Here is a 288,358-nt window from a genome sequence, read left to right on the forward strand (position 1 = left end):
AATTTGATTATTAATTTTTTCACCAGAGAATGTGATTGCATATGCTTCATTTTTAAAACATCTTTTTTTTTCTTTTTTTTTTGAGACAGGGTCTCACTCTGTCGCCCAGGCTGGAGTGCAGTGTTGAGAATACAGCTCACTGCAACCGCAGCCTCCTGGGCTCAAGTGATCCTCCCTACCAGCCCCGCAAGTATCTGGGACTACAGGCGTGTGTCACCATGCCAGGCTAATTTTTGTATTTTTTGTAGAGATGAGTTTCGTCATGTTGCCCAGGCTGGTCTCGAACTCCTGGGCTCAAGCAATCTATTCACCTTGGCCTCCCAAAGTACTGGAATTACAGGGGTGAGCCACTGTGCTTAGCCATCTTTAAAAAATCTAACATCATTGTTATTAGAAAGTGCTGGCCAGGTGCGGTGGGTCATGCCTGTAATCCCAGCACTTTGGGAAACTGAGGTAGGTGACTCACCTGAGGTCAGAAGTTCCAGACCAGCCTGGCCAACATGTTGAAACACTGTCTCTACTAAAAATACAAAAATTAGCTGGGTGTGGTGGCACATGCCTGTGGTCCCAGCTACTTGGAAGGCTGAGGCAGGAGAATCACTTGAACTCAGGAGGCTCAGTGAGCTGAGATCTTGCCACTGCACTCCAGCCTGGGCAACAGAGCAAGACTCTGTCTCAAAAAAAAAAAAAAAAGTGCTAGGCTGCTATGACCATTCTTGGGTTAACACTATAACGCAGCTCTTTGAAGGTGCGGATCTTACTTTATTGCAGCACTCGGTTTTAGTGGATGTCACACATAAGCAAGATGTCTCACAAAGATACACAGTTCCAAATGGAAGAAAAATTTAATTGACTGGGCTTAGTACATCATAATTCTTGTTTTTCAATTTCACCCACCAATTATGCAAAGGTTTCTGATGAAATTCAGCTGCTAAATGGTCATTTTTGCTGATGGCAATCATTTGTTCTTGCAAACCAGTAAGTACTTGTTGCACCTTTGTGTTTTTAACAAATGTGTCGAAAACCCACAAAAAACTCTACATTTGAAACATGTTTAAAAAACAGATTAGGAATTTTTATTCCAAAGTTTTAAAATGTGCAGATATGATAGGTTTTCTAGGTATGCTACTTACATCATTTTTGTAACTACCCACAAAATTGCATAACAATGAAAACCCAAACATCCATTTTCCAAATGTTCTCTGCCTGTTCTGCATTTCCTTCCAAAGCAGTTACTTTCTCACTCATTGTTAAAATCTCAACTTTATCTTGAAGAACTGGATGGAGTGTGTTTATTATGATTTTTTTTTTTAAAGTCTCCTGGCCGGACACGGTGGCTCACGCCTGTAATCCCAGCACTTTGGGAGGCCGAGGCTGGCGGATCACCTGAGACCAGGAGTTCAAGACCAGCCTGGCCAACATGGCAAAACCCTGTCTCTACTAAAAATCCAAAAATATTAGCCGGGCATGGTGGCAGGCGCCTGTAATCCCAGCTACTCAGGAGGCTGAGGCAGGAGAATCGCTTGAACCTGGGAGGCAGAGGTTGCAGTGAGCCGAGATCACGCCATTGCACTCCAGCCCGGACAACAAGAGCAAAACTCCATCTCAAAAAAAAAAAAAAAAAAGTCTTCTGACTACTCTAGGACACCCCTGAAAATGTCAGTAAATTTGAAATGTATGTGAAAAAAAGTGCATCTTTTAGTTTGAAAACTCTTTTAAGGACTTACACAATAGAATTCTGTAAAGATTTTACTGGTCTATTGGCTGGGCACTGTGGCTCACACCTGTAATCCCAGCACTTTGGGAGGCCGAGGAGGGGGGATCCCCTGAGGTCAGGAGTTTGAGAGCAGCCTGGCCAACATGGTGAAACCCCATTTCTACTAAAAATACAAAAAAAAAAAAAAAAAAAGCGGGCGTGGTGACACACACCTGTAGTCCCAGCTACTTGGGAGGCTGAGGCAGGAGAATCGCATGAGCCTGGGAGGTGGAAGTTGCAGTGAGCTGAGATCACACCACTGCACTCTAACCTGGGCGAAAGAGTGAGACTGTCTTAAAAAAAAAAAAAAATTACTGTATTATCAAGTCTTATGTTGCCAGGCACGGTGGCTCATGCCTGTAACCCTAGCACTTTGGGAGGCCGATGTGGGTGGATCATCTGAGGTCGGGAGTTTGAGACCAGCCTGGCCAACAAGGTGAAACCCTGTCTCAACTAAAAATACAAAAATTAGCTGGGCGTGGTGGCACATGCCTGTAATTTCAGCTACTTGGTAGGCTGAGGCAGGAGAATCGCTTGAACCAGAAGACAGAGGTTGCAGTGACCCGACATTGTGCTACTGTACTCCAGCCTTGGCAACAGAGTGAGACCCTGTCTCCAAAAAAAAGAAAAAAAGAAAAAAAAAAAAAAAAAAAAAGTCTTACTTTTATACCATTAACCAGATTAATGAATCCTATAGCACTTTGTACATTTCAGGCTTCAATATCTTTGCTGTGATAGCTCGTCAACTTTCTCAGTAAGGTTACCTTGAAATCCACCCCCACTTTTGGAAAGTTTCCTGTCAGAGTAGCACTCATCAGTATAAAAATCTTTATTTCCAGTTTTCCTATAAGATGTTACAAAAATAAACAAGTCACTTCCTATTCATAATATATCTTCTCCTTTACATTTTCCCTTTGGTAGACCACACAGAAAAAAGTAGTTTTTTGGCTGGGCATGGTGACTCACACCTGTAATCCCACAGGTGTGGGAGCATTTTGGGAGGCTGGGGTGGGAGTATCGCTTGAGGCCAGGAGTTTGAGACCAGCCTGGGCAACAAAACAAGACCCTGTCACTACAAAAAATTAAAAAATAAAAATAGCCTGGAGTAGTGGCATGTGCCTGTGGTCCCAGCTACTCAGAAGGCTCAGGTGGGAGAATCGCCTGAGCCCAGGATTTAAAGGCTGCAGTGAGCTACAATGCTGCCACTATACTCCAGCCTAGATGACGGAGGGAGATTCTTATCTCAAAATAAATAAATAAATTATTTGTAGATTTTATTTTTGAAATAGCATCTAGCAAATACAAAGCTGAAAATGCTGAAAAAGTTTCATGCAACTGTACAGAAAACGTCCTACACTGTATCATTTACTCATACTGTTTGTTCAAATCTTCAACAATGTTATCTAGATGCCTTCCAATGGTATTTACTGGCAAATAAAAGTGTTTTAGTTTGTTACCACTTTGTTTCAAATGAACTATTTTGACCTTGTTTACTAAGATAGGAAAAGCAACTGCTTCCTCAGGGGATCTATGAACTTTTGTTTTTTGTTATTAAGTGACAAACTTCGAATGAAGCTTCTAAACATGTATCTTTCCATTAGGTGAGATCTAATAAAGTACTGTTTTGAAAATCATATGACTTTTGGCATTGCTGAAAAAATAGTAGAGATGTGTCTTTATGTTCTGTATATCCAGAGTTTGTTAATGTAAAGTTTTAAAATATGGTGACATGCATACAAAAAAAAAATGCACAAATAAGGGTATAGTTTGACACGGTTTTTTGTTTTGTTTTGTTTTGAGACAGAGTTTTGCTCTTGTCATCCAGGCTGGAGTGCAATGGTGGTCTCGGCTCACTGCAACCTCTGCCTCCTGGGTTCAAGCGATTCTCCTACTTCAGCCTTCTGAGTAGCTGGGATCACAGGCACCCGCCACCACGCCCAGCTAATTTTCGTATTTTTAGTAGAGACGAGGTTTCACCATGTTGGCCAAGTTGGTCATTACAAATTGAACACACCTGTGTAACTAGCGCCCAGATCAATAAATAGAATATCACAGCACCCAGAAGCCTCTTTTGTGGCCCCTGTTTGCCATTATTACCTTCTAGTTCCTGCTGCTGTGTAACAAATCATCCTAAAACTTTTTTTCTTTTTCTTTTTTTTTTTTTTTGAGACAGAATCTTGCTCTGTAGCCCAGGATGGAGTGCAGTGGCAAAATCTCGGCTCACTGCAACCTCCACTTCCCAGGCTCAAGCGATCCTCCCCACCTCAGCCCTGCAAGTAACTGGGACCACAGGTGCGTGCCACCACACCCAGCTAATTTTGCATTTTTAGTAGACATGAGATTTCACCATGTCTCAAAGCTGGTGTTGAACTCCTGACTTCAGGTGATCCACATGCCTCGGCCTCCCAAAGTGCTGGGATTATAGGATTATAGCCGTGAGCCACTGCACCTGGCCTCATCCCAAAACTTAGTGGTGAAAAATAACTATTTTCTTATGCTCATGGATTCTGGAAGTCAAGAATTCAGACAGAGCACATGGGGATGACTGGCATCCGCTCCATGATGTCGGGCACATTGGGAAGATGTGAGAGCTGGGGGTGACTTGACACCGGTTGGGGTGGGATCTTCTGGAAATGTCTTTCCTCACTTGTCTGTCATTTGCTGCTGGCTGCTGGCTGGGACCTCAGCTAAGGGCTGCTGGCCAGGATACTTGAGGCAGCCGCTGCCCGCGGTTTATGACATAGCTTTGGAAGTTAGGCAGCATCTCCTCTACCATACTCTGTTGGCTGCTCAGATTCAAGGGAATGGCACATAGATTCCTCCTCTCAAAAGGAGGAGTGTCAAATAATTTGTGGATATGCTTCCAAACTGCCACGAAAAGCAGCCATCATCTGGACGTCTCCCACTGTGGATTAGTGATGCATCCACCTTGTGGAAGCTTAGATTTTAAAGCTCTCGCTAATCCTAATGGCTTCGTACTATTATTAGCTAATCTCTCAAGGCAAATTATCCACTAAGAGTGCATTTATTATTAACAAAAGTGAATGGGGCCGGGCACGGTGGCTCACGCCTGTAATCCCAGCACTTTGGGAGGCCGAGGCTGGCGGATCACTAGGTCAGGAGACAGAGAGACCATCCTGGCTAACACAGTGAAACCCCGTCTCTACTAAAAATACAAAAAAAAAAAAAAAAACCAGATGTGTTGGCAGGTGCCTGTAGTCTCAGCTACTCAGGAGGTTGAGGCAGGAGAATGGCGTGAACCCAGGAGGCGGAGCTTGCAATGAGCCAAGATCGGGCCACTGCACTCCAACCTGGGCAACAGAGCGAGACTCTGTCTCAAAAAAAAAAAAAAAAAAAAAAAGTAGTGAATGGGAATCATACTTTAAGTAGGCCTTTGTGGTATTTGCTTTCTTTCTCTCTTTTTTTTTTTTTTGGTGGGGGAATGGTGCTGATTTCTTTTTTCTTTTTTTGAGACAGGGTATTTCTCTGTCACACAGGCTGGAGTGCAGTGGCACATCATGGCTCACTGCAGCCTCAACCTCTGGGTTCAAGCAATCCTCAAATCTCAGCCTCCCGAGTAGCTGGGTCTATTCTATAGGCTTGAGCTACCAGGCCCTGCTAATTTTTAAATTGTTTTGTAGAGATGAGGGTCTCACTATGTCACCAGGGTGGTCTTAAACTCCTGGGCTCAAGGGATCCTCCTGCCTTGGCCTCCACAAGTGCTAAGATTACAGGCGTGAGCCACTGCACGCGGCCTGATTTATTTTTCTTTTCTTTTCTTTCTTTTTTTTTTTTTTTTTTTTGAGATGGAGCCTCGCTCTGTGGCCCAGGCTGGAGTGCAGTGGTGCGATCTCGGCTCACTGCAAGCTCTGCCTTCCGGGTTCACGCCATTCTCCTGCCTCAGCCTCCGGAGTAGCTGGGACTACAGGCGCCCGCCACCACGTCTGGCTTTTTTTTTTTTTTTTTTTTTTTGTATTTTTAGTAGAGACAGAGTTTCACCATGTTAGCCGTGATGGTCTCAATCTTCTGACCTCGTGATCCGCCCGCCTCGGCCTCCCAAAGTGCTGGGATTGCAAGCGTGAGCCACCGCGCCCAGCCGTCTTTTCTTTTTTTTTTTTTTTTGTCTAGTAACACATTTTGGAAAAAGGCACAGTTCCTTTTTTATTTTTTTGAGACAGGGTCTCGCTCTGTCACCCAGGCTGTAGTGCACTGGCAGAATCTCAGCTCACTGCAACCTCTACTTCCCAGGTTCAAGCAATTATCATGCCTCAGCCTCCTGAGTAACTGGGATTACAGGCGTGTGCCACTACACCCAGCTAATTTTTTGTATTTTTAGTAAAGAGGAGGTTTCCCCATGTTGACCAAGGTGGTCTCCATCTCTTGACCTCGTGATCTGCCTGCCTCACCCTCCCAAAGTGCTGAGATTACAGGCGTGAGCCACTGTGCCCGGCCTGATAACAGCTTTCTATGTGCGACTGCTCCAAGTTTATATGTATTATGTGTATTAATTCATTAACTCATTTGTATTTATATGTATTAACTCATTAATTCCTTTTATTAGTCCATTTTCATGCTGCTGATAAAGACATACTGAGAGGTGACAATGTGCTAGCAGCCTCACTCTCAGCGCCTCCTCGGCCTTGGCGTCCACTCTCGCGGCGCTTGAGGAGCCCTTCAGCCCGCCACGGGACCGTGGGAGCCCCTCTTTGGGCTGGCTGAGGCCAGAGCCGCCTCCCTCTGCTTGCGGGGAGGTGTGGGGGGAGAGGCGTGGGCGGGAACTGGGGCTGCGCCCAGCGCTCCCGAGCCACTGTGAGTTCCAGCGGGCGCGGGCGCGGGCGCGGACTCGGCGGGCCCAGCACACGGAGTGGCCAGCCGGCGCCGCCGGCCCAGGGCAGCGAGGGGCTTTGCACCCGGGCCAGCAGCTGCGCAGGTTGCACCGGGTCCCCCAGCAGTGCCGGCCGAATGGCGCTGCACTCAAATTCTCGCCGGGCCTTAGCTGCTTCCCCGCAGGCAGGACTCGGGACCTGCAGCCAGCCGTGTCTGAGCCCCGCCCCCCGCCGTGGGCTCCCGAACGACCTAGCCTCCCCGACGAGTGCCCCCCTGCTCCGTGGCGCCGGGTCCCATCGGTCCCATGGACAGCCCAAAGGCTGAGGAGTGCAAGAGTGGCTCGGGACTGGCGGGCCGTTCCGCCTGCAGCCCTGGTGCAGGATCCACTGGGTGAAGCTAGCTGGGCTCCTGAACCGGATGGGGACTTGGAGAACTTTTATATCTAGCCTGAGGATTGTATGTGCACCCATCAGCACTCTGTGTCTAGCTCAGGGTTTGTAAATACACCAATTGGTACTCTGTATCTAGCTAACTCTATATCTAGCTAACTAGCACTTTGTGACTCTGTCTAGCTCAAGGATTGTAAACGCACCAATCAGCACTCTGTCAAAATGGACCAATCAGCTCTCTGTAAAATGGACCAATCAGCTCTCTGTAAAATAGACCAATCAGCTCTCTGTAAAATGGCCCAATCAGCAGGATGTGGGTGGGGTCAGATAAGGGAATAAAAGCAGGCTGCGGGAGCCAGAGGCGGCGAGTCGCTCCTGTCCCATTCCACACTGTGGAGGCTTTGTTCTTTCGCTCTTTGCAGTAAATCTTGCTGCTGCTTACTTTTTGGGTCCACGCTGCCTTTGTGAGCTGTAACACGCACCACCGAGGCTTGCAGCTTCACTCCTGAAGCCAGTAAGACCATGAACCCAGCGGGAAAGACGAACAACTCCAGACGCACTGCTTTTAAGAACTGTAGCACTCACTGCCAAGGTCTGCAGCTTCACTCCAGACAGTGAGACCATGAACCCACCAGAAGGAAGAAGGTCCAGACACATCCACATGTCTGAAGGAACAAACTCTGGACACACCATCTTTAAGAACTGTAACACCGCGAAGGTCAGTGATTTATTCTTGAAGTCAGTGAGACCAAGAACCCACCAATTCCGGCCACAATACTTGAGACTGAGAAGAAAAAGATGTTTAGGCCAGGCGTGGTGGCTCACACCTGTAATCCCAGCACTTTGGGAGGCCGAGGCGGGGGGATCACCTGAGATTAGGAGTTTGAGGTCACCCTGGCCAACATGGCAAAACCCCATCTCTACTAAAAATACAAAAATTAGTAGGGTGTGGTGGTACATGCCTGTGATCCTAGCTACTTGGGAGGCTGAAGCAAGAGAATCGCTTGAACCTGGGAGGTGGAGGTTGTAGTGAGCCAAGATCACGCAACTGCACTCCAGCCTGGGTATCAGAGTGAAACTCCATCTAAAAAAAAAAAAAATTTAATGAACCTACAGTTCCACATGTCTGGGGAGGCCTCACAATCATGGCGGAAGGTGAAAAGCATGTGTCACATGGCAGCAGACAAGAGAGCTTGTGCATGGAAACTCCTTTTTTTTTTTTTTTTTTTGAGATGGTATCTTGCTCTGTCACCCAGGCTATAGTGCGGTGGCTTGATCTCGGCTCAGTGCCAGCTCCACGTCCCGGGTTCATGCCATTCTCCTGCCTCAGCCTCCCCAGAAGCTGGGACTACAGATGCCCACCACCACGCCCGGCTAATTTTTTGTATTTTTGGTAGAGACGGGGGTTTCACCATGTTAGCCAGGATGGTCTCGATCTAATGACCTTGTGATCCACCCGCCTCGGCCTCCCAAAGTGCTGGGATTACAGGCATGAACCACTGCGCCCAGCCGAAACTCCCATTTTTAAAACCATCAGATCTCATGAGACTTATTCATAAGATCATGAGAACAGCACAGGAAAGACCTGCCCCTATGATTCAATTACCTCCCACCAGGTTCTTCCCACAACACATGGGAACTGTGGGAGGTACAATTCAAGATGAGATTTGGGTGGGGACACAGCCAAACCATATCACCCCTCAAAATAGCCTTATGGGTAGGTTCCCTTATTACCTCTGTTTTACAGATGAGAAAATTAAGGCTCAGAGAATTTGAGAGTTAAGTGACTTGCTCAAGATTGCACAACTAGCATTTGGTAGAGTTAGGATTCAACCCCAGGTAGTGTGGCTCAAGAGTCATGTGTTGAGCCAATAGCTCATACACTGAAATATGTGTCGGCCGGGCGCGGTGGCTCAAGCCTGTAATCCCAGCACTTTGGGAGGCCGAGACGGGCGGATCACCAGGTCAGGAGATCGAGACCATCCTGGCTAATACGGTGAAACCCCATCTCTACTAAAGAATACAAAAAACTAGCCGGGCGACGAGGCGGGCGCCTGTAGTCCCAGCTACTTGGGAGGCGGAGGCAGGAGAATGGCGTGAAACCTGGGAGGCGGAGCTTGCAGTGAGCTGAGATCCGGCCACCGCACTCCAGCCTGGCGACAGAGCCAGACTCCGTCTCAAAAAAAAAAAAAAAAAGAAATATGTGTCTTGTGATTGGGGCCTTCAATGCCTTAACCAAAGGAGTGGTTCTAATGGTAGGGATCTCAGACGTGAGGGAGCCTGATAATACTGAGGGTTCTTGTCTTGGAGACTTTTCCTGGTGGCAAACTCAACTCTGCCATCCGAGCCTTACGTTTCATGGTGGCCCCTCTTGTGTGAAATAAACAAGGGAAAATATCTTTTTTTTTTTTCTTTATTTGAGATGGAGTCTCAGTCTGTTTCCCAGGCTGGAGTGCAGTGACATGATCTTGGCTCACCACAACCTCCACCTCCCAGGTTCAAGCGATTCTCCTGCCTCAGCCTCCCTAGTAGCTAGGACTACAGGTGTGCACCACTATACCAGGCTAATGTTTATATTTTTATTAGAGACGGGGTTACACTATGTTGGCCAGGCTGGTCTCGAACTCCTGACCTTGTGATCCACCCACCTCGGCCTCTCAAAGTGCTGAGATTACAGGCATGAGCCACCATACCCGGCCCCCTTTTTTTTAAATTTAATTTAATTTTATTTTTGAGATGGAGTTTCATTCTGCCGCCCAGGCTGGAGTGCAGTGGTGTGATCTCGGTTTGCTGCAACTTCCACCTCCCGGGTTCAAGTGATTCTCTTGCCTCAGCCTCCCAAGTAGCTGTGACTATAGGCACCTGCCACCATGCCCGGCTAATTTTTTTTTTTTTTTTTTTTTAATAATAGAGATGGGGTTTCACCTTGTTAACCAGGCTGGTCTCAAACTCCTGACCTCAGATGATCTGCCTGCCTCGGCCTCCCAAAGTGCTGGGATTACGGCGTGAGCCACCGCCCCCAGCCAGGAAAATAGCCTTCTAACTGGGCTTGTGGCATCTCTCTAAATGACCTGAAGCCTCCAGGCTGGTGCTATTTGTCAATTGTCAGCCTCCATATTTGAGAGGCTCTTATATGGGCTGGGTTCACGTGAACATTGTTCGCACTTAAAATGGGCAGAGTCTGGAGAGATTTCAATATGAAACGTTGTTGGTTGTATTTTCTTTTTTTCTTTTTTTTTTTTTTTCTGAAGCAGAGTCTCGCTCTGTCACCTAGGCTGGAGTGCAGTGGTGCGATCTCAGCTAACTACAAGCTCCACCTGCTGGGTTCACGCCATTCTCCTGCCTCAGCCTCCTGAGTAGCTGGGACTACAGGCGCCGGCCACCACTCCCGGCTCATTTTTTTGTATTTTTAGTAGAGATGGGGTTTCACCATGTTAGCCAGGATGGTCTCGATCTCCTGACCTTGTGATCTGCCCGCCTCGGCCTCCCAAAGTATTGGGATTACAGGCGTGAGCCACCGCACCTGGCCGTCGGTTGTATTTTTGTATTGCACTTTGTTGTCATCTGGAAATCAAGAAAAAAGGGCCTGTGCCTTTTGTGGCACTGAGTCTTTCATTGTCACCTGTGCATTCTGTGGCCAAACCCTGTTTCTGTTTCCACTTACCAGGCAGGTGTGGGCAGTCTCTCACAATTAGTTTGCTGAGTGTGGTCCCTTTGATGTGCTGGGGGTTTTGTGCAGCTTGGTAGAGGGCACAAGGGGGACCTCAAGCTGAGCACGGGCTCTCAAGAGAAGACACTATCCAGGCCGGGCGCTGTGGCCCACGCCTGTAATCCCAGTACTTTGGATCACCTGATTTCGAGACCAGCCTGACCAATATGATGAAACCCTGTCTCTATCAAAAATACAAAAATTAGCCGGGCGTGGTGGCATGCACCTGTAATCCCGGCTACTCGGGAGGCTGAGACAGGAGACTCGCTTGAACCTGGGAGGTGGAGGTTGCAGTGAGCCGAGATCGCGCCACTGCACTCCAGCCTGGGCAATGAGATTGAAACTCCGTCTCAAAAAAAAGAAGACAGTATCCATGGGTCAGCTCATTCAGTGGGTGGCCAATGGTGCCCACAAACAGCAGGGAGAGAGAGCATTGCAGCTGGTCCTGGTGCCATTGCTAATGGATTTGCACACCATCTCTGCATGATAGCCCTGCCTGGCCTCGCCAGGACAGTTGAGCTGCCTACTGGGTATACTAAGACCCTGAAACCTGCTGCTCAGCAGTACCTATCACAAGATGGTTCCCATTTTTTTGGAAGTTTGGCATCTCCCTTAAGGTGCAGGAAGAATCTACCCTAGCTCGGCCACTGTTTCACTTGGCCAGCTGGCATCGTCAGGAGTTCCGTTCCTAGGCCCCTGACAGCCAGTTTGGCAAAGCGGTCTGGGAAGAAGAGTCACTTGATTTGTTTCCTGTCTGCCAGACGCTCAGAGCTGCTGGAAATCCACACGGATGCAATAACTCAACTTGGTTTCATTCATCGAGATCCAGAGGGAGGATGCACTCCTTCCAAAGACAGACAGGGCCCACATGCCTGATGTAGCAAGCTGGGTAGGTTTCACACTTCTCCACACATTTCAAAGTATAATTAAGTGTCCGGGCTGCCTCATGCATCTCCTTCTGTGCTCATGTAACACTTGTTTCTCAGGGCTCCTGGGGACTGAAGATTTTGCAAAGGAACAAAAGAGACCAAACTTACATGCAAATTATTCATATTTATGAGTGAAAAATAAGTCAACAGATTGATGAGACTTTGTTACCAACACAGGAATTTGATTCCTACCAACACAGGCTGCAGGATGGCAGTATAGTGTCCAGAGCAAAGGGGAGAGGGCACAAGAGGCCTGCTCTGCACGGGACCAGCCAGACTCCACCTGGAATTGTGCTCAGTTTCTGGAGCCCATCCAGCTTTTGGAGTGATGGGACTCCTGATAGAATGTTGAGGCCGGGCGCGGTGGCTCAAGCCTGTAATCCCAGCACTTTGGGAGCCGAGACGGGCGGATCACAAGGTCAGGAGATCGAGACCATCCTGGCTAACACGGTGAAACCCCGTCTCTATTAAAAAAAAAAAAAAAAAAATACAAAAACTAGCCGGGCGAGGTGGTGGGCGCCTGTAGTCCCAGCTACTTGGGAGGCTGAGGCAGGAGAATGGCGTAAACCCGGGAGCGGAGCTTGCAGTGGCTGAGATCTGGCCACTGCACTCCAGCCTGGGCGACAGAGCGAGACTCTGTCTCCAAAAAAAAAAAAAAAGAAAAAGAAATGGTTGAAAGCCCTGGGAATGTGTAGCTGAGGAGGAGAAGACTCATGAGGAACATGACAGCTGCCTTTAAGAAACTGAAACCTTGGCCGGGCGCGGTGGCTCAAGCCTGTAATCCCAGCACTTTGGGAGGCCGAGACGGGCGGATCACGAGGTCAGGAGATCGAGACCATCCTGGCTAACACGGTGAAACCCCGTCTCTACTAAAAATATAAAAATTAGCCGGGCGAGGTGGCGGGGCCTGTAGTCCCAGCTACTCGGGAGGCTGAGGCAGGAGAATGGCGTGAACCGGGAGGCGGAGCTTGCAGTGAGCTGAGATCTGGCCACAGCACTCTAGCCTGGGCGACAGAGCGAGACTCCATCTCAAAAAAAAAAAAAAAAAAAAAAGAAACTGAAACCTGGCCCATGGGAGAGAGGGAGGGACTCAGGAAGAGTGGAGGTGTAGAAAGAGTGTGGGCTTTGGACTCAGGAACCCTCAGCTGAATTCACAGTTCTGCACCTTACTAGGCCTGCTCCCTTTGGTAAGTCATCTCATCTCCCTGAGCCTCAATTTCTTCATTGGTGCAGTGGGGAGGACAATACCTTCCTCACTGTGTTGTGAGGTCAGTGGTGGTGGGGGGTGGTCTGTAAAATAGTGCTTGAAATTTTCAAAGCACTTGACAATTGATATTACTGTGAGTCTCTGTGGTCCCACAGCACAGAGCCTGGTCCCCTGGGTGAAATTGACAAAGAAGCAGATTTTGGCGCAGTTCCATTAAGAGCTATCTAACCATGATAGGGGTCTTAAAATGTAAATGACTGCTTTGGGAAATAGTAAGTTCATCATCACTGGAGATATTTAAGCAGCAACTGGACCAGTATTTTCTGGAAGGCTGCATGGAGGAATTCCTGCATACAAAAGAGGGTTGGAGTACATCACTTCTAGGGGCTTTTCCAACTTTTAGGTTAGAAGATTCTCTTTTTTTTTTTTTTTTGAGACGGAGTGTTGATATTGTTGCCCAGGCTGGAGTGCAATGGCGTGATCTTGGCTCACGGCAACCTCTGCCTCCCAGATTCAAGTGATTCTCCTGCCTCAGCCTCCTGAGTAGCTGGGATTACAGGCGCGTGCCACCACGCCTGGCTAATTTTTCTATTTTTAGTAGAGACAGGGTTTCTCCATGTTGGTCAGGCTTGTCTTGAACTCCCGATCTCAGGTGATCTGCCTGCCTCGGCCTCCCAAAGTGCTGGGATTACAAGCATGAGCCACTGCGCCCAGCTTTTTTTTTTTTGAGATGGAGTATCACTCTGTCACCCAGGCTGGAGTGCAGTGGAGTGGCACAATCTCGGCTCACTGCAGCCTCCACCTCCCGGGTTCAAGGGATTCTCCTGCCTCAGCCTCCTGAGTAGCTGAGATTACAGGCGCCCATGACCACACCCAGATAATTTTTATATTTTAGTAGAGACGGGGTTTCGCCATGTTGCCCAGGCTGGTCTCGAACCCCTGGCCCCAAGTGATCTGCCCGCCTCAGCCTCCCAAAGTGCTGGGATTACAGACGCGAGCCACTGCACCTGGCCCATTTTCTTTCTTTCTTTCTTTCTTTTTTTTTTTTTTTTTTGAGACGGAGTCTCACTCTGTCGCTTAGGCTAGAGTGCAGTGGTGTGATCTCGGCCCACTGCACCTCCGCCTCCTGGTCAAGCACATCTCCTGCCTCAGCCTCCCAAGTAGCTGGGATTACAGGCGCCTGCCACCACTCCCCGCTAATTTTTGTATTTTTAGTAGAGATGGGGTTTCACCATGTTGGCTAGGCTGGCCTTGAACTCCTGACTTCAGGGGATCCACCCGCCTCAGCCTCCCAAAGTGCTGGGATTATAGGCGTAAGCCACCATGCCTGGCCCACTTGGCCCATTTCTATTAGCACAAAAATATGCTGTTTATCCTCCAGTTGAAGAAAAACAAAAGTGGTTTCCTCTCTCCTTCCCTTTTTCTAAACTTTTCAAAAGAGTTAGCTGTACTGCCTGCCTCCTGTCTTCCCCTCCTACCTTCTCTTTTGCATACTGCACTCAGGCTTTTGCCCTCCCCCTCACTCCACCAAAGTTGTTCTTAAGGTCATCAACAACTCACAGGCTGCCAATGCCACGATCAGTTTTCACCATCCTCTCCTCACTTGTCCCATCTGCATAATTGATAAAGTTGACCTCTCCTGCTCCTCCAAGACACCACACTCTCCTGGCTTTCTTCCTACCTCCTGGCTCCCAGTCTCTTTGGTGGGTTCCTCCTCATCTCCTGACTTGTAAATAGTGGGGTGCTTCAAGGCAGTGTCTCAGACTTCTTTTTCCTAGTGTTTCCTAGCAGTCTCATCCAGACCTGTGGCTTTTTTTTTTTTTCTTTTGAGATGGAGTCTCACTCGGTCACTCAAGCTGGAGTGCAGTGGTACAGTCTTGGCTCACTGCAACCTCTGCCTCCCAGGTTCAAGCGATTCTCCTGCCTTAGCCTCCCAAGTAGCTGGGATCACAGGCATGTACCACTATGCCTGGCTAATTTTTGTATTTTAGTAGAGATGGAGTTTCACCATGTTGGCCAGGCTGGTCTCGAACTCTTGACCTCAAGTGATCCATCCGCCTTGGCCCCTCAAAGTGCTGGTATTACAGAAGTGAGCCGCTGCGCTCAGCCAGACCTGTGGCTGTAAATATATACTGGATGTGGTTCTTGCCTCCGAATACTGGACAACTCTTACATTCATATCTCCAGTTGGGACCCCTATCCTGAACTCCAGACTTGTACAACCAATGACTCCTTGATTTAACAGGAACACCAAATCCCTGATGTCAAAACCTGCTCCTCCCATAATCTTCGTCATTTCAGAAATGGTGATTCCATACTTTCAGTCACTCAGACCAAAACCTTAGGGTCATCTCATACTCCACATCCAGTTCATCAGCAAATCCTGTCAGCTCTGTCTTCAATATGTACCTAGAGCCCATCACTTCTGCTCTTCTTTACTCCTCTCACGCCGATCCAAGCCACCATTATCTTGCACCAGAGTAACTCCATAGCCTCCAAATAGACTGATTTCACAGGCGGTCCTGTTAAAGCATAAATCGGGGCCAGGCACGGTGGCTCATGCCGGTAATCCCAGCACTTTGGGAGCCTAAGGTGGGCAGATCACGAGGTCAGGAGATCGAGACCATCCTGGCCAACATGATGAAACTCCATCTGTAGTAAAATACAAAAAATTAGCTGGGCATGGTGGCACGCTCCCGTAGTCTCCGCTACTCAGGAGGCTGAGGCCAGGGAATCGCTTGAACCTGGGAGGTTGCAGTGAGCCGAGATCGTGCCACTGCACTCCAGCCTGGTGACAGAGCAAGACTCTCAAAAATAAAATAAAATAAAATAAATCAAATCTTATCACTTATCTGCTAAAAATTGCCCAATGGCTCCATCTTCCTCAAAGCAAAAGCCCAAGTCCTCATCACCAGTTACTCTCATCATGCACTCTGCTCCAAGCATTGGCTAACCTCCTTGCTATGCCTCCAGCACACCAGGCAAGCTCCTGGCTGAGAATGCTCTTTCCCTAGACATCTGATTGGCCACTCTGTATCTGTATATACACATGCATATCTTGTAAAGTGCATGTACTAGGGATGTAAATGCAAGGACTAGGGTTTAGAAGGATCATACCGGCCGGGCACGGTGACTCATGCCTGTAATCCCAGCATTTTAGGAGGCCAAGGTGGGCAGATCACGAGGTCAAGAGATCAAGAGATGGAGATCATTCTGGCCAACATGGTAAAACCCCGTCTCTACTAAAAATACAAGAATTAGCTGGGCATGGTGCTGCGTGCCTGTAGTCCCAGCTACTTGGGAGTCTGAGGCAGGAGAATCGTTTGAACACGGGAGGCAGAGGTTGCAGTGAGCCGAGATCACACCACTGCACTCCAGCCTGGCAACAGAGTGAGACTCCCCGTCTCAAAAAAAAAATAGTAAAAATAATAATAATAGCAGAATCATACCAAAGCCATAACAGTGGTCACAACCAGGGTTATTCCCAGTGGGCCTGGGAATGGGGTAAGATGGGGGGGCGGTACCAAGGAGACTAGTCATATCTGTATGTTTTCATTACAATGAATTCCTGTATTACTTTTGTGGAATTTAAAAGAAATAAAATGAATCCATTAAAAATTATATGTTAGGGGCCGGGCGCGGTGGCTCAAGCCTGTAATCCAGCACTTTGGGAGGCCGAGACGGGCGGATCACGAGGTCAGGAGATCGAGACCATCCTGGCTAATACGGTGAAACCCTGTCTCTACTTAAAAATACAAAAACTAGCCGGGCGATGAGGCGGGCGCCTGTAGTCCCAGCTACTCGGGAGGCTGAGGCAGGAGAATGGCGTAAACCCCCGGAGGCGGAGCTTGCAGTGAGCTGAGATCCGGCCACTGTACTCCAGCCTGGGTGGCAGAGCAAGACTCCGTCTCAAAAAAAAAAAAAAAAAAAAAAAAAAAAAAAATTTATATGTTGTGGCCGGTGCAGTGGCTCACTCGTGTAATACCAGCACTTTGGGAGGCCAAGGCGGGCGAATCACCTGTGGTCTGGAGTTCAAGACTAGTCTGGCCACATGGTGAAACCCTGTCTCTACTAAAAATACAACAGTTAGCTGGGTTTGGTGGCATGAGCCTGTAATCCCAGCTACTCGGGAGGCTGAGGCAGGAGAATTGCTTGCCCAGGAGGCAGAGGTTGCAGTGAGCCAAGATCGTGCCACTGCACTCCAGCCTGGGCGACGGAGCGAGACTCCATCTCCTAAATAAATAAATAAAATTACATGTTGTAACAATTTCTGGAAAATGAACAGAGAAGTTGGAAGGACTCGGTAAGTGCTAAAAGCCATCTTAGGGCTGGGGCCTGCCGAAGCCTCCAGGAATACTCTCCCCAACCCCACCTGTTCCAGGCTCTGTTCTAAGAGCTGGGGATATAGCAATGCACTAGACAGAGGGAGCCCTCTTCCTTGTGGAGCTGGCTTTCTGGTGGGAGAACCAGAGCCCTCCAGCTTCTCGGCCAGACTTCCACAATGTGAAGGTTTCGATTCTGCAGCTGCAGGAATAGCATCCCTGACGGCTGATATCCAAGCCGGGCTGCCTCAGGCCACTTAGCCTTGTCCCGGAAATCCTGCCTTCTAGAGACTAGCAGGAGCCACCTCCTTCTCACCTGGCTAGGGTTGGGGGATAGAATATCACTAATCAGTTAACATATATTGAATATGTAAGGAGCCTTTCTGCACCATTCCCCAACCCACCCACCCCTCAGGCCTCAGGCCTAGTCTGTGGCAGAGGATGACACATCTGGCCTCTGGCTGATCCTTTAACCTCTAGTTCTCATCAGTGGGGCCAAGGCTGCCCAAGAGAAGGCCCTCTACCTTCTCTTCAACTCGCTCAGCTGGAGGCCGGGAAGTGACAATTCCATTCACTGTCACGAGGGACAGATACATGAGCTATTTTGTCCAGAGCCTGGACTGCCCTCTTCCACTCTTGTCACTTTCTTCCTTCAATCCGGTCAAACCGCTGCCCTTTGATGGAGTCCATTGAAAGGCCTTTAGCAAAGCTGATGGAGGGGAGGAGTCGTGTCCTGATTCTCTCTCTCCCTCCAGCCTGGGCAGCCCTCAGCCCTAGGCCTTGCCCTTGTGTCCCATATCTTGCTGCATGCTGCTGGCTGCACTGGGTTCCTGTCCCGGCCCTTTAGCTTAGTGCAAAGAGAGTTGCTCCTCCAGTTGCGAACAGGATTCTGTGAGCAGAGCTCAGCCCCCTTGTCCTGCACTGACTGTCTGGGGAGCCTTGTGTCCCAGACGTTCTGTTCCTCAGTTCCTGTTAATGGAGAGAGAATCCTGACAGGGCCTGTGCATCTGCAGGATAGCCCGGCTTGGATATCAGCCGTCAGGGATGCTATTCCTGCAGCTGCAGAATCGAAACCTTCACATTGTGGAGGTCTGGCTGAGAAGCTGGAGGGCTCTGGTTCTCCCACCAGAAAGCCAGCTCCACAAGGAAGAGGGCTCCCTCTGTCTAGTGCATTGCTATGCTTAAGGACATAGGCCCTGGAGCCACCTGCTTGGTTCATTTTTCAGCTTTCCTAGCTGGATGACCTTAGAAAATTTGCAAAAATTGTGCTTGCTGCCTTATTCTACACAATGAGATTCCTCATTTGCAGAAGGTGAGGAATCGATCATATTCATAATATCTACTTCACAGGGTTGTAGTAACAATTAAATGTATGTTATTGCCTGTAAAAGCTCTTAGAACAACGTCTGGCACACAGTAGGCACTCAGTACAAGAAGGCCATTATTTTCACTATATTTATTTATTTATTTATTGAGACGGAGTCTCGTTCTGTCACCCAGGCTGGAGTGCGGTGGCGTGATCTCAGCTCACTGCAAGCTCCGCCTCCTGGGTTCACGCCATTCTCCTGTCTCAGCCTCCCTAGTAGCTGGGACTACAGGCGCCTGCCACCACACCCAGCTAAATTTTTGTGTTTTTAGTAGAGACGGGATTTCACCATGTTAGCCAGTATGGTCTCGATCTCCTGACCTTGTGATCCATCCACCTGGGCCTCCCAAAGTGCTGGGATTACAGGCAGGAGCCACCGCGCCCAACTGCCTTATTATTATTTTGATACAGGGTCTTGGTCCTGTCACCTAGGCTGGAGGGCAGTGGCGAGATCTCAGCTCACAGCAACCTCTGCCTCTAATGCTGAGCAACTCACCCACCTTAGCCTCCTGAGTAGCTGGGCTACAGGTGCACACCACTATGCTCGGCTACATTTTGCGTTTTTTTTTTTTTTTTTTTTTTTTTATAGAGACAGTGTTTTACCATGTTGCCCGGGCAGGCCTCGAACTCCTGAGCTCCAGCAATCAGCCTGCCTTGGCCTCCCAAGATGCTGAGATTACAGGCATGAGCCACCACGCCCAGCCTTCACTATTATTAATATAATATTTTATTTTATTCTATTTTATTTTATTTCTTTGGAAACAGGTTCTCACTCTGTTGCCCAGGCTGGAGGGCAGTGGCATGATATCAGCTCACTGCAACCTCCACCTCCCAGGTTCAAGCGATTCTCCTACCTTAGCCTCCCGAGTAGCTGGGACTACAGGCGTGTGCCACTAAGCCCACTTAAGTTATGTATTTTTAGTAGAGATGGGGTTTCGCCATGTTGGCAAGGCTGGTCTCGAGCTCCTGACCTCAAATGATCCGCCTGCCTCAGCCTCCCAAAGTGCTGAGATCATACTCGTGAAGCACCGCACCTGGCCTTCATATTTATTTATTTATTTATTTATTTATTTATTTGAGACAGAGTCTTGCTCTGTCGCCAGGCTGGAGTGCAGTGGTGCAATATTGGCTCACTGCAACCTCCGCCTCTCAGGTTCAAGCGATTCCCCTGCCTCACTCAGCCTCCTGAGTGCTGGGACTACAGGCGTGTGCCACCATGCCCGGCTAATTTTTTTTATTTTTATTTTTTTTTATTTTCGTAGCGATGGGGTTTCACCATGTTGGCCAGGATGATCTCGATCTCCTGACCTCGTGACCCATGTAGGCCTCCCAAAGTGCTGGGATTACAGGCGTGAGCCACCGCGCCTGGCTGCCTTCACTATTATTAATATCATATTTTATTTCATTAATGGTTATAATAGCCCTGCCAGGGAGAGTGAACAAAACAGGCTTTAAAGTTAGACCTGGTTTGAATCTCAGCCTGAAGACTTAACTATGTGACTACATAAGGCACTTTACTTCTTTGTACCTGAGCTTCCCCATCTATAAAGTGGAGGTCATGATAATGGCACCTGCCCCCTCATCTGCCCCTGTCCAGCAGCCACTCCTAGGATTAAAGTGCTTCTAGAGAAGCTGTGGCTGCTGTCTCTCCCAGTGCTGTCGTCTTCTCTAGGCCAGAAGCACACATAGCCTGAACTTGCTGGACCTCACGCCCCTGCTGTGCCCTCTGCAGGGCTCTCAGCTCCAAGTGGGTTCTGTCTAATAATTACATAATAAGGTGTAATTACATAATAATTACACTTTAGCTATCCTACGAATTAAGGCAGCTCTTCCAAAGACAACACATCACACAATGCCCAGCATGTGCCAAGCTTCAGTTAATGAGAGCTGGGTTTGCTTTGTTTTGTTTTGCGATCCGACTGGGCTGTGACCTCCTTGGCTGGCTCTGGGTTCATCTGTCCCTCTCCCAGATGAGCAGTCTGCAGCCCTCCCCTCCAGCAAATGGGGCTGCGTAGCCTCCACACTCCTCTTGGTTGCTGCCCAGTGGGCTGTTGCAGATGTCCTGCCAGGCAGCTGCTGGCCCTGCCCATCCTATGGCCCCCTTTCTAAAATCTGGGCTCCTCAGCTCCTTGGGGGATGGGACTTTGGGGCTCCTGGTCTTGACTTTGATGGCTAAACACTGAGTGCCAAGTCTATTTGTTCTCAAGTAGTTGAGATGGCACAAGTCTGGCCACCTTGCCCTGGATTCCCAGCTCCTGGTTGACGAGAAGCCCCCTGCAGGAGTCACTATTATGCCTCCCTGGCCATTTCCAGGCCTGAAAGTGATATTTCTCTGCTCATTTCACTGTCACTAAAGATGGGTTCATGTGCTGTTTTCTCCAGAGCCTGGTCTGCCCTCTCATCCATGCCTGTCACTCAGCCCAGCTTGTCACTTTCCTCCTTCAACAACACCTCAAACTGCCACCCCAATGCAGCCTGGGCACTCTTCCATCTATCTGCCTTGTCTGCCCCTGCCCAGCAGCCGCTCCTAGGATTCCAGTGCTTCTCGGGAAGCTGTGGCTGCTGCCTGTCCCAGCGCCGTTGTCTTCTCTGGGGCAGAAGCACACACAGCCTGAGCTTGTTGGACCTCATGCCCCTGCTGTGTCCTCTGTGGGGCTCTTGGCTCCAAGTGGGTTCGCTCTATGAGACTGGCCGGTTGCCAGCTGGCTGGCTCTGCAGCCGACTCTGAGGAGGGAGTCCTGCCAAGGGCTGGCCTGGATCACTGTTGCTAGAGGAGCAGCCACCTCCCCACCACCACCCCCCATAGAAACACTGGGTTCCACATTCGTAAGCAGACATGCCAAGAATTTGCTACTCCCACTCGTTGTATGTCAAAAGCTGGCTAAAGGCTGGGTGAGGTGGCTCACGCCTGTAATCCCAGCACTTTTGGAGGCCGAGGTGGGCAGATCACTTGAGGCCAAAAGTTCCAGCCTGGCCAACATAGCGAAATCCCGTCTCTACTAAAAATACAAAAATTAGCTGGGTGTGATGGTGTGTGCCTGTAATCCCAGCTACTAAGGAGGCTGAGGCACGAGAATCTCTTGAACCCAGGAGGCAGAGGTTGCGGTGAACTGAGGTTATGCCACTGCCCTCCTGCCTGGGCTACAGAGTGAGACTCCCATCTAAAAAAAAAAAAGCTGGCTAAAATGGCCACCATGAGAGGGGGAAAGACCTTATTGTGACTGGAGTTCTAGGTCTGCTGGTCACTGGCTGTGTGACCTCAAGTGATTACTTAACCTCTCCGAACCTCCATTTTGTCATCTGAAAAATGGACATGGAAGGAATTACTTTATTACCTCATAGGCCTTTTGTGAGGATCAAATGAGATCTTGGATGTGAACACTTTTTTTTTTTGAAACGGAGTCTTGCTCTGTCACCCAGGCTGGAGTGCAGTGGTGCGATCTTGGCTCACTACACGCTCCGCCTCCCAGATTCACGGCATTCTCCTGCCTCAGCCTCCCGAGTAGCTGGGACTACAGGCGCCACCACACCTGGCTAATTTTTTTTGTATTTTTAGTAGAGACGGGGTTTCACGGTGTTAGCCAGGATGGTCTTGATCTCCTGACCTCATGATCTGCCCGCCTCGGCCTCCCAAAGTGCTGGGATTATAGGAGTAAGCCACTGCATCCGGCTTTTTTTTTTTTTTATTTTGAGACAGAATCTCGCTCTCTCACCCAGGCTGGAGTGCAATGGCACGGTCTCGGCTCACTGCAACCTCCGCCTCCCAGGTTCTAACGATTCTCCTGCCACAGCGTCCTGAGTAGCTGGGATTACAGGCATGTGCCATTATGCCCGGCTAATTTTTGTATTTTTAGTAAAGATAGGGTTTCACCATATCGGCCAGGCTGGCCTCGAACTCATGACCTGAAATGATCCACCCGCCTTGGCCTCCCAAAGTGCTGGGATTATAGGCATGAGCCACCGCGCCTCCTTTCAAGCTTCTGATGGCTGCAGGCAATCCTTCGTGCTCCGTGGCTTGTAGATGCATCACTCCAATCTCTTTGATTTGAGACAAAGTCTCACTCTGTCCCTCAGGCTGGAGTGCAGTGGCGCGATCTCAGTTCACTGCAACCTTCACCTCCAGGGTTCAAGTGATTCTCCTGTCTCAGCCCAGCAGCTGTGATTACAGGTGTGTGCCACCACACCCAGCTAATTTTTGTTGTTGTTGCTGTTGTTTGTTTTTGAGATGGAGTCTGGCTCTGTTGCCCAGGCTATAGTGCAGTGGCGCAATCTGGGCTCACTGCAAGCTCTGCCTCCTGGGTTCATTCCATTCTCCTGCCTCAGCCTCCCGAGTAGCTGGGACTACAGGCGCCTGCCACCACGCCTAGCTAAGTTTTTGTATTTTTAGTAGAGATGGAGTTTCACCATGTTAGCCAGGCTGGTCTCAAACTCCTGACCTCAGATGATCCACCCACCTCAGTCTCCCAAAGTGTTGGGATTACAGGCGTGAGCCACCACACCTGGCCTCTACCTATATCTTTATGTCACTTCTCTGTGTCTTTTCCCCTTCTCTTCACTTATTAGGACACTTGTCATTGGATTTAGGGCTCACCCTAATCCAATACAAGCTCGTCATAAGATTTTTCCTTAATTGCATCTGCAAAGACCCCTTTTCAAATAAGGTCACATTCTGGATGGATATACGTTTTGAGAGAGGTTCCATATTCAGCTCACTGCAGAAAGGTATTAATAATTTCAGGCCGGGCATGGTGGCTCACACCTGTAATCCAGCACTTTGGGAGGACAAGGCGGGTGGATCACGAAGTCAGGAGATCGAGTCCAGCCTGGCTAACATGGTGAAACCCCGTCTCTACTAAAAATACAAAAAACTAGCCGGGCGTGGTGGTGGGCCCCTGTAGTCCCAGCTACTTGGGAGGCTGAGGCAGGAGAATGGCGTGAACCCAGGAGATGGAGCTTGCAGTGAGCCGAGACAGTGCCACTGCACTCCAGCCTAGGTGAAAGAGCGAGACTCCATCTCAAAAAAAAAATAATTTCAACAGGGCCAGGTGCAGTGGCTCACGCTTGTAATCCCAGCACTTTGGGAGGCCGAGGCAGGTGGATCACGAGGTCAAGAGTTCAAGATCAGTCTGGCCAAGATGGTGAAACCCTGTGTTTACTAAAAATACAAAAATTACCCGGATCTGGTGGCACATGCCTGTAATCCCAGCTACTCGGGAGGCTGAGGCAGGAGAATCACTTGAACTCAGGAGGCGGAGGTTGCAGTGACCTGAGATGGCGCCACCGCACTCCAGCCTGGGCGACAGAGTGAGACTCCATTTCAAAAAAAAAAAAATCAACAGGGTCTCAGAAGGGCATTAGACCAGTTGCAGGACCCTGCTGAGAGTGGGGCCCTGTCCCACTACACAGGTCACATGCCCATGAAGCTAGAGTGTACCGAGGTCATCCATGCCCTCCCTTTCTGCTGTCAAATCCAGCAGTTGGGTCTGAGTCCTCACCTTACTGGACCCTCTCAGCAGCATTGGACATCATCGATCACCCCATCCTCCTTGCAACTCCTGCCTCCCTTGGCTTCTGGGACACCCAGCTCTCCTGGTTTTCCTTTGAGCTCCCTAGCCAGTCAGTCATTCCTCAGTGCCTTCCTTCTGCTGGTCCTGCTGGCTCCATCCTCTAGAGTCTGGAGACTGGAGAGCCACAGATCTCGGAGCTCGTCCACTTATCTCTATGTACTCGCTCCCTTGAGAATCTCATCTCATCCAGGTCTTTCAATGACCCCTCTGCACAGACACTTGCTGCTCCGATCCCTCCTCTGAGTTCCAGACACACAGATCCAGCTGCTGTCCAGCAGCCTGCTGACAGCTCCCCTTGGAGCTCTAATAAGCTTCTCAAACTTAGCCCATCCATAGTGAAGTCTTCCTAGTTGCTTGGGTGAAAATCTGCCAGCCATCTAAATTCCTCTCTTTCCTCTCACATTTCAACACAATCTCAGCAAACGCTTTCTGCCCTTCTTAGAATGAGATCCCCACTCCTTGCCATGGCCCACAAGGTCCTCCATGAAAACATGACTGAGTCTTCTGCTACCTCACCTCCTCCATGCCTACCAACTTCATCCCCACCCCGACCTGCACTGAGGATGCTCCAGTCCTCCACCACCCCACCTCTGGCTCTTTGATCGCAACAAACACTCTCCCACCTCAGGGCCTCTGCACCTGTAGTTCCCTCTGCCTTGTGTGATCTTTCCTCATTCACTCATGAAGCAGGCTCCCCCCACTTCATTCAGTCCTGCTCCAATGTCACCTGCTCAGGGAAGACCTCCCTGACCACCCTGTTGAAAATAACACCCTCTGGCCGGACACGGTGGCTCAAGCCTGTAATCCCAGCACTTTGGGAGGCCGAGACGGGCGGATCACGAGGTCAGGAGATCGAGACCATCCTGGCTAACACGGTGAAACCCTGTCTCTACTAAAAATACAAAAACTAGCCGGGCGAGGTGGCGGGCGCCTGCAGTTCCAGCTACTCGGGAGGCTGAGGCAGGAGAATGGCGTAAACCCGGGAGGCGGAGCTTGCAGTGAGCTGAGATCTGGCCACTGCACTCCAGTCCGGGCGACAGAGCGAGACTCCGCCTCAAAAAAAAAAAAAAAAGAAACACCCTCTGGTCCCTCTCTGTTCCCATCCCCTGCTTTGTTTTTATCCAGAGGTATCTCTTACTTGCATTTGCTTCACATCTACCTCCCCAACTAGAAAGTAAGCTCCATGATTTTAGGGACTTGGTGTTTTTCACTACTGTCATCGTCACCACCCAGCACAGTATGTGACACATACGTGTTGAATCAGAGAATGAATGAATCTAAGCATATTGCTCTCCTCGCTTAAAATTCCATGATGCTCCATCACATTTCCATGCTTTTGCCCATGCTGTTCCCTCTGCTCAGAATGCCCTTCCCTGTCCTAGCCTGCCTGGAAAACTTTTAGTCATCCCTCAAGACCAGAGCCCACTGTTGCCACCTTTGTGAAGCCCCTAGTTGCTGTAAGAGACACCTATATTTAGGCCGGGCACAGTGGCTCATGCCTGTAATCCCAGCACTTTTGGAGGCCAAGGCGAGTGGATCACCTGAGGTCAGGAGTTTGAGACCAGCCTGACCAACATGGAGAAAGCCCCTCTCTACTGAAAATACAAAATTAGCTGGGTGTGGTGGTACGTGCCTGTAATCCCAGCTACTCAGGAGGCTGAGGCAGAAGAATTGCTTGAACCCGGGAGGCGGAGGTTGCAGTGAGCCAAGATCGCGCCATTGCACTCCAGCCTGGGCAACAAGAGCAAAACTCTGTCTCCAAAAAAAAAAAAAAAGAGAGACACCTATATTTTCTCCTCTATATTAAAAACAACAACAACAACAACCAAATTCAACTCCAATCATCTGTTTCCCTTGCCTCTCCCAGGCAATGCCTCAACACCTTTTCTGGAGGGAAATTATTGTACCAGAAAAGATAGTTAATTTAAAAAAACAATTTTTTTTTGAGACAGTCTCGCTCTGTCACCAGGGCTGGAGTGCAAGTGGAGCAATCTCAACTCACTGCAACCTCCACCTCCCGGGTTCAAGCGATTCTCCTGCCTCAGCCTTTCAAGTAGCTGGGACTACAGGTGTGTGTCACCACGCCTGGCTAATTTTTGTATTTTTATTAGAGACAGGGTTTCACTATGTTGGCCAGGCTGGTCTCGAACTCCTGACCTCATAATCTGCCCGCCTCTGCCTCCCAAGGTGCTGGGATTACAGGCGTGAGTCACAGCACCCGGCCTTTTATTTATTTATTTATTTTTCAAATAACGTGGAACCTGGAGGCAGAAACTTGGTGAGTCACAAGGGGGCAGCAAAGTGTTCCCACTCGGAGGAAGGCTACAAAGTCATCATCAGTTAGCAGCAAAAATCAGTTTTAAACCATGTAGCAATAAAGGATTAGCCACTGGATTTTGTAACAACTGGTCATTGCCCACTCCGGTGTCAGTATTTGAAAAAGAAATAGGATTATAAAATCTCAGCGCAGCCATTTCGTATATGCCCTTGGGCCAGTCACAATCTATTTGACCCTGGTTTCCTCATCTGTAAACTAGGGATACCTGCTTCCCAAAGTCACTTCCTCATATGGTTGTCTTGATAATTAACTAGGATAATGAAGGTAATAGATGAGATGCCTGGAGTGTAGTAAGTGTTCATATGTAAAATACTATTATTACCATATAAAGAACCAAGGGAACTGAATGTTGCTGAATACCTAGTATGGGCAAAGGCACTTTGAATCCTTAATCCAGTGATGAGTGATGAGAAGTTAAATGAGAGGTTGAATGACAAAGTGAGAGGTTAAATGACATGCCCAAGGCCACATAGCTAGCAACAACAATAGGGACTCCCAGGTACTCCTATGTGCCATGCCAGGCAGTCGCAGTTCTAAGTACTTTGCATGAGCTGTCTCTTTTTTTTTTGAGACAGGGTCTCCCTCTGTCGCCAGGCTGGCATGCAGGGGTGCGATCTCAGATCACTGCAATCTCTGCCTCCTAGGCTCAAGTAATCCTCCCACCTCAGCCTCCCGAGTAGCTGGGACCACAGACACTTGCCACTATGTCTGGCTCATTTTTTAGTTGTTTGTTTGTTTGTTTTTGAGACGGAGTCTTGCTCTGTCACCCAGGCTGGAGTGCAGTGGCGCTATCTCAGCTCACTGCAAGCTCTGCCTCCCGGGTTCACGCCATTCTCCTGCCTCAGCCTCCTGAGTAGCTGGGATTACAGGGGCCCGCCACCACGCCCGGCTAATTTTTTGTATTTTTAGTAGAGACGGTGTTTCACCATGTTCGCCAGGATGGTCTTGATCTCCTGACCTTGTGATCCGCCCACCTCAGCCTCCCAAAGTGCTGTGATTACAAGCGTGAGCCACTGCGCCCGGCCTAGTATTTTTTGTAGAGACAGCGTTTCACCATGTTGCCCAGGCTGGGAGCTATCTCCCTTCCTACAATGATCCTGAGAAAAGAACTTTTATCTGAGGAATGCAAGTCAGGCCAGGAGAGACATTAAAATGAGACTGAAATCAGGCCCTACTCCCCACTTTGAACTGTGCATTCATCTCTTGAAATTGCTTGCTATTGCACAAATAGCTATAAGTTAACTCAATAATGCCATACCAGACACTACAGCCCACAGTCTATAGCTTAACAATGTTATTTCTGTAAACCAATGAAAATTCCTGACAAACAACTTCACGTCAGTCCACTCCCTGTCCCCCACTTTTGCTTTCAAAACGCCACCTGTAACTGCTACTAATTGAAGTGTACATTCAGGGCAACTTGACTTTCTGCTCTCAGGTTGCAATCTTTAAGCTTGGCCCACATAAATTCTCTACTTACATTCATTTTGCCCAAGCTGCTTATTTTTAGGTCGACAATCCTATGGAGTAGGTACCCTTATTATGCTCATTTGAAAGAAAAGAAGACTGAGGCACAAAGAACTGGGCTAAAGTCGCACTGTGGAGTGTGGGACTGGGCTAAGAGCGGAGGCAGTCTGGCTCCTGAGCCAGGGTTCTCGCTGCCCTGCCACCTGGCAGAGATGAGATCAAGCTGAGGAAAGCTTGTCACTGTCAAGCTGAGGAAAAACTCAAGCCCTTTCCACCAACCTAGGCTGCTTCCAAACTAGCTTGCCTCAAAACCTGCTCCAGGCTGTTGAAAAACAAAACCAACACTGCCCCACCTCAACCCTACTACGCCCCTCTTCAGCCACTGGTTTCTCCCTCTTCCCCATTATAACTGCACTTTCTTCTTGGCTCACTGTAATCTCCGCCTCCCGGTTCAAGCGATTCTCAATTCTCGTGTCTCAGCCTCCCAGGTAGCTGGGATTACAGGTGAGCGCCACCATGCCCAGCTAATTTTTGTATTTTTAGTAGAGACGGATTTTTGCCATGTTAACCAGGCTGGTCTCAACTCCTGACCTCAGGTGATCTGCTCTCCTCGGCTTCCCAAAGTGCTGGGATTACAGATGTGGGCCACTGTGCCCAGCCAAGGATAAGAAATTGATTGTAAGGCCAGGCACGGTGGCTCACGCCTATAATCCCAGCACTTTGGGAGGCCGAGGTGGGTGAATCACAAGGTCAGGAGTTCGAGACTAGCCTGGCCAATATGGTGAAACCTTGTCTCTACTAAAAATACAAAAATTAGCTGGGCATGGTGGCATGCGCCTGTAGTCCCAGCTTACTTGGGAGGCTGAGGCAGGAGAATTGCTTGAACTCAGGAGGCAGAGGTTGTAGTGAGCCAAGATCACGCTACTGCACTCTAGCCTGGACAACAGAGCATGACTCTATCTCAAAAAATAAAAAATAAAAATAAAAAAATTGATTGTAAGTTATCTGAAAGTTATAAGCTAAAGAAAAAATGTGTCTGTCTGAAGGAGGATGGTTAACATCAGACACAGGGAAACAGGAATTCAAGAGAAAAAGTAAAGAGGTGCCACAGCCTACCAGTGCAATTGAGTCCAAGAGCCTCACTCAGCTTACTGAATTGTCTGAAGTTAGCTTTGTCAGGTGTCTAAGTCTGAATCCCCACGTCCTACCCTTGCCCAGCAGTGGAACAAGGAGAGGCAGGGCTCCTACCCGGGCTCCTGCAACTAGAGGAGCTTAGCAGGATGAGTCAAGGAGCAAGTCCAGACTGAAATTCATTAGAGAGAAGCTGCAAATTAAGCCTCAAGGAGACCAAGGGCAAATGCTAAAACAGAGAGTCAGACACCAGACCACAAATGGATGCAAAGCTGGGCTATGAAGCTGAGAGTTTATTGTCAGTCAGAGACACAGTCAGGCGAATGTAAATCATACACAAGAGAGGAAGGTCCAGAGCAATGCGATCAAACAATCTTAGGGTGGGTTCTTGGGGCTCTAGGTGTGTGGGGGTGTTTTAAGTCTGCATTCAGGGCAGGCAGTTTAGCACTGCAGTGGAGATGATACATCAGGCTATCATTGCTTGCTGTCTCTCGACATTACAGCCATCCAGCTAGGCACTTTGCTCTGGTTCAATGGTCACTAAGCAACTTCTTGATTAAAATGTGGCCTCCCACGTGGATGTGCTTTACCAAGAGATAATGGGCTGGCTAGCCAGCATGAGTAGTCCTTCTCTCCTGGCCATTATTTCTCACTGTAATATTTTCTCAAAATGAAATATACTTGATTACATTCTCTTATTACAAAAGTAATATATGCTAATTATAGAAAATATAGACAGGCAAAGAGGGAGCATAAAGATCATCCATAATCCTCCAATCCACCAGAACAACTACTGTTAAGAGCTTCATATTAGTTTTTGTTTTTTTTTTTCTGAGACAGGATCTTGCTGTCACCCAGGTTGGCATGCAGTGGTGTGATCTCAGGTAACTGCAACCTCTGCTTCCCGGGTTCAAGTGATTCTCCTGCCGCAGACCCAGAGTAGCTGGGACTACAGGCACGTACCACCACGCTTGGCTAATTTCTTTTGTATTTTTAGTAGACACAAGTCTTACCATGTTGGCCAGGCAGGTCTTCAACTCCTGGCCTCAAGTGATCCGCCTGCCTCAGCCTCCCAAAGTGCTGGGATTACAGGCATGAGCCACTGCGCCCAGCTCATGAGTACATTTTCGTAAAATACTTTTAAAAATATTTTAATGAAGAGGGGGTGGGTCTTGCTATTGTTGCCCAGACTGGTTTCGAACTCCTGGGCTCAAGCAATCCTCCCACATTAGCTTCCCAAGCAGCTGGGATTTCAGGTGTGTATCACCATGGCCTGGCAAAAATTTTAACACTATATAGAATCACGTAGAGTGAAATATTAAGGACCTCCAAAACAACTCCTAGTAAATAGCTTTGTATTTATTCTTGCAGTTTTTAAATGCATTTATATATCAGTATTACATACTATTAAAATAGAAGACCTAGTATCTTACCACCATACTTAAAAAAAATTTTTTTTTGTTTGTTTTGTTTTTGAAATGGAGTCTCACTCTGTTGCCAGGCTGGAGTGTAGTGGTGCAATCTCGGCTCACTGCAACCTCCCCTTCCTGGGTTCAAGCGATTCTCCTGCCTCAGCCTCCTGAGTAACTGAGATTACAGGTGCCCACCATCATACCTGGCTAATTTTTGTATTTTTAGTAGAGACGGGGTTTCAGCATGTTGGCCAGGCTGGTTTTGAACTCTTGACCTCAGGTGATCTGCCTGCCTTGGCCTCCGAAAATGCTGGGATTACTGGTGTGAGCCACTGTACCTGGCCCCATCATACTTTTTAGTAACTGCCTATTTTTACTAAAGATTCTATCATGAACATCTAATCACATCAATAAATACAATTTACATTATCATTTTTAAAGGCCATACAGTATTCTATTGTATGAATGCACCATGATTGATTGATTGATTGATTGAGATGGAGTCCCTGCTCTGTCACCAGGCTGGAGTGCAGTGGCGTGATCTTGGCTCACTGCAACAACCTCCGCCTCCAAGTTTCAAGTGATTCCCCTGCCTCAGCCTCCCTAGTAGCTGGGACTACAGGCACGTGCCACCACGTCCGGCTCATGTTTTGTATTTTTAGTAGAGACAGGGTTTCACCACGTTGGCCAGGATGGTCTCGAACTCCAGATCTCATGATTCGCCTGCCTCAGCCTCCCAAAGTGCTGGGATTACAGGCGTGTGCCACCGTGCCCTGCCCTGATTTATTTAATTAATGATGTAGTTTGGAAATTTGTCCCCACCCAAATCTTATGTTGAATTGTAATCCCCAGTGTTGGAGGTGGGGCCTGGTGGGGTGTTTGGGTTATGGGGTGGATCCTTCATGGCTTGGTGCTGTCCTCACGACAGTGAGTTCTCACAAGATCTGGTTGTTGTAAAGTATGGCACCTCCCCCTGCCCTTTCTCTTTCCTCACTCCTGCTCCCGCTATGTGAGACACCTGCTCCCACTTTGCCTTCTTCCGTGAGTTAAAAAGCTCCCTGAAGCTTTCCCAAAAGCCTAACAGATGCCAGTGCCACACTTCCTGTACAGCCTGCAGAATTGTGAGCCAGTAAGACCTCTTTTTTTAAATATATATAAATTACCCAGTTTCAGGTATTTCTTTATAGCAACACAAGAATGGCCTAATACAACTAATATCCTAATTATTTATTTATTTATTTATTTATTTATTTATTTATTTATTTAGTTTTTGAGACAAGGTCTTGTTCTGCCATTCAGGCTGGAGTGCAGTGGCACCATCATGGCTCTCACTGCAGACTTGAACTCCTGGGCTCAAGCGATCCTCCTGCTTCAGCCTCCCGAGGAGCTACGACTACAGGCACATGCCACCATGCCCAGCTAATTTTTTTTTCTGACACAGTATTTCAGTCTGTTTCCCAGGCTAAAGTGCAGTGGCGTCATCTCGGCTCACTGCAACCTCTGCCTCCCGAATTCAAGTGATTCTCCTGCCTCAGCCTCCTGAGTAGCTGAGATTACAAGCACCCACCAGCATGTCCGGCTAATTTTTTTAGTTTTAGTAGAGACAGGGTTTCACCATGTTGGCCAGGCTGATCTCGAACTTCTGGCTTTAGATGATCCACTCTTCTCGGCCTCCCAAAGTGCTGGGATTACAGTCGTGAGCCACCGAGCTCAGCCCTAGCTAATTAAAAAAAAAAAAAAAAAAGTGTAGGCCAGGCACAGTGGCTCACACCTGTAATCCCAGCACTTTGGAAGGCTGAGGCATGAGGATCAGTTGAGCTCAAGAGAGTTTGAGATCAGCCTGGGCAACATAGTGAGGCCTCATCTCCACAAAAAATAAAAAATAAAAAAAAATTATTTTGGCCAGGCACAGTGGCTCACGCCTGTAATCTCAGCACTTTGGAAGGCCAAGGCAGGCGGATCACAAGGTCAGGAGTTCGAGAGCAGCCTGGCCACTGTGGTGAAACCTTTTCTCTGCTAAAAATATAAAACTTACCCGGACATGGTGGCACATGCCTGTAGCCCCAGCTACTCTGGAGGCTGAGGCAAGAGAATCCCTTGAACTTGGGAGGCAGAGATTACAGTGAGCCGAGATTGCGCCACTGCACTCCAGCCTGGGAGGAGACAGAAGAGATTCCATCTCAAAAAAAAAAAAATTATTTTGTAGAGATGGAGTCCCGCTGTGTTGGCCAGGCTGGTCTCAAACTCCTGGCCTCATGGGATCCTCCTACCTCAGCCTCCCAAACCGCTGGGATTACAAGTGCGAGCCACTATGCCAGGTCATATCCTATTGTTGAAGATTTAGGTTGTTTCCAACTTTCTCTTATTGCAAATGGTGCTTCACTAAACATCTTCCTGTGTAATCATTATGCATGAGTGATCATTTTCTTGGAATAAAGTCTCACAGGTAGAATTGCAGGGTCAAACAGTGTGAACATATGAAGGTCCAACACACCCACCACCCGGCGTATGGGAGTGCCCATTTTCTTCAACACTTGCCCACGCTAGGTATTTTCAATCTTTTTAATCTTTGCCAATCAGTGAGCACAATAGGATAGATCATTGTTGCTTTAATTAGAATTTATTTATTTATTTATTTATTTATTTATTTATTTTTGAGACGGAGTTTCGCTCTGTCGCCCAGGCTGGAGTGCAGTGGCGCGATCTCGGCTCACTGCAAGCTCCGCCTCCCGGGTTCCCGCCATTCTCCCGCCTCAGCCTCCGAGTAGCTGGGACTACAGGCGCCCGCCACCGCGCCCGGCTAGTTTTTTGTATTTTTAGTAGAGACGGGGTTTCACCGTGTTAGCCAGGAGGGTCTCGATCTCCTGACCTCGTGATCCGCCCGCCTCGGCCTCCCAAAGTGCTGGGATTACAGGCTTGAGCCACCACGCCCGGCCATGCTTTAATTAGAATTTAAAATCGTTGCTGAGGTTAATTCATTTTCTTAACAAATATAATTCAAGATCTGCTACGTGCAAAATGGTGTCTTAGGCATCAGAGATACAACATTGAACAAAAATGGCCACAGATATTGTTTTTATGGGGCTTACAACCTAAGGAGAGAGACAGACAATAATCAAACGATACGATAAATAAAGGTGAAACTGCAACTGTGATAAGGGCCATGAAGGAAAAGTAGAAAGAGCTCTGAGAGCATAAAATAGGGGCTGTCGGATGCGGTGGCTCATGCCTGTAATCCCAGCACTTTGGGAGGCTGAGGCGGGTGGATCACCTGAGGTCAGGAATTCGAGACCAACCTGGCCAACATGATGAAACTCCATCTCTAGTAAAAACACAAAAATTAGCTGGGCGTGATGGTGGGCACCTGTAATCCCAGCTACTTGAGAGGCTGAGGCAGGAGAATCGCTTGAACCCAGGAAGCGGAGACTGCAGTGAGCTGAGATTGTGTCACTGTACTCCAGCCTGTGCGACACAGCGAGACTCTGTATCAAAACAAAAACAAAAACAAAAAACACTAGGGGAACTTGAGCCATCAGGGAAGGCTTCCAGGAAGAAGTTATGATTGAGGTGATGACTGAAAGAAGAGTTGGAGTCAACAAGTGAAACAGAGATGGAAGCATTCCATAGAGAGGACAGCATGTGCAAAGATCCTGTGGTAGCTGAGGCATTTGAAAGCAGTGCAGTGTACTTAGAGCACAGAGAGTAAGGGAGAGGTAACAGAGGTAGGCAGGGGCCAGGACATACAGGGATGGTTAAGTGGGTCAAGAATTTTGGTCTTTATTCTAGGTGCAAGGGAAATCATCAAAGAGTTTAAAGCATGGAAAGGACATGATCAGACTTACAATACGGAAAGCCACTGTGGCTCCAGTGTAGAGAATAGATTGGCAGGGAACATGAGTCGATGCAGGCAGATCATCCAAAAGGGCAGTAGTTGACATGAGTGATGACAATGGCTTGGACTAGTGCAATAGTTGTGGAGATGGAGAGCAGTGCATGGATACAGACTCTGGTAGTATCAGGACAGCCACTACGTGCTGTGGTTTTTATGGTTTGTTTGTCCCCACCAAAACGCACATTGAAATTTGATTCCCAAAGTGGTGGTGTTGGGAGGTGGAGCCTCACGGGAGGTGTTTGAGTCATGGGGACGGATTGCTCAAGAATGGCTTGGTGCCATTTTTGGGACAGTGAGTTCTCACTCTGGCAAAACAGGATTAGTTCCCACACGAGTGGCTTGTTATAAAGCCAGGATGCCCCTCAGGTTCTCTCTTTCCCCACATGTCTGTTTCCCCTTTGACCTTCTCTGCCATGTTTTGACCTAGCACAAGGCCCTCACCAGAAACCCAGCAGATGCTGATACCATGCTTCTCATACTTCCCAGCCTGCAGAGTCATAAGCTAAATAAACCTCTTTTCTTTTTCTTTTTTTTTGCTTTGGAGACAGAGTCTTGCTCTGTCGCCCAGGCTGGAGTGCAGTGGCAAGATCTCAGCTCACTGCAAACTCTGCCTCCCAGATTCACGCCATTCTCCTGCCTCAGCCTCCTGAGTAGCTGGAACTACAGGTGCCCGCCACCATGCCCAGCTAATTTTTTGTATTTTTAGCAGAGACGGGGTTTGACCATGTTAGCCAGGATGGTCTCAATCTCCTGACCTTGTGATCCACCTGCCTCGGCCTCCCAAAGTGCTGGGATTACAGGTGTGAGCCACCATACCCGGCAAATAAATCTCTTTTCTTTATAAATTACCCAGGCTCAGGTGTTTTTTTTTCTTTTTCTTTTTCTTTTTTCTTTTTTCTTTTTTGAGACAGAGTCTTGCTTTGTTGCCCAGGCTGGAGTGCAGTGGCAAGATCTCGGCCCACTACAACTTCTGCCTCCGGGGTTCAAGCGATTCTCCTGACTCAGCCTCCTGTTTAGCTGGGATTACAAGCTTATGCCACCATGCCTAGCTAATTTGTTCTAATTTTTTTAGTACAGATGGCGTTTCACCATTTTGGTCAGGTTGGTCTTGAATGCCTGGCCTCCCAAAGTGCTGGGATTATAGACGTGAGCCACTGCACCCAGCCAGATATTTCTTGATAGCAACACAAAATGGATCAAGACACTATGGAACCAGGAATCAAGCCAAAAATGAATTGACATCAAGTGTTGGCCTACCTCTATCCTGAATCTCTCTTGGATCCAGTCCACAAGCCCTGTTCCAATTCAGGCCTCATCTTCTGCTGCTTGGACCATGCACCAGTCACTTCTGTGACCTCCAGTTTCACCTCCTCCAGTTTCTTTTCCATACCAGCCACCACAAAGATTTATTTATAAAACAGTTTTATTGTCATATAATTCATATATCTTTCAATTGACTTTTATTTTTTTTTGAGACAGAGTATCACTCTTGTTGCCCAGGCTGGAGTGCAATGGCACAATCTCGGCTCACTGCAACCTCCACCTCCCGGGTTTAAGCGATTCTCCTGCCTCAGCCTCCCAAGTAGCTGGAATTACAGGCATGCGCCACCATGCCCAACTAATTTTGTATTTTTAGTAGAGATGGGGTTTTTCCATGTTGGTCAGGCTGGTCTCAAACTCCTAACCTCAGGTGATCCTCCCACCTCAGCCTCCCAAAATGCTGGGATTACAGGTGTGAGCCACTGCGCTGGGCCACATTTGACATTTTTAAAGTGTTCAATTCAATGGCTGTTAGTATTTCACAGGTATGTGCAACTATCACACCTATCTAATTTTAGAGCATTTTCACTGCCTCAGAAAGAAACTCCATACCCATTAGTGGTCACTTTTCATTTCCTTCCTAATTCTTTCAGCTCTAGGCCAATACTAAATCTACTTTCCGTCTCTATAGATTTCTCTATTCTGAACATTTCATAAAATTAGAATCATACGATGTGTGTTTTTTTGTGACAGGCTTCCTTCACTTAACATCATGTTTTCAAGGTTAATCCATGTTGTAGCATGTATCAGAACTTCATTCCTTTATATTTATTTATTTATTTATTTTATAAGACAGAGTCTTGCTCTGTTGCCCAGGCTGGAGTGCAGTGGCGCAATCTCAGCTCACTGCAACCTCTGCTTCCTGGGTTCAAGAGATTCTCTTGTCTCAGCCTTCTGAGTAGCTGGGATTACAGATGCATGCCACCAAGCCCGGCTAATTTTTGTATTTTTAGTAGAGATGGGGATTCAACATGTTGGCTAGGCTGGTCTCGAACTCCTGGCCTCAGGTGATCCACCTGCCTCAGCCTCCCAAAGTGCTAAGATTACAGGCGTGAGCCACTGTGCCCAGCCCTTCATTCCTTTATATTGCAGAATAATATTCCCTTGTATGGATATACTACATTTTATTTATTCATTTATCCATTGATGAATATTTGGGTATTTCCACTCTTTGACTATTATGATTAGTGCTGCTGTGAGCATTCACGTACAAGGTTTTCTGTGGATATATACTTTCATTTCTCTTGGGTTGGCACCTAGTTTGAGAGGGGTGGAATTGCTGGGTCATATGGTAACTATTTTTAATATTTGGGTAACTGCCAAACTAGTTTCCTAAATGGTTGCACCATTTTACATTACCAGCAGCTGTGAACGAATGTTCTAATGCCTCTACATTCTTGCCAACTCTTGTTATTATATTTCTTTTTTTTATTATAGCCATTCTAGTGGGTATAAAGTGGTATCTCACTGTCGTTTTGATTTGCATTTCCCTGAGGGCCCAATGGTATTGAGCATCTTTTCATAAGCTTATTGGCCACTTGCCTATCTTCCTTGGAGAAATGTCTATTCAGATCTTTTGCCCGTTTTAGAAATTGAGTCATTTTGCTTTTTTTTTTGAGTTGTAAGAGTTTTTCATATATTTTCATTTATAAGTCTCTTATTAGATAAATGATTTGTAAATATTTCTCCCCAACTCTATGGGATGCCTTCTCACTTTATTGCTGGTATCCTGTAAGGAACAAAAATTCTAATGAAGTCCAATTTGTCTGTTTTTTCTTTTCTTGCTGGTGCCTTTGGTGTCACATCTAATAATTCATTGCTTAATACATGGTCATGAAGGTTTACTCTTGTTTACTTCTAAGAGTTTTCAAATTTTAGTTCTTACATTAAGATCTTTGATTCATTTTATTCTATTTATTTATTTATTTATTTATTTTTTATTTTTTATTTTTTTTTGAGACGGAGTCTCGCTCTGTCGCCCAGGCTGGAGTGCAGTGGCCGGATCTCAGCTCACTGCAAGCTCCGCCTCCTGGGTTCCCGCCATTCTCCTGCCTCAGCCTCCCGAGTAGCTGGGGCTACAGGCGCCCGCCACCTCGCCCGGCTAGTTTTTTGTATTTTTTAGTAGAGACGGGGTTTCACCGTATTAGCCAGGATGGTCTTGATCTCCTGACCTCGTGATCCGCCCGTCTCGGCCTCCCAAAGTGCTGGGATTACAGGCTTGAGCCACCGCACCCGGCCTATTTATTTATTTTTTTAAGAGACAAGGTCTCACTCTGTCAGAGTGAGTACAGTGGTGCAGTCATGGCTTACAGCAGCCTCAACCTCCTGGGCTCAAGTGATCCTCTCACCTCACCCTCCCAAGTAGCTGGGACTACAGGTGTGCACCACCACACCTGGCTAATTTGTACAATTTTTTGTAGAGACAAGGTCTCACTATGTTGCCTAGGCTGGTCTTGAACTCCTAGCTCAAGCAATCCTCCTGCCTTGGCCTCCCAAAGTTCTGGGATTATAGGCATGAAACATCAAGCCTGTCCATTGAAATTTTTATTTTTATTTTGGAGGTGGGGGGATGAGTTATCTCACTCTGTTGCCCAGGCTAGAGTGTAGTGGCGTGATCAAAGCTCACTGCAGCCTCTAACTCCTGGGCTTAAGCAATCCTCCCACCTCACCCTCCCAAGTAGCTAAGACTAAGACTACAAGTGTGTGCCATCACACCTGGCTACTTTTTATTATCATTTTTTGTAGAGATGGGGTCTAGCTATGTTGTGCAGGCTGATCTTGAACTCCTGGGCCTAAGCAATCCTTCCACCTTGGCCTCCCAAAACACTGGGATTACAGGCATGAGTCACCCACTGTCCCTGGCCCATTTTCATTTTTTTAAAATTTTATGGTATGTAGTAGGGGTCCAGCTTCCTTCTTTTGCATGTGAATATCTAGTTGTCCCAGCATAATTTGTTGAAAAGACTATTTTTTCCCCATTGAATTGTCTTGATACCTGCTATGGTCTGAATATTCATTTCTCCTTCTTCCCCAAGCCATATGTTGAAATCCTAACAAAGTGATATTATTAGGAGGTAAGACATTTGAAAGTTTAGTGCTCTTATAAAAGAGACCCCAGAAAGGTAGCTAGACCCTTCCACATGAGAACATAGTGAGAAAGCGCCATTTGTGAACCAGAAAGTGGGTTCTGGCAAATCTACCAGCACCTTCACTGTGGACTTCCTAGCCTTTAGAACTGTGAGAAATAACTTTTTGTTGTTTATAAGCTACCCAGTTTATGGCATTTTGTAATAGCAGCCTGAATGGAGTAAGACAACAGTCTTGTTGAAAATCAATTGACTGTAAACTACAAGGTTTATTTCTGGACAGTTAAATCTATTCCATCGATCTATGTCTATCCTTATGCTAGGACCACACTGTCTTGATTACTGTAGCTTTGTAGTAAGTTTTGAAATGGGGAAATGTGAGTCCTCCAGCTTTGTTTTTCGAGACTATTCTGGGTCATTTGAATTTCCATATTAATTTTAGGATCAGCTTGTCAATTTCTGGAAATAAAAGGTTCCTTGGATTTTGATAGAGATTGCATTGAATCTCTAGATTAGTTTGGAGATTATTGTCATTTTAACAGTATTAGTCTTCCAATTCATGAACACAGAATGTCTTTCCTGTGCTTCTTTCAACAATGTTTTGTTTTTAGTGTATAAATCTTGCACTCCTTTTGTTAAGTTTATTGCTAAATATATTGTTCTTTTATTATTATTATTATTTTAGACAGTGTCTTGCTCTGTTGCTCAGGCCAGATTGCAGTGGTACGATCTTGGCTCACTGCAACCTTCGCCTCCTGGGTTCAAACAATTCTCCTGCCTCAGCCTCCCGAGTAGCTGGTATTACAGGTTTGTGCCACCATGCCCAGCTAAGTTTTGCATTTTCAGTAGAGACAGGGTTTTACCACGTTGGCCAGGCTGGCCTCGAACTCCTGACTTCAAGTGATCCACCCGCCTCGGCCTTGCAAAGTGCTGAGTCGTGGGCCACCGTGCCCAGCCTCTTTTATTAGTTCTAATAGTTTTTAGTAAATTCCTTAGGATTTTCTGTGTATGAAATTATGTCATCTGCAAATAGTTTTTTCTTTTTATTTTCCAATCTGTGTGTGTTTTATTTCTCATTTCATTGCTTACTTGCCCTGGCTAGAACTTCCAGTACAATATTGAAGAGAAGTGTTGGGAGTGGACATCTTTGCCTTTTTCCTGATCTTAAGAGAAAAGCATTCAGTTTTTCACTTTTTTTTTTTTTTTTTTTTTTTTTTGAGATGGAGTCTCGCTCTGTCGTCCAGGCTGGAGTGCAGTGGTGTGATCTCGGCTCACTGCAACCTCTGCCTCCTGTGTACAAGTGATTCTCCTGCCTCAGCCTCCTGAGTAGCTGGGATTACAGGCGCCCGCCACCACACCCGGCTAAATTTTTTTTTTTTTTTTTTTGCATTTTTTAGTAGAGACGGGGTTTCACTGTGCTAGCCAGAATGGTCTCGCTCTCTTGACCTCATGACCCACCTACCTCAGCCTCCCAAAGTGCTGGGATTACAGGTATGAGCCACCACGCCCAGCCAGTTTTTCACTAGTAAGTATGATGTTAGCTGTGGATTTTTTCATAGACACTCCTTGTCAGGATTAGGATGTTTCCTTCTAAGTTTATTTATTTATTTTATCATGAGGATGTGTTGAATTTTGTCAAATGCTTTTTTCTGCATCTGTTGAAATGATTGTTTTGCTCTTTGTTTTTTATTCTATTGATATAGTGTATCGCATTATTGATTTTTCAGATGTTAAGCCAACTTTGCATCCCTGGGATAAATTCCACTTTGTAATGGAGAATAATCTTTTTATATACTGCCAGATTCAGTTTGCTAGTATTTTGTTGAGGATTTTTACGCTTATGTTCATATGAGATATGATTTTCTTTTCCTTTTTCTTTTTCTTTTTGTAGAGACGAGGTCTTGCTATATTGCCTAGGCCGGTCACGAACTTTCAGGTTGAAACAGTTCTCCCACCTCTGCCTCCCAAAGTGCTGGGATTACAGGCACGAGCCATTGCGCCAGGCCGGTTTTCTTTTTTATATCTTCATCTGGTTTTATTATCAAATACTTTGTTAACGTGATGCATTAAATTGATTGATTTTCATGTGTTGAATCATCCTTGCATTCCAGGAATAAATCACTTGGTCATGGTGTGTAATCCTTTTAATATGCCGTTGAATTCAGCTGCTGGTATTTTGTTGAAGATTTTTGCATCAATATGCATAAGGAATATTGGGCTGTACTTTTCTTTCCTTGTAGTATCTTTGGCTTTGGTATTCGGGTAATGCTCGTCTCACAGAATGAGTTTGGAAGTGTTATATCCTCTTCTATTTTTTGGAAGAATTTGAGAAGGATTGGTGTTAATTCCTCTTTAAGTGTTGGTATAATTCACCAGTGATACCATCTAGTCCTGGGCTTTTCTTAGTTGGAAGTTATTGACTACTGGCACAAACTATTTGTTACATGTCTCTTCAGAGTTCCTATTTCTTCTTGAGTCAATTCCTGTAGTTTGTACCTTCTAAGAATTTTTCCATTTCATCCAAATTATCTAATTTGTTGATATGCAGTTTTTCATTGTATTCTCTTATAATCCTTTTTATTTCTGTAAAGTCAGTCCTTATTTCCCTTGTTTCATTTTTGATTTTAGTAATTTGAGTGCTTTCTCTTTTTTCTTAGTCCGTTTAGGTAAATGTTCATCAATTTTGTTGATTTATTTTTCAAAGAACCAACTTTTAGTTTCATTGATTTTCTCTATTGTTTTTCTGTTCCACACTTCATTAATTTTTGCTCTAATGTTTGTTAATCCTTGCTTTGATGGCTTTGGGTTGATTTTCTTCTTTTTTTTTTTTTTAGGTGTCTACAGTTATATGTTTCCTTCTAAGCACTGCTTTAGTTTCTATTTTATTTTTATTACTTAAAAAATTTTTTTTAAAGACAGGGTCTTACTATGCTGCCCAGGCTAGTCTCAAACTCCAGGCTCAAGCAATCCTTCTGCCTCAGCTTCCCAGATTGCTGAGATTACAGGCATGAGCCACTGCACCCAGCCTAGTTTCATCCCATAAACTGGGGTATATTAGTATATTGGCATATTTTGGTATATGATGTCATAATTTTCATTCATCGCAAAGCGTTTTCTAAGTTATCTCATGATTTCTTCTTTGACTCATTGGTTATGTGTGAGTATGTCCAATTTCTTTTTTTTTTCCTACAGGATAGCCAACTCCATGTCTAATTTCTTTTTTTTTTTTTTTATTTTTGAGACGGAGTCTCGCTCTGCCGCCCAGGCTGGAGTGCGGTGGCCGGATCTCAGCTCACTGCAAGCTCTGCCACCTGGGTTTACGCCATTCTCCTGCCTCAGCCTCCCGAGTAGCTGGGACTACAGGCGCCCGCCACCTCACCCGGCTAGTTTTTTGTATTTTTTAGTAGAGACGGGGTTTCACCGTGTTAGCCAGGATGGTCTCGATCTCCTGACCTCGTGATCCACCCGTCTTGGCCTCCCAAAGTGCTGGGATTACAGGCTTGAGCCACTGTGCCGGGCCTCCATGTCTAATTCTACATATTTGCAAAATTCCCAAAATTTTGCCTAACTTATCTCTAATTTCACTCCATTGTGGTTGGAGAACATACTTTGTATGATTTCAATACTTTTAAATGTATTAAGGCTTCTTTTATGGTCTAGCATGTGGCCTATCCTGTAGAATGATCCATGGGCACTTGAGAAGAATATGCATTCTGTTACTGTTGGATAGAGTGTTCTATAGATGTCTTTAGGCCTAGTTAGTTTATAATGCTGTTCAAATCTTATATTTCTTTTCAAATGTCTTTTTCCTATTCATTCTAACCCTTGGGGGTTTTCTGTTAGGTACACACAGATATCCTTTTAACATTCATATCTGACTGTGTTTATCATCTGTTTGAATATTTTGGATTCACATTCACCACAGTATGGAGAAAGCTCCTCAATATGGCACCCAAGGCAATGGTATGGCTACCGGCAATTTCCAGTATCTTTAAACTCTAACTTCCAGTCACACAATGTCTTAGAGTTCCTTGAACATACCATGTTCTTTCTTCCTTCTTATCTTTGTACATGCTATTCCTTTTGCCTAGACTGTATCTAATCTCGACTCCCCCTTCCCCAGCTAACTCTTACTCATCCTTCAAGGCCTAGGAAGTCTTTCCAAATCCACATCTGGTTAACTTGCTGTTCTGTGGTCTTTCAGTACCCTGAGCTTACTGCATAGCGCTTCTCCCCTTAAAAGGAACTGGAGTAGGGCACGGTGGCTCACACCTGTAATCCCAGCACTTTGGGAGGTTGAGGTAGGAGGATCACTTGAAGCCAGGAGTTCAAGACCGGCATGGGCAACATACTGAGACCCCTATCTCTACCAAAAAAAAAAAAAAAAAAGCTAGGAATGGTAGCATGCCCCTGTGGTCCCAGCTACTCTGGAGCCTGAGGCAGGAGGATCGCTTAAGCCTGGGAGGTCCAGACTGCAGTCAGCTGTGATTGTGCAACTACACTCCAGACTGGGTGAGAGAATGAAACCCTGCCTTAAAAAAAAAAGGAATTGAAAATGTATCTGTTGGCTGGGTGCGGTGGCTCACGCCTGTAATCCCAGCACTTTGGGAGGCTGAGGTGGGTGGATCACGAGGTCAGGAGTTCAAGATCAGCCTGGCCAAAATGGTGAAACCCCGTCTCTACTAAAAATACAAAAATTAGCTGGGTGTGGTGGTGGGCTCCTGTAATCCCAGCTACGCGGGAGGCTGAGGCAGAGAATTGCTTGTACCAGGGAGGCAGAGGTTGCAGTGAGCCAAGATAGCACCACTGCAGATCTGTCCAGCCTGGGTGAAAGAGCGAGACTCCGTCTCAAAAAAAGAAAAGAAAAGAAAGTGTATCTGTTGAGATGGGCGGATCACAAGGTCAGAAGTTTGAGACCAGCCTGGCCAACCTGGTGAAACCCCGTCTCTACTAAAAATACAAAAAAATTAGCCGGCATGGTGGCGAGCACCTGTAATCCCAGCTACTTGGGAGGCTGAGGCAAGAAGAATTGCTTGAACCTGGGAGGGAGGTTGCAATGAGTCGAGATCGTGCCATCGCACTTCAGCCTGGGCGACAGCAGGAGACTCTGTCTAAAAAAATAAAATAAAATAAAAGAAAGAAAGAAAGAAAGAAAAAAAAAGGTATCTGTTGGCCAGGTGCAGTGGCTCATGCCTGTAATCCCAGCACTTTGGGAGGCCGAGGCGGGTGGATCACGAAGTCAGGAGATCGAGACCATCCTGGCCAACATGCTGAAACCTCGTCTCTACTAAAATACAAAAAATTAGCTGGACGTGGTGGTGCACGCCTGTAGTCCCAGCGACTTGGGAGTTGAGACGGGGAATTGCTTGAACCTGGGAGGCTGAGGTTGCAGTGAGCCGAGATCAGGTCACTGCACTCCAGCCTGGCAACAGAGTGAGACTTCGTCTCAAAAAGAAAAAAAGAAAAAAGAAAGAAAAATAAAATGTATTTGTCTCCTCTACCAGACTGAGAGCTACCTGAGGGAATGAACAGATCTGGGTCATCTCTATTTCCCCAGCACCCATCGTAGGGCTGAGCAAAGAGGGGAATTGGTAGGCAAACGAGACTTTAACAATATATTCAAGCCAAGAGAAATTTGGTGGGCCCCGCTGTCATTGCCTCATGCTTCATCTCATGGACTTTGCAAGTCCAGTTTATCACATACTGTTGATGGAGAAAGCAGTGAAAATTATTAATTTTCTCTGTGTTCATGCCTTTAACCATGACCAGTTTACGAGCTATTTAGAAGAGACTGATCACAAGTACGTAGATTTACCGAGCTGTCACCTCCAATCAAGGACTTTTTGCAATAAAGGAGCCATCAAATCTAATTTGTTAGACCTTCCGTGATTCACAAGATTGTATTTTCTTATGGATGTGACAAGACATCTGAACACATTGAACTTGAAACTGCAAGAGACAAATAAAAGCTCTGTTGATTTGTTCATGGAAATGCAGACCCCCAGCTGGACATGTGGATTGGGCAGATGATGACTGGAAACCTCTCATTTTCCGGTGCCAGGCTGCCTTGAGTTCATGCACTCATAGATTTTGAAGAATGCTGCACTATATTTGGTAGGAATAAGTCACAACTGCATAAGGATTCTTTTCCCTGGATGCAGGAGGAGGGGTGCAGAAGAGAGTTTCAACCACAGGGCCCCGAGAGCCCAGAACGTGAGGAAGAGCCTCTCTCACCTTAGGCTAAATATGCAGAGCCAAGAACCTGCAAGCTGAAAAGACCAAAGCATAACAGGAGGTCAGAGCCAATCCTCAGGCTTGGGCCAGGCTTGGTAGATGCCAAGCATGGTTGATTGCCTTGCGTTTCCTGTAGCAGCCTTGGTATGGTGCAGAGGGCCCACGTGAGTTTAAGGCACAGTGATAGGATGGTCAGAAGAGACTGATAGGTTTTTTTTCCTTTTTCTTTCTTCCTTTCTTCCTTCCTTCCTTCCTTCCTTCCTTCTTTCTTTCCTTCCTTCCTTCTTTCTTCCTTTCTTTCTTTCTTTCTTTCTTCCTTTCTTCCTTCCTTCCTCCTTCCTTCCTTCCTCCTTCCTTCTTCCTTCCTCCTTCCTTCCTTCCTTCTTTCTTTCTTTCTTTCTTTCTTTCTTTCTTTCTTTCTTCCTTCTTTCTTTCTTTCTCTCTTTCTCTCTCTCTTTCTTTTCTTCTTTTTTTTTTGAGATGAGGTCTTGCTCTGTTGCCCTGGCTAGAGTGCAGTGGCATGGGTTCAGCTCACTGCAACCTCTGCCTGCCAGGTTCAAGCAATTCTCCTGCCTCAGTCTCCGAGTAGCTGGGATTACAGGCGTGTACCGCCACACCCAGCTAATTTTTGTATTTTTAGTAGAGACGGGGTTTCACTATGTTGGCCAGGCTGGTGTTGAACTCCTGACCTCGTGATATGCCCTCCTCAGCTTCCCAAAATGCTAGGATTACAGGCGTGAGCCATCGCACCCAGACCTTTTTTTTTCTTTTTATATAACAGCTTATTGAGTTATAATCCACATACCACTAAATTCACCTCATTCATAGGTTTTGATGAGTATAAACAATGTTTTATTTTCATAAACAAAAGAATATAATTTTAAAGACATTTTTATGATTGACTTGGAAGTACAGATCTTCGTTTGTTTGTTTGTTTGTTTGTTTTCAGAGGGAGTCTTGCTCTGTCGCCCAGGCTGGAGTGCAGTGGTGCAATCTCAGCTCACTGCAACCTCCGCCTCCCGGGTTCAAGCAATTCTCCTGCTTCAGCCTCCTGAGTAGCTGGGATCACAGGTATGTGCCACCATGCCCAGCTAATTTTTATACTTGGTCTTGTGATCTGCCCGCCTCGGCCTCCTAAAGTGCTGGGATTACAGGTGTGAGCCACTGCACCTGGCCCTTTATTTATACCCTGCCTGCAACTAAATTATCAAACCAACTACTAGTCTGTGTCAACATTCAGCTCAGTGAACTGGAGCAACCAAAAAGTACACCATCCCCCAGGGTTTTTTTTGTTTTGTTTTGTTTTTTTCTTTTTTGAGATGGACTCTCACTCTGTCGCCCAGGCTGGAGTGCAGTGGCTCGATCTCCGCTCGCTGCAAGCTCCTCCTTCCGGGTTCAAGTTATTCTCCTGCCTCAGCCTCCCAAGTAGCTGGGACTACAGGCACCCGCCGCCACGCCCGGCTAAGTTTTTGTATTTTTAGTAGAGACGGGGTTTCACTGTGTCAGCCAGGATGGTCTCTATCTCCTGACCTCATGATCCGCCCGCCTAGGCCTCCCAAAGTGTTGGGATTACAGGTGTGAGCCACCATGCCGGCCACCATCCCCCAGGTTTTGCAGGTGAACATTATCCCAATTGCTCAGGGTAGATGGCCAAACTCTAGACGAGATTAGGGTCTTCGTGATGCAGCTGAAAGTGCATTCTCCTGACAACTTCCAGAATGAAGCTTCCATCAGGAATCTGCCTCCAGAGCCAGCATGAGACAAGCCCAGGCTGAATAGCTCCCGCTGTTCCAGTTTATTTTGTTCAATACCAATGTTCTATTCTTATTATTGGATCAGTCAGATTTGACCAATGACCAACAGTAGGCCTATAAATAAGGATTTTTGAGTGAATACAATTGATAAAATTTTGGGGGATGCTTTTGTATTACTGTCCCCACAATACATATTGTTAAATAAACAACAAGCTATATTTCACCATTATTATTGATTTATGTGGCCTGTAGATATCTACACCTTTTATTATGTAACCTACAATGGAGAAACATTGCCTTAAACAAACTTCTCTAAAATTTCAGGTCTCATGGCTAGGTTTGTGATCAGAACTCCGTGGTAGGTTATTTAAACCTGTAATCTCTGACAAGGGCTTAGAGAGCTAGCATTTTTTTTTTTTTTTTTTTTTTGAGGCGGAGTCTCGCTCTGTCGCCCAGACTGGAGTGCAGTGGCGCAATCTCGGCTCACTGCAAGCTCCGCCTCCCGGGTTCACGCCATTCTCCTGCCTCAGCCTCCCGAGTAGCTGGGACTACAGGCGCCCGCCACCTTGCCCGGCTAGTTTTTTGTGTTTTTTTAGTAGAGATGGGGTTTCACCATGCTAGCCAGGATGGTCTTGATCTCCTGACCTCGTGATCCGCCCGTCTCGGCCTCCCAAAGTGCTGGGATTACAGGCTTGAGCCACCGCGCCCGGCCGAGAGCTAGCATTTTATCTCTAAATTAAAAATGTTTATTGAGGGCTAATGCATATATTTTGGAAACCAATAGCAGGGGTACTTTGTTGATGTTCTATTACAAATGTTGAGAAGCTTGACCTCTGGTCTTGCCTGAATGGGAGGTCGTAGGACCTCTCATGGAGGTGGGCCATGAAGCTACTTGCAGTGAAGCCCAGATCTTTCTCAGGAAACAGTTTTGGCCCTTTGCCAACATGTCCAAAAAAAATGCTCCATTGAGTACCCACATTCCATAATACAGAGCAGAGCATTAATCAGTCACTTTCCATGGTCATAGAAAAACCTCAACACTATTGCAGCACTGCAAAGGCCACATGAAGGACCACTTCGAGAAGTTGGGGTGGTGCATATCATTCAAAAGCAAGCTTAGGCTGGGCATGGTGGCTCATGCCTGTAGAGGCTGAGGCTGGTGGATCACGAGGTCAGGAGTTCAAGACCAGCGTGACCAACATGGTGAAATCCTGTCTCTACTAAAAATACAAAAATTAGCCAGGCGTGGTGGTGCCCGCCTGTAATCCCAGCTACTCAGGAGGCTGAGGCAGGAGAATCGCTTGAACCCGGGAGACAGAGGTTGCAGTGAGCCGAGATCACACCATTGCACTGCAGCCTGGGTGGCAGAGTGAGATTTTGTCTCAAACCAAAAAAAAAACAAAAACAAAAAGCGAGCTTAGATGAAGGGTGTTTTATCCTTTCTGACAAGATCCCATCTACACTTAAGCCAACAAATTTCTGCCTTGCTTTAGAGATGTCTTCAAAACCCCCATGTCCCATGTCTCCACAGAAAGAACTAAAGATTCTTAGTTTTGAAACCTACCCCTTCCTCCCCCACCTACACATCCTTACTCACCCTCAGTTTTGACTCCAGTTCAAGATAATAGATTCACACTATTGGAATCCACCCCTGTGCTTTTGTTGACCATCTGGCATTTCCCATCCATTTCTGGTTACCAGCGTTTTATTCTTAGACCTCATTCTAATAATTTGATAATTTCCTTTGCCTATTTTACCCAGCCACCTCCTACTGCCATTCAGGCATCAACTTAGGTATCAATATATCTGTAAAGTCTTCCTTAATTACCTGAGTCTCAATTAGGTACCCATCCTGAGGACCTCATTCTTTTCTTCACCACTCTATTATAATAACCTATGTGCCTTTTCATCCCCCGACTCCCACCCAGACTGTAAATTCCATAATGCACTTGTTCACCACTGTTTCCCAATGTCATGTACAGGTTTCAGCACACACAAAATGTTCTATAAATCTCTATTGAATAAATGAATGAATGAATGTATTCCACCAGTTTACTCACCCCTTTAAACCCTGACTGTATCCTTGACTTCGTCTCTCAGCTGAAGGCTGACACTATGGAATGTCTGATTTTAAGTAACATGACTTCTCCATGAGTCTGCTTCGTTGAATTAGCTGCAAGTCAATATGCCCTCAGGTGACTGAATCTACTTTATAAAGTTATTTAATATTGACCAATTGAGTTACAGAAAATATATGCCAAAGTCAAGGGTTACAATTTTATCTTGATTACTTCTAACAGGAGTAAAATACCATGACTGATTATCTTTTGAGGTCTCTCTTGGCAGGTAATGATGAAACCTTGTCACCAGCTTCCTAAAAGTCCCTGAATGTGTATTTGCCATGGCAGGGAAAATATCTGTCCAGGTGATTGAAACACACATTCCAATCACTGGAGTAGAAATTTAAAAAGAAGGGCAGGGAGTGGTGGCTCATGCCTGAAATCCCAGCACTTTGGGAGGCCAAGATGAGAGGACTGCTTGAGGCCAGGAGTTAGACACCAGCCTGGGCAACATAGGGAGACCCCTGTCTATACAAAAAACTAGCTGGGCATAGTGGCGTGAGCCTGTAGTCTCAGATACTAGAGAGGCTGAGATGGGAGGATCATTTGAACCCAGGAGGTCAAGGTTACAGTGAGCTGTGATCATTGCTCCACTGCACTACAGCCTGGGTGACAGAGCAAGACCCTGTCTACAAAAAAAAAGAAAAAAAAAAAGGAGCTGGGTGCAGTGTCTCACACTTGTAATCCCAGCACTTTGAGAGGTGGATGTGGGTGGATCACTTGAGGCCAGGAGCTCGAGACCAGCCTGGGCAACATAGAGAGACTGTCTTTACAAAAAATAAACAAAAAAACTTAGCCAGGCATGGTGGTATGTGCCTGTGGTCCCAGCTACTTGGGAGGCTGAGGTGGGAGGATCAGCTGAGCCCAGGAGGTTGAGGCTGCAGTAAGCCATGATTGAACCACTGCACTCCAGCCTGTCTCCAAAAGAAAAGAAAGCAAAAGAAAAGAAAAGAAAAGAAAAAAGAAGGGAGCAGGCCCTTTGCAAGTATTTTCTGTCCTATTATGATATTTTAAATACTTAGTTGAAAAGAAGAAATTGGCCAGGCACAGTGGCTCACGCCTGTAATCCCAGCACTTTGTGAAGCCGAGGCAGGTGGATCACAAGGTCAGGAGTTTGAGACCAGCCTGGCCAACATGGTGAAACCCTGTCTCTACTAAAACTACAAAAATTAGCCGGGTATGGTGGCACATGCCTGTAATCCCAGCTACTCAGGAGGCTGAGGCAGGAGAATCGCTTGAACCTGGGAGGCAGAGGTTGCACTGAGCTGAGATCGTGCCACTGCACTCCCGCCTGGGAGATAGAGTGAGATTCCATCTCAAGAAAAAAAAAAAAAAAAGATGAAATTAGGAGTGTTACCTGGCCACCGAGAGACCACACAGGATGCTAATACCTTGGTGAATATACTAAGATCTACAGTTTATTCCTCATCTTTGCAATTTAAAACACCTCAACTTCCAAAAGATAATTCATGCTAGCCAAATTCACAATAATCAAAGCAGAGTGACAATTTAGTAATTTACAGTAAAATGCAGAACACTAAGGGCAAATATCATAAAGGCAAATATTGACAGATTTGACTGCATAAATATTTTAAATCTCTTATACAAAGTCCACCATAAATAAATGAGAAAGGATTAATATTCATATGTATATAAAGACCTCATGTGAATTCCCAAGAGAAAGATAAATGTTTCAATATAAAAGTGGGTTAAGGACATGTACAGGACATTTATAAAAGAGAAGATACAATTGGCTATAACTACGAATTTCAATTATTCTCTTGTCAGTGGTGTGCTAGAGCTGCTTGTGGGGCTTGAAACGTCACATCGACAGCTTGAAATCAGTCATAGTGAAAGTATTTACACCATGGAAATCAGCAAATGATGCACAACAGGGTTGTTGTTTGTTTTTTTCTTGGAAAGCCAGTTACTAAACATTTACCAGCACACTATTCTGTGTATTCAATCACTACCTTTCACCGGAATCCTTTCCAACTACATTTAACATTCTCGTGTCTTCTCTGCCATCTTTCTTTTATTATTATTATTGTTTATTTTTTGAAACAGAGTCTCACTCTGTCACTCAGGCTGGAGTGCTGTGGCGCGATCTCGGATCACTGCAACCTCTGTCTCCCGGTTTCAAGCAATTCTCCTGCCTCAGCCTACCAAGTAGCTGGGATTATAGGTGCCCACCAACACGCCCGGCTACTTTTTGTGGTTTTAGTAGAAATGGGGTTTCACCAGGTTGGCCAGGCTGGTCTCAAACTTCTGACCTCAAGTGATCTGCCTGCTTTAGCCTCTCAACGTGCTGGGATTACGGGTGTGAGCCACTGCGCCCCACCTGCCATCTTTAAAGAAACTCTGACCTCTACATCCTTCTCCAGCTGCCGTGCCATCTCTGTTTTCCTTTACAGCCATTTTGTTTTTTCAAAGTGGCTATATAGTGCTTGCTGAATCCATTTGCTCATTTCCCAATCATTCTTCAGCATACTTAAGCCATTTTTTTTTTTTTGGCCACCGTCACACTCCCAAAACAGCTCTTGATTAGCTCAATGAGCTCCATGAACCCTAAATTCTATGGACAGTTTTCCCTTATCTCCCTTGACCTCTTGGCAGTTGGCAGTATTCAGCTCCTTTTTTTTTTTTTTTTTTTTTTTGTTTAAAGAGATGGGTCTTTCTATGTTGCCCAGGCTGGTTTCAACTCCTGGCTCAAGTGATCCTCCTGTCTTGGCCTCCCAAAGTGCTGGGATCACAGGCATGAGCCAGTGCACCCAGCCGGGATTCAGTTCTGTTGACCATTACCTTCTTGAAATCCTCTTGTCCTTGGGTTTCAGTGGCACGTGGTGGTCTGCATTTTCCTCATTTTCCTCCAACCTCTCTGGCTTCTCCTTTTCAGGTTCTTCCTCCTATTTTCCATCTCTTAATGTTGAGGTTTTCCAGGGATTAGTCTTGAGTCCTCTAGGTCATTTCCTCTATTTCCGTAGGTTTAAATACCACCTGCAAACCATGACTCCTATACTTTTATCTCTCCTCTGAGCTGCAATTGCCGACTTGACATCTTCCCCTTCCATGTCTCAAAAGCTTCTCAAACTCAACATGTCCCAAACTGGTGCCAAAGACTTTCTCCTTCCTCCCCAAATCAGAGGTTCTCCAGTGCTCCCATCTCAACAAAATGTACCACCACATAAGCCAGAAACCTCAGAGTTGTCCTTGGCATCTCTGTCTTCCTCATCCTCCACCTCCCATCACCGAGTCTGGGTTGTCTTTCCCTCCTAATTATCTCCAAAGAAGTTCTCTTCTCTCCACTCCACTTCCAACACCTAGTACAAGCCCACATGATCTCTCAGCTGGACCACTGCAATAGCCTCCTAACTGACCTTCCTGCCTCCACTCTTTCTGCCTTCAATACACTGTCCACACTGAAGACAAGGGAACTTTTCAGAACATGGATCTGATTATGTCACACTCCTGTCTTAAGACTCTCAGTGGCTTCCTATTGCTTCCCGTTTGCTTTTTATATTGTCAGATAAAAATATCCCCCTTCTGTTGGTCTAGGGCCCTGTGTGGTCTTGCTCTATGCTCACCTCTCCAGTCTCATTTCATCCCGCTCTGGTCCCTGTGCACTGTAGCCATATCAGCTTTCTTTTTGTTTCTTTCTTTCTTTCTTTCTTTCTTTCTTTCTTTTTTTCTCTCTCTCTCTATTTTTTTTTTTTTTTTTGAGATGGGGTTTCACTCTGTTACCCAGGCCAGATTTGAGATGGGGTTTCACTCTGTTACCCAGGCCAGAGTGCAATGGTGCAATCACAGTTCACTGCAGCCTCCACCTCCAGACTCAAGCAGTCCTCCCACTTCAGCCTCCCAAGTAACTGGGACTATAGGTATGTGCCACTATGCCTGGCTAGTTTTTTAATCTTTTTTTTATTTTTTATTTTTTGGTAGAGATGAGGTTTCACTATGTTGCTCAGGCTGGTCTCGAACTCCTGGCCCCAAGCAACCCTCCTGCCTTAGCCTCCCAAAGAGCTAGGATTACAGGTGTGCGTCACCACTCCCAGCCTCTGTTTCTTGCATAGAGTCTTCATACTTGCTCTTCCTTTGCCTGGAATGCTCTTCCTACTCCCATCCTCCCTTTACCTTGCTCATTCCCTTTTAATCTTCTGATCTGAATTAAAACATCACTTCCTCCATGAAGCGTTGTAGATGGACACACCAGACTGCTAGACTAAGTCAAATCTGTCCCCATCCCACTCCACCACCATTATAGGCTCTCAGGGCACCATGAGTATCTCCTAGGTGCTCTTATTGCAGTTTTATTTTTGCATTTATGTGTGTGATATTGTTTGTTATCTGTCTTCCCTATTAGACTGTAAGCTCCAAGAAGTCAGGGACCAAGTTTTCTTTTGCTCACTGTTAATCTCCAGCACTTAGTCTAAGACTTGACACACGGTAGGTACTCAATAAATAATTTGTGGGATTAATGAATCACATGATGATCTTTGTATATAGGAAATACATAAAACAATGCAAGCTAGTATTTTTCCTTTTGCTATGCCTTCCAGAAAGCTAAAAATCATATTTAAAGCTTGTGATGGCTAATTTTATATGTCAACTTGACTGGGCCAAGGGATTCCCAGAAATAGGATGTGTCTGTGACATGTTTCTGGAAGAGATTAGCATTTGAACTGGTAGATTGAGTAAAGCAGATGGCCTTCCCCAGTGTGGGCATCATCTAATCTGTTGAGGGCCTGAATAGAAGGAAAAAACAGATGAAGCTGGGCCCAGTGACTTATGCCTGTAATCCCAGTGCTTTGGGAGGCTGAGGCAGGAGGATTGTTTCAGACCAGGGGTTCAAGATCAGCCTGCACAACAAAGCGAGACCCTGTCACTACTAAAAATAAAAAAATTAGCTGGGCGTGGTGGCAAGTGCCTGTAGTTCCAGTTACTTGGGAGCCTGAGGCAGAAGGAGTTCTCGAGCTCATGAGCTCAGGATTTTGAGACTGCAGTCAGTGAGCCATGATTGTGCCACTGCACTCCAGCCTTGGGGACAGAGTAAGATCCCATCTCTTAAAAAAAAATGCAGTGGAAGATTGAGTTGCCTTTCTCTCCCTGACTGTTGAGCTGAGGCATTTCTCTTCTCCTGTTCATGGACTCTTTTTTTTTTTTTTTAAAGACAGAATCTCACTCTGTGGCCCAGGCTAGAGTACAGTGGCATGATCTCAGCTCACTGCAACCTCTGCCTCCTGGGTTCAAGTGATTCTCCTCCCTTAGCCTCCTGAGAAGCTGGGATTACAGGGACCTGCCATCTCCCCCGGCTAATTTTTGTATTTTTAGTAGAGATGGGGTTTCACCATGTTGGCCAGGCTGGTCTCGAACTCCTGGCCTCATGTGATCCACCCGTCTCGGCCTCCCAAAGTGCTGGGATTACAGGTGTGAGCCACCATGCCTGGCCTCCTTGGACTCTTGGACTGGCATTTACACCATCAGATCCCCTGGTTCTCAGGCCTTGGATTTGAACTGGAATTTTGTGCCCCTGGCTTTACTGGCCTCCAGGTTGCAGATGGTAAATCGTGGGCTTCTCAGACTCCATAATCGTGTGGGCCAATTCTTTTTTTTTTTTTTTTTTTTGAGACGGAGTCTTGCTCTGCCGCCCAGGCTAGAGTGCAGTGGCCGGCTCTCAGCTCACTGCAAGCTCCGCCTCCCGGGTTCACGCCATTCTCCTGTCTCAGCCTCCCGAGTAGCTGGGACTACAGGCGCCCGCCTCGTCGCCCGGCTAGTTTTTTGTATTTTTTAGTAGAGACGGGGTTTCACCGTATTAGCCAGGATGGTCTCGATCTCCTGACCTCGTGATCCGCCCGTCTCGGCCTCCCAAAGTGCTGGGATTACAGGCTTGAGCCACCGCGCCCGGCCTGGGCCAATTCTTTATAATAAATATCATATATGTTAATATAATAAGTATATAAATTAATATACATATATTCTGTTTCTCTGGAGACTCCAGTGTAATACAAAGCTGAATCATAGCAATTATATCAACCCACTAGAAATAGCGTATTTGAATTCTCTGTTTTGATCCTGATGTACCCATAAAATCTGTTTTGGAATGAGATGGCTGTGTGTGTCTGTGTGTGTGTGTGTGCATGGGTGTGCACATGTATCTGTGTGTACACAGTGTATGGGTACAAGGAGAAATCAGTATATAAATGCAAAGTATTGAGAGCTTGATATAAAATGGATACCTCATCTTGATCAATGACTAATGGTGGTGATGGTGAAGTCAGTATCTCACCAAGGTGTCATTACCATCTTTTTCTTTCTTTTTTTTTTTATTCTTTCTTCTTTCTTTTTTTTTTTTCTTTTTTTTGAGACAGAGTCTTACTCTGTCGCCAGGTTGGAGTGTAGTGGCGCGATCTTGGCTACTGCAACCTCCGCCTCCTGGGTTCAAGCAATTCTCCTGCCTCAGCCTCCTGAGTAGCTGGGACTACAGGTGAGTGCCACCACGCCCAGCTAATTTTTGTACTTTTGGTAGAGACAGGGTTTCACCATGTTGGCCAGATGGTCTTGATCTCTTGACCTTGTAACCTCATAAACCACCCGTCTCGGCCTCCCAAAGTGCTGGGATTACAGGCGTGAGCCACCGCTCCCGGCCTCCTTTTTAAATTTTTTTTAGACGGACTCTCGCTCTGTCATCCAGGCTGGAGGGCAATGGTGCGATCTCGGCTCACTGCAACCTCTGCCTCCCGGGTTCAAGCAATTCTTCTGCCTCAGCTTCCCAAGTAGCTGGGATTACAGGCGCGTGCCACCATGCCTGGCTAATTTTTTGTATTTTTAGTAGAGACAGGTTAGCCAGGATGGTCTCAATCTCCTGACCTGATGTTCCACCTGCCTTGGCCTCCCAAAGTGCTGGGATTACAGGTGTGAGCCACCGTGCCCGGCCTCCTGCCTCTAGTCTTACCCTCATTCAATCAGTTCTTCATGTGGTGACTCAAGTGATCTGCATAAACATAGATCTCACTCTATCATTCCACTGCTCAAGAACCATTCACGCAGTAGTTCTCCAACTTTGATGTGCCTCAGAGCTGCCTGGAGTGCTTGGTAGAAATCCACATTCTTTCTCCCATACAGAGATTCTGATTCAGCAGATCTGAGGCGGGCTCTAGGCCCCTGCATCTGTTAGGAACAGTATAGGTGATTCTGATGCAGCTGGTTGGGTACCACCCATTAAGAAACAGGGATTCAAAGGCTCTTTTATTCCCTACACATTGAAACTTCAGCATCCTTAGAATGGCGCACAAGACCTTAATGGGTGACCCTTTTAATGCTGAGTCTATCCTTCCATGCCACTCCACTCTCATGTTGCTGTCACCAGCATTTCTTGCTTGAACTGCTACGGCAGTATCCTCACTCCCAAGTCTTGCCTGTTTTTCTTTTTTAGAGATGGGGTCTCACTCTGTTACCCAGGCAGTGCAGTGGTGCAATCATAGCTCACTGCAGCCTTGAACGTCTGAGCTCAAGTGATCCTCCTGCGTCAGCCTTCCAAAGTGCTGGGATTATAGGCATGAACCACTTTGCACCTGGCCCCTAACTGCTTTAATCGCCTTCTGCTCCAATCTTTTTCCCAAGCTGGAGCCAGAGTGACCTTTCAAAATTGCAAATATGGGCCTGGCACGGTGGCTCACACCTGTAATCCCAGCACTTTGGGAGGCCAACGTGGGTGGATCACCTGAGGTCAGGAGTTCGAGACCAGCCTAACCAACTTGGTGAAACCCGTCTCTACTAAAAATACAAAAATTAGCTGGATATGGTGGCACAAGCCTGTAGTCCCAGCTACTTGGGAGGCTGAGGCAGGAGAATAGATTGAACCCAGGAGGCGGAAGTTGCAATGAGTAGAGATTGTGCAACTGCACTCCAGTCTGGGTGAGAGAGTGAGACTCCATCTCAAAAAACAACAACAACAAAAAAATTGCAAATATGTTCAAGTCACTCCCCTGCTCAAAACTCTTCGGCGACTCCTCACTATCTAAGGGATAGTTTCTCCAGCTGGTTCAGGTGGCACAGCATCTGGAAGTGGTGGTGCTCTTTCCAGAATGTCATGAAATAATTGATATATTAAATCATGCCATATGAAATGAAATGTTTTTCAAAAGAACACTTCTGCTAGCTGAATATATGTCCACATTATGTGTGTGCAATATAAAATCATAGCCACAAGTACAGATGTCCATGAAAAAATAAACTGTTGAATTAAGCATGATTAGTACTGCATTTGTCTGTTTTATATTCGTTGGCAACTTGTCCATTCATTTTGTTACTTGCTAGCAGATAAGTAGGAGCATCTGTCAAAGATTTAGGAAAATTTATGGTTAAAAAAAGTTAAAATAGAGAAATTTCTACCCATTAACTGATTTTTTTTTCCCACTGTGGGCATCCCATTTACATTGGGCGTAGTTCCAGGCGTTGTCTGGAGAGCAGAGCTTGAGAACCCCTATTCTGGAGCAAAAAGTGTAGCAACTTGGTGTGACCAGCCTGACCCTTCCAGATCTGGCCCCATCTTATCTTCCAGTCTCATTTATAGCCACTGTCCCCTCCTCCTACCACTCCCTCTGGCCAAGACTTAAAATTCCTGAAATGCTCTCTGCCCTTTCTTTCTGGTTTTACTTGTTCTATTCTCTCTGCTGTCCCCCCTTGACTGACAGATAAACCACCACTCATTCTTCAGGATTCAATCCAAATGGCTCTTCTTTGAGATACCTTCCCTCACCTCTCTGGGTCTCTTCCCCCCCAGGTTGTTGCTCCTGACCAATTATATCACTTACACATACTGGTTGTTTGTAGAGCTATCTGGCAACTGTCCTGGAGTGCCTTAAGGTGAAGGTAGGAGTTCTTGTCACCCATCCTTTCTTGAATCCTCTGGCACTTAGCGATTGGCAGTTGAGATTCAGTGAATATTTGTGGAATGAATGAAATTGCAAAGGATGTGTATTAGTCATTTTCATACTGCTATAAAGAACTGCCTGAGACTGAGTAATTTATAAAGGAAAGAGGTTTAATGCAGTTCAGCATGGCTGGGGAAGCCTCAGGAAACTTACAATCATGGTGAAAAGCCAATGGGAAGCAAGGCACATTCTTCACAAGGCATCAGGAAGGAGAAGGGCCAGGCAAAGGGGGAAGAGTCCCTTATAAAACCATGAGGTCTGGCTGGGCACAGTGGCTTATACCCATAATCCCAGCACTTTGGGAAGCTGAGGCGGGTGGATCACTTGAGGTCAGGAGTTCGAGACCAGCCTGATCAACATGGTGAAACACTCTTTCTACTAAAAATACAAAAATTAGCTGGGCGTGATGACTCTCGTCTGTAATCCCAGCTACTCGAGAGGCTGAAACATGAGAATCGCTTGAACCTGGGAGGTGGAGGTTGCAGTGAGCCAAGATTGTGCCACTGCACTCTACCCTGGGTGACAGGGTGAGACTCCATCTCAAAAACAAAAACAAAAACAAAAACCATCAGATCTCATAAGAACTCACTCACTATCACGATAACACATGGGGGAAACCATCTCATGATTCAATTATCTCCACCTGGTCTCTCCCTTGACACAAAGGGATTATGGGGACTACAATTCAAGATGAGATTTGGGTGGGGACACAAAGCCTAACCATATCCGGAGGCAAAGTTTATCTTTCTAACTCTTCTAGTGAGCTAGCTCCTGCTGGGTTCCCTTCTATTACTTTTTTGTTACCCCCTTTCCCATACCCTCACTGCTCCCACCATAGAAATCCAACAGGATCTACAATTATTGGCAATGGCCCAGGTTTCAAACTTTTCCTTCAATATCCTACCAAACTTACCAGTCCTGTATCCTATCCCATCAGGGCTAGATTTTCAAGATAAACCAGAGGTCTTCAAACTTCAGCATGAATCAGAATCCCCTGGAGCACTTGTTAAAATACAAATTCCTGGGTCCCATCTTAGAAGCTCTGATTCAGTAGGTCTAGGGTGGGGCCCGATAATTTGCATTTTTTATAACTTCCCATATGCTGCTGATGCTGCAAAGGCCACATTTTAAGAACCACTGGAAAGAAACTAACGCAAAACCAGGGGCAGCAGGTGATAATGCTGAATTGATGAACGGGATCCTCAGTTCATTTTGACTCAGCCCCTTCACAGAGTTTCTGATTCAATTGGCACTGTCTGGATTTGTGAATCCCGTATCAGTTTCCCTCTGCTTCACCTTGTCTTGTCTTCCTCCTCCAGCTTTCTTTTTTTTTTTTTTTTTTTTTTTGTTGAGACGGAGTCTCGCTCTGTCGCCCAGGCTGGAGTGCAGTGGCCGGATCTCAGCTCACTGCAAGCTCCGCCTCCCGGGTTTACGCCATTCTCTCGCCTCAGCCTCCCGAGTAGCTGGGACTACAGGCGCCCGCCATCTCGCCCGGCTAATTTTTTGTATTTTTTTAGTAGAGACGGGTTTCACCGTGTTAGCCAGGATGGTCTCGATCTCCTGACCTCGTGATCCGCCCGTCTCGGCCTCCCAAGTGCTGGGATTACAGGCTTGAGCCACCGCGCCCGGCCTTTTTTTTTTTTTTTTGAGACGGAGTCTCGCACTGTCACCCAGGCTAGAGTTCAGTGGCACAATCTTGGCTCACTGCACCCCTCACCTCCCAGGTTCAAGCAATTCTCCTGCCTCAAGTAGGTGGGACTACAGGCATGCGCCACCACACCCAGCTAATTTTTGTATTTTTAGTAGAGATGGGGTTTCACCATGTTGGCTAGGCTGGTCTTGAACTCCTGACCTCAGGTGATCCACCTGCCTCAGCCTCCCAAAAAGCTGGGATTACAGGCGTGAGCCACCGTGCCCGGCCCCTCCTCCAACTTTCTTTTTTTTTTTTGAGACAGAGTCTCGCTCTGTCGCCCAGGCTGGAGTGCAGTGGCCAGATCTCAGCTCACTGCAAGCTCCGTCTCCCGGGTTTACGCCATTCTCCTGCCTCAGCCTCCCGAGTAGCCAGGACTACAGGCGCCTGCCACCTCGCCTGGCTAGTTTTTGTGTATTTTTTAGTAGACACGGGGTTTCACCGTGTTAGCCAGGATGGTCTCGATCTCCTGACCTCGTGATCCGCCCGTCTCGGCCTCCCAAAGTGCTGGGATTACAGATGTGAGCCACCGCACCCGGCCGATCCTCCAACTTTCTGATCTTATTTTTCAGATAGTTCTCAGGGCTTCTCCACTTGAGACTGACTCTACGATCGTTCTCGTTCTCCTATCACAAAGCCACAGTTTCAGGACAAAGCCCTTTCCTGATCTCTTAGCTCCATTTCAGTGCCCTCTTCTCCCACCCTGCCCCTGAGTTGCTTGCTGCTCCTCTATCCAGTATTAGCACCCCCACTCCAGCAGTCAGTGACCTGTGGAAAGCTGGGCTCCATTAGAGCCCACTCTTACCTAGTAGGGGTAGCCATTTGTGCTCCCAGGTCGTAGAGTCTGGCTCCACAAACATTGGCATGCTAATGACAGTCACCTGCTCACCCCTGGGAAGTCTCTGTTTCAGCTTCTTTGAGGACATGGAAATACTGAAGCCACCTCATTTACATGCTTCTGTTCATTCCTTTACTCAACAAACATGATTGAACACCTGCCAGACACCATGCTGGGCCCAAGGGACCCCACAAGGACACATCAAACATGAGCACATACATATTCACAGCAGCACCAGGGAGTCCCAAATGACTGTTCATAAAGGGGAATCTTTTGGCCTCACTCATCAATGAGGACAGACATTCAAGGAAGAAAACCCAGGAACTGACCACTCATGAGCCCTCTTGCCTCCTCAGCCCTTCCATCTCCCCTGTTCCTGAGAAGGTGGCTCAGGACAAAGACCAAAGGGCATGATCTCAGGCCTGGCACAGTGGCTCACGCCTGTAATCCCAGCACTTTGCGAGGCCGAGGCGGGTGGATCATGAGATCAGAAGTTCAAGACCAGCCTGGCCAAGAGGTGAAACCCTATCTCTACTGAAAAAAAAAAAAAAAAAAAAAAAAATAGCCGGGCATGGTGGCGGGTGCCTGCAGTCCCAGCTGCAGCAGAGAATTGCTTGAACCCGGGAGGTGGAGGTTGCAGTGAGTAGAGATCGCGCCATTGCACTGCAGCCTGGGCGACAAGAGCAAGACTCCATCTCAAAAAAAAAAAAAGAAAGGCATGATCCCAGAGAGTTTCCAAATCTCTTTATTGAAATGAGTGCTCTGATTTACACATCTCAGTCGTTGGCCCACTGCACTGAGATAAGGTATGTAAAGCTAGTGAGCTAACACCGCTCTACACATTGACACACATACACTCACCATGCATTGAAATACACTGACACACCAACACATGCCAAAACACACACTGACACACTGAAACACCGCAAAACACACCAACATGCACACATGGACACACACTGGCAGACACAACCACAAATACAAACACAAGTAAACCCATGCCAACACACACATTGACACACAGATGTACAGACATACAGCTAGCACACACTGACAATACACACGAACACACCGACACATCTACTCACACATCAAGACCAACACACACACTGACCCACACCCCATCGAAGGAGGCTGGAGGCCCAGGCCCCAGGAGGGGCTTGTCACAGGGACAGGTATTGGAGGAAACAAAGGGTCCCAGAAGACTTGAATTAAGCACTTGGTTCAGGTCTTCGAGGTTCAGCGTTTTGGAAGAGGAGGCCGCAGTGAGGTTCTGGCAGTTTCCAGGAACCGGAGGGCCGAATGGGGCATATGGATGAGACACCAAGGATTCCGTGCTCAGGTGCCCCCCAGCGCTGGGCCGGTAATTCCGGAGCTTCAATCCGCGAGGAGTGCTAAGGCGGGCGGGGAAGCGCGTGGGGGATTCCTGGGGAGCCCCGCAGCCCGCCAGTCCCCTCCCGCTCCGGCAGCAGCTTTCTGCTCTGGCTTCCAAATTCTCCCCTTTTGTCCTACCACCACCCAAACCCCAAGTCCAGATCCGGGCTAGTAACCTCAGGCCCTTTCAGTCCACCTCGCCCTAGCCTTTGCCAGGGAAGAGCCCTGTCCCAGACACCCAGCCTGGAAGCCGCCAGTCACCTCTGACTCCCCGCCCCCATCCGGTTGGGGCCCAAGCCTCACCGTAGTTCCTCAGATATAGCCCTGGTCCCACGTGTCACTGCCAATCCAATCCAGGGCTCAGGCCCTGCCCCAAAGCTCCAGAGGGTCTGAAAGACTCCAGCTGCCCCTCTTCCTTGCCACCGCCATCCGCCCTGTGGCCTACGCCTTCTGTCTCACGGAGCTCCCCTGCACTGAACCCTGATTGTGCCAGGCTCTTTTCTTTAGGCCGCTCCTGGGTCTCCAGCACAATGAAGGCGCACAGTGGCGCTCCCTGAATACTTGGCTCTTCATGACTGTCCTTACTGCTATTCCCTCACTGTGTCTCTACTTCCTTATCCCCGCCCCCCACGCACGCTTCCGAATTCTCTGCCCTCAGCTTAACGGAGAGCCTCCTGGCTGCGAGGCCCTACACTCGGCCCTGGGATGCGTTTGCTGAGTCCTTGTTCTCCAGGCGCACAGGGTACATACATAAAGGGCTTCCCGAGAGCGTGTGAGAAGCTCCATCCAGCAGGTGGAACCAAGTGCCAGGCATGCTCTTCTTTGGCCACTCCATTTTCTTGTCTTCCCTGACTTCTCCGAGACCAGGGCCTCTGGGTCTTCCTCTCTCTCCCTGGTTCCTACTTTTCTTTTTTCCTTTCTCCTGCCTCCCCCTCAGCTGCGCCAGCCTTGGGCCTTTACGGGGTCATCTCCCATGCTCCACTGGGGCCCCCTCTTGGGCCCGGGTTTCCTCCATAGGCTTGTCATCCCCTCCCCATCTGGGGTCCCTCTGGCGGGCCCAGGTCTCTCTCCCACAGCAGGGAAACTGCCCTTTTGAGGAGTGGAATGTACTGTCCCTCCCGCTGGGGCCTCGGGCATGCCAAATCTGCCAGCGTGCTCCAGTGACATGGAGTTAGCAAGAGGCCAGTCCCAGGAGAGAGGAGAGGGCGCCAGAGCCGGAGAAGTGGAGAGGTGCCCACGAGAGAGGACCCGCGGAGGTGGGCCGGGGGATAAGGAGGGCGGGCGGGCACACTCCTGCCTTCGGAAGTTCTCTCCTCTGCACCCTATTGGTCGCCTTGTCCTGGGCTGAATGAGGGTCAAGGAGAAATCAGGGGGCGGGACAGAGTGACTGGAGGCCGCTCCCCGTCACCCGCCCCTCCATCTCGTTCCATAGAGCTGGGAACCTTCATCCCCAGCCCCTCCTCTGGTACTAGAAGGGTTGGGTGGTCTGAGTCTCTGGTCTTGCTGAGTGTCTAGGGCTGGGTCGGAGAGAGGAGGCGTGGGTTCCGTCTGTACTACGTACCCAAAGGTGGTGAGCTTGGCTCCACGAAATTACAGCCCACAGCACCCAAGGCTTGGAAACCCCTGGGCAGAAGCAGCGTCTCAAGACCTCTAGCCTCAGACCCCACATGCCACAGCTCAGCTCAGTTGCGGGACTGCAGTGCGGCTCCCCCCACCGGCCCCCTTGTTAAGCTCTACTGTGGAGCGGCAGGTGCCTCAGGCCTCCCCTGCACCTCGGCCTCAGTTGCGCTCCCGGGCCATGGGGGGAGGGAGACACGACAGTGGGGCATCGAGACTCCAGCAGCCAAGGCGCACCCATCTAAGCACCCTGGGATCTCGGTGGAAAGGAAGGGGGGTTCCGGGGGCCGGGAGGAGAACTGCAGAGCTCGGCCGCTGAGCAGAGCATGGGAGGGGGGAGGGGCGGGGGCTCCCTTCCAGCCTCCGGGGTCTGGGGACTTAGGGATGTAAAGGAGAGCAGGGGGGTGTGACAATTCAGCAGAGGTCGGGACGTACCACGGAGCCAAGTGGCGGGGGGGGGCAGAGGACGTGGTCACAGAGGGGAGCCCCCGCCCCCCTTCGCAGAAGCCTGCGGCTGGGGTTGCAGGAAGAACTGGAACTGGGCTGGCCGAAGTGGGAAGCGGCGCGTTAAATCCGCCCCCTCTCCATACCCTACTTTCAAGGGGTGGGCGGTAGAGGGGAGGTTGGGGTTGGAGCAGCGGCGAGGGGGCCCCTCCCTTGCACCTCCCCCCACCGGACTTGGTCGCGCCCGAAGTGTAACACTTTCTCTTTGTCGGAGGAGCTCCTCTGTTTCCTGTGCAGTAGCTCCCGTTGCGGCGGCACCCGTGGCAGCCCTGGCGGACGCAGGAGCGATGGCAGCGACCGATATAGCTCGCCAGGTGGTAAGTGCAGAGCTTGGGTGCCAGGGCCAGGGCCGAGGGCCTGGGGAGGGTCAAGGAGACCTGGCCGCTGCCCCCACATCGCGAGGGCAGTGGCAGCATCCAGGAGCCGAGGGCACGGTGGGACTTCTGCTCCCGGGGTCAGCAGCTCAGTCCCCCAACCAGTCCCGGAAAACGGTGGTGGCGCGCAGGGGTCGGGGGGCGGCAGTGGGGCTGGCAAAGCCTGCGGGCCGGCGGCTGAACTTGCATTGCCCAAGAGCCGCAGTGAGCGCCGCCGCCTCCCTCGCTGCAGCTGCGGCCCCACGGCTGGGGCGTTGCCGAATGAATGGCCGTAGGAGCCGCCGAGCCCTCCAGGTCCCTGGCACCCTGGCCTTGCCGCGCCCCTGCGCACGGCTGCCCGTTGTGACCTGGGACGGCACAGGCAAAGAGGCGCGGGGCTGGGGTTAGCCTGGGGCAGAAGGCTGTGAGTGGCGAGGGGGGCGGGGAGGTGACTGGCTGGGATAAGGTTTCTCTATATGCATTACATATGTGACTGCGTCTGTATGTGTATCGGTGTGCGCGTATGTGTGCACGCGCGCGCGCTCGTGTCTTCCCGGGCGGGCGGCGGCGTCGCCGGGGTTCTATCTGTGACCCAAAGAAGTCCGCCTGTTTCTCTGAGTGTGCTCACCTCTGTGGTGTGTGTCCGAACGCCTCTCTGTCTGCTTGTGCTGTGTGCCTCTGGGTCTCATTTGTGCGTCAGTGTGGGGTGCAGTTGGTTGGCCTGTAGGTGGCTGGCTGCGTATTTTGGCATGTTTTGGAGCGGGCCTCTGAGGATCTGTCTCGGGTGCCTGTTCAGTGTAACTGGGCTTGTGTGCCAAAACCTGTGGAGCTGGCTTCTTTCTATGGAGACTCAGGAAAATAAGTGTGAGACTCGCAAAAGCGGTGCTGTCTCTTTTTTTGTTGGCGACCGACTCAGGGAAAAAAAAAAAAATCTTCATTTAAAGAACTGAAGTTTTCCAGCCTGGGATATGTAGAGAAACCATGTTGAAGTGACCTGAGGCTCCATGTTTGTTTTTTAGACCAGAAGTTTGGTTGCAAAGGGCGATGAATTCCATTTGGGGGGACACCCTAGCTTGTCTATTCATCCATGGGTATCTGGGACTTTAAGAAGCCCACCAGCACCCCGAGGTGAGGAAGGAGTGGGAGACAGAGGTAGGTCAAATCCCATGACACCAAATGCTACTTGACGAAAATCTCTGAACCACATAAAAATGTTTTTCAACCTTGTAGCTTACTTGTTTAGGAAAATAGTTCATGCAAGGCAATTACAGTACAAAAAAAAAAAAAAACAGCCTCTAGGTATTTGGTGTAATTGAAATTGATTTTTCAAAATCTGAAGCCAGAATCTGATAGTATTTTCTCTACAGAATATGTATTAATGTATTTCCTCTCTTTTGCCCCTGTTTGGAAAGGCAGGATCATTTCTTCAGAACCTCCTCCACCCCCTGCACACCCTAGCACAGTGCACTTTATGCAGTCATGATGTGGAAGGACCAGGAGTAGACAGGAGACATTCTCTGTGATGATGGAATTTGAGAGAATTTTCTTCCCCCAAGATTGGCACTCTCATTGTTTATTGCTTTAGTGTTTTGAGGGCTTCCTCTTCTCTGCTGTGGCTTTTCTGCTCCTGGTTACCTGCATTTCAGAGATGGTATAGCTGAAATAGAGGAATATTAATCTCTGGGATTACACTTGCTCCATCCAAAAATGAGGCTAATGATTTTTCATGTCAGCTAATGAATTTGCATCGACCTGTCCTCCATATTCTCACCAGTTTCTCTTGCCTGGATTAGGATTGCAGGGCAGATGTTGCAAAGGGGAACATTCCAGAAGATTGTGTGTGGTTCACCTCAGGCACAACTCAGGCAACCCAGAGATGCCCTTTGTTCTGCAAATGGGGGTGAGGGGGTGGTTTAGGACCACTTGGTTTGCTTTGCATGGCTCCAGTTTGCTCTGGCTGGCCTTGCCGTACTGTATGATGAAGAACATAATTGTACGCCAGATTCTGAAGCTGAAAGAGCAGCCTAAGCACTCGAGACCTTGTTATCGTGATAAATGGGTTTCTGGGAAAACTGACGTCACTCTCCATGCCCCCCTCCCCCAGCCAGTGAAGCTCCTGTTTATGTGTCATTTGTCTCTCTGTTCTCCTTTGTGTCTGCAAGAAGTTTTAATTCACCAGGGAAGACGGAATTAACTCAGGAGACCTTGGACATCTGATTGCTGCTTGTTTCCTCCAGGGAACATGTATTCAGGGTTTGGGAACAGAAGACTGGAGAATAAACCTAAGTGTGGCTAGCTTAGGATTCTTTTTTTTTTTTTTGAGATGGAGTCTTGCTCTGTTGCCCAGGCTGGAGTACAGTGGCACGACCTCTGCTCACTGCCAACCTCAGCCTCCCGGGTTCCAGTGATTCTCCTGCCTCAGCCTCCTGAGTAGCTGGGATTACAGGTGCCCGCCACCACGCCTGGCTAGTTTTTGTATTTTTAGTAGAGACGGGTTTTCACCATGTTGGCCAGGCTTGTCTCGAACTCCTGACCTTGTGATCCGCCCACCTCAGCCTCTCAAAGTGTTGGGATTACAGGTGTGAGCCACCGCTCCCGGCCAGGAATTATTTTTAATGAGCTCTGAGACGTGGTACCATGCGAGTAAGTGCCCTAGTGTGTGTGTGTATGTGTGTGTAAGCAGTGGTTGTGTTCTTTCTAGAGTCAGTTGAGAGTCACTGTGGGTAAACATCCTTAGTGACTAAAACAAGCCTTGTTGGGTAAGGCTTGTTGGGTAGGGCTTATATTGCATGCAGCCAACTTTGGAAGTTCAATTCTGGTGCACATAATACAAGTCCATCCCATTTGAATGAACACCACAAAGGTTTGGTGTGACAACATCATTTCTCCACTGTGTCCATATTTATTTGACTGAATGATATGTGGCCAGCACTATGGTTAGCCCTTGTCAACTGGACAAAAAAAGGTAGTAGGCTTTAAAAAACGTTCGTGATCGGACTGGGCTCGGTGGTTCACACCTGTAATCCCAGCACTTTGGGAGGCTGAGGTGGGCGGGTCATGAGGTCAGGAGTTCAAGACCAGCCTGACCAACATGGTGAAACCCCGTATCTACTAAAAATACGAAAATTAGCTGGCTGTAGTGGCGCGTGCTTATAATCCTAGCTACTCAGGAGGCTGAAGCAGGAGAATCGCTTGAACCCTGGAGGCAGAGGTTGCAGTGAGCCGAGATTGCACCACTGCACTCCAGCCTGGGCAAAAGAGCAAGACTCCGTCTCAAAAAAGAAAAAAAAGAGGCCGAGGGGGGCGGATCATGAGGTCAGGAGATTGAGACCAGCCTGGCTAACATGGTTAAACCCCATCTCTACTAAAAATACAAAAAAATTAGCCGGGCATGGTGGCGGGCATCTGTAGTCCAGCTACTCCGGAGGCTGAGGGGGTGAACTTGGGAGACGGTGCTTGCAGTGAGCCAAGATCACGCCACTACACTCCAGCCTGGGCGACAGAGCGAGACTCCATATCAAAAAAACAAAAACAAAACAAAACAAAACGTTCGTGGCTTTTAAGCTTATAGTCTAGTTAGAGTGACAAATTGTGGACAATGTGAAATAATTAAAGAACTATAGATCTTTGGGATGGCCCACCTCACCTCCTGCCTATGAGGTGGCTTGGGCTGCTATTGATATATACTTCGAGAAGTTCCATGACTTGTCCAAGGTAACCAAGGCACAGGGCAGCCCCCAAAAGCTGCATGTGCTGGCTCTTTTAATAAGCTGTTCCTTTCAGTGTTGCATTCTGGGATCCAGACTGTAAATGCTGGCCCATACAAAGAGCATCTGAATGATTCTGGCTTGAACTAGTCCCACAATGTGAACAATGGAGCTTTCTCCAGTGGCAATGTAGGTAGTGGTCGTTCTCCCAAATGAACTTGCAGGGGCTAACTTTGCCCTACAAAGTTAGCTGGGGTTGGTCTGGGTCAACTGTCTCAGAGCAACTGTCTTCAGGTGGCGAAAAGATTGCTGCTGCACTCTGGTTTTGCTATCATCACGTGGCAGTTACCCTTTGATTCCCTTTGAGGTCTCTGCTTCAGGCGTTCCTACCACCACCCACTAAAGATAGTATCGTACCTCAAACACAGAAAGCAAAACCCTTTTACCTAGCTCTATTGGTGATACAACATGGAAGAAAGTTGACATGGCCCCAAATATTTAAAAATGTTGATTCTAAATTTGAGGGTTTTTTGAACAGTCATTACATTATTTGCTAACTTTTCTGTGTGTTTGGGATGTCTCTTTTTTCTTTTCTTTTTTTTCTTCCTGAGACGGAGTCTTGCTCTGTTGCCCAGGCTGGAATGCAGTGGCGCGATCTCAGCTCACTGCAACCTCCGCCTCTGGGGTTCAAGCAATTATCTTGCCCCAGCCTTCCGAGTCGCTGGGATTACAGGTGTGCACCACCATGCCCGGCTAATTTTTGTTTTTTTAGTAGAGATAGGGTTTCACCATGTTGGCCAGGCTGGTCTCAAACTCCTGACTTTGTGATCTGCCCGCCTTGGCCTCTCAAAGTCCTGGGATTACAGGTGTGAGCCACAGCACCCGGCCTGGGATTTTTCAAAATAAAAAGTGGACAGAATGACAATGCCCCCCAAATGCGCATGGTCCCTTCTTTCAAGGAACTGGTGGAGGCAGACACAAATCACTATCTAATTATCTTTGTGATAAGTGCTACACAGGAGAGTGATTGCCTGCCATGAGATTTCATTACTAAGGGAACCTAACTCAGCAGTGAATGGAGGCAAAGGATGACAGGAAGGGCTTCCTGAGGGCTTCAAATAGGAAATGGGTAGGTGTGAAGGTGGGTGAGATCTCACATCTGCTACTGGGTTGGGAACATTTCATTTGCCAATTCACCCACTTTTATTTTCATTCGTTCCTTCAGCACATATTCACTGGGCACTAATCGGCCAGGCCCTGTGCCAGGTGCTGGGGATATAGTGGTGGCCAAGGCACACAGGAACTCTGTCCTCTCAGAGCTTCCAGATGAAAGGCAGGAATAAGCCCTGTTTCCTCTTCACATCCTAAATCCTGGAAATGTGAGTGTTAGTGGTGTTCTTAATACAAAACTACATTACAGCAGAGTGATTTGTCTGTATCGTCTAATGTGATTTTGATCTGCAGTCGTGTGCATAGCATTTACTTTGTGGAGTCTCTGCTGTAAATTTTCTATTAATTGCTGGCTTTGTTACCAAGCATGGCCCCTGCCTTTGTGTGCTATAAGGGAGCAAACCCATTGCATTAGCCTGAGCAAAACTAATTAGGAAGATAAGCACTCTGGAAAAAGGTATTCCCAAACTAAGTAGGGCTGATTTCTGGACTGGCCTGGGTTTTTGGATGATCAGAGCCATGGTTTAACATTAGCATAAGCAATTGAGAAGGGCTTTTAGTTGCATGTACATTAAAACTACATTCAAGACAGGTGAGGCCGGGTGCGGTGGCTCACGCCTGTAATCCTAGCACTTTGGGAGGCCGAGGTGGGCAGATCACGAGGTCAGGATATGGAGACCATCCTGGCTAACACGGTGAAACCCCGTCTCTACTAAAAATCAAAAAATTAGCCGGGCATGGTGGCGGGCACCTGTAGTCCCAGCTACTCGGGAGGCTGAGGCAGGAGAATGGCGCGAACTTGGGAGGCGGAGGTTGCAGTGAGCCGAGATTGCGCCATTGCACTCCAGCCTGGGCGACACAGCAAGACTCCATCTCAAAAAAAGAAAGAAAGAAAGAAAAAAAAAAAGACAGATGAAAGAAAGAAAGAAGGAAAGCCATGGATAGATGTAACATGTTTCTTTCAACTATCTCAAAATGCTTCCATCTGTATGATTTCATTTTCCCCAATGGCTTCCTGGACAAGTATTACTGTTCTCTTTATTAATGCGTGTAGGGAGACCAAGTTACTTAGTCCGAAGTGCTATTGCTGGTCAGTGGGTGATACAATTAAACATCCACCAGATGACACAGATTCCTTGTTTAAAAACACTGGTCTTTTCATGATGTTTCTAAGAAATCAAAATCCTGCCATGGCCTCTCTTCCCCCTCTTTCACTACACTCCCTCAGCACCCCCATAGGACCCAGGGAAGAGTATACTAGGGTGATTCGGAGACTCTCTGATATTAAAAAGATTCTCAGCTTAAATCCAATATAGCACAGTCACGGGTTGTGTGGGTTTTCTTTTTTCTTTCTTTTTTTTTCTTCTCCATATTGCTTTAAATAAAAATCTTGGAGCCACCAGCCATGTAATGATGGATTATTTTAAGTAACAACTGGAGCGGGGGGCGCAGAATAAATTAGAAACACAGACCCTTCCTCCTCGGTTTGGCAGGAGGAGGCTTCTGCTCTTGGGATTTGAAACCGTGGGTTTCTCTGCTGCCTGCACAGAGGAAGGAGGCCACATGCTCAGGAGGGTGAGAAATAATGTTATCCTCTTCTTCAGTGTCTTCTCATTAGAGGCAGCCATCTGTTGAATTATGCAGCGGGCTCTCAACTGGCCCTGGAGTTGGGTCATCCGTTCCACTCACTTAAAGGTGACCAGGGAAAAGATCTGCAGGTCTTCTCAGCGACAGGCCTCAGGGCTCAGGTTTCCCCTGCCGTGGCCCTCTCTGACCCGGAATGAAGGCCCTGGGGTAACACGGGCAGAACTCTGTTTTCCTGGCCCTGATGAGGTGTGAGGTCGTGTTAGGTTTCCTTTCACATTGGAGGCCCCCAGCTCTGAACACTGGCGCGGAGGCAGGAACTGGGTTTTTTCAGATCCCCATTAAACAAGACCAGATGGAGGCAGAGGCAAATTCAGGCTCCCCAGAGGGCAGTTGGGCATTCACCCAGAGGCCTGTGGGTAAACCTTTTCTTTTTTAGCAGATTGGAGGTAACAATAGCCAGAACACCTAGAAAACTCTCTTTCAACTGCCTGGCTTCCAGAGAATCTGGCTGGCTTTTGTGGGAATGTTTCACTCACCCTGAGCAAGGGTCACCCCTGGCCTGAGGTGGGGATATTTGACCTAGACTTAGGCTTGTGTTAGCCTTGGGGTTCTTAAACAGAACTGGGCAGCTGGCCAGGCTGAGGCTTAGGCCGCAGTCAAACGAGAGGGAAACGGGAGGGAAAAGTGGGGAAGTGAGTAGAGAGCAGGAACACACAATGAATGCCTTGCACCGCATTGACTGCTTCAGTTGCCTCCTGTGGGCCAGAACCACCTTGGGGAGCTCACGGGTTTCCAGGTTCGGTTCCTTGACCCTTCTGCCCCTGACCAGCATCAAGCCAGAAGCTCAATGTCCCGGAATTTTACCAGCATAAAGAAACACATGTGCCACTTGAGTCAGCTTTTCCATTTGAGAGTGGCCGTTGGCTCGACAGGGGCCTGGATCCTAGCACTATTCTGTCACTAAATCAGTCTGTGACGTGGGCCAAGTCACTTCCTCTGTGTGAGTCTCTGTTTCCCCTTTTGTGAAACGAAAGGGCTGGATTAGGTGATCTTTAAGGGCGTTTCCAGCTCTAACATCGTATGGTGCTTACGTTTCCTTTTTCTCCAGCCTCATTTCTTTTAGGTCCTTGCCTGCGTCTGCTTCCGAATGAGGTGGCAGAATTGAACCCCACCCCTTCCCTGCTTTGACCCCTTGAGCTGGGTGGGGAGAGAGTTGTAGGGAAGGTCGGTCTATGCTTTTAGCTCAGCAGGCTCTCAGTAAGTGGAACAGAAACAACCCTTCAGATATTGCCTGTCCATGTAGGTGTAGATAGCTATTGTCTTCCTATAAAGGTACATGACAGCTGACTGTTTGTCTATTGAATCCTGCTTTCAATGCAGTAGGAGAGCCGGCTATTTAATGGAATCCTGCTGTGAATCCTTTTATAGAATGAAAAGCCACTCTGGAATTTATCTTGTGTATTAAAATCAGTTTCATCTATTGGATTTGCCAAAAATGGGCCTCCTCCTCTGTCTGGTAAGGATAGTCTGTCTTGTACTTCTTCAGCACAACTGCTCCCCAACTGAAGGGCATTTCTGAGGCCCCTTGGGGGTGCTGCCAGCTTATGCAGGCCTTATTTCTCCTTAGAACAGCCCTGACATTTCTCTTTCCCAGGATAGGGCATTGCTACTACTCAGTTTCCTCTTAGCCTGGCTTAATTCGCATGAGGGACATTCTGATATTTGATGTGTTGGATGCATTTGAGAATTGTTTTTAAAACCTATGGGAACTTGGCCGTGCGCTGTGGTTCACACCTGTAATCTCAGTACTTTAGGAGGCTGAGGTGGGCGGATCACCTGAGGTCAGGAGTTCGAGACCAGCCTGGCCAACATGGCGAAACCCTGTCTCTACTAAAAATACCAAAATTAGCTGGCTGTGGTGGCGGGTGCTTGTAATCCCAGCTACTCGGGAGGCTGAGGTAGGAGAATCAGTCGAACCCTGGAGACGGAGGTTGCAATGAGCTGAGATCGCGCCACTGCACTCCAGCCTGGGAGACAGAGTGAGACTCCATCTCGGGAAAAAAAAAAAAAAAAAAACCTCTGGGAACTTATCAGTGCTTTTATGGTTCTTATGACCATATGGTTCTTATGACTGATAATACAGTGGCATCCTTGGCAGCATTGGAGGCAGCAGAGGAAGCTATCAGCTACCTGATTGTTTCATCAAGACTGTTTGCTACATGTTTCAGGATATATTATTTGACTTCTGGTTCACATGAATCATTATAATAAGAAATTATACTGTATGACTATCAGTTATGTATATATTATATATAATAATAAGTTATAATAAGGGGACTGGGCACAGTGGCTCACGCCTATAATCCCAGGACTTTGGGAGGCCGAGGCGGGTGGATCACCTGAAGTCAGGAGTTATAGACCAGCCTGGCCAACATGGTGATACCCCGTCTCTACCAAAAATACAAAAATTAGCTGGATGTGGTGGCACACACCTGTAATCCCAGCTACTCAGGAGGCTGAGGCAGGAGAATTGCTTGAACCCAGGAGGGGGAGGTTGCAGTGATCGTGCCACCGCACTCCAGCCTGGGTGACAGAGTGAGACACTGTCTCAAAAAAATAAATAATAAATAAAAAGGCAGTTATAATAAGGAGACTAAGAGGGTTTTATTGTATTGCTGGCAAAATAAATGTTTTATATACAATAAAACTGCCTGAAAGCTAATGCTCTGATGACCCAAATTGTCAAGCAACTTTTGGTTGTAGTTCAAGATTTTTCTAAAATATCTGAGGCCACTTTCCTACCCAGGAAAGTATCATCATAGAATCTTTTTTAAAAAAAATAACATCTTCCCTGTTTATAAAAGTAAAATATGCCTATTGTAGGACATTTGGAAAACCCAGAAAAGCAACGTCACCTACAATCTCTCTACCCAAAATAAATCACTGACATTATTTTGGCATGTGTTCTTCTAATCTTTTAAAAAATGCATACTTTTCCCCCATCATTGGGATGACCCTGTGCATACAGGTTGGTTTCCCTGTTGTTTGCCTTTGGTGAGCATTTCCTTTTGTCATTAAATATTCTTAGAAAACATTTTTCTTGGCTGCTTAATATTCCATCATGTATCACTGAAGTGATGAAACGGATTTCATAGCCTTGGAGATTTGCAGGGTCTTTCAGAGATCAGTGTTCGGGGCTGGGAGTGGAAATGGAGAAAGGGAAGGTGTGAGAGCTTGGGCCCACCAGTAGGTGACTGAAGAGAGTCCAATTTCAGTGTTTCTTTCCTTTCCTAGCATTTTTTTTGTTGTTGTTTGTTTGTTGTTTGTTTTGAGACAGTCTTCCTCTGTTGCCCAGAATGGAGTGCAGTGGTGCGATCTCAGCTCATTGCAACCTCCGCCTCGCGGGCTCAAGCGATTCTCCTGCCTCAGTCTCCCAACTGGCTGGGACTACAGGCATGAGCCAACAAGCCTGGCTAATTTTTGTATTTTTAGTAGAGATGGGTTTTCCCAATGTTGGCCAGGCTGGTTTCGAACTCCTGGCCTCAAGTAATCTGCCCGCCTTGGCCTCCCAAAGTGCTGGGATTAGAGGCATGAGCCACTACACCTGGCCACTTCCTGGCATTTGGATGGGAATGGCCAGAGGAGAAAGTTTAGGGACAGCCTAGTCATCAGCAATGAGTTTCAAACTTTTTGCTGTCATTAGCCACCCTGGTTTGAAACAGAGGCAGGAAGTTCTCCATTGACACAGATGCACCCTCAGTTCCCAGGGGCCTCAAATACAGCTTGCTTACTATCACAGAGGTTGGAAGAGGGGCCGAGGGGAGTGGGGGACAGAGGTGAGCTACTTGGGTGCTTAAGGGACTCTTTATTTTCAGTAACAGCCATGAGAGAAAGATGCGCAGCTGGAACCGCCATAACTTGTTCTTGATAATGTGAACCTTACGAATATTCAATTAAAAGACAAAATTGGTGTGTCCTCAGGAGAGGAGGCGGAAGAGAAAGAGAGCAGTGTTTCTGCCTGTGATATGAAACGTGGTATAACGTATTTCAAAACCACAGGTGACTGCAGATGAGGAGAAAACAGGAAATGTAATTGGGGAGGGGAGTGGGGCGCTCTCCCAGTTCTCAGGAGCACTCTTTCATTTTGCCTTCCTTTTAGCTCCTCTCAGACTCTGCATCCTAATTACCCCTGCTGCAAAGTTGAGTGAGAACTCTTCTTTCTTATATTAAAAATGTTTAAAAATTACATGGGTAACGTGTGAATACATTCGTGCTATAAAAGAGTCAAACAACAGGGAAGCATACTGACTACTCCCTTGACTGAGCCCCTATTTCCATCCCCCTCCCCTGAGGTAGCCACGATTGTGGGTTTGGTGGCTGTATTTTCAGTCCTCTTTCTGTGTATCCACATACATTTACATGCAAATACACATATACAGGGCTTCTGGGGGATATATGGGCTCATATTGTGCTTACGGTTTACAATTTCTATTTTCTTTTCTTTTCTTTTTTTTTTTTTTTTGAGACAGAGTCTCACTCTGTTGCCCAGGCTGGAGTGCAGTTGCACAATCTTGGCCTACTACATCCTCGACCTACTGGGCTCAAGCAGGCCTCCCACATCAGCCTCCTGGGTAGCTGGGACTACAGGTGTGTGCTAACACACCTGGCTAAGTTTTGTATTTTTTGTAGAGACGGGATTCTGCTGTGTTGCCCAGGCTGGTCTCGAACTCCTGGGCTCAAGTGAGCCACCTGCCTCGACCTCCCAAAATGCTGGGATTACAGTCATGTAATAACTTCCATTTTCTTCTATTTTATTACAGTCTCCCTATAACTTCTGTTTTCTGTTTTATAATATGTCTTGGAGATATTCACATCAGTACATACAGAACTACCACATTCTTCTTAATGGATGTAGAATATTCCAGAATATGCATGTACCATAATTTGGTTAAATATTTTCCTATTGTTGGACATTTAGGTTGGCTTTTGTTTGTTTGTTTGTTTTTAGTTTTTCAGCATTATAAACTGTGCTATAATAAATTTCCTTGTAATAGATCTTCGTACAGATTCTGAGAGGAGGTTGCAGGGTTAAGAGAGAAGTGCAATTTAAAATGGTGACTTTGGCCATTCCAATATCTCAGTTCAGGCCTTCAGTATGGTAATATGGCACCACCGGCTACTACAGATGAAAATTTGAGATTTCGTGTCAGACATGCTGGGCCAACTTGCCGGTTCCATCTCCTCTTGGGCACACTGTAGTCAAGGAGCATTCAATTTACTGCAGTCAAAGTAATCAGGCTCTCAGTTAATCAGGCCACCTTAAGGAGAAAGAGGAAAGAGATAAGATATCAGAGATTTAGTAAGAGAGAGGAGGGGAGAAATTTCCAGGGGCTGTGCTGGGGTCAGTGTACATTCAGTTCAATGTCGTGTCCTTTCTACTTTTGCGTATTAAACTCTGAACAATGCGGACCGATATTCATAATGACGACCTTGACATCTTATAAGATTCATCAAAGCACGGGTGCATAGTGTTTGCCAGACAGGATTTCCTAAAGTAGGAACTATACAAATACATTTTTTTTTTTTTTTTTTTGAGACAGAGTCTCACTCTGTCGCCCAGCCTGGAGTGCAGTGGCATGATCCCGGCTCACTGCAAGCTCTGCCTCCTGGGTTCACGCCATTCTCCTGCCTCAGCCTCCCGAATAGCTGGGACTACAGGCATCTGCCAACATGCCCAGCCAATTTTTGTATTTTTAGTAGAGATGGGGTTTCACCATGTTGGCCAGGGTGGTCTTGAACTCCTGACCTCATGATCCACCCGCCTCGGCCCCCCAAAGTGCTGGGATTACAGGCATGAGCCATCGCGCCCGGCCACAAATACATTTTTGAAGCTTTCTTAGCTACAGGGATTGAGACAAAAAGTTTACTGCTTAAATCCCAGTTAGCAAGAAAAACACACTGACCAGGTTCCATGTCCCTTCTTCCCCAAACCCCTCAGTTAATTTAGGTGTATTGGACCCTGGGTAACAGATACAGAAGAAATAAGGATTCTAAAAGTCACCAGTGGCTGGGCATGGTGGCTCACTCTTGTAATCCTAGCACTTTGGAAGGCCGAGGCGACCAGATCATTTGAAGTCAGGAGTTCAAGACCAGCCTGGCCAACACGGTGAAACCCCATATCTACTAAAAATACAAAAATGAGCTGGGCGTGCTGGTGCACGCCTGTAGTCCCAACTACTCTGGAGGCTGAGGCAGGAGAATCGCTTGAACCCGTGGGCCGAGATTGTGCCACTGCACTCCAGCCTGGACAACAAGAGTGAAACTCCATCTCGAAAAAATAAATAAATAAAATTAACAGTGTTTATCTCTGGAGAGTGATATTATGGTTGATTTTGATTTTCTCCTTTATTATTATCTGTAGGTTCTAAAATTTCTACAGAGAACATTGATTACTTCCACAAAATAAAAAATCTGATAAATGTAATTTTTTTTTAGTAACAGCTAATTTGAAACCAGACCCCTTGTCATCCCCACTAAACAAGCGTCTTTTGCTGGCTTTTCTGTGTCTCTCCATAGTGCTGTCAGTCTGAGCTCCCGGGCTTAGACCTTTGCGATTGCTCCCTCTGCCCAATCACTCCTTGAGGTTCATTCTTTCTTTTTTAATTGATTAATTAATTTATTTTGAGACAGAGTCTCTCTCTGTCCCTTAGGCTGGCTGAGTGCAGTGGTGCAATCTCGGCTCACTGCAAACTCCGCCTCCTGGGTTCGAGGATTTTCCTGCCTCAGCCTCCTGAGTGGCTGGGATTACAGGCTCCCGCCACCACGCCCAGCTAATTTTTGTATTTTTAGTAGAGATGGGGTTTCACCATTTTGGCCAGGCTGGTTTTGAACTCCTGACCTCGTGATCCGCCCTCCTCAGCCTCCCAAAGTGCTGGGATTACAGGCGTGAGCCACCGCGCCCGGCAGAGGCTCATCCCTTCTTTAAGACATCTCTCAAATTTGTTCCTTCTCTTTGAGCCCCAAGTCAGGTCCGTTCACACCAACAAGCATTTATTGTCGCAATGCCTGGATGTCACTCTGCTGGCTCAACATTATTGGAGTTATCTCCTCCTATGTCTTCCTGCTCCTAGTCTCTGTCTGTCCAATCAAGCAAACACCCTGCAGCTGGAGTGATCTTTTAAAAACACTCCCTGTATCATGGCCCTCCCTGCTCAAATCACTCAAAATCCTCCAAATCCCATTGCTTAGGAAATGAAGTCCATACTTCTGCTTCTTAGGGCTTAGAAAATTCTTTCTTTTGGGTCAGGCATGGTGGCTCCCGCCTGTAATCCCAGCGCTTTGGTAGGCCAAGGTGGGTTGATCACCTGTGGTCAGTAGTTCAAGACTAGCCTGGCCAACATGGCGAAACCCTGTCTCTACTAAAATATACAAAAAATTAGCCAGGTGTGGTGGTGGGCACCCAGCTACTTGGGAGGCTGAGGCAGGAGAATCGCTTGAACCCGGGAGGCGGGGCTTGCAGTGAGCCGAGATGGCGCCACTGCACTCCAGCCTGGGCGACAGGGAGAGACTCCTCAAAAAAAAAAAAAAAGAGAAAAGAAAATTCTTTCTTCTGCTTTTTAGGGCTCTTTACAGCACTGTGCTAGGTGGGAGATAATGGCGGGACATGGGAGGTGTTTGGTAAGTTGTTGGCAATGGAGTAAATCTTTAGGAATAAGGTGTGAAGCTCTTTCCACTACCTTCCACTGTCTTCAGTTTGAAAATTCATTTCCTCTGCTTTTGGCTTTGGAGCACTTGAAGCATCATGGTGCTGAATTTGTTGGAGGCCGGAAGAGGCAGCCAGGGATGATAACAGTTGGCTCAGGAAACCTCAACTCTGAGTCCACCTCAATTTCCGATGCCTGCTACATCGGAGGCTCCTTTAAGAAAGCGTGTTAGTTCTCATGTCCCTGACTCCCCTGCAGCATTGGGGACCAAGAACTAGCAGTGGGAATCTTGCATCTTACTTTGTTTGCTTTAATAAAGAGAAGGGGAAATGGGAAGGAGAAGCAGAAAGGGGTGAATGTAGAACAAAGCCTTGAGTGATGTGAACCACTCATGAGGCTCAGCTTTTTTTTTTTTTTTTTTTTGGAGACAGAGTCTCGATCTGTCGCCCAGGCTGGAGTGTGGAGTGCAGTGGCGCGATCTCCGCTCACTGCAAGCTCCGCCTCCTGGGTTCACGCCATTCTCCTGCCTCAGCCTCCCGAGTAGCTGGGACTACAGGTGCCCGCCACCTCTCCCGGCTAATTTTTTGTATTTTTAGTAGAGACAGAGTTTCACCATGTTAGCCAGGATGGTCTCCATCTCCTGACCTCGTGATCCGCCCGCCTCGGCCTCCCAAAGTGGTGGGATTACAGGCGTGAGCCACCGTGCCGGCCAAGATAGGGTCTTGCTCTGTTACCCAGGCTGGAGTGCAATGGCGAGATCATGGCTGACTGCAGCCTCGACCTCCTGGGCTCAGGTGATCCTCCCACTTCAGCCTGCTGAGTAGCTGAGACCACAGGCTCCCGCCACCATGCGGGGCTCATTTTTGTATTTTTCTTGTTGTTGAGGTGGGGTTTTGCCATGTTGCTCAGTCTGGTCTCAAACTCCTGGGCTCAAGAGATCCGCCCACTTCGGCCTCCCAAAGTGCTGCGATTGCAGGTGTGAACAACTGCACCCAGCCTCAGCTGTCTTCAGGGGGCCCCCTGGGGCAGAAAATATGCCGACTCTCACTGAATGATGGCGTATGGGCTGTCTGTTAAGAGTTCTCCACTGGGAGTGTGTGGGGTGAGACGTGTGAGGGTAATGAACTTGCCACATGGCATTCACGGGCACTAGCCCTGTTGCTTGCCCTCAGAGGATCCAGTGACACTGATGGGAGTGAGAGCTAAAGCTGTGTGAAGGGGCTATCTGGGAGCCAGTTCTGACAAAGTTGGCTGCTGAGAGGCTCCTCCACCCTCACAGCCCACCCCTTTCAGTGTGAAAATGTGCTCTTATTATGGACCTAGTCTAAAAACTGGTCCAGCCCAGCAGAAGAGCTGTCTGCTTAGTGCAGCCTGGGATGCTGGGCTGGGCCTCCTGGCACTAACCATGCCCTTCTTGGATTGCTCTTGGCATCTTTCTAGTTATGGAAAGCTTGGTGCAGCCCCACCCAACAGAAACTGACTCCTTACATAGTACTCACTTCTTGTCAACTTGGCTGTCTCCAGCTACCCTTCTCTCCTGTCCCCTCCCCTCCCCTGTGGCCGTTGGTTGGTAGTTGGCACATTTCTTGAGTCCACGCAGGCCCCTTTTATGCTTCCCCCTGGCTCCTTGGAATCCTGTCCCAGTTTGAGGCTCCTCCTATTTTGTAAAATCATTAACTATAAGCAGCTTTGGGTCTTGCAGGCAAAGCAAAGGCCCTCTGCTTTCCAGGGCTGGGAGTGGCTTGGCTGACCCTTAGGGAGTCAAGGGACCCAAAGAAGCACGGAGGCAGCTTCTTGTAGCCATAGGGAGCCACAGTGTTCCATGCAGTACCCTTTAGGCTGGGGGTATAACGATAACCCCACAGTGAATAACAACAGCAGCTACTGCTGATTGAATGCTCACCACATGCTAGGCACTATGCTAAGGGCTTGAGGAGCGTGATCCTGTATAATCCTCACACTCCTACTCAATAGTTTCCAATTTTATGGATGGGGAAAACTTGAGAAGTTTACGTAACTTGTCTGAGGGTGACACAGCCAGGAGGTGGCGGAGATGAGGCTGTAACTCACACCTGCCAGATTTCAAAGCCTCTGCTCTTAACCTCTATACTACGCTGCCTTTGTAGATCCTCAAAGTGTCCTAGAGAGAGGAACAATTGCTTTTTTTTTTTTTTTTTAAGACAGGATCTTGCTCTGTCGCCTGGGCAGGAGTGCAGTGGTGCCATCATAGCACACTGCAGCCTCTACCTCCTGGACACAAGCAGTCCTCCCACCTCAGCCTCCCAAGTAGCTGGGACTACACAGGCACATGCCACCATGCCCAGCTAATTTTTGATTTTTTTGTAGAGACGTTGTCTCACTGTGTTGCCCAGGCTGGTCTCAAATTCTTCGCCTCAAGTGATCCGCCCACCTTGGCCTCCCAAAGTGTTGGGATTACAGGTGTAAGACATTTTGCCAGTCAATAATTTATTTTATTTTATTTTATTTTTGAGACAGAGTTTCGCTTTTGTTGCCCAGGCTGGAGTGCAGTGGCATGATCTCAGCTCACTGCAACCTCCACCTCCAGGGTTCAAGCAATTCTCCTGCCTCAGCCTCCCAAGTAGCTGGGATTACAGGCACCTGCCACCATGCCCGGCTACTTTTTGTTTTTTTGGTAGAGACAGGGTTTCGCCATGTTGGCCAGGCTGGTGTCGGACTCCTGACCTCAAGTGATCCACCCGCCTCGGCCTCTGGGATTACAGGTGTGAGCCACCGCACCCGGCCCAACAATTGCTTTTTAAACCCTCTTCGTAATACTGAACACTTCTGCATGTACTAAGCTCGTTACATGTATTAGCGCTTCTGAGGCTCCCAGTCACCTCTAAGATATGCCATATTATCTCAGATGGCAGATGTGGAAGGAACAGTCTCAGCAAGTTACTCAGCTTGTAAATGACTGGGTGGAGATTTAACCCAAGTCTGTGAACCTCCAGTGCCAGCATTCTCCTCCCCTGACTCCACTCTCCTGCCCCTAATAAGCTCCTCTGTAATTTTCTCTGGAGCTGTGGCGACATTCACTATTGAGCCTAGAGGATGCCTGTCTCCAGGAATCTGTGATTTCCAAGCTGACGGGCCATTTTGCTTTGGAGCAGGGAGTAGCTGAGGGAAGAGATGACACACTGGACCTGGACGGGTGTGACTTCCTTGCACGGCGAACATTTGGATGGAGAAGTGAGACCCAGACTGCTTTTAAGCACATTTTCATTTTCTTCCCCACTCCTTCCAAATTAGGGTGAAGGTTGCCGAACTGTCCCCCTGGCTGGACATGTGGGGTTTGACAGCTTGCCTGACCAGCTGGTGAATAAGTCCGTCAGCCAGGGCTTCTGCTTCAACATCCTGTGCGTGGGTGAGTATTTCCATAGCAGGAAATTCTATTACAGAATATGGATCCTTAATGGCTGGATACGGCTTTGCAGGTAATTAGGTTAAATAGTGTGTCATTCTGATTTAGTTGCGAGAGTGTCTCTCTCCTCTTCTTTTATCTCTCTGCCTGTTTTTTGTAAGCAGATGGCTGTAATTACTTTTTTCCCCTGGCCAGACCAGAGTATAGGGCCATATCTTGGGGGGAAACTGAGCTATGTGAGACCCAGTGGAAATTCTGTAAGGGAGCTGGCTGACTCAGTACGGCTGTAGAGTTCATTTTGGCTACAGAAGACAGGAGCCAGGGCAGAATTGGGAGGGAGGGGATAGCTGAGGAAAAACGCCTGCCCACCAGCTGTGGGCAGTGGATTGGGTCTGTTTCCTCTGTAGTTTTGCTGTGCTTGGTTTAGTTTGAGCTCAAGTGCAGGCACCACACAGCTGTATGCAACATTCTTTTATTCCCTTTACCTATCTCTCTACCTAGACTTTTTTTTTTTGAGAGGGGTCTCACTATGTTGCCAGGCTGGTCTTGAACTCCTGAGCTCAAGTAATCCACCCATCTTGGCCTCCCAAAGTGCTAGGATTACAGGTGTGAGCCACTGTGCCTGGCTTCTACCTACACATTTAATCTCAACAATGGGAACTGATCCTAGCCCCCTCTATCTGCTAATCACAGCACAAGTAGAGTGCGGTAATATCTGTGAAATGAATGAATGAGTGAATGTCACAGGAACCATTCATTATACTTTTCACTTTCTCACATTAGCTCTTTGGACATTACCAGGACTCTGCAAAGTGAGCAGAGCAAGTAGCATTTGTATCCTCATGAAACAGGTGGAGACACAGTCTTGGGGAGGATAAGGGACTTAACTGAAGCAACACAGAAGAAGTGGCACCATAATGAGGACTCAGGCCTGATTGAACCCTTGTTCCTCCCCCTGCTTCTCTTAACTGCTGCCAGCAACATCTCTTGAGCACATGAAAGCACTTTGGAAACCACTGAGCACCAATCAAACAAATAGGAGGGATAACAGTTCCTTCTTTAAGAATATCTTTGGCTGGGCATGGTGGCTCATGCCTGTAATCCCAGCACTTTGGGAGGCCGAGGCTAGGAGGATCACGAGGTCAGGAGATCGAGACCATCCTGGCTAACATGGTGAAACCCCGTCTCTACTAAAAATACAAAAAAAAAAATAGCCAGACGTGGTGGCGGGTGCCTGTAGTCCCAACTACTTGGGAGGCTGAGGTGGGAGAATGGCGTGAACCCGGGAGGCAGAGCTTGCAGTGAGCCGAGATCACGTCACTGCCCTCCATCCTGGGCAACAGAGCGAGACTCTGTCTTTAAAAAAAAAAAAAAAATTTTTTTTTCTTAGATCTTAAATATCCCAAATTTGCAAACATGATCATAGCATATAATTTTCACCCTGTAGCATGGGAAAGCATACCTGCATATTTTCAGTGACCTTCTGAACCTTAATGATGAGATAAATACCAGAATAAAGTCAGTTTTTGTACTGGCTGAAACACTCAAACACTTTTGCTAATTGCCTTTTATTTTTGTATGGAGTGTATGGGGAACTTGTTCATGTAGTAGATCTGAACTACTACTAAATTGGTTATTTTACTCTTTAATGTATTCATAATTTCTGTTTTTTCTTTCTTTTCTTTTCTTTTTTTTTTTTTTTTGAGACAGAGTCTTGCACTGTCACCCGGACTGGAGTGCAGTGGCGCGATATCAACTCACTGCAACCTCCACCCCGGGTTCAAGTGATTCTCCTGCCTCAGCCTCCTAAGTAGCTGGGAATACAGGTGCCTGCCACTACGCCCAGCTAATTTCTGTACTTTTAGTGGAGACTGAGTTTCACCATGTTGGCCAGGATGGTCTCAAATTCCTAACCTCAAGTGATCCGCCTGCCTCGGCCTCCCAAACTTCTGGGATGACAGGCGTGAGCCACCGCGCCCAGCCTAGAAATTCTGTTTTCTCACTAAGGTCATTCCTTTTCTTGGGCTCTTTATCTTTTTTTTTTTTCCTCTATCCCCAGCATTCTTTTTCAGGTCACTTTTTGTAAGAGAGTTGCTACACATTCAAGGACAAGTGGAGAACAGATGATGGGCAGTTGTTTCCCACAAGCTGGGCTCACTCCCTAGCTAAATGGCTCACTCCCACACACCAACTTTGGTTTTGTTGTTGTTGTTGTTTGAGACAAAGTGTCCTTGTGTCACCCAGGCTGTAGTGCAGAGGCTCACTGCAGCCTCAACCTCCCAGGCTCAAGCATTCCTCCCACCTCAACCTCCAAAGTAGCTAGGATTACAGGCATGTGACCAGGCTCATTTTTTTGTAGAGATGAGATGAGGTCTCACTGTGTTGCCCAGGCTGGTCCCGAACTCCTAAGCTCAAGCGATCCACTTGCCTCGGCCTACCAAAGTGCTGGGATTATAGGCGTGAGCCACCGTGCCTGGCCCACATCAACTTTGGAACCTATCAGCTGAAAATATGTGCTTCAGTTTCAATCAACAGATTTATACTCAAACTTAAAAATTTTTAAGATGTGACTTCTGCTATGCATGTCCTTGTTCATAGGGAGAGAAATATACCTGGAGGCATTAGCGAACAAAGCAGTACATTAAAAAAGAAAGAAAGAAAATATGTGCTTCACAGAATTACACATCGAGGGCCTTAGAGTCCAGATCTAGGCTGTTAATTCTTCAAATGCTGAAAGTCTAACTAATGGTTATCATTAGGTGCTATTTGGAGAAAAATGTAAAATAACTAGAAGTCATAGTAATCGACATCAAGTGCAAAGACTATCACATCCAATGTTAGCACTGCCAAATCTCTGTTTAACTAACAAGAGCTCCAATCTTTGGCTGATGGCCAACTTATTTCACCTAATATTTGATTACCACAATATTTCAGCACAAACATATCAGAGTCCCTTGGCATTCTTCCCAGAACTCCATATGACCTGTACTGAAGTTGAGATGAGAAGAGAAATGACAGACCCACTCTAAGCAACCTTGCAACCAGTGCGATTGGGTGAGCTAGTAAAGCTTTAGGAAGAGGCCATGTGAATTGAAATGGATCTCTGAGGGTGGAAGTGTAGGGTAATTTGATATGTGGAGCACAGGCTCCCCTAGGGCCCAGAGGCAGCCAAGCTCAAGGCAAAGTGGGTGGGAGAAATAGTAATCCCCCATCCTCTAGTTTCCACTTAGGCATTGTACAGCTACAACTGCTTCCACTTGCACCTGCTGGGATGGAATTGCTCAAGTGCCCAGCACAAACCCTCCAAGAGGGGAGGAGTAGGAAGGAGATGCTCTCATCCTCAAGGAGTCACAGACTCTCTTTTGCTCCCCACTTGTCAAGTTTCAGGAAATGGCTGCCTCTGTAGCTCCTGTGTTAGACCCGCAGGTGCAACCACTGGATAGGCCAGCTCCGACTGGGTTAATTTCATCCCTGTTCCAAAAAACCCTGCAATGCATGCATCCTGCCCTCTTGCTGTGCTCACCACCCTGTCCTTGCTCAGAGAACCCACATTTTGGGCCAAGGTTATAAGTAGCTTAGAGTAGCTCTGAAGCTGCAGTGTCAGCCCAGCCATGAGGCTGGATCCAGTCGCTGACTAGGCAAAGGGTCCATAGCTTAGCTGCTGAAGGTGATCTTTTATCTTGCAGAGCTTTTTGTGACCATAGTTCATGCCTTCTGCCTGTGTACATTTACTCCCTTAATGACTGTTATAAAAAGATGCTGTTTGGGCATAGAATATATTTCCCCAAAGTATTTTCTTTTCTTTTCTTTTCTTTTGAGACACAGTCTTACTCTGTTGCCCAGGCTGGAGTGCTGTGGCGTGATCACAGCTCACTGCAGCCTCAACCTCCCAGGCTCAAGCAATCCTCCCACCTCAGCCTCCTGAGTAGCTGGGACTATAGGCACATGCCACCATGCCTGGCTAATTTTTTTTAAATGAAAATCATTGTGTAGAAACAAGGTCTCACTATGTTGCCCAGGCTGATCTTGAACTCCTGGGCTCAAGCAATCCTCCCTACTTGGCCTCTCCCAAAGTCCTGGAAGTACAGGCATGAGCCACTGTACCCAGACGTTTCTTTTTCTTGATAGGGCATTTTTGGTGTAAAATCATGGTAGCACTAGCTTCAATTATTAACAGAGACCTAGGATGTTTTTTCACACTATTGTTTAATTTTGTATTTGTAGTAGAGACAGGGTTTCTCCATGTTGATCAGGCTGGTCTCAAACTCCCAACCTCAGGTGATCTGCCTGCCTCGGCCTCCCAAAATGCTGGGATTATAGGCATGAGCCACTGCGCCCAGTCGAGAATTTTTAATAATCCAGAACCTAATTTATAGTAAGGATACCAATAAACGGCACCTACAATTATTATTCTTTTTTTTTTGAGACAGAGTCTCACTGTGTCACCCAGGCTGGAGTGGAGTGGCACTATCTCTGCTCACTGCAACCTGCATCTCCCAGGTTCAAGTGATTCTCATGCCTCAGCCTCCATAGTACTTGGGATCACAGGTGTGCACCACCATTCCCAACTATTTTATTTTGTATTTTTAGTAGAGACAGGGTCTCACCATGTTGGCCAGGCTGGTCTCGAACTCTTGACCTCAAGTGATCCACCCACCTTGACCTCCCAAAGTGCTGGGATTATAGGCATAAGCCACTGCACCTGGCCTATTATTCTTCTTAGAGGACTAAGCACATGAGTGTGAGCATATTATGATTCCTCTCCAATATATTCTCTAGGGTTGACCATAATTACCATAGAGGTGAGGTTCCTCTTTCTCCCCATAAAAACACATATACTAGTCCCTTAGCTTTGGAAATTTCAAGGATCCCTTGATTCTAGATACAGTACAGAATGCCTCAGAGGAACCACCAGAGCCAACAGTACAAATATTCTGGGACCCGTTACTTTGCACTCCTGGGAACAAGCCCCAGAGAGACTCATCCATCCAGATGCTCCAGTAGCAGTTATGGCTGTGGGGAGCACAAAGGGTCATAATGATAATATTTACTTTGAAGCTGCTCAGGATTCCAGGCTCAATTGGGCTCTGTTGAACATGGAAAAAAACAGTCACACAAGAGAAGCAGGATTGAGGCTTGCTGCAGGAGAAGGGAAAGGGCAGCTAGCATTCTATCAAGGCCAAGGATCAATTGTTTTTTACCTTCATCTCTGGGAAAGGCCAGCTGCTCAATCGTCTAAAACAGGCCACCAGCAGTGGTGTGCTGGTCAACGTCACAGCCCATCTCAGGAGAAAAACTGTTGTGGTTTGAAGCATCTGCTCATTTCCTTGGTGTTATTACTCCTGCCATGGCTGCTGTTAAGCTAGCAACATGACATCACTGCATGTGGGCTTGGGAAGAGATGCAGGAAGCGGACAAGCTGGCTCCAGCACACCACTGCATGCGAGGCCTCTGCAAAATCAGGAAGGAGAAGGGACAAGGTCACAGAACCAGGCATGACCTTGTCCCTTTCCATAGGCTTCCTTAGCCAACCGGAGTTCCTGGAGTGTTTCCTTTTGGGCACCTCCCTGTTAAACTCAGAGACATTTCTCTGGGTTCAACATTCAGAACTGGAAGAGACTTTAGGTCCACAAGAACAGGGATTGTGGCTGTCTTGTTCATTGCTGTATCTGCAACTCCTGTAACTGTGCCTGGCTCCTATTAGAGGCTTCATAAATACTCGTTGAATGACTGAATGAATAAACATATCACACCTATGCGTCTCGCTAGAGCACATTGGTTAAAAGCATGGACTCCAGCATCAGCCTGCCTGGATTCAAATGCTGGCTCTGCCACTTACTAGTTTGTGACCTTGGACTAGTTACTTCCTCCACATTTTATTATTACTAGTTTCTAAAATAGATCTATTATTCTAAGTGAAGTAACTCAGGAATGGAAAACCAAACATTGTATGTTCTCATAAGTGGGAGCTAAGCTATGAGGATGCAAAGGCATAAGAATAACACAATGGACTTTGGGGACTCAGGGGGAAAGGGTGGGAAGGGGGTAAAGAATAAAAGACTACAAATTGGGTTCAGTGTATACTGCTCAGGAGATGGGTGCATCAAAATCTCACACATCACCACTAAATAACTTACTCATGTAACCAAACACCACCTGTCCCCCAAAAACCTATGGAAATAAAAAGTAAAACAGAGACAGGGTCTATGTTGGTCAGGCTGGTCTCGAACTCCTGGCCTCAACTGATCCTCCTGCTTCAACCTCCCAAAGTGCTGGGTTTACAGGCATAAGCCACCGTGCCCGGCCCCTCCACATTTTATAGATGAGGAAAGTAAGGTGCAGAGATGCTGAGGAACTGGTGCAAATTTACACAGCTAGTGAGTGGCTTGGTTAACCCATCTAAAAATTGAGGACAAATAGTAACATCTACCTCATAGGCTTGCTGTGAGGAATCAATAAGAAAATATATGTAAAAAACTTACAGCAGTGACTGTAAACAATAGCTATTATTACCAACCCTCTCATTTTATAGAAAAAGAGACTGGGACCCAGAGAGGGGAAAGAGCTCAGTTCATGTGACACAGTAATTTAGCAATAACCTGGCTAGAAGTCTTTTCTTTTTCTCTCTCTTTCTCTCTGTCTCTCTCTCTCGCTCTCTCTGTCTTTCCTTCTTTCTTAGACGGGGTCTCACTCTGTCACCCAGACTGGGATGTAGTGGTGAGATCTCGGCTCACTGCAACCTCTGCCTCCCGGGTTCTAACGATTCTCCACCCTCAGCCTCCCGAGTAGCTGGGATTACGGGAGCCTGCCACCATGCCCGGCTAATTTTTGTGTTTTTAGTAGAGATGGGGTTTCACCATGTTGGCCAGGCTGGTCTCCAACTCCTGACCTCAGGTGATCTACCCGCCTCGACTTCCCAAAGTGCTGGGATTACAGGCCTGAGCCACCGTGCCCCGCAAGAGTATAGTTTGAAAAAAACATATTTCATAGTACTCATATATGTTTAAAAATGTTTTTAAAACTGTTGTTTCTAGAATACTATCTACATTAAGCAAAGTGAGATGAAAGCCTCTTGGCTGGTGGAGCATGCATTAAAAACCTTACTATCCACTTGGAGGAGCTCTGGGAGGGCTGGGAGAAGAGGAGTGAGAAATTGACCCGTCGGGACTCCTCAGGTTTCCTGCTGGAATCTAATTGCCAAGTCCCCACCTTCCTGCAGGGGCGTGGAATCTGCTGACCCCATCCCAGTTAGGTCATGTATGCCTCCCCCTCACAACACATTCACACTCAGTACTGGGCCCAGGGCAGCTGTGGGAGGGACAGCATCCTCGGCTCAGGCTGGGTCTGTGCCAGTCATTGAGAGAAAGCCTCCCCGACCCCCAGGCTCCACACTGATGGAAAACTGGAACAGGAGCTCTCGATAGCCATAGGACGAGCTCGCTTGATTTTCTGCCCTCTCTACGATTGCATGTATCTCAATTCCCTAGACACCTGGGTGTTCTTTTCTTCCAGACGTTCGTTATTTGGCATCTAATTTCCACAGCCCTTTTGTGCCAGCAGGCATTTGGGTGGTCATTTCTCCTGCTGTTCCTCCCAGCTTCCTGTCCTGCCCTGCCCGGCCCCCATTCCTCCAGCTGTGCAAACAGGGTGGGTCCCTCACGCTGCAGTGCTGCCCCGAGGCCTTCTGTGTGAACCTTGGGTTAGGCACTCCCGGGGGTACTGGAAGGTGCCCCATCTCCTGCTGTCTGAGAATTCTTAGGATCGGGGAGTGAGGGTACCCACTCTGGGTGCTGGGGAAACAGGACCCCCCTCCCTAGGAGCTACAGGGCATTCAGCAGGGAGCTCATGGAACAGAAGGGTTTGGGAGTCGGTGGTAAGGATGGTTCTGTTCCATGAGCTCCCTTCTGTTCCATGGGCGGGAGTTGGGGGTAAGGATGTACATGGAAAATTCATCAGGCACACAAGAAGATGAGCTAAACTGTAGCTCAAACCTCAGTGCCCTTGAGAGGGGAGGTGAGTTAGGATGTGAGAGCCATACTGTGTTCCCACCTCTAAGGTGCTGGCCCCATTTGCAGTTAAGGTGCCCTTCAAATTTGGGTGAGGTGGGGTGTGATACATTCCACTGCTTGGCCAAGTCTGCCACCTCCCATGGCAAAGGCCCCACCTCATAAAATTCTTCTTGGGACCCAAATACTTCCTGTTTCTTTAGGGGAGGAAAAAGGGGGCCTCTTCTTCAAGAGTCTTTGCTGCTAATGGATATAGCAGACCCTGGTTTGAAACATGATCTGTGTGAGGAACCATTTCCCCACACTCTGGCAATTTACCAAGTTAGTCAGACCTGGCTATGAAATTGGGCTGGGGGGCCGGGTAGCCAGACTGAATTGAATGTTCTCCTTGTTCTCCCTTCCTCTCCCTGTCTCCCTCCTGTCTCTTATCTCTTCTCTCTCTCCCTTCTCTCTGTCCACACACAGAAAACTCTCATCATACACAGATATTTTAAAAGGCACCTCCTGCATTTATAGCTCATTATTTGGGATGAAAGAAGCAGGCTAGGCCGGGTGCAGTGGCTCACGCCTGTAATCCCAACGCTTTGGGAGGCCGAGGTGGGCAGATCACGAGGTCAGGAGATCAAGACCATCCTGGCTAACATGGTGAAACCCCGTCTCTACTAAAAATACAAAAAATTAGCTGGGCGTGGTGGCGGGTGCCTGTAGTCCCAGCTACTCGGGAGGCTGAGGCAGGAGAATGGCGTGAACCCGGGAGGCAGAGCTTGCAGTGATGCGAGATCACGCCACTGCACTCCAGCCTGGGTGACAGAGCAAGACTCCATCTCAAAAAAAAAAAAAAAAAAAGAAGAAGCAGGCTAGACACACCCAGAGAGGGAGGGAAGATGGAGCATTTTCAGTTCTACATCATGTAGCTCTAACCCTAGCCCTGAACCACCCTGCAGATGTGTGCTTTTGGTCCCAAGGTGGGATTTGGCAGGCCACAATTTGCCCAATGCAAACCCAGTCCCGACTGTGAGGAGAAGTCGAGGCTCACATCCCCCCTGGGCTGGGGAGAGGAGAGGGAAAAACAGGGATGATGATAGCAGAATAAATGGGAGGGTAGTCTTTGTCTTCAAAGGGCAGGCCAGAGTAATTAATAATATCCTCTCTTCGTAGTGCCCGCCTCTCTACTGACTCTTTAATTCCTGGTATTCCTGAGTCACTTGGGGTGGCTCAGGGGTCAAATACAGCCTGGATCTGTAGAGATTATATGCAGTTTTAGTGCCCAGCCCAGTTTGTGGCCTCATATCAGATTCCTGTTTAGCTCCCTTGTCACCAACTCCTGACTTCTTGTGATGTCCCATTCCCTGAAGTCTCGTTGGCTCCTGACAGTGGCTTGCTATCCCTTGATCTCCCAGGAATAAGCTCCCAAAACCTTCACCAGTCTGCCACAGCCCTTCCCCTACTTGTTTCCCCAGTGTGAAGTTCAAGACTTTAAAAATTCCAATGGTTTGATTTATTAGTATCTCGCAGCCTAGTAGTTAAACAAATAAATGGCTAGTTTGTTTAAAATTTAAGGATAAGGGCCAGGCGCGGTGGCTCATGCCTGTAATCCCAGCACTTTGGGAGGCTGAGGCGGGTGGGTCACCAGAGGTCAGGAGCTTGAGACCAGCCGAACCAGCATGGTGAAACCTCATCTCGACTAAAAATACAAACATTAGCCAGGCATGGTGGCCGGCGCCTGTAATCCCAGCTACTTGGGAGGCTGAGGCAGGAGAATCACTTAAACCCGGGAGACAGAGACTGCAGTGAGCTGAGATTGCGCCACTGCACTCAGCCTGAGCGACAGAGCGAGACACTGTATCAAAAAAAAAAAAAAAGAAAAAGAAAAAAAGAAGAAGAATTTTTGTGGCCTGCTAAGTCTCCCCACCCCACCCCTCTTAGTTAAAAATGGTCTCACCAAAAGTTCAACCATTCAACCAGGATGGGAGGATAAGCCAGGGGCCTGCACAGTTTTCACCACTGAGAGGCACATCTGGGGCATCCCCAGAAGGCTGTTTAGGCTTGGCAGGGAGGAGAGGCGGGGACTGGAATGAGAGGATACTTGTTTGACAAGGGACCACTGTTTAATTTTTTTTTTTTTTTGAGATGGAGTCTCACTCTGTTGCCCAGACTGGAGTGCAATGGCATGATCTCAGCTCACTGCAATCTCCGCCTCCCCTGGTTCAAGTAATTCTCCTGCCTCAGCCTTTCAGTAGCTGGGCTTACAGGCGGTCTGCCACCATGCCTGGCTAAATTGTGTATGTATAATATATTTTTTTGGTAGAGAAAGGGTTTCACAATGTTGGCCAGGCTGGTCTTGAACTCCTGACCTCAAGTGATCTGCCTGCTTCAGGCTTCCAAAGTGCTGGGATTACAGGCGTGAGCCACCATGCCTGGCCACCACTGTCCTTTTAAAAAAAATTTAAAATACTCCTTTAATTTTTATGACAAAAACTATACATAGTTCATTTAGAAAACTTGGGAAATATAGAAAAGCATAAAGAAAGGGATGAAAACCACACATAAGGTCACCACTCAGAGATAGCCATTGATGAGTATATTGTATTTCCTTCCAGTCTTTTTTTTCTAGGCATAGCTATACTTCTCCATCACTGCCTATAACAATTTCTTTTTCTGACTATAAAAGCAACGTATACTTGGCCAGGTGTGGTGGCTAACGCTTGTAATCCCAGCACTTTGGGAGGCCGAGGCGGGTGGATCACAAGGTCAGGAGCTTGAGACTAGCCTGGCCAAGATGGTGAAACCCCATCTCTACTAAAAACACAAAAATTAGCCAGGCACTGTGGTGGGCGCCTGTAATCCCAGCTACTCAGGAGGCTGAGGCAGGCGAATCACTTGAACCCGGGAGGTAGAGGTTGCAGTGAGCCGAGATCACGCCATTGCGCTCTAGCCTGGGTGACAGAGTAAGACTCCATCTCAAAAAAAAAGAAAAAAAGCACTGTATACGCAAGGTAAAATTTCCAAATGACAGAAAAAAATGGAAGAATAAAATGAAAACTACCTCAATTCTACTATCTGAGATAACTACTACTGATCCATCTGTATAGTTCCTTTTAGTCTTTTTCGTTTAACTGAGATCATACAGTTCATCTGCTTCTATCTGCTTTTTGCTTTATGTTTTATCATATTCATTTTCCCATGTCAACAAATGTGTATCTGAAACATGATGTGTAAGGGCTGAATAGTCACTATGTGAACAGACCATAATTTATCCTTTTGCTTTTCAGGAGAGACAGGTTTGGGCAAGTCCACCCTCATGGACACCCTGTTCAACACCAAGTTCGAAGGGGAGCCAGCCACCCACACACAGCCGGGCGTCCAGCTTCAGTCTAATACCTATGACCTCCAAGAGAGCAACGTGAGGCTAAAGCTCACGATCGTTAGCACAGTTGGCTTTGGGGACCAGATCAACAAAGAGGACAGGTAAGGAAGGCGGTGGGGTGAGAAAGGTGGAGAGGTTGGTAGAGGGCCGCACAGAGGAACTCACCATGTGGGTCTTGAAGACAGCACAGTTACTGGGCCCGAGCCTGTCCTCCCAGAATGGTGTGGGCAGCAGCAGGTACCTCCCAAGCATCGGCCCCATCCAGTGTCCCTGTCTACAGCAACTGTTCCACTCCACTCACTTTGCCAGAAGAAGGGTGTCTTTCTAATATACATGGGTCAGGTCTCAATTCCATGCAGCAAACTTTTATTGAGCCCCTACCTTGCGCCAGGTACTGTGGAGTTCTGACCATCTAAAAAGGAATGGCTTAGTCTCTGCCCTTGAGGCACTCACAGGCAAAACCGGTTTTAAGCAAATAATTTCCATAGAGTATAAGATGTTCTGTAAAGGACAGGGTACAAAGAGATAAACAACAAGTTACGACGAGAACACAAAGGCGAGAACAGTCATTTCTACGTAGGGAGGTCAGGGAAGCCTTGACAAAGGATGTGCCTCCAGAGCTGACTCTTGAAGGACGAACTGTTTTGCCAGACAGACAAGGGAAGGGAGAGAGGGGCATCTCAGGCAGAATTAACTGCCTGTATAAAGGCAAAGTGATGTGCAGGATTCTGGTACGTTCTAGGGAAGTGCAGCTTGCTCTCTTTGGCTAGACAGAGGCAGAGTCACTGTGAAGCTAATGAAGATTGCACAGGCCCCTTCCAAAGCTCTGTAACTAATGTTCAATCACAACGTATTTTCCTCAGAGAGTCTTTCAAATTGCATAAGCATAAGGGCTGGAAAAAACTGGTTGTGCCCCTGGGCTAGCATTTGGAGTAAGCTTGGGGAAAAAATAGGGGGAGATGAGGCTGAAGAGGTAAGCAGGTGCCAGATCACAGAAGATTTTATGATCGAGGCAAGAGGTAAAATAGGTGCTGAGATAGGGAAGAGGAGACAGATCTGCTGAATACTGAGTAGGTAAATATCAACATGACTTGGTAGAGACTTGGTGTGAGGTTGTGAAGTCAAAAGAAAAATCTAGAATGAGGCCCAAATTTCTGGCTTTGTAGAGTGGGCATTGGTGATGGCGTTCCATAACCAGGGTTCAAAATAATCAGCTCTATTTTGGACATGTGAAGTTTGATCTGTCTGAAGAATACTGAGATATGCAATGACCTTCAGCAGTAGGCAGTTGAACACACAGAGATGGAGATCAGAAGAGGCTAGAAATACAGATTGGGTTATCAAGGTAGAGGTGATATGTTCCAACCATGGACACATGTAAAATCGCCCAGAGATCAGAGTAAAGTAAGAAGAACACTGGACTAAAGACAAAAACCTCAGGATGTTAAGTCAATAGATGGAGGAAAAGACATCCTGAAAAGGGACTGAACAGCAATAAGCAGACAGGTAGGAGGGGTCCAGGAAAGATGTTGGGGTGCCAGGCAAGGTGGCTTGCACCTGTAATCCCAGCACTTTGGGGGGCTGAGGCGGGCAGATCCCTTGAAGTCAGGAGTGCGAGACCAGCCTGGCCAACATCATGAAACCCCATCTCTACTAAAAATACAAAAATCAGCTGGGTGTGGTGGCGGGTGCCTGTAATTCCAGCTACTCGGGTGGCTGAGGCAGGAGAATCACTTGAACCCGGAAGCAGAGGTTGCAGTGAACTGAGATTGCACCACTGTACTCCAAGCTGGGCGGCGGAGCAAGACTCTGTCTCAGAACAAAACAAAAAGATGTGGGGGGTTGAGAATGTGTGTGAGTGAAGACTAGGTGAGGCTCAGAGATGGGGACGTGATAAGGGGTGGGTCAGGTACCATCTGCATTTAACCGGAAGTCACATGGTTATCACATGTGCTCATCTCAGAAAGGGCCATTCATCATTTAAAGCAGAGGGTCTTCTCATCTTTTCAGGATTCTCTTGCTTAGATGAACTTTATGTCAAATTCTTTTTTTTTTTTTTTTTTGAGACGGAGTCTCGCTCTGTCGCCCAGGCTGGAGTGCAGTGGCCGGATCTCAGCTCACTGCAAGCTCCGCCTCCTGGGTTTACGCCATTCTCCTGCCTCAGCCTCCCTAGTAGCTGGGACTACAGGCGCCCGCCACCTCGCCCGGCTAGTTTTTTTGTATTTTTTTAGTAGAGACGGGGTTTCACCGTGTTAGCCAGGATGGTCTTGATCTCCTGACCTCGTGATCTGCCTGTCTCGGCCTCCCAAAGTGCTGGGATTACAGGCTTGAGCCACCGCGCCCGGCCTGTCAAATTCTTTTATTTCCCCCTTAAAGCTACTACAACAGCCACACTCACTTCCTTATAATGAATAAATATATGTAGCTTCTTAATAATGGAACTGAGTTCTGTTTTGCATTTGAAAATCTAGAAAAAAAAGACATCTCTGTTTTTTTTTTTTTTTTTTTTTTTTTGAGCTGGAGTCGCACTGTGTCACCCAGGCTGGAGTGCAGTGGCACAATCTCAGCTCACTACAGTCTCCACCTCCGGGGTTCAAGTGATTCTCCTGCCTCAGCCTCCCGAGAGTAGCTGGACTCAGTTGCACACCACTACACCCTGCTAATTTTTCTGTATTTTTAGTAGAGACCGGGTTTCACCATGTTGGCCAGGCTGGTCTCGAACTCCTGACCTCAAGTGATCCCCTCCCCAGCCTCAGCCTCCTAAATTGCTGGGATTACAGGCATGAGCCACTGTGCCCGGCCACCTCTGCTTTTTGTAGGCGTGCTTATTGTGCTAATCTTATTTGGTTGAGAATAAATTAAACTTTGGAGAAAGGATATTTGGGCCACAATATGAGTGCTTAATCTCAGCTGCACGTGGCTCAGAAACTTCAATTACATTTCTTACAATTCCTTCAGTTACATACATTCAACATATCTAACATTGGACAATGCCTTGATAATAATGGCTTGGGAGGACTGAACAGATACTGCCCCTCAGAGGCAAGTCTCCTTCCGTTATTTTTTTAAGATATCCCTATTGTTTCTTCCTGATTGTAAATGTGATACATACTTATAATAAATCAGATAAGTAGAAATGAAAAGCCTCTTTGAAATTGCACTGGGGAGCAGGGGTGGAGTAAGCTCCAGGGATGTATATAAAAAGCAATGTTGGCCGGGCGCGGTGGCTCAAGCCTGTAATCCCAGCACTTTGGGAGGCCGAGACGGGCGGATCACGAGGTCAGGAGATCGAGACCATCCTGGCTAACACGGTGAAACCCCATCTCTACTAAAAAATACAAAAAACTAGCCGGGTGAGGTGGCGGGCGCCTGTAGTCCCAGCTACTCGGGAGGCTGAGGCAGGAGAATGGCGTAAACCCGGGAGGCGGAGCTTGCAGTGAGCTGAGATCCGGCCACTGCACTCCAGCCTGGGCGACAGAGCAAAACTCCGTCTCAAAAAAAAAATAAAAAAAAAATAAAAAGCAATGTTTTCTTCATGCCGTTAGGGCCATGTTAGCATAGCTATGTCAGTGAAACTGCATTGAAACAGGGCATGAGAATATCCCGCTTTACAAGGGCACATGCATAAACTGGGAAGAGGAATGACTAAGCCTGTATGCTGCGGAAAGCTACAATTTAAATGATGCTGGAGGCAGGGCACAGTGGCTTAAGCCTGTAATTCCAGCACTTTGGAAGTCCGAGGTGGGTGGATCACTTGAGGCCAGGAGTTCAAGACCAGCCTGGCCAACATGGTGAAACCCCCATCTCTACTAGAAATACAAAAAATTAGCCGGGCATGGTGGTGTGTGCCTGTAATCCCAGCTACTCGGGAGGCTGAGGCACAAGAATTGCTTGAACCCGGAAGGCGGAGGTTGCAGTGAACTGAGATCATGCCGTGTCTCTCCAGCCTAGAAGATAGAGTGAGACTCCATCTCGAAAAATAAAAATAAAAAAGGAGGCTGGAGAAAAGGGGATTTAAGGGAGAGACTGAGAAGGACAGGCTGGAGAGGGGAGTGCTTAGGAACCTAGGCTTTGGTCTCAGACCTGGCTTCAAATTTCGTCTTGCTGTCTTTTTAGCCCAGGGATCTTGAACAAGGTACTTACATTTTCTATGCCTCAGTTTTCTCATCTGTAAAATGGGGATGATGATGATGGTAATAATAATAATAACACCTACCTTAGAGAGTTGTGGTGAAGCACATTTGACATGTGTGGAATATGAAATGCTCAAACACCTGGCACAGAGTTACTGCCTCATAAACTGAAGATATTATGATCATGATTTTTATTGATCAAAGACTCAAGGGACAGCTAAATCATGTAGCATATGGGAGGGAATGATACGTGGTATCCAGGAAGACCGGAACTAAAAAATATTCATTAGGTTTGGTGATATGAAGGTCAGTAATACATTTCAGAATAATAGTTCGAGGAGAACTGTGGGTAGAAGCCAGATTACTGTGATTGCTGAGTGAATGGGAAGTAAGGATGTAAAGGCATCAGAATAGCTAAAAGAGCAATGGAACAGAAAAGTCAGTCTAAGACCAGATTCCTGCTCATATGGAAATTTAGCATATGTAAGTCAGCAGGGGAAGAATGGACTATTCAAGAGATGATGCTGGGAAAATAGGCCATCTATTTAGGAAAAAAATAAAACGAGACCCTCTCACACAAACACCATTCACAAAAATAGATTCCCATTGGACTAAAAACAGATTTCTAAAAATACAAGGAGAAAACATCAGAGAATATTTTTATAACTTTGGGGGTAGAGAAGGCTTTTCCAATCATGACACAAAATTCAAAAGTCATAGAAGAAAAGACTAATGGATTTAAATTCATTAAAATAAAAAACCCTTTTATATTGAAAGATACCATAAACAAAAGTAAAAACAAGCTACAGATGGGGAGAAGATATTTGCAGCCTAAATAATAGACAAAGGATTCTTCTAAAATGGAAAAAGAGCTTCTACAATTCAATAAGAAATAAACAGATAGTTTACAGAAGGGGAAACACTAATGTACAATCAACATAGGAAATGATAGTCATTCAACTTCCCTAGTAATTAGAGAAATGCAAAATGAAACAATGAAATTTTTTATCCATCAGATCTGCAAAAACAAAAAGATGGTATAATATCCACTAACACGAGGTAATTTCATTCATGTTGATGGGACTGAAAATTGGTATAGACTTTTTGGAGGGCAAACTTGGCAGTATCTATTAAAATTTTAGATGTGAATAATTTATGACCCAGCAGTTCCACCTTTAAGTATGCAGCCTAGAGAACCAGCTGCGCATGCTCCTGGGAAGCATACAGAAAGCATGTTCACTGCAGCTTTGGTTATGGAATGAAAAACAACTTAAACAGTTTAAATTTCTACCAACAGTTAAATAAACTGTGGAATTACCATACCGTGGAATTGTGTTTAGCAGTTTAATAGAATGAGGTAGATCGATATATACTCATATGACTAGATCTCCAGGATATGTTGTTAAGTGAAAAAAAGAAGTTGCAGAATGATCATGATGCCATGTGTGTAAATCTGCCCCACTCCCTCCAATAAAACCACAAACATGTCTCTCTATTTATGTGTGTAGATGCATAGAAAAAGGTCTGGAAAGGTAATCAGCAAACTGAAAATAGAGGTTATCTGTGAGAAAGGAAGAATTAGTATTATTTTATTTTATTTTATTTTATTTATTTATTTTTGAGCGGGAGTCTTGCACTGTCCCCCAGGCTGGAGTGCAGTGGCGTGATCTCGCCTCACTGCAAGCTGGGCCTCCCAGGTTCACGCCATTCTCCTGCCTCAGCCTCCTGAGTAGCTGGGACTACAGGCGCCTGCCACCCCGCCCAGCTCTTTTTTTTTTTTTTTTTTTGTATTTTTAGTAGAGAGGGAGTTTCACCACGTTAGCCAGGATGGTCTCAATCTCCTGACCTCATGATCCGCATGCCTCAGCCTCCAAAGTGCTGGGATTACAGACGTGAGCCATCGAGCCCGGCTGAGAATAGGTGTTATTGCATGAATAAATTTAGGTCAAGCGTGGTGGCTTTTACCTGTAATCCCAACACTTTGTGGGGCCAAGGTAGGAGGATCACTTGAGCCCAAAAGTTCAGGACAAGCCTGGGGTAACATAAAGAAATCCTGTCTCTACAAAAAAATAAAAAATTAGCCAGGTGTGGTGGTGTGCGCCTGTAGTCCCAGATACTCAGAAAGCTGAGGCAGGAGAATCACTTGAGCCCACGAGTTCAAGGTCACAGTGAGCTGTGATCATGCCATTGTTCCCTCACATGGGCAACAGAGTGAGGCCTCATCTCTAAAAAAGAGATAAAAAAGAAAACTTGTCTGAGCCAGGAGAAATACACAAGGCCATGTCTAAAGGGGGACAAGGAGGTCAGGGGCAACTCTTGAGGATGGGAGAGATGATGAGGGCTTGAATAGGAAGAGAAGAAGCTTTGAAGATAGAGAGGAGGGGCAGATTTGAGAGAACTCACAAGACTGAGAACCAAGTTGCTGTGGAAACCTGGTCCACTTTATAAACTTTTTAATTTTATTTTATTTTTTGAGATGGAGTCTTGCTCTGTCACCCAGGCTGGAGTGCAGTGGCGCAATCTCGGCTCACTGCAAGCTCCGCCTCCTGGGTTCACGCCATTCTCCTGCCTCAGCCTCCCAAGTAGCTGGGACTACAGGCGCCCACCACCACGCCTGGCTAATTACCCACTTTATAAACTTAAATGTCTACTATGTGACAAGTACAGTGTGAGGTGTCAGAGATACTAAGAAATAAGGCACAGTCTTTTTTTTTTTTTTTTTGAGACGGAATCTCACTCTGTGGCCAGGTTGGAGTGCAGTGGTGCAATCTTGGCTCACTGCAACCTCCACCTCCCATGTTCAAGCAAGTCTCCTGCCTCAGCCTCGCAAATAGCTGGGACTACAGGCACCCACCACCATGCCTGGCTAATTTTTTGTATTTTTAGTAGAGACGGGGTTTCACCATGTTGGCAGGGCTGGTCTTGAACTCCTGACCTCAGGTAATCCGCCTGCCTTGGCCTCCCAAACTGCTGGGATTACGGGTGTGAGCCACCACACCTGGCCTCCACATTTTCTTATTTTATTTTATTTTATTTATTTATTTATTTTTTGAGATGGAGTCTCGCTCTGTTACCCAGGCTGGAGTGCAGTGGCTCAATCACGGGCTCACTGCAACCTCTGCCTCCTGGGTTCAAGCAGTTCTCCTGCCTCAGCCTCTTGAGTAGCTGGGATTACAGGCGCCCGCCACCATGCCCGCCTAATGATTGTATTTTCAGTAGAGACAGGGTTTCACCCTGTTGGTCAGGCTGGTTTGGAACTCCTGACCTCGTGATCCGCCCGCCTCGGCCTCCCAAAGTGCTGGGATTACAGGCGTGAGCCACAGCGCCCGGCCTCCACATTTTCTTTATCCGGTCATCAGTTGATGGACATTTGGGTTGTTTTCACCTTTGGGCTACTGTGAATAATTTACTCAAGCTGGGTTCACCAAGTCCCACCTCCCTGGCCTTTTTCCATTGCTCAAACCTGTCAGACTGGTTTCTGCCTCAGGACCATCCTCACATTTGCTGTTCCCTCTGCCTGGAATGCTCTTCGCCCAGATCTCTCCATGGCTCTCTCATCTTCATCCTTGCAGCTCAAATGTCACACCTTAGAGAAGCCTTCCCTGATCACTGTATTTAAAGTAGTTGAACCCTCAATCACATGTATATCCCATTATCCTATTGGAGTATCTTATAGTACATATCATTATCCAAAATGAATAAGAATTATTGTCTAGACCAGGGGTTATTTTGTGCCATTGGCCCCGTTAGCAATCTAGTGAGGCCTATGGGCTCATTCTCAAAATAATGTTTTTAAATGCTGAAAATATACCAAGTATACTAAAAATACAGTTATTAAAATATGTAAAAATTGTGACTTAGTAATCTATGTGCTTCTCTATCAATTCTGGAAGTAATAATATCTATATGCAGGCTTAATAATTATCAGAATTTGGATGTAATGAGTATAAATGCCATTTTGAGCTATTTGCAACAACTGGAATGGGAAATAATGATATCAGTGATTTCTATTGGTTATGAAATCACAGGTACTGCTAACATTACTATAGATTGTTACCTATGTCTGTAGCTGAAGAAACTGCTAAACTTCAGTTAGAGATTAGTGAAAAAGATGTATTTTTTTCCTATCCAAGTTCACAGATCCTCTGAATTCTACTCACAGAACCTAGGAGGTCCATGAACCCCGTGTTAAGAACGGCTCTCTTGAAATGTCAAAGATTATCAGTAGTGATGGGGAGGGATGGAGTCTGTTGGAGCTGGTTTTGGTCGAAGATGGAGGAGATGAGGAGATCACAGTGAGCAAGGGAATCAAGAGCTAGAAGAAAGCTGCCCTCTCTGCCCATCCATGAGACTTTGGTGTGGAGATGAAGAAATTTCCGGTTGAGAAGGACATGAGAAAAGCAGCATCTCTGAAGGACAGTCAGGTGTCACTTAGAGGAAGGAAGCAGTTTGGGAGGAGGTAGCCTATAAGAATAAAGGATTTAGTTTACCACCCACTGGAGTCCAGTGAGCAGCACAACAGAGTGTGGAGAGAGGTGGCCACCGTGGGAAGATGAGTCACTGGGGCCGGGGGTGGAGGGAACGCAGAGCAGCAGGGGAAACTTTACTATGTTCCAGACAGCAGGCTAGACGTGGAGGATACAGAGATGAATAAGACGAAGAGAAATCACCCATTTAGGATTCGTCTACACCAAATCCTGGTGACTGATTGGCTGGTTTGGCTGGTCTGATCCATGTACATTTTGGGAGCTTCCGAGAGCCAGAGGCAATTGCAGTAAGACAGGCACAGATTCACTACAGATTCTGGGGTGGGGCGGGGGGAGCTAAAAAATGTACTTTTTTAAAGCTTTTTAGCTTTATTTTCTTTCCTCCTTTGATTCCTTCTGCAAAGCAAAAAATGAAGTAAAAAAAAAGTAATGTAATTGAGAAAAAAAAATGAAGCAGCGCCATCATCAACTATTTCAAATCAGCAAAACATCCAAAAATTAATTAGATAAGCCTAGGGGATACATCCCCCACCCTCACTCCAAATTCATCAGGAACCTTCTAAGGATCTTTGCAACCAAGACATTCTTTGATGCGATTACCCTTCAGAACAGTGGCTCAGAGGGATCAAAGGAATAAAGAAAGGACTACGTTTTTAGAGTTTTCTCTGGGGCTCAGGAGGTGGAGGTTGCAGTGAGCGGAGATCGCGCCACCGCAGTCCTGCCTGGGCTACAGAGCGAAACTCCATCTAAAAAAAAAAGATTTTTCTCTGGGGCTCCAGAGATAGCCTGAACCTGGATCTCAGCTCTGGCTGCAGCTCTCAGAATCTAGGATCCTGTGATTCTTTTTTAAAAGGCTATTTTCCCCTTCTCTACTAGGGGGATCTTTCAAAAAGGCTCAGCCTGGGAGTTGCTGCAGGTGGGAGGCATTGGCTGGACCCAGCTCCTCCTTTGATCATCATGTTCTGTTCTGGCAGCGGTATCTGAAAACTCCCTGCCCTGGGCCCACATGACAAGCCTCTTCTAGCCTGAAGGGAGGCAGCCCCTCAGCCAGAGAGGCAGCAGACAGACAGGGGAGATGAGAACAAGAGGCAGAGCTGAGCTAAGCTGACCTAGTTAGAGCAGAAAGAGGCTGTAGGGGTGACGGAGATGACGTGGGAGAGGACTGGGACAGAGAGAGAGGGAAGTTTCCCAGGGAGGCCCAGGACAGAGAGACATAGAGGACTGACTGTTGTTTAAGAAGCCTTGGCAAGACTTGGGGGCCACCTAGAGGAGCCGTGTGTGGAGACTCAGTGAGCTGGCAGGCCTGTGTCCACATGTGCAGGGGGGAGTAGCTTTACCAGATTTTGCCTGAATACTTAATTTTTTTGTCTGTTTGTTTGTTTTTGGAGATGGGGTCTCACTCTGTTGCCCAGGCTGGAGTGCAGTGGCGTGATCTCCGCTCACCGCAACCCCTGCTTCCCGGGTTCAAGTGATTCTCCTGCCTCAGCCTCCTGAGTAGCTGGGATTACAGGCATGAGCCACCACACCTGGCTAATTTTTGTATTTTTAGTAGAGACGAGGTTTTGCCATGTTGCCCAAGCTGGTCTTGAACTCCTGAGCTCAGGAGATATGCCCGCCTCAGCCTCCCAAAGTGCTGGGATTACAGCCATGATCCACCGTGCCTGGCCTGAATACTTAGATTTTAAAGTCACCACCTTGGCAGAAATGAGAATCAGAAAAATATCTTGACCTTGGGGGAGCCAAGTGGGGAGCTCCACTAAACCTAGCAAGAATGAGCAAAAGCCCTGAATGTTCTCACAAGATTGCCCAGCCGTGGGCCAAAGAGAGGTCTTGTTACCCACTGTGTACCCAGCTCTCATCTAGGCACTGTAGGGCAACATAAAGGAAGCAAAGACACGAGCCCAGCTTGGAGGAAAATCAGCCCCTCTACAGATACGGCCAGTGAGCTCCATGCTCTGTTGGTCCCCTGAGGGACAGAGAAGTGCCCTTCACAGGCCCTGCCCTTTAGGAAGACACAATCTATTTGAGAGAATCTTTGTGAAGCAACAATAAGTAATTGAATGCCATTTCTTGTTATGCCCCTGACTCGCAGAAGGGATTTCTGGCATAAGTGGGGAAGGCCGTAGGAGGAGGAGGGCATTAAGCTGAGCCCTGAGGTCTGGGAGGGCAGAATTGGGATGAGGAGAGAGAAAGGGGCATTCTAGTGAAGGTGCACAGATGGGCATATATTTGGCTCATGTAGGGACCAAGAAGGTGGCACGCTGACAAGATCGGAGGCCCACTGAAGGGAGATGGAGAAATGCAGCTGGATGGGAGAGAGTCAGGATTATAGAGGGCATTTGACACTTCCAAAAGGAACAGGGTCAAAATCCAAGTTTTTGATGGGGTCCACCTCTGTCCCTTTTAGCTACAAGCCCATCGTGGAATTCATCGACGCACAATTTGAGGCCTACCTGCAGGAAGAGCTGAAGATCCGAAGAGTGCTGCACACCTACCATGACTCCCGAATCCATGTCTGCTTGTATTTCATTGCCCCCACGGGCCATTCCCTGAAGTCTCTGGACCTAGTGACTATGAAGAAGCTGGACAGTAAGGTATAGGAGGCAGGGGCAGGGGCGCTGGGGGCTCACTCTTACTGATCTCTTGTGCAAAGTAGATTCCGGGAGAGATTTGTGGCATCCTCATCCTCTCCCTCATTCCCTGTCCCTCCATAAAGATGGTGTTATGGATCCAGCACCAGCGTCATACGCTTTGTGATCTGTTTTCCCAGCACTAGGGATGGGCTTGCCCTGAGCTGTCTTTCTGCCCTGATCCGTCTTGGAGACTAGAAGGACGGCTCCCTGGGTCTAAGGGCAAAGGCTTTGGCAGTGGAAAGCTGTTTTTTCTTTGTCCCAATGTTAACTGGCTAGAATCAAACATGCAAACTTGACTTTGAAAGTTACCATTCTTACTATCAATAATTACTTTTATGATTGCAGTTAACATTAAAACCCTCATTATATGCCCACCCCATGAAGTACACATTATCGTTAGCCTCATTTTACAGAAGAGAAAACTGAAGCTCTGAGAGGTTAAGTGACTTGCTCATTGTCATATTGCTAGCTACTGGTAGAGTGCAGATTCTGTGACACTCAGATCTGTGACCCCATGTTATAATGCTTCTATGCCCAAGAAAGATGGCTGTGGGAATCAGGCATTGTCTTGCTTTAAGAAAAACTTGGCTGGGCGTGGTGGCTCACGCCTGTAATCCCAGCACTGTGGGAGGCCGAGGTGGGTGGATCACGAGGTCAGGATATCGAGACCATCCTGGCTAACACAATGAAACCCCGTCTCTACTAAAAATACAAAAAAAGGCCAGGCGTGGTGGTGGGCGCCTGTAGTCCCAGCTACTTGGGAGGCTGAGGCAGGAGAATGGCATGAACCTGGGAGGTGGAGCTTGCAGTGAGCCAAGATTGGGCCATTGCACTCCAGCCTGGGTGACAGAGCAAGACCCTGTCTGAAAAAACAAAACAAAACAAAACAAAACAAAACTTTAAAATGCAAATTCTATACCATGTATAAATTACACAATGATTCTTCATGTTAGAGGATTATTTGCTGTACAAAAGAATTGATCACGGGATTCTTCAAAAAGCCTAATTACATTTTCACCTACCATTTAATGTGTGCCAGATGCTATGATGAGTACTTTATATGCATTATTTTATTTTTTCCTTCCAATAATCCAGCGGTGAGTACTATTATTATTCCCATTTCACTCATGATGAAATGGAGGGGCAGAAAGTCAAGTCACTTGCTCAACCTGAGACAACTTGAAATGGGTCTGGGATTTGGACCTAGCTCTGACTCCATGGTCTTTTATTTTACAAAAACTGAATTTAGGCTGGGCTTGGTGGCTCATGCCTGTAATCCCAGCACTTTGGTAGGCCAAGGTGGGCGGATCATCTGAGGTCAGGAGTTCGAGACCAGCCTGGCCAAGCCAACATGGCGAAACCCGTTTCTACTAAAATACAAAAATTAGCTGGGCATGGTGTTGCACACCTGTAATCCCAGCTACTGGGGAGGCTCAGGCAGGAGAATCGCTTGAACCTGGAAGTGGAGGTTGCAGTGAGCCGAAATCATGCCACTGCACTCCAGCCTGGGCGACAGAGCAAGACTATATACTAAAAAATAATAATCGAATTTACATGCAGCCATTTAGTAGCACATCCACTCTAAAACTGAATTTCAGCTCTCATCAGATAGGAGCGGTTTTTCATTTTTTGCAGCAATGGGCTCATGGCCCATGAATAAAAGGCTGCTCTTGAAATGTGGCCATGCCCTGCATGTCCTGTATAGGGGCATTGGTGAGCCACATGACTGCAGGCCTGGTGGATGGGCTGAGTTAAACCTTTGATATATATGTGTGTGTGTATATATATATATATATATATATTTTTTTTTTTTTTTTTTTGAGGCGGAGTCTCGCTCTGTCGCCCGGACTGGAGTGCAGTGGCCAGATTTCAGCTCACTGCAAGCTCCGCCTCCCGGGTTTCCGCCATTCTCCTGCCTCAGCCTCCCGAGTAGCTGGGACTACAGGCGCCCGCCACCTCGCCTGGCTAGTTTTTGTATTTTTAGTAGAGACGGGGTTTCACCGTATTAGCCAGGATGGTCTCGATCTCCTGACCTCGTGATCTGCCCGTCTCGGCCTCCCAAAGTATTTTTTTTTTTAATTAATTAATTTATTTTTTTTGAGATGGAATTTCACTTTTGTTGTCCAGGCTGGAGTGCAATGGCACGATCTTGGCTCACCGCAACCTCCACCTCCTGGGTTCAAGCAATTCTCCTGCCTCAGCCTCCCGAATAGCTGGGATTATAGGCATGCGCTACCACACCCGGATACTTTTTATTTTTAGTAGAGACAGGATTTCACCATGTTGGCCAGGCTGGTCTCAAACTCCCGACCTCAGGTGATCCACCCCTCAGCCTCCCAAAGTGCTGGGATTATAGGCATGAGCCACTGCTCCCGGCCTGATATATGTTTATAGTGTGTCAATGGGGACTTGGCGAAAGTGCCAAGGAGAATAGGCTCTGCCGGCTGTTTCATCTTGGCAAGGGCTTTGACCCCTCTGCCCGCGAAAAACTTCAAGGGAGGTGCCTCCAAGGTTCAGTCTTTCTTTGACCCAGCACCTGTGTGCTATCAGCCTTCAGAGGCACTCCTACACCAAAGTGCAAAGGAGGCAGGATTTATCTTTCACGTCTGGTGCTCCCAGACTCCCCTTTCAGAGCCCGGGGCCTGAGTGCCACCTATGCCCCCCACTCCCCCACCCTCCTGTTGAAGTCTCCTGGCAGGAATGATTATGCTCTCCATGTCAACTTGACCTTAGTGTGCTCTGTCTCACAAACGCACGTGCATTTCAAGTTTCTTTACCTTCTGACAGTAAAAGCCTTGTCCCTTCTTGGAGCAATTTCAAGGATTAGGGTTCAGGTGCACTGAACTTTTGGTTGGCATTAGGCCTTTCTCCTGATGCCTGAAATTGGGCATTTATACTGCTTTCTTACTCAGAAATTGATCATGAGACTCAGGCAGTATAATTCTTTTTGCATAAGTCTCAGATCAAATTGTAACTAGAGGTTCTTCCTCACCTAACCGAGTTGGTTATTCAGTGTCTCTTGCCAGAAAGAGAGCCAGGTGTACATCCTCGCTGAGCACTGTCCTGCCTCCTTTCCCTGCCATCTCTCATGTGGGTCCATATCACACCCGGCTGGGGCTAGCCCAGACTCGATGGGTTGGAACAATTTACTGATAGCAAGAAGAGGCCACCTCTCCCCTGTCAGCCACAGATTCCCAGCTATCACCTTTCTGCTTCATATCTCCCAAGCAGTAACCTTGATACCAAGATATCATACAGCTCATCGATTTGGATCTGAACTGGTAGACAGCTCATGCTTAAGACTATGGACTTAGGAATAAGGCTGAGTTTGGATTCGAATCCCAGTTCTGCTACTTACCTGCTCCATGGCCTTGGACAAGTTACTTAACCTCCCTATGCCTTAATTTCTCATTGGCAAAATAGTAATAATACCTCCTGGAAAGAAGGGTTATTGTCAGGATTAATTGTGCTAATTCATGTAAAGCACTTGGTTCAGTGCCTAGCACAGTTAGTACTTGTCGTTTATTGTATTGTCATTTGGCTATAGAAGCGACCAGTCCTTGACCACTAGGCTGAGTGGCTCCCTCTGGCAGCTGGTGGAAGTCTTAGGTGATGCTGCTATCAGTTGCAGGTTACCAACAATGACCCCACTTTGCCCTCCTCTCCCTAGGTGAACATCATCCCCATCATTGCCAAAGCAGATGCCATTTCGAAGAGTGAGCTAACGAAGTTCAAAATCAAAATCACCAGCGAGCTTGTCAGCAATGGAGTCCAGATCTATCAGTTTCCTACAGATGATGAGTCAGTAGCAGAGATCAATGGAACCATGAACGTGAGTGGGAGCAATTTCCTGACCATTTGCTTTTTATGATGATTATCATTATTTTAATTTGTTTTAGAGACAGGGTCTTGCTCTGTTGCCCAGGCTGGAGTGCAGTGGTATGATCACAACTCATTGCAGCCTTGAACTCCTGGGCTCAAGGGATCCTCCTGCCTCAGCCTCCCAAGTAGCTGGGATTACAGGTGCACTCAACACACCTGGCTAATGTTTTAATGTTTTGTAGAGACGGGGTCTTGCTATGTTGCTCAGGCTGGTCTTGAACCCCTGGGCTCAAGCAATCCTCCTGCCTCAGCCTCCCAAAGTACTGGGATTACAAGTGTGAGCCACCGTGCTGACCCCTTTATTATTATTATTTTACCAAAGAGCAGCAAAACATCTTCACCATCCATCTTAGTGCAGTTAACTCTTTTTTTTTTCTTTTACTTTTTTTTTTTTTTTTTTTGAGACAGGATCTCATTCATTGCCCAAGCTGGAGTACAGTGGCACAATCTCGGCTCACTGCAACCGAGAGATGTTATTTTTAAATATCAGGGTTGGCTGGGCACGGTGGCTCAGGCCTGTAATCCCAGCACTTTGGGAGGCTGAGGCGGGTGGATCACCTGAGGTCAGGAGTTTGAGACCAACCTGACCAACATGGCGAAACCCCGTCTCTACTAAAAAATACAAAAATTATCCAGGCGTGGTGGTGTGCGCCTGTAATCCCAGCTACTCTGGAGGCTGAGGCAGAGCTTGCAGTGAGCCAAGATTACGTCATTGCACTCCAGCCTGGGCGACAGAGCGAGACTCATCTGGAAAAAAAAAAAAAAAATCAGGGTTATGTTTTGCTTTATTAAGTGTGAATGAATTAAAAACCATCTTTCCTCTCCTCCCCCACTTTTCCCTACTAGAGGAATGACTAATAAAGAAGGCAGAGAGGCAAACATCTCCTAATGCTTCCTTACAATGTGTTGCTGTTGCTGTGAAATCTTCAATGTTGTGATTTCAAGGAGACAGCTAATAGCTTTCAGAAAGTGTCTGCTTTGGGAACAGATTTCTTTTTCTCTATTGAGTGGCATCAGTTTTTCCTAATGACATAATGCCTGGGTATAGCCAAACTCAGGAAAACCTTGTAATAAAAGCCATTTTTAGAAAACTTTCCTGCTGCCACTGCCCTCTGAGTTATCATTACAACATCAGCTGCCACCTCCTATGAATTGGCCAACAAATTAGCATAGCAGGGCAGCAAGTCATTGTCTCGCCTGCCTTCCTGTCCATCAGTACACCCGAGATGTGTTTGTTATCACCATCACCATCTTAGACAAATCTGGCTCAAGGGTAAGGTTCTCTGGAGCGTGATAGGTGGAGATAGGTCTTCTCTGACCGGCCATGGGCATGGAAAAATTAAAAAAGATTAGTGCTTGTCCTCTCGAGAAGTCAGGGCATTTTGATGGAAACTAGGCTCTTATGAAGAGACAGCCTAGTCTGCAGAAAAACGGGAGCCTCGTGAGAAGTGTTGTCTGGGTGCCACCGGCACTGATGTCTAGAAGCGTCTAGTCACCTCAGGACATCAGTCCCCATAGAGACCTTCCGAACACTGATGCCCTAAGTCACCAAGCAGCTTTCAGGCTTGTGATTTGCTTTGCTAAGAATAAATAGGGACTGAGAGTTGTCAGCCATCTCAAGATGTCACACAGAACCACATCTTGGTACCTCGTGGATTAGGAGTGACAGTCATCCTGGGCTCTGTTCTCAGCTCAGCTCTGGCCTCCTGCTGAGTCTAGGGTAGGCTCAACCTCAAGGCTGGAAACCCCCAAGCTAGGCAACAGCAGTTGTCAAGCATGCTGTTATGGCTGAGAAGGGATTCTGGGTCCTTTATTACTCATAATTGTGTTTCACTTTGAAAAACAAAATTCGAGGCTGAACATAGCAAGACCTCATCTCTACTGAAATAAAAAAAAAAAAAATTAACTGGTGGCCAGGCGTGGTGGCTCACGCCTGTAATTCCAGCACTTTGGGAGGCCGAGGTGGGTGGATCACCTGAGGTCAAGAGTTCGAGACCAGCCTGACCAACATGGAGAAACCCCGTCTCTACTAAAAAGACAGAATTAGCTGGGTGTGGTGGCGCATGCCTGTAATCCCAACTACTTGGAAGGCTGAGGCAGGAGAATCGCTTGAACCTAGGGAGGCAGAGGTTGCAGTGAGCCGAGATTGCGTCTTTGCACTCCAGCCTGGGCAACAAGAGCAAAACTCCATCTCAAAAAAAAAAAAAAAAAAATTGGCTGGGCGCAGTGGCTCAAGCCTGTAATCCCAGCACTTTGGGAGGCCGAGACGGGCGGATCACGAGGTCAGGAGATCGAGACCATCCTGGCTAACACGGTGAAACCCCATCTCTACTAAAAATGCAAAAAACTAGCTGGCGAGGTGGCGGGTGCCTGTAGTCCCAGCTACTCCGAGGCTGAGGCAGGAGAATGGCGTAAACCCGGAGGCGGAGCTTGCAGTGAGCTGAGATCCGGCCACTGCACTCCAGCCCGGGCGACAGAGCAAGACTCCGTCTCAAAAAAAAAAAAAAAAATTACTAGTGGTGTGGCATACACCTGTAGTCTCAGCTACTTGGTCGGTGGGTGGCCTAAAGCGGGAGGATTACTTGAGCCCTGGAAGTTGAGGCTGTGGTGAACCCTGATCGTGCCACTGCACTACTCCAGGCTGGGTGACAGAGCAACACCGTGTCTCACCAAAAAAAATAATCCAGAAAGAGAGAGAAAGGAAAGAAAAGAAAAAAGGAAAAAAAAACTAAATAGAAAGAAAGAAACAAAAAGGAAGGAAGGAGGGGAGGGAAGAGGGAGGGAGGGAGGGAATTCCAGTGGAAAGAAGGAAGGAGAAAGAGGGAGGGAGGGAGGGAATTCCAGTGGATTCAGGATTATCCCTATTATAAATCACTCACCACTTACTCCCTTGCATCCCACTGTGCTTTTTTCTTTTTCTTTTTCTTTTTTTTTTTTTTGAGACAGGCTCTCGCTCTGTCGCCTAGGCTGGAGTGCAGTGATGTAATCAATCTCAGCTCACTGTAGCCTCCCCTCCTGGGTTTAAGTATCCTCCTGCTCAGCCTCCTGAGTAGCTGGGACCGCAGACATGCACCACCATGCTCGGCTAATCCACTGTAGTTTTTTTGAGTGGGAAGAGAGGAGTGGCCTCACATCTAGTGTGCCTGGAATTGGCATGCCTGTGAGAGGAGCTTGCATGTGAGTGCTTTGTGTTACATGCGCTGTGATGGGAAAGAGGGTGCTATCAAATATACACAGATGATTGCTTAGCCTGCCTGCCACCGAACAACTATGTCAAAAGTCCCCAGAGTCTTCACACAAGCCGTGGTGTATGAAACTGCATCCTCAGGACCTGGGCTTGGGTGGTAGGAGGAATGGTGCTGGTCTTTCATTTTGGATTTGACTCCACCCCACAGCCTCAGCCATCCCAGCCAATTGTCATAGGAGCTGGATTGAAGAAGTGGAAGAAGGCTGTTGCCTGAGTGGAGAAGACTGTACAATGTCCTGTCTGTCACCATGAGGGATTTTATGGCAGGAAATGAGAGTAATGAGGTCCCAGCCACCACCTTGGATTATGGGTGACTCCAGAAAACCTTATTTTAGATTGAGGGAGAAGGGAAGGGAGAGCAAGGTCTTGTTGCATGCTATTTTCAACTCATACTGTGATATCTCTCAAGGTTGTAGACTTTAATACTGAAAATTGCTATGTTGTTTTAAATTTAATGATGTTCTTTGAATGGCTCAAACCATGGCCAGGACCAGCAAAAAGGCCCAGTTACTTATTTGACTAAGCTCCATTAGTTGTCCATTTGTGAGGTCTGGGGTTTGGTTCCCACAAAGGCAATTGACATTTGGGTCCAGTGAGAGCACATGGCTGAGCAGTAGGGTCACAGGGAGACCCACAGGCACAAGTCCATCCCTTCCTCTGAGACAGCAGTGGTATTTCCATTGTTTCCATGTACTTTTGCAGGAATCACCAGGGGTTGACTTGAGAGCAAACCAGCCAATGGTCTTGTTCAGTCACCAGCAGGAGCCTGAAATGGGGACTAACATAACTGGGAAACACTGTCCACCCTGGGAGGGAAGCGAGCCCAATCAGAATATTATCATTAGATGAGGAATAAAGAGTTCTGACATTGTCTGTTTCACTGGGCTAAGGAAGACAGTCACCTAGCCTCCCAAGTATAATGGATGTGGTGAAATAAGAATAAAGTAACTCATGCCAGTTGGAGTATTAAGTACTTTACAATGTACCAGAAGAATTTAAGTTAGACACAAGTCAGTAAAGGTGGTGCTATGGTTTGATTGTGTCCCCTCCAAAATCAGATGTGGCCAGTGTGATAGTATTAAGAGGTGGGGGCCGGGCGCAGTGGCTCACACCTGTGATCCCAGCACTTTGGGAGGCCAAGGTGGGCAAATCAAGAGGTCAAGAGATCGAGACCATCCTGGCCAACATGGTGAAACCCCGTCTCGACTAAAAATACAAAAAATTGCCAGGCACGTGGCTCATGCCTGTAATCCCAGCTACTCGGGAGGCCAAGGCAGGCGGATCACCTGAGGTCGGGAGTTTGGGACCAGCCTAACCAACATGGAGAAACCCCATCTCTACTAGAAATGCAAAATTAGCTGGGCATGGTGGTGCATGCCTGTAATCCCAGCTACTCAGGAGGCTGAGGCAGGAGAATCGCTTGAACCCAGGAGATGGAGGTTGTGGTGAGCTGAGATCACGCAATTGCACTCCAGCCTGGGCAACAAGAGCGAAACTCCATTGCAAAAAAAAAAAGAAAAAAATAAATTAGCTGGGCATGGTGCCACACGCCTGTAGTCCCAGCTACTCGAGAGGCTGAGGCAGGTGGATCACTTGAATCCGGGAGGTGGAGGTTGCAGTGAGCCGAGATCACACCACTGCACTCCAGCCTGGCAACTGAGTGAGACTCTGTCTCAAAAAAAAAAAAAAAACCAAAAAGGGCCCTTAAGAAGTGATTGGGCCTGGCCAGGTGTGGTGGCTCATGCCTGTAATCCCAGCACTGTAGGAGGCTGAGGCAGGTGGATCACCCAAGTTCAAGAACAGCTTGGCCAACACGGCGAGATCCTGTCACTACTGAAAATACAAAAATTAGCTGGGCGTGGTGGCAGGCGCCTATAATCCCAGCTACTCGGAAGGCTGAGGCAGGGGAATTGCTTGAACCCGGAGGCGGAGGTTGCAGCAGTGAGTTGAGATTGTGCCATTGCACTCCAGCCTGGGCAACAAGAGTGAAACTCTGTCTTTAAAAAAAAAAAAAAAAGTGATTGGGCCATGAGGAGCTCCTCCCTTGTTAATGGGATGAAGGCCTTTTTTTTTTTTTTTTTTTTTTTTTTTTTTTTTTGAGATGTCTTCCTCTGTCAGCCAGGCTGCAGTGCAGTGGGGTGTGATCTTGGCTCACCACAACCTCTGCCTCCAGGTTCAAGCAATTCTCTGCTTCAGCCTCCCGAGTAGCTGGGATTACAGGCGCCCACCACCACGCCCAGCTAATTTTTGTATTTTTAGTAGAGATGGGGGTTTCACCCACCTTGGCCAGGCTGGTCTTGAACTCCTGACCTCGTGATCCACCTGCCTCGGCCTCCCAAAGTGCTGGAATTACAGGCGTGAGCCACCACGCCCGGCCGAAGACCCTTTTAAAGAGACATCATCATGCAGTGTTGGGCTAGCTTGTTCTTCTGCGTGTGAGGATGCGGCAAGAAGGTCCTCACCAGACCAGATGCTGGTGCCTTGATCTTGGACCTCCCAGCCTCCAGAACTATGAGGAATAAATTTCTATTGTTGATAAATTACTCAGTCTCAAGTAGTTTATTGTAGCAAGACAAAATGCACTAAGACAGATAGTGAATCTAGGAATGGACTCCCAAGAGAGGCTTGAGACTATCTCTTGGAGTTTTCTGACACTGGGAAATCTGACATCCGCGGGCGCCTCATTGGAAGTCTGAGTGAGGGATTTACACAGACTCCCCTGAGAGGGCTGTTTGTGTTTCAGCAGCAACACTGCCCTGCATCTAACAGAGTCTCCTCCCTGGGTCCACACATAGAAAATGTCACCCCTGTCTGTCAGTTTCCTACAGAGACCTGGGAAAAATAGCAGAAAGCCCAGCCTCAGATTTGGATCCCACTGGTAGGACCTAGGAGTATGGTCGGTGGTGGTGCGGGGGGAGGGTGGGTATCTGCTCTTGCTCCGCTCGACTCCATTCTGGTTGTCAAAGCCATCTGTCTCTCAAAAGCAGTGGAACAGAGGGCCAGAGCCTGGTCCCCATGATTTCCTGCTTGTCATGGTTTGCTTCCTTCTAGCGGATGCCATGTAGCCAGGAGGCAGAGTGCGGGCCACCCTAGGTGGCTGGGAGGAGGTTGGCAGCCAAAGCTCGGTGGCCTTGCTGCTGCTTCAGAGGATCTGGGCATGCGGGTTAGGGACTTAGGCAACTTGTTTAACCTCCCTGTATCCCAGTCCCCCAACTCATGAATGGATCTTTTATCATTGCCATAGAAGGATGCTGTGAAAGTCAAACGAAAGGAGAGCGCTGGGAAATGCCTACCTTGCATATGCTTATCAAAGCAGACTGAGGCCAGCTGCAAAGGAGCATGCCGTGGGAGGCTGGGGCTATATTTTTGAGTTAGAAGAATAAAATGACAGCAGTTTGAGAAAGAGGGGGAAGGAAGTCACCCTATCATTCTGACAGTGTCTCTTGATGGTAAAAATGGAACAGGCCGAGGGAATACTGACATTTTTGTATGCCTTTGTTTTCTTCTTGTTTTTTTTTTTCTTTCCCCGAGCTCGGAAAAGCACCTCCCACTTCACAGGCCTTCCTCCTCCATCACTTACAGCTGAGAGCCCAGGATGAGGGAATGCTACAACATGGTTTTTCTTTATCACCTCCTCCCTCAGTCTAGCTCTCTGCATTCGCCGCCCCTTGGCTCTTCTGTGTCATGTGGCTGAAGCTGTGGGTCTCTGCAGGGGAAATGTTTTCCCAGAAAGTGTTTAGGGTGGATTCGAGGCTCCCCATATGTCTTAGGTCCCTGAGTGGGAATGAATTGTGCCCAGATCACCCTCCTGGCAAAGACTGGAGATGCTTAGGCCCTTGGGCAGCATTTTCACGAATTCATTGCTTCCCAAATGCCCTGTGTGTCACTTACCCAGTTACTCTTCTGGTCATTCCCCTCCCAGAATTGATGAAACATTTCTCACCTCCACCCCACACCCACCTTCCATATCCATAACCTCCTCTTTCCCATGTCCAGATTTAGGACAGTCAGTGGAGTGGGGAGGGGTTGGAGAGTGGTTGAGACGATCGTCTGATAGCAGCTAAGAGGCGAGAGGGTGAAAGAAGAGCAGCTTCAGCTGGCAGCCAAGCAATTTAAGGGATTGGTGGAGGTCGTGGAGCTGAGCTCCTGATGAAATTCTGTGTTCTTCTGCTCTGAAGGACATTTTTGGGGTCCAGAGCTAGGGGAGAATGGAGAGGAAGGATTGGCTGTGAGATCAGCCTGTGGATTAAACAAACAAGCAACAGATTTGCTGTGGGTTTCCCTGAATTGAATTGCCTCTGATAATCTGGTCTTGAACTAGTTCCCCCCAGGGTTTAGAGTACGCACCTCACCTACTGCTTGAACCTCCTAAATGGAAGTAGCAGACCAGCAAGGGGTGGGCTTTGAAGTCAGAGAGACCAGGATTCCATGCTTCATTCTGTTCCTTACTATTGTGTGCCTGCTGGCAAGTCCCTTAGCCCTTCCGGACCTCAGTTTCCCCATCTAAAGAGGAGAATAATAAGGCAACTTACCATATAGTGTTGTAGAGATTCAGTGTGACAATACCATGTAAAGCAGCTGGTACCCAGTGCATAGGGCTTAACAAATTATTGCTAATGCTAACGCTGTTAGTATGATTGCCACTACCTACTCTGAAACGACTATTTGACTTCCCACGAAGTTAATTGCTCCCTCTTCTGTGTTACTCCAGCCCTTTAGCCTCTGTTTACAACCTTGATTTTTTTTTTTTTTTTTTTTTTTTTTTTTTGAGGCAGGGTCTTGCTCTGTCACACAGGCTGGGGTGCAGTGGTGCGATCTCGGCTCACTGCAACCTCCACTTCTGGCACAACCCTCATCTTGCTGTCTGATCGTTGTCGGGATGGCTTTCTCCCTGGGCACACTGTGCAGTCTCCAGGGCCAGGCTCTGTGCTTTTTTGCCATTACGTTGTTCTTAATGCCTAGCATATATCACAGGAGCTAGGATGAGTAGGCAAATGGGTCAAAATATCTGAGATCATGGCCTGTTTCTGCAAGCAGGCTAAGAAACGTTCCCCATAGGCTCTTTACCTGTTGGTGTAAAGCCCTTTTGGGCAAAGCCCCACCTGGGCTCACCTGGTTGGTAAACATTGATTCCGTAGTTCCATTTGGCTGTGGTGACTCAGCACTTACAGGCTGGCCAGCTCCTTGTGGATTGGGGCTCTGTGAGTGTTTCCCAGGCCCCACACTACCAAGTCGGGGCAGCTCTCTCTTCTCTGACCCATAAAGCCAGGCCAAGCTCCTCATTCCCCCTGTGAGCACCGAGCTCATACACCTATTTGTCCTTTGCCTGCCTTTCCTCTTTCCCTAGCCTTAACACAGCCATTCAGGAAGTAGTTATTAAGCACCTGCTATGTACAGGGCACCAGACCATACACTTGAGCCCTTGATCACATACTATCTTATATGACTTGAGTTATGTAATTTGGGCTCCCTCAACAAGACTGTAAGCTCCTAGAGGGCGAGGGAGCATGTCTTCTGCGGCTTCTGTCTGCCTTATAGCACCTACAGCAGAACCCAGCACGGTCATGTGAGTAAATCCTTAGTGACTTGCCTTCTAGGCTCGTGAGTTCAGTGTGAGCTCTTTCTCCAGGGAAGGGTGAGAACAAGGACAATACAGCTCAGTCGGCTGTGTGGTCTCAGTACGGACCTAGTCTTGGGGCTCTTGCACGCCAGGGAGGGAGAAGGGCCAGTGATCCGAGACCCTTCGGTACTCCTTTATCCTCTCTATCCACACAGAACCCCCCTCATTCCACTTCCCTGTCTTCCAAAGGCTCTTCCCCTCAGCAGTAACTATGAATAGCGAATGGCTTGGTAATCTGTGTGTCTGCTTATTATTCTGCTTATTTTCTCTCTTTGTTCCCTATGCATTCAGCCATGTCATCGTTACCCTCTATTGTGAATTTCTGAACGGCAGAAGCTTGGACTAGGCCTCTTATCCTCACATAGTTTGGGAACTTAATAAATGCTTGTTGGTGATGATGACAGTGAGGGACATTGCAGGGTGAGGGACATTGCAGGGTGAGGGTCTGGGGCCCCAGAGACCAACAGCAGTTGGGTTGTGTAACACTCAGTGCTTTTCCTCTGCAGTTCTCAGCTTTTGTTTGCCTTCGGTTTCAGGCCCACCTGCCGTTTGCTGTCATCGGCAGCACAGAAGAACTGAAGATAGGCAACAAGATGATGAGAGCGCGGCAGTATCCTTGGGGCACTGTGCAGGGTGAGTGAGTCTCTGGGAGAGGGGCTACATGCAGGAAGCCCCTTTTGTCTGCCTCTTTGTTTGTCCCCAGCCACTATATGACAAGTTTCTAAACTGTCCCAAGTCTCTGCTCATTTGGCATGGGTCCCAAAGAGCCATAGGGGTCACTAGCAAGCTAACTCTGGCTCCATACTGGGACGCTCTGATGGGAGCAAGCTCCCTCTGTCCTCTAATGGGAAAAGTATTCCTAAACACAAAGACTTACAAGGTAGGAAGGAGTATGCGAGAAAGCCTGTGTTCTTGCCCAAGTGCACCAGGAAATGCACAAGAATGTTCACAGTAGTGTTGTTTGTAATGACAATAATACAAACAGTCCAGATATTCATTAAAATAGACTGGATAGGCCGGACATGGTGGCTCACGCCTGTAATCCCAGCATTTGGGAGCCGGGGCAGGCGGATCACGAGGTCAGGAGATCGAGACCATCCTGGTCAACATGGTGAAACCCCATCTGTACTAAAAGTACAAAAAAAAAAAAAAGACTGGATAATGGGAGGTGGGAAGGGGGTAAGGGATTTTTAAAAACTACATATTGGGACTGGGCGCAGTGGCTCACTCCTGTAATCCTAGCACTCTGGGAGGCCGAAGCGGATAGATCACCTGAAGTCAGGAGTTCGAGACCAACCTGGCCAACATGGTGAAACCCTGTCTCTACTAAAATACACACACAAAAAAAGTCAGTCATGGTGGCGTGTGCCTGTAGTCCCAGCTACTCAGGAGGCTGAGGCAAGAGAATCGCTTGAACCCAGGAGGTAGAGATTGCAGTGAGCTGAGATTTCACCACTGCACTCCAGCCTGGGCGACAGAGCGAGATTCAAAAAAAAAAAAAGAAACATACCATTGGATTCCCTTTGTATGAATTCCAAAAGGAGGCAAAACTAAACAAGATATATATTTTTAGGCATGCATACATGAGAGGTAAAACTATAAAGAAAACAAAGGAATGATACTCTCCAAAGTCAGGAGAGGGGTTAAGTCTCTGCCAGGGAGTTGGGGGATAAAGGGGGATGAGATTGGGAAAGGGCACTCAGGGGCTTCCAAGATACTGGTAATGTTTAACCTGAGTTGTGGACATTGGTGTCAATTTTTCTTTTCTTTTTTTTTTTTTTTTTTTTTTTTTTTTTGAGGCGGAGTCTCGCTCTGCCGCCCAGGCTGGAGTGCTGTGGCGGATCTCGGCTCACTGCAAGCTCCGCCTCCCGGGTTCACGCCATTCTCCTGCCTCAGCCTCCTGAGTAGCTGGGACTACAGGCGCCCGCAACCGCGCCCGGCTAATTTTTTTGTATTTTTAGTAGAGACGGGGTTTCACCATGGTCTCGATCTCCTGACCTTGTGATCCGCCCGCCTCGGCCTCCCAAGTGCTGGGATTACAGGCGTGAGCCACGCGCCCGGCCTCTTTTTTTTTTTTTTTTGAGACGGAGTCTTGCTCTGTCGCCCAGGCTGGAGTGCAGTGGCCGGATCTCAGCTCACTGCAAGCTCCGCCTCCCGAGTGCACACGCTATTCTCCTGCCTCAGCCTCCGGAGTAGCTGGGACTACAGGCGCCCGCCACCTCGCCTGGCTAGTTTTTTTGTGTTTTTTAGTAGAGACGGGGTTTCACGGTGTTAGCCAGGATGGTCTCGATCTCCTGACCTCGTGATCCGCCCGTCTCGGCCTCCCAAAGTGCTGGGATTACAGGCTTGAGCCACCGCGCCCGGCCTGGTGTCAATTTTTCAAAAATTCTTTAAATTGCACATACCTATTTCATGCTCTCTTTTGAATGTATGATTATTTCACAATTGAAAAGCAGTCAGACATATTGTATTACACTCAGGAAAGTTCCTTCTGGGATCTGCCTGACATATGTTAACTTACCCTCAGGGCTAGTCAGTTCAGTGCATAAGACAAGGCCAAGGACAGTGCTGTGGGTAGAAGAGGTCTCTGGTCCTCAGAGTCTACAGCTAGAAACCGGGCCGTGGCTGATAGGGGCATCGTGTGAAAGAGTGGCTGGTTCTCTGGAACCTCATCCCTACCACACTGAAAGTGGGTGGTGAGTTGTCCACATCACATACGAAGGCTGGCATGTTTTAGGACACCCCGCAGACGCACTGACAATAGCTGGATATTCTATAGGTAGGACAAGACTGGTTACCAGAGCTGTGCTAAGTTCTGGTCTTCTCTGCTGTTCAAAGCTGGGGTTGCTCCACTAGGAACGTTTGCAAATAGTTTCTGGACCCACAGTCCCACCCTGGGAATGGACTTGTGGTCTGAGAAACAGGACCCTGAAGTGAGATGAGGAGAAGCCAGTAGACATGGTTCCAATGAGTTACTTCATCTGACGTGGACTACCCTGAACCTAAACAATAAAGGGGGCTTTGAAAGTTTTTCTTGTAAGTCTAAGTTGACTGTTCTGCTTGAATGAGAAGTTGTATATTGCTTAGGTAGCCTGCAGGCGCCTTGGAGGCACTCCTTCTAACTCACCATCAGAGATCACTGTCCAGAGACGGGGGAGGAGATGGCATATAGCATAATCCTGAGAAGTTGCATATAGCATAGTCCTGAGAAGTTGTCTTACTGATGTCATCTTTAATATTAGCCTTTGTTCTATGACAGCAGGGGGCTTTATTCCTAATTCAGTGGGTCTTAAGCAGAGGGATTATGTGAGCTGATTCAGGCTTTGGAAAGACTGATGACCACAAGGCAGTCTGCTTCAACTATGGCCGAGCCACTTATTCCAGACCCCTCTCTGCCCCCACTACCCTCTTCCAGACCCTGCAAGACAGAATCTGGGGTGACTGCCTGCTCATCACTTCAGACACCATTTTTCCTACTTGTTCAGGCCAAATACCACCATCCGACACAGTGAAACCATACCTGTAGCCACCTTGACAAAGTACTGCTTGTGACCTGGTCTAGCCAGAAATCAATTTTGCTATGACTTGGTCCACATCTGTCGTTCTTGAACACTGCCCAAAATTGCAGACCTTTGCTTGCACTCTTTTGAAGAGGGGACTTGTTCACACAGGCCAGAAAGTGGGGTCCCCTTGCTCCTAGTCACCATTGCTACTGTCAGGCCATTATCTACCCTTTAAAGAAACCACCTCCTTGGAAGCTTCTACCATCCAGTGGGCCATGCCTGCGGTCCACACCCCTCTTTGTCACTGTCATCTATCATATCCTAGTTCTTTCCCCTTATTATTTGGAGACTTTGTCACCTCCCCTACATTGCCTGGGTTTGAGCCCTAACTCTGCAACTTACTAGCTACATAACCTTGCCTAACCTCATTGACACCTTGCAAACACCATTCCGTTCTCTGGCTGATAATTACTATTCTTCCTTCAGAGTCATCTTAGGGATTTTCTCTTCGGTGAAGTCTTCACTTTCCCAGGAGCTCTTAGGCCCCCCTCTTCTGAGCTTTATTGCCACTTGGCTATCCCTCTGTTTTTGTAGTTTTGCACTGAATTGTATTTGTCTATTTGCATCCATTCTTCCTCTAAACTGTAAGCTCCTGACAGCAAGATTCCATGACTTCGTTTCTGAATTCCCAGTGCCTCACACAATAGTGGGAACAGAGATTCCACAAATATGATTGGATGGATGGATAGATGGATGGATGAATGGGTGGATGGATGGATGGATGGATGGATAGATGGATGGATGGATGGATGGATGGATGGATGGATAGATGCATATGTGCTGTTGTCCTACAAGTGGTGCAGACCAAACATTCTTTTGAAGGTCTGACTGCTGAATTTAGATTGTGGTGCTACTGACTGTCTTAACAAGTATTTTTATGGTATCACCATTTTTCATTACTGGCATTTTTGTAACCTTCATTTACATTTTCAGTAAAAAGAGAGGAAGTAAATTTGCAGGATCTAAATACACAGATTGCAAGGCAATGTCACTGTTAGACATTTTGCCTCTCGTTTCATCCTTTCTGCTTCTGCTGGCCTTCCTTTCAACATACTTTCAATACCCCAAACCCTGCTATGCAGTTGAAAACGAGGCCCACTGCGACTTTGTGAAGCTGCGGGAGATGCTGATTCGGGTCAACATGGAGGATCTGCGGGAGCAGACCCACACCCGGCACTATGAGCTGTATCGCCGCTGTAAGCTGGAGGAGATGGGCTTCAAGGACACCGACCCTGACAGCAAACCCTTCAGGTACCACTCCTGCCAGCCCAGCCCCGCCCAGCCCAGCCCAGCTCAGCTCAGCCCACCCAGGTGGTGTGGAAGCCTTTCCCTGGATAATTCACAGGGGAGGCGAGACACAGGTGCTAAGACCTCGAGGAGCAGGGGCGACTCACTTGCCAGTTCTGCTTGCCTGTTCACCCTTCGCCACTGCACACCTGCCAGGAGAGCTATGGGGCGCAGGCTTGGGAAGTACTGCTGCCTTGCTTTGAAGGGCAAGGGAAGGGAGAGGCCCAGAGGACCAGCAAGGCTGGTCACCACACATACATGCACGCATCCGTGACAGCTCCAAGCAGCTGTGCTGGAGGGGATTCCCAAGCTGGGGCCCTGTTCCACAGGGTGGCAGTTGGTAACTGTCCTCTGCCCCTCTTTCTTCATCAGGCTCCTGGCGCTCTGACAGGTTCTTTACCCATTTCCCCATTTTGAAACCCAGATAGGACCAGGTAGCGATCCCTTGCCATGCATCGATGAACTGCAGGCTCTTCAATTGCTGTTCTTAGTGTCTGCATTCAAGTGCAAGTTCTGTTTTGACCGCAGGATGTTGATCATCATTGGCATATTTCTTAAATCAGAATGCTTTTAGAGAAGGGGAATGTTTTTGAAAGCAGGTTATTATGCAGAGAGGAGTGATGCACCAAGTAGCAGTGTCTGATCTATATGCGTGATGTGTGAAATAAGCTCCAGTGTTGAAATTACCACGTGGTGCCCTTTATGGTGGTCAGACATTAATAAGCAAATGAGGGAGATGTCTACCAGTAAAAGCCTTTCAAAGAGCCTCTGAGAGCTTACACTACCTGTTCACAGCCTAAAGCTGCCTGGAGTCAGAGCCTAACCAGTCCCTTGGGGATACTTGCTTCAGGAAGGATAGGCTCATGCCCTATACTGACAGGTGGGGCCAGGGCCACTGGAGCACGTGGGGCTGGGGGAAGCCCTGCTTGTCTCTTTCTGGTGGGAGCTCCCTGGCTCTCTTCCCCACCTGCAGCTTTCATCTGCATTTGTAGAGGAGTAGGTGTGCCTCCACCTGGTCATTTTGTCTCCTTCCCTCCTCCTTCACTCCATCCTGAATACCTCCGTTTCCTGTGTCTTCGCCTTCTTCACTCCTTCTCTGCCAGCTCCTTCCCGTGCTGCATGTAAGCCTTCTTGTGCTGAAGAAACTTTCCCTTAACCCTGCTCTTTCTTACCAGCCTCTGCCCTGTCAAGAAGTCTTTGACAGGATGAGAAGAAGAAAGAGTTGTTCTATATTTGCTGTTTCCTCTTCCCCATCTCTCATTCATTCTTCAACTCACTGCATTCTGGCTTCTGCCCCCAGCATAACCACTCAAATGCCTCTCTCCAAGGCCAGGAATCGCAGACTTGTGGCCAAGTTCAATGTTGCCTTTGGGTTCCATCTTATTTGATATCAACGCAGCACTTTATGCCATTCCTCACTGCCTCCTTGAAATGTTCTCTGCCTTTGGCTTTTCCAGCAATGTCCTGGCTGATTCTATTCCTATCTCTCCTACTATTTCTTCTCAGCCTCCTTTGCAGGCTCATTTTCTTCACCTTACTCCTTTAAATGTTGATATACACCCCCCGGGATTCTTTCCTAGGGCCTCTGCTTCTTTCACTTTCTGTTCTCTTTGCAGCTGGTTCTTTCTACTCTCACAGCCCTAATTACCACCTAGAAGTAGATGGCTCCCAAGCTAGTCTTACTTCTGAAGTCTAAACTCATTAATCCAACTGCATCCTAGACATTTCCACTCAGACATCCCATAGAGGACCTCCCCGAAAATCAAGCTCTATACAAATTCATCTTCTTCCCTCTTAAGCATGCATCTCCAACATTCCCTGTTGCCATTCATGATACCACCATCTACCTGGTTGCCCAAGGATGATCAGAATTACCTTTGGCTCCTCCCAAGTCCTGGGAGTTCTGCTTTTCTTACCGCTCCCTCCATTCCCTCCCAGCCCTTAACATTAAGATCCTATCACTTCTTCTTTTATTTTATTTTATTTTATTTTTCTTTTTTTTTTTGAGACAGAGTCTTGCTCTCTCGCCCAGGCTGGAGTGCAATGGCACAATCTCGGCTCACTGCAACCTTGGCCTCCGGGGTTCAAGTGATTCTCCTGCCTCAGCCTCCTGAGTAGCTGGGATTACAGGCACCCACCACCTCGCCTGGCTAATTTTTGTATTTTTATTAGAGACGGGGTTTCACCATATTGGCCAGGCTGGTCTTGAACTCCTGACCTCAAGTGATCCACCCGCCTTGGCCTCCCAAAGTGCTGGGATTACATGCATGAGCCACCGTGCCCAGCCAAGATCCTGTCACTTCTTACTTGGATTGATGGAAAGTCTATCCTTCTCACAACACAGCCAGAGTGGTCCTTCTGATTTTCAAATTGGATCTAGTACTACTTCCTGCTTTAAAACTATGCAGTGCATACATGTCCAATTTTTAAATATGTCATTCAAAGCCTGTTCTCTTCCACCAGGCTCAGGAACTTCGTCTGCCTCTACTCCAGCATTGCCATGGTGCTCTCTGGCCATGTTGAACCACACCTGGCTCCCTAAGAATGTCATTCTCTCTCCACACGAGCTTTCTTACATGCGGCCCTCTTTGGATCACAGTTCCACCTCTTCTTCACCAGGCTATTGCCTTTTTTTTTTTGAGATGGAGTCTCTGTCACACAGGCTGGAGTGCAGTGGCGCGATCTTGGCTCACTTCAACCTTCGCCTAGCAGGTTCAAGCGATTCTCCTGCCTCAGCCTCCAAAGTAGCTGGGATTACAAGTGCCCACCACGACACCTGGCTAATTTTTTATATTTTTTGGTAGAGATGGGATTTCACCATGTTGGCCAGGCTGGTCTCGAACTCCTGACCTCAGGTGATCCACCCACCTTGGCCTCCCAAAGTGCTGGAATTACAGGTGTGAGCCACCGCACCCAGCCTATCATCTCCTATTTCTTTAAAAATAAGCTTAGGCCAGGGGCATCTCCCACTAGACCATGAGTTCCTTGATGGCAAGTATGATGGCTGTTGGCTGTAGAGGCTGAGTGACTAGCATCATGTCAATTAGTACTGAGTCTAGCACATATGGAGTCTCCTCAAGCATTTGTTGAAATAGTTCATTCATGTGGTTGGTTTCAGAGCTAGGGCCTGGCAGTATTGTGCAGTGGGAAAACCCAGATGAAGAGACAGGAGACTCAGCTTCTGGTCAAAGGTCTCCCTCTAACTAGCCATGGAGCCTTGAGCAAGACACCTCACCTCTCTGGGCCTCAGTTTTCTCATCCGTAGAACAAGAGTATAGAATCAGATATACTAAGTCTCTCCAGTTCACTAGGGTTGCTCCATCCCTCTTCAAAAGCCCTGTGGGCATGCTGTCATGGGCCAAGCCAGGTGCCCACAGCTTTGTGGTTCTATTTTTGTACCTGGCTCACAACTGGGGAAGGGAGGACAGAGGAACCCAGTGAGGATCTCTGGGGCCAGTTTTATCAAATAGGAGCCATTCCAAAGGAAGAAGGATTAACCTGACCATGTTCGCAGTTTACAGGAGACGTATGAGGCCAAAAGAAACGAGTTCCTAGGGGAACTCCAGAAAAAAGAAGAGGAGATGAGACAGATGTTCGTCCAGAGAGTCAAAGAGAAAGAAGCAGAGCTCAAAGAGGCAGAGAAAGAGGTAAATGTGAGCCTGGTGATTATTAAAACGTCAAGAAACAACAGCTGCTGGTCAGGCTGTGAAAAATAGGAACGCTTTTACACTGTTGGTGTGAATGTAGATTACTTCAACCATTGTGGAAGACAGTGTGGTGATTCCTCAAAGACCTAGAATCAGAAATACCATTCGACCCAGCAATCCTATAGATCATTTTATTATAAAGATGCATGCACACATATGTTCACTGCAATACTATTCACAATAGGAAAGACATGGACTCAACCCAAATGCCCATCAATGATAGACTGGGTAAAGAAAATGTGGTACATATACACCATGGAATACTATAGAGCCATGAAAAGGAATGAGAGGATGTTCTTTACAGGGATGTGAATGGAGCTGGGAGCCATTATCCTCAGCAAACTAACACAGGAACAGAAATCCAAACATCAGGCTGGGCACTGTGGCTCACGCCTGTAATCCCAACACTTTGGAAGGCCAAGGTGGTTGGATCACCTGAAGTCAGGAGTTCGAGACCAGCCTGACCAACATGGTGAAACCCTGTCTCTACTAAAAGTACAACAATTACTGGAGTGTGGTAGCACATGCCTATAGTCCCAGCTACTTGGAGGATGAGGCAGGAGAATCACTTGAATCTGGGAGGCAGAGGTTACAGTAAGCTGAGATCGTGCCACTGCACTCCAGCCTGGGTGACAGAGCAAGACTCCATCTCAAAAGGAAAAAAAAGAAAGGAAACACTTAATTACTTCACAAATCTCTTCCACATTTAACCTGTTGCACTCTCAAGGGTTCTCACCAAAGCCCGTGACAAGGGTATCGTTTTTTTTTCTTTTTCAGTTTCACTTAAAAAAAAAAAAAAAAGTCAGACAGTTGCCTTGGCTCAGGTCTGTAATTCCAGCACTTTGGGAGGCTAAAGCGAGTGGATTGCTTGAGCCCAGGAGTTCAAGACCAGCCTGGGCAACATACTGAGACCCCGTCTCTATTAAAAATACAAAAATTGGCCAGGCGCAGTTGCTCACACCTGTAATCCCAGCAGTTTGGGAGGCCGAGGTGGGCGGATCACGAGTTCAGGAGTTCGAGGCCAGCGAGGCTAATATGGTGAAACCCCGTCTCTACTAAAAATACAAAAAATTAGCCAGGCGTGGTGGTATGCACCTGTAGTCCCAGCTACTTGGGAGGCTGAGGCAGAAGAATTGCTTGAACCCAGGAGGTGAAGGTTGCAGTGAGCCGAGATTGTGCCACTGGACTCCAGCCTGGGTGACAGAGCGAGACTCCATCTCAAAAAATAATAATAATAATAATAATAAAAGTACAAATACAAAAGATTAGCCAGGCATGGTGGCATGTGCCTGTAGTCCCAGCTACCCAGGAAGCTGAGGTGGGAGGAATGCTTGAGCCAAGAGATTGAGGCCACTGCACTCCAGCCTCCATGACAGAGTGAGACTGTCTCAATAAAAAAAAAGAAAAAAACGTCACCCATCACTTCTAGGAGAAGTGAGGGGATCTGAAAGACAAATTAATAAAAGTACAACAAACAAAAGCCAGGTTAAGGCAACTGATAGGCAGCCCTAGTGACTAAGTAAGAGCTGCTTTAGGCCAGTCGCGGTGGCTCACGCCTGTAATCCCAGCACTTTGGGAGGCCAAGGCTGGCGGATCACGAGGTCAGGAGATCGAGACCATCCTGACTAACTCAGTGAAACCCTGTCTCTATTAAAAATACAAAAAAATTAGGCTGGGCGCGGTGGCTCAAGCCTGTAATCCCAGCACTTGGGAGGCCGAGACAGGCGGATCACGAGGTCAGGAGATCGAGACCATCCTGGCTAACACGGTGAAACCTCGTCTCTACTAAAAATACAAAAAGTAGCCGGGCGAGGTGGCGGGCGCCTGTAGTCCCAGCTACTCGGGAGGCTGAGGCAGGAGAATGGCCTAAATCCGGGAGGCAGAGCTTGCAGTGAGCTGAGATCCGGCCACTGCACTCCAGCCCGGGCGACAGAGTGAGACTCCGCCTCAAAAAATAAACAAAAACAAAAACAAAAAAATTAGCCAGGAGTGGTAGCACGTGCCTATACTCCCAGCTACTCGGGAGGCTGAGGCAGGAGAATCACTTGAACCTGGGAGGCGGAGGTTGCAGTGAGCTGAGATCGTGCCACTGCATTCCAGCCTGGGCGACAGAGCGATACTGTCTCAAAAAAAATAAAAAAAAGAAAGAAAGAAAAAAGAAAAGAGCTGGTTTATATAGCAAGTCTATCACTCACCTACCTAAGTGACAGTGTCAAATACCCCCAGGACCCGGAGAACCAACCTTCTTCATGGTATGCTGCAAGTGCTACAGAATCCTAAACTCTTCCCGAATCCATGAAAGAAAGTGAAATTCGGCTTGCTCTGCTCTTACTATTCAGGGTAGTTTATTGCATTTTAGTTTGTGACTGTCTGTGCCTCGTGTTCTTTGATCCACTTACCACAATGGCATACCAGAATATTCCTTTTTTTTTTTTCCCCCGAGACAGAGTCTCGCTCTGTTGCCCAGGCTGGAGTACAGTGGTGCGATCTTGGCTCACTGCAAGCTCCGCCTCCCAGGTTCAAGCGATTCTCCTGCCTCAGCCTCCCAAGTAGCTGGGATTATAGGCACGCGTCACCACGCCCAGCTGATTTTTGTACTTTTAGTAGAGACGAGGTTTCATCATGTTGGGCAGGCTGGTCTAGAACTCCTGACTTCGTGCCACCCACCTTGGCTGGGATTGAGCTGACTACTGGGATTACAGCACTCCCAAAGTGCTGGTACTACAGGCATGAGCCACTGTGCCTGGCCCAGAATATTATTCTTGTTCTTTGGGTTTCTGGTTCTATTCAGGACTAATGAAGCCTCCCTTTAGTTAAGGCTGAGGTGTCTGTACTCATTCCATGTCATAAAATCCTTTTTATTTCCTTCCACGCCCAAAGCCAAGTATTTCCATTGACTGACTTTCCCATTACTGAAGTTTTCTCTGTGATCCATGGTGATCCTTCCTGATTGCAGGGGTTAAGAAAAGACAGGGGTTCCTTACACATAAGAGGTCCCGTTATATAATGCTCTAAATACTGGGTTGACCATAGTCAAATTCCTTACTTCTCAGACGTTCTGTTTCCTCTAAAATGGAGATAATAACAGAACCTACCTCATAGGAATGTGGTAACAATTAAATAAATTAATATACATAAAGGACTTATAAAAGTTAGTGCTTAACCTATAATAATTTCTCGGTATTTTTTTTTTTTTGAGACGGAGTCTTGCTGTGTTGCCCAGGCTGGAGTGCAAAGGCGTGATCTCGGCTCACTACAACCTCTGCCTCCCGGGTTCAGGTGATTCTCCTGCCTCAGCCCGCTGAGTAGCTGGGGCTACAGGCACATGCCACAATGCCTGGCTAATTCTCATATTTTTAGTAGAGACAGGGTTTCCCCATGTTGGCCAGGCTGGTGTCAAACACCTGACCTCAAGTAATCTGCCTACCTCGGCCTCCCAAAGTGCTGGGATTACAGGCCTGAGCCCAGCCAGCACTCAGCAAATGTTATATTATTATAATTGATGTTATTATTGAACATGTGTGGTAACTGTGGGGACTCTTTTAACAAAGTGTCTGACTAAACACAATGCAGTGTTCCTTTACCATATTCAGGAGCAGAGACTTGGAGATAAAAAATGACAGGAGGAGAGAATGATCCAGAGCATGGTGCCTTTGGTGCCATCATGGAAATCCCTGACAGAAATGCCCCCTGAGGTTCCAGGGTCCTGCAGGGTCACAACCCTACTGGTCCCCACCCACCTGGGCTTGGCCAGGCTGGGGACTGCTCACAGGGGACTCTCTCCAATCTCCCTCTTCTTCCCTACCAGCTGCACGAGAAGTTTGACCGTCTGAAGAAACTGCACCAGGACGAGAAGAAGAAACTGGAGGATAAGAAGAAATCCCTGGATGATGAAGTGAATGCTTTCAAGCAAAGAAAGACGGCAGCCGAGCTGCTCCAGTCCCAGGGCTCCCAGGCTGGAGGCTCACAGACTCTGAAGAGAGACAAAGAGAAGAAAAAGTAAGTAGCAGTCTGCTCTGGGGTGGTGCCTTCTCTTTCCTGCTGCTCATCCTCCCGGGGCAGGACGTGGCACCTGAAGGGGCTGAGGACTGGTGACCAGAGGTGAGCTGCGGGGCTGTCAGACTGGTTGAGGTACCTATAACTGGTTCCAGCATCCCTGTGGGACCTTTTGATTCCCTGAGCTTGGGGAGTTGAGAGTAGGGGAGGGGTTTGGTCCCAGAGGCCCAGCCCATCTGTCCAGCTTGCTCAGGAAAGCCCTGCAAACTCAAGGTCCATGGGAGAGGAAGGGAAAAGAGGAAAAGCAAAGGGAGAGTGAGAGAGCAGAAGGGAGGAAAAAAATTAGAGGTGCAACAATATAAGAGAGGAACAAGGCCGGGTGTGGTGGCTCACGCCTATAATCCCAGCACTTGGGGAGGCCAAGGCAGAAGGAACACTTGAGGTCAGGAGCTCGAGACCAGCCTGGCCTATATGGCAAGACCCTGTCTCTACTTAAAAAAAAAAAAAAAGGCTGGGCGCAGTGGCTCATGCCTGTAATCCCAGCACTTTGGGAGGCTGAGGCGGGTGGATCACGAGGTCAGGAGATCAAGACAATCCTGGTTAACATGGTGAAACCCCGTTTCTACTAAAAATACAAAAAAATTAGCTGGGTTTGGTGGTGGGCGCCTGTAGTCCCAGCTACTTGGGAGGCTGAGGCAGGAGAATGGCATGAACCCGGGAGGTGGAGCTTGCAGTGAGCTGAGATCGTGCCACTGCACTCCAGCCTGAGCTACAGAGCGAGACTCCATCTCAAAAAATAGAAAATAAAAAAAAGAGTTAGAGACCAGCCTGACCAACATGGTGAAACCCTGTCTCTACTAAAAATACAACAATTAGCCAGGCGTGGTGGCATGTGCTTGTAATCCCAGCTACTCACGAGGCTGAGGCAGGAGAGAATCGCTTGAACCCAGGAGGCGGAGGTTGCAGTGAGTTGAGATCATACCACTGCCCTCCAGCTTGGGCGACAGAGTGAGACTCCATCTAAAAAAAAATAATAATAAAAATACAGAAATTAGCTGGGTGTGGTGATGCACACCTATAGTCCCAACTACTCAGGAGGCTGAGGCAGGAGGATCACTTGAACCCGGGAGGTGTAGGTTACAGTGAGCCGAGATCACACCACTGCACTCCAGCCTGGGCAATGGAGTGAGACTCCATCTGAAAAAAAAAAAAAAAAAATAGAAAAGAAAGAGAGGAACAAAAAGAACTGCAGATGTGGTGTAATCCCAGCACTTTGGGAGGCCAAGGCAGGTGGATCACTTGAGTTCAGGAGTTCGAGACCAGCCTGGCCTACATGATGAAACCTTGTCTCCACTAACAATACAAAAAATTAGCCAGGCGTGGTGGCGTGCACCTGTAATCCCAGCTACTTGGGAGGCTGTGCAGGAGAATTGCCTGAACCGAGGAGGCGGAGGTTGCAGTGAGCTAAGATCGCACCACTGCACTTCAGCCTGGGCAACAGATTGAGACTCTGTCTCAAAAAGAAAAAAAAAAAAGAAGTGCAGATACAGGGTAGTGGAAGAAAGAGAGAGCCTTTAGCAGAAATTCAGGGCACTCTCTCCCCACCCCTGCCCTATATCTGAGGTTGCTCACCTCTCCATGGCCGTAGTCCCACCCTCACCCTGCCTCAGTTCTTACTCGCTGCAGCCAACAGAATTTAACTGCTGCCACTGAAGGCTGCAGCCCAGCCCTGATTTCCCACCTCTTTGTGATCCCTCCCTGCTGGCTTAGTTCTGCCCAGCCTGGGGTGCTGAGAACTTAACAGGGGAGCCCTCAGATGTCAGTGTATGCTGCATGTGCCCCATCCTCAATCTGTGGAATGATTTTAAGACTTCTCATCTCCCCTGGTATTAGAACAGTGACTCCTGGATACCATGTGGGTCAATAATCCTCACCCAACCCCAGTCTCTGCTTGCTGAAGTTATCAATTCCTCATCCTAGAACCAGAGAAAAGTATTTCAGCAGGATCTAGAAAACTCCTGTGGTGCCTTTGTGCCCTGCAGTTGTTTGTGCAGTGTGGCTTGAGGTGTTCCCAGGTGGACTGTTGAGCAGTGTCTTTACTAAAGGGTACTGAGGATCCAAAAGTTGTCCATGGTCATTGCCTTCTGTTTTCAGCCATTTGTTCCTGGACTTAACTATGGGATATTTTTGCCAGAAGGAAGAAACACCTTCCTTTCCTCTGGCTTATCACTTAGGAATAACATGGTAACTTTTGCTTAGCAGTAAAATATATTATATTTGAAGGCACTCAGCTTTGCAATCCAATTACTCTTTATTCAAATGTGTAATTTAAACATCTTGGCCGGGTACAGTGGCTCACGCCTGTAATCCCAGCACTTTGGGAAGCTGAGGCAGGCAGATCACCTGAGGTCAGGAGTCTGAGACCAGCCTGGGCAACATGGCGAAACCCTGTCTCTACTAAAAATACAAAAATTAGCTGGGCATGATGGCCCACACCTATAGTCCCAGCTACTGAGGAGGCTAAGGCAGGAGAATCACTTGAGCCTGGGAGGTGGAGGTTGCAGAGCCAAGATCGTGCCACTGCACTCCAGCCTGGGTGACAGAGTGAGACTTTGTCTAAAAAAAGAAAAAAAAAAAAAAAGAACATCTTCACCAATTAGTCCAGAAATTTTTCTTACTGAATCTTAATACTATATGTCAAATTCACTGATGAATGAACTTTTTTAGTATTACCTGATGGATAAAGTTCAACTAGCCAGAAAAAAGTCTCTTTGGACACACCCTGTACTGTATTAACTTATCTGTCGTGGTGTATTAGTTGCACCAGCAGAAATGAATTCCTATTTTTAAGATCAGAAAAATCTAAATTCGTCATCCAGCTATAACTGCTGCCTTCATAGTCCTGTGGTATTTGTTAACTCAGTACCTGGGGCAGTTTCATAGCCTGCTTGTGGGAGTTAGGAATTGGTTTGTTCAGGCTACATTGAAACTATAAATATTCCCTATTCAGATGTTCAGTAAAAGTTCTTCTCACATCAAGCTTTCCCCTTGTTGCCGTTACTGACTGACTTCTCTCAACCCAGGCAGGAGACCCCAACAGGGAGATACCCCTCTCTACTCTCCAGGAATATTTGGGGCTGGTGACAGTGCTCCTTTCCAATTCTGAAATGGGTGAAAACCCTGCTGGCATGTGGCACCTCGTATTAGCAATAAGGGCCTGACAGAATGACCTGTCTTCTTCCGTACTTCAGATGCAGAAGTGGCCCTGGGTTTTGGCTTCTTATGTAATTCATGAGCAATTGGTTAACTTCTGGAAGAGCCACCGTTAGACCTGTGCTACCCTCCTCCCATAGTCATGGTAGTGAGTTTTGAGGGCAGAAATGGTGGTAGTAGTATTTCTTCTTGAGAGATGGTGGTGGATCTAAGAGTCACATATTCAGAATTTCCTTTAGCTGCCCCTAAAGAGATTAAGAAAGTATTGGCCAACCACGGTGGCTCACGCTTGTAATCCCAATACTTTGGGAGGCCAACACAAAGGATTGCTTGAGTCTAGGAGTTTGAGATCAGCCTGGGCAACATAGTGAGGCCCCTGTCTCTACCAAAAAAAAAAAACTAAACATTAACTGGGCCTGATGGCACTTGCCTATCATCCCAGCTACTCAGGAGGCTGAGGTGGGAGAATTGCTTGAACCTGGGAGGTTGAGGCTGCAGTGAGCCATGATTGCACCACTGCACTCCAGTCTGGGCAACAGAGGGAGACCCTGACTTAAAAAAAAAAAAAAAAAAAAAAAGAGTATCAGTGTTTCAGGGTTCCTACCAGTCCACCCTTCCCACTTCCCCTTCCTGCTACTCCTAATCACCTTTGACCTCTAACCCTTCATTGTTTGTGTCAAGTCATAATATTTGATTTCTCCTCATGCTCACTCCATCTTCATCAGCTCTTACTGTTTTACAGTTAACTCTGCTGTTTGCTGCATGCTGCATGAGACCCAGGGTCCTGGTAAGCTTGATTAACTCTAAATAGAACTGGCAGTGGCTTCTAGAACATATCTCCCCCAATCCCGCACCCCCAACACAAGCATCTAATCATAGAAGAAGCTGCTTCATTGGTCTAGCTGGTTTTCTCTCGTGACTTATAATATGCAGAAATAGTCTAGTGTGGTTTCAAGTGTACATGTGGAATGCCTGCCTGCCTGATTAAAATGAGGGGTCGTTTTCAGACTTTTGCTGCTAGAACAGCTGGGTAACACAGGTGGATCCTGTGATCAGTATTTGAGGTTTCAGTGTGGGCAGTTTTTTTCTTAAAGAGCCATAATCGGGCCGGGGACTGTGGCTCACAGACCCGTAATCCCAGCACTTTCGGAGGCCGAGGAGGGCAGATCACCTGAGATCGGAAGATTGAGACCATCCTGGCTAACGTGGTGAAGCCCCATCTCTACTAAAAATACAAAAAAAATTAGCTGGGCGTCGAGGCACAGGCCTGTAATTCCAGCTACTTGGGAGGCCGAGACAGGAGAATCACTTGAACCCGGGAGGCGGAGGTTGCAGTGAGCCGAGATCACGCCATTGTACTCCAGCCTGGGCAACAAGAGTGAAACTCCATCTCAAAAACGAAAGGAGCTATAACCATCATTTTCAAAGTTAATGAAACCATAGTGATGAGACAAACTTTGGGTTTCACAAGCCCTGTCCTGCAATGTCACAGTCAGCATCAGCCCTCTCCCATCTCCCTGCATCAGGTTTGAGAATGTCCAGAGTCAATGGAAACTCACTTCTCTGTTTCCTGCTGGTGGCAGTTTCTTATCTGAGGGGTTCAAGTTCTCGAATTTCCTTTGACTGTACCCCTCAAAACCATAATAAGGCTGAGAGCAGTGGCTCATGCCTGTAATCCTAGCACTTTGGGAGGCCGAGGCGGGTGGATCACCTAAGGTCGGGAGTTCGAGACCAGCCTGACCAAGGTGGAGAAATCCTGTCTCTACTGAAAATACAAAATTAGCCGGGCGTGGTGGTGCATGCCTGTAATCCCAGCTACTCGGGAGGCTGAGGCAGGAGAATCGCTTGAACCTGGGAGGCGGAGGTTGCGGTGAGCCTAGATCACGCAATTGCACTCCAGCCTGGGCAACAAGAGTGAAACTCCGTCTCAAAAAAACAAAACAAAACAAAAACCTATAATAAAAGTGGAGGAAAATGAAGAGATCTTAGAAATTACAGAGAATTCCTTACATTTAATCCTACAAGTACTGGCCTCATGAAAACCTCTTATAAGGAGATCAGCAGGTAAGGATTCCTGAGTGCTAGATGTTGTATTAATAAAAGTTTATAAAGTATCACATAGTTTATAGGGAGACTGAAAGCAGGGACCTTCTATCTCCTCTACTAGACTCAGGTAGTGGATGGAAAGGAAATACAAACATTTTTAATTTAACATAATTAGGGTTATTTTCGTTTGTTTCTTTTTTTGAGACGGAGTCTCACTCTGTCGCCAAGGCTGGAGTGCAGTGGCACAATCTTAGCTCCCTGCAACCTCCGCCTCCTGGGTTCAAGCAATTCTCATGCCTCAGCCTCCCAAGTAGCTGGGATTATAGGCATGTGCCACCATTCCCGGCTAATTTTTGTATTTTTAGTAGAGACCGGGTTTTACTACGTTGGCCAGGCTGGTCTCAAACTCCTGACCTCAGGTGATCTGCCTACCTTGGCCTCCCAAAGTGCTGAGATTACAGGCGTGAGCCACTGCACCCAACTAAGGGTTTTTTTTTTTAAAAACTTTACCATGGGCCGGGCGCGGTGGCTCAAGCCTGTAATCCCAGCACTTGGGAGGCCGAGACGGGCGGATCACGAGGTCAGAAGATCAAGACCATCCTGGCTAACATGGTGAAACCCGTCTCTACTAAAAATACAAAAAACTAGCCGGGCGACGTGGCGGGCGCCTGTAGTCCCAGCTACTCGGGAGGCTGAGGCAGGAGAATGGCGTGAACCCGGGAGGCGGAGCTTGCAGTGAGCTGAGATCCGGCCACTGCACTCCAGCCTGGGCCGCAGAGCGAGACTCCGTCTCAAAAAAAAAAAAAAAAAAAAAAAACTTTACCATGGAAACTTTAAAACATGAGCAAAATAGAGAGAATAATACAGTTCAGCCCAGAGCCCAGCCCCCAAACAACCATAAACATATGCCCAGTCTTGTTTCATCAATTACCACAGACCTGCTGAATTATTATAAAGCAAAACTATATCCTTTTATCTGTGAATACTTTAGTATATATCTCCAAGAGATAACGATTCTTTAAAAAAACATAACCACAACCCCACCATTATCACACCTACAAAATGAACAATAATTCATTAACATGAAATGTCTAGTCAGTGTTTGAAACATCCCGGTTGTCTCATAAATGCCCTTTTACATTTGGTTTGTTTGGATCGGGGAATATAAAATATAGAGAAGAGGGCCGGGCGCGGTGGCTCAAGCCTGTAATCCCAGCACTTTGGGAGGCCGAGACGGGCGGATCACGAGGTCAGGAGATCGAGACCATCCTGGCTAACACGGTGAAACCCCGTCTCTACTAAAAAAATACAAAAAATTAGCCGGGCGAGATGGCGGGCGCCTGTAGTCCCAGCTACTCGGGAGGCTGAGGCGAGAGAATGGCGTAAACCCGGGAGGCGGAGCTTGCAGTGAGCTGAGATCCGGCCACTGCACTCCAGCCTGGGCGACAGAGCGAGACTCCGTCTCAAAAAAAAAAAATAAAATAAAATAAAATAAAATAAAATATAGAGAAGACTTTTCCCCACTCACCCATGTAGTTTATGATTTAAATGGAGAACCTGCTGTTAGTCACCAAACTGATTGCCGCAGCTATTGCACTGGGGACTCAGGGCAGCTGGCAAAACATCCTGCTTGGAAGCAAATCCTGAAGAGGAAGTCCATAGAGGTTTCTGCAACATAAGGCCCATGAAACCGGGCCAAAGGAAACAATCTTAAAAGAACAATGACTTGATTTACTGTCTGGCTTAACAGCAAGTCTTGGAGCCCCTGCTAGTTGATTGGAATTAAACAGCAGATTTCCATTTAGGAAGACAGTTCCTAGAATGTCTGTCCATTCCTTGCACTGTATGTAGTTCCAGTGCCTAGCGAAGTGTCTGGCATGTAATAGGAACTTGGTTCATGTGTTATGTTCTTTGTTCCCCCATTTTTAATGAGGTGAGCAGGACATATGTATTCTAGTTAATGAGATTTCAGTTAATTCAGGTTTCACGGCACATGGCTTGACACAATTGCATACAGGTTTCCCCAAGTAAATCATTGTTAGTGGCCATTCCTAAAATGAATTCTGGCAAAACTATAATTAAAGCTACACTTTACAAGTGAGAGGCAATTGGTAAACAGCTGGAACAGCCAACCCCAACCCAAGTAGGTTGGCTCTCCCTGGCAGGCTTCTCCCTGGCAGACCACAAAAGCAGTTCCAGACAAACTGCTTGGTCAGGGGAGGCTTTGGCCCCCCAGGATCTGAAAGCAGCAAGGCAACCCGCCCCCTCCTCAAAGCCCTCATTCAAGGGGTGGATCACAAAGGCCACCTAGAATGCAAGAGTGAGGCTTACTGTGCCTCCACAGTTTGAAATTGCTTGAGGCGCTACTTATAGCTCTTTGCATTTGTAAAAGTGATTCATTTGTGACATCCCACATAGTTGCAGATACTCTATCTCAGTCGTTATTGGTCCTTAGGAGTGCACAGTATATGGACAGTATACACACATCAAAATGTATCAGCCTTCCCATGAAACCTAGAACATAGGCCATTGCAGTGTTTTTTAGGTTACTCTTTCCCTAGGAGGTAGACAAAGAATAAAAATAAGATATGAGCATTTGTATAGCTTTTATTACTTTCCAAAGTGGTTTTGTTGTTGTTGTTGTTGTTGTTGTTTTTGGTTTTTGGGGTTTTTTGGTATGGTATCTCATTTTATACTTACAATAGGTCTGTGAGGTAGAGAAGGAATAATCCCCAGTTTGCAAGATGAGTAAATGGAGGCTGGGTGAGGTGGCTCACTCTTGGGAGGCTGAGGTGGGAGGATCACTTGAGCCCAGGAGTTGGAGACCAGCCTGGGCAACATGGTGAAACCCCGTCTCTATTTTTTTTGTTTTGTTTTGTTTTGTATTTGAGACGGAGTCTCGCTCTGTCGCCCAGGCTGGAGTGCAGTGGCCGGATCTCAGCTCACTGCAAGCTCCGCCTCCCGGGTTTACGCCATTCTCCTGCCTCAGCCTCCCGAGTAGCTGGGACTACAGGCACCCGCCACCTCGCCTGGCTAATTTTTTGTATTTTTTTAGTAGAGACGGGGTTTCACCACGTTAGTCAGGATGGTCTCGATCTCCTGACCTCGTGATCCACCCGTCTCGGCCTCCCAAAGTGCTGGGATTACAGGCTTGAGCCACCGCGCCCGGCCTTGTTTGTTTTGTTTTAAAGAGAGTTGGCCGGGCATGGTAGCTCACGCCTGTAATCCCAGCACTCTGGGAGGCCAAGGCGGGCAGATCACCTGAGGTCAGGAGTTTGAGACCAGCCTGGCCAACATGGTGAAACCCCATCTCTACTAAAAATATAAAAATTAGCTGGGCGTGGTGGCAGGTGCCTGTAATACCAGCTACTCTAGAGACTGAGGCAGGAGAATCGCTTGAACCCGGGAGGTGGAGGCTGCAGTGAGCTGAGACCATACCATTGCACTCCAGCCTGGGCAACAGAGCAAGACTCCATCTCAAAAAAAAAAAAAAAAAAGAGAGAGAGAGTAAAGAGAGTAAATGGAGGAGCAGAGAATTTAACGAATTTACCAAGGACCACGCGGTGAGTTGGTGGCAGAACTCCTAATTTCTGATATAAATTACCATTCACCTCGGCGTGTGTATATGTTCAAAGTGTATGTATGGGAGTATATCCCTTTGAGGAAGTGACTGTAAAACATACTCATTTATGCCCATACTTCTATCCCTGACAGATATCTAATAGTCTTTATTTAATGGGATAAATTTATTCTTTGGGTGATAAATAGGGGCTTAGATCCATAGCCAAGGAATTCTCAGGGACATTGCATGTGATAGTCTTAAATAAACAACAGCTCTGGCGCCGGGCGCGGAGGCTCATGCCTGTAATCCTAGCACTTTGGAAGGCCGAGGCAGGCGGATCACCCGAGGTCAGGAGTTCGAGACCAGCCTGGCCAACATGGTGAAACCCTGTCTTTACTAAAAATACAAAATTAGACAGGCATGGTGGCGGGCGCCTATAATCCCAGCTACTTGGGAGGCTGAGGCAGGAGAATCGCTTGATCCTGGGAGGCGGAGGTTGCAGTGAACCGAGATCGCACCATTGCACTCCAGCCTGGGTGACAGAGCAAGACTCTGTCCCAAAAGAAATAAAAATAAAAATACACACACACACACACACACACACACACACACACCAGCTCTGGGCCCAGCTGTGACTCTTTTGCGGCCACAGGCAAGTCTGTTGACTTCTCTGTGTTTCTCAGTCTACTCATATGTATAATGGGGATCAGTCCTACTTGCTGTATATTTGTCACAGGAATGAAACTTACATGGAAGAGAGGTGAAAGTATTATTTAAGCACAAATCAATGATGGGTTTCCATAGTTCACATTTTCGGGTAACTGTGGTCTGGACCCTAGAGCAGAGTTCAGCAACCAGCAACCATCCTCATACACTCTGCAAACAGGTCTTGCCCCAGAGTACCAGTTAGCTGACTAGGACAGCTCTGAGGGCCTCCTGCGGTGAAACCTCAGCCTCAGCTTTCCCTATGGGACAGGAAATGCAGCGGCTAGAGCCTGGGGCTCTATCCCGTGGCCTGAGGCCACTTAGAGATTTGCAGAAGGTATTCCTGTACAAGGTATTAGGTGGTGGTGTTGGGGGGCGGGAGATGGGAAGACATTAGTCAGGACCTAGTCATTAAGAAGAGATAGGGCGGGCTCAGTGCCTCACACCAGTAATCCCAGCACTTTGGGAGGCTGAGGCGGGCGGATCACTTGAGGTCAGGAGTTTGAGACCAGCCTGGCCAACATGGTGAAACCCCGTCTCTACTGAAAATACAAAAATTAGCTGGGCATGGTGGCAAGTACCTGTAATCCCATCTACTCGGGAGGCTGAGGCAGAATCGCTTGAAATTGGAAGATGGAGGTGGCAGTGAGCCAAGATCACGCCACTGCACTCCAGCCTGGGTGAAAGACTGAAACTCCATCTCAAAAAAAAAAAAAAAAAAAAGAGATAAAATGTATTTTTGTGGTTGTTGATCATTATTTTGCTGGCTAATGCCACTGCTGCCATCATGTGGGAGTGTGTGTGGAGTGTATGAGAGAGAAAGCATGTTTCCCGGAGCCAATGCAATAAGACCTTAAGACCATCTAACATAGCTAAATTCTAATTTAGCCATTAGTCCTCATGACTTAATTTTCTTCTGACTTTTTTTCTTATTTTTCTTTTTTTTTTTGGTACATTAATCTATCCATTCATTAACTCAGCTTCTCTTTTCATTTTCAGTTTGGGCTTCCTGTAGACACCCTTTTCCTGCGCAACAGAGCTGGGCCTCCCTTTCTCTAACTTCCCCCTTAACATGCCTGGGGGGCATACAATCCAACCCGGGCCCTCTCCTCTCTTCCTGCCAAGGTTTATAGAAACCTGAGAATCTGAGGGCGATGTCTGGCCGCTGGTCAAGAAGCCAACAGTCATGTGGCTGGCAGATGCATCCTGCATCCCAGTCCCCCTCCCAGCACCCCCAGCCATCCCCCCTGTTTTCCCCCACATCTTTGCCAGAGGTGTGACATGGTCAGGGGGCCCATCTGCTACTCTTCCCCAGCAGCTCCCCTGTTCCAGTTCTGGTTGCTGTTAGTTTTCCCTGAGGTATTTGCATCCACCATGGCTGGGTAAGCACCAATAAGCACAGCTGCCCCCTTGGTCTCCTGTATCCCAGTCACTAGTCTTCCCTGGCCCACCCCACCCTCATCCTCAGGAGCTGCAGCCACTTCTTAGAGAGTTTCAAAAGGAGAGCCTTTGGCGCCTTTTCCGTTTAACCTTTGAGTCCAGCCCTTTCCAGTTTTCATTCACTCGAAGTAACTGCACTCAAGCTGTGCTCAAAATCTATAACGCATTTATTTACACCAAGCCCTTCCCATAAAACACAACTGCTGGAGAAAATAGCAGACGTTTCCCCTCTCTCTAACTCTGGGTATCCCACAGATGCAAAAGGGAGAATAAACCTACATATATTACCAGCCTAGAGTCTTGAATGATAGCCTTACTGAATTCTTATGAGGTATTTCAGCATCTCAGGGGTAATTTCCGGAAGGGCTCCATACTGTCCCAATAAGGTGAGGCCAGCAGCAGGAATAATAAATCCCACTTTGTAGACTGGAAAACTGAGCTGTCAAAAGAATCAAGTGTTTGGGGGTTTGCTCTGATGAGTCTTGTAGTTCATTTGGTGAACGTCATGATGATTTTTAACATGCATTTTGCATGCATCCCTCAAGAAGAGATGAGACTATCGGCTGGAGAGAAGAAAAGAGGTGTTACACCTTGGAAGGCCCTTAACTTGCTTTCCAATGTAAGGATTTGAGAGTTTAAAAATATTCCAGCCCTAGTTTTTATCATGGGTCCCATCTGATAGTGGCTTTGGGAACCTCTGTGAAGTAGAGAGCCCTCCCTTGTCAGTGTTATGAGGCACAGTGGCCTTTGGTGTTTGGCCAGTGACAGTGTGAGAGATGGAGTTGACCTGGCAATGATCTGTGGCTAACATGCCGTCTCTCTGCCCTTCCTTTGCAGTAATCCATGGCTGTGTACTGAATAGTATTCCCCGCTACAGCTGGACTGGACTCCATTTAGCCTTTTAAGCCGAGGTTTCTATTTTAACTGACAGCTTTCCTTTGGGGTGCCAGGCAGCCAGGCCCCCCACCCCTACCCTGCCATGTACTTCAAGCTCACTTCTTTTTGAGTTCCACAACTTGCTCCTGCCTCCCAGCCCCACTGGCACTGACCATGACCACCTTCTATTTTTTTTTTTTTTTAGAGTTTCTTTTTTTGATCACTTACTTTCAAAGCACACAGTCAAACAAGGTTATGCAAATTTCCAGGCCTTTTGAAGTATTGAGAAGGGGAAGGGGATTTCTCGTTTCAATTATAGATCATAATAGGAAGCAAAAAGAAAAAAATGAAAAGCAAACATATGCACGTACTTCCTTTTTTCTTGTTGGCAAAGCAAGAGTGTAGGTTTGCTGTGTACCGTCTGGTGCTCTACTGATTGGTGAGTGACCAGAGCAAGTATGAAGGTGATGCTGCCAAAGCACAAGCCAGTTTCTTGGGAAAATTCAAGTTACAGTGGAGTATTGTTTTGAAGACCATATGCTTGGAGGTAGAAACAAACCAACAACCAAAAAAAAATCTGCTCAGATACTCAGCCAGTAGCTCAGAGAGATGCTGAGTTAGGCCTGTCAGGTCTCCTTGGGAAAGGCTTCGTATTTGCAACTTTGATGATTCTATGTCCAGCTTCAGAGCTGCTTTCCCAGAAATTCACGCTTAAACAACCGACTAGTAATCACCACCCCCTACCCCGCCGCCCGGTAATTATTTGCATTACAAACCGGAGGCGCCCTCATTTGCATTTCTGTACAGATTACTTAAGGCTTGAGAAGCTCTGAATACTTCGAAAGTATTAGACCCACACAGCCTTGGAGAGACCTTCAGAAACTAAAGAGGAGTTTTATATTAAGGGAGACATTTTAGTCAGTAAGACGATATAACCTAGTTACTCCGCAAGGGGAAATAAAGGCCCAGAGAAGGGAAGGGACTTGAGCAAGGTCCCACTGCTGTTAACAGGCAGAAGCCAGACTAATTTCAAATGCCTCCTGACTCCCAATCCATTTCACAAAGGGATTCAATCTGTTTATATACGTTCCTGGATACGAGGTCTTTTGATGTTCAGAGTGACTGAATAGTTAGTATTAGAAGACCCTCGAGGTTTTTTCCCACAGAAAAACATCTGAAGATGGATTGGGTGAGGGCTGGCAAAATGAAGGCATGCCGGGCCAGCTCCCTTAACCCAGTGATGCTGCAAGGCTGGAACGGGGTCCAGGAGACCGTGTGTAACAGGTGCCCTAGGTGACCATTATAATCAGGGAAGTTTGGTAAACAAAAATCAAACCCATGAGTGAACATAAATTAAAAAGTTGATCAAGCCCATTAAAATGGGTATTTCGTTGGGTGGCTTTATTCACTGTAGACAGAAAGATTTTTTCCTTCTTCAATGAAAAGGTGTTTTAATTAGTACAACCGTTACTATTTAAAAAAAAAATACCCTAAGTACTCTGTTTACTTCTGGTGAAACAAAACCAGTCATTAGCAATGGTCTGTGCTTTTATTTTCCCAGACTGGAGTGGCTTTTCTGAAATACACACACACACACGTACACACATCCCTCACTTCTCCTAAGCCAAGAAGTTTGCTTTCCCTAGCTGCAGTGTAGATGGCTCTTGTTTTTGTTTTTGTTTTTGTTTTAATCATTTGGCATTCACATGTGGCTGTTAATAATGTGCTTGTTTTTAATTAAAACAAGAAGCTTTAAACTGGTGTGTGGTGTTCTTAAAACCTTCTCAGCAGATTTCCCCGTGGTGATGGCCCAACAGTGACCCCCATTTTCTAACCTGTCTTCTCAAACTATAATCTGTGCTACCTCAGTACTGCCCATTCCCCTCCCCCTGTCTTACTTTGAATGTCCTCTTTCTTTGGCTAATTTCATGTTTTCTTTCTCTTTCTCTCTCCCTCTCCAGCTTTTTTTAATCTTGTCTTCAGCAGCTGCACTAAGTCTAAAGGAGAAGACTGCCATTATAGAAGAGTTAGGGTTGCATATTGTCTCAAATCAGAAATCAACCAGTTCCCTCTCCCCTCAAACTGCAAGCACACACACATATGCCACACAACCCAACAAGTGTTCATGTGTCCCTGTGTCCAGGCAAGAAGCTCTCTTCCTGACTCACATGGTATTTTAAATGGAAGTGTCTTGTCCTAACTAACAAGGCAGGAAAAGAACCATCAGAGCTGGAAAATGGACCAAATGTAACCTCAGAGAAACAACTACAGGACCACTCACCCAAGTGTAAGTGACTGGGGCAGGACACTTCAGCTGTGGGTATGGAAGTACCGTTCTGTTCACAAGGTTTTGTTTGCGGTTTATGTTTTTCTTTGAAACATTTCTCTGGTTCGATGAGTTGACTGTCTACGGCCACTGTTAAACATTTCTGAATATGGAAGAGAAAGTCAAGTGACATTTATATCTTCTTCAGCATTCACAGACCTTCTATAGATTCCAGCAAAGGGGAAAAATGTGTCCACTATCTAACACTCAGGTGGAGATGGGAGAGAAGGGAGGGGGTTTAAGCTTAGTGAGGGCAAAATTACTCCATTCCACCTTCTGAGACCAGTTGGGGTTTTGAGAGAGGTTTCTGCTCAACCTGGGATCTGGAGGGAGAGCTTTGATGTTGGTAAATCTGCCTTGAATTCACTGGTTTAACTTGCATCAAAATACCATGTGAGTGTGCTCATTCTCATATATCCCTACCACCATCACCACCATTCTGCTGTTCAGTGTCTCTTGAGAGAGCCTCTTTGCATGTTTTCAGAATCTGTGTGTGTTTTTCCTTTCTTCTCCTTTGTTCTTTTTGCTCAAAGGTGTGACCAGTCACTGCCCCTCTGGGGCTTTCATTCTCCAGGAGAAAATCCCAGAACCAGCACTGTTTAGCTTACTACCTTTCTAATGTCCATGTCAATTTTCAATAAAATTCAAAGAAATGCTGAATGGCTGTGTGGTCTGATCTTAAGTCACTGGGTGATGCGGCCCACCACGGTTTGCTGAGGAGGAGCGGGTGGCTGCCTTCTGAATGGGTGATTTGAAGGGCTCAGGGAGGCACCATCAGCTTATGAAATCTTCCTAGGTGGGTTGCCATCCACCGTGTCCGCCCCTCCAACTTTCTTCCATCTGGGCCTGAAATTCCCACCACTGGGGTGGAGGTGGGCAGGAAGTCCTCTACTTTTTCTTTATTAGCATGGATTTAACTAAGTTGAGCTGATTATCATCTAGTATATTAGATGGAGAAAGTAGAGTGCCAGAGCCTACGGAACAAGGTTCAGGTGAGTTTTAATTCTGGCAGGAAAAGAACTCTGCACCATGTGTCTTCTCTCATTTACTCCTGTGATGTGAGCATCCCCCAAAATTCATGGATATGACTATTCTTCATGACTCAAAAAGCATTCTATAGATACTAAGGAGTATTTTGTGTCCTGGGTCTACTAGAGAGCTGAGCCTCCCATCCTCCCAAGCATTAAAGTGGGCAAGAGAGAAAGTCGTCACTCTAAAGAACTCTGGTGGCCCTTAGGAAAACAAACTTTCCTCAACTTTGTTTACCTAAGGGCCAGGGTGCGGACATCAGGGCACGCATCCTTTCCTTACGGAGGCCTGGAGGCTTCAGAAACTATCCACGTATATTCCACATATATAGGCCTGGCTCTATGCAGCTCACACACTAGGGGACAACCGAGTGAGACAATACGTCTGTGACATTTGTGATGTCACTGAGCAGAGGCAGGCACTGAGGTGTTATGGAAAATTACAAGCCCTGGAGCCTACAGACTTGCGAGCTGTGGGCAAGATGGGCAGATCACCTGAGGTCAGGAGTTCGAAACCAACCTGACCGACCTAGAGAAACCCCATCTCCACTAAAAATACAAAATTAGCTGGGTGTGGTAGTGCATGCCGGTAATCCCAGCTACTTCGGAATGCATGCTGGTAATCCCAGCTACTTTGGAGGCTGAGGCAGGAGAATCGCTTGAACCCAGGAGCGGAGGTTGCCGTGAGCTGAAATTGCGCCATTGCACTCCAGCCTGGGCGACAGAGTGAGACTCCGTCTCAAAAATAAATAAATAAAATAAAAATTTAATAAAACGTCTCCAGAAAAGGACATGAGTGATTGCCTTGCCATGGTCATTGTGAAGGCTACCTGAGCTAATGTAAGTTAAAGACCTGGGCGTCAGTCAATGGGCTCCCTTGTTAAGGACTGAGTTTTCCCTGTACTAGAAAGTACCCACCTGGCCGGGCATGGTGGCTCACGCCTGTAATCCCAGCGCTTTGGGAGGCCGAGGCGGGTGGATCACTTGAGGCCAGGAGTTCGAGACCAGCCTGGCCAACATGGCGAAACCCTGTCTCTACTAAAAATACAAAAATTAGCCAGGGGTTGTTGGCACGTACCTGTAATCCCAGCTGCTGGGGAAGCTGGGGCAGGAGAATTGCTTGAACCTGGAAGGCGGAGGTTGCAGTGAGCCGAGATCGCGCCATTGCACTCCAACCTGGGCAACAGAGCAAAACTCTGTCTCAAAAAGAAAAAAAAAAAAAGAAAGTACTCACCTTAGAGTCCTATAATCCAGAGTTTCTCAACCACAGTACTATGGACATTTGGGACCAGACATCTGGAGGGCTGTCATGTGCATTAAAGAATATTTAGGGTTGGGCGCGGTGGCTCACGCTTGTAATCCCAGCACTTTGGGAGGCTGAGGTGGGTGGATCACCAGGTCAGGAGTTCGAGACCAGCCTGACCAAGAAGGTGAAACCCTGTCTCTACTAAAAATACAAAAATTAGCTGGGTGTGGTGGCACGTGCCTGTAATTCCAGCTACTCAGGAGGCTGAGGCAGGAGAATTGCTTGACCCCGGGAAGTGGAGGTTGCAGTGAGCCAAGATCGCACCACTGTACTCCAGTGTGGGCCACAGAGCGAGACTCCATCTCGAAAAAAAAAAAGACTATTTAGCACCATCCCTGGCCTCTACTAACTAGAATCAGTAGGATGCCCTCCCCACCCTCCACAGTTGTGACAACCAGAAATGTTTCCAAGCATTGCCAAAATGTTCCCTGTGCACAATCGCCCCATGTGGACAACCATTGCTTTAGGTCAGGAATGAGCAAACTTTTTTTTTTTTCCTTGAGACTGGATCTCACTGTGTTGCTCAGGCTGGAGTGTGGTGGTGCAATCACAGTTTACTGCAGCCTCGAAATCCTGAGCTCAGGCGATCCTCCCACCTCAGCCTCCTGAGTATCTGGGACTACAGGCTCGTGCCACCATGCCCAGATTATTTTTAATTTTTTTTTTTGGAGGGGGTGAGTAGAGACTGGGGTCTGGCTGTTGCTCAGTCTGGTCTTAAACTCCTGGGCTCAAGTGATCCTTCCACCTCGGCCCCCCAAAGAGCTGGGATTATAGGCGTGAGCCACCACGCCCAGCTGCAAACTTTTTCTGTAAAACGCCAGCTGATAAATGTTTTAGGCTTTGCAGGCCATATGATCTCTGCAACTATTCAACTGTGCAACTATTTGTGTTACTGTAGCACAAAAGCAGCCATAGATAATATGTAAGAGGTTGAGCATGGCTGTGCTCACTAAAACTTCACTTATAGATGCATGATTTGAATTTCACATATCCTGAATTATTCTTTTTAATTTAATTTAATTTAATTTAATTTTTTTTTTGAGACAGGGTCTCACTCTTCATCCAGGCTGGAGTGCAGTGGCATAGTCATAGCTCATTGCAGCCTCAGGCTCCTGGCCACAAGCAATCCTCTTGCCTCAGCCTCCCAAGTAGCTGGGACTACAGGAGCACGCCCCAACGCCCCGCTAATTCTTGTATCTTTTGTAGACAGGTTTCCTCATGTTGCCCAGGCTGGTCTCGAACTTTTGAGCTCAAGCGATTCACCCACCTCGGCCTCCCAAAGTGCTGGGATTACAGTCGTGAGCCACGGCACCCAGCAATTTTTTCCCAGCCATTAAGAAACATAACCAAAACTAGCCTGGTGTCGCGGGCCTGTAGTCTCTGGCCGCCACCACGCCCGGCTAATTTTTGTATTATGTATTATTAGTAGAGACGGATTTTGCCATGTTGGCCAGGCTAGTCTCTAACCCCTGACCTCAAATGATCCTCCCGCCTCAGCCTCCCAAAGTGCTGGGATTACAGGGGTGAGCCACTGCGCCGGGCTTAATTAAATCTTTTTCATGAGATCTAGTTAGATGCTGCTCTTGGGGAACTTGCAGACTGGCCCCTTGTATCTACTCAACCATGTTTTCCAACACTTCCAATATTCGTTCTCTGTCCAGTCTATTCCATCTCTGCACAAACCTCTCCCTGAGTTACACAAACTGTTCGTTGACTCTGTCGAAATATCATCTACTGATTTAAATCCTACCTTCAAGGCTCAGGTCCTACTTTGAAGACTTTCTTGATCTCATCCACCTATCCTGATTCCTGATCTCTTCTCCATTTTCAAACTTCTTAGTTGAACTTTTTTTTTTTTTTTTTTTAACACTGTCTCACTCCATCGCCCAGGCTAGAATGCAGTGGCATGATCACGGCTCACTGCCACCACTACCTCCTGGGCTCAAGCGATCCTCCCACCTCAACCTCCTGGTAGCTAAGACTACAAGTGTGCACCACCACGCTCAGCTACGTTTCATATTTTTTTGTAGAGACAAGATTTCGCCAAATTGACAGGCTGGTCTCCAACTCCTGAGCTCAAGAGATCCGCCCACCTTGGCCTCCCATGGTGCTGAGATTATAGGCATGAGCCACCAAGTCCGGCCCCTAGTTGAATTTACATAATCTTCTCTGCTTCTTATTGGGGGACTTCCCTCCTCAAGAGATGTTAAACTTCATAAGAGTAGGGGCATCATATATAAGCTCTCCAGAGGTCCCAGTAAAGTGCGACCTCAAGATAAGTGATTAAGAGGTAGCTAGAGGCTGAGCGTGGTTGCTCACACCTGTAATCCCAGCACTTTGGGAAGCTGAGGCAGGCGGATCACTTGAGGTCACAAGTTCAAGACCAGCCTGGCCAACACAGTGAAAACCCGTCTCTGCTAAAAACACAACAAATCCACCAAGTGTGGTGGCACACGCCTGTAGTCTCGGCTACTTGGGAGGCTGAAGCAGGCGAATCGCTTGAACCCAGGAGGTAGAGGCTGCAGTGAGTCGAGATTGTGCCACTGTACTAGATTTATATTCTTCACCAATGTCGGGAGCTATTGCACTTTTTTTTTTTTTTGAGATGGAGTCACGCTGTGTTGCCCAGGATGGAGTGCAGTGGCACTATCTCTCACTGCAGCCTCCGCCTCTCAGGTTCAAGTGATTCTTCTGCCTCAGCTTCCCGAGTAGCCGGGACTACAGGCAATGAGAACTCCTAGTTACGCTTTCAATCCGTTAGTAAACATTCCTCAAGAGCACATGGTGGTGCAGAATTCTCGGGTCAAGAACTTTTAGTGATCTGATTTTTGGGATAGTTTATGGGAGTGGTGCTGCATCAGGTTTCAAGTTTCTGTCTTTCCATTACGTACTGACTCCCCCTATAGGCAAAAGCAGGGAAGGAAGCTCAAAGCAGTCAAAACGGGGGTTTATGTGTCTTAAAACAGTAATAGGGCTGGGCGCGGTGGCTCACACCTGTAATCCCAGCACTTTGGGAGGCCGAGGCAAGTGGATCACGAGGTCAGGAGTTCAAGACCAGCCTGGCCAAGATGGTGAAACCCCTGTCTCTACTAAAAATACAAAAATTAGCAGGGCGTGGTGGCGAGAGCCTGTAATCCCAGCTACCAGGGAGGCTGAGGCAGAGAACTGCTTGAACCCGGGAGGCGGAGGTTGTAGCGAGTCGGGATCGTACCACTGCACTCCAGCCACTGCATTCCAACCACTGCACTCCAGCTTGGGCAACCGTGGAATAGAGCGAGACTCCGCCTCAAAAAAAAAAAAAAAAAAAAAAAGCAGTGACAGACACCTGCAATAGAGGAGAGGAGGATGGATGATTACAGGAGGTGTCTGGATTATTTTTGTTTTTGTTTTCTTTTTTGAGATGGAGTCTTGGTCTGTTGCCCAGGCTGGAATGCAGTGGCACAATCTCAGCTCACTGCAACCTCCACCTCCCAGGTTCAAGCAATTCTCCTGCCTCAGCCTCCTGAGTAGCTGGGACTACAGGCATATGCCACCATGCCCGGATAATTTTTGTATTTTTAGTAGAGATGGGGTTTCACCATGTTGGCCAGGTTGGTCTCAAACTCTTGACCTCAAGTGACCCGCCCGCCTCAGCCTCCTAAAGTGCTGGGATTACAGGCGTGAGCCACCATGCCCGGCCTTCTGGCTTGTTTAGGATTGTAATGGTGACCTTTATTATCTACACCTACACCTCTCTTCAACTAATGTATTTCTGCTCGGGGGTTTTAACTCCTGCTTACTGAGAAACCATCTGTAGCTGTGAGAAAGGAATGGGCTAAAACAGATTGGCTGATGGATTTTTTTTTTTTTTTTTGAGGCGGAGTCTTGCTCTGTCGCCAAGGCTGGAGTGCAGTGGCCGGATCTCAGCTCACTGCAAGCTCCGCCTCCCGGGTTCCCGCCATTCTTCTGCCTCAGCCTCCCAAGTAGCTGGGACTACAGGCGGCCACCACCTCGCCCGGCTAGTTTTTTTGTATTTTTAGTAGAGACGGGGTTTCACTGTGTTCGCCAGGATGGTCTCGATCTCCTGACCTTGTGATCCGCCCGTCTCGGCCTCCCAAAGTGCTGGGATTACAGGCTTGAGCCACCGCGCCCGGCCGCTGATGGATTTTTTGTAATCAGAAGGATACCAGGGAGAGAAGGACATGGAGAATCCTGGAAATTTGTGTTCCATGGATGAAACTGCTTATTCCTTAGTGGGATTTACAAATGGAATCCTATTATGGTTGTTCCAGAGCAGATGGCCTCTTACATCAGATCCAACACCTTTTATTTTGTAATCCAAGTTCAGAAGTCAGATTACAATTATTTGTTTCTATATAATGGAAAAGTTTTAATTCAGGCTGAGAGGAAGTAATTATCTTTTCACAGATTTTTTTCTAGGAAAGATGTATGTTTATTACAGTGCTGATTTTGGTGAAAGTTGGCAACTTAGGCTGTGTCTTAGTCCATTTATGCTGCTATAACAAGATACTGAGACTTGAGACTTATAATAATTTATTTCTCAGAGTTCCAGAACCTGGGAAATCCAAGATTAAGGCACCAGAAGGTTCAGTTGTCTGGTGGGGGCAGCTCTCTGCTCTCTGCTTCCAAGATGGTGTCTTGTTGCTGCATCTTCCAGCAACAAGGGGAGAAGAGTGTTATATCCTCACATGGCAGAAGGCAAAGGGCAAGTGACCAAACACTGTGTAAAGCCTCTTTCATCAGGGCCTTAATCCCATTCCTGAGGGAGGAGCTCTCATGGTTTAATGACCTCTCAAAGGCCCCACCCTTTAATACCATCACATTAGCCATTAAGTTTCAACACTTGAATTTTGAAGAGGACACACTCAAACCATAGCAGGCTGAATTTAATCTAATTATAAAATAACAAATCAGCTTAAAATGTAGGCTCCAAGGAAATGATTTTCACTAATTGGGACAAAAGGAAGAGCTTCATTCATTTATGTATTTAATTCAACAAATATATCTGGAGTGCCTACAGGATCAAGTGTAGGTGCTAAGAGCAAGACAGATGAGTTCTCTGCTTTCATGTAACTGATATTCTAGTGGAATACAGCAAAAATATAAAAAGGAAAGAAAGTGGTTTTTTCTCTGTTGTCCTGGAATTGATTACAAGCTGGGTGGGGAGAAATAGCCCTATATAAAACTAAATGTGCCACCATAGTAGGACCACCGGATGAGGTGGCTTTGACTCAGTGCCCTCTTTAATTCTCTAATGACATATTTCTAACTATATGACACCTTATGCGTAGGGGTGTATTGGACTGAGAAGAGCAAAGATAACAGCACTTTTCAGTTTCAGAATTCTTTTTTTTTTTTTTTTTTGAGGCGGAGTCTTGCTCTGTCGCCCAGACTGGAGTGCAGTGGCGCAATCTCGGCTCACTGCAAGCTCCGCCTCCCGGGTTCACGCCATTCTCCTGCCTCAGCCTCCTGAGTAGCTGGGACTACAGGCGCCCGCCACCTCGCCCGGCTAGTTTTTTGTATTTTTAGTAGAGACAGGGTTTCACCATGCTAGCCAGGATGGTCTCGATCTCCTGACCTCGTGATCCGCCCGTCTCGGCCTCCAAAGTGCTGGGATTACAGGCTTGAGCCACCGCGCCCGCATTTTCAGAATTCTTTATTTCCACGTCTGTCTTTCTCTATGGTGGGCATTCATGTTTATTGAGGTAATGTTAGTCTCTGAACCACCAAATCAAAGAATATAGTACTACGAAGGAAGGTTAGAGATAATAAATTCAAGTAATGATTGTATGAGTGAGAAAAACAAGGCCACAGAGGTGAAATGACTTGCCGAAGGTTGTAGAGATAGTGTTGGCAACGATGAGATGAGAATTTAGGTCACCTGACTCCTCTCATCTAGTGCCCCCAGTCATTTGCCTTTGCACCGCCCTCTTTTTTCTTTTCTTTTCTTTCTCTTTCTTTTTTTTATTTTTTTGAAACGGAGTCTCACTCTATTGCCCAGGCTGGAGTGTAGTGGTGCAATATTGGCTCACTGCACCCTCTGCCTCCCAGGTTCAAGCGATTCTCCTGCCTCAGCCTCCCGACTAGCTGGGATTACAGGCACCTGCCACCACACCCGGCTAATTTTTGTATTTTTAGTGGAGACGGGGGTTTCACCATGTTGGCCAGGCTGGTCTCGAACTCCTGACCTCAAGTAAATCCTCCTGCCTCGGCCTCCCAAAGTGCTGGGATTACAGGCGTGAGCCACCGCACCCGGCCTGTTTTATTTTCCTCACAGCATGTATCACCTTGTGAACTTTTTAAAAACAGTCTGATTGTTACCCCAATAAACCTGAATGCCCACTATGCAGAAAGACGTGGAAATACATTATGAAAGTGTGTAAAGTGCTGTTATCTTCTGCTCCTCTCAGTCTAATACACCCCTACACATAAAGTGTCATATAATTAGAAGTACTTTAGAGAGTTAAAGATGGTAGTGCGTCAAAGCCACCCCATCCAATGGTCCGGCTCCTGGTGGAACATTTAGTTTTATGCAGGGCTATTTCTCCCCACAAAGATGGTAGTCAATTCCAGGACAACAGAGAAAACCCACTTTCTTTCCTTCTTTTGTGTATTCTTGCTGTATTGAGCACACAGTAGGTGCTGTGTAAATTCCCGCCGACAAACACTCATTAACTGCTTTTGTGAAGCGACTGAAGTTACTGAGTGAAGCTGACTCCGGTTGGAGTGATACATTTGGCTACAGTGATTGAGCGGGCCCCTCTTCTCTGGGCCCCTTTTGTATCTTGTAATCTGTTGCACTTAAGTGTATACATGAAATACACTTACTTGCAGTTGTGATCAGAACTGTGTAAACAGTGTCTGTGTTCGTATTGGGATGCAGTAGGGACTTGAAAGTGGCTAACTTGAGAAGGGCGCTGTGGATGATTTTCTTTGCAAGTGTTTCATGTTTAGTACGTTTTCAAAGTAAGCTATTACACAAAGCTAATAATGCATGATGCACAGAGCATTTCAAGCTACTCTGAAGAAAAGGCACCTCGGGGAGCTGCCTGTTTTGTTTTGTTTTAATGTAAAGTCCATTGCAGACCTAAAGCCCTTACAAGGAACATGGTTTCACTGTCGCGCCGCTTAGAAATCCAGGGAAAAGAGTCAGACGAGCCGTGGGCTAACAACGGCTACCTGAGGGCACCTTCTAACCATATTCTCGAACCTCAGAGAACCTTCCTAAATTCCCTTTCTAGAGTCCCCGCCCTCTGCTGTCACCGTAGTGCGTCAAAGCTCGTAGTCGTCACTGGAGGGGAAAAAGTACGTCGCGCGAGATTCTGCGACGGGATTTGGAAGTTAGGGAACAGCCGCGGCGCAAGCGCACTGGCCTCACAACCCCGGACGGCACGCGGGTAGGTAGGCTAGAACCTAGAGGAGGGAAGCAGAGCGTGCTGGGGTCTTTTATCGCTCTCCGCGCAGTGCGTGGGTCTGCGGATCCGTGGAGGTGCGGAACCTCACTCGGCCTCCCCAGGTCGCGCGTGAGTGCGGCAGAAGCCCTTCTGCTCCTCCACGAGTTGGAGGAGTATAGCGGACGTGCACCCCGGTGTCGGGACGCGAGCTCGTGCTCCTCTTTTCCTCCTAACGGTGGCCCCCACGCACACACTCCAGTCCCCCCGAGAGTTGATCTTCGCCCCTCAGCGCGCCCCTCCTTACCCGGCCCCTCCCACCGGCCCCCGGTTTCCGCCCGCTTGCTAGCTACCTAGCTCGCGGTCCGTAGTCGGCTTCGTCCCTGGGGTCCCTGCTTGGGGGCGGAGAAGATGGCTGGAGGACGTCTGCTGTTGGGGGCGACTTCCTGTCGCCGCCGCCGCTGCCCCCCCTCCCGCCGCCGCCGCTGCCGCCCCTCCCGCCGCCCCCGCCCGAGCCAGTGCTGGAGCAGTGGCGCTATAGCCACGAAAGTGACTGGCAGTGGGCTCTGCGGCGCAGCTTCATCTGTCGGCACCTGCACAGCTATCCCGGGGCTGCCCTCGACCAGCTCCTCGCCCTCTCCGCCGCCTGGACCAACCACGTCTTCCTGGGCTGCAGGTGAGTAAGGTGTGGGTGTCGGGTTAGGGACGGGGGTGAGAGATCGGTGATGGGGAATCGGGTTAGGGACTGCGGTGGAGGGATCGATGATGGTGGTTGGGATAGGGACGGGGGCGGGATGCGTAGGATAGCTTGGAGGCTGGATATTTGGAGGTGCTGGAGGGCACTAGAGGGATCACTCTTGCCCTGGGGGTGGGGTGGCCGACTGTGGTGGCTGGGCATGACATAACAGCTAGTAGGGCGCAGAGATCGCGGAAGCGGCCTCTCCAGGACCAGGGATGGAGATTCTGAAGCAGCGCCTAGAGAGGATTATTGAGAGATGGTCGTTGTAGTTGGTGGCGGTATTAGAGGACGTGGGAAATGATGGATAGCAGCATCTTGGACCTGCGTAGGGCCTTCCAAGCATGCAGTATCCGCAGAGAATATATTCGACAGTTGGGGTTGTGGGGGAAGGGCGAGTGGACCCCACTGTTCTAGTCTCCTCCTGACCACTCTCTTTTTCCATTCCCCTTAAATAAAACACCCCCCTCTACTTGCAGCCCCCTAGCAGGGTCTTACTGTCTTCTCCTGGGGAGGCGGTACGTATCAGCTCTCTGAGCCGCAGCAGCGTCAGCCTTGCTTGTAGATTTGCGCATAATGTGTCTGGACTCAAACAAAGAAATGGATATATCTACTGTAAAAATGGATTGCCCTCTTTTTACCCTAAATGGGATCAGAAGGATTAACATTTGGCTCTGAGTGAGGTTTTAGGGGTGTGTGTGTGTGTGTGTGTGTGTGTGTGTGTGGTGGGGGTGGGGTGTGTGTGTGTGTTTGTTTTTCCCCCCTTTCCTAGAACCTGGTGACGTTTTGAACAGGCCTCTTTGAAAGCTCTTTGCATTCAATGGAGACTGCAGTATGGTTCCAACGCAGTTCTTTTTTTTTTTTTTTGAGCAGGCTGCTTGGACCTCTGTCCTTCAGAACCCCTAAATAGGCCCTATACTAGTCATTCCTTTGATAGACTGGGAGACGACTTCTTTCGACATTCCTGCAATCATAGTTTTTTTTTTTTTTTTTTTATCAGGAAGGATGAGAAATTCTGGAATATGATCATGTCAATTCTGGCCAGTTCAGTTCCAGGAGTGACTGTAACAGATGCAGAAAAATAGGATTGTCTACTCCTGCCCTTAATTATTGAACATGGCATTCAGTGTGATATACTTTGCTCTCATCACATACATTTATTTTTTTGTCTTCTGTAGGTTAGAATAATTTCTACCTCCAGAGATAATGATTAGGAGGAACTGGTTACAACTGAGGAACCCTTAGTTATTAAACAAGTCAGATAAATCTACTTGACCTTTGCCCAACAATGTTCTTGAGTTCAAAAGTTACCTTTATCCTATAATCATAAGTCTCCATCATATCACAGAAGGCTGTTGGGAATCTGAATCCTTAAAATAAAATAAAAACAAAAACTTGAATGAGGGTAACCGTCCTTTGTGTTAATAAATCTTCCCACTAGAATGGAAGCTTCCTTAGGGATAGGGATTTTGCTTTCTTGTTTGTGTAACTTTATCCTCAGTGCCTAGAAGATTGCCTGCTAAATAATAGCTGCTCAATAAATGTGTGTGGAGTGAATGGATGTATACAGCTTTATGATGTATAACACATTTTAAATATTTACTATTTCATTTCCTACAACCTTGGGGATCAGGTGGCGTCTCATTTTTACTGCTAAATCAGTGGAGGCCAAGAAGTTAAGTGACGTGTCCAAGGTCTTACAGCTGGGGCTAGGACCCAGGTCTTCTGATGCCCAGACTGATGCTCTTTCCACTGAGCCACAGCTGCCATATTTGGGAAGGATGGATCATGAGTGAAAGCAAGTAACTGACATAAGCCACATCACTATATCTCAGGATTTAATTCCAAGAACAACACCCTTGTACATAAGCAGGGCATTAAAAACACAAAGTAGGCCAATGGTGGTTGGTGTTAAAGGCTCAACCATTGCAGGCTGTTGTGTGTGCACACAGGTGCATCTGTGGATACTATGTATGCTATAGTCACCATGTTACATTGTAGCTAAGTCAGTTTAGTTAATACAAGAATTGCCATTACATTATCAGATAGCTTAACTGAAAAGTCATGTTTGCATTGTATCTGATAGTCTCCATATAGGAGAAAGGGAAGGGCCAATGAAGAATCTTGGAAGCTAGGGACCAAGTGCAGTCTTCCACTTTAGATGGGCTTTATGTTACCTCTCATCTGCAGGTGGGTAAAACGTGTGTTCCAATACTTGTTGATGTAATGTAGATGTCGGCAGAGTTCTTGTTTTCTGTGACAGAATACTCTTCTCTCAAGTGAACTGCAGAATACATGGTGAAATAGCTCTTTCTAAACTTAAATTGTTAATTCTTTTTTTTTTTTTTTTTTTTGAGACAGAGTCTTGCTCTGTCGCCCAGGCAGGAGTGCGGTGGCATGATCTCGGCTCACTGCAACCCCCACCTCCTGTGTTCAATCTGTTCTCATGTCTCAGTCTCCTGAGTAGCTGGGATTTGCGGGCATGCACCACTACACCTGGCTCATTTTTGTAATTTCGGTAGAGACAGGGTTTTGCCATTTTGGCCAGGCTGGTCTTGAACTCCTGGACTCAAGTGATCTGCCCGCCTTGGCTTCCCAAAGTGCTGGGATTACAGGAGTGAGTCACTGCACCTGGCCTTAAATTGTTGATTTGTTGCTCAAGGTTTATCACTTGACTTTTGGAACAGGCTGTGAACCAATAGCAAAGAGGAATTTCCTTGCTCTTTTTTCCCTCTGGCAAAATGTTTTGTGTTCCATTTTACTTGGGGCTGAAATAAACTTCTAGGTCAAATAAATCTTTGAAAATTCCTTCATCATAAGACCAAGCCTGGAGGAACTCAAATGTGCAGGGAAACAGAACATATTTCATTCCTTTTGGTGATGGTGGCAATTTCCACAGAACAAATTTGAGTATCTTCTTGACTCTGGAACTGGGGTTTTCAAACTTAAGTACACATCAAAATCACCTGTTAGGCTTGTTGAAACAGATTGCTGGGTCCCAGCCCCAGGGTGTCTGACTCTGTAAGTCTGAGGTGGGGCCTCACAATTTGTATTTTTGACAAGTTCCCAGGTGATGCTGATGTTGCTGATCCAGAGAACAGCACTCTCAGAACCACTGCTTTGTAGGATAAAATAAAAATGTTTCTATTCTGTTTTTTAATCATTTTCTCCCTCATTGTCCAGGCAACCAGAAAGCTCAAATGGCTAGAATTGTTTCACTTCGGTTTTGTCTGTTTTGTTTAAGTAAACAACTTAACCAAGAGTTTTTTCTGCAAGCAATTTCTAAGATTTGTGGCTAGTGAAAAATTAGTTCAGTTTTCTGACCAACTACATCTGCAGCACTTAAATAATCGTACATATGAATGCCTAAAGAACTGTGTGATTTTTACTTAAAATTGTAGATAGTGTCTTTATATTTAATAAAGCAGTTTGATTAACTGGGGCATTTAGTTTTCCAGTCGTTGATCAATAAGATTAGAAGGAGAATCCTGGCCTACTATTTACCTTTGATGAGACATTAATTAATAGATAAAATATACCTTAAAATGAACCAGCTTTGCTCCCTTATTTGTCTCTTCCTGGTTGATACAAGACTGTGTTTGGAAGGTAGATGCTGGCTGGGCTCATGTTGCAAAACTGTGCACATAGTAGGGAGAGTGCAGCAATCACTAATGAAATGGTGTGGGAGCTTTTGAAAGATTATCAGTAATCTGGGTATATGTTATTCACTTATGACGTCAGGAGTCTTATTAATTGTTGTTGTTGTTGTTGTTTTAATAGAGATGGGGTTTCCCTGTGTGGCTCAGGCTGATCTTGAACTCCTGAGTTCAAGTGATCCACCCGCCTTGGCCTCCCAAAGTGCTGGGATTACAGGAGTGAGCCACAGTGCCTGGCCTGAGTCTTTTTTTCTTTTTCTTTTCTCTTCTCTTTTCTTTCTTTTTTTTTTTTTGTGACAATATTTCGCTCGTTTCCCAGGCTGGAGTGCAATGGCGCAATCTCAGCTCACCACAACCTCCGCCTCCTGAGTTCAAGCAGTTCTGCCTCAGTCTCCCTAGTAGCTGGGATTACAGGCGTGCACCACCACGCCTGACTAATTTTGTATTTTTAGTGGAGACAGGGTTTCTCCATGTTGGTCAGGCTGGTCTGGAACTCCCGACCTCAGGTGATCGCCCACCTCAGCCTCCCAAAGTGCTGGGATTACAGGCATGAGCCACTGTGGCCAGCATTTTCTTTTGTTTTGTTTTGTTTTGTTTTTTGAGAGAGCCTTGCTCTGTCACCCAGGCTGAAGTGTAATGGTGTGATCTCAGCTCAGTGCAGCCTCCGCCTCCTGAGTTCAAGCCATTCTCCTGCCTCCACCTTCCAAGTAGCTGGGATTACAGGCATGCACCACCACACCCAGCTAATTTTGTTTGTATTTTCAGTAGAGACGGGGTTTCACCACGTTGGCCAGGCTGGTCCTGACCTCAGGTGATCCGCCCACCTGGGTCTTCCAAAGCGCTGGGATTATAGGCATGAGCCATTCCGCCAGGCTCCAGCCCAAGTCTTATGAATAGGTTTTTTTTTTTTTAATTAGTTTTCCTTATGAATAGTTTTGAATAAACAATTTTATATTTGGAAACCTTAATCTTTGCTTAATTTTCAAATCTCAGCTTTTTTCTTTGAACTTAGTAGAACAGTTTAATATATTTTTTAAAAGTTTTATAAAAGGCTGTGCCTGGTGGCCCATGCCTGTACTCCCAGCACTTTGGGAGCCTGAGGCGGGCAGATCACGTGAGGTCAGGAGTTTGAGACCAGCCTGGCCAATGTGGTAAAACTCCGTCTCTATCGGGCGTGATGATGGGTGCTTGTAGTCCCAGCTACTGGGGAGGCTGAGTTGGGAGAATCACTTGAACCTGGGAGGCAGGGGTTGCAATGAGCCGAGATAGCATCACTGCACTTCAGCTTGGGTGCCAGATCGAGAGTCCGTCTCAAAAAAAAAAAAAGCTTGTAAGCATCTATTGCTGAATATTTATTAAATTTCAGATGCTATTGTATATTATAGTGGTTTATGTTTTTCATAGGTATGCACATATATGCACCTGTTTTGTGTCCAGAGATGTAAAACTTACAGATGTTTTTGTTCATTAGAAATCATCTTTTTATGTGCTAGATGTGGTGGGATAGTTGAGTCACATCCTGGTTTCCAAAAGCTTGGTATAATATCAGCTACTTTTGAGAACCATAGACCTCAGAATTTTGGGATTCTTTCTTTTTCTTTTGAGACAGTCTTGCTCTGTCACCCAGGCTAGAGTGCAGCCTGAGATATCAGCTCACTGCAACCTCCGCCTCCCGGGTTCAAGCGATTCTCCTGCCTCAGCCTCCTGTGTAGCTGGGTCTACAGGCGCACGCCACCACGACTGGCTAATTTTTGTATTTTTAATAGAGACAGGGTTTCACCATGTTGTCCAGGCTGGTCTTGAACTCCTAGCCTCAAGTGATCTACCTGCCTCGGCCTCCCAAAGTGCTGGGATTACAGGCGTGAGCCACCATGCCTGGCCTGGTTTTCTTTTTTAAGCATTTATAATCTAAAGGATAACTTAGCAGACTTAAAAATATAGTACGTGTGCATCTTAAAAAAATTACTATATTAGACTTGCCTTAATGATGTCTTACATTTTATTCAATAATACGAATACTGTATAGCCATTAAAACTCATGTGGTAATGATGTGGAGAAAAGGCTTATGGTACAGTAAATTAACAAAAAACCCCACTAGATTTCAAATCAACATAGGTGACCTGATATTGACGGGGAGTTATGGAAAACACAGAAAAAACATTAAAAAATAAACCCCAACATGGCCGGGACGTGGTGGCTCACACCTGTATCTCAGCACCAAATTGGGAGGCGGAGGCGGGCAGATCACGAGGTCAGGAGTTCGAGACCAGCATGGCCAACATGGTGAAACCCAGTCTCTACTAAAAATACAAAAATTAGCTGGATGTGACGGTGCACTCCTGTAATCCCAGCTACTTGGGAGGCTGAGACAGGAGAATCACTTGAACCAAGGAGGCAGAGGCTGCAGTGAGCCGAGATCGCGCCATTGCCTGGGCAATAGAGTGAGACTCAGTCTCAAAAAAAAAAAATAATAATTAATTAAAAAAAAAACCCGGCCGGGCGCGGTGGCTCAAGCCTGTAATCCCAGCACTTGGGAGGCCGAGACGGTGGATCACGAGGTCAGGAGATCGAGACCATCCTGGCTAACACAGTGAAACCCCGTCTCTACTAAAAATACAAAAACTAGCCGGGCGAGGTGGCGGGCGCCTGTAGTCCCAGCTACTCGGGAGGCTGAGCAGGAGAATGGCGTAAACCCGGGAGGCGGAGCTTGCAGTGAGCTGAGATCTGGCCACTGCACTCCAGTCCGGGCGACAGAGCGAGACTCCGCCTCAAAAAAAAAAAAAAAAAAAAAAAAAACCCAACATGTTGATGAAGTTATCAGTAGTTGGAGTTATTATTACTATTTTTGAGATAGGTTCTCACTCTGTCACCCAGGCTGGAGTGCAGTGGTGTGATCACAGCTCACTGTAGCCTGCCTCAACTTCCTAGGCTCAAGTGATTTGAGTAGTTGGGATTACAGGTGTACACCACCATGTCCAGCTTTTTTTTTTTTCTTTTGTAGAGACAGGGTCTTGCCATGTTGCCCAGGCTGATCTCGAACTCCTGGGCTTATGTGATCCTCTTGCCTTGGTCTCCCAGAGTGTTAGGATTACAGGTATGAGCCACCGCTCCCGGCCAGTGGTTGGGAATGTAGGTGCTTTTCTTGGTGGATTTTCTAAAATTCCTGGTGTTAAACGTGTTACTTTAAAACACACTATTAAAAAATAGGCTCTGGAGAAACTAAATAATAAAAGCTTTACTGCCTTGGCTTACTTTAAATATGTGGCACCACTTCTTTATCTTTGGATAGCTACTCTGAATAATTGTAGAAGCCTCGTGGTCTTACTAAACACTCCAGATTCATATTTACATTGTTCTTTGAATAGTGAAGTGTTTGTTAGGTACTATATGGTCTTTTTCATTATTGTTCAAGCTGGCTGGGCTTCTTCAGTATTATGACTTCATAGCAAAGGACAGAGAACTGTATCAGCAACCTATGCAAAGACTTATTTTTATGGCCTATGGGTGAAGTTGAATTTTGTGGCAGATGTAATGAATAGGGTATAGTAAGTAGGTAGAGTAATTACTAATGCTGGAAGAAACCTGAGAAAAGTGAGCATGAATGAGTGAGCCCTAAGTGCATCACACCGTAAGACATATATGCCATTCGCAGTTGTACACTGTACTTGGAATCAGGCTCTAACTGAAGGTCTGGAGAATATTGACTGGAATTCAAGGTAAGTTGCCTGGTTGTAGGGCCACTTTTGGTAACAGGCATGGGATTAGTAGTTTAAGATGTATAGACTCATCTCATTTTCATAGTTTTTTTTTTTTTTTTTTTTTTGAGATGGAGTTTTACTCTTGCTGCCCAGGCTGGAGTGCAATGGCGTGATCTCGGCTCACTGCAACCTCTGCCTCCTGGGTTCAAGCGATTCTCCTGTCTCAGCCTCCCAAGTAGCTGGGATTACAGGCATGTGCCATCACACCCGGCTAATTTTTGTATTTTTAGTAGAGACAGGATTTGTCTATGTTGGTCAGGCTGGTCTCGAATTCCCGACCTCAGGTGATCCACCTACCTTGGCCTCCCAAAGTGTTGGGATTACAGGTGTGAGCCACATGCGCCCAGCTTTTGTTTTTATCTCATATTTTGGAAATGGGACTCCCCAATTTGAATGGAAGTGATATGTAGAATGTATTGTGTTTATTTTATTTTATTTTATTTTTATTATTTTTGAGACAGAGTCTCGCTCTTGTCGTCCAGACTGGAGTGCAGTGGTGCCATCTCAGCTCACTGCAACCTCCGCCTCCCGGGTTCAAGTGATTCTCCTGCCTCAGCCTCCCAAGTAGCTGGGATTACAGGCACCTGCCACTATGCCCGGCTAATTTTTGTATTTTTAGTAGAGACGGGGTTTCACCATGTTGGCCAAGCTGGTCTTGAACTCCTGACCTCAGGTGATCTGCCCACCCCAGCCTCCCAAAGCGTTGGGATTACAGGTATGAGCCACCCTGCCCAGCCATATTGTGTTTTCGACTGTGCTTTCTGATGTTCAGATAAGAGTCAATGAAGATAAAATTACTCTTGGCATTTAAATACTCGTGCTAGCTTTAGCAGCAACAGTTGTCAATAGAAAGTGCAGGTTACAACTGAACTACCTTCCAGCAATCTGTCGGGGAGGCCACCGTGCCTTGACTTCTGTTTTGCGTGGAATGATACGTGATGGGTGTGCAACCTGTTCTGCTGAAAATGGAAAATGTTACCCTCCTTCTGGTTTAGAACCGATTCATGTAAAGGTGTGATAGTTACTCGTTTTCAGAACTTTCTTCCCAAATGCTACCAGAAATCTCTTTTTTGGTCCTAGGCTGGGGAAGGCTCTGAAGGTAGGAAGGGAGAACAGGTAACCGTGATAACAAACACTTCACTTGAGCTCCTGTTTCTGTTTCTCTGTAGTAAAATGTTATTCTATCAAGCAGCCAATCTTCATAAGGAGCCCTTTTTTTTTTTTTTTTTTTTTTTTTTTTTTTAAAAAGAGTCGGTGTGAGCCGGGTGCAGTTGCTCATGCTGTAATCCTAGTACTTTGAGAAGGTTGAGGCAGGTGGATTACCTGAGGTCAGGAGTTCAAGATCAGCCTGGCCAACTTGGCAAAACCCCGTCTCTACTGAAAAATACAAAAATTAGCTAGGCGTGGTGGCGCGTGCCTGTATCCCAGCTACTTGGGAGGCTGAGGCAGGAGAATTGCTTGAACCCAGGAAGTGGTGGTTGCAGTGAGCTGATACTGTGTCACTGCACTCCAGCCTGGGAGACAGAGCAAGGCTCCCTCTCAAAAAAAAAAAAAAAACCCAGAGAGAGAGAGAGACAGGGTCTCACTCTGTCACCCAGGCTGGAGTGCAGTGGTGCTATCACAGCTCACTGCAGCCTTGACCTTCCCTGCTCAAGTGATCCTGCCACCTCAGCCTCCCAAGTAGCTGGGACTCCAGGCATGGGTCACCATGCCTGGCTCTGTTTTTTGTTTGTTTTTTTATTTTTTATTTTTGAAATGATGGTGTTTTGCCATGTTGTCCAGGCTGGTCTTGAATTCCTGGCTTCAAGTGATCTGCCCACCTCCACCTCTCAATGTGCTGGGATTACAGGCATGAACCACTGTGCTCAGCCAGGAGACATTTTTTTAATTGTATATTTTAAAGCTTTGTCTTAAAATTTCAAACACACAAAAATAGAAAAGAGTTTAATGAATCCCATGTACCCATCACTAAGCAGTCATCAGCAGTCTGCCATACTACCCTTCTTCCTTCATCTATTCTGCCCTAGCTTTTTATGGGCACTAGTCTGGAGTATATTTTTTAAAATCGTGACATCATTTCACCTGTACATTCTTCAGTACACATCTGTATCAGATAAGAATTTTTAAAAATAGAGTCACCATACCATTATTCATATTCAACAAAATGAACAGTAATTTCTTAAAAATCACCCAATGCCTTTCATGTCATTTTCTTCATTTGTCTCAAATGTCTTTTTACAGCTTGTTTGATTCATTCATGATACAAAGTCTATACAGTGTATTTGATTGATCCATCTCCTTTAACCTATAGCTACTCCCTCTTTTATTTTCATTCTACAGTATTTATTTGATGAGGAGACTGGGCTGTCACATACTGTTCCCTCATTCTGGAGTTGGATAGTTCCATTCTTGTGGTGTTTCACATGTTTCTGGGAGTCAGGAACTTGATTAGGTTCAGGTTTAATTCTCTGGAGAGCCATAATGCTTTCTAGATAGTGCCGTGGTGTTCTATTGTATCACATCGTGGGGTACATGTTTGCTTGTCCCGCTTTTAGTGATATTAAGATGATAAAGTCCCCGATCAGCTTTTTAAACTGAAATTTTTCTTGAGATAATTATAGATTCACATGCAACTGTAAGAAATAATACAAAGAGATGGCCGGGTGCGGTGGCTCATGCCTGTAATCCCGGCACTTTGGAAGGCTGAGGCTGGTGGAGAGGTCAGGGGGTTGACACCAGCCTGGCCAACATGATGAGACCCTTGTCTTACTAAAAATACAAAAATTAGCCCCGCATGGTGATGCGTGCTTATAGTCCCAGCTACTTGGGCGACTGAGGCAGGAGAATCACTTGAATCCAGGAGACGGAGGTTGTGGTGAGCCGAGATCACGCCATTGCATTCCAGCATGGGTGACAGAGCGAGACTCTGTCTCAAAAAAAAAAGTTCCTTTTTGTCTCAAGTAGTGTTCCATAGTGTATATGTACCAGAATCTAACTATTCACCTGTTGAAGGACATCTGGGTTGATTGTAGTTTTGGGCTGTTACAAATAAAGCAGGTTTTTGTGTGAACATAAGTTCTCATTTCTCTGGAATAAATGTCCAAGAGTGTAATTGCAATTGCTGGATCAAGTGGTAACTGATTTTTTTTTTTTTTTTTTTTGGGAGGCGGAGTTTCATTCTTGTTGCCCAGGCTGGGGTGCAGTGGTGCGATCTTGGCTCGCCTCCTGGGTTCAAGCGATTCTCCTGCCTCAGCCTCCCGAGTAGCTGGGATTACAGGCATGTGCCACCATGCCTGACTAATTTTGTCTTTTTAGTAGAGACGGGGTTTCTCCATGTTGATCAGGCTGGTCTCAAACTCAGGTGATCCGCCCACCTTGGCCTCCCAAAGTGCTGGGATTACAAGCGTCAGCCACCGCACCCGGTCTAATGTTTGGTTTTATAAGAAGCTACCAAACTTTTCCAGAGTGACTGTATAATTTTACATTACCAGCAGCAATGTCTGAGTGATCCAGTTTCTTCTCATTTTTGCCAGCATTTGGTATTGTCACTTTTTTTTTTTTGGAGACGGAGTCTTGCTGTGTCACCCAGGCTGGAGTGCAGTGGCACAATCCCGGCTCTCTGCAACCTCTGCCTCCCAGGTTCAAGCGATTCTATTGCCTCATCCTCCTGAGGAGCTGTGATTATAGGCACATGCCACCACACCAAGCTAATTTTTGTATTTTTAGTAGAGATGGGATTTCACCGTGTTGGTCAGGCTGGTCTTGAACTCCTGACCTCGTGAATCACCCGTCTTGGCCTCCCAAAGTGCTGGGATTACAGGCGTGAGCTACCGTGCCCAGCCATTGTCACTTTTTTATTTTGACCATTCTAATAAGTGTATAGTGATACCTCATTGTGATTTTTAAATTGCATTTCCCTGGTGGCTAGTGATGAACATCTTTTCATGTGCTTATTTGCAATCTGTCTATCCTCTTTGGTGAAATATTTTGTTTATGTCTTTTGTTCATTTTTTAATTTGAATTTTTTTTTTTTTTTTTTAACTATTGAGTTTTAGGTACTAGTCTTTTGTCAAGTGTGTGGTTTACAACTATTTTCTCCCAGTCTTCAGCTTGACTTTTCATCCTCTTCACGGTCTTTCAAGAGCAAACATTTTTACTCTTTTTTTTTTTTTTTTTCGAGACGGAGTCTCCCTCTGTCGCCCAGACCCAGACTGGAGTGTAGTGGCGCGATCTCAGCTCACTGCAACCTCCCGGGTTCGAGTGATTCTCCTGCCTCAGTCTTCCAAGTAGCTTGGACTGCAGGTGTGTAGCACCATGCCCAGCTATTGCTTTTTTTCTATTTTTGTAGAGATGGGGTGTTGCCATGTTGGCCAGGCTGGTCCTGAACTCCTGACCTCAAGTAATCCACCTGCCTTGGCCTCCCAAAGTGCTGGGATTACGGGAGTGAGCCACCACACCCAGCCAAAACTTTTTAATTTCAATGAGGTCCATTTTGTCACCAGTTTTTTTATGGATCATGCTTGCTATCAAGCCTAAGAACTGTTTGCCTAGCTCTAGATCCCACAGATTTTCTCCTGTGTTTTTTTCAATAAAAGTTTCGTAGTTTTACATTTAGGTTTATGATGCATTTTGAGTTAGTTTTTTGTAAGGTGTGAAGTTTAGGTTGTAGAGTTTTGTTTTTTTTGTTTTGTTTTGTTTTGTTTTGCCTATGGATGCCCACTTGTTCCGGTGCCATTTGTTGAGAAGGCTATCCTTCCTCCATTGAATTGCCTTGGCACCTTTGTCAGTAATCAGTTGAGAATATTTGCTTGGGTCTGACTGTGAGTTCTTCCCCCATTAGCTTTTCACCTAATAGATTTAGCAGCCATTGATTGATTGATTCATTGGTTGATTTTTTTTTTTTTTTTTTTTAAGATGGAGTCTAGCTCTGTCTCTCAGGCTGGAGTGCAGTGGCATGATCTCGGCTCGCTGCAGCCTCTGCCTCCCAGGTTCAAGCAGTTTTCCTGCCTCAGCCTCCTGAGTAGCTGGTATTACAGGTGTCCACCACCATGCCCGGGTAATTTTTGTATTTTTAGTAGAGATGGAGTTTCACCATGTTGGCCAGGCTGTTCTCGAACTCCTGACCTCAAGTGATCCACCTGCTTCGGCCCTCCAAAGTGCTGAGATTACAGGTGTGAGCCATCATACCCGCCTGATGATTGTTTTTTATTTTATTGTAGGTTACGAAATGGTAGTAGTCCATCGTTCCTTCATTTATTAGCTGGAATGCTTCTCTAAAAGATATTTTCCTCATCATCTCTTTGGTTGCTCTAAGTACAGTTTATACAGGAAAATGCAGGATAAATGTTTGCTTTCTTCCTTTCATATTTACCTGTTTGCAGAATAATGACATGGTTCCTTCCATCCTTCAAAGGTGACCAATAATAGTTAGTAAGTATCATTATGAACTAATGGAATTTCAACATATTTGATGTGTTTCAATCCATTGCCATCATTGTTCTTATCGATATTTTAGTTGGCTCACTTTGCCAGTATGAGTCTATTCAGATTGGCTTCCGAGTCCATTTGACACAACCCCTTTGATCTTTGACAGATTCCTTGTTTTTAGGTGCTAGAAGATTTCTCAGGCTCACCTTAGACATTTCCTGCCACAGACTTAGAATCAGCCACTTCTCTAAGGACCCTGATTCCATTTCAAGAGAAATGGTAGAGACCACAATCAAAACAAATCATGAATTTATACTGATATTTTCAATTCAAATTAAAGATAAGGTTTTTGCTAAAATTTTTTGAGTTTATATTTGTATGTCTTATGCTGAAAAAATCTTGATTTCCTAATTAGTAACATAATTATTCATTTGATCGGTAAATATTTTAGGGCCAATTCTTTGGTTTTATAGCTAAAATACCCTGTTGATAAAGTCTTGTGGGAGCAATTATAAGACTGGCTTATTTTGAAGCTTTTTTAAAAAGACATCCTTACCTGTTTTAACTGTAGATTATATTAACTTAAATAGGTACAGCCCACGCCTGATGGAAAAAATTCTCCAAATGGCTGAAGGTATTGATATTGGGGAGATGCCTTCATATGATCTGGTGCTGTCCAAGCCTTCCAAAGGTCAAAAACGCCACCTCTCAACATGTGATGGTGAGTATACTTGTTTCTGAAAGGTGGGATTTGAAGAAACAACATGGCTTTAAAAATGATATGAGTGTGGTATATGATTTCAAATAACATTGGTAATATTAGTTCTTACAGGTAAAAGAGTTTTAGCTTTTAGTTATATACAATTTTTTGAGTATGCTAAATAGAATTGAAAACTAAGAATATTGAAATCATGTTATTATGCAGTCCTTGAAATTTATGCCATGGAACCGCCCTCTAAATAAAATCTTATACTGTGATCACTTGAGCATCTAAGTCCCTAAATCCTCTTGGATGGGTCCGGAATGGACGAGCTTTCTACTGAGCAGTGTTACAGGGAGGAAGCTCTAGTGTCTAGTATAGCCTCATCAGAGTTCTTCTATAGCTTTAAATTTGGCATCTCACATAAATCATTAGTTTCCAGCTGTTGTTTGTTCTAGAAAGAAAATAGAGCAAACACCCTTTTGTGATGAATGGGTCAGAGCTGAGGTTTTGAAGTTGAAAACTTTTGATCATTCTTTTTCTTTGATTTTTAGTCACAACTATGTAAAGCACCATCACAGAGTCACTCACCTCTGATACAAAAGAGAAAGGCTTTGTAACTGCCTCTGCTCATCATCTGCCTTGCATTAGAGCCATCTTTCCCATTTTCAATCCTTAAGTGAGCTTTTCAGCATGGGTGGTATGAGATTGTACTGGAACAATCTTCCAGTCCACTTCACCTTCCAGCACAAGTGAAGAGTATACTTCACCTGTGCTTTAGCTCATTTGATGCAAAAGCAGCTACCAGTAATGTGTGGTGGTGACCTGCATACTTGACTCAATGGTATATTTTCTATCACGGGTCTTCCCGTACATGTGGAAAGACAGGGAACATCCCTCCTTATGCTGGAATCTTACATTGATAATTGAGTCCCTTCACCCAAATGATGTGAAGTTTTTGTGATGGAAGTATCTCGTACCGACAATGCAGCTTGCAAATAATATGGTTGGTACTATTTTCCTGTTTGGTTCTTTTGAAATATTCCCATTTTAATGAATTGTAAATTTCACTCATTCTATAGGTCAAAATCCTCCTAAAAAGCAAGCCGGTTCCAAATTCCATGCGAGACCTCGTTTTGAGCCTGTACATTTTGTAGCTAGTAGTTCAAAAGATGAAAGACAGGAAGATCCTTATGGCCCTCAAACAAAAGAGGTAAATGAACAAACACATTTTGCCAGCATGCCAAGAGACATCTACCAAGATTATACTCAAGACTCTTTCAGTATACAAGATGGGAATTCTCAGTATTGTGATTCATCAGGATTCATTCTCACAAAAGACCAGCCTGTAGCAGCCAACATGTATTTTGACAGTGGGAACCCTGCCCCAAGCAGCACATCACAGCAGGCAAACTCCCAGTCAGCTCCTGAGCCTTCACCATCACAGACATTTCCCGAGTCCGTGGTAGCCGAGAAGCAGTATTTTATTGAAAAATTAACGGCGACAATCTGGAAGAACCTTTCTAATCCAGAGATGACTTCTGGATCTGATAAAATTAATTATACATATATGTTAACTCGTTGTATTCAGGCGTGTAAGACAAATCCTGAGTATATATATGCTCCTTTAAAGGAAATTCCTCCTGCCGACATCCCCAAAAATAAAAAACTTCTAACTGATGGCTATGCTTGTGAAGTTAGATGCCAAAATATCTACTTAACTACAGGTTATGCTGGCAGCAAGAATGGGTCCAGGGATCGAGCTACAGAACTAGCTGTAAAACTCTTGCAGAAACGTATTGAAGTTAGAGTTGTCCGGCGGAAATTCAAACATACGTTTGGAGAGGACCTCGTGGTGTGTCAGATTGGCATGTCCTCCTATGAATTTCCTCCAGCTCTGAAACCACCAGAAGACCTGGTGGTGCTGGGTAAAGATGCTTCCGGGCAGCCAGTTTTTAATGCTTCCGCCAAACACTGGACCAATTTTGTCATTACAGAAAATGCAAATGATGCAATTGGTATCCTTAACAATTCTGCCTCATTCAACAAGATGTCAATTGAATACAAATATGAGATGATGCCAAATCGCACATGGCGTTGTCGAGTGTTTTTACAAGATCACTGCTTAGCTGAAGGTTATGGAACCAAGAAAACAAGTAAACATGCAGCTGCCGACGAGGCTTTGAAAATTCTTCAAAAAACACAGCCCACTTATCCATCTGTCAAAAGTTCACAATGCCATACAGGCTCTTCACCCAGAGGATCTGGAAAGAAGAAAGATATAAAGGATCTTGTAGTTTATGAGAATTCTTCAAATCCCGTGTGCACGCTGAATGACACAGCTCAGTTTAACCGAATGACAGTTGAGTATGTCTATGAAAGGATGACAGGCCTCCGCTGGAAATGCAAAGTGATTCTAGAGAGTGAAGTAATTGCAGAAGCAGTTGGGGTGAAGAAAACTGTCAAATATGAAGCTGCTGGGGAAGCTGTGAAAACCCTCAAAAAGACCCAGCCAACTGTCATTAACAACTTGAAGAAAGGAGCTGTTGAAGATGTGATTTCAAGAAATGAAATTCAGGGCCGCTCAGCAGAGGAGGCTTACAAACAACAAATCAAAGAAGATAACATTGGAAATCAGCTTCTGAGAAAGATGGGTTGGACTGGTGGTGGTTTAGGTAAATCTGGTGAGGGCATACGGGAGCCTATCTCAGTCAAAGAGCAGCATAAGCGGGAAGGGCTTGGTCTGGATGTAGAGAGGGTGAATAAAATTGCCAAGAGAGATATTGAACAGATCATCAGAAACTACGCCCGCTCCGAGAGCCACACAGATTTGACTTTCTCTAGAGAGCTGACTAATGATGAACGGAAGCAAATACATCAGATTGCCCAGAAGTATGGTCTTAAGAGTAAGTCTCATGGGGTGGGCCATGATAGGTACCTGGTGGTAGGTAGAAAAAGACGGAAGGAAGACCTACTAGATCAGCTCAAACAGGAAGGCCAAGTGGGCCATTACGAGCTTGTTATGCCTCAAGCAAATTGAGATCTTACTAATTTATTTTGTAAATGCCTAATGAGGCAGATTTTTGAATTAAATGCTACATGTTCCGGTTGCAGAGTATATTCATAAGATGTCTCACCTTGTTCATTTCACATAGTGGTTTATTAGATATTGGAACCTAAAGAATTCTGTCCACTTGTATTAGCTTAATCCAGCAGATGATATTGTGCAGTTACTGTTTGTGTCTTTGATATTGCTGTGTCCCTCAGATTTTAGTAGTTTGACAAGCAAGAACACATATCCAAATGGAATTTTACCCCGAGAAATTCTCATTTTAAAGGGCATAGCACAGCAACCTGCAACAATATGTAAAGTTGATATTGACTGCAATAAAAACCCAGTCTTAATTCCAGATTTACTGAAAATGTCAGATCATTTTGTATTAATCTATTTTCATCCTTGTGTGAAGCCAGTTATAGAATGTTTAACAAATAAATTGTGCTGTACACGTAAATGTCCTTACCAACTAAATGATGTAAAAGTTTCTTAAAGTAATTTTAGTGTTCATTTATTTATAACTTCTACCATGTGATTTCCAGAATATTGGAAGTGATTACTGTATCTTGTGATATATGGGTTTTAACAAATTCTAGTCTTCACGCTGAGAGAGCACTACTTGAGAGAGCAGTTGAAAGTTTCAAAAACTTTGGTTCAATCTGAAGAAAGGAAGCTTGAACTGTTTGTTCTTGGTGCCTTGCAGAGAGACTCACAGCAACTCTCCATTATAGCTTTCACACAGTTTGGATGTGCAGCACATCCAAGACAACCACAGCTGTGGTAGAGCTTGGTAAAAGACTGAAGATACATTGGTGCTTTGATGAAAAGGTCAGTTAGCTGGTCCCTCTCTCAAAAAGCTTATTAAGCCTGAAAAGCCAACTTTGTAACATATTTAAAACTGCTATTTTCGCTTATTTCTGGAATGTAAAAAAAAAATGTATAAAAAGAATTAGTGTATGCTTCCTGAATAAAAAGGAGCCAAAGTTGATCAGAATGGTGGCGTGCTCATTTCCGGGCAGCAGCCTCGTAGCAGCACTGGGTCTTTGGAGAAGGGAAGTGGTGTTTGCACAGAATAGTTCAGCACCCAGAGCACATGGGGATGAATGTCCGGATTTAACAGATAGGAATCAGTCAACTATCACTTTTTTCCTGTGGGCCAACATGCTGGCTTCAACCAAATCTTAGGCTGCTCCCTTTTATGTGATTTTGTTTTTGTATCTCAGGTAATCAAGTATGACCTCATAAAAGCACAGGTGAATTTACCATTGATCATTAGACACCTCTAATGAAATGATCTTCGGGACAATTAGGTGGTTTACAGTGCTTGAAAACATTTAGCACCATGCTTGACATGTAATTGGCCAACAAGAAATCATAATTTCCTTTCCCCTGTTTTTTTTTGTTTGTTTGTTTGTTTGTTTCTTTGTTTTTGAGATGGAGTTTCACTCTTCTTGCCCAGGCTGGAGTGCAATGGTGCGGTCTCGACTCACTGCAGCCTCCACCTCCTGGATTCAAACGATTCTGCTGTGTCAGCCTCCCAAGTAGCTGGGATTACAGGCACCCACCGCCACACCTGGCTAATTTTTGTATTTTTAGTAGAGACGGGATTTCGCCATGTTGACCAGGCTGGTCTTGAAGTCCTAACCCTCAGGTGATCTGCCCACCTCGGCCTCCGAAAGTGCTGGGATTACAGGCTTGAGCCAACGAGCCTGGCCCTGTTTTTTATATTTTACATTGAGCAGCTGCCCACTGTAGTTAAATTAATGCTTAAAAAATATAAAGGGATTAGCCTTTACACCTGGATCTCTGTAACTGGTAATCATCTACAGTAACTAACCAGTGTGATAATGGTTTTCCATTAACCATCTTCCTACAGTGCATAGCCTTTCTTAATGTAGGTAGGAAATGAGGTGTACATTTTATTTTGGCACTTCATATTAACATTGGCAAAAATAACTAAGCAAAATATTTATAGATATAGGATTACAATTTTTTTTTTTTTTTGAGACAGGGTCCCACTCCGGTTACCCACTCTGGAGTGCAGTGGCGCAATTTCAGCTCACTGCAACCTCCACCTCCCGAGTAGCTGGGACTACAGGTGCACACCACCCGGCCTGGCTAATTTTTTGTATTTTTAGTGGAAATGGGATTCTGGTCTCAAGCTCCTGGAGTTACGCAGCCCACCCTCTTCAGCCTCCCAAAGTGCTAGGATTACAGGCACGAGCCACTACACCTGGGCTACGATTTTGTTTTGTTTTTCATTTACAAGGTTCATACCAGCCTTCAGAAGCTATGGTTGAATTTGTTAGAAAAAACCTGCCTTCAATTCTCTGAGTAAGAGTGGCTTTGGGATTAAGGGATATGAAAAGTTGACTGATTACTCTCTTTAAATTTCTTCTTCCCCAAATGATTTTGAGGCAGGGAAAGGTAGGGGAATGTTAAATGTGAATCTGGTTTGTCTAGGTGAGTCCAACAGAACAGAATGTTAAGGTAGTTACAGTTAGGAAGGCTCCCAAATAATTGCGCCAAGTAGATACAAATTTGGTTACTGGATTTGAGGGGCCAGATTGCCTAACTTCTTAGGATCTGTGATACTGATACAGAATTAGAGCAAAATCACCTAAAACTTGCTTGAGGATAAAATAATGTTGAGAATGGCGTTGGCATGAATGAGCTGCTGACAAGCTTGATGTTGTTCCATTTTGTCCCCTTTCAGTTGGTTACTATATTTTCCCTTTCTTTGAAATGTAGTCATTCTTAACCCAGAAACCTTCTATAAAATCTGCACAGGTACATGAGCAATTTCAAATTTTATTTGGATTACTTGTTTTTTATACTGAAGAACTAACCGTGCTTTCCATTTTATATCTAGCTTTTAGTGTCACAGATGTACTTTTTGGATTTTTTTCCTCCTCTTTGATTGCAAAATGAATGGAAATATCATGCCTTTTGTTGGGATTCTTTTTTAGTAGTATACAGTGCATTCTCTTTGCTATGAGTAACCCCTGAAGCTGGAGATGGGTCCTAAATAAAGGATTCTAATTGCAGCTTTGGTTCTTCATCATACCTCCTTCTCCACATCAGCACATGCAGAATTGAAAAGTTCAAACCTGACTGCCATTTGAAAAAGGGACCGTGCAAATTTGTTTTCATTAACTTTGTTATCATACATGTAGCCTGTGGTGTTTAAGGGAGAAAGAGGCAATTACCATAAAATGTTCAAATGAATGGTTTGTGGTGCCTTTGACCATGCATATGTTGTTGTGGGAGGTCAGCTTGTTGGCTCTGTTGTAAGGTTTTAAACAGATTATCCTATGAAAGAGATTGGGTATAGTGTTTCTCAGGAGGTGTACAAAAGAAAAAAGTTATTAAACCTGACCATTCTGAGTCTCGCCTTACATTTTTTCAGGTATGATTAACAGTGTCAATATTTAAAGCACTCAGCCACATAGCAGGATGAAAAAGTTAATGTAAAACTAATCCACCAAATAGAAAAATTTAATGTGGTTCTACTTTGAAGCAGAAATGGACTTGAGGGAAAATAGTAAGCAAATTGAAGGACATTGCTACTAGGTGAAACAATCCAAGTAATGTGGTAATTAGTGCAGATTGTACTCCATACTGAGGCTTCAAGTACCATGTCTTAAAAGATGAGTGGGATACATGCAACATAAGGACTTAACTTCATTTAGCCCCATCCCCCAACCAAACAAGTACCAAGAGGTGGTAGTTTTTACAAAGTCATTGTCCTTGCCTCTTTAAAATGAGATGGGTTGCTCCTCAGAAGCAAGCAGAGTTTTGTTTAATCAAAGTGATTGAGGATATCTGTACTCCCAAACTTTACATAGGATTTAAAATACCATCTAGACTGGGCACGGTGGCTCATACTTGTAATCCCAGCACTTTGGGAGGCCGAGGCAGGTGGATTATGAGGTCAGGAGTTCAAGACCAGCCTGGCCAACACAGTGAAACCCCATCTCTACTAAAAATACAAAAATTAGCTGGGTGTGGTGGCGGGCACCTGTAATCCCAGCTACTCAGGAGGCTGAGGCAGAATCACTTGAACCCAGGAGGCAGAGGTGGCAGGGAGCCAAAATTGTACCACTGCACTCCAGTCTGGGTGATAGAGCTAGACTCTGTCTCAAAAAAAAAAAAAAAAAAAAAAAAATCTAGTAGTTTGGTAGTTTGTTTTTGAGCTAGGGTTTTTAAAGAGGTGGAATGTCAGGATCAACAAGTTAGATCTTGGTCTCTGAGGGTGCATCTCGTTCTGTCACCAGGCTGGAGTGCAGTAGCACAATCTTGCCTCACTGCAACCTCCGCCTTCTGGGTTCAAGCGATTCTCCTGCCCTCAGCCTCCCAAGCAGCTGGGACTACAGGGGCGTGCCACCACACCTGGCTAATTTTTTTTGTATTTTTAGTAGAGACAGGGTTTCACCGTGTTAGCCAGGATGGTCTCGATCTTCTGACCTCGTGATCTGCCCGCCTCGGCCTCCCAAAGTGTTGGTATTACCGGCGTGAACCACTGCGCCCAGCTCTATTTTCTGTTAATGTTTAAAAAGCATTACCACTTATGACTGGAAAGAAAAAAAAAGGTTCTCTCCAGAAGTATCTGTCTTGTCTTTTCCATTCCCAGAATGAATATTTTTGCTTTTACCTTAATGTTTGAGGGGGGAAATGAGTAGATATGAGATCCCAATAAGAAACCAATACAAAAAGTTTATACTGAGCTAAAAAAAACAACAAAACAAACAAAATCAGAAAAAAAAAAAACAATGATACCTTGACTATGAAATTTTAAGGTTATTTTTATTTACAACTTTTGAAAAATGTACATTTTTTTTACATGGGTTACTTGTGCAAAGTTAGATTTGGAAGTGATAAATGCATAAAAGGTGACAATAGAACATTAGACAAAACATTTACAAGCCTTGTCCCATACTGCTACTTAAAGGTACTATATATCTAAAAGTATAAATATCCAAAAACAGATTGCAGACGTTGGCTTTAAGGTTCTCAGATGCTGAAAGGGAAGAAATTAAAGCATGCAGCAATAACTCAGGATTTGAGTGGAAAACAGTTGGCCACAGATATGCTGTGTTCCCTTCCTTGAATTCATTAAAACTCTAAAATAAAGATGGACAATTGAGTTTATTCATCTAGGGCAGCACTGATCCTTTAAAAAGATTAAAGGATCTCCAACTTTCCCTAGCTCAAAAACTCATGCATGTTTCCAATCCTCTGCTCCCACACCTCTTTTAAAAAGCAAAAACCCAGAAGACCAATATTCTGAAACTTAGCATGAGTGTGCCCTGTCAGTAGCTTGCAAAGAGAGGATGTGTCAGTTACTACAATTGCTGTATTCCTTTAGCTGAGTCCTTCAACATTCTCCTTCTTGCAAGTAAATACTATCTTGTAATTCATATGACTGAGATCTTAGTATCACAGGATTTTTAGCTCCCATTCCTCCTTCAAAATTGTTTACATGGATTTGTTTCTATTCTCTGTAGGCCATATTCCAAACACATTCACTTCTAAATCCAACACAAGTGAAGGACCAGCCAGGATGAAACACTTCAACAATCATTTCGTTAAAAATAACATCCTGGTCATCAAGCTAAGCATAAGCACCTCTTGTATAACAATTCATCTTAAAAGCTTAAAGTACAATAATAAAAATAACTGCTTGAAAACTGGAAATGAAATACAACAGAAAAACTGAAGCATTAGTAATTTTTGCAAGTAACCCAGGTACAGTACATTTGATTTCATAGAGGGTGTTTTCTGATGTTTAAGGAGAGGGTAGAAGGGGTAGGAAAACTTGGCAAGGAAGATGGAAACAGCACAACAGCTATTTTGCTTTTAATAAAGTAAATGTAATGACAGGAGTAGGGAGGTGACAAACACATCTATATATTTTTCTTATGGCCAGCTTCTTCTTTAAACTGTACCCGGGGTCAACAATCACGCCAGCTTTGTTCTACTATTGCAGAAACACGCTTTTCATATTCCCGTTTGTTCTCCTGGTACAGCTGAGCAGCCTGGCTGTTTGCTGGACTATTGGGATTGGGTTCATCCAATAGAGACTAAAGAGACAATTTTTAAAATGTCAGTTACTTAATGCAAAACAGCTATTTTATAAGGTAGTGACACTCAATTGAATTGTCCTAAGTACAGCTACATTTCTTGTCTTTAGCATGCAAACCCAGAGTTACATGAATCTGCTAGTAGCTAAGAAAACACATGTGGCTTGGGTCTTTTTTTTTTTTTTTTAAAAAGAGAGATGGGGTCTCACTATGTTGCCCAGGCTGGTCTCAAACTCCTGAGCTCAAGCAATCCTCCCACCTTGGCCTGCCAAAGTGCTGAGGTTACAGGTGTGAGCGACTGCACCCAGCTGACTTGGGTCTTTTTATTTTTTTTTTTATTTTTTTTTATTTTTATTTTTTATTTTTTTTGAGGCGGAGTCTCGCTCTGTCTCCCGGACTGGAGTGCAGTGGCCGGATCTCAGCTCACTGCAAGCTCCGCCTCCCGGGTTTACGCCATTCTCCTGCCTCAGCCTCCTGAGTAGCTGGGACTACAGGCGCCCGCCACCTCGCCCAGCTAGTTTTTGTATTTTTAGTAGAGACGGGGTTTCACCGTGTTAGCCAGGATGGTCTCGATCTCCTGACCTCGTGATCCACCCGTCTCGGCTTCCCAAAGTGCTGGGATTACAGGCTTGAGCCACCGCGCCCGGCCTGACTTGGGTCTTAATGGTCTACTTTTCATCTATAAAACAAACAAGCTTTGACCAAAAATAAAAAGGTCTATTACATTATGACTTTCAAAAACAACTCAATTGCTAATATAAACATTAAAAGTTATAGTTTGTCACATTAAAGAAAAATTCACCTGTATGGATGTTAGAATGGAAGACACATCATAGGTTGGACTCCAACGGTTCTGAAGTATGTCCAGACATATACTACCATCTGCATAGACTAAGAACAAAGAAGTAGGTACATTAAACATAACAAGACCACTAAGGTTTTAACATTATAGACAAAACAAAAATAGTCAAGAATACTTTGCTTTTGAAGTTTAAAAAGATTCCTAGGTTGCTTCCCAGTTAACTGCCTAAAAAGATGAGTCATAACCACCACTAGTGAAATAATCAGGATGATCAGAGAATGTCAGATGTGATCAGCATAAAACTGGAAGATACTTAGTGTTCATCCTTTGGAAAAGACTGCCCTATTATCCAGGAAATCAGAAACATTTTTGAACAGGGTTCCTAGCTATCCCCAGACATGTGGGAAATTCATTCCACCAAATTTGTAGGCTGTATCGCCTATCTGAAATAACAAAAGATCGCTCAGAGTTCACAAGATTTCATTTTGGCAAAAAGATAAAAATATCTGATACCCTGAAAAATACTTCATTAACCTAAATAAAAGGCAAGCTGTTCTAGGCTTACTACTATTTTAAAAAGTGCAAAGTGGTAAGTTAGAATCACCTGTGGTGCTTTTCTGACATACCGTATGCCTGGCCCTCAACAACAGAATCCTATTCAGTAGGTTTGGAGTGAGGCGAAGGCATCTGCATTTTAAAAATGTTCCACAGTAATTCTGATATGCATCCAATGAAAACTACTTTTCTAAACGCTAATGAAAATAATTACAACACAAGACTATCCCAATCTGGCCTAGCATTAAAAGGAAACCTCAAGAGCATCCTTTGTTTTGTTAGTAAATGACAAAGATCATCAAAATCAGGAGGCTCCCAGACTCCAAGCAAAGGGAAAATAACTCCACTGCTTCAGTTCTAGGACAAGACAGCCACAGACAACCAAGAACAAGTTCAGCTTTCAGGAAGCAGCAAGCTGCCTAAACAAATACTCAGGCACCACAAAATACACAGGAAATGTGGAATACTCCATAATAAACACTATAGTAGTTTAAAACACTGTACTAAAAGTGATACTTGCCATTTGGATGGAACATCTTAGAGACAAATCTAACTGTAGGTGGTTTATTTGGATATTCTTCAGTGAATTCTATTGTAAGTTTAAATGTTCCTGTGGTTAGAAAAGAAAGATTTAAGAAAATGTATTTATCACTTTGTTCAGTAGTACTTTGTTTTTAATGCTATGTGGGTTTTTCCAAGTATTAAATAATGCAAAGATACAGGGTAGAGAGGAGAGACCAGGTAAGAAATACATCTCTAGGAATTGCTCTAAGAACTACTCAAATGTGATTTTTTGTTTTGCCATTATTTTCCCCCAAACTTGAAGACAGCCATCATAAACACAAAATTACTGCATACAAGATAACTTTAGCCACTGTACATTTTGAAAACATCCTTAAAGTAAGAAACTGGGCCCAAAATTTGGCCTTCCTCCTTTAGAAGACCAAAAGACCTCAAAGCCTATTTTAGTCAGCTGCCATCTTAAACTATCCAGTGATTTTTAAACAGACTGGAAAGAATGAAAGCACAAAGGTTCAAATACCAATGCCAGAATACAAATCCATAATCAAGCTATTTTTAAAATAGAAGAGAGTAAGTATAAAAGTGTTCACACTGGTTCCTTTTCATGTCATAGTGATCCTATAATGAAAACTTAATTGAATTTAAGCCAGGAAAAACTTCATAGTCCTTCTCAGAAACCCTTAAGTATGGCTCATAAGGTACTTCACTATAAAATCAACTCAATTATTCACACATATGGAAGGAATTAATGGCAGAAATAATTTTAAAATCACATTTTGTTTAGACTGCATTCACTTTTCCAGCAAATTTACTTTTCTAATGTTTGTTTACGCTACTATTGAAATGAAATTATTTTTCTTAAATATATGTCAACCTAAGGTAGCAGGAGGCCCTAAAGCATAGTAGGTTATAAGCTTACTTACAAGGCATGGACAAACTGGATCTCATTCAAGAATTGTAAGATGTGATCTGAGGAGATTATGTCCTTTAAAATATTATTTTCAATTGTTTGTTGAATAAATTCAAGAAAACAATTGAGCAATGTTTTTTCCTGACTGAAATCTGTTCAAGTAAACTTAAAAGAATCAGTTACTATATGGTATAAGGTGATGCATGTTCCACTGTATTACTCTGGTCCATTTAACAAATTATTCTAAAACAACAGACCACACTTCGGTGTATTTCTTACTGGTTCCTTCAGAGTTAGCAATTTATTTCCTTTTTGTTCTCATTAAAAGGTTTATCACTGCTTAAGAAAAAGAGAGAAGACAGTAATCATTCTAGGACTAGATCTGTGACAAAGCAATATCAAAAAGTTTGCTTTTAGCAAGCTCATTGGAAACGATTTGCTAACAAAACTGCCCTTAGTATGAACAAATGTCTCAAAGTTTCATAATAATATAAAATGCAACATATAGAAACATTATATTCCTCAAACTATTGTTACTCCCTATTTTCTTTTCAAGGCCAGACCTGAAGATACTATGTATCATAACTAAGGAAAGAAAGTAAAATCTTATGGAATGGCCAAACATATGCCCTTTAGAAGTACGGAAGTATGTCCATCAGAATATACTTCACCTTTATCACCACCTGGTCATAAATCTTCCTCTTTCTGAGAAAGAAAGCACAGTTCTTCCTCTTCAGTATTTATTGACATTATAATATGCAAGAAAAAGCGGGAATGTGTTAGAGTTCCAAACTTTGAGTTTCCTTATGTATTATGATCTCAAGTGTAAACACACTTGGATCGATGTTGCAATCTGACCAAATTATGAGTAAGAGACGCTGCTCTAAAACTGGGAAGATGTAATAGCACATGGACATCCCAGCTACTTTAAAACCATCACTAAATATGATATCTAAAGGTAGTAAAGCAAGACATAGGGAAGCCATAAGCAAAAACAGTACAACATACTGGCTAAGAGCATGAGCTCTGCAGTCAGACAGGTCTGGGCCCAAGTCCTTCCTTTGGTACTTACTAGCTGTGAGACTTTGGGGAAGGTGTTCTCCTTGACTAAACCTTAAGTTCCTCATTTGTAAAATGAGATTAATAATAGTACCCACCACAGAGCATTGTTGTGAGGTTTAAATGAGAGAAATATGCATAGTGCCACAAAGTTAAGTGCTCCAAAACCATGAGCAACTATTTTTGCTATAATAATTCTAAAGTTTCACATCTCTAGACTCAGCTGAAGGAGGCAAAACCCAAAATCAGAACTTAACTATCAGTAAGAAATATACAATTAAGGCATTCAGACATTAAACAGTACTTTTAGGTCTACATCAGACACTCACGGTGCAAAGCAAGTGGAGTACCTATGTCGGTGGCTCACAAGTTCCTTGACTTGAGCTTTCTGCATACACTTACCCAGAAGTTCAACTAGGTGATTACCTAGCTACCAAAGAGGTTAATCACAAGTCTTCTAAAACAGTTCACTTAATATCTTGAGAAGTGAAGCAACCTATTTATGTCTACTTGAATATAAATTAAGACTTAACCCAAATCTTATTCAAAGTACACATTAAAAAGAGGGTGAAAACTTCACTGCACTTTTAGTCACATTAATCAGAGCCTGTTTAGTATAACCTTCAATGTAATTTCTAAGCTCTAAAACAAATGTTATGGGAATTTAAAATCCCAGAATTAGTATTATGCAGTCTGAGACTAGAGCTTACCCTCTGAATATTTAGAAGGCTAGGCTTTAAAATAACTGAAAATGTAAACCTCACCATGGTTGTACATAATGTATACTAATTTTGTTCATCTTCCTGAGGCTAAAACATCATAAGGAAAGTATCAATCCATCTATACAGGGAGACCACCAAAATTATATAAACGTGTTAAGTTTATATAATTTTGGTGTATGGCAATAAGGAATGATAAGGTTGAACTAGAGGGGGTATATGTTCTGCCTAAAGACATTCACAAAGTCAAGTTTTGGAAAATACTGTGTTGGCCAAAGAAAACACACCTGCAGGTGTTTTCTGCCATTTGGCCACCAGTTTGTGACCCCTGAGAAGAAAGCAAAATACATATAACTTCAAAATTATTTTTGATGACTGAAAATCGATTTTTCAAGTAATATCCAAAACTCTTCATCATAGGATTTATTTATCTTTAAAATACTCTTAGTGGGGCCGGGCGCCGTGGCTCAAGCCTGTAATCCCAGCACTTTGGGAGGCCGAGACAGGCGAATCACAAGGTCAGGAGATCGAGACCATCCTGGCTAACACGGTGAAACCCCGTCTCTACTAAAGAATACAAAAAAAAAACTAGCCGGGCGAGGTGGCGGGCGCCTGTAGTCCCAGCTACTCGGGAGGCTGAGGCAGGAGAATGGCGTAAACCCAGGAGGCGGAGCTTGCAGTGAGCTGAGATCCGGCCATTGCACTCCAGCCTGGGCGACAGAGTGAGACTCCGTCTCAAAAAAAAAAAAAAAATACTCTTAGTGGACTTTAGAGATTCATTTTGAAAACGATTTTATGACTCAGAAATATTTCCAAAAATTAAAAAAATAAAAAAGATGTATACCCCAATTCTAAAGAACACATCTATTATGAAAAGCAAATACCAGTACCTTACCATGTCTATTAACAATTTTTAGATTATGTGATGAAGATTATATTCCATAACCTTTGTATTTAGCATGTATACCAAGATATTCTGATGAGGAAGCATTTCTCCCCAATGTTTTGGTAGTGTAAGCTCTTAAGAACATATTCCTCTTACTTCAAGTGTGTGAAGTTAAACCAAAATACCCTTAAGTGTTGCTTTTCTTAAGATTTCATCACTCTAACTAGGACCTGACTGTTCCAGAAACTTCCATAACGAACGGTTTACAACGAAGAAGCAAAAGTAGTTTTGGGGTTCTTAATTAACATAATACATTGGAAACAGCAAAATCAACTATGCCACTTATCCCTAATCAGTCTTTTCTCTAACTGTAAATTCCCCAACTGTAAATAAAGGGTATTCAAAAAATGGTTAAGGCCGGGCACGGCAGCTCATGCTTGTAATCCTAGCACTTTGTGAGGCCAAGGTGGGCAGATCACCTCAGGTCAGAGTTCGAGACCAGCCTGGTCAACATAGTGAAACCTCCTTCTACTAAAAATACAAAAATTAGCTGGGCGTGGTGGCGGGTGCCTGTAATCCCACTACTCGGGAGGCTGAGGCAGGAGAATTGCTTGAACCTGGAAGGCAGAGGTTGCAGTGAGCTGAGCTCATGCCATTGCACTCCAGCCTGGGTGACAAGAGCAAAACTCCATCTCAAAAAAAAAAAAAAAACTAAAAAAGCTTTTTGGGGGAACCACAGGCCACAGTGTTCCAGATACCTGAGGAAGCATCCATGGGTACCAGACTGTTCAAGAGAACAAATCAGCCTGAGTAATTCCTTTCAGTAATGCTAGGATGGAGATACACATCATCAAAAATAGTACCAGTAATGTCAAAGGTGACAGTCCTGGTAGATAATGGACTCCATAAGTACCTTTTCAATTCATACCACTTAAGAGAAGCACCCTTGAATTTAGGTAGCCAATCCCCAGCAAAGTGATGTACTATTAATAAAGCTGTGCCCAGCATAAAACAGAGTAAAACGAGGAAAAAAGAAGCCAATGAAAACAAAGCCTACTAGAGCTAAAGCAAATACACAGTTAATCTGTACATTTAAATCTCAGGTATAAGAACTAGTGCTGGCTGGGTAAGGTGGCTCAAGCCTGTAGTCCCAGCACTTTGGGAAGCCAAGGCGGTGGATCCCAAGGTCAGGAGTTTGAGACCAGCCTGGCCAACATGGTGAAACCCCATCTCTACTAAAGATACAAAAAATTAGCCGGGTGTGGTGTCGCGCACCTGTAATCCCAGCTACTCAGGAGGCTGAGGCAGGAGGATCGCTTGAACCCAGGAGGTGGAGGTTGCAGTGAGCTGAGATCGCGCCATCGCACTCCAGCCTGGGTGACAGGGCGCGACTCTGTCTCAAAAATAAATAAATAAATAAATAAAAAACTAGTGCCAATCTGGTAGAGGAAAATTAAGTCTAGCTAGTTTCTTGCTACAAATCAGTTCAATGATTAACTGCGCCAAAGTAGTATGCCCTTACAATCACTGTCTCCTGCTGTCATTTCTTTTCATTGTAGCCCTGAAGAGCAATGATATTTACCCAGGGGGTAAAGGTAGAGAGGAAGCTAAAAATATTCAGGTGACTGTCCAGTTTCCTGGGGAAATCTAACTACTTGAGATGAATTATAGACTTAGTTGATATTGACTTACCTCACAACATTTTGCGGACTGGTAGCATCAAAAAACAATCCGCTCAGCAACATAAGTATGTATTAAGTAGTTTGCAGAAATGTTTTTGTTCCCACCTTCAAACTGAAGTGTGTGTGTGTGTGTATAAAGGCTATGTGACCGAATGAAGATAAATCATTGAGGAAAAAAATAACAGAAACATCCTTTTCCTTTTTTAAAAAAACCTCAAATATTAAATAATTTCATGAGTTCAAATACTTTAATCATCCTTTAAATGTATTAAACTTTCAAAAAACAACAACACACACACACCACACACACAACTGAGTGCAGAACTATCAATGTCATTTTTCTGGTTGTGATAGGGTCTAGTCATTCAAGATGTTACCAAACGGGAGGATTTGGGGAGAGGACTGGGTTAAGGGTATAAAGGGTGTCTCTATTAATTTCTTGCAACTGCATATGAATCATAAAGTTTTTAAAAAGCAATTTACACATGTGTTTTTAAAAGTTAAACTTAAATCACTTAAAAATTATGTACCTACTGGTACATGTAGTACTTTCAAGTAGGCGGGACACTGATCAAAAGGGTACAGTAAGGCTAACTTCAATTGTGAAGCTGCTTTGAAATTACTGACCATAACGTCTTGATGAAAGCACACACTGCAAATTCACTTAAAAATAAGAGAAAGAATACTGTACTCAAATGAGGCATTTAAGACCATCTTAGAGAAGTGAGGCTGACAAGCATTCAATGTCAGATTGTAGAAACCAGACAGTTGCATGCAAGGGATGCTTGCATCCACTCAACATCCAACACACATCTACCAAGCACCTGCTGACCACAATTCCTGCCCTTGGGGTAGAATTCTGACCCAGATGGTCTCTGCTGACTATCAGCAACTGGTTGGGTTTATACTAATTCAGTGATGGAGGGCTGAATTTAGCAGAATCACAGCCCAAGCCTCAAAAATCCTTAATACCAGTGCTATGATTGCTTCTTTTAAAAAGTGACTGCCTTCCCCAGATTTTTTTTTTAAGAAAGCAAGAAGAAAGGTGCAGTTCTAGTCAAGCATACAATATCCAGAACAACCAGCTACACACTGCATTCCACTCAAGCCTTTAGCAGACAGAGACTAGGCAGAGCCAGGTTCCTAAGCAGGAGACACTTCCAGGATGAGTGGGAACCCATTCCCCAGATGATCAGGCTCCTGAAAAGTGGGTAAAGAAACTCTCTCTTACCATCCTCAAACGGGGTCCCTTCAGGCCTGCAACACAGAGAAAAATGGTCAGTTCCCACTTAAGGGGCCCCCTTCTCCCTGCTTCATCTGAGATGGCTATCCCGAGCTCTGCCACCTCCAGCACCGCTGACGGAGTCGGAAGCCACTACAAATAGATGTCCCGGGCTCAGAGACACAGGGCAGGCCGCCGCGCCTAACCGCCACCACTCCCCGCTCCGCCCCCCTAGAACCCCAAGCGGTTCCCCCTGGCAGCGGGAACTGAGCTAATCGAGGCACAGGCTCCGGGGAGGCGCCTAGGCCCAGCCAGACCCAAACATTTTCCCCTACCCCCTCGGCCTCCGCGGGGGGCCCGCCTTGGAGCGCAGACCGAGAGGGCTCGCGTCCCCCGTTCTCTCGCCACCGCCACGAACGCAGACTCACCCGAAAATGACCGCGTTCCACACCATTATGTTGTTCTCGGACGGAGCCCCGCTGACTCCGGCTGGAGGATCCTCCTGCAACCTTCGGGAAGACAGACAGGGGTCCCCCTAGGCCGGCACTGGCGCCCGCTCCCGGCCGCTCCCCAGCCCTCCCCGCCCGGCGCGCCTCGGGACCCGCCCTGTGCCCCGGCTCGCAACCCCCGGCCTCGGCCGTCCCCTCGGTTTACCTCTTGAAGTCCCGCATGAGGCGCCGCCGAGCCGGGGTGGACATGTCGCGAGCGGGGTCAGGGGTGGGGCATACACTGGGGTCTCGGGTTCCCGCGGCGGGCGACGAGGCCGACGACGCTGGAGAAGCTGGAGAAGGGGAGACGGAAGCACCCAGAGGCACCGCGCTGCCTCTCCGAAGTCGAGGGTCGGTCTGGCGCCGGCTAAGCACCACCCCAGTGTAGACGGGGGCTGAACCAACCTGAGAGCAGAGAGAGGGGGGTGGAACGTCGAGCGCCGGACAGGCCGTACCAAGACGGGGCGGGGGGTGCCCGAGGAAAGTTGCTTATGTCATTAAAGCCCCGCAGGAGGCCGGGGGCGGGGCCGCGATCTCAGAGGCGTGGGGTACGCCGGAGCCGGGGGCGCTGGCGGACCTCGTGGTGGAACGGGGTCCATCCCCACCTGCTAATTCTAAGGCAAACCCTGGGAAGTTTTCGGCTTTTTTTCTTTTTCTCTTTTGTCTTCCTTTTTTTCTTTTCTTTTCTTTTTTGTTTTGTGACCAGATCATTCATGAGAGCGCGCACTATGCCCGGGAGGAGGGGGGAGAAGTTTGGAAGTCCCAAACTAGAGGACGAAGGAGTGGGCGGAGGTAAAACGGGTTCTCAAAAAGCGGCAACTCTAGGGTGCCCAATCCCTGCGGACACCGGAGATTGGGGTCGGAGGGGTGCGGAGCAGAGTGATTGGTTAAAATCACGAAAAATCAAAAGAATAAATCGGCCTTGACTATGACCGGGGGACGGGGCGGGGCTGTGGGATTGAATGCAGGATTGAGCGCTCAACGTTTAGGCCAGTGATCACCCCAGGGCAGAATGAAATGGTGTTGTATGTCCTGTGGGAGGGAATGGGAGTTTAAGCCAGGCAGAGTAGGGTTTTGTTTTGTTTTGTTTTGTTTTGCTTTGGGCACTCACAATTTGGCTCTGGAACCACATTTCCCCTTGGTAGTTCAACAAGCCAAGCGGCTATTATATGTTCAGAAGAGTCCACGGTGTGAGACTATCCAACTGCAGGGAGTTGCAAGGGTAGTGGGTCTGAAGTAAAAGGAACGTGGAAAAGCTGCAGGTTGCAGGAAGAGTCACAGTCCGTGGACCTGCAAAAGCAGTAACAGTTTTAAAGGATAATTTTGAAAGGTCAACCCAAAATAACTTAGAAGATAGACATAATACACATTTAAAAATTATTGAAAATAGGAGAAAGGTAGGTTTGGGTTAAGTCATCAAGAGTTTTGAATGCCAAGCTAATGGATTCCTTGGAAGTCCATTGAGCAGGGAAGTGACATCATTAGAGCTGTGCTTATCAGAGATTGGTCTCAAGAGAGCAGGCAGGAGACTCTTGCAGTATCTTGGTGCGAGATACTGAACCAGGCAGTGACAGCAAAGTCGAGTAGGATATGAATGAATGGGGAGGACTTGGCAACAGGTTGAATATGGAGGCAAGAGAAAGGAAGGAGTCAACAGAGGCTGAAACTCTAAGCCCCAAGATAACTGGGGATTTGAAGGTGCCATTAACAGAATTACAGAATAGAGAGAGAGGGACAAGTTTGGGAGAGGAAATTTTGGGTGGGACTTACTGAGTTTATGGGACTGGTGAGACATCCCCGTGAAGATGTCCAGAAGATATCAGATGTGCAGGAATTTGTTTCTAACATGAGAAGCAGGAGGCACTTGACAATGGTAGTGATTCTAGCTGCTGTTTAATAACAGGTACTTTCATGGTCAAGGATTTCTATCTCCCATTAACTCCAACATATCAGTTAAGGCAAGTCTCCCTAATAGCATCACATTATGGCTGTAGTAGGAAGGGGTACAAAATTAAAAAAAAACTTTTTTTCCTCTCATCTAGGAACTTGCAGTCTACTAACACACACATACACACATATGAAATCAACAAAAGCAAGATCTACAAAAGCAAGCATATTCGTTTTCATCACTGCTTAACAAATTATAAGTTGTTGGCCAAGCCCGGTTCATTGCAGTTGTAGGACTTTGGTCCCTATTTCCTTACTAGCTGCCACCTGGGAACTACTCTCAGCTCCTAGAGGCCACCTGCATTCCTTGCCACGTGGCTTACTCCATCTTCAAAGTCATCAGCAGAGAATTTCTCTCCTACCACATCCCTCTCACTCTTTGAATCTTGTTTTCAGGAAGAGCACAGTCTACTTTAAAGGCTTATCAGATTATGTCAGACCCATCCTGTGGATAATCTCCCTATCTTAAAAACATCTAATTTGGGACCTTTATTGCGTCTGCTAAATTTTGTCACTGCAGAACCTAGATTAGTATTTCATTTAATAACTGGGAGAAAGTGTGCGTATATACCAAGGACCAAGAATCTTAGGGGAGGGCAGCATCTTAGAAGTCTGCCTATGACAGCAACAGCAGAACCAGAACGGTTTCAGATTTCCAGTTTTTTTGTTTGTTTGTTTTGTTTTTTCAGATTTTGGAATTATTTGCATTATAAAAGTTTCAGGGTTTGGGGCATTTGGGATTTTGGATTTTCAGATTTGGGATCCTCAACTTGTAGAAGTATGTGAAACCACAGATGCTGAGAGATTGCACAGCAGAGGAATCATCATTCTGGTGGGATCAGGACAAGCTTCCTGAAATGGGTGTATTTCAATTTTGTTTCAAAAGAGATGAAAGCAGAGCTTGAGAGAGAAGAACTTAAGCAGTTTATATGAGGGCAATGGCACAGACAAGGGCATGGAGCTAAACCATATTCTGGGAATAGTGGGCAGATGAGCTTGGCTAATGGAGAGATTCTTGGCTGGGGAATGATGAGAACACAACTAGGAAAAGTGAGTGACAGAAGTTGATTAAATGCCCTCAAATGCAAGGTTGGGGAATTTAGGCAGCTTTTATAGGTGTCTGAGCATGAGAGAGATGCATTGAAAATATCCTTTTGAGGCCAGTCACGGTGGCTCATGCCTGTAATCCCAGCACTAGGGAGGCTGAGGCAGGTAGATCACCTGAGGTCAGGAGTTCAAGACTAGACTTGCCAACATGGGGTAACCCCATCTCTATTAAAAATACAAAAAAATTAGCTGGGCGTGGTAGCGAGGACCTGTAGTCCGACCTACTCGGGAGGCTGAGGCAGAAGAATCGCTGGAACCCAGGAGGCGGAGGTTGCAGCGAGCCGAGATCATGCCACTACACTCCAGCCTGGGCGACAGAACCAGACCAAAAAAAGAGAGAGAGAGAGAGAGAGAAAACATCCTATTAAGAAGCGGCATGTACCGTATTGGAGAGTATGAAAGGGACTGAGAAGCTCCTGTTACTGGATATACATGTCTGAAATTTATTGAAGGATATAGATGTATGTAAGTTTGTTGTGAGCTTGTCTGTTTTTTGAAACCCCCTTTCTCTTCCTTCCTTGGACTACATAATCAAGAAAACTAACAGCTGGGCGCAGTGGCTCAAGCCTTCAATCCCAGCACTTGGGGAGGCCGAGGTGGGTGGATCACCTGAGGTCAGGAGTTTGAGATCAGCCTCACCAACATGGAGAAACCCCGTCTCTACCAAAAATACAAAATTAGCCGGGCATGGTGGTGCGTGCCTGTAATCCCAGCTATTCCAGAGGCTGAGGCAGGAGAATTACTTGAACCCGGGAGGTGGAGGTTACAGGGAGCCGAGATCGCACCATTGCACTCCAGCCTGGGCAACAAGAGCGAAACTCCATCTCAGAAAACAAAAAACAAACAAACAAACAAAAACTCAGGAGCATGACCCAAATGGTTGGAAGCCCCGGGCACCTGCATGGGAGTAGCATTCTCTGACTAAGGAATGAAACTGCATTGCAGGAACACCGTGCCCCCACATTCCTCAGCAGAAGCAGGGTTGTCATAGCAAGCAGCGATACAGAAGATTGTTTTCCAGCATGATGATTATCAGGCTAGAACATACTAACTATAGCGCAGTTTGGCCAAGCATTCTTTCTACCATCTTTTCACCTTGACATCTTGAAGAAATCCCCTCTTCACAGCCAAGCACCACCCCTACCCAAGAGCAGGGGTCCAGAAAGGACAAGTCTCCTCAATTTAAAGAAAAATAGGCTGGGCACAGTGGCTCATGCCTGTAATCCCAGCATTTTGGGAGGCGGAGGTGGAGGACCACTTGAAGTGAAGAGTTTGAGATCAGTCTGGGCAAAAATGCAAGACTTGTCTCAAAAAAAAAACCCCAAAAAATTGTGAAATTTCATTCATGAAGATTTCAACATGAAAAATAGATTTTTATTTTCCTGAACTATTTTGGGTTAGGAGACGAAATTAAAGATCGTTTATTGCCTTATCAGGCTGTAAGTTTGTATTTCTGTTATCCAGTGAAGGCAAATGAATTTTATTTGCCTACAGTTTTCACCTCTGTTGATAAAATTTAGCACAAACAGCCACAAAGCACCAACAGAAAATAAAAATCGAAAGGTCTTTCTTGACTCAAATAATCTCAGAAAATATTTCAAGAGAATCACTTTTAGGAAGCAACAGTTAGCAAAGTGTGTGCTTTTGCTCTTGACAACTTGTAGTATGTTGTTCATCTTCAGCCCCTAGGACATAAGTGGAAGAGGTTAGGATGGAGGGAGGGGAATATCAAAGTTGAGGGAAATGGGGACATTAAGGTCTTGAAAATGCGATTTCAGGCAGGGCACAGTGGCTCACACCTGTAATCCTAGCACTCTGGGTGGCCGAGGCGGGCGGATCACCTGAGGTCAGGAGTTTGAGACCAGCCTGGCCAACATGGTGAAACCCCGTCTCTACTGAAAATACAAAAAAATTAGCTAGGCGTGGTGGTGCGTGCCTGTAATCCCCCCTACCTGGAAGGCTGAGGCAGAGAATCTCTGGAACCTGGGAGGCAGAGGCTGCAGTGAGCCAAGATCACGCCACTGCACTCCAGCCTGGGTGACAGAGCCATACTCCGTCTCAAAAAAAAAAAAAAAAGGATTTCACTACCTGCTAAATTACTAAATCAAAGAAAACAAAGACATGATGTGGTATGCCGAATAATGCACAACCCTGCCCCCTCCGCCCCCCCACCCAGATCTCTATTTCCTTATCTCTGTAACTGGTGAATATGTTACCTTACATGGCAAAAGGGACTTTGCAGATGTGATTAAATTAAGAATCTTGACATGAGGATGTTATCCTGGATTAAAGGGTGGACCTGAGGCAATCACACCAGTCCTTATACGAGGGATGAAGTAGGAGTAAAAGAGGAGGCCATGTGATGACTGAAGCAGAGACTGGAGTGATGTGGCCATCAGTGAAGGAGCCAAAGTATGTCTGCAGTAGGAGTTGGAAGAGGCAAAAGATGGAAGCCTGAAGCCCCCAGAAGCAATCAGACCTGCTGACACCTTGACTTTAGACCGCTGATACTGGTTTTGGACTTCTGATGTCCAAAACTCTAAGGTAATAAATTTGTGTTGTCTTAAGTCACCAAGTTTGTGGTAACTTGTTACAGCAGTAATATGAACTAATACACATGTCTACCATGTTGTACATGGGAATTCAGTCAAACCAGCCACATCCACCAGACCAGGGCTCAGCAAACTACAGCCAAATCTAACCTGCCATTATTTGTCTATGGCCTATAAACTAAGAATGGCTTTCTATATTCTTAAACGCTTGAAAAAAGTCAAAAGATTTAATAATATTTTGTAACACATGAAAATTACATGAAATTTGGCTGGGCTCAGTGGCTCATGCCTGTAATCCCAGCACTTTGAGAGGCCGAGGTGGGCAGATCACGAGGTCAGGAGATTGAGACCATCCTGACTAACACGGTGAAACCCCATCTCTACTAAAAATACAAAAGATTAGCCGGGCGTGGTGGCGGGCGCCTGTAGTCCCAGCTACTCGGAGGCTGAGGCAGGAGAATGGCATGAACTCGGGAGGCAGAGCTCGCAGTGAGCAGAGATCGGCCGCTGCATTCCAGCCTGGGAGACAGCGAGACTCCATCTCTAAATAAATAAATAAATAAATAAAAGAAAATTACATGAAATTCAAATTTCAATGCCCATAAATAAAGTTTCACTGGGACACAGCCATTTTCTTTCATTTATGCACAGTCTTTATCCACAGGGGATTGGTTCCAGGGTCCCTCCAGATACCAAAATCCACAGATGCTAAAGTCCCCCATTTGGCTCTCCGTATCTGTGAGTCCTGCATCCACAGATGTGGAGGGCCTACTGTATTGGCTGTGGCTGCATCTGTGCTACAATGGCAGAGGTGAGTGACAGAGGCTGTGTGTGGTGCTCTCATCACCTCATACTGCTGCTCCAAGTACTACAAATTGCAGGAATGCAGCATAACTCCACAGTGTATTGAATACCACATGTATCTACCATGGCATTTTAAAAAGTTACAAGCGCAGGCGGGGCGCGGTGGCTCAAGCCTGTAATCCCAGCACTTTGGGAGGCCGAGACGGGCGAATCACGAGGTCAGGAGATCGAAACCATCCTGGCTAACACGGTGAAACCCCGTCTCTACTAAAAAATACAAAAAACTAGCCGGGCGAGGTGGCGGGCGCCTGTAGTCCCAGCTACTCGGGAGGCTGAGGCAGGAGAATGGCATAAACCCGGGAGGCGGAGCTTTCAGTGAGCTGAGATCCGGCCACTGCACTCCAGCCTGGGCGACAGAGCAAGACTCCGCCTCAAAAAAAAAAAAAAAGTTACAAGTGCATACATATTGTGTCAAAGTAAAGAAAGTGGGCTTTGAAGGTCTTGCTTTTAAGGTACAATGGAGTGTGGATTACTTAATTACCAAATTAGATGTGGGAACATTGTGTTTATTACACAATGACACCATCACATTGCTACAAGATTATAATGTACATTAACGTTACCAGACTAAGCATTCATCACAATATTCCCAACTCAGAGGAGAGCAATGGCCAGTACAATTTAAATTTTTAAGTAGAATATCTTATTATAGCAAAATTCATTATAAAACTAAAAAATAGGCCAGGCACATTGGCTCATGCCTGTAATCCCAGCACTTTGGGAGGCTGAGGTGTGTGGATCACGAGGTCAGGAGTTCGAGGTCAGCTTGGCCAACATGGTAAAACCCCATCTCTACTAAAATTACAAAAATTAGCTGGGTGTGGTGGCGCACGTCTATAATCCCAGCTATTCAGGAGGCTGAGGCAGGAGAATTGCTTGAACCTGGGAGGTGGAGGTTGCAGTGAGCTGAGATCACGCCACTGCACTCCAGCCCGGGCAATAGAGCGAGACTCCATCTAAAAAAAAAAAAAAGTAAAAAATAAAAATAAGCCTGTAGCCAAAGTAAGTTTCTGAGTGGCTCCTTTGTTAGCCAAGCAAGGAAAGTCATTTACTGATATTGAGCTAAATTGTGTTCGGTTGCAGAAGTCAAAGAAATATGTTCAAGAAAAATAAAACCTGTTGAAGACTATTCACCTTTCAGCAAGAACAGTGGCTCCAAGAGTTGAGGACATTGAAAGCAACATCAAAACAAAACAGAAACAAAAACAAACAAACAAAAAGGGCAAGGCACAGTGAGTCACACCTGTAATCTCAGCACTTTGAAAGCCTGCGGCAGAAGAATTGTTTGAGCCCAAGAGTTCAGGACCAGCCTGGGCAACATAGAAATACCTTGCTTCTATAAATAAATAAATAAATAAATAAAGCTGGTGTGGTGGTGTGCACCTGTGGTCCCAGCTACTAGGGAGTCTAAGGTGGGAGGATCACTTGAGCCCAGGAGTTTGAGGCTGCAGTGAGCTGTGATCATGCCACTGCACTCTAGCCTGGGTGACAGAGCAAGACCCTGTCTCAAAAACAAAAACAAAAACAAAGCAAATGATTTCAAGTGATTTTCCTTGGTTCCTGATGAATTGAATGTTTGCCGGTATTGCTTAGTTGTTGTGTTTTACTCAAGGAGTCAATGTTGAGTTTAAAGTGACTGAAGAATTGGACCGGGCACGGTGGCTCACGCCTGTAATCTCAGCACTTTGGGAGGCCGACGTGGGCAGATCACTTGAGGTCTGGAGTTTGAGATCAGCCTGGCCAACATGGTAAAACCCTGCCTCTACTAAAAATACAAAAATACACACACATACACACACACACACACACACACACACATACACATAAAATTAGCCAGGCATGGTGGCACGCGCCTGTGATCCCAGCTACTCAAGAGGCTGAGGCAGGAGAGTCGATTGAACCTGGGAGGCAGAGGTTGCAGTGAGCCAAGATTGTGCCACTGCACTCCGGATTGGGTGACAGAGCGAGACTCTGTCTAAAAAAGAAAAAAAAAAAAATTGGCCTGTGTGTATGGTCTGTGTAGAACAACTGCAGATGGGAGTATTTTCAAAGAAATCAAGAAAATACTAATTCAATTCAGTCTAAAGCAGAATCAGCTAAGATGTATTACAAATATGGGCCGGCGCGGTGCCTCAAGCCTGTAATCCCAGCACTTTGGGAGGCCGAGACGGGCGGATCACGAGGTCAGGAGATCGAGACCATCCTGGCTAACCCGGTGAAACCCCGTCTCTACTAAAAAATAAAAAAATAAAAATTAGCCGGGCGAGGTGGCAGGCGCCTGTAGTCCCAGCTACTCGGGAGGCTGAGGCAGGAGAATGGCGTAAACCCGGGAGGCGGAGCTTGCAGTGAGCTGAGATCCGGCCACTGCACTCCAGCCTGGGCGACAGAGCGAGACTCCGTCTCAAAAAAAAAAAAAAAAAAATGTATGGAACAGAAAAGGCTTAGACAAATGTACAATACTTGTCAAAATGTAAGTTGTTTAAAATCCTATAGTTATTAATTGTATGATTAAACAGCGGGTACTTTGCAAAAAAAAAATAAAATGAAAAACTTGAATCTATCTTGTGTTATTGTTGACAGCAGTGTCAACAGTGAAGTTCAGCTGGGTGCGGTGGCTCACACCTGTAATTCCAGCACTTTGGGAGGCCAAGGCGGGTGGATCATGAGGTCAGCAGTTCAAGACCAGTCTGGCCAACATGATGAATCCCCATCTCTACTAAAAATACAAAAAAAATAGCTGGGCATGGTGGCAGGTGCCTATAATCCCAGCTACTCAGGAGGCTGAGGCAGAGAATTGCTTGAACCCAGGAGGCGGAGGTTGCAGTGAGCTGAGATGGTGCTACTGCACTCCAGCCTGGGTGACAGAGCAAGACTCCATCTAAAAAAAAAAAAAAAGAAAGAAAAGAAAAAACAAAACCGTGAAGTTCATTCACTCTCATGGATTAAACCATTGTTTTGTCAGTTCCATTTTTTTTTTTAGGAAACATAAGTTAAATATTTCTGACTTGCCCTATGAATAGCAATTCAAAAGTTTAGCAGTGGTGAGGTTTTGAGACTTTCTTGAGCACAGGGCTGAGATTGAAAATTTTCTAGGCCGGGTGCAGTGGCTCACACCTGTAATCTCAGCACTTTGGGAGGCTGAGGCAGGCAGATTAGTTGAGGCCAGGAGTTCAAGACCAGCCTGGCCAACATGGCAAAAACCCATCTATAAATAGCTGGGTGTGGTGCTGCGTGCCTGTAATCCTAGCTACTTGGGAGGCTAAAATTTTAGAAAATTTTCTAAATGAGAAGAACCCCACCCTTGACCACTATTATTGAACATGAATAGTTTTTAAAAATGGCTTTTGCCATAGACTTAGTAATGTTCCTTAATGAATTTAACCTAAAATTATAAGGCAGAACAGTGTTTATACCTGAAACTTGTACCGCAGTAAAGTCATTCAATGACATTTAACATTGTTTGAATCACAATGTCAAGGTGCTTTAATCACTTCTCGTGCTGTCAAAAGTTAAAAATCCGGATTTATATTCTCACACAAATTTGCGGTGGAAGTATTCTTGTACATGAATGTTCATAGCAGCATTATCTATATAATAACCAAAAAGTGAAAACATCCCCGTTGTCCGCCAATTGATGAATGGATTAACAAAATGTATCCATATGTATCCAAAATGTATCCATCATATCCATATGATGAAATACTATTCAGCCATAAAAAGGAAAGCAGTACTGTAACATGGATGAACCTTGAAAACATTATGGTAAATGAAAGAAGCCAGACAAATGGCCACATATTGTAGAATTCCATTTATATGAAATGTCCAGAATAGGCAAATCCACAGAGATAAAAAGTAGATTAGTGGTTGCCTCAGGCTGGGAAGTTGGGGGTTAGGGGTGGTGGTGACTACTCATGGGTATAAGATTTCTTTTTGAGATGATGGAAATGTTCTGGAATTAGTGGTGATGGTTACACAACTTTGTGAATACACTAAAAACTACTCAATAACACATTTTAAAAGGTGAATTTTATGTTATGTGAATGATATCAACTAAAAAAATAAGATACCTAAAAAATTAGGTACTCATCCGGAATAGTCATTAAAATCAAAATCATATTTAGAAACACACCTAATTCAGTATCATATATATATATATAGACTATATAATGCATAGTTCTTTATTTAGCTAGTCTTATACATACATATGTGTATATATACATATAAATGCATGCGTTATAGAAATGTAAATAATTTATATAATATTAAGGGTGTTGTGAGAAAGCCCACCAATCTTCATTGAGAAGCGACTCCCAGATCACAGGAGTCCCAGCTAACTTGGCCAAGACAAAGTAGGTTCTGGCAAGCTCCAGGCGCACCCCTGTATATCTTATCCTGATAGGACAGCCCGGAAGTTTATAAGACTTCTACTAACACGTGACCAGCGTAGCCACAGGGAAAAGGTTCAAGGCGCGCTGGTGACGTCATTTCGGCGCGACCGTCTGCTTGGCGTAGAGTCTTGATTGCTCCTGGGAACCATGCCGAAAGTAGTGTCTCGGTCAGTAGTCTGCTCTGACACTCGGGACCGGGAGGAATATGACGACGGCGAGAAGCCCCTCCATGTTTACTACTGTTTGTGCGGCCAGATGGTCCTAGTGCTGGGTGAGTAGCTGGGAACTGCGGGGGCGTCTGCCAGGAGCCAGACTTGGGTTCTTGAAGGCGAATTTCCTCTGACTGTGATCTGGGAACCACTTCTCGACGAAGATTGGTGGGTTTTCTCTCTCCGACGAAATCCTCCCTACACATCCCCGCCCCACTCCAGGGCATTTTTTTTTCCTGTTTTTTGTTTAGCCTTGTGACTCTGTATCCAGACCTTCCTCAAAACTAAACTCCTTCAGGAAAACAAAAATAGAAACACAAGCATATTGTATTTCCCTCTTAATCCACTGTCTTCAAAAACTACTGCCTCTAGAAACTTTATAACGTTTCTGCTGGATCCCAAGATGCTGCAGTTGCTCTTACGTTACAGCAAACGAAAATAAAACCCTCCCTTGATCCTGTATTCCCCTCCAGCTATAACCCCATTTCGTTGCTTCTTTTATAGCAAAGTTTCTCAAAAGAGTTGCCTATATTGGCTCTCTCTGCATCCTGACTTCTCATTCTCTCCTGACCTCACTTCAGATAGGCTTTCCTTCCCACCTCATCATTTTAACCGTATTTGGCAGAATTACTAACTGAACTCCATGTTAACAGTTCTAGTGGTCAGTTATCAATGTTCATTTTAATCCTTCTCTCAGTGGCATTTGACAGAGGTAATCATTTCATTCCTTTTGCAACACATTTTTTATTTGCTTCCAAGACTTCATACTCACCTGATTTTCCTCCTACCTCAGATTTTTCCCCTTCTTCTTCTTCTTCTTCTTTTTTTTTTTTTTCCTTTTTTTATTGAGATGGAGTCTCACTCTGCCGCCCAGGCTGGAGTGCAGTGGCGCAGTCTCGGCTCACTGAAACCTCTGCCTCCCGGATTCAAGTGATTCTCCAGCCTCAGCCTCCTGAGTAGCTGGGATCACAGGCGCCCGCCACCACACCCGGCTAATTTTTGTATTTTTAATAGAGACAGGGTTTCACTACGTTGGCCAGACTGGTCTCCAACTCCTGACCTCAGGTGACCCACCCGCCTCGGCCTCCCAAAGTGCTGGGATTACAGGCGTGAGCCACCACGCCTGGCCTTAGATTTTTCCCCTTCTTTTCTGGCTCCCTTTTCTCTCTCAGATTTTTAGGCATTCCAAGGCCCTATAGCTCAGTACTCTCACCTATTCTCACTCTGTACCCACCCCCTAGGTGATCTCATTCATTCCCAAGCTTTAAATACAACCGACGTGCTGGTAACTCCCAGATGTTCATCTTTAACCTGCACCTCTCTTGAGACTCCAATTGCCTATTCAACATCTCCACTTGAATGTCTAATGGGCCTCTCAAATATATGGTGCTGAAAATTGAATTCATGGCCCTCTACACCCGCTCTCCAATTGTTTCTCCTACAGTCATCCCTATTGCAGTCAGTAGTACCACTATTCATCCAGTATCTCAGACCAAAACCTGGAATCAGTCTTGACTTCTCTCTGTCACATACCTTACATCTGTCCAGTCCATAAGGAAATCCTGCAGGTGCTTTCATGAAAATGTATGCAGAATCTGACTGCTTCTTTTCACCTCCATTCCTTTTTTTTTTTCTGAGAGAGTCTCACTCTGTCACCCAGGCTGGAGTGCTGTGGCACGGTCTCAGCTCACTGCAACCTCCGCCTCCCGGGTTCAAGCGATTCTCCTGCCTCAGCCTTCCAAGTAGTACGCGCCACCAGGCCCGGCTAATTTTTTTTTTTTTTTTTTTTTTGAGACGGAGTTTCGCTCTTCTTGCCCAGGTTGGAGTGCAATGGCGCGATCTCAGCTCACTGCAACTTCTGCCTCCCAGGTTCAAGCGATTCTCCTGCCTTAGCCTCCCTACTAGCTGGGATTACAGGCATATGCCACCACACCCGGCTAATTTTGTATTTTTAGTAGAGACAGGGTTTCACTGTGTTGGCCAGGCTGGTCTTGAACTCCTGACCTCAAGTGATCCACCCACCTAGGCCTCCCAAAGTGTTGGGATTACAGGCGTGAGCCACCGCAGCCAGCCCACTACCTCCACTTCTAACACTGTAGTCCAAGCTACTACCATCTTTCACCTGGATTGGCACAATAGTCTCTTGCTCTCGCTGCTTCCACTGTTTTCTACATAGTAGCTACAGTCCTGTTCAAAACCAATGGTTTTATATAACACTGAGAATAAAACCAAAGTCCATCCATACCAAAACCCTTGATCAGGCCTGTGGCTACCTCTCAGGCTTCATCCCCTAACAGTCTTCCCCTTGCTCATTGCACTTCAGCCACAATGGCCTTTTTGCTTTTTCTCCATCATGTCAAAAGTGTTCCGGCCCCCCAGTGCCTTTGGAATTGGTATTTCTTCTGCCCCAAAAACTTTTCCCTCAGTCCCTCCTTACTTCATTCAGGTCTCTGCTGAAATGTCATTTCCTTAGAGAACCCTTCCCTGATTACCTTATCTAAAACAGCATCCCTGTCACTTTGTCCTCTTACCCTGCTTAATATTTAGCACTTAACCATTGCCCAAGATCATATTATAATTATTGTAAAATATGTTGCCGCTTCCACTGGAATGTAAGCTGCATCAGGGCCGGGAATTTTTTTTTTTGTTGAAACAGTGTCTAGCTCTTGTAGCCCAGGCTGGAGTGCAATGGCGTGATCTCAGCTCACTGTAACCTCCATCTTCTGGGTTCAAGCGATTCTCCTGCCTCAGCCTCCCAAGTAGCTGGGATTACAGGCATGCACCACCATGCCCAGCTAATTTTGTATTTTTTTAGTGGAGACGGGGTTTCTCCATGTTGGTCAGGCCAGTCGTGAACTCCCGACCTCAGGTGATCTGCCAGCCTCGGCCTCCCAAAGTGCTGGGATACAGGCGTGAGCCACCGCGCCTGGCTAATTTTTGTATTTTTAGTAGAAATGGGGTTCCACCATGTTGGCCAGGCTGGTCTTGAACTCCTGACCTCAGGTGATCCACCTGCCTTGGCTTCCCAAAGTGCTGGGATTACAGGCGTGAGCCACCGTGCCTGGCCACGGGGGAGACTCTATCTGCTTTGTTGTGTGCTGAATCTTCAGCACAGTGTTAGAACAGTGCCTGCTACCTAGAGGGCCCTCACATATTTATTGAAGAAATTAATTCTTGGTAAGGAGGTGTGGTGGAAACAGCATGGGCTTTTGAATCACTTAGAGTTGGATCTGAATTCTTGTTCTGCTTCTTATTAGATGCATGGTGTATCTCTTACCCTTTTTAACTTCAGTTCCTTCATCTTTAAAACAGGAACAACAAATCTCTACTTTAACCATTCATTGTGAAGAGTAAATGAGCTGACATGTAAACTGCCTAACGTTCTCTAACTCCTCTCTTCACCTCTTCTATTCATCTTGAATTACTCTGACCACTTGACTTTCTCAGTTATCCTTTAGGTATTTAATTTGCATTACATACATTTTCTTTTTTTTCTTTTTCTTTTTTTTTTTTTTTGAGAGACGGAGTCTTGCTCTGTTGCCCAGGCAGGAGTGCAGTGGTGTGATCCCAGCTCACTGCAACCCTCTGCCTCCCGGATTCAAGTGATTCTTCTGCCTCAGCTTCCCAAGTAGCTGAGACTACAGGTGTGTGCCACCATGCCCCGCTAATTTTTTGTATTTTTAGTAGAGACAGGGTTTCACTATATATTGGCCAGGCTGGTCTCGAACTCCTGACCTCAGGTGATCCACCTGCCACCTCGGCCTCCCAAAGTGCTGGATTACAGGCATGAGCCACCGCGCCTGACCCATTATATCAATTTTCAATCTGCTTTACAACTGTACCTAATTTGTTTACTGTGTTTTCATTGTTTTCAGATTAAAATTCTTCCAACTAGGATGGATCATTTGTATACCATATAATCACTTACCCTCTCTCCCCCCCCCTTTTTTTTTTGGACGGAGTCTTGCTCTGTTGCCCAGGCTGGAGTGCAATGGCATGATATTGGCTCACAGCAACCTCTGCCTCCTGGGTTCAAGTGATTCTCTTGCCTCAGCCTCCCAAGTGGGCCAGGCTGGTCTTGAACTACTCCCTCCCAGCTGGGCCAGGCTGGTCTTGAACTACTGACCTCAGGTGATCTGCCCATCTTGGCCTCTCAAAGTGCTGGGATTACAGGTGTGAGCCACCTCGCCTGGCCTCTTTTTTTTTGTTTGTTTTTTTAAACAGAGACAGGGTCTCGCTGTGTTGCCCAGGCAGGAGTACAGTGGCTATTCACAGGCAGAATCATGGGACATGACAGCATTGCACCCCTGGTCTCAAGCAATCGCCCTGCCTCATTCTTCTGAGTAGCTGGGACTATAGGTGCATGCCACCACACCCAGCCTCTCTCCTTTTCTTAGCACACACCCACTTTTCCCAGTGCTTCCTCGTAGGCGTTCCGGTATGCTTGATTGTGTCTTCTGATTCTAATGCATTATAACACAAACCAAATGCACTATGGTCACAGAAATACTCATAGAAACCTTAATTACAGTACTGGGAAGGACTTTTGAGATAATATCATCTACTCATCTTTCAAATGAGGCAAAAGTCTCTGAAGGAGGAAGTGATTTGCCAAAGATCACCAGGGTAGTAGCAGAGCTGGGACCAAATACCAAGGTCTCCTGACAGAAAGTCAGTTTTAGTTGGAACGTTCAATGATAGGTTTCAATAAGCATAGTAATTGTAGTAGAAAATTTTAGTGCTAGGGACCCCACTCAGAACTTCTCAGGATATTTTGCAGTGACTCATTTCCTATATTTTGCCGTGACTCTAGTGACCAAATCTCTCCATTCCTTCAGACTGCCAGTTAGAGAAATTGCCCATGAGGCCCCGGGACCGGTCCCGTGTGATTGATGCTGCCAAACATGCCCATAAGTTTTGTAACACAGAAGACGAGGAGACTATGTATCTGCGGAGGTAAGAGGTTGATGCTCCCTGTTTAGGATTTCCCTATTGTGTTGGAGTCTGTTTCTGAATAATATAAATATCACATCTATTGCTGAACAGGTCAGTTGGGCCCAATATTTTGACACTTGTAGTGGTTTTCTAACTTCTGTTAATGTAGTAATATCTTTATTGTGCTTTGTTGAAATGGTGCTCAGATGTGATTCCACTGCTTTTTTTTTTTTTTTTTTTGAGATAGAGTCTCGCTCACTCTGTTGCTCAGGCTGGAGTGCAGTGGTGTGACCTCGGTTTACCACAACCTCCACCTCCCAGATTCAAGCAACTCTGTTACCTCAGCTTCCCTGGTAGCTGGAATGACAGGCATGCACCACCACGCCCAGCTAATTTTTGTATTTTTAGTAGAGACAAGGTGTCACCATGTTGGCCAGGCTGGTCTCGAACTCCTGTCCTCAAGTGATCCTCCCTCTTTGGTCTCCCAAAGTGCTGGGTTTACAGGCGTAAGCCACTGTGCCCGGCCCCTCCATTGCTGTTTGATAGCTGTAGTTTGTTTACAATGTACAGGTTTGAATGAGTTCATTCAACCTGTAATCTTGTGGAGCATACCATGTGCCAGGCACTGAGCTAGGTACTGGATCTGCGAAGATGAATAAGGTATGATTTTTACCATTAAAGAGCTCGTGACTTTGAGGGAATGACTCCTGTTGTGATGGTCTTCTGAACACAAGGAAAAACAGGTAGGAGTGGGTCATTTGTCCTGAGTGGTGGCCAGGAAAGTCTTCAAAAGATGATGGCATTTGTGTTTAGCCTGAACTAGGATTTCACCAAGTAGGTGAAGGGAATGAAGAGCATTCCGGGTGGAAGGAATATGGAAGCATTAAAAACATCAAACATGGTGTGCTTTAGAAACCTGAATTGTCCTTTGTGACTGGAGCACAGGTTACTTTACAGGAAGGGGTTGATGCATACCAGGGTGAGGACAGAGTAAAGTACTGAAGTGGTCAAGTTTGGCCTTAATATGTAGGCAATGAAGAGCCATCTCCGTTTTTTGTTTTTTTTCTTTGGACAGAGTTTTGCTCTTGTTGCCCAGACTGGAGTGCAATGGTGTGATCTTGGCTCACTGCAACCTCCACCTCCCAAGTTCAAGTGATTCTCCTGCCTCAGCCTCCCGAGTAGCTGGGATTACAGGCACCTGCCACCACGCCTGGCTAATTTTTTGTATTTTTAGTAGAGATGGGGTTTCACTATGTTGGCCAGGCTGGTCTCGAAATTTTGACCTCAGGCGATGCACCTGCCTCTGCCTCCCAAAGTGCTGGGATTAGAGGCGTGAGCCACTGCACCCGGCCCATCTCTGTTTTTTAAGCAGTGGTGTGATGTGGTTAGCTCTGTTTTAGATTTGGGAGTCCTTGGTATATATGGGAAATTGAAACCTGGGAAGGGATAAAATTACAGAGTGTGGAGCAAGCAGAGAGGACTGAATATTTAAAAGGCAGACAAAAGAATTGGAACAGAACCAGAAGAACCTGGTGATGCGGAAAACAGAGGAGAGAGTATCAAGAAGTGTGTGTGGGTGTGACTAGGGAATGGTTACCAGCAGGTGCTAGAAGTCATGGAAAGGTCAATCCTAGGGAATTAAAATATCCATCCATTCATGCAACAATATTTCATTTACTGAGTTCCTACTGTGTTCCAGATACTATCCTAGAAGTCTGGAATATTCCAGTGTATTACTTTTCTAGAGCTGCCATAATAAAGTACTACAGGCTGAGTGTGGTGGCTCACACCTGTAATCCCAGCACTTTGGGAGGCTGAGGTGGGTGGATCACTTGAGACCGGGAGTTCGTAGTGAACTCCCATCTTTACTAGAAATACAAAATTTAGTTGGGCATGGTGGTGCATGTGCCTGTAATCCCAGTTACTCGGGATGCTGGCATAGGAGAATTGCTTGAATGGGGAGGCAGAGGTTGCAGTGAGCTGAGATTGTGCCACTGTACTCCAGCCTGGGTGACAGAGTAAGACTCTGTCTCAAAAAGTAAAAAAAATAAAGTACTACAGACTGGGTGGCCTAAAACAATAGAAATTGTTTAATAGTTGTAGAGGCTAGAAGTCTGAAATCAAGGTGTTGGTAAGTCCATGCTGTCTCTCAAGATTGTAGGGGAGAATCCTTCCTTGCCTCATTCCTGGTTTTTGGCGTTTACCAGCAATCCTTGGCATTCCTTGGCTTGTAATGTAAATGCATCACTCCAGCCACTGCTTGTATCGTCACATGGCATTGTCCCTTTGCCTGTTCTTTTCTTAGAAGGGCACCAATCATATTGGATTAAGGGCCCATCCTCCTCCAGTATGACATTATTTTAACTTAACTAACTGTATCTGCAACATCACTATTTCCAAATAAGGTCACATTCTGAGGTTCCTGGATGGATGTGAGTTTTTTTTCTTTTTTCTTTCTTTTTTTTTTTGAGATGGTGCGTGCTACCATGCCTGGCTAGTTTTTGTATTTTTAGTAGATACGGGTTTTCACCATGTTGGTCAGGCTGGTCTCAAACTCTTGGACTCAAGTGATCCTCCCACCTCGGTCTCCCAAAGTGCTGGGATCACAGGCATGAGCCACTGTGCTCGGCCAGAATGTGAATTTTTAAGAGTCACTATCTAATTCAGTACAACCAGTAAACAACAAAGAATCTTGCCCTTATGAAACTTTAGTGTTGAACCAGAAAAGGCTATAGGCTGACATCTAGCTACGTGTTTTCTTCTTTCTTTCTTTCTTTCTTCTTTCTTTCTTTCTTTCTTTCTTTCTTTCTTTCTTTCGTCTTTCTTTCTTTCTTTCGTCTTTCTTGTTTTCTTCTTTCTTTCTTCCTTTCCTTTCTTTTCTTTCTTTCTTTCTTCTTTCTTTCCTTTTCTTCTTTCTTTCTTTCTTTCGGAGTCTCGCTCTGTCGCCCAAACTGGAGGGCAGTGACGTGATCTCAGCTCACTGCAACCTCTGTCTCCTGGGTTCAAGTTATCCTCCTACCTCAGCCACCCATGTAGCTAGGATTACGGTTGTGCACCACCATGCCTGGCTACTTTTTGTATTTTTGGTAGAGACAGAGTTTCACCATGTGAAGCTGCTCTTGTGAGCCTCCTTCTCCTTTGGCCTTCTCAATCCTTTGGATTCTTTTTCTTCTGCGTGCCCCTCAAGTATTGGTATTCCACACGGTTCTGATCTTGCTTTTGTCCCTGCTCTCTTTATGCCTTCCTTGGGCATTCTTGTCACCTTACATGGCATTAGTTACACTTATGCTGATGATAAAATCTAAATCTGCCTACTGTGCCTTCCTGTATCCCAGAACTGTATAACCAGTTGCCTACTCTACCTCTTTTTTTTTTTTTGTTTTTTTGAGACGGAGTCTCGCTCTGTCGCCCAGGCTGGAGTGCAGTGGCCGGATCTCAGCTCACTGCAAGCTCCGCCTCCCGGGTTTACGCCATTCTCCTGCCTCAGCCTCCCGAGTAGCTGGGACTACAGGCGCCCGCCATCTCGCCCGGCTAATTTTTTGTATTTTTTTAGTAGAGACGGGGTTTCACCGTGTTAGCCAGGATGGTCTCGATCTCCTGACCTCGCGATCCGCCCGTCTCGGCCTCCCAAAGTGCTGGGATTACAGGCTTGAGCCACCGCGCCCGGCCTTACTCTACCTCTTTACCTGATGTCCTACCTTTCAGATCCAACATGATGAAGGCCAAACTCATCATTTCTCTACTGTGGACAATACCACAGATTGATTCACTCAGCACCACTCTGACACTCTTCTGCTACACCCTCTTATACATGAGTGTCTGTAAAGTTAGGGTGCATATTCCAGTCCCCTTCCCCACAACAACTAAGATTCTAAATATGACTTAGCTTTGGCCAAGCAAAAAAGATGGAAGTAGATGTCAGTTGATGGGTGACCTCAAGCCTTTTTTACCCTTTTTTTTTTTTTTTTTTGAGACGGAGTCTCGCTCCCTCACCCAGGCTGGAGTGCAGTGGCCGGATCTCAGCTCACTGCAAGCTCCGCCTCCCGGGCTCACGCCATTCTCCTGCCTCAGCCTCCCGAGTAGCTGGGACTACAGGCGCCCGCCACCTCGCCCGGCTAGTTTTTTGTAGTTTTTAGTAGAGACGGGGTTTCACCGTGTTAGCCAGGATGGTCTCAATCTCCTGACCTCGTGATCCGCCCGTCTCGGCCTCCCAAAGTGCTGGGATTACAGGCTTGAGCCACCGCGCCCGGCCGAAATGGTAGCTGCGAGGGGGCACCCGGATTTACCCTTTTATCCTTATTCCATCCTGCTTCTTAGGAAATGGACATGATAATTGGAGTACTAGCAGCCAGTCTGGGACTGGGAAGGAGAGGCCACAAGAATTGCAGAGCCTTTGCCCTGCTATCCTTGGGTCTCAACCAGTGCTCAGAACTGCCTTCCTCCTGATGTCTTTTACATGAGAGAACAAGCTCTTTTGTTGAAGCCATTGCAGTCAGGTCTCTATTACTATTAGTCAAATACTAGTCCTTCTTTTCCTTCTTCTTATGATGACACCAGGATTCATGCAGTGGCCCCAGCCAGAAATCTAGGAGTCAGTCCCTCTTTGTCTCATCTGTCCCCACCACCCCACCAGCCCCTGCATACATCTAGTCACTTGCCACGTACTGTCGATTCTGCCTTCTAGTCTCTTTTGTGGCTGCCTCCTCCTGTTCAGCCCTGCTGCACTGCCGTTATTCCAGTACCCAGAATCACTTGCTTAGACTACTGAGGTGGCCTCTTACCTGGTCTTTTGGTCTATAGTTTTGCTGTTCTTCAGTCTATCCTTTACTGCTTGAATTATCTGAAATACACATTATGTCAGTCACCTGCTTCAAATCTGTTAGTGACTCTTTATCACTTATAGCAATGCCTTTCAAACATTTTTAGATGAAAAATCCTTTCTTTAATTAAATTCTTACCCAGAAGTATAAATAAATAAGACTGATAAGCGGAAAGCTGTTCTGAGTGGGGAGGAGTCTAGCCCAATCCATTAAGGACTCCTCCCTCCTCCCCATCTGATTTCATTTAGGGATCATTGTGGAGTACAAGGAAAACACTCCTAGTTGGCTGGATAAAAATCTAAGCCTGAATGCACTCTATGATCTGTCCATTCTCATCTTCTAGTACTCTCTTTTTTTTTTTTTTTTAAAGAACAAACATTTATCATTTTATATCTTTTCAGCAATTCAAGAGCAAGCTTAGCTAGGTTGTTCTGGTCTCAGGAAGCTGCGATTAAGAAGATGACCATGTAAACAGTCATCTGAAGTCTTTTTTTTTTTTTTTTTTTTTTGAGACAGGGTCTCACTCTGTCACCCAGGCTAGAATGCAGTGGCACAATCACAGCTCACTGCAGCCTCGATCTCCTGGGCTCAAGTGATCCTCCCACCTCAGCCTCCTGAGGAGCTGGGACCATAGGCATGTGCCACCATGCCTGGCTAATTTTTAATTTTTTTTGTAAAGACAGGGTCTTCCTATGTTGTCCAGGCTGTTCCTGAACTCCTAGGCTCAAGCAGTCCCCCTGCCTTGTCCTCCCACAATGCTGGGATTACAGGTGTGAGCCACCATGCCTGGCCTGAAATCTTGATTAGGGCTGGAGATTCCTCTTCCTACCATGGTAGGCAGCTGAGTGCTAACTGTTGGCAAGAAGCCTCAGTTTCTCACCACAGGGATCTTTCCATAAGGCTGCTTGAGTATCCTCATGACATGGCAGCTGGATTCCCACAATGTAAGTAATTCAGGAGAGCAAGGCAAAAGCCGCAGTGTGTTTTATGGCTGTGACTCAGAAGGCATGCACAGTTGTTTCTGTGATGTCCTTTTGGTGTCACAAGTCAGTGCTATTCATTGTGGGAGGTGACTGTACAAGGGTGTTAGTACCAGGGACAAGGATCATTGGGGGCCACCTTAGAGGCTAGCTACCACAGCCAGAATGGAGAATTTTTTTTTTCTTGAGATGAAGTCTCACTCTGTTACCCAGACTGGAGTGCAGTGGCGCAATCTCGGTTCACTGCAACCTCCACCTCCTGGGTTAAAGTGATTCTCCTGCCTCAGCCTCCCGAGTAGCTGGGATTATAGGCATGCACCACCATGCCTGGCTAATTTTTGTATTTTCAGTAGAGACAGAGTTTCACCATGTTGGCCAGGCTGATCTCGAACTTCTGACCTCAAATGATCCACCCGCTTTGGCCTCCCAAAGTGTTGGGATTACAGGCGTGAGCCATTGTGCCCGGCCGAGAATATTTTGTTTTGCTTTTGGTCACTGAGTCTTCCCTATCTCATATATTCCTTGAGATTCAGGATAGGAAAGAAAATCAAGCTCAATTATCCCAAACATCTAGCTCATATTAATCACTTCTTTATAGTCATACCACTTGAAATTCTTACGTCATTTACATTAAAGTCTCATTTCAATAAGATGAACTTTTTGAGAGCAGGACCCTGCCTTATTTTTCTGAAACCCTTAGGACAGACATCTTGCCTGCTTCTTGGCACATAGTTAGAAATAGATACATTTTTATAAACTTGACAAAATCCAGTTTGTCATTGGTACTTGAAGATTAACTCATTGAGAAATATGCAGCCTCATTTATTTGATATTTCTATGCGTTTTGAAAGCTTGAACTTACGGGATTGGCTGACTTCAGGATTCTAGGAGAAGTTCATTCTCCGTGTGGTGAATCTCTCCCTTTAGTATGGGGTTGAATTTAGTCCCAGTGGGACCAGACAGGTTATACAGAACCAATAATATTGTTAGTGCTCTGGTCCCGTGATGTCAGTGAATTGGAGCACCTTTGACATAAGTAATACTTGTAAATGGAGAGGCAGAATGTTAAAGATGATGGTCAGCACAGTCTGTATAGTTATATCCCAAGCAGTACCACTTTGTGACTTTGGGCGAGTAATCTTTTAGGCCCCCAATTTCCTTATCCTTCAATTGGGAAAATAATACCCATGTGTTGTCAAAGAGCAACTGGAAGTCTCCTACAGTACCAGAAAGACCGTAAATAGTTATAATGACTTTGGAGAGCACTTTGGCAACATCCAGTATAGCTAAAGATGCATATAATGTATGCCTTAGCAATTCTACTTTTCATGTACACCTTAGCAAAGTGATTCTCAACCTTCGCTGTGTGCCAGAATCATCTGGAGGAGTTTTTGTTTTGTTTTGTTTTTTCATTCGTATGCCTCAGCTTTACCCTCAGAGACTCAGAGATTTCGTTTCTGTTTTCCTTTTTTTTTTTTTAAGACAGAGTCTCACTCTGTTACCCAGGCTGAAATGTAATGGCACGATCTCTGTTCACTGCAACCTCCGCCTCCCGGGTTCAAGCAATTCTTCCACTTTAGCCTCCTGAGTAGCTGGGATTACAGGCACCCACCATCATGCCTGGTTAATTTTTGTAGAGACGGGGTTTCACCATGTTGGCCAGGCTGGTCTTGAACTCCTGACCTCAGGTGATCTGCGTACCTCAGCCTCCCAAAGTGCTGGGATTACAGGCGTGAGCCACCGCACCCAGCCGAGATTTAGTTTCTTTTAAATTGAGTTATAATCTACATACCATAAAAGTCACCATTTTAAAGTGTATGATTCAGTGGTTTTAGTATGTTTGCAAGGTTGTGCAAAAGATTGGACACCTCTGCCCTAGAGAAAGGAATGCTGCACAGAGGCCAAGAAAAGGCTGAACAGACAGGCCTTGCTGGGTTTAGATCATGTGCTTTTCATCCAATCACATTTCTACATGGTTGTCAATCATGTCTCTAACAAAGCTTCCATAAAAATCCAGGAGGGCAGGGTTTAGGAAGCTTCTGGATGGCTGAATATGTGGAGGTTCCTGAAGGTTGGTGTGCCCAGGGAGGGCATGGAAGCTCCACACCACTTGCCCCTTACTCACCCTGCGCATCTCTTCTCTGTATCCTTTGTGATATCCTCTATAGTTAACTGATAAACATTAACTATTTCCCTGAGTTCTGTGAGCCACACTAGCAAATTAATCGAACCCAAAGAGGGGGTCGTGGGAACCCCAACTTGAAGTTAGTTGGTCAGAAGTTCTGGAGGCCTGGCTTGGCATGGCAGCTCCTGCCAGTAATCCCAGAACTCTGGGAGGCCAAAGCGGGCAGATCACTTGAGTTCAGGGGTTCAAGACCAGCCTGGCCAACATGGCGAAACCCTGTCTCTACAAAAAAAATTACAAAAATTAGCAGGGCGGCTGGGTGCGGTGGCTTATACCTATAATCCCAGCACTTTGGGAGGCTGAGGCAGGTGGATCATGAGGTCTGGAGATCGAGACCATCCTGACTAACACGGTGAAACCCCGTCTCTACTAAGAATACAAAAAATTAGCCAGGTGTGGTGGCACACACCTGTAGTCCCAGCTACTCGGGAGGCTGAGGCAGGAGAATCGCTTGAACCTGGGAGGCGGAGATTGCAATTTGCCGAGATGTGCCATTGCACTCCAACCTGGGTCACAGAGCGAGACTCAGTCTTAAAAAAAAAAAAAGTTTTGGAAGCCTGGACTTGCGACTGGTATCTGGTTGGTGGCCGGTCTTGGGGCCCAAGCCCTCAACCTGTGGTATCTGACACTGTGTCCGAGTAGACAGTGTCAGAACTGAATTGGAGGACACCTAGCTGGCATCCATTTATTGGAGTATGGGGTTTTCCCCACACACATTTGGTCACAGAAGTCGTCTTCTGTGTTGAGGGTTGTTGTGGTATGAGATCAGAGGAAAAACCCAGTTTGACAGAGTTTTTCCCAAACAACTGGCATTCACCAATAGAGCATCTGCCTCAGTTGTACTGCCTGCCTGCCCGCTTCATCGTTCCTCCCTCCTCTCTGCCCTGGCCAGTCAAGTTGGAGGGGAACCTTAGGAAGGATGGGGAAACAGAGGAAGTAGATAGAAATTCTTTTTTTTTTTTTTTTTTTGAGACGGAGTTTTACTCTTGTTGCCCAGGCTGGAATGCAGTGTTGCAATCTCGGCTCACTGCAATCTCCGCCTCCTGGGTTCAAGCGATTCTCCTGCCTCAGCCTCCTGAGTAGCTGGGATTACAGGCACGTACCACCATGCCTGGCTAATTTTTTGTATTTAGTAGAGATGGGGTTTCACCATGTTGGTCAGACTGGTCTCGAGCTCCTGACCTCAGGTGATCCACCCGCCTTGGCCTCCCAAAGTGCTGGGATTATAGCTGTGAGCCACCGCGCCCGGCCCCCATTTTTAAATTGGTGTATTTGTCTTTCTGTTGTTTAGTTGTAAGAATTCTATATTATGCATACTAGTCCCTTATCATATATATGATTTGCAAATATTTTATTTCATTCTGTGAATTGTTTTCTCACTTTTCTGATAATATTCTTTAAAGCACACAAGTTTTAAATTTTTATCATCCTATTTATCTGATTTTTGTCTTCCATTGCTTGTGCTTTGGGCGTCATATCTAAGAAATGGCCAGGCATGGTGGCTTACGCTTGTAATCCCAGCACTTTGGGAGGCCGAGGTGGGTGAATCATTTGAGGCCAGGAGTTTGAAACTAGCCTGGCCAACATGGCGAAACCCCATCTCTACTAAAAATACAAAAATTAACCAGGCGTGGTGGTGCACACTTGTAGTCTCAGCTACTTGGGGCTGAGGTAGAAGAGAATCGCTTGAACCCGGTAGGTAGGTGGAGGTTGTAGTGAGCCAGCCGAGATCGTACCACTGTACTCCAGACTGGGTGACACAGCCTGAATCTGTTTCAAAAATAAAGAAGAAATGTTTGCCTAATCCAAGCATATGAAGATTTGCAGCTGTGTTTTCTTCTAAGAGTTTTATAGTTTTACTACTTACATGTAGGTCTTTGATTCATTTTGAGTTAATTTTTGTGTATAGTAGGAGGCTAAATTTATCCTTTTGCATGTGGCTATCTAGTTGTCCCAGGACCTTTTGTTAAAAAGACTGGGTTTTTCTCCCTTAATGGTCTTGGCACCCTTATTGAAAATCAGTTAACCATATATGTATGGGTTTATTTTAGACTCTCAGTTCTATTCCATTGACCTGTATGTCTGTCCTTATGCCAGTACCACCCTGTCTTTATTACTGTAGCTTTTTAGTCAGTTTTGAAATTGGGAAGTGTGAGTTCTCCAACTTTGTTTTTGTTTTTCAAGATTGTTTTGGCTGTACTGGATTTCTTCCAATTCCATATTAATTTTAGGATCAGCTTAAATTTCTGTGAAAAAGCCAGCTGGAATTTTGAAAGGGATTGTGTTGAATCTGGAAATTCTTTCGAGGAATATTGCCACCTTAACAATATTAAGTCTTCCAATCCATGAACATCAAAATGTGTTTACATTTATTTAGGTCTTCTTTAATTTCTTTTGGTAATACTTTTTAGTTTTCAGTGTACATTTCTTGCACTTCTTTTGTTAAATTTATTCTAAGTGAATAGAAGTAGTGAGAGTGGCATATTTATCTTGTTCCTGATTTTAGGGGGAAAGCTTTCAGTCTTTCACCATGAAGTATGATGTTAGTTTATGTGGTGTTATGATTTGAATGTGTTCCCAAAAGTTCATATATTGGAAACTTAATCTGTCTGCCCTATGAATGAATTAATGAGGCTCTGCTCTTATGCATGGATTAATGTTGCTGGCATGTGAGCAGGTCTGTTATTGCAGGAGCGGCTTTGTTTTAAAACCAAGCTTTCTCACACTCACTTGCCCTTCCGCCATGTTATGATGCAGCATGAAGGCCCTTGCCCAACGCCGGAGCCATGCTCTTATGCTTCCCTGCTTTCAGAACTGTGAGAAATCAATTTCTTTTATTTATAAATTATCCAGTCTGTGGTATTATGTTACAGCAACAGAAAATGCACTAAGATGCAGGTAAACAGATGTGGGTTTTTCAGAGATGTCCTTTATTAGGTAGAGGAAGTTCCCTTCTATTCTTAGTATATTGAAGGGATTTTGAATTTTGTCAAGCACTTTTTCTATATGTCTATTGAAATGATTATGTTTTTCTCTTTCATTCTATCAATATGATGTGTTAAATTCTTTTTAGCTTTATTGAGGTATAATTGACAAAAATTGTATGTGTTTAAGGGATACAGCTTGATATTTTGATATACATGTACATTGTGAAATATCACCACAATTAAGCTAATTAATGTATCTGTCACCTCACAGTTACCATTTTCTTTGTGTGTGTAGGTAGTGAGAATACTTTAAAAATTTAGAATGTACAATACAGTATTGTTAACTATAGTTATGATGCTGTACATTAGATCTCCAAAACTTACTTATCTTACGTAACAGAAACTTTATACCTGTTGAACAACAACCTCCCATTTCCTCCACCTTCAGCCCCTGGCAGTCACCATTCTACTCTCTGCTTCTGTTGAGTTTGACTATTTTAGATTCCACAAACAAGTGAGGTCATGCAGTATTTGTCGTTCTGTGTTTTGCTTATTTCACTTAGCATAATGTCCTCCAAGTCCATCCATATTATCACAAATGGCAGGATTTCCTTCTTTTCGTAAGGTTGAATAATGTTCTGTTGTGTGTGCATGTGTGCGTGCGTGCCACCTTTTCTTTATCCATTTAGCCATTGATAGACATTTAGGTTGCTTCCATATCTTGGCTATTGTGAATAATGCTGCAATGAGCATGGGAATGCACATATCTCTTTGAGATACTGAACTCATTTCCTTTGGATATATACCAAGAAGTGGGATTGCTGGATCATAGGGTAGTTGTCTAATTTTCTGAGGAATATCCCATACTGTGTTCTATAATGGCTGTACTAATTTACGTTTTCACCAGCACACCAGCAGTGTGTAAGGGTTCCCTTTTCTCCACATCCTCCCTAACACTTAACTTTTGTCTTTTTTTTTTTTCTGAGACAGAGTCTTACTCTGTCACCAGGCTGGAGTGCAGTGGTACAATTTCGGCTCACTGCAATCTCCACCTCCCGAGTTCAAGTGATTCCCCTGCCTCATCCTCCCTAGTAGGTGGGACTACAGGTGCATGCCAACATGCCTGGCTAATTTTTTGTATTTTAGTAGAGACGGAGTTTCACCATGTTGGCCAGGATGGTCTCGATCTCCTGACCTTGTGATCCACCTGCTTTGGCCAGTGCTGGGATTACAGGCATGAGCCACTGCACCCAGCCTTGTCTTTTTGATAATAGCCATTCTAACTACTGGAGTGAAGGGATATCTCATTATGATTTTTTTTTTTTTTTTTTTTTTGAGACAGGGTCTCACTCTGTTGCCCAGGGTGAAGTGCAGTGGTGCAAGCTTGGCTCACTGCAACCTCTGCTTCCCAGGTTCAAGCGATTCTCCTGCCTCAGCCTCTCAAGTAGCTGGGATTACAGGTGTGTGCCACAACACCTGGCTAATTTTTGTATTTTGAGTAGAGACAGGGTTTCACCATGTTGACCAGTCTGGTCTCGAACTCCTGGCCTCAAGTGATCTGCCCATCTTGGCCTCCGAAAGTGCTGGCATTCCAGGCGTGAGCCACCACGTCTGGCCCTCATTATGGTTTTGATTTGCATTTCCCTGATGATTAGTCTTTTCATATACCTGTTGGCCATTTGTATGTCTTGGAGAAATGTCTATTCAGGTCATTGACCATTTAAAAACTCAGGTTAATTATTTATTTGCTGTTGAGTTGTATGAATTATTATGTGAGAAAAGAAGATTGGTTTGACCACAGAAAAACCTAAAATTTCCACATGGTGGAAAAAGTCAAAGACAAATGACAAACTAGAGAATAAACAAGTCCCCTTCATTATTTGCAAGATTCCTTAATGTAAAATTAAAAGGTAACTGAATAAACAAAGGACATGAACTAACAGTTCGAAACAAAGAAAATGCAAATGACTATTAATATATGAAAAGAGTGTAACTTTACTCCTAAAAAAAGAAATGCAAATTAAAAGATTCCATTTTTCACATATGAGAATGGCAGTGACGCAATTTAATGGCATACAGTGTTTGTGAGACTGTAAGGAAACAGGAACTCTCAGTATATTGGTAGTGTGAGTCTCAATTGGTTCAACTTCTATAGAGAGAAATTTGGCAGCATCTACCAGAATTTAAAATGTACACACTTCTAGGAATTCATCCAACACGTAAAAGACATTTTGGTTCATCTATACAAAGGAATACAATGTGGTCCTTGTAAAGAATGAAGTAGCTCTTTATCTGTTGATAGGAATATATATATATATATATATATATATATTTATTTATTTAACCAAGTTATATTTTTAAGTGAACGAAAGTAGAGAACACTGTATATTTGTTTAAAAAGGAAAAAAAATATTTTCTTTATGTACCATTCAGAGTTCTTTGCTTATATATGCATCAGCTATCTCTAGGATGAACAGAAGAAACCAGAAACAGTATTTGCCTCTGGGGAAGGGAACTGGGTGGGTGGAGGATGAGTGGGGAAGATATTTTTTGTTTTATACTCTTATGTATACCATATGCATATATTACCTATTACAAAGTTGAAACAAGGGGAGGGGAAGTGAGGAGACCAGTCAGGACAAGCTGTTACAGTCGTCCAGGGAGTTGATAATGGTGGTGTAGGCTAAGATAGTGGCAGGAACGTGGAGACAAGCAGACAGATTCAAGGTCTTTTCTTGGAGATAAAATCCATAGGATTTGCTGATGAAGTAGCTGTGGGAGATGAGGGGAAGAGAAGAATCAAGGATGAGTCCCAGGTTTCTGTTAAGCAGCCGTGTGGGTGGAATTGAGTCCTTGTGTATATGACTTGGTGTCTAAGGTGGTATTGTGTGGGCTCTTGAGCTTGACTGCCTGGGCTTAAATTCAACCTCTGCTTCCTAGCTCCACGACTTTGGGCAAGCCATGTAATGCTCTGTGGGCCTAGTTTCCTCATTTGTAAAGTGGGAATAAATAATATGACCTACCTCACAGAGTTGTTGTAAGGATTAAATGAGTTAATACATGTATACTTTTTTTTTTTTTTTTTTTGAGATGGAACCTTGTTCTGTCACCCAGGCTGGAGTGCAGTGGCGTGAACTCGGCTCACTGCAACCTCTGCCTTCCAGGTTCAGGTGATTCTCCTGCCTCAGCCTCCTGAGTAGCTGGGATTACAGGCACCCACCACCATGCCCGGCTAATTTTTATATTTTTAGTAGAGACGGAGTTTCCCCATGTTGGCCAGGCTAGTCTCGAACTCAAATGATCCACCTACCTGGGCCTCCCAAAGTGCTAGGATTGCAGGCGTGAGCCACCGTGCCCAGCCGAGTTAATACATGTATGCTTTAGAATAGTTCTTGGCACATAGTAAAGGGTTTATAAGTGGTTGCTGCTATTATTGTTGTTATTACTGCAACTACTATTGCTACCTGTGATTATGACTATGCTGCTCCTCCTCTTCCTCTTCCTTTGTCAGGGAGATACCTGACCCATTTCAGGGGCTTCCATAAATGTTACAGGAAGGGAGGAATGTTGAACCAATGAGTTGATCTATAAAATGAAAACCTTTTAAAGGCCCTCTTAGCGTTTGAAGAAATGGGATAGTAAAGTTGATACATTATGAGATTTGTTCATATCTTTTTATTTTTTAACTTCCATTTTCTGTGCAGACCTGAAGGCATTGAACGACAGTACAGGAAGAAATGTGCAAAGTAAGTATTAACAATGTGGGTTTCTCCAAGCATAGGCAAGTAGAGGCATAATGTGTTAGGAAAATAATTATTTGGATACAACTCTCCATTATGTCTTTTTGTTTTTTTTTTGAGATGGAGTCTTGCTCTGTCGCCCAGGCTGGAGTGCAGTGGTGCGATCTCGGGTCACCGCAACCTCTGCCTCCTGAGTTTAAGTGATTATCCTGCCTCAGCCTCTCTAGTAGCCGGGATTACAGTCACATGCCACCATGCCCGGCTAATTTTTATATTTTTAGTAGAGACAGGGTTTTGACATGTTGGTCAGGCTGGTCTCGAACTCCTGACCTCAGTTGATCCGCCACCTCGGCTTCCAAAACTGCTGGGGTTACAGGCCTGAGCCACCTTGCCCGGCCCCCATTGTGTCTTTATCCTTATAATCTCAACTGCCTTCAGACTTCAACTAAGCACAAATACCAGTATGTTCCCCAAAGAGGCTAGTCAAAGTTATATCTTTGACCAGATGGCCAGAAAAATGATTTTTTTTTTTTTTTTTTTTTTTTGAGACATAGTCTTGCTCTTGTTTCCCAGGCTGGAGTGCAGTGGCGCCACCTCCACTCACTGCAACCTCTACCTCCCAGGTTCAAGCAATTCTCCTGTGTCAGCCTCCCAAGTAGCTGGGATTACAGGCATCCGCCACCACGCCTGGCTAATTTTTGTATTTTGAGTAGAGACGGGGTTTTGCCATGTTGGCCAGGCTGGTCTCGAACTCCTGATCTCAGGTGATCCACCCGCCTCAGCCTCCCAAAGTGCTGGGATTATAGGCGTGAGCCAACACACCCAGCCTAAGTGATTCTTATCAGGTAGAGGTAGTTTTAGGAAACACTGAGAAAAGCCAATCATTAGTTTATGCCACAAACAGAAATATTACCAGAGTCTAAGCACACTTTGCAAATTGCTGTTTTGGGAATTTGGATTATGAGACTTCGCAGAAATTCACTGTGCCATTGCAGGTGTGGACTGCCGCTCTTCTACCAATCCCAGCCGAAGAATGCTCCCGTTACCTTCATTGTGGATGGAGCGGTAGTCAAGTTTGGCCAGGGCTTTGGGAAGACGAACATATATACTCAGAAACAAGAGCCTCCTAAGAAGGTAATTAACCATTGAAAGAGAGACTGCTTAATATAGCTCTAGATTTAGCTCATGTTTTGAAATAAGATTATAGTGCACAAGAAACTGCTCTTTATGGATATATTCTTTTTATTTCTTTTTATTGTCTTTTTCTTGCTTTTATTTCTTTTTCTTTTTTCTTTATGGTTATATTCTTATACTTTATTTTTATTTTTTAAAAGTTAAAAACAATTTGGGGGGTACATAGATGCACATATTTATGGGGTACATGAGATATTTTGATACGGGTATGCAGTGTGTAATAACATCATGGGGTATTCATGGGGTATTCATCCCCTCAAGCATGTATATGGATGCATTCTTTATTAATCAGGTGCCATTTTTGTGTATAAACAGACGCTATGTAATTGTAACACCTGTTATGTGTTTTCTGTTTTCTACAGTTGCCTCATGAGTAAGGTTAGAAATTGTGTGGTTTTTACTCACATTAATTTCCTTTAAATTTTCCTCTTTTTATGGAGAGATGTCATCTGTTATTTTACAGATTTTTTTTGAACAATTAAAAACAGTGAATTAGGCTAATTAAAAAATATGTTCCAAGCTGGGCATGGTGGCTCATGCCTGTAATCCCAGCACTTTGGGAGGCAGAAGTGGGAGGATCACTTGAGGCCAGGAGTTTGAGACCAGCCTGGGCAGCATGGCGAGACCCTATCTCTACAAAAAATAAGAAGTAAATTGGCTAGGTGTGATGGTATTCACCTATATAGTTCTAGCTACTCAGGAGACTGAGGTGGGAGGATCACTTTAGCCCGGGAGTTTGAGGTTACATTCAGCTGATTGTGCCACTGCACTCCAGCCTGGGTGACAGTAAGACCCTGTCTCTTAAAAAAAAAAATTAATTGGATGGGTGCAGTGGCTCACGCCTGTAATCCCAGCACTCTGGGAGGCCGAGGCGGGCAGATCACCTGAGGTCAGGAGTTCGAGACCAGCCTGACCAATATGGAGAAACCCCGTCTCTACTAAAAATACAGAATTAGCTGGGCGTGGTGGTGCATGCCTGTAATCCCAGCTACTTAGGAGGCTGAGGCAGGATAATCGCTCGAACCCAGGAGGTGGAGGTTACGGAGCTGAGATTGCGCCATTGCACTCCAGGCTGGGCAACAAGAGTGAGACTCCATCTCAAAAAAAAAAAAAACAGTAATTAAAAATAAATTTTAAGAACCCATGATGGACCATGCATAGTGTCTCTTGCCTGTAATCCTAGCACTTTGGGAGGCCGAGGCAGGAGGATTGCCTGAGGCCAGGAGTTGGATACAAGCTTGAGACATTAAGCGTTAAGGATACTTTTTTATACCTTCCGTCCTTTTTTTTTTTTATTTTTTTTTTTGCGAGACCCAGTCTCTACAAAAAATGTAAAATTAGCCAGGTGTGGTGGCATATGCCTATAATCCTAGCTAAGTGGGAGGCTGAGGCAGGAAGATCACTTGAGCCCAGGAGTTTGAGGTTGCAGTGAGCTATGCTTGCACCAGTGTATCCCAGCCTGGGCAACAGAGTGAGACCCTGTTTCAAAAAAATAAAGTAAGTAATAATAAAATAAAGAGCCTTTGATGGCAAATGTTAGAAAAATATGTAAATAAAAACATTGGCACTTTTAAATAGGTCAGCTTGTCCCAAAGAGGTAGTGTTTCCCCCAGTACCCACAGCCCCTCACACAGGTGTGTGTGCACACACTCACGGCTCATGGATCCTGTTTTGACGAACCGGACTGACTTCTTGCCTGCCACTCCAGGTGATGATGACCAAACGGACCAAAGACATGGGCAAGTTCAGTTCTGTCACTGTGTCTACCATTGATGAAGAGGAAGAGGAGATTGAGGCCGTAAGTATCTCTGGTCTTAAGGAAACTGGAATTTGGGGGGAAGGGTGCGAGGAAAGGGGACTCTAGAGCTGGAGCGTTGGAGTAGTAGAAATATTAGAGACTTCACTTTTAGACCCTGCTTTGCTGATAAGAAACTGTGGGCTGGGCGCGGTGGCTGACACCTGTAATCCTAGCAGTTTGGGAGGCCGAGACGGGTGGATCATGAGGTCAGGAGATCAAGACCAGCCTGGCCAACATGGTGAAACCCCGTTTCTACTAAAAATACAAAAAAATTAGCTGGGCGTGGTGGTGCGCGACTATAATCCAAGCTACTCAGTAGGCTGAGACATGAGAATCGCTTGAACCAGGAGGTGGAGGCTGCAGTGAGCCGAGATTGCGCCACTGCACTCCAGCCTGGGGACAGAGCAGGTCTCTGTCTCAAAAAAAAAAAAAAAGGAAAAGAAACTATGACAGTGAGCTCATTCCTGTTTCCTTGAATCTCAGAGACATCTGTAAAATGATAACGAAGGAGTTGGATGAGATCAGTGATTTTTTTTCCCCACATACTATTTTTAGAGATGCCTTAGAGGGCAAAGTCCTCATCTCTCTTAATTTGAGAAACTACTGGACTGAATGATTTCAGGTTCCTTCCAGTCCAACTCTGATGATTTGTGAGTCTGCCCTCAGTAGTAGTAGCAATTACCTTTATGGTTCTTCAGTATAATATTGATGGCGAGATGTCATCTACTGTTTTACAAATGTTTCGGTTAAAATGTAAATGCTACCGAAGAATTACTGGAACCCGGGAGGTGGAGGTTGCAGTGAGCCGAGATGATGTCACTGCACTCCAGCCTGGGCAACAGAGTCAGTTTCCGTCTCAAAAAAAATAAAAACAAAAAACAAAAAAAACAAATCCACCTCCCTCCTCCCAAAAAAATACCCTAAATGCTCCTGGATTACTGAAAAGATGGAAAATGGAAAAGGAACAGAGTCCTGCCATTTTAGTCATGATTTCATGATTTGAGTAGTATACATTATGACTTCAGGTCTTTGTTGTTATTCCTTGGTGAGACTTCTGGTTTAAGGATGCTCCTTTTTTCCTTCAGAGGGAAGTTGCTGACTCATATGCACAGAACGCCAAAGTGATTGAAAAACAGCTGGAGCGCAAAGGCATGAGCAAGAGGCGACTGCAAGAGCTGGTGAGTAGCAGGGGGTAGCAAGGTGCTGGGGCCCAATCGTTTGGATGTCTTGGTCTGAAAGACCTTCCAGCAGGCAGGGAAATCTTTTAGGAAATCTGTTGGGAGTTTCTAGAGTAGTTGGCTGCCAGTTTTATAACCCTGGTCTGTGACTGTCAGTATACCCTACTCTGTAGTAGTGACCCCAGGATCTAGGCCCTAAATCATGATACTTGTTATAGCCCTAACTAGGATGATATTTAATTTAATTTAATTTAATTTAATTTAATTTAATTTATTTATTTTGGAGATGGAATCTCACTCTGTTGCCCAGGCTGGAGTGCCGTGGTGCAGTCTCAGCTGCGCTGATTTCCTATGGCCACAGCCTTGTCTTTTTGCCCATTTTGCCTACAAATAGCATTTTGTGTGTGTGTGCTATAACATCAGAAAGGTTGGAAAGTAGATGTTAGAGGTATATAATGATTTGGGAACCATGATTCTAGTTTGTACACTAAATGAACATAAGGGAGAGTATTTGGGTTGGTTAGAATAAGGAAGGAAGATAATTTTGTGTCATGTATCAAGACATACACTTTTTTTTTTCTTTCTAGGCTGAACTGGAAGCCAAGAAAGCGAAAATGAAGGGGACCTTGATTGACAACCAATTCAAATAACCAGGCCTTTTTCTGAGCCCTAGACTGGAGGCAAGCATTTAGATCAGGAGGCAGAGTAATTTCTTGATTACATAGTTGGACTCTTATTTGTGTCCTAGCAGAAGGCTTTACGTTGTTTCCCATTGGTTCTCCTACATTCAGTGAGGTCTTTAACTGAGTCCATTTGACTTTCTTTCTTTTTTTTTGAGACAGAGTCTTGCTCTGTCGCCCAGGCTGGAGTGCAGTGGCACGATTTTGGCTCACTGCAACCTCCGCCTCCTGGGTTCAAGCTATTCTCCTGCCTTAGCTTCCCGAGTAGCTGGGATTACAGGCATGTGCCACCACACCTGGCTAATTTTTGTATTTTTAATAGAGACAGGAGCCGGGCGCGGTGGCTCAAGCCTGTAATCCCAGCACTTTGGGAGGCCGAGACAGGTGGATCACGAGGTCAGGAGATCGAGACCATCCTGGCTAACACGGTGAAACCCCGTCTCTACTAAAAAATACAAAAAACTAGCCGGGCGAGGTGGCGGGCGCCTGTAGTCCCAGCTACTGGGGAGGCTGAGGCAGGAGAATGGCGTAAACCCGGGAGGCGGAGCTTGCAGTGAGCTGAGATCCGGCCACTGTACTCCAGCCTGGGCGACAGAGCAAGACTCCGTCTCAAAAAAAAAAAAAAAAAAAAAAAAAAAAAAAATAGAGACAGGTTTCACCATGTTGGTCAGGCTGGTCTTGAACTCTTCACCTTGTGATCCGCCCTCCTTGGCCTCCCAAAGTGCTGGGATTACAGACGTGAGCCACCGCCCCTGGCCACAAATCCATTCTCTTGTGTAATTTCCCTTTTGTTGTTGTTGTTATTTTAGTTTAGTTTAGTTTTTGAGATGGAGTCTCACTCAGCCACCCAGGCTGGAGTGCAGTGGCATGATCTCGGCTCACTGCAACTTCTGCCTCCTGGGTTCAAGAGATTCTCCTGCCTCAGCCTCCCGAGTAGCTGGGACTACAGGCACCTGCCACCACACCCGGCTAATTTTTGTATTTTTAGTAGAGATGGGTTTCACCATGTTGACCAGACTGGTCTCGAACTCCTGACCTCAAATGATCCACCCACCTTGGCCTCCCAAAGTGCTGGGATTACAGGCATGAGCCACCATGCCCAGCCTTGACCTGCTTTCTAGGAGATGGAGTTTTCTGAATTTTTCTGTATTTAGGTTTTCTGTACTATTTTTTGTCCATTTGATGCAAACTTCTTAAGCTGTGTAGAAACTTTATGAATAGATCAGTGCTTTAGTGTCTCCAGACGATTTTTGGAAAAAATATTATGGTGTGTCATAGAAAAAGCACCATGAATTATATTTAGGTATAGCAAGTCAGATCCTTTGAAGTGACTCTGTCTCTGTTCTTAGTGGGGTTCTTGGAATTGGCTGTGGTTTGAATCTTTCTACTGTCAGAGGAACCCCATTAAAAGCCAGAGTCTTCATAAGGCTTTCTTTACTTCAAACACTGAAGCTGTAGGTGAGCCATCCCATATCGACTGTATACTCAAAGAAGGAAAAGCCAGATTGCAGTGAGCGGGTAGGACAGCTCAGATCCGAACGAAAGTAGGGTCTCAAGTAACGCAAGACCGGGTGCGGTGGCTCACGCCTGTAATCCTAGCACTTTGGGAGGCCGAGGCAGGCAGATTGCCTGAGCTCAGGAGTTCGAGACCAGCCTGGGCAACATGGTGAAACCCTGTCTCTACTAAAATACAAAAGAAATTAGCCAGATGTGGCAGCATGCGCCTGTAGTCCTGGCTACTCGGGAGGCTGAGGCAGGAGAATTGCTTGAACTCGGGAGGTGGAGGTTGCAGTGAGCTGAGATTGCGCCACTGTACTCCAGCACTCCAGCCTGGACGACAGAGTGAGACTCTGTCTCTACAAAAAAAAAAAAAGTAACCCAAGGGAGGGAGCTACCATCTAGTCGGGCAGCTAGTACTGCTTCTTTGCATGGATACATGGGAGGGAGATGTTTTAGATTAAGAAATGATAGCGAGATAAACAAAATGATCTGTTGGGTATCTTTTACTTTACGTTTGCTGTTTGCAGAGGAGTGTTGTATATATAGATATTTTATGTCACACTGCTTCAGTGATACCTATATCCATGTTTGTATCCATGTTTGTATCCATTCAACTGTATTAAAAGGTGTTGGGACAGGAGTTGTGTTAACCTTCTTGTGTTATCTACAAAAAGTTGCACTTAGTAGGTGCCCAAGGCGGTTTGTGAGGTGCTACGGGGAGATGATAGTAGCATAGTAGGTCAGGTTTTTTTTGTTGTTGTTGTTTGTTTTGCTTTTTTTCTGATCTTATTTGCAAGGCAAAGTAGGTTAGATGTGAGCTAGCAAGAACTGGGGAAAAGAGGGGTGGGGGTCCCGGGAAGGCCCAGGATAGGGCTGTGTTACCATCTTCCCGGTTATTTTCCTGTATCCAATGAAGTCTTTGCAACAAATTCTTCCTCTTCACCTTGTTTCCTGTCCTCATTCTGAGAGATAATTAACCGTCATATGGATGACAAACCATAACCTCCTTATAGTTCCTTAACCTCAACTCCAGACAGTGACCTTTACCTTTCCTGCACTTTGGCCACAAACTCCCATACCACAGCCTGGATGTCATCCATTCCGCCTCCGAAACCCAGTACTCTGCTCTCTGACCACAACCTATCCTTGCTACTCTCATGTGCTCACTTCCTCTAAACCTATTTTATTTTGTTTTTAGATTTGAAGGGTGATTATTTTATTAACAGTAATAATGAAAAAATAGTAGTAAGAATAGCAACAATAATACTAGCTACCTTTTATTGAGCATTTACTATGTGTTGGATGCCATGGAAAGCACTTTACAGGTATTATCTTAGTCTAAACAACATGACCTCCTATGAGACAGGATTAACTGTTACCATCCTTGTTTTAGAAATGAGTACTCCCAGGCTCAGAGAGTTTAAGTTTCTCAAGACCCCATAGCCAGTAAGCAATAAAGCCAAAAATCTGACTCTAAAACCTGAGCTCTTAACTATGCTGAACTCCCTCTGTGAATTTAAAACATACATTATTCAGAACAGATTATAATTTCATTTTGAAAAATCAAGTGAAGTGCAAAGACAAGACACTTGCTTAGAGGACCGCCTGTAGCAAACATGTGGTTACCTTTCTACATATTTTCTGAAATACTTGTCTTTAGATACTAATCCTGAACCGTTTCAACATCTGGTTGAAATTATGCATGTTGCTTCATCTATAGGACTGTAAAACGTCATTAGCACCAAGCAAGCGTATGCTCTTCATTATGTTTTACTGTTTCATATTGACATAGTTATTAAAATAACATGATATGTTAGTCTTTAGTTTCTCTATTTTCTTTATTAACTTGTATTTTAACAGGAAATACAGCATTTTACTGTTGGTATGAAGAGTCATGTTGACATTTGGGAGAGTCTTATTCTATTTTTTTTGTTTTTGCAAATTATCAACTATGACAAAACATTAAAATGTTGCAAAATGTTCTCTATTAATTAGTGACATTTGGAATTGTCACTTTATTGTTTAAAATAAATTGAAAAGCTTTTTTAAAAACTACGTTGCCTGGGCCATTTTTGGTTCCTTGTCATTCTGCCCATGTCTCCTCAGTCTCTAATTTGTACGTTCTTCATGGTATCTCGTAATTTTAATTTGCATTTCCCTAATGGCAGATGGTGTTGAACATATTGTTTTCCTTCTTTTTTTTTTTTTTAAACTGTGGTAAAAAGCACATAAGGTTTACCATCTTAACCTTTTTTTTTTTTTTTTTTTTTTTTTTTTTTTTGAGACGGAGTCTTGCTCTCGTAGTCCAGGCTGGAGTACAATGGCGCGATCTCGGCTCACTGCAACCTCTGCCTCCCGGGTTCAAGCGATTCTCCTGCCTCAGCCTCCCAAGTAGCTGGGATTACAGGCACCTGCCACTATGCCCGGCTAATTTTTGTATTTTTAGTAGAGATGGTGTTTCACCATGTTGGCCAGGCTGGTCTCAAACTCCTGACCCTGTGATCTACCTGCCTCGGCCTCCCAAAGTGCTGGGATTACAGGCGTGAGCTACTGTGCTCGGCCCATCTTAAGCATTTTTAATTGTGCAGTTCAATAGTGTTAAGTATATTTGCATTATTGTGATACAGATTTCCGGAACTTTTTCATGTTGTAAATCTGAAACTCTATACCTATTAAGTAACAACTCTCCCTTTCTCTCTCCCCACAACCCCTGGTAACCACCATTCTACTTTGTGTTTTTATGAGTTTGACTACTTTAGATATCTTGTATAAGGGGAATCATATAACATTTATCGTTTTGTGACTGGCTTATTTCACTTAGCATAATGTCCTCAATGTTAAATCATGTTGTATGTGACAAGAACGCCTTCCTTTCTAAGGCTGAGTAAGGTTCCCTTGTATGTATATACCACATTTTGTTTATCCATTCATCCGTCACTGGACATTTGGATTGCTTCCACCCCTTGCTATTGTGGAATAGTAGCACTATGAACATGAGTGTGCAAATATCTCTGAGACCCTGCTTTCAATTCTGATATATACCCAAAAGTGAAATTGCTGGTAGTTCTATTTTTAATTTTTTGAGGTGCCTCCATACATACTCTTTTCCACAGCACTTGTACCATTTTACAATCTTTTTTTGTTTGTTTTTGAGACAGAGTCTCACTCTATCACCCAAGCTGGAGTGCAGTGGTGCAATCTCAGCTCACTGAAACCTCTGTCTCCTGGGCTCAAGTGATTCTCTCACCTCAGCCTCCCAAGTAGCTGGGATTACAGGTGTGTGCCACCATGCCCAGCTCATTTTTGTATTTTTAGTAGAGATGGAGTTTCACCATGTTGGCCAGGCTGGTCTCAGACTCCTGACCTCAAGTGATCCGCCCGCCTCAGCCTCCCAGAGTGCTGGGATTACAGGCATGAATCACTGCGCCCGGCCACATTTTACAATGTTATCAGCAATACACAAAGGCTCTAATTTCTCCACATCCTCACCAACACTTGTTGTTGTTTTTTATTTTTAATTTTTTAGTAGTAATCATCCTAATGGATGTGAGGTGATATCTCATTGTAGGTTCTTTTTTTTTTTTTTCATTTCTCTAATGATTAGTGCTGTTTAGCATTTTTTCATATGCTTGTTGGCCATTTGTATATCATCTTTAGAGAAATGTCTATTCAAGTTATTTTGATCATTTTAAAATTGGATTATTTGATTTTTTGTGATTGTTAATTTTTTTTTTTTTGAGACAGAGTCTCACTCTGTCATCCAGGCTGGAGTACAGTGGCATGATCTTGGCTCACTACAATCTCTGCCTGCCAGGTTCAAGCGATTCTTCTGCCTCAGCCTCCCGAGTAGCTGGGACTACAGGTGTATGCTACCACGCCTGGCTAATTTTTATAGTTTTAGTAGAGACGGAGTTTCACCATGTTGGCCAGGCTGGTCTCGAACTGACCTCAAGTGATCCACCCACCTCAGCCTCCCAAAGTACTGGGATTACATGTGTGAGCCACTGCTCCCAGCCTCCAGTACAAATTTTAGAATTGGCTTGTTGGTATCTCCAGTATTCTTTCTGGGATTTTGATTGGGATTGTGTAAAATCTAAAAATCACGTTGGGGAGAATTGACATCTTAATAGTATTACATTTTCCAACCCATGAGCAAAGTGTGTCTTTCCATTTGTTTAGATCTTTGATTTCTTTCATCAGTGTTTTTGTGTGTGTGTGTGTGTGTATAGATCCTGCAGATATTTTGTTTAAATTTATACCTAAGTACTTCATTTTTCCAGTGCTATTGTAAATCTTACCTTCTTTTAAAACTATAACATTTGTCCTACAAACTCTCAATTTAGAATCAGTCCTCCAATATGTTTTGTCTGATCTCTTACGCAAATAGTTGAGTGTTCATGTCTTGTCAATGAGTGGATATTTGGCACCGTGAATTTATGGTTCCAATGTCAGATGGGTTCTCACCACAGCTAGTCAATCCTTCTGTATGTTTTGGGTCAGCAACTCTCCTGTTTCCCTAAGGAACAGTTTCCAGCTGCTTTGTTCAGGCCTCTGCCTGCAAGCTCTCTCTCTTGGCAGATGATCAGAGAGAGATCTCCAAAGCACCAACAACTTAAGGGCACACTTAGTTACATCTGCCTCCATCTTTTTCTCATTCAAATCTCAGAGGAGGGGATCCCCCTCTTCCTACTTAAGGCTAATCTACTACCTTTTAGTCATTCAACTAGTATACATTGAGTATCTATTATATGCCAGATATTGCACTAGGAGCTGGGGGCATAGTAGAGAACAAAGCAGCTCACATTCTGAGGGCAGGGGTGACAGATGAACAAGTGAACAAGAAAATGATCCATGAAAATTGTGTGATATGATAGAGAAGGATGAGTAATCAAGGATGGGCTCTGAGGAGGGGACACATGAGCCATAGAAGACCTGAAGGATCTGAATGAGGCAGCCATTTAAGGATCAGGGGAAGCATTCCAGGTGATGATGGCATTAGGAAGGACAAAGGCCCTATAAAGGGAATAAGTTTACATGTTGGAGGAACAGAAATAAGACCAGTGTGACTAGGTTGTAGTGAGTAAGAGAAAGCAAGCAAGTGCAAGGAGGCAAGGTCAGAGGAGTGAGCAGAAACCAGGCCATGAAGGGCCTTGCAGGCCTGAATAAGGATTTTGGATCTTAAAAATACAGTGAGAAGTTATTGATTCAAGGCTTTTAAGCAGAGGAGTAACATGATAGGATTTCTTTTTTTTTTTCTTTTTTTTTTTTTTTTGAGATAGGGTCTCTGTTGCCCAGGCTGGAGTACAGTGGCACCATCATAGCTCACTGTACCCCCAACTTCCTGGGCTCAAGCAATCCTCCTGCCTCAGCCTCCCAAGTAGTAGCTGGGACTACAGGCTCGTGCCTCCACACCTGGCTAATTTTTTCTATTTTTTGTAGAAAGAAATCCCTCCTTTCCTTTCCTTTTTCTTTTTCCTGTCCTTTCCTTTTTGCTGTCATGTCCTGTCCTCTCCTGTCCTTTTTTTCTCACTAGGTTACCCTGACTGGTCTTGAACTCCTGGGCTTAAGTGATCCTCCTGCCTTGGCCTCTCAAAGTGCTGGATTATAGACATATGCCACCGTGCCCAGCCAATTTATGTTTTAAAGTCTTTCTAGGCTGGGTGCGGTGGCTCACACCTGTAATCCCAGCACTTTGGGAGGTTGAGGCAGGCAGATCACTTGAGGTCAGGAGTTCAAGACCAGCCTGGGCAACATGGTGAAACCCCGCCTCTACTAAAAATACAAAAATTAGCCGGATGTAGTGGCACACTCCTGTATGTAGTCCTACTTACTCTGGGGCTGAGGCACGAGAATCACTTGAACCCGGAAGGCAGAGGCTGCAGTGAGCCAACATTGTGCACTGCACTCCAGCCTGGGCAACAGAGCAAGGCTCTGTCTCAAAAAAACAAAACAAGCAAACAAAAAGTAGCACTTAAAGCCATTCTTGCTACTACATGGAGAGTGGCTTGTTGGGAGGAAGAATGGAAGCAGAGAGACCAATTAGGAGACCATGGCAGTAGTCCAGGTGAGAGGTGAGAGTGGTTAGATCAGGGTAGTAAAAGAAGAATTGGAGAAAGTGAATGCATTTGAGATGTGTTTTGGAGGTTTTCTTATCAGGACTGGCTGATAGATTTGGTGTGGGAAGTGAGGGGAAGAGGGGAATCAAGGATAACTCCTCAATTGTGGCTAGAATAACTGGGCAAATTGACGTGTCATTTACTGAGATGGGGAAGAACAGCTTTCAAGGGAAAGCTAAGCACCATTTTGAACATGTTATGTTTGAAATGTCTGTTGACTAAGTGGAGTTGTCAGGTAGGCAGTTGGATATGTAGTCAGCTCTACTGGGAAGGTCTAGCTAGAAATAGAAATTTGGGAGTTGTCAGTATATAGATGTTACTTAAAGCCATGAGACAGGATGAAATTGCCAAAGATCTAAATACAGATAGCAAAGGGAATAAGTCCAAGGATTGAGTCCTGGGGCATCATTTAATGGTCAAGAGAGGAGGAGAAATCAGCGGAAAAGACTGCAAAGGAATGGCTACTAAGGCTGGATGAAGACAGAGTAAAACTGAGAGCGAAGAGAAGCAAGTGTTTTACATGACTCAAGATACAGTTAAGAAAACAGAAAACAACTTCGGGAGGCCGAGGCGGGTGGATCACCTGCGGTCGGGAGTTCGAGACCAGCCTGACCAGCATGGAGAAACCCCGTCTCTACTAAAAATACAAAATTAGCCGGGCGTGGTAGAGCATGCCTGTAATCCCAGCTACTCGGGAGGATGAGGCAGGAGAACTGCTTGAACCCGGGAGGCGGAGTTTGTAGTGAGCCGAGAGCATGCCATTGCTCTCCAGCCTGGGCAACAAGAGCAAATGACCGTCTCAGAAAAGAAAAAAAAAGAATAGAAAACAAAACATGCTCAGAACCGTAAACAGAATTTAACATGAGGAACTGGTACTCAGGGGATAAAAGACCTTAGAATCCCAGGAAGGGATGATGAATTGATCCAGAGATTTAACAACAGCAGAAAGCTACTTCACCTCTAGGGCTGGAGGGACAAAAGCAGAAGGTGGTATTACCCAAGTCCGGGGTCAAGGACCACCCAACAGAAGCAGGAACGCCAGCCCAGCAGGAGCTTGGTCCATGAAGGGAGTGACTCAGAAGAGATAACAGTCCGTGCTGGAGATGACACTCAAAACGGAGAGAAAGGGAGGAAATACCCTGGCTTCTCCCCTTCTCTTGCTCTCCAATCTTCTGCCAAAGATTCCCATCTGTAGGCCAAACCTCTCAGGAAGTCAGGAGGGAAAGGAGCCTGGGAAATGTTGTCTGCTGCACATAACAGAGCAGGGAAGAGTGGAATGGGGCCAGGCACGGTGGCTCACGCCTGTAATCCCAGCAACTTTGGGAGTCCGAGGCAAGTGGATCACTTGAGGTCGGGAGTTTGAGAAGCGGGGAATGGGTCTGAGAGCAAATAGACAAATGACCAGCCTGTGTTTAAAGGAGGAGGAGATGATCATCCGCCCAATGCCACATACAAGGTGAGGACTTGGAAATGACCACTGCATTTAGCAATGGGGAGGTCATTGGTGACTTTTACAAGCTGTTTGAATGGAGTGGCATAAGCGAAAGCCTAGCAGGACTGAGTTCAAGAGACAATGAGAGAAGAGGAATTGGAGGCAGTGAATACTTTTTTTTGGAGTTTTGCTATGAAAGGGAAGAAGAGAAAGGGGGAGGTATTTGGAGGGGGAAGTAAGATTAACAGTATTTTCAAGATAGGAGAAATAATAGCATATTTGAATGCTGATGAGGAAAAATCCAAGAGAGAAGTAAAAACTGAGAATGCAGGAGAGAGAAAATAACTGAAGCAATATACTTGAGTAGGCAGGACAATAATGGGATTCTTTTTTTTTTGGAGACGGAGTCTCACTCTCACCCAGGCTGGAGTGCAGTGGCACGATCTTGGCTCACCACAACCTCCGCCTCCTGAGTATAAGTGATTCTCCTGCTTCACCCTTCCGAGTAACTGGGATTACAGGTGCATGCCACCACCCCCGGCTAATTTTTGTATTTTTAGTAGACATGGGGTTTCACCATGTTGGCCAGGCTGGTCTCAAACTCCGGACCTCAGGTGATTTGCCTGCCTCAGCCTCCCAAAGTGCTGGGATTACAGGCATGAGTCACTGTGCCCAGCCCAATAATAGGATATATAGAAAATCAGAGTCACAGGATCTTCATCACTCAAGTTTAGAAAAGACCTTAAATGTCATACCCTCTAACCTTCTCTTGTGTGCAGGAATTTCCTGTGTAGCTTCCAAGACACATATTGGTCCAGCCTTTGCTTTAAAGTCTCTAGGGATGGTAAACTTAGAGTTTCCCAAAACAGTCATTTTCATTTTAAGAGAAATACAATTAATTTTTCCTTTTGAAAACAACCAGATGGAATCGGTGCTTTTCTTTTTTCTTTTCTTTTCTTTTCTGTTTTTTTTCTTTTTTTTGATAGTTTCACTCTGTCTCCCATGCTGGAGTGCATTGGCGCGATCTCAGCTCACCGCAACCTCTGCCTCCCAGGCTGAAGAAACTCTCATGTTTTAGCCTCCCGAGTAGCTGGGATTACAGGGGTGTGCCACCATGCCCAGCTAATTTATGTATTTTTAGTAGAGACAGGGTTTCACCATGTTGGCCAGGCTGGTCTTGAACTCCTGACCTCAGGTGATCTGCCTGCCTCGGCCTCTCAAAGTGCTGGGATTACAGGTATGAGCCACCACGCCCAGCCTAGAATCAGTGCTTTGTTCTGAATTGGGTTATGGTTTGAACAAGCCAACTGTGAGGGTCATTTTAGGGTCAATTGGAAAAATATAAATATAGGTTATTAGATGAGATGAAAATTTTTTAAAATTGTAGAGATTGTTGACTGAATAAAGCAGTTTGCAGGACAGTGTGTAGAGTTATTTATTATATGTCTATTTGTGTGTATATATACATACATGGGGTGGGGGGAGAGATACAGGTGAATGTGCATTAACGTGTTAAAAGCAGCGATCTCTGGGTAGTGGGAATGTGGCATTGAGTTCTAGCAGAACTTTAATGAACAGGTAGTTCTTAAACTGTTTCAGAGAATAGAAAAAAGATAACTTTCCCTAATTCTTTATATGAAAATATGGTAACTGATACCAAAACCTAATGGTGATGGCAGGAAAAGGAAATACATGGACCAGTCAACCAATTTATATATAAAAATAATGAATATAGATGTAAAAGTGTTAAACAGAATTCAGATGTAATTCTAGGCCAGGCACAGTGGCTCACACCTGTAATCGCAGCACTTTGGGAGACTCAGGTGGGAGGATCGCTTGAGCCCAGGAGTTTGAGACCAGTCTGGACAACATAGTAAGACCCCATCTCTATAGAAAAACAAAAAATTAGCTGGGCATGGTGGTGTGTGTCTGTAGTCCCAGCTACTAGGGAGGCTGAGGTGGGAAGATCACTTGAGTCCAGAGGGTTGAGGCTGTAATGAGCTATGATTGTGCCACTGTACTCCAGCCTCAGAGACAGGGCAAGGTCTTGTTTCAATAAAAACTTTTTAGAAAAAATTCTAGAGGCATATTCATTTCCTGGGCAGGCCTCAGGAAACTTACACTCATGTTGGAAGGGGAAATAGGCACCTTCTTCACAAGGTGGCAAGAGAGAGAAGAGTGAGCATGTGAAAGAGGAACTGTCAAACACTTATAAAACCATCCGATGTCGTCAGAACTCACTATCATGAGAATAGCATGGGAGAAACCACCCCCATGATCCAATCACCTCCCTCCCTCAACATGTAGGAGTTACAATTTGAGATGAGATTTGGGTGGGGACACAGAGCCAAACCATATCACTACCTGATTTCAAGTATACTACAAAAGTATTGTAACCAAAACAGCATGGTACTGGCATAAAAACAGATGCATTGATCAATGAAACAGAATAGTGACCCAGAAATAAATCCATGCATCTATAGCCAACAGATTTTCAACAAAAGCACTAATAACACACATTAGGGAAAGGACAGTCTCTTCCATAAATGATACTGGGAAAACTGCATATCTATATGCAGAAGAATAAAACCAGACCCTTCTCCCTCACCATATACAAAAACTAACTCAATGGATTAAAGGCCTAAATGTAGGATATGAAACTGAAACAACTAGAAGAAAAGGGAAATGCTTTATGACATTGGGTTGGGCAAGGTTTTTTTTTTTTTCCATATGAACTCAAAAGCACAGGCAACAAAAGCAAAAATAGACAAGTGGGATTACATCAGACTAAAAAGCTGTCCACCAAAGGAAACAGTCCACAGAGTGAAGATACAACCTACAGAATGGGAGAAAATATTTGCAAATTCTACATCTGACAAGGGGTTAATATCCAGACTGTATAAGGAATTCAAACAACTCAATAGCAAAAACTCAATCTGATTTTTTTTTGTTTTTTTTTTTTGAGATGGAGTTTTGCACTTGTTGCCCAGGCTGGAGTGCAATGGCACGGTCTCGGCTCACTGCAACCTCACCCTCCCAGGTTCAAGCGATTCTCCTGCCTCAGCCTCCCAAGTAGCTGGGATTACAGGTGCCCGCCACCACGCCTAGCTAATTTTTGTATTTTTAGTAGAGACGGGGTTTCACTATGTTGGCCAGGCTGGTCTTGAACTCCTGAGCTCAGGTGATCTGCCTGCCTGGGCCTCCCAAAGTACTGGAATTACAGGTGTGAGCCACCATGCTTGGCCTCAATCTGAATTTTTTTTTTTTTTTTTTTTGAGACAGGATCTCACTCTGTCACCCAGACTGGAGTGCAGTGGTGCAATCTCAGCTCATCACAACCTGCACCACCCAGGCTCAAGTGATTCTCAGGCCTCAGCCTCCCAAGTACCTGGGATTACAGGTGCATACCACCACTGCCTGGCTAATTTTTGTATTTTTAGTAGGGACAGGGTATGTTGGCCAGGCTGGTCTTGAACTCCTGACCTCAAATGATCCATCTGCCTCAGCCTCCCAAAGTACTGGGATTACAGGCATGAGCCACTGTACCCGGCCTCAATCTGATTTTTAAATGGGCAAAATACCTGTATAGACATTTCTGAAAAGAAGGCATACGGAATGGCCAACAGGTATATGAAAACATGCTGAACATCACTAATCAGGAAAATGCAAATCAAAGTGAGGTGATGTGAGGGAGATATCACCTCACTTTAGTTAGAATGGCTATTCTCAAAAAGACAAAAGGTAAGGGTTGGCGAGGATGTGGAGAAAAGGGAACCCTTACATACTGCTGGTGGAAATGTAAATTACTACAGCCATTATGGAACACAGTATGGAATGTTCCTCAGAAAATTAAAAATAGAACTACCATAAGATACAGCAATCCCAGTTCATATATATATATTTTATATATGTGTGTATATATGTGTCTATATACATATACATGTATATGCACATATATACATACACATGCACATACATATACATATACACAATGGAAAATTATTCAACCATAAAAAGAAATGAAATCCCATCATTTGTAACATGGATGAACCTAGAGGACATTATGTTAAGTGAAATTAGCCAGATGCAGGAAGGGAAATACCCCATAATCTCATTCATATGTTGAATGTAAATAAAGTTGATTTTATAGAAGTAGAGGATAGAACAGTGGTTACTATCGCCTGGGGAGGGGGAAGGAGGGATGGCAGAGTTTGGTCAATAGGTACAAAGTTACAATTAGGAGGAATAAGTTCTGATGTTCTATGACACAGTAGGATGATTATTGTTAACAATAATGTATATTTCAAAATAGCTAGAAGAAAGGATTTTGAGTGTTATCACATGCAAATGATAAATATTTGAGGTGATGGATATGTTCATTACCCTGATTTGATCATTACACATTGTATACATATATCAGAATATCACATTGTATCCCATAATATGTACAATTATTATAATGTGTCAATTAAAAATTAAGAAAAATGTGGGAGCCAGGCAGGCTGGTTCATACCTGTAATCCTAGCACTTTGGGAGGCCAAGGCAGGAGGATCACTTGAGCCCAGGAGTTCGAGACCAGCCTTGGCAACACGGTGAGACCCTGTCTCTATTTAAAAAAAATGTTTTTTAAAGAAAAATATATGAGGTATTAATATTTAAAAGAAAATGACACATTTATCATTGTTTTAATTAGGCTCTTTTGAATGTTAGAAGCAATACTCAAGTTACCTTGAGTATTAAATGAGAGGGATTAATTGTAAGGATACACATGGAAATGAACTAGGAGTAGAAGAAAACTTAAATTATGACTAATGGTATCTATTAAAAAATCCTACAGCAAGCATACTTAAAAGCTTGCCTGAAATTGGAAATGAGACAAAGATTCCTTTTATTACCATGGTACTGGAATCCTAGCCAGTGCAATGAAAAGAAAAGGAAACAAAAAGTTTAAAGACTTGGATGAAATAACGCCATCATTATTTGTAGAAAACATGATTGTGTATATAGAATATCCAAAATAACTGGAGATTAAATATTTGAATTGATAAATGAATTTAGAAAAGTTGGCTGGTTTCGGTGGCTCATGCCTGTAATCCCAGCAGTTGGGAAGCCGAGGTGGGTGGATCACGAGGTCAGGAGTTCGAGACCAGCCTGACCACTACTAAACCCCGTCTCTACTAAAAATACAAAAATTAGATGGGCGTGGTAGTGCGTGCCTGTAGTCCCAGCTACTCGGAAGGCTGAGGCAGGAGAATCGCTTGAACCCGGGAGGAGGAGGTTGCAGTGAGCCGAGATTGCGCCACTGCACTCCAGCCAGCCTGGGTGACAGAGCAAGACTCCGTCTCAAAAAAAAAAAAAAAGCACCTGCTCATCAAAAGATGCTACCGAGGGTAGAAAGCTACAGAGAAAGTGAAGATACTTGGAAGACAAAAATCGTGAAGCGCTTGTGTCCAAAGCGTCTAAAGAGTTCCTTCTAACCATTTTTTTTTTTTTTTTTTTTTTTTGAGGCGGAGTCTCGCTCTGTCGCCCGGACTGGAGTGCAGTGGCCGGATCTCAGCTCACTGCAAGCTCCGCCTCCCGGGTTTACGCCATTCTCCTGCCTCAGCCTCCCGAGTAGCTGGGACTACAGGCGCCCGCCATCTCGCCCGGCTAGTTTTTGTATTTTTAGTAGAGACGGGGTTTCACCGTGTTAGCCAGGATGGTCTCGATCTCCTGACCTCGCGATCCGCCCGTCTCGGCCTCCCAAAGTGCTGGGATTACAGGCATTTTTTTTTTTTTTTTTAATTGAGATGGAGTCTTGCTCTGTTGCCCAGGCTGGAGTGCAGTGGCGCGATCTCAACTCACTGCAACCTCTGCCACCTGGATTCAAGCGATTCTCCTTGCCTCGGCCTCCCGAGTAGCTGGGACTACAGGTGCCCGCCACTACACCTGGCTAATTTTTTATTTTTAGTAGAGACGGAGTTTCACCATGTTGGCCAGGCTGCTCTTGAATTCCTGACCTCAGGCAATCTGCCCACCTCAGCCTCCCAAAGTGCTGGGGTTACAGGGTTACAAGCGTGAGCCACCGTGCTCGGCCCAAACCATCTTTTAGATAACGGAGGTTTGACTTTGGGCTCTTTGAGGCCAGTGCAGGCCCACGTCCTTGGACTCAGGGATCCCGAAAGGAGGGCAGTGCCAGTGACTCTTTTTGTCTCTGGTGGTGGGGCCAGAGTGAGGGAGGAAGGTGGAAAAGTGGACCTTTCAAAGAAATGTGCTGTATAAAGGCTCTAATTTAAGGTGTTTTTTGTTTTTGTTTTTAAGACAAGGTCTCACTCTGTTGCCCACGCTAGGGTGCAGTGGCGTGATGCTGGCTCATAGCAGCCTCCACCTCCTGGGCTCAAGTGATCCTTCCAACCTCAGCCTCCCAAGTAGCTGGGACAACTGGCATGTGCCACCATGTCTGGCTTTTATATATTTAAATATAAACATTATATATATAATTATATTATATTAATTATATTAAGTTGGTACACAAGTAATTGTGGCTTTTGCCATCACTTTACAAAAACCGCAATTACTTTTGCACCAATCTTATATATACAGTATCTATAGTATATATAATATATATAGTATCTATAGTATATGTAATATATTACAGTATCTATAGTATATATAATATATACAGTATCTACACTATTGATACTGAGTAGATACTGTATAGTATAGGTACTGTATATAGTATATATGATACATATCATATATACTATATAGCATATATGGTATTTATAGTATCTATAGTATATATACTATAGATACTATATATTATATATTGTATATTGTATATAGTTTATATATTATATAGTATATATTATATATTGTATATAGTATATATTATATATGTTTTATATATAGCATTTATTATATATAGTATCTATAGCATCTATACTATAGATAGTATATGTACTATATACTACAGATACTTTATATGTATAGTATCTATAGTATATATACAGTATAGTATGGGGAATATATTTATATACTAGATATAATATAAATATAGTATGGTGAATATATATATATTTTTTGTAGTGACAGGGTTTCTCCATGTTGCCCATGCTGGTCTTAAACTCCAGGCCTCAAGTGATCCTTTTCAGCCTCCCAAAGTGCTGGGATTACAGGCGTGAGCCACAGTGCCTGGTCTGAAAGTGTTTTCTTTCAGAAGGACCAGAGGGAACAGATGGCCAGAGCCCATCATGCCCTCCGTCATGCTGTCTCCAAGGACAAATGAAATATTCTGGAGGAAGGGTGGACTGTGTTAACTCTACAGGTCAATTCTCAGTCTCAGCTTGTTCTTGCCAGCTCAGCCCTTATTCCCAATTGAGGAGAAAAAGGAGGTTCAAGGAATACCCTGCTTTTTTTCCAGGAGTCTTAGGGCTGGGCATGGGGTAGAGACTCAAGTCATGCCTTTGGAATGGAGCTGGAGGAGTGTGAGTTAAAGGCACTCTTGTGGGGGCTCTCCTCTCCCTTTCCCCGTGGGGCCAGTCAAGACTTGGAGGGCTTCTGGCTGTGGAATTGGTTTGGTTCTCCTGCTTCTTGGTACCATGCCCAATCTCTACTTGTTCATTCATTCTGACCTCAACTCCTACTCCAGTCCCTATCAGCTCACTCTGCTCCAGCCACAGTGGTCTCCTCCCTGGCCCTCAGACATGCCAGGCACGTTCCTGCCGTGACATTTTTTCCTCAGGTATCTACAAACGTCCTGCCCTCTCATATCCTTCAGGTCTTGATTTTGCTGACCTTTGTATCTAAAATTTCATCACCTCCCATACTTCCTATCCCCCTCTCCTTCTATAGTTTTCTACTAAAACCCTATATAAATATTTGCTCATTTTGCTTATTGTCTGGTGCTTCCACTATAAGCTAAAAGTTTAGTGGGGACAGGGATTTTTTCTGTTGTTGTTCACTGCTATACCCCAGAGTCTATTAGAGTTCTGGGTCGGGCGTGGTGGCTCACGCTTGTAATCCCAGCACTTTGGGAGGCTGAGATGGGTGGATCACTTGAGGTCAGGAGTTCGAGACCAGCCTGGCCAATATGGTAAAACCCCGTCTCTACTAAACATACAAGAAATTAGCCGGGTGTGGTGGCGCATGCCTGTAGTCCCAGCTACTCAGGAGGCTGAGGCACAAGAATCACTTGAACCTGGGAGGCAGAGGTTGCAGTGAGCCGAGATCATGCTACTGCACTCCAGCCTGGGCGATAGAGTGAGACTCTGCCTCAAAAAATAAATAAATAAATAAAAAATAATAATAATAGTAAAGTTCTGGGTAACAGTAGATTAAATGTTTATTTAATCCATTCATCCAACTAATATTTATTGAGCATCTACTATGTTTACTGAGTGTTGATTAGGTGCCAACCTTGTGCTGGGCACTGAGAGAATGACGGAGAAAGGCAGGCCTAGGTCTTACCCTCAGGAAGCTTACAGTCTCTGCAAGGAGAGATTGATGAGGAAACAGGTCTCTAGGATCTGCTGTTCTGATACCCCTGGCAGGAGTGACCACGCTTGTTTGGTTCCTGTGCTTCTGCTGTTCCTGATGTGAGACTCACTCACAGCTGTTTGGTTTCCCAGCTTCAGAATGGGAGCTGAAAGGCAGGCCCCACAATCAGAAATGGCTCCCCTACTCCTGTTTGGCCGTTTTGATCCTGAACCCAAGAAAGGTGTCCCTACAACCTGTTGGCTTCTGCTCTGGAGCCTGGAACCCAGCTCGATATGGAGCCCATTCACAGCCTCCCGGACCCCCATCATGGAACTCATCATAACTTGATGGAATTGCCTGTTCACTACTCAGGAGCCACTCTAGAATGTAAACACCTTGAAGGCAGAGACCATTCTGGCCTGTCTCTGCTCTATTGCCAGTAACTAGCTAAGCTTCTGGATCACAGTAGCTGTAGAGGACGGTGGTTCAGGGCATGGGTGCTACAGGCCAGACTGCCTGAGTTTGAGTCCCAGCTCTGCCGATGAAAAAAAGAATGGTTAGGAATCACAGATCTGGTCCTGAAAATGTGGGAGGCATCATAGCATTATGGGAAATGTACATCCTTACTATCAGATCACCTAGGTTTGTGTTCTGGCTCTGTCACTTACTAGCTGTGTAACTCTGGCCAAGTCACTTAATCTGTCTTGTGCTTCAGGTTCCCTGTGTCTAAAATGGAGACAATAGTAGTACTCATCTCATTGTGGTTTTATGAAAATTAAGTGAGTTTATATTTGTAAAGTGCTAACTTAGTACAGTGCCTGGCAGATGATAACCGCTTGGTAAGGAAACAAATGCTAAATACCGTCCAGGCGCGGTGGCTCACACCTATAATCCCAGCACTTTGGGAGGCCAAGGCGGGTGGATCACCTGAGGTCAGGAGTTGGAGACCAGACTGGCCAACATGGTGAAACCCTGTCTGTACGAAAAATACAAAAATTAGCCGGGTGTGGTGGCGGGTGCCTGTGATCCCAGCTACTCGGGAGTCTGAGGCAAAAGATTCGTTTGAACTTGGGAGGCAGAGGTTGCAGTGAGATAAGACCATAACTCTGCACTCCAGCCTGGGCAACAGAATGAGACTTGGTCTCAAAAACAACGACAATGACAATAGCAAAAAAACATGCTGGGCACGGTGGCTCACGGCTGTAATCCCAGCACTTTGGGAGGCCGAGGCAGGCGGATCACGAGGTCAGGAGTTCGAAACCAGCCTGGCCAACATAGTGAAACCCCATCTCTACGAAAAATATAAAAATTAGCCAGGCATGGTGGCGCACACCTGTAGTCCCAGCTACTCAGGAGACTGAGGCAGGAGAATCGCTTGAATCTGGCAGGTGGAGGTTGTGGTGAGCCGAGATCATGCCCCTCCGCTCCAGCCTGGGCAACAAAGCAAGACTCCGTCTCAAAAAACAAAACAAAACAAAACAAAAACCAGCAGCAAAAAACAAATGCTAATACCATCTGTTGACAGAATGAATGAACTGCAAATGTGGTTGCCCCTGACCTGTTCTGAATTCAGATGTGAATCTCACATATCTTTCCTGCTGAGCACTCTGGAGCAGCTCAAATCTACTGAATGTCTGGTGGGGGAGACCAAACCACAGCACCCACAGAGCAGGTTTCCACCTGTGTCCACTTGTATCCTTTCCTGACTGTACTTCCAGTTCTGGCCATTGTTTGGGGAGCCCTTGGCATCACCAGTTTTCTTTTTATTTTTGTGGGTACATAGTAGGTGTATGTATTTATGGGTCATATGGGATATTTTGATATAGGCATACAATGTGTAATAATCACGTCAGGGTAAATGGGGTCGCCATTACCTCAAGCGTTTATCCTTTGTATTATAATCTAATGACACTCTTAGTTATTTTAAAATGTACAATTAAATTATTGGCTATAGTCACACTGTTGTGCTATCAAATACTAGATCTTATTCTATTTTTTGTACTCATTAGCCATCCACACTTCCCCCCCCCCCCCAACTCCCCACTACCATTCCCAGCCTCTGGTAACTATCTGCTACTGTCTCTCTCTCCATGAATTCATTTCTAGCTCCTACAAATGAGTGAGAACATGTAAAATTTGTCTTTCTGTGCCTGGCTTATTTCACTTAACATAATACCCTCCAGTTCCATCATGTTATTGAACTGACAGGATCTCACTCTTTTATGGCTGCATAGTACTCCATTGTGTATATGTACCACATTTTCTTTATCCATTTGCCTGCTGATGGACACTTAGGTTGTTTCCAAATCTTGGCTGTTGGGCATTACCAGTTTTCATTTGCTCTGCCAGGGAACCTGATTTCCCTCCCTCTCTGTTTCTGAAGTTGAAGCACTATGCCCTGCTCTCTTTGTGAATAATCTTTGAGTTTATCTTCTCTGGACCAGGGCTGGGCTAGCCCAGTAGAGACCTCATCCTGTTGCAGCAGGAGATGGCACGGACATACTATGTTGGGGCAAATGTGAGGTCACAAATGTCAGGTTACAAAGCCCTAGAGCATTCTGAACTTCAGCTATGACAGTAGCCTAAAGCACAGGGGGTGAGCTCTCCCAGAGGAAGCAAGGGGTATGATGAGCTGGGTGGGGTCTAGGCCAAGCTGCTTCCCGGGAGTGGACTAGCCTACACAATAGAAGCTCTTAACCTGGGCTCCATGGGCTTCAGGGATGAGCTTCAGGGATTCCCCAGGCTCCTTGAAATTAAATATGTTCTGTGTGCTTGTGAAGAGATGGGCATTTTTCTGGGGAGAGGATTCATTGATTTCACCCAATTTTCAGTGGGACCAATGAAAAAAGAATGGTTAGGAATCACTGGTCTAGTCCTGAAAATGTGGGAGGCATCATAGCATTATGGGAAATGTACAGCCTTACTATCAGATCGCCTAGGTTTGTGTCCTGGCTCTGTCACTTACTGGCTGCGATCTTAAGTAAGTCAGGTTACCTCTTTGTGCATCCATGTCCTCATCTGTAAAATGGGGATAATAGAAGTACCTGCTTTATAGAGTTCTTGAGAGGAAGAAAGGGGTAATATGAGCACAAAGCCCTTAGTAGATGGTCTGGAACATGGTAAGGTAGGTATCCTTGGAGATTCAGAAGGTCACCAAGATCATCAGTACTTTTTCTGTGCATATGTACTGTGAAAGTTGTCAGAATTAAAATGAAGTCACTTTTATAGTTTTTAAAAAGCCCTGACACATAGAGCTAGGGAAGGCTATGAAGAGAGGATTCTCACACGTGTATGATAACAAGACTATCACAAAAAACTTCACAAAAACCACAACCTTGCATAATGGCCATTGCAACCTTACATAAAAAATACTTGTGGCCGCGCGCAGTGGCTCACGCCTGTAATCCCAGCATTTTGGGAGGCTTAGGCAGGTGGATCACCTGAGGTCGGGAGTTCGAGACCAGCCTGACCAACATGGAGAAACCCCGTCTCTACTAAAAATACAAAATTAGCCGGGTGTGGTGGCGCATGCCTGTAATCCCAGCTACTCAGGAAGCTGAGGCAGGAGAATCACTTGAACTGGGAGGTGGAGGTTGCAGCGAGCCGAGCTCATGCCATTGCACTCTAGCCTGGGCAACAAGAGCAAAACTCCATCTCAAAAAAAAACACCACAAAAACAAAACACACACACACACACAAACCCCCAAAAAAACTTCTGCAAGGACATCTGCCCAGCAACTGCCTGTCCAGCCTCAGACTGGCATCACTCTTGTTATTGATCTTTGTAGCCAAGGATAATAATTTCAAAAACAATTATATAATCCTCATTTTTCCTTTTTTTTTGAGATGGAGTGTTGCTCCTGTTGTCCAGGCTGGAGTACAATGGCGTGATCTTGGCTCACTGCAACCTCCGCCTCCTGGATTCAAGCGATTCTCCTGCCTCAGCCTCCCAAGTAGCTGGGATTACAAGCATGTGCCACCAGGCCCTGCTAATTTTGTATTTTTAGTAGACACGGGGTTTCTCCATGTTGGTCAGGCTGGTCTTGAACTCCCGACCTCAGGTGATCCACCTGCCTTGGCCTCCCAAAGTATTGGGATTACAGGCGTGAGCCATCATGCTTGGCCCATTTTTCCTTTAAAAGCCTTTGTTTTCCTTTACCTCCCTGAATATGCACATAGTTTGCTATGGCATTATTATTCCCAATGCAATGCCCTATTCTCGAATAAATGTCATTTTCTATTAGTCTGTCTCTGTTATTTAAGTTGACAGTACGTGTGTGTCTTTCTGAGATTAGGGGGTATAGGATTGGGGAACAGTAGATGGAGCTCCTGGGATTAGTGCCTAGTGGTCAGGCAGGCTGGTAGAAAAGAGCTATAAGATTATACTTGCTGGAGTGTTCCACCCTTGGAGGCTGTGGGTATCTCTAGCTCTTCTCTAAAGTTGGGCTGGACAGACTACTGACTCTCCTCATATCTAGAGTGATTTTTTTTTTTTTTTTTTTTGAGACAGAGTCTTACTCTGTAGTCCAGGCTGGAGTGCAGTAGCATGATTTTTATTACTATTATTATTATACTTTAAGTTCTAGAGTACATGTGCACAACCTGCAGGTTTGTTACATATGTATACTTATGCCATGTTGCTGTGCTGCACCCATTAACTCGTCATTTACATTAGGTATATCTCCTAATGAGTAGCATGATTTTGACTCACTGCAACCTCTGCCTTCTGGGTTCAAGCGATTCTCCTGCTTCAGCCTCCTGAGTAAACAACCACGCCTGGCTAATTTTTATAGTTTTAGTAGAGATGGAGTTTCGCCATGTTGGCCAGGCTGGTCTCGAACTCCTGGCCTCAAGTGATCTGCCCGTGTCGGCCTCCCAAAGTGTTGGAATTACAGGCGTGAGCCACCGCGCCCGGCCCTAGAGTGATTTTAGGGTACATCTGGTTAATTCCTCCTAAAGAGTTTCCCCATGGGTCTTCCATCTTTTATGTCCTAAAATTTCTACTATTGGAGTCGCTTGGGCACCAAAGCCTTTGTTGCAATGTATGTTCAGTGACAAATCTGTGCAGGGAGGCTGAGTGAGGCCCCATCATGAATGTTGATTTTATTCTTGAACTGGACATTTCATTTTTTTTCCCTAAGAACTGTATTGCTGGCCGGGCGTGGTGGCTTATGCCTGTAATCCCAGCACTTTGGGAGGCTGAGGCAGGCAGATCATCTGAGGTCAGGAGTTCGAGACCAGCCTGGCCAACATGCTGAAACCCTGTCTCTGCTAAAAATACAAAACTTAGCTGGGCGTGGTGGCAGACACCTGAAATCCCGGCTTCTCGGGAGGCTGAGGCACGAGAATCGCTTGAACCCAGGAAGCGGAGGTTGCAGTGAGCCAAGATTGCGCCATTGCACTCCAGCCTGGGCGGCAAGAGTGAAACTCCGTCTCAAGAAAACAAAACGAAAGAACCGTATTGCTACTGCTACTATGAACATGATTGTTGCTTGCTCATAGTTACTCAGGAATAACGAGCTGGTTTCGTGAGCAAGGCACAGCTGGTTACCTAGCCTACACTTTAGCCCTAGTGAATTCTCATTGTAACTGCTCCCCCTCATGTAGGGGACCCTTTCTTCACAGAACAGTGAGACATTGTTTTTGAATGACCATCCACATAATTCCTGTATGGATTTTAAAAGCCGATTGTTTAATTGGACGGTGTACTTGGCTATTGTCACTTAGTACCTGATGAACCACCTGTTCTATATTTCGTTATTATAGCAGTATTTTTTCTTGAAGCTTCAAATTTCGTTTTCCTTTGTAATTTTCTACATTTTGTATTTGCCTACTAATTAGATTTAATCCTGATTTTTTATTCATCTACTTGTAGACAAATGTTTATCTTCTTTATTGTCAGGCCTAAAGTCATTTTCTAATTGGTTTATAATATTTTAATATCCACACAGTTTTGTTTGCCACTAGCAAGATTGTCATCATTAGCATCAGCAAAGATTGTTGTAGCGAAAATTATAATTATATACTGAAGGCCTTGAATTTAGGCCTGGTTCAGGAAGTAGTTTAGGTAAAAAGTTGCAGAATTTAGGAACAGGTTCTCACAAAATGTTCTCTTCTAAATAATATAGACGTTTGCTCATAAAAACTAACAAAATCCACAGGAGGAAGGACAGATATCCAAGTGACCAAGAATGACAGAGCCTTAAAATCGCAACACTGTTAGGGCCTGCTAAAATGATTTTTTTAGTTTCAACTAAGACCCTAACATCGCTTGGCAATCCTATTTTATGTCCCTGGTCAGCACATCTTCAGTGTCTTGAAGCAGCCATTTCATCATCATTTCACTCTCCTCTAGCCCCTAACCCCAGCTAGCCCCCTTTTCATCCGAAAGATGACTTCCATTTTCACGGAGCAAAATTCAAACCAACTTCAGCTTGAATTCAGCTTCACACCAACTGGGTCGCAGATTCAACTCAAATGCAATAGCGCCCCCTTCCTCTCTGTAAGAGACACTGCAATGTGCTTCCCTGATCACAACGGAAAGACTCAGCGCGTAAGAGTAGACAGCCCTCAGCTGGTGGACCCCTTTGGGGACAGCCTCAGCGGAAGAGAACCACTTTGCCCAAGGGCATGCCTCCTTCCCAGGGCAGCCTGTGTCCATTGAATGACTGATGCGGGGATATAAAGGCCTGGCCCCCTTGTCTCCACTCTCAGCTTCAGAGCTTCCCATAGGTCTGGCTGAGGGCTTTGTTGAATCTGCACTGCAGCCCAATGTCTCTTTTCTCCGATCCTGCTTCCATTTCTTCCTTTCCACGCGTGATGATCCCAAGAGCACTCCCTAAGAAACCTCCTGCGTGCTAATCTCCATCTCAGAGTCTGCTCAGCAAATCCAACCTGCACCACCCTCTCCCCCTCTCCTAACTCCCTCCTCCTGCCCCAGGCTGACACCCACCTCCCCTATGTGTTCAGTTCAGTCCTCCTCACTTCCCCTTGGACTTAGCTCTATTACTTACCTCTTCTCTTTCCTGCAGCCTCAACCTTTCCCTCTTCATCTCTCCTCCTCAGCATGTACATTTGAACTAATGCCTTCAACAAAAACCTCCTTTGACACAGAGCCTACTTCTAGCTTTCATTCTTTCCTCCCCTTCACAGTCTAAGCTTCTTGAAGAAGCCCACTGTGGTCTTGCTTCGGTCTCCATCACTGCTGAAATGGTTCTCCTTTTTCAGCCCTGTCTTATTTGACTTCTGTGTGAGTGTGGCTCTGATGTCCATCCCCTCTTCCCTTCATTTCTAGACACTTGGCCCTTTCCCACTTTCTTTTTCTTTCCTTCCTTCCTTCCTTCCTTCTTTCCTTCCCTCCTTCCCTCCTCCTTCCTTCCTTCCTTCCTTCCTTCCTTCCTTCCTTCCTTCCTCCCTCCCTCCCTCCCTTTCTCTCTTTTCTTTTCTTTTCTCTTTCTTTCTTGTCTCCTCACTCTATTGTCCAGGCTGGAGTGCAGTGGCGCAATCTCGGCTTATGCAGCCTCTACCTCCTAGGTTCAAGTGCTTCTCCTGCCTCAGCCTCCTGAGTAGCTGGGACTACAGGCGTCCGTCACCACGCCTGGCCAATTTTTGTATTTTTTGGTAGAGATGGGGTTTCGCCATATTGGCCAGGCTGGTCTCAAACTCCTCACCTCGGGTGATCCACCTGCCTTGGCCTCCAAAGTGCTGGGATTACAGGAGTGAACCACTGCATCTGGCCCTCTCCGCTTTATTTTTTAATTTTACTTACTTTATTTATTTATGTGTTTAAGACAGGGTCTCGCTCTGTTGCTCAGGTTGGAGCGCAGAGGCTGGAGTGCAGTGGGTGATCATTGCCCACTACAGCCTCAAACTTCTGGCTTCAAGCAATCCTCCCCGCTCTGCCTCCCAAAGCGCTGGGATTACAGGTGTGAGCCACTGTGTCTACCCATGAAACACTTTTATATCCAAGTGACCATTAGAAGCCCTACGTTCATGTCTTCCTGGTATCTCAAACCCAATGTATTCACAATGGTTCTTGTCTTCATTCCCTGCTTCAAACTGGATCCTCCCTATGTTCCCGGATTCAGTGAATGCTACTGTGTATCTGGTTACTCAAGTGAGAAAACAGATTTGCCTCAGCACAATCTCTCTCCCTTAGTACTTACTTCCCAACAACCAAAGTAATTTGGTGGCACGTGCCTGTAGTTCCAGCTACTCAGGAGGCTGAGGCAGGAGGATCTTTTGAGCCCAGGAGGCCAAGGCCAACCTGAGCAACATAGCAAGACTCCATCTCAAACAAAATGTAAGGCCGGGCGCGGTGGCTCAAGCCTGTAATCCCAGCACTTTGGGAGGCCGAGGCGGGCGGATCATGAGGTCAGGAGCTCGAGACTATCCTGGCTTACACGGTGAAACCCCGTCTCTACTAAAAATACAAAAAATTAGCCGGGCGTGGTGGCTGGCGCCTGTAGTCTCAGCTACTTGGGAGGCTGAGTCAGGAGAATGGCGTGAACCCGGGAGGCGGAGACTGCAGTGAGCCGAGATGGCGCCATTGCACTCCAGCCTGGGAGACAGCGAGACTCCGTATCAAAAAAAACAAACAAAAAAAATTTAATTTGGATCATGGCACTCTTCTGTTTAAGATGCCCCAGTGGCCCCCTATTGCCTTTATCTATCTATCTATCTATCTATCTATCTATCTATCTATCTATCTATTTTTGAGATGGAGTCTCACTTCGTTGCCCAGGCTGGAGTGCAGTGGTGCGATCTCAGCTCACTACAACCTCTGTCTCCCGGGTTCAAGCGATTCACGTGCCGCGGCCACCTGAGTAGCTGGGAAGACAGGAGCCCACCACCATGCCCGGCTAATTTTTGTATTTTTGTAGAGAGTTGTTTCGCCATGTTGACCAGACTGCTCTCAAACTCCTGGCCTCAGACGATCCACTCACCTCAGCCTCCCAAAGTGCTGGGATTACAGGCGTAAGCCACCGTGCCTGTGGCTGAACTATTTAATAAATGATGAAGTACTGAATAAAAACCCCTTCAATTGGCACCCCTCTCATGTGGCCCTTGCCTGTCTGGTTCCATCGCCCCTGCCCCATCTAGCACTTTATATTCTAGCACAACTGGGCTACTTGAAGTGCTTTGAACATGCTTCATTCTGTCATGTCTTGGGGCCTCCTTTGCACATGTTCTCTCTGCAAAGCTGCCTTGTTCCTCCCTGGTTACTTTCCCTCCCCCACCCCTTATTAATCTTCAGGTGTCTTTACAAGTGTCCCCGACTCTCTGAGGTTGACTTAGGCCCTCACACTTCCTCTCCTCTACAGACATCCACTGGACCTCTTGCAGCCTACCCAGTGCCTCTCTTTCTGTGTCTTTCTTTCTACGAGACTGAGTTCCTTGAAGGCAACAGTTTCATCCTGTAATCCCATGACCTGGAACGGGGTTTGGCTCTTGGTTGCCACTCATTAAGTGCTTGTCGGATGAATGAGTCAATGAAGTGCAAGTAGGCAGCAGGAGAAAAGGAAACGAGGTTTGAGGGGAGGCAGGAGGCTCTTTGGTCTCTGACAGACCTAGATTATCCCAAAACGCAATCTGCTGTGATCTCTTAATTTCTCTGCATTACAAAAGAAGCACAAAGGATGCAGAGCCTGCGGAACCCTGCCTTGTGCCTGGGCCAGGCATATAAGACTCTTGCCCAACTGTGCGATGACGATTCCTATCTGTGTCTATGGACTCTGTGGGTGTCTAAGAGGCAGGGCTACCCACCCAAAAGTTTTGCTAACTGACTTATATGGAAAGAGGAGAAAGAGAATCCTGACAAGGCTCATGCTTCTGCAGCTGCTTGTATAATACGGTCACATCTGTCAACCCCACGTGCTGCAAAAAGATTCCAGGAACCCTGAGATGTTGTGGCTCTCAGCCTTTGGGGAAGTGGGCTGACCCTGAGGCAGCTCTGGCCACAAGAAGGCTCCTTCTTTGTGCAAGACAAATATCATTTCTATGTGTGCTGCCAACTGAAAAAGGTTAATGAGCACTGTTGGATAATATCTAATCATTCTGGTCAGGTACTGCAATTTTGTGAGTATCCACCTGGGACCTTGGCATCTTGAATTTACTCATATATTTCCCTCCTTTAAATTAAAGCCTTTTCTCGGCCAGGCACAGTGGCTCACACCTGTAATCCCAGCACTTTGGGAGGCTGAGGCGGGTGGATCACGAGGTCAGGAGTTCGAGACCAGCCTGACCAGCATGGTGAAACCCTGTCTCTACTAAAAATACAAAAATTAGCTGGTAATGGTGGCGCATGCCTGTAGTCCCAGCTACTCAGGAGGCTGAGGTAGGAGAATCGCTTGAACCAGGAGGCGGAGGTTGCAGTGAGCCAAGATCGCGCCACTGCACTCCAGCCTGGGCAACAGAACGAGACTCTGTCTCAAAAAAAAAAAAAAAAAAAGTATTTCTCAGTTTTCAGGTAGGACAGGGATCTTTGTTTATCCCCATTGTACAGGTGAGGAAATCAAGGCGTAGCGAGGTCAAGAGACCAGCACACCCCGCATTGTCAGAGATAAACTGAGGAGCTGGCTGAAGCCGGCGGCACCTCTGAGGCTGTCCAGCTGCAGCGCATTTACACTCTGCCCACAAGAGGTCAGTAGGTTCCACAGGAACAGGGCTGGCTACAGGGAGGCCTGCACAATGAAAGGTGGAGCCATTCTCCCTGAGAGCAGCCCTGGTTACTGGCTGCACAGCAGCTCCCTAGAAGGAAATCCTTCTACCACCAGGTTTTCTGAGAAGTCCGTCTTCCAGGGGTGGACCAGCGGTTGTGACTGGCCAACAGTGTGTTTATCCTGGGAAGGCTGTGGGAGTTCCCAGGGGCAGCTGCTTTATTATATTGCAATATATATTATTGCATACTCAGGTATGATAAGCTATTTGTGGAGGGCGGTGTCTAGATGGGGCAGCTGGCATGCTTCCGTATGCCTGGAAAGCTGCGACCATCTCCACGGTAATAACTGGAACAAAAATATCACAGGGCTGTGTCTGCTAGGCCAGAACGTTCCTGTCTGTTTGCTCTCTGGAGGCTGAGGGTGGGGAAGACTTAAAAAGCCATGTATGGCCGGGCACTGTGGCTCACGCCTGTAATCCCAGCACTCTGGGAGGCCGAAGTGGGTGGATCACTTGAGGCCAGGAGTTTGAGACCAGCCTAGGCAACATAGTGAAACCCCGTCTCTACCAAAAAAGACAAAAATTAGCTGGGTGTGGTGATGCACGCCTGTAGTTTCAGCTACTGGGGAGGCTGAGGCACGAAAATCACTTGAACCTGGGAGGCAGAGGTTGCAGTGAGCAGAGATTGTGCCACTGACTCCAGCCTGGGTGACAGAGCAAGACTCCATCTCAAAATAAAATAAAATAAAATAAAATAAAAGATCTATATATACAGCATCCCCAAGATTTAGAATCAGACAGACCTGGGTTGAATCTTGATTTTTCTTCTTATTAACTGTGACCTCAGGCAATGGCTTAACTTCTCTAGGCCTCAGTTCTTCTCATTAATAGAATGGGGAATCATAATACCTGCTTTTCTGGCTGTTCTGAGGATTTATTCACTCATTTGAAAGACAGTGGCATACCTGTCCTACAGTTGTTACTAGGTTCAGGGGATACAAGAGATTCAATGTCTGGCACATAGTAAGTGCTGATTAATGATAACTTGTTTTTGAAGGTCATGCCATGAATTTGGACTCAAAATAGCAGGCAGTTGAAAGCGTTCTGAAAAGAGAAGTAGTAAGAAAAAAACACTTTTTTTTTTTTTTTTTTCTTTTTCAGGCAGGGTCTCACGCTGTTGCCCAGGCTGGAGTGCAATGGAACAATCATGGCTCACTGCAGCTTCGACCTCTTGGGTTCAAGCAATCCTCCTGCCTCAGCCTTCCAAAGTGCTAGGATTACAGGCATGAGCCACCATGCCCAGCAGGAAAACACTATTGAAGAGGCTCCACCCCCCTGCAGTGCAGAGGCAGGATTGAAAAATGCCAGCCTTATCATTTTCATAGAGTTGTCTGAACATCATAAAATACAGGCAGAGCAAGAGGCCTAAGACTAATAAATCGTCGGGAGTTGAACCCATACTGCAACTGGGGACAGGGACTGCTCCTAACAAATCATAGGGCCACAGCCTGTGTCTCCCCTGGGAAGTAGCAAGGGGAAGGAGGGGCTGAGAAGAAGCCTTCTGTCTGCTCACTGGAAGCTGAGGGGCTTCATTTTGCCCATCACCTGGCCTGTCTTCGGGCAGTGGTTTCAGGATGGGGGAAGAAGGTGTGGGTGTGCATATGCAGCAGTGAGGACGTTTGAAGGATGTGAGAACACAAGAACATAAAATGCCACCCTGTGGCTGAGCCATGGATTCCTCTGACTCAGACAAGGTCGTCATGGGACATGAAGACTCAAATGTCATCTTTGAGTCTTCTGGTAAACTATCAGGTGTGAATTAATCCAAAGTGTTCAGAAATTGCAGTATTTCTTTTCAGTCCGACTCACCAATTGGGATGTTTTCCACACGTTTTTGCTTCCATGTAAAGATAAGTTATTTTATTAAAAACATACCTCTCTGGAAGAACTCTACCAGGAGAACTACAAAACACTGCTGAAAGAAATCATAGATGACACAAACAAATGGAAACACATTCCATGCTCATGGATGGGTAGAATCAATATTGTGAAAATGACCAGACTGCCAAAAGCAATCTACAGATTCAATGCAATTCCTATCAAAATACCAACATCATTTTTCACAGAGTCAGAAAAAAAAAATCCTAAAATTCATATGGAACTAAAAAAGAGCCAGAATAGCCAAAGCAATCCTAAGCAAAAAGAACAAATCTGGAGGTATCACATTACCGGACTTGAAATTATACTACAAGGCTATAGTTACCAAAACAAAATAGTACTGATATAAAAGTAGTTACATTAGCTGGGTACAGTGGCTCACATCTGTAATCCCACCACTTTGGGAGGCCGAGGCGTGTGGATCACCTGAGATCAGGAGTTCGAGACTAGGCTGGTCAACATGGTGAAACCTCGTCTCTACTGAAAATATGAAAATTAGCCAGGCGTGGTGGTGCGTGCCTGTAATCCCAGCTACTCAGGAGGCTGAGGCAGGAGAATCACTTGAGCCTGGGAGGCGGAGGTTGCGGTGGGTTGAGATCACGCCGCTGCACTCCAGCCTGGGCGACAGGGAGAGACTCTGTCTCAAATAATAAAAATAAAATAAAATAAAAGTAGTTATATTAGACCAATGGAACAGAATAGAGAACCCAGAAATAAAGCCAAATACTTATAACCAACTGATCTTTGACAAAGCATACGAAAACATAAGTTGGGGAAAGGATACGCTATTCAGTAAATGGTGCTGGGTAAACTGGCTAACCCCATGTAGAAGAATGAAACTGGATCCCTATCTCTCACCTTATGCAAAAATCAACTTGAGATGGATCAAAGACTTAAATCTAAGACCTGAAATCATAAAATATTATAGAAGAAAACCTAGGAAAAACTCTTCTGGACATTCTTTGCCTAGGCAGGCAAAGAATTTATGACTAAGACCCCAAAAGCAAATGCCACAAAAACAAAAATAAATGGGACCTAATTAAACTAAAAAGCTTCTTGCACAGCAGAAGAAATAATCATCAGAGTAAACAGAACCCACAAAATGGAAGAAAATATTTGCAAACTATGCATCCAACAAAGGAGTAATATCCAGAATCTAAAGGAACTCAAATCAGCAAGAAAAAATGAACAACAAATAATCCCATTTAAAAGGGGCAAATGACATGAAGAGACTTCTTTTTTTTTTTTTTTTTTTTTTTTTGAGACGGAGTCTGCTCTTTCGCCCGGGCTGGAGTGCAGTGGCGGATCTCAGCTCACTGCAAGCTCCGCCTCCCGGGTTTACGCCATTCTCCTGCCTCAGCCTCCGGAGTAGCTGGGACTACAGGCGCCCGCCACCTCGCCCGGCTAGTTTTTTGTATTTTTAGTAGAGACGAGGTTTCACCATGTTAGCCAGGATGGTCTCGATCTCCTGACCTCGTGATCCGCCCGTCTCGGCCTCCCAAAGTGCTGGGATTACAGGCTTGAGCCACCGCGCCCGGCCGAAGAGACATTTCTTAAAAGAAGATATACAAACGGCCAACACACACATAAAAAATGCTCAACATCACTAATCATCAGGGAAATGCAAATTAAAACCAGAATGAGATACCACCTTACCCCAGCCAGAATGGCCATTATTACTATTATTATTATTATTAAGACGGAATTTTGCTCTTGTCCTCCAGGCTGGAGTGCAGTGGCATGATCTCGGCTCAGTGCAACCTCTGCCTCCGGGTTCAAGCGATTCTCCCGAGTCTGAGGTGTGTGGATCACCTGAGGTCAGGAGTTCGAGACCAGCCTGGCCAATGTGGTGAAACCCCATCTCTACTAATAATACAAAAATTAGCCAGGCGTGGTGGCAAGCATGTGTAATCCCAGCTACTTGGGAGGCTGAGGCAGGAGAATCACTTGAACCTGGGAGGTGGAGGTTGCAGTAAGCTGAGATCGAGCCATTGCACTCCAACTTGGGCGACAAGAGCAAAACTCCATCTCCAAACAAAAAAAGAAAAAGAATGAAATTATGTATTTTGCAGCAACTTGGATGGAGCTGGAGGCTGTTATTCTAAGTAAAGTAACTCAGGAATGGAAAACCAAATACTGTATGTTCTCAGAAGTGAGAGCTAAGCTATCAGTACACAAAGGCATATGGAGTGGTATGATGGACACTAGAGACTCAGAAAGGGGAGGGTGGGAGTGGGTGAAGGATAAAAAAAACTGTAAAATGGATACAATGTACACTACTTGGGTGATGGGTGCACTAAAATCTCAGAATTCACCACTATATAATCCATCTATGTAGCCAAAAACCACTTGTATGCCAAAAGCCATTGAAATAAAAAGAATTAAAAAAATTTTAAAATGTGAAAAAATGAAAATAAAAACACACCTGTCTAAGCTAGGTGTGGTGGTGCATGCCTATAGTCCTAGATACTCAGGAGGCTGAGGGCAGAGGATTATTTGAGCCCAGGAGTTCGAGGTCAACCTGGGCAACATAGCAAGACCCCATCTCTAAAAAATAAACCAATCAACAAACAACCTCTTTCCCACTTGCCGCAAAACACACCTTTCCCAAACGTCAAGTGATGCCCTTCTTCTGGTATATAAGAATTCCCGGCCGGGCACGGTGGCTCACACCTGTAATCCCAGCACTTTGGGAGACTGAGGTGGGTGGATCATTTGAGGTCAGAAGTTTGAGACCAGCCTGGCCAACGTGGTGAAACCCCATCTCTACCAAAAATACAAAAATTAGCCGGGTGTGGTGGTGCACACCTGTAGTCCCAGCTACTCAGGAGGCTGAGGCGGGAGGATCATTGGAACCTGGGTGGCAGAGGTTGCAGTGAGCTGAGATCACACCACTGCACTCCAGCCTGGGTGACAGAGTGGGAGTCTGTCTCAAAAACAAAAAACTGTCCGGGCACGGTGGCTCACGCTTGTAATCCCAGCACTTTGGGAGGCCAGGGTGGGTGGATCACATGAGCCCAGGAGTTGGAGACCAGCCTGGCCAATATGGCGAAACCCCGTCTCTACCAAAAATACAAAAAAAAAAAAAAAAGTTAGATGGGCATGGTGGCATGCGCCTGTAATCCCAGCTACTCAGGAGGCTGAGGCAGGAGAATCAATTGAACCTGGGAGGCGGAGGTTGCAGTGAGCCAAGATTGCATCACTGCACTCCAGCCTGGGCAACAGAGTGAGACTCTGTTTCAAAAACAAAACAAAACCAAAAAACAAAAAAACAGTAATGGGCTTTTGGCTGGGCGCGGTGTCTCACGCCTGTAATCCCAGCACTTTGGGAGGCCAAGGCAGGTGGATCACGAGGTCAGGAGTTCGAGACCAGCCTGGCCAACATAGTGAAACCCCTTTATTTACTAAAAAATACAAAATTAGCTGGGCGTGGTGGTGCATGCCTGTAACCCCAGCTACTCGGGAGGCTGAGGCAGGAGAATTGTTTCAACCTGGGAGGCGGAGGTTGTGGTGAGCTGAGATCAGGCCACTGTATTCCAGCCTGGGCAACAGAGTGAGACGCCATCTCAAACAAAACAAAACAAACACACCAAAAACAAAAACAAACAAACAAACAAAAAACTGATTGAGCTGACTAGGTGCCAAGGATACCACTATGAATGACGGAGATGAAGTTCCTAGCTTCATGGAGTTTTGGCCTAGTAAGAGCTAAAAAAAAAAAAAAAAGTTTTTGTTTGCTTTGCTTTTTTAACACATAGATGTTTTCTAGCCACGTTGTCTGTCCTCCACCATGTTCTGGTCAGGGTTGGAGTACCTCTGGGACCTTTGAACCTTGTGTTTCTGGTGCCAAGTAGTTGTGAACCTTGGGCTAACCAGTGGTGTGTTTGTAAATGTTTAACGACCAGCTCTCTGGGTGGGGTAATAAGGTATGTGTACGTTTGTGTATGTTTATGTACATAAGCTAATTAATTACAAATTTTACTGATGTAAAGGATATGTAGTACACGAATTATCCATAACAATAAAATATACAATATTATTTATTGTAAATACAATATAGCCAAGTGATTCTCACAGAATGCTTTCATCGATTGTTGCCCAACTCTTGTTACACTTGAACAAATGTAGTTCTTTTTTGTTCTTTTTTTTTTTGAGACAGAATTTTTGCTCTTGTTGCCCAGGCTGGACTGCAGTGGCACGATCTCGGCTCACTGCAACCTCCGCCTCCTGGGTTCAAGCAATTCTCCTGCCTCAGCCTCCTGAGCAGCTGATATTACAGGTTGGCACCTAATCAACACTCAGTAAACATAGTAGATGCTCAATAAATATTAGTTGGATGAATGGATTAAATAAACATTTAATCTACTGTTACCCAGAACTTTACTATTATTATTATTATTATTATTATTTTGAGACAGAGTCTCACTCTGTTGCCCAGTGCAGTAGCATGATCTCGGCTCACTGCAACCTCTGCCTCCCAGGTTCAAGCGATTCTCGTGCCTCAGCCTCCTGAGTAGCTGGGATTACAGAGGTGCGCCACCATGCCCAGCTAATTTTTTGTATGTTTAGTAGAGACGAAGTTTCACCATGTTGGCCAGCCTAACGAACTCCTGACCTCAAATTATCCAACCGCCTTGGCCTCTCAAAGTGCTGGGATTACAAGCGTGAGCCACCGTGCCTGGCCGAACAAATGTAATTCTGACATGAATGTTGGTTGATATTTTCATTTAAGTGAGAAACAATGATATCAGAACTGTATTCATTTGTCCACAATGTGAGTGATTTCTTTTTTTTTTTTAATGGAGTCTCACTCTGTTTGCCCAGGCTGGAGTGCAGGGGTGTGATCTCGGCTCACTGCAACCTCTGCCTCCCGGGTTCAGGTGATTCTCATGCCTAAGCGTCCTGAGTAGCTGGGATTACAGGCGCACGGCACCACGCCTGGTTAATTTTTGTATTTTTAGTAGAGACAGGGTTTGGCCATGTTGGCCAGACTGGTCTTGAACTCCTGGCCTCAAGTGATCCGCCAGCCTTGGCCTCCCAAAGTGCTGGGATTACAGATGTGAGCCACCGTGTGTGGCCGATTTCCTTGCTGAATAGGTTAGTGGTTTTCAAACTCTGGAAGACTGTTTTCTCATTTTTTGGCATGACTCACAATCTAACAGCTATAGATATGGCACACCTTTGAGTTTTATCTGCATTATTAACATTGTTTCTATTGCTTTCTTTCCTGTAGATAGACAACAAAAGAATAGATCAAGCCTGATTTATAGCATTTGCTGATTTCTGAGTTGTAAGTATTCCCACCATGGCTGATTTCAAGTCGTTAACTTCAATGTGATGTTGGGAAGAGACACAATTACACACTATTATACAGTATTTCAACTCTACAGAAACTGTAGACATAAATAATCTGAAAAGCACAGGTAATAGTAAAATGAAGGCTGGGCACGGTGGCTCACGCCTGTAATCTCAGCACTTTGGGAGGCTGAGGCGGGAGGATCACCTGAGGTTGGGAGTTCGAGATCAGCCTGACCAACATGGAGAAACCCCGTCTCTACTAAAAATACAAAAAAATTAGCTGGGCGTGGTGGCACATGCCTGTAATCCCAGCTACTTGGGAAGCTGAGGCAGGAGAATCGCTTGAACCCGGGAGGCAGAGGTTGCGGTGAACTGAGATCGTGCCACTGCATTCCAGCCTGGCCAACAAGAGCGAAACTCTGTCTCAAAAAAAAAAAGAAAATGATTAGGATATAATGAGTTTTGGGACATTGATTACCTTAGTTTTAATATAATTTATTTAATTGTAATTTTATATATATTTAAAATAAGTGCTATGCTTAATGACTGACTCACAAAACTTCTGAAAATATAGCATCTGGTGCTAATGGGCCAGAAGGAGCCAGCTCCAGCGCATACCTGGGGCCAACTATATTTCCAAGTCCTGAATGACCCTCATCACTACTCCCATGCCCCTTTGCCATTCATTCAGGGCCCCACAACCCACCACCTTTGATGGGAGCTCCCGGATTCCAAAGCAAACCCTAGCTGGCACCAAAGCCTCACTGCCACCTTGAGCGAGAGTTCTGGGGACAGATTGACAACAGTGGCTTTTCCATGGGTGGGTGGCCTCTTTTTGCGTGGGAAGGGATGAAAGAGAGCCAGGGACACTTGCACTGACTCTGGAATGCACACCTGGCAAGCACTCAAGTCTAAGAGGAAGAGAAAGATAAAGGTGTGAGTGCAGGGGAGCTCTGGCTCAGCCCTCTGTCAACTTGGCCCTGCTCCTGGCTGGGCTGAAATTGATTTTGGAAGCCTTTCCAGAAAGGCTGGTAATGCTGGAGACTGTGGGCTGGGGGGCAGGGCAAACCTTTCCCTTCTGCCTCCAGGATGTTACCCAGAGCTCTGGAAGCTACTCCCAAGGGTGATCCAGTGTTTGCACTTGAAGTCTACATTTTCGGTCCTATTTCCTTTTCAGCAGCAGAAGTGGCTGGCAGTGGGATTTGGGTCTGGGCCTCATGCTGACTGGCTTAGTCAGCTTTGGAATCTGACCCTCCCTGGTGAAGAAAGCTGGGCCAGCATTTGGGGCGGTCCTCAGCGTGCAGGCCCTATATGCTGTCTCCTTTGGGCCACACACACTTGTCTTTGCTCCTCAGGTAACCTCTGGGAAACTTATCAGGTGCAACTGCTCTGATGCCGTTGGGGCAGTGTTGTGATGGGCTGCTCTGATGTCATTGCATGAATGAAGGTTCTGTGTTTGCACCTAGGCTGGCAGCTCTCCAGGGGCACAGTCCTCAGCCCCACCCTAGGCAGCACTCAGTAGAAGGACCAGCCCTCAGAGACTGGCTGAATGAATTGATGAGTACAAGCCTGGCTGACATTCAAGATTTCTTCCTGGTGAAACAGAAGCACAGTGTGGAATCCTGTGTGGAAGTGCTCATCTTGATGTCTTGTACAAAGAGTGTCCTTCATTACTGCTAACACTTGGGGGGAGGGGAACCTCACTAATCCCTCCCCCTCCCGCCCAACATGTACACACACACAAAGGTTTCTACTAGCCAAATGTTCTGTAACCAGGAAGTTCAGATGCCATTTTTTTCTCCCAATCTATGAGAAAAGTCACCTCTGTCCCCACCCACATGTGCACCGCTACACGCTGTGCCTACCAGGGTTGGCAGAAGTGTGCTGGCTGGGAGCGATTTGCTCTTGGCAGCAGCCTGAGAACATCCTGTGCGACTGAGAGGGTGGTGCTGCCCTCCCTGCAATACAGGGATTGGGAATTGATTGGGGCAAGGGTGCAGACACTAAGAACTCAATGCACTCTGAAAGGGGAGGGCTCCAACCTCAACAGAATTACAAGTGCTCCACTCCCTGCCATGCCCCCTGCATCCCAGCATTCACACACATCCTCCAGCAGATGCTGTCTGACACTATTCACAGGGGTTTGGAAAAAAGGGAAGGCCTGCCATAAAGTCTGCAAAGAGGTGTGACTATGGAGTTTCAGTAGGAAAAAAATCTCTGGGGGACCACAATTCCTGTTGTCCTTATGGCTATGGGTCATGGTTATGGTTACGGACAATTAAGGAGGCAATGTAAAAACCACTGTCCAGGAGCCCTCCCTGCATATCCCTGAGGATTACACCTCCACACCCTTGTCAACATGTCCTGGGCTTAATGACCCTGTGAGTGCAACCAGCTTTGAAAGTTCTGGTGTTTGCACGTGTGTGTGTGTGTGTGAAGGAAAGAGAGAGAGAGAGAGACAGTGAGAGACAGAGAAAATTAATACTCTTGTTTCCAGACCAGACTTTGCTTCTGTGCTCGAAACATACACACTTCCATCCAAGTGCCTCCTGGACAGTCCCACTTACATGTCCTATAGGCAACTCAGATTGAATCTGCCCAACACAACTTGTCATCCTTTCCTTGCCCCTCAAACTCACAGTTTGTCCTGCCTGATGATCCCTTTCTCAATGAGTGGCACTGCCACTCACCTACCTGGCCAAGCAGGAAATCTGGGCAAACACTCGTCTCACACCCCCATAGGCCTAGTCTTCAGGTCAGGCCCCCATCTATGTAGAAGTGCAGCAACGCCTCCTGATGAGCTTTCCTGCCTCCAGTTCCCCAGTATCCCCACCCCACCCTCCAATCCATTCTCAACCAACCAGTCCCGAAGGAAGTGCCCAAGGCAGCAGGAAGCAGACCTGCCTGACAAACAAGTCTTTCTCTCCAGGTTGTAGGTGCCTGACGTTCCCCCTTATTCCAGTAGTTTCTGGGGACAGCGCTGCCGTATTAGGTAGCTCACCACTCTAGGTTATTTGATTCACCCTACTGGCATTGGCATTGGCAGAAAGGAAGGAATGTGAACTGAGAAGAAAGTTTTGAGACTGGGCGTGGTGGCTCATGCCTATAATCTCAGCACTTTGGGAGGCCGAAGCGAGCAGAATACCTGAGGTCAGGAGTTTGAGACCAGCCTGACCAACATGGTGAAACCCCATCTCTACTAAAAATACAAAATTAGCCGGGCATGGTGGCGCATGCCTGTAGTCCCAGCTACTCAGGAGGCTGAGGCAGGAGAATTGCTTGAACCCAAGAGGTGGAGGTTGCAGTGAGCCGAGATCGTGCCACTGCACTCCAGCCTGGGCAACAAGAGCAACACTCCGTCTCAAAAAAAAAAAAAAAAAGTTTTGACACCAATGAGGCCGTCAGGGGAAGGCCCAGAGAAGGGTAATGCGGGGATTCTTTGGGGCGTGGCTTCCTGCAAAGGTGTGGGCTGGGTTCTGAAGGGACAGCCCATGAGGAAGCCCAACCCCGAAGAAGGCAGGGCGGGTGGAAGGCAGAGGTCTCAGCTTGCCAGCTCCTGCCACTACAGGTGACTGTGCTTCCCTCCCAAGGTCTTTCTGTGGGGAGAGCCAGCAAATAGTTCTCTGAAAAACTGACAGAGCCACACATTTCTTCCTCTGGGTGGGCAGATCCTGATCCTCCTCAGAGTCTGAGGGAGGCTTTTTCTCTTACAAAACTCAAGTCTCTTCTTAACCCCCATCCTCTAGGCCAGCTGGAGAGACAGTCCCCTATAAGATATAGCTTGCACCAACCCCTCTCCAGTCCTGCAAGGTGACATTGACGCCCACGCCTTCTGTGGCCGCCTCTGACATCTCCAGGACACTGCCCTAACCAGCCCTCCAGGATGTGACACCACCAGACTTCTTGGGAAGAGCCCACCATGCTTCATTCATCTTTGTGTCTGTACTGTGATGTGTTGCTCAAACATAACCAGAGCTAAGAAGACGACCACCATGCATCCTTCTACTCAGCCTGCAAAATGCCCATCTTTTCTGCATCCTGGTACTTCCTCCAAAGTCAACCCCTTCCCCTACACCCTTTTTGTTTTTTGTCTTGTGTTTGCTTTTTGGAGACAGGGTCTTGCTCTGCTGCCCAGACTGGAGTACAGTGGTGTGATCATGGCTCACTGAAACCTGACCTCCTGGGCTCCATTGATCCTCTCACCTCAGCCTCCTGAGTAGCTGGGACTACAGGTGCGTGCCACCACACCTGGCTAATTTTTGTATTTTTTTGTAGGGACGGGGGGGGTCTCTCTATGTTGCCCAGGCTGGTCTTGAACTCATGGCCTCAAGAGCTCTTCCTACCTCGGCCTCCCAAAATGCTGGGATTACAGGCATGAGCCACCATGCCCGACTCCTTTCACTCCTTTGAGAATACACCTTTTATTGCCCCAAAGTCCAGATTCTGACCATGGTGAGCAGGTCTCTTCAAGATCTAGCTTCTGCTTTCATTTCTTACCGCTCCCTCCCTAATCCTTGGTACTCTGTGTCTTACCATACTTTTATTTATTTATTTACTTATTTTTATTTTGGGACAGAGTCTTACCCTATCACCAGGCTAGAGTACAGTGGAATGATCTCGGCTCACTTCAACCTCTGCCTCCCGGGTTCAAGTGACTCTCCTGCCTCAGCCTCCCGAGTAGCTGGGACTATAGGCGTGTGCCACCATGCCCAGCTAATTTTTGCATTTTTAGTAGAGATGGGGTTTCACCATGTTGGCCAGGATGGTCTCAATCTCTTGACCTTGTGATCCCACCGCCCCGGCCTCCCAAAGCGCTGGGACTACAGGTGTGAGCCACCACTCCCATCTTATACTTAAAAAACTCTTTATTTGGAAGTAATTTCAGGCCGGGCGCAGTGGTTCACGTCTGTAATCTCAGCACTTTGGGAGGCCGAGGCGGGTGGATCGCCTGAGCTCAGTAGTTCAAGGCCAGCCTGGCCAACATGGTGAAACCCCATCTCTACTAAAAATGCCAAAAAAAAAAAAAAAAAAAGGAGCTGGCAGGAGGATCACTTGGACCTGAGAGGTGGAAGTTGCAGTGAGCTAAGATTGTACCACTGCACTCCAGCCTGGGCAAGAGTGAAACTGTCAAAATAATAATAATAATTCAAATTTACAAAATGTGCAAAAATAAAAAGAGCACGAGGAACATTTGTATACTCTTTACCCAGATTCATCTGCTTTTAACATTTTATCTCATTTTCTTTATCATTTGTGTTCTCTTTCTTTCTCGCTCTTTCTCCATACAGATACACACACACATTATGTATATACATTTTATACATGCACACTATGTATACACATATACACATACACACATAATATATACGCATTATGTATATACATTTTATATGCATACTATAAACACACACACTTTTTCTGAACCATTTGAGAATAAGTTGTATATATCATGGTCCTTTACTACTACACTTCAGTGTACATTTCGTAAGAATAGAGATATCCTGTTCCAGATTTAAAAAAAGCTAATGAAATACCTGACCCTAGAGTAGCTCCTGTACTTGAGAGGAAAAAATGTTCTAAAGAACATTCCACAGCATTTTTTTTTTTTTTTTTTTTGATGGAGTCTCACTCTGTTGCACAGGCTGGAGCGCAACGGCATGGTCTTGGTTCACTGCAACCTCTGCCTCCCACGTTCAAGCAATTCTTCTCCCTCAGCCTCCCAAGTAGCTGGATTACAGGCATGCCCTACCACGCCCGGCTAATTCTGTATTTTTAGTAGTGACAGGGTTTCACCATGTTGGACAGGCTGGTCTCAAACTCCTGACCTCAGGTGATCCAACCGTCTCGGCCTCCCAAAGTGCTGGGATTACAGGCATAAACCACCAGGCCTGGCCCACAGCATTTGTGTGTGTGTGTGTGTGCGTGTGTGTGTGTTTTATGACCTTGATAGTTTTGAAGAATACAGTTCTTTCTCCTGCTAGCATTTTTTAACAGAGCATTGCCTGATATTTCCTCATGATTAGATTGGGGACATGCATGTCTGCTGGCACACTGCACAGGTAATACAGTATCTTATCTGCAGGCACTTGATGTACATCTGTCTTTCATCAGTGATGTTAATTTTGATCACTAAAGGTGGTGCCCAGTTTCTTTACTGCATGGCTACATCTTTTCCTCCCTTGCAGGTAATAAGCAGGCTGTGGGAGATGCTTTAAAATCATGCACATATTCTGCTTCTCATTTAAAATCCCTCCTAGAGGTTGCAGTGAGCCAAGATTGCACCACTGCACTCCAGCCTGGGTGATAGAGTAAGATTCCGTCTCAAAACAAAACAAAACAAAATCCCTCCTAGATCTAGCATCCATTGATAATTCCTGTCTGATTCAATTTTTTTTAACAAAGGTGACTATTTATTTGAATAAGAAAATATATCACAACAAATTACAACCTGAAAAACTGACATATATCACAAACATCTCAAAAATCTACACACATAAGGTTTTTATTGACTGCCTGATATACTGCTATGTTTTTGCTATTCTGTTTTGTTCTTTATTCTTTGAAATTCTCGGCCGGCCACGGTGGCTCAAGCCTGTAATCCCAGCACTTTGGGAGGCCAAGACGGGCGGATCACGAGGTCAGGAGATCGAGACCATCCTGGCTAACACGGTGAAACCCCGTCTCTACTAAAAAAATACAAAAAATTAGCCGGGCGTGGTGTCGGGCGCCTGTAGTCCCAGCTACTCGGGAGGCTGAGGCAGGAGAATGGCGTGAACCCGAGAGGCGGAGCTTGCAGTGAGCTGAGATCGCGCCACCGCACTCCAGCCTGGGCGACAGAGCGAGACTCTGTCTCAAAAAAAAGAAAAAAGAAAAAAAAAAATGAAATTCTCTTCATACCATAATAATTTGTAGACCATTTCCTATGAAAAGAATAGAAAGATGATTTAGCATTTCCTTTAGCATAATCTGTGTGGGAAAAGTTAGTTGCATGGTAAGAGTTAGTTTCATTCCCAGGAGCCTCAGTATCACTTCCGGTAATCTTCTTTTATCTGCAGCCATGGGAGTTTACTTGTACTCACCCTACTGAGCCCATCTCAGGCGTAAATTCATGTCCTAAGGAATGCGTTCATTATTCCTAGGGGTTTAATTTGTATCTCAGGTAAAGTGCTGAGCTTCCTTCGTAGACGTCTAGGTGGGCATCCTTGCCATATCCTTCACGTACACCTCATTCTCTGAGAGGTTTTAGAGTCTCCCAGAAAGAAAAAGTATTTCCCTTTTTTGTTTTGTTTTTGTTTTTTTGAGACAGGGTCTCACTCTGTCACCCAGACTGGAGTGCAGCGGCATGATCTCGTCTCACTGCAACCTCCACCTCCCAGGCTCAAGTGATTCTCCTGCCTCAGCCTCCTGATAGCTGGGATTACAGGCACGCACCACTACCGCCCAACTTTTTATTTTATTTTTTTTTTAAGTAGTGACGGGGTTTCACCATGTTGGCCAGGCTGGTCCCGAACTCCTGACCTCAAGTGATCTACCCGCCTCAGCCTCCCAAAGTGCTGGGATTACAGGCGTGAGCCACTGCGCCCGGCCGCTTTTCTAGTTTTTTGAGGTGCATTGTTAAGTTGTTTATTTGAAATCATTATACTTTTTTGACATAGTTGCTTATTGATATAAACTTTCCTCTTAGTACTGCTCTTACTGTATCCCACAGATTTTGGCATGTTGTGTTTCATCTGATATTTTTTTCTTTTCGAGACAGGGTCTCATTCTGTCCCCCAGGATGGAGTGCAGTGGCACAATCATAGCTCACTGCAGCCTCAAACTCCTGGTCTCAAGTGATCCTCCCACCTCAGCCTCCTGCGTAGCTAGGACTGCAGGCTTGCACCGCCTTGCCCAGCTTATCTTTTTAATTTTTTGTAGAGACAGGGTCTCACTGTGTCGCCCAGGTTGGTCTTGAAACCCCCGGCCTCAAGTGATCCTCCCACCTAAGCTTCCTAAAGTGTTGGGATTACAGGCGTGAGCCACCACATCTGGCTCATCTGATCTTTATAATGATATTTGCAAAATGATGTGTTTCCAACTCTCATGCTCCCTCCATCCACATTTGCCAGTTGGCCCTTGCACTCTAGCCATTTTGAACCATTTTTCGTTCTCCACACCTGCTAAGTACTATTGGCTAACTCCTGTTTATCCTTCAGCCTGGACTGTTACAATTGGTAATGCACAACATTCACATTGTAGCCATGCCACATGGCAGCTATGGTTGAGATGGCACTTCCTTTTTTTCTTGAGACACAGTCTTGCTCTGTCAACCAGACTGGAGTACAGTAGTGAGATCTTGACTCACTGCCACCTCCGCTTCCCAGGTTCTAGTAATTCTCCTGTCTCAGCCTCCCGAGTAGCTGGGATTACAGGTGTGTGCCACCACACCCAGCTAATTTCTGTATTTTTAGTAGAGACAGGGTTTTGCCATGTTGCCCAGGCTGGTCTCGAACTCCTGGCCTCAAGTGATCTGCCCGCTTTGGTGTCTGAAAGTGCTGGGATAACAGGCATGAGCCACCGCGCCCGGCCGAGATGGAGCTTCCTCTCGAAGTGTTCCCAGATTCCCCAGATGTCAGTTAGTTAAACATTCTTCCTTCTTTGCTCTGAAATCTCAGACTGCTGACCCCTCTTAACACTCTTGTCACACTATACTGTAATTCTTTTTTTCTTTGTTGTTTGTTGTTTGAGACGGAGTCTTGCTCTGTCGCCCAGGTTGGAGTGCAGTGGCGCAATCTTGGCTCACTGCAACCTCCGCCTCCTAGGTTCACGCCATTCTCCTGCCTCAGCCTCCCGAGTAGCTGGGACTATAGGCGCTCGCCACTACCCCCGGCTAATTTTTTGTATTCTTTAGTAGAGACGGGGTTTCACCGTGTTAGCCAGGATGGTCTCGATCTCCTGACCTCATGATCCGCCCTCCTCGGCCTCCCAAAGTGCTGGGATTACAGGAGTGAGCCACCGCGCCCGGCCAACACTATATTGTAATTCTTACTTCTCTACCTGCTTCACTGGGATATAAGCTCCATAAGAGTAGGATTTTTTCTCTCTTCTTCTTTGCTGTGTATCCCTTACTCCTAGTACAGTGCCTGGCCCACATTATCTGTTCAGCAAATATCAAGTCAATAAATAGTTTGATCTTATGGTACAGCTCGTTTTAATTCCACTTTATTAAACTAATAAACTAATTCCATTTATATATGTGTGACTGGCTTCTCTGGCAGAGGACAAAGTCCTTAAGGGAAAGGACTATGCTTAAATCGACTTTGCATCCTCTTCCCCTCCCCTTGGTACTTGGTACGGGACCTTGTTCATAAGGTATAGGCACTCAACAAATGTTTACGGAATGAGTCTGTATGTGCATATTGGTTGTTAAGGGTACACTTTTTTTTTTCCTTTGCATAGAACTGCACTGAACTGTGCAAGATCTGAGAAGCAGGCGATGTGCTCTTTGAACTCCTGCTGTTCTGGCACGCCAGGGCCCAACCCTGACTGAGCCGGAGGCACAGTAAGGAAATGCAGTTGCAATGTGACTAGGGTCAGGAGGGTTTCCATAATTGAGGCACGCCAAAACCTGAGTGAGTCTCTGAGGGTGATCAAGGGTTGCCCAGGACCTATTCTGAAGTTCTGAAGCTTTCCTAGATGACAGTTTCTGGTTCCTCCTACGGAATCCCTCATAGGAGCCCCCGGCAGAGCTAGATTCCTAGGCTAGGTGAGCTAACTTTGGAAGTCTTTCTGGTGCAATGTCACTTGCAAGTCAAGCTGTTTGTGTTAGGATAATGTAGAAAGAAGAAGCCTGGAGAGAAGGCCTAGGAGGGCTGGGCTGACAATCCAGCCCTTTGAAGAGCAGAGGCCACCTCTGTGGTCTAGGGCACAGCCTGCCAATCTGGCAGAATGACCTCAGATGATGGCTGAGACAACAGCTGGATTCTGTTGTCTTGCTCTGCAACCCTGGGGCCCCGTATCCTCAGGCCCATTGCCACAGCAGCACATGCTTCTTTGTGGAGGCTGAGACCTTTGATCAGCTCAGTAGCCACAGCAACTCTTCCTAGATGGCCCAGGCAGGGGAAGCTCCCCTGTGGACTCTTACCAGCCCTCTCGAGGCACAGTGGGGGCCCCAAGAGCAGCACCAGAAAAAAGTGTAGTAAGAACTTTGGATGACACTATCTTGCCTTTACACAGGAATTTTAGCCTAGATACAGGCTATTTTTTAGTTTTTCCTTTCCGTGTAAGAAATGTACCATACAATACAACATTTAGCTTTTTCCCAATAGGAAAAAAGCACCAAAGGGCCCCAGATCAGTAAGTGAAAACCTTGAAACTTATAGCCTGGGAATAGAGGGACATGCATCTAACACAGGAACCACTGACATGGACATTTTCGTTTTGTTTAAAAAGCATGTGTAGGCCGGGCGCAGTGGCTCACACCTGTAATCCCAGCACTTTAGGAGGCTGAGGCGGATAGATCAACTGAGGTCAGGAGTTTTTGGCCAACATGGTGAAACTCTGTCTCTACTAAAAATGCAAAAATTAGCCAGGCATGGTGTTGGGCACCTGTAGTCCCAGCTACTTGGGAGGCTGAGGCAGGAGAATTGCTTGAACCCAGGAGGTGGAGGTTGCAGTGAGCTGAGATTGCGCCATTGCACTCCACCCTGGACAACAGAGTGAGATTCCATCTCAAAAATAAAATAAAATAAAATGAAAATAATAAATAAATAAATAGCATGTATATGGCACTTACCACATGCCCAGGCACCGTTCTAAATGCATTACAATCTGTTAATTCACTGAATCCTCATAACAAGTCTTTTAAAGTAGGTACAGTTATCCCCATTTTACGGTGGAAGAAATGGAAGCAGAGAGAGGTTAAATAACTTGTCCAAAGTTGTAACTGCCCAGTGGGTTCACCTTGCTCACTGCCTAGACGGAGACGATTTATCAAGACAGGGGAATTGCAATGGAGAGTTCGGCCTATGCCCAGGAATGAACAAGGACAGCTTAAAGGTTAGAAGCAAGATGGAATCGGTTAGGTCTGATTTCTTGCACTATCATAACTTCCTCAGTTATAATTTTGCAAAGGTGGTTTCAAAGTCACACAGGTGATAAATGGCAGAGTCAGGATTCCAGCCCAGGCAGCCTCTGTTTGCTTCGGCACTCTGCCCTGCTGCCTCTTTAAGTTTACAAGCCTCATGATCATAGAACAGGACAGGGAGTGGCCCTCTTACTCCTGCCTTTTTCTTTCTTTCTTAGGTTCTTTTTTTTTTTTTTGAGGCGGAGTCTCGCTCTGTCGCCCAGGCTGGAGTGCAGTGGCCGGATCTCAGCTCACTGCAAGCTCCGCCTCCCGGGTTTACGCCATTCTCCTGCCTCAGCCTCCCGAGTAGCTGGGACTACAGACGCCCGCCACCTCACCCGGCTAGTTTTTGTATTTTTAGTAGAGACGGGGTTTCACTGTGTTAGCCAGGATGGTCTCGATCTCCTGACCTCGTGATCCGCCCGTCTCGGCCTCCCAAAGTGCTGGGATTACAGGCTTGAGCCACCGCGCCCGGCCTCTTCCTTAGGTTCTTTTATATGGATTAAGTGCAGGAGTCCAGCCTGTCCCCTAGCCACATCAGGGAGAAAAAAGTGTGTGTGTGTGTGTGTGTGTGTGAGAGAGAGAGAGAGAGAGAGAGAGAGAAAGACGGAGAGAGAATATGAGAGAATATGAAGGTGGCACTGCTGTCTGGATGCTTCTGGAAAACCCAGCTCTGTCAAGGACTGAGGAATACTGCAGTGGAAACTCCTGCATTTCATTTCCTGAGCCAGAATTCTGAGATGAGTATGCGTAGAGACTCCCCTAAGATGAGCAGCATCAAAGTCTCTTTAACCCTTGCCTCGGGGAACAGTCACCTAACAAAGAGGAGCTGGGACTAAGCTTCTGTTTTACACTGAGCAGAGCAGGGAAGAAAATCCATGCATCAGAGTGCTCTTTAGAGTTCTATTGTGAAAGAGAATAACTTGTTTATATTAAGCAAGGCCCCGGTAGCCTCTTTGTAAATTTCAGTCTGGAGAAAAGAAAGCCAGAGCTGCAAGTCCAAACAGGCAAAAAAAAATTTTTTTTTTTTTTGTTTGTATGTTTTGAGACGGAGTCTCATACTCTTGCCTGGGCTGGAGTGCAATGGCGCAATCTCAGCTCACTGCAACCTCTGCCTCCCAGGTTCAAGCGATTCTCCTTGCCTCAGCCTCTCAAGTAGCTGGGATTACAGGCACCCGCCACGACGCCCAGCTAATTTTTAATTTTAGTAGATCCGGGGTTTCACCATGTTGACCAGGCTGATCTGCCTGCCTTGGCCTCCCAAAGTGCTGGGATTAGAGGCATGAGCCACCACGCTTGGCCCCAGGTAAAATTTTGATAAGCTTCTGGAAATTTCAACTAGAGAGTTCAGGCACCCATGGCTGGGATGAGGGCAACAAATCTGGAGCAACAAACATGCAACCAACAAGATTTTTTTGACAGCACACTTGTTTGGCACTTCTCTAGGCACTGAGATACAAATATGAGGAAGAACGCTACCACCTAAAATAATAGATGCCTGGATAGGCATAGCTTATCTCTGGAAGGGAACACCAGAATGTGGTCATGGAGATTACCTGTGGGTGGCGAGGGAACAGGGGTGGGAGGGAAACTAACTTGTTACTGTAAACCCTTTATACCTTGTCAATTTGGTATCTGAGGATATATTACCAATATATTACCCATTCAAAAGATGAATGTGATAACAGGGAGACACAAATATGTAAATGTGTAATAGAGAAGTAAATAGCAGCATGAGCTCACAAAAGCATGTTTACAGTGCTAGAGTTATTGACAACAATGGAGGAGCCATGATATAAAGACTGAATTTACTAGTCCAGGCATGATGGCTCACGCCTATAATCCCAGCACTTTGGAGGATGAGGCCAGCAGATCATCTGCAGTCAGGAGTTCGAGACCAGCCTGGCCAACATGGTGAAACCCTGTCTCTACTAAAAATACAAAAATTAGCTGGGCGTGGTAGCTCATGCCTGTAATTCCAGCTACTTGAGGGGCTGAGGTGGGAGGATCACTTGAGCCTGGGCTATCGAGGCTGCAGTGAGCTGAGACTGTGCCACTGCACTCCAGCCTGGGAGACAGGAGTGAGACCCTGTCAAAAAAAAAAAAAAAAAAAAAAAGACTGAATTTACCAATTTGGCGCCTGGCTTAGGACAGAATTGAGCCTTCAGCCATGACAGTGACTTCTAAGAAGTCCCTCTACCTCTAGCCAGAGGTCCTGGCTAGAAGAAGAAAAAAAAAAAAAAAAAAAGGTGTGTTTTCTTGTCTTTTTCCAAACACATCACAAGAGCAATATATAATCTGACAAGAATGCAGAGGCAGGTAAGACCCGCCTAAGGCAGAAGGAGTTTTGTCCTTCCATAGCCATTGGCCTCCTCCTCCCCTCACAAAGGTGACTGTGTCAGTAACAACTATTTACCTTGCAAGCACATACCTGTGCCTAGCCAGACCTACTCCCTGGCATAGAGAAGTGATTCCTGACAGACTGCATCCAACTGGGCTTGGGGCAACGCCATCTGCTCACTCTAGCCTAAACCTGCTAGCTAGCACAATCCTGAGAAAAAGGGCCAAGAAATCACATTCTGGCCGTGAGTGGTGGTTCACTCCTGTAATCCAAACACTTTGGGAAACTGAGGCAGGAGGATCACTTGAGGCCAGGAGTTTGAGACTGCAGTGAGCTCTGATCACACCACTGCACTCCAGCCTGGGCAACAGTGAGACCCTGTTTCAAAAAAAAAAAAAAAAAAAAAAAGAATAACAAGTGGATAACTCAATTATCCACAGGTGGATTGTTGTTTTCTGGATTATAGGCTGACAAAATTTTTTTTTCTTTTTTTTTTTTGCGAGACAGAGTCTTACTCTGTCACACAGGTATGATCTTGGCTCATGGCAACCTTTGCCTCTTGGGTTCAAACAATTCTTCTGCCTCAACTTTCCAAGTAGCTGGGACTACAGGCACCTGCCACGACACTCGGCTAATTTTTGTATTTTTTAGTAGAGACAGGGTTTTGCCATGTTGGCCAGGCTAGTCTCAAACTCCTAACCTCAAGTGATCCACCTGCCTCCGCCTCCCAAAGTGGTAAGATTACAGATGTGAGCTACCGTGCCGGGCCGATGCTGACAGTTTTTAATCCTGGCCTGACTTTTCCCTCATATACCCCTCCCCCAGGCTACCTTTAGACTTCCTTTATCCAAAGCCCAGTGGGTCTGCTAGGGAAATAACGTCGTGATAACTATGACTGCCTCCATTTATTGAATGCTTCCAGGGGCCAGACATTAGGCTGTGTTACATGTATTAGTCTTTATGCAATCCTCACAAATACCCAGTGAGAAAGGTATTCTGGCTGTATCTGTGTTTTGCAGATGAAGAAACTCAGGGAGATAAACAGCTAGCAAAAGGTGGTGACTAGACTGAAAACCAGATTGTGTGGCTGAGCACCCATACCGCTGGTCTATAAAGGCTCTTAACCACTCTTCTATTCTGCATCCCATAAAGTTAATTTTAATTAGCCCAATCCAACTCTATTTAGGAAGAGAAATATGCTGCCAAAAATCACTTACAATATCCTAAAGCTAAATATAAAAGGCTTTTCTATTATCACTTGTTTGGGGCTATTTAGTCGGAGGCTTCCTTCCAAGGGCCTGTGTAACCAAGGGTTATATGGCAGATTAGCATCTGGGCAAACAGGAAATGAGCCCAGCTCTGCTGGCTCTGTCAGGGCCCTAAAAAGATCTACTCACAGGGGAAGTTAAACTTATAGAACCAGGATGGACCAGGTGCGGTGGCTCACACCTGTAATCCAACACTTTGGAGGCTGAGGTGGGCAGATCACTTGAGGTCAGGAGTTCGAGACCAGCTTGGCCAACAGGGCAAAAACCTGTCTCTACTAAAAATACAAAAATTTAGCTGGATGTGGTCGCACATGCCTGTAGTCCCAGCTACTTGGGAGGCTGAAGCAGGAGAATCGCTTGAACCCGGGAGGTTGAGGTTGTAGTGAGCTCACGCCACTGCGCTCCAGCTTGGGTGACAGAGCAAGACTCTGTCTAAAAAAACAAACAAAACAAAAAAACAAAACCCAGCATGGAAATGAAAACCTTAGACCAGGCCCTGGGATCAGAAATGTCAAGAATAGCCTTCCAGTTTACTGTCCCTGGGGTGGGGAGTTTGGGGGTCGGGGGACACAGGCCTGGGATGAGCATTTTGCAGTTGATAGCTGACGGTTTTGTGGGCTGGCTTCTGGGTCCCATTGGGTCATGTTCTTGGAATTCTAGATAGATGTTCAGGCCCAGAAGAAAGAAACTTCCAGAGTCGCTTATCCCATATTATCAGCTTCTCTGCACCTGCAGAGGGAGATTGGGTCTCATCTTCCGTAGCTTGCTGCCATGGATTTGCCTTCCTCTTCTAAAATGCTGTGGCTGGAGACCGAGAGACTTCTCTTACAATCATCCGAGACACTCTTTCCTCATATTACTTCTTTGTTTTTACTTTTGTTTTTGAGACCGAGTCTCGCTCCGCCACCCAGGCTGAAGTGCAGTGGCATGATCTCGGCTCACTGGAACCTACACCTCCCGGGTTCAAGCAATTCTCCTGCCTCCGCCTCCAAGTAGCTGGGATTACAGGTGCCTGCCACCACGCCTGACTAATATTTGTATTTTTTGTAGAGACGGAGTTTCACCATGTTGGCCAGGCTTGTCTTGAACTCTTGACTTCAGGCGATACACCAGCCTTGGCCTCCGAAGTGCTGGGATTACAGGCGTGAGCCACCGCACCTGGCCACTCATATTACTTCTTCACTGACTTCTTAATGCACAGTCAGGGAGCTGAGCAGCTGCCTGTACCTGGCTGGGCTGGGCCTGAAACCACTCAGCCCCATCACAGCAGCCTCCGTCCTTGCTGATGCAGACCCATGGCGCCAGCCCTGAAGACATCCTCTCTTTCCCTCTTTCTGGAATGCCCTCCCTGCTCCGTTCTCACACCTCCTGCCCCTTCACCTTCAATCACTCAGGGAAAAACCCACTTCCCACCTGCCACTTGTGTCTTCCAGGGTTTTTCTGTACTCAATATAGTCAATGCTACCACATTGCTTTATTGTTACTGGAACAATAACATGGATTCCAGCTACCATTTACTGAGCACTACCTGTGAGCCAGGCTCTATCTCATTTATGCAGTATCTCACTGAAACCCCACAACCACCCTGTGAGGTGGGTACTGTTTTTAACCTCCCCATTTTACAGATGAGGTAACTGAGGTTCAGGAAGTTAAGCAGCTTGACTTATAACATAGTGCTAAGAAGTGATGGGGCCAAGATCTGAACCCAGGTCTCTGTGATCTCTGAACCAGCGTGGGCTTGCTTTTTCTCTTCCATCAGATTGGGTTTAGTGAAGGAGTCTTTGATTTCTCCTGGATTTCCACCTCCCCACACCCAATCCTGGGCTCAGCTTGCAGTGGGCACTTGCCCAACTGATCTCAGTTTGCAGGGGTCTTCCTAGCACCATCAGGCCCACTGGGCCTCACACTCTGCTCTTTCCTGGCCCTGTTAGGGAGATGCAAATGGTGAGGTGTCCAGGAGCTAGAAGCTGGAGGAAGTGTCAAGTTTGGCCAATAACCAATGTCCCCTGTAGGGGACATTGGCTCTTCGGTTTCCCAGCGCTCGCCTCATTGCCACATGGCAACACGCACACCTCTGATGTTGCAGCTCCTGCTAATAGGGCTGGGGAAATGAATGGCATTGATATCCTCTTTGTGCTTGTTCAGATAGCTGAAGCACCTGTGAGGGGAGATTGCCTTTTTTTTTTTTTTTCCTGAGATGGAGTCTCGCTGTGACGCCCAGGCTAGAGTGCAATGGAACGATCTCAGCTCACTGCAACCTCTGCCTCCTCGGTTCAAGCCATTCTCCTGGCTCAGCCTCCCGAGTAGCTGGGATTACAGGCACCTGCCACCACACCCGGCTAATTTTTGTATTTTTAGTAGAGATGGGGTTTCACCATATTGGCCAGGCTGGTCTTGAACTCCTGACCTCAAGTGATCCACCCACCTTGGACTCCCAAAGTGCTGGGATTACAGGCGTGAGCCACAGCGCCCGGCCGGGAGATTGTCTTTTAATTTCACCAGTATTGCCATCATAATTGGACTTTGCCAGATATAATCTGCCCCCTTGTGGACTGTGCTGTCCTGACAATTTGAAGGAAGGGTTGGGGGCGGAAAATACAGGCAGTCTCTAAAATTTCTGGGAAAATGTCATTGCCCGAAAAATTTGCAGCGTCTGGGAATTGGTCATTCCGACTTTCACTGACCAGGGCCAGGAGAACCCCTGTGAGTCTTCCGGGTTATTTTACACTTTGACAGGGGGTTGCAGACAGGCTCAGCTCTGTGCTTTTTGGCAGTAAAACACACGCAGCAGGTCTCCGCACCTTTCTGAGCTCATACCATCTCTCTTTTCTAATTTGTGTCATCTCTCCACAGTTTCCTTTCAAAAATAACAAGTTCTGGCCAGGCATGGTGGCTCACGCCTGTAATCCCAGCACTTTGGGAGGCCGAGGCGGGTGGATCACGAGGTCAGCAGTACGAGACCAGCCTGACCAACATGGTCTCATACTGCTGACCAACATGGTGAAACCCTGTCTGTACTAAAAGTACAAAAATTAGCTGGGTGTGGTGGCACGTGCCTATAATCGAATCCCAGCTACTCAGGAGGCTGAGGCAGGAGAATCATTTGAACCCGGGAAGCGGAGGTTGCAATGAGCCAAGACTGCGCCATTGCACTCCAGCCTGCGAGACAGAGTGAGACTCCGTCTCAAAAACAACAACAACAAAAACAAAACAAAACAAAAACAAACAAACAACAAGTTCTGTTATTCTGCTTTCTCTGCCATACCTGTCCTTTCACTCCCATTGCCATCACCCTAGCCTGTCCCTAATCCCTTTGCTGTTGCAACAACCACGGACACCTGTGTCTCCTCTTCTCCACTTCAACCCACACCTCACACCACATCTGTGTTCATTGTCCAACACCCATCCTACTTTGTGTGTGAGCAAACACATATTGAGAGCCTACTATGTGTCAGGGACTGTGCTAGGCACTGAGGGTAGAGCAGAGGCACAGGGCCCTGTCCTCCTGCACTTGGCATTCCCAATCATTCATATCTTCCTGCTTCTGTGCCCTTAGTGCATGCCCTTCCCTCTGTCTGGATTGTCTTCCCCATATCTCTTCACCAAAGATCAATGCAGTCATCAGGACCCAACTCAAATCTCACCTCCACCGTGCAGCCCTGACCACCCGCCCCCAGTGATTGCTCTCTAAGCGAATCCATTAAATACTTATCATCTGGACAGCTCATTTGGCACATGTCAGATGTTCTGGCATTCCTCTTTTTTTTTTTTTTTTTTTTGAGACGGAGTCTCGCTCTGGCGCCCAGGCTGGAGTGCAGTGGCCAGATCTAAGCTCACTGCAAGCTCCGCCTCCCGGGTTTACGCCATTCTCCTGCCTCAGCCTCCCGAGTAGCTGGGACTACAGGCGCTCGCCACCTTGCCCGGCTAGTTTTTTGTATTTTTTTAGTAGAGACGGGGTTTCACTGGGTTAGCCAGGATGGTCTTGATCTCCTGACCTCGTAATCCGCCCGTCTCGGCCTCCCAAAGTGCTGGGATTACAGGCTTGAGCCACCGCGCCCGGCCTGTTCTGGCATTCTTAACTCTCATATTTATATATGGATCCTATCACTCAGGAAACATTTCCATTCTCCTCAAGAAACATTAACTGGGTGCCTCCTATATATTTTAGCAGTGGTAAACATAATGAACCTTTGTGGTACCTCTTTCAGTTACTAACAGCTTTCATAAGTATTTTTCATTTGGTTTTCACAAAACACCATCACTTCCATTTATGTTTCAACTTAAAAATATAATGTATAACCAGCTAGAATAGCTATTGTCAAAAAGACAAAAAAAAAAAAAAAAGAAAAAAGTGCTGGGGAGGATGCAGAGAAAAGGGGACTTGTACATTGTTGATGAGAATATAAATTAGTACAGCCATTATGGAAAATGATATGGAGGTTTCTTAAAAAAAAAACTAAAAAACTACAAATAGGACTACCATATGATACAGCAATTCCACTCACTACTGGATATTTACCCCCAAAAAGGAAATCTGTGTTTTGAAGAGATACCTGCCTCCCCATGTTTATTGCAGCATATTTACAATAGCTAAGATATGGAATCAATCTTAGTGTCCATCAATGGATGAATGGATAGAGAAAATGTGGTACATATACACAGCAGAATATTATTCAGCCATAAAAAAGAAAGAGATCTTGTCATTCATGACAAGATGGATGAGCCTGGAGGACATTATGTTATGTGAAATAAGTCAGGCGTGTTCTGCATGTTCTCACTTATATGTGGGAGCTAAAAAAATCCCTGAGCTCATAGAAGTAGAGAGTAGAATCATGATTATTAGAGGCTGGGAAAGGTAGAGGGGAGGGGAGGATAGGGAGAGGTTGGTTACAAAGTTGCAGCTAAATGGAAGGAATAAGGCTGGGTGCAGTGGCTCACGCCTGTAATCCCAGCACTTTGGGAAGCTGAGGTAGGAGGATCACTTGAGGTCAGGAGTTCGAGACCATGCTGGCCAACCTGGTGAAATCCCATCTCTACTAAAAATACAAAATTAGCTGGGTGTGGTGATGAGCGCCTATAATCCCAGCTACTCACAAGGCTGAGGCATGAGAATCCCTTGAACCCAGGAGGTGGAGGTTGTAGTGAACAGAGATCCCACAACTGCGCTCCAGCATGGGCGGCAGAATGAAACTCTGTCTCAAAAATAAATAAGCCGGGCGCAGTGGCTCACACCTGTAATCCCAGCACTTTGGGAGGCCAAGGTGGGTGGATCATGAGGTCAGGAGATCGAGACTATCCTGGCTAACGTGGTGAAACCCCATCTCTACTAAAATACAAAAAATTAGCCAGGCGGGGTGGCGGACGCCTGTAGTCCCAGCTACTCGGGAGGCTGAAGCAGGAGAATGGCGTGAACCTGGGAGGCAGAGCTTGCAGTGAGCCGAGATCGTGCCACTGCACTCCAGCCTGGGTGACAGAGCGAGACTCCGTCTCAAAAGAAAAAATAACTAACTAACTAAGTAACTAAAAAAATAAAATAAATAAATGGAAGGAATAAATTATCGAGTACTGTAGCACTGTAGAGTGACTAGGGTTAACAACAATATATTGTACATTTCAAAATAGTTAGAAGATTTGAAATGGTCCCAACACAAAGATGATAAATGCTCAAGGTGATAGACATGCTAAATAGGTGGATTTGTTCATTACACACTGCATGCATATATGAAAATATAACAGGTATCCCATAAATATGTACAAATATTATGTATCAATTAAAAAATGAAAACATGTGGCTGGGCACAGTGGCTCACACCTCTAATCCCAGCACTTTAGGAGGCCGTGGTGGGCGGATCACTTGAGGTCAGGAGTTTGAGACCAGTCTGACCAACCAACATGGTGAAACCCCGCTTCTACTAAAAATACAAAAAATTAGCCGAGCATGGTGATGCGTGCCTGTAATCCCAGCTACTCGGGAGGCTGAGGCTGGAGAATCGCTTGAACCCAGAAGGTGGAGGTTGCAGTGAGCTGAGATCACGCCACTGCACTCCAGCCTGGGTAACAGAGCGAGACTCCATCTCAAATAAATAAATAAATAAATAAATAAATAAAAAATAAAAAATGTGTAGTGTTAAAAATGTAATTTAAACTACTTACTTTATGGCTAAATATGTTCTCATGAAAATTAAAACATTATAAATCTGGCTATCATTATAGATCTGACCACCCCTACCCTACTCCAGACTCCCTTAGAGATACAGAAGAGGAAACTGAGACTCAAAGAAGTGACATGATGTGTCCAAGGCCACACAGCTAGTGCCTGTGGGACATTTTCTGATTCTAAATCCCTCTCTCTCTCTCTCTTTTCTTTTTTGAGACGGAGTCTCACTCAGTTGCCCAGGCTGGAGTGCAGTGGTGCAATCTTGGCTCACTGCAACTTCCACTTCCCAGGGTTCAAGTGAGTCTCCTGCCTCAGCCTCTCGAGTAGCTGAGACTACAGGCGTGCGCCACCACGCCTGGCTAATTTATTTTTATTTTATTTTTTGTATTTTTAGTAGAGACAGGCTTTCACCATGTTGGTCAAGGTGGTCTAGAACTCCAGACCTCAAATAATCCGCCTACCTTGGCCTCCCAAAGTGCTGGGATTAGAGGCGTGAGCCACCGCGCCCAGCCTGACTCTAAATCTCTTGCCATTCTCATTTTTCTACACTGCCTCCCATCATCACAAGAATCCTGTCTATTCCTCACTGTGTCCCTGGTGCCCAGCACAGGGCTCTGCACCAAAGCTGGGGTTCAGCAAATGTTTCCATATCAATGGATTCCCCGGCAGAGGGTTTCCTTTGCACGAAGGCATTACCTTCTAATGTGGGCTACACCGACCTCATCTGGTCAGTGAAGGCTTGAAGTGGCAACTGAGGCCATGCAGGCATCCTCCCAGGTGTCCCTTCTGCCACCCCAGAGCTCGGTGACATCAGGGATCCTGAGTCTCCTTTGGGAGCCAATACAGTGAGATCTAGTAGAGGTACACCAGGTGTTTGCTGGGCACACGCTTTGCGGCTGCCGGTATGCCAAGGGCCGTGTGTGACTCGGGGGAGAAATGCAAATGTGATATCGTTGAGCCAAGATTTGTCCGATACGTAGGACATAGTGACCAGCCGGCACATATCCAGGTTCTAAATTATGCAGTGCTGATGATGCTTGGGGGTTCGGGGGAGGAAGAGCTTGGCTGGAGCGGCCAGGGGAGGCTTCTTGGAGGCGGTGGGTTTAGCTGAGCTTGGTGGAAAGCGGCCTGCGTGGAGGACACAGCTCTCCCAGCGGGATCGGCCGCGGTGCCCAGGCTGAGGCGAGAAGCAGCGCGCCCTCTGCAAGCAGCTGCGAGAGGCGGCCGGAGACCCGCCTGGGCGCGTGGACTGGAAAAGGAAGGAGTTGGCCATCGGCCGCTGCCGCTGCGGCTTTCTCAGCCTGTCTCGTTCATCCAACCTTGCACTTCCGCGACTTTCAACCGCCATTAGGCCCGCAATAGCAGCGTTTTTCGCTCTGTGCGTGCCCAGCCCTCCTCGCTCCTAGTTGTCTGCAGCTCCCCGCCTGGTGGGCGGGGGCATTTCCTGCTGCTGCTACTCCGCACAGTCCTAGCGGACTGTTTCAGCCACCGCGCTGAGAGCGCTCGTTACAAAGTTTGCCAGATTACAAAACCGGCGCTTAAAGGGAAGGGGCCGACTCTGAGAGAGCCCGTAGTCATTTAACAAACACTTAAGCGCGTATTATGTGCTAGGCTTTGTGCCAAGCGCCTCGCAAATACTAATTTATTTCACCCTCACTACAGTGCCAGGCAGGTGGTGTTCTTGACCCCATTTTCCGGCTGAGCAAGCTGAGGCAGTGAGACTTAGAATCTTGCTCACCATTTCACAGCTAGAAAGGGGCGGAACCATGCTCTTAACCACTGCACCAAGCGCCTCTCCAGGGGCTCCTCACATGGGGTAGGTCCCCAGACAGGCTGATGGTCCCCAAAGAGCCTGAACCTCTCCCCTTCCTCTGGGTCTGCGTGCTTATTTTCCAGGCACGGCACCATTAAGTGCTGCTTCCTGACTCTAAGTTGGGGGAGGGGTTCCCTTGTTTTCAGCTGCAGGTGTTACACGTGGTTTGCTAGGTGCCTCGGTTTCCTCATCTGGGAAATGGTAATGCTAGCACCTGCATCAGAAGGCCACTGAAAGGATTCAATAGGTACCCAGACACAATTAAAAGAGTGCCTGGCCCCAGTCAAAGTTCAAGAAATGACAAGGGATGTTACTCCTGAGCAGTCCACTGCTGCACTCCTGGAGGCCTCCCACTCACAATGAGAGAGAACAAACTGCCTGCTTCCTGAGCAGGTCAAAGAGGGCCACATTCACTCAAGGGTTCTCGTGGGCTTTTAGTGGCTGAAATTGTCTTAGAAGCTGGGAACATTAGGCCCAGGTCTGGGAGCAGGTCTGGCCTAATCAGCCCTAATCAGTCACATGGGTGTGCAGTTGGTACAGCTTTATCCACAGCGTCCTTAAGTGCCCCAGGAACATGTCTGTTCCTCTCTCTGTGGAGTGGCCTGAGTCATGTTTTGTGACAGCCACTGTTCAATATTGTCATCATCACAACCAGACATCCATCAGACACTTACTATGTGGAGGGCTCTGTGTTAGGGGCTCATGACAAAACGGCCAGCACATGTGTGGCACAGGCCAGCACCCCATGAACACAGTATGGTAGAAGCCCTGGATGTGGAGTCAGCTGTTTTTCACACAGATTTCAGGAGGGGAGGGGTGTGTGCCAAGGTCCTGCCTCTCTGATTCTCTAGCATGGACAACATAGCAGCAGTACAGGAACCAGTTGATTTCCCAACTGGTTCTTGTGTCTGGTTCTGCAGTGTCCAGAGATCTTCCCTGTAAGCCTGGGGGCTGGAAAAACAATAGCTGCAAGTCAAAAGGCCCTGGACATTTGCTGAATTATTATGTAAGAAAATGAAAAAGAAAGACCCTGTACATTTATTGCTACAGAATTGTTCCCAGGTATCAAGTGGCTGGATCGAGCCAAAATTCATTCATGCCAATCAATAACCAATGCACAAACCCTACAACATGCCATTCATTCATTCTCTATTTATTCTGTAATATATATATATATATTTATTTATTTTTGAGACAGGGTCTCTCTCTGTTGCCCAGGCTGGAGTGCAGTGGCTCGATCTTGGCTCACTGCAACCTCCATCTCCCAGGTTCAAGCGATTCTTCTGCCTCAGCTTCCCAAGTAGCTGGGATTACAGGCGCATGCCACCACACCTAGCTAATTTTTGTCTTTTTAGTAGAGATGGGTTTTCACTGTGTTGGCCAGGCTGGTCTCAAACTCCCAACCTCAAGTGATTCGACTGCCTCAGCCTCCCAAAGTGCTAGGATTACAGGCATGAGCCACTGCGCATGGTTATTTTTTCATTTATTTATTAAGAGATAGAGTCTCTATCATCCTGGCTGGAGTGCAGTGGTGCGATCTCAGTTCACTGCAACTTCTACCTCCTGGGCTCAAGCGATTCTCCAGCCTCAGCCTCCTGAGTAGCTGGGATTACAGGCATGTGCCACCGCGCCCAGCTAATTTTTTGTATTTTTAGTAGTGACGGTGTTTCACTATGTTGGCCAAACTGGTCTTGAACTCCTGACCTCAAATCCCAAAGTGCTGGGATGACAGGCGTGAGCCACCGTGCCTGGCCCATTTTCTCATTTATCTCCTCCTTCAGCAAACATTTACCACACGTTCACTATGTGTTAGGTTCTATGCTCAGCTTTAGGAATGTAAAGAGATACAAGACATAGCCCTTAATGAGGACAGACAAGTAAACACTTGGCTGTGATACCATGAAATAAACATTATAATTCATTCACTTAACAAATATTTCTTGAACATCTACTATGTGCCAGGCGCTGTTCTAGGCACTGGGGACATGTGAATGAAACAGACAAAATATCTGCCCGTGTGGAGCTGACAGAGATAGATTACTTTAGAAGTGCAGAGGAGAGAGCAATGAGTATGGGCAGGTGGAGTCTGGGAAGGCTCCCAGAGGTGGTGCAATCTGAGCTGGGTCTTGAAGGATAATGCCCTGGCAGAGGGGCAGGTAAGGGCATGCTGGGAAAAAATAATAGTACAGCCAAGCTTGGAAATACGTAAGTGAATGGCATAGGTAGGAAATGGCAAGTGGAACTGCAGATCATGTGCAGGAGGAGGAACAGAACATGAGGCGCACAGTACTGTCTCTCAATATAAGGTGCAATCAGATAAAATAGCCCAAAGCCCAACTCACTGCATTTTTCTTTTTCTTTTATTCTTTTTTTTCTTTTTTTTTTGAGGCAGAGTCTCACTCTGTCACCCAGGCTGAAGCGCAATGGTGTGATCTCAGCTCACTGCAGCCTCCGCCTCCTGGGTTCAAGCGATTCTCCTGCCTCAGTCTCCTGAGTAGCTGGGATTACAGGTGCCCGCCACCACACCCGGCTAATTTTTGTATTTTTAGCAGAGATGGGGTTTCACCGTGTTGGCCAGGCTGGTCTCGAACTCCTGACCTCAGGTGATCTGCCTGCCTAGGCTTCCCAAAGTACTGGGATTACAGGCATGAGCCACCGCGCCCAGCCTCACCGCATTTTTCTGAGAGCCAACCGTGGCTAGAGGTAAGGGTGCGGCCAACACCACCCCCTCCTGTGGTTGTGTTAGTTGGTATGGGCCTTACCCAAAGTCCTAATGACCTCAGCCTCAGGCTTGTAACCTTAGAGAGAGGCTCAGTATTCCTTGCGAAGAGCCGTCATTTAAAAGGAAGATCTGTCTTGGAAAAGCCATAGAAATGTGAATGAAATCGAATTTAACTCTGGAGCTTTAGGGTCAAGTAGTTTTTAATGACCATAATTCTTAAATTGGCCAAAAAAAGAAAATAACCCATACTCTAAAAATGGACTTTATAAACAGTGCTTTGGTTATTCTAATTTATTTTTTCTTTTGTCATCTCTTTTTTTATCCAACTGAGGTTATTATAATTTCTACTTAATATTTGTCAGATGGATTTTGTCCGTTGGTATTGAAACTACTCGGCTTTCATATTTTTATTATTATTATTAATTTTTTTGAGACGGAGTCTTGCTCTGTCACCCAGGCTGGAGTGCAGTGGCGCGATCTCGGCTCACTGCAAGCTCCGCCTCCCGGGTTCCCGCCATTCTCCTGCCTCAGCCTCCCGAGTAACTGGGACTACAGGCGCCGCTACCACGCCCGGCTAATTTTATTTTATTTTATTTTATTTGTATTTTTTAGTAGGGATAGTAGAGACGGGGTTTCACTGTGTTAGCCAGGATGCTCTCGATCTCCTGACCTCATGATTCGCCCGCCTGGGCCTCCCAGAGTGCTGGGAATACAGGCGTGAGCCACCACGCCTGGCCGGCTTTCATATTTTAATACAGTTCATGACCCAAAATAAATAGTTGGACAGGGTCACCTTGAAGTTCTCTTTGAAACCTTTTGCCGAGTCAGATAGCTCAGAGGACATTAGCTCACCTCTCTAAGCTTCAGTTTCACAGCTGTGAAATGGAGTGAATAATAATACCTGCCTCTCAGGACTGTTGAGACAATCGGGAGAGTTAATCCGTGTAAAGTGCGTAGCACAACATCTGGCATATAAGATGTCAAAATAATGAGCTATGATCTTGATTCTGTAGTTTTAGAGAAATTACTGTTACCTGTTTGTATCGATTGTTTAATCTGAAGATGCAGGCTTAATTCAATCTGTCTAGCCCTAGAAACTCCAAAAAGAGCCACAGCTCACAGTAGATTTGAGAAATTATATTGTAGCTTAAACAAGGAAAGTCGATTTCCAGGTTTCCTGGTAGACAAACTGAGCCACTAACAAGTGACGGGATGTGATATGACCGAAGACAAAAGAAGCATGGAGCCGAAGTGGGATTACAATTTCAGTAGTCAAACTCCTAGCTTTCTGTCCTAATTGGCAAACAGCATGCTTTTACCCAGAAGCCCAAGCGCCTTTACCCCCTGATCTTGACTTCCGGGGTAAAGCCACTATGAGGCTCAATTTTTGTAATAAATGGACTCCTGAACCCTGGACTTAGTTGTAAAAGTGAAAGGAGATCCTTTGCTTCCAAAGGTCTCGGTAAATTTTCTCCTCCCTGCCGCTTCTTTCCCTAGGGAGTGAAGTCATATGGTTGGGTAATCAGGCTGGGACCTCATGGTTTCCTTGAAATACTACAAGAGCAAAGGAAGCTGTGAGAAGAATCTTGGTGATCACACAGTGGCCCCTGGGTCAGGAGAGCAATGCAGTCTGGTTGTGAGGCAGGACGGATTTATCTTTGATCTTTGGTCTCTTTCATAATCAGTGTTGTAAAATAAGGGCTCTGAGTTAGAGCTCAGGATTATCACCATAAGCACATGTTCTATTCATTCAGTCCATTCCAAAAATGTCCTTTTCTTTCTTTACAACCTTCTCTCTCTCTCTCTCTCTCTCTGTGTGTGATCCACTTTCTATAGTATATATAGCATTTCTTGAGACTGTTTTAGAAAATCGGCAGGTCAAGGATAAATCCATTAAACCATTCTCCCATGAATGCAGTGAAAATAATTTAAAGCATTTCAATAAAACAATAACAGTTGGGCCAGGTGCAGTGGCTCCTACCTGTAATCTCAACACTTTGGGAGGCTGAGGCGGTTGGATCACTTGAGGCCAGGAGTTCGAGACAACCTGGCCAACATGGTGAAACCCCATCTCTACTAAAAATACAAAAATTAGCCAGGTGTGGCAGTGTGCACCTGTTGTCCCAGCTACTCGGGAGACTAAGGCAGGAGAATCACTTGAACCCAGTGGGTGGAGGTTGCAGTGAGCTAAGTTCACACCACTGAACTCCAGCCTGGGCGTCAGAGCAAGACTGTCTCAAAAACAAAAACAAATCAATAACAGTCATAATAAGAGCAAAATTGTGTAAAGCAGGTGCCTAGCATTGTTCTAAGCACTTTACATATATTAACTCCTTTAATCTTCACACTATTCCTATGAGGTAGGTACTAATATTATCCCCATGTTCCACATGGGGAAACTAAGGCACAAAACAGTTAAGTAAAAGTTGAATTGTTGTCAAGTAAGAAAGTTTGGTATTTGAAAATGAGACCTCTAGCCTCAAAGCTTCTCATGAGTCCTGATCAGAAAGAAGAGGAGTGGTGTGCTCTGAGGGAGGTCAGGTGGTGAGGAAACCCCAGACCTCTCCTGATGTACAGGGCTGCCTCCAAATTCCTTCATCTACTCCAGTTCCACGGGCAGGAGTGAATCTGGGTTTTGTGGAAGTGTCAGCTTATATGGTTTTGGCTCCCTCTTTTTAAAAACACAAAATGTATCTTTTGAAAATGTTGCCAAACCATATGACCAAATGAATCCGTAGTTAGGGCTTGGGAGGGGCCCATGCAAAGGGTGGCTTCAAAGGGGAAGCATCCTTAGCTCCACAGTACATCTGCCTTTGCCTCTGCCCATGAGATGTCTCTGTTTCTTGCCAAACCGGGTATTGGAGCTCATTTAGACAGAAGAGTTTTCCTTTTCATTCCCAAACGCGAGGCCTCAGAAGTTACCAGTCAACAGCTATTAACTGATACTTTATTCTGGTTATGTCTTTGCAACCATAACCATCTCCATTCTGAGACTGAAAACATTAGAGACAGTGTAACATGCCATGTGATCAAATTCAGCATGTTCGCTAAAATCTCAACAGTGCTAAATTGCCTCCCCATGTTACGAAAGTTGCCCAAGGAAATGAAATCCCAGGATGGATGCTCGTCATCAAAATAACTCCCTCCTTTCACTGTCCCCTTCCCTGATAGTCATGGAAAAGCCAAGGATTAATAGACTCCTTTAATTAACTCAGTTTTGTCTCTGATGAGGGTCCAGTGAAAGCAACTGCCCAATCTGTCGCTTGAACACTGTTTATATTTGTTGCCGGGATACCAAAGGCTTTCTTAAGCCTTTGGCTAAGAAGAGCACCATGCATCTGACCTTGTTCACCTGCACATAAAGCAAATAATGGCTGAAATGATAGGAAAGCTCCTCCAAACATTTGGAGTGGAACACAAGGCATTTTTGTGTCCAAAACTGCAGCGCCTAATATTTGTTGTTCAAATAAATCTCAACCTGCATACGGAAGTGCACATTACACATAATAAGATGAGGCTTTGAGAAGACAGATGTTAATTATTTTGAGGTAAATCAGAGCACCTCTGACCCAAACACTGAGCTGTAATTTGTTGCTCAGCTTCTTGGTCCTGAAATTAATGTAAATCTTTACATTTGTAATTTTACTTGCCAATGCCAACCCACTCACACAGTCTGTAAATGACTGCTCTGAGTCAGAGTCTATTCATTTACGATTGTGTTAGATATTTTAAAACGTTCTCTGAAAGGATTAAATCACCTAATCCAGTCCTTTCACCAGCTCTGCTTTCTGTAAAAATGATGGAGCTGGAGGACGTCTTAACTAGAAGGGACTTTAGAGTTTGTCTCTTCCCCAAATTTCTCCATTCGAGGATAAGAAACTAAGACCTGATGTTAGAAGTGACTTGTCCCCAGGTCACTCAGCGGCCAAAACTAACCTCCCCTGGCAAAGCAAAAACAAACAAACAAACAAACAAAAAACCCAGGTTAGGATTTTAATAAACGGCGACACTTAGAAATCCTTGCTCAGAGTCCAGAAGCTACACTTTCCCTGCCCTCCTGCCTCCGACAGCTTCTGTTAGTCCTGGTACTCCACAGTCTGACTCGGTTCTAAAAGAATCATGCCATTTTGAATCCAGGTGGTCAGAATACGATTCCGATAAAACAAATCAGCGGCCGTTACAGCAATATGCATTAATTTTGGGGGGATGGATAGCCAAGAATTGCTAATAACGGTGACTTTCGAGGAGGGGACTAGTGATGAGAAATGCAGGACAGGAAGATGTTTACTTTTCATTTTACATATTTTCTTTACTATTTGACTTTTATTACCATGTACAGATGTTAACTATTAAAAACCTCAAAAGCAAATTAGAAATACTATGTTCAGAAACTTCAAAGGAGAAATAGAATTTACCCCAGTAACACGGATGCTTGAAAATCTATGATACAGTACAGCAGTACTTTAAAACATTTTTCTCCTGAAGTATCTGTAATGGCAGAGGAGACTGAATTGGTTTCCCCAGGAGTCTGGGGGCAGTGCCAGAAATGGCCCTTGTATACCACAACTCTCTTTGCAGTTTATGTTTTTAAAATGCATTCAAATTAATAGACTGTCTAGCATCTCTGCATCTCTTTTGATACAAAAATGACAGTTTAAATGACTTACCATTCACGAAAACTGCCCCTCTGGGAAGACACCCCTCGTTTCTTTCTCCGGCGGTCCGGAGCGCCCGTAGCACGCTGCTTCCAGTCACTGAGTGCAGAGGGCCTTGGAATAGGAAGCACGGCTGTGCACAAGCTGACCTGTGTTCTGGCTCTCTCACCTGGAATCAGGCTTCACGGATCCTGTTATGCATTGAATAGTAACAAAACAACGGCATAAATTAGGGTGTTGCTAAGATTGTGTACCATCAACGTTCGCATGAGCATAATGGACATAATGAATTCTATAGCACTATCCTGCACAGCTTGGCGAGATTAAAACCACTTTGTCTTAAATTAAATTTCAAAAATCATTGAACAAGAATAGAAAGAACAACAACAAAAAAACCCCCCCACCTCATCTATGTCAGCTACCCAATTGCAGGAGGCACCACTTCTTGCTTTCTGATCATTAATGCCTGGTCCTAGGTTTATTTTAATAGCTGCCAGCTCAGTGAGTCCACATCTATTGTAATAACCATAAAGGGGGCTTGGGTCCTCTTGCATCGTGTATGCAGCCCTTACTGGAGAGCCTCTTATCTCCTTTCAGGAACAAAATCTACAGCTGAAAAAGACCTAAGCTGAAGTTTATTTTGTATAAATGCTACACAATATAGCATGTCTAGTCTGTTGCAGAAAAAGAAAGGTGAGCTTGAATTCATTCTTAAGCAATGCTGTACTTGGGCAAATCTTCACTCAACAAACCTGGGTGCCATATTATGAGAAAGTTCACATCGGAGTGCTTGTTAAATGCCAGGCACCATAATTCTGGCTCTACATGCTTTCTTGTGCTTAACCCTCACTCACAACACCCCTAAGAAATATATGAGCAGGCCAGGCGCGGTGGCTCACGCCTATAATCCCAGCACTTTGGGAGGCCAAGGCAGGCAGATCACCTGAGGTCAGGAGTTTGAGATCAGCCTGGCCAACATGGCGAAAACCAATCTCTACTAAAAATACAAAAATTAGCTGGGTATGGTGGTGCATGCCTGTAATCCCAGCTACTTGGGAGGCTGAGGCAGGAGAATTGCTTGAACCTGGGAGGCGGAGGTTGCAGTGAGCTGAGCTCGCATCACTGCATTCCAGCTGTTAAAGATGTCATAATCTTTAACAGCACTGCAATCTCAGCACTATGTAACTGTGCCAGCTCTAATCCTCTACTCTGAATGGGTGACAGAGCGAGACTCCATGTCAAGAAAAAAAGAAAGAAAGAAGAAAAGAAATATATGAGCGCTATTATATCCCCACTTCACAGAGGAGGAAACTGAGGCTCCCGGAGATTAAGTGATTTGCCCAAAGTTACACAGTTATCAGCAGAGCCAGAATTAAAATCCAGGTACGTTGATTGCTTCTACAGCCTCTGAAATCTGCCTCCTAAGAATTGTCAGTCACCATTTATGTAATGCTTATTATGTTCTATGGTAGATGCTTTGCATAAATTATTTAATCTTTGTAACAACCCTCTGAGACAGGCATTATTAATAGCCTCATTTTATAGATAAGGAAAACCAAGGTTTAGAGAAATTAAGTAACTTGGCCTAACACAACTGAGCATCAGAGTCCAGATCTTCAGCCCAGGCCTCT

General features: G+C 45.8%; 4 protein-coding genes across 9 annotated transcripts; 3 read left to right on the top strand and 1 right to left on the bottom strand.

Annotated features, from left to right (window-relative positions):
- Positions 1–63,751: 63,751 nt before the first annotated feature.
- SEPTIN6 (septin 6) lies at positions 63,752–144,437 on the top strand. Of its 5 annotated transcripts, none has more exons than XM_033202107.1 (11): positions 63,752–64,096; positions 81,570–81,684; positions 92,960–93,155; positions 104,082–104,268; positions 107,978–108,139; positions 117,593–117,689; positions 121,702–121,870; positions 125,421–125,553; positions 129,422–129,612; positions 133,565–133,609; positions 143,413–144,437. In XM_033202107.1, the coding sequence occupies exons 1-10, from the start codon at positions 64,067–64,069 to the stop codon at positions 133,566–133,568; spliced, it is 1,284 nt and encodes a 427-aa protein (XP_033057998.1). In that variant the 5' UTR covers positions 63,752–64,066; the 3' UTR covers positions 133,569–133,609; positions 143,413–144,437. The 5 variants fall into 5 exon arrangements, with proteins under 5 accessions (XP_033057998.1, XP_033057997.1, XP_033057999.1 ...); XM_033202106.1 differs by having other exon boundaries at positions 140,135–144,434; XM_033202108.1 differs by lacking the exon at positions 143,413–144,437 and adding an exon at positions 141,413–141,551.
- Positions 144,438–153,184: 8,747 nt separating this feature from the next.
- Positions 153,185–171,823, top strand: NKRF (NFKB repressing factor). The gene is given in 4 exon segments (XM_033202103.1): positions 153,185–153,932; positions 153,935–154,178; positions 167,671–167,801; positions 168,863–171,823. Coding segments are annotated over 4 exon segments (2,352 nt in total). The 5' UTR covers positions 153,185–153,913; the 3' UTR covers positions 170,821–171,823.
- A 3,799-nt stretch (positions 171,824–175,622) lies between these two features.
- Positions 175,623–186,213, bottom strand: UBE2A (ubiquitin conjugating enzyme E2 A). 2 transcript variants are annotated; one of them, XM_033202109.1, is made up of 6 exons: positions 185,930–186,213; positions 185,704–185,784; positions 185,285–185,310; positions 178,796–178,885; positions 177,721–177,809; positions 175,623–176,918 (listed from the first exon to the last, which is right to left on the bottom strand). In XM_033202109.1, exons 1-6 carry the CDS (start codon positions 185,971–185,973, stop codon positions 176,790–176,792), a joined length of 459 nt encoding a protein of 152 aa, XP_033058000.1. In that variant the 5' UTR covers positions 185,974–186,213; the 3' UTR covers positions 175,623–176,789. The 2 variants fall into 2 exon arrangements, with proteins under 2 accessions (XP_033058000.1, XP_033058001.1); XM_033202110.1 differs by lacking the exon at positions 178,796–178,885 and having other exon boundaries at positions 185,930–186,185.
- Positions 186,214–196,681: 10,468 nt separating this feature from the next.
- Positions 196,682–221,445, top strand: CUNHXorf56 (chromosome unknown CXorf56 homolog). Its single transcript, XM_033201264.1, has 7 exons — positions 196,682–196,892; positions 201,669–201,786; positions 216,382–216,423; positions 217,413–217,551; positions 219,320–219,409; positions 220,495–220,587; positions 221,175–221,445. Exons 1-7 carry the CDS (start codon positions 196,769–196,771, stop codon positions 221,235–221,237), a joined length of 669 nt encoding a protein of 222 aa, XP_033057155.1. The 5' UTR covers positions 196,682–196,768; the 3' UTR covers positions 221,238–221,445.
- Positions 221,446–288,358: the final 66,913 nt, after the last annotated feature.

Source organism: Trachypithecus francoisi, unplaced genomic scaffold (genome assembly GCF_009764315.1).
Source record: "Trachypithecus francoisi isolate TF-2019V2 unplaced genomic scaffold, Tfra_2.0 Lachesis_group6, whole genome shotgun sequence".
Lineage (NCBI taxonomy): Eukaryota > Metazoa > Chordata > Mammalia > Primates > Cercopithecidae > Trachypithecus > Trachypithecus francoisi.

Bases quoted from the DNA above. Each gene is read 5' to 3' on its own strand.
- CUNHXorf56 (XM_033201264.1), top strand. From the start codon at position 196,769: ATGCCGAAAGTAGTGTCTCGGTCAGTAGTCTGCTCTGACACTCGGGAC. The intron at 216,424-217,412 runs GTAAGTATTAAC...GTGCCATTGCAG, and splicing joins TACAGGAAGAAATGTGCAAA to GTGTGGACTGCCGCTCTTCT. The intron at 217,552-219,319 runs GTAATTAACCAT...CTGCCACTCCAG, and splicing joins AACAAGAGCCTCCTAAGAAG to GTGATGATGACCAAACGGAC.
- UBE2A (XM_033202109.1), bottom strand. From the start codon at position 185,973: ATGTCCACCCCGGCTCGGCGGCGCCTCATGCGGGACTTCAAGAG. The intron at 185,311-185,703 runs GTGAGTCTGCGT...TCTGTGTTGCAG, and splicing joins TGGAACGCGGTCATTTTCGG to GCCTGAAGGGACCCCGTTTG. The intron at 178,886-185,284 runs GTAAGAGAGAGT...TTCTAACCACAG, and splicing joins AGGGACCCCGTTTGAGGATG to GAACATTTAAACTTACAATA.
- SEPTIN6 (XM_033202104.1), top strand. From the start codon at position 64,067: ATGGCAGCGACCGATATAGCTCGCCAGGTG. The intron at 64,097-81,569 runs GTAAGTGCAGAG...CTTCCAAATTAG, and splicing joins CCGATATAGCTCGCCAGGTG to GGTGAAGGTTGCCGAACTGT. The intron at 117,690-121,701 runs GTGAGTGAGTCT...CCTGCTATGCAG, and splicing joins TCCTTGGGGCACTGTGCAGG to TTGAAAACGAGGCCCACTGC.